Source organism: Pristiophorus japonicus, chromosome 1, assembly GCF_044704955.1.
Source record: "Pristiophorus japonicus isolate sPriJap1 chromosome 1, sPriJap1.hap1, whole genome shotgun sequence".
NCBI classification, from domain to species: Eukaryota; Metazoa; Chordata; class Chondrichthyes; family Pristiophoridae; genus Pristiophorus; species Pristiophorus japonicus.
This window is the reverse complement of record NC_091977.1, coordinates 193,521,713-193,810,070: the sequence shown is the minus strand read 5'-3', so window position 1 is coordinate 193,810,070 and position 288,358 is coordinate 193,521,713. Positions and strand designations below refer to the sequence as shown.

At 43.3% G+C, this 288,358-nt stretch overlaps 2 protein-coding genes across 3 annotated transcripts in view; one reads left to right on the top strand and one right to left on the bottom strand.

Moving 5' to 3' along the window:
• mrps27 (mitochondrial ribosomal protein S27) overlaps positions 1–71,325 on the top strand; it is a 109,164-nt gene extending 37,839 nt beyond the window's left edge. The window contains exons 5-11 of the mRNA XM_070885922.1: positions 14,916–15,030; positions 31,440–31,518; positions 34,839–34,954; positions 44,204–44,306; positions 44,458–44,600; positions 51,572–51,730; positions 71,010–71,325. Of these exons, the coding sequence (XP_070742023.1) occupies positions 14,916–15,030; positions 31,440–31,518; positions 34,839–34,954; positions 44,204–44,306; positions 44,458–44,600; positions 51,572–51,730; positions 71,010–71,255 (961 nt within the window). The 3' untranslated portion in view covers positions 71,256–71,325. The remainder of the gene's footprint in view (positions 1–14,915; positions 15,031–31,439; positions 31,519–34,838; positions 34,955–44,203; positions 44,307–44,457; positions 44,601–51,571; positions 51,731–71,009) is intronic.
• A 59,136-nt stretch (positions 71,326–130,461) lies between these two features.
• Positions 130,462–268,473, bottom strand: map1b (microtubule-associated protein 1B). Of its 2 annotated transcripts, XM_070885921.1 has the most exons (7): positions 268,281–268,473; positions 260,476–260,577; positions 171,777–171,859; positions 159,487–159,627; positions 149,092–155,083; positions 135,711–135,940; positions 130,462–133,040 (listed from the first exon to the last, which is right to left on the bottom strand). In XM_070885921.1, the coding sequence occupies exons 1-7, from the start codon at positions 268,450–268,452 to the stop codon at positions 132,885–132,887; spliced, it is 6,876 nt and encodes a 2,291-aa protein (XP_070742022.1). In that variant the 5' UTR covers positions 268,453–268,473; the 3' UTR covers positions 130,462–132,884. The 2 variants fall into 2 exon arrangements, with proteins under 2 accessions (XP_070742022.1, XP_070742021.1); XM_070885920.1 differs by lacking the exons at positions 130,462–133,040; positions 135,711–135,940; positions 159,487–159,627; ... (1 more) ...; positions 260,476–260,577; positions 268,281–268,473 and adding an exon at positions 145,148–145,245 and having other exon boundaries at positions 149,092–155,008.
• Between the last annotated feature and the right edge of the window lie 19,885 nt (positions 268,474–288,358).

Here is a 288,358-nt window from a genome sequence, read left to right as displayed (position 1 = left end):
ATGCACTTTGACAGAAAAAAATCAGAGTTAAGATTTAAATAGAGAAAGATTGCAAAGTGCCACAGTACAGCGGGACCTGGGGGTTCTTGTGCATGAAACACAAAAGGATAGTATGCAGGTACAGCAAGTGATCAGGAAGGCCAATGGTATCTTGGCCTTTATTGCAAAGGGGATGGAGTGTAAAAGCAGGGAAGTCTTGCTACAGCTATATAAGGTATTGGTGAGGCTACACCTGAAATACTGCGTGCAGTTTTGGTTTCCATATTTACGAAAGGATATACTTGCTTTGGAGGCAGTTCAGAGAAGGTTCACTAGGTTGATTCCGGGGATGAGGGGGTTGACTGATGAGGAAAGGTTGAGTAGGTTGGGCCTCTACTCATTGGAATTCAGAAGAATGAGGTGTGATCTTATCAAAACATATAAGATTATGAGGGGGCTTAAGGTGGATGCAGAGAGGACGTTTCCACTGATGGGGGAGACTAGAACTAGAAGGCATGGTCTTAGAATAAGGGGCTGCCCATTTAAAACTGAGATGAGGAGAAATTTATTTTCTCAGATGTTTGTAAATCTGTGGAATTCGCTGCCTCAGAGAGCTGTGGAAGCTGGGACATTGAATAAATTTAAGACAGAAATAGACAGTTTCTTAAACGATAAGGGGTTATGGGGAGCAGGCAGGGAAGTGGAGCTGAGTCCATGATCAGATCAGCCATGATCTTATTGAATGGCAGAGCAGGCTCGAGGGGCCATATGGCCTACTCCTTTTCCTATTTCTTATGTTCTTATGTATTACAGAGATAGGGAGAGGCGTGCAGGGATTTGAAAACAAGGATGTGAATTTTTAAAATCGAGGCAATGATTAACCGGGAGCCAATGTAGGTCAGCGACCACAGGGGTGATGGATGAATGGCAACTGTGGCGAGTTAAGACATGGGCAGCTGAGTCTTGGATGACTTCAAGTTTACGTAGGGTAGAACGTGGGAGACCAGCTAGGTGTGCGTTGGAATAGTCAAGTCTAGAGGTAACAAAGGCATGGATGACGGTTTCAGCAGCAGATGAGCTAAGGCAGGGGTGAAGACAGGCGATGTTACGGAAGTGGAAATAGGTGGTCTTAGTAATGGCTCAGATATGTGATCTGAACCTAACTTCGGGGTCAAATATGACAACAAGTTTGCGAACAGTGTGATTCAGCCTCAGACAAAATAATGTAAACTATCCTTAATATATTAGTGGATAGTTTACTGATGACAGTAAGTCATGAATACATCAAAAATAAAAATTATCAGTAACTCCTATAAAAGATGATAAAACTCAATTTCAGCTGTGGCACTCATTAGTGAAGGAAAATTAAAACTGATCATTACACAGAAGGAAACACTATTAATCAAAAGCAGTGATTTACAGAAGGCTTTACTAAAAGCATATTGCAAACCCCATTTAATCAAACATCTCCCCTTTCCTGCTTCCTCCCCCACAATAGCGCACCTGATTTCTAATTTAAAAACCAAGTTTCCCCAGGAGTTGCTCCTTTTTTTTTGGAGCAACTTGATTTTTCTGGACTACCTTTTTCGTTGCAATTCTGGTCATTTAATTTGCACTAGTTTAAGTGAGTTAGTTAGGTTTTATTTTAGTTCAGTTTATTTTTCAAAAATGGGCGTTCCCAGCCACTTAACCCTGTTTTAGGCGTTTGGCCAGCAAATAGTTGCTCCAAACTAACTTAGGCCAGAGTATGTTGCCACTTCTGTCCACACTGAAAAACCTTACCTAGAGTTAAGGAATCGGCGCAAGTAACTACATTTAAAGCACCACCAAGCACCAAACAAGGCACAAAAAGTAATAAGCAATTAATTAACAAATAAAATAGAAGGAGCCCTGCACCTAAAGCACCAAGACCAAAGTAAAAAGCAATTAATAAATAACAAATAAAAAAATAGAAGGAACCCTGCACCTAAAACACCAAAATCAATCAGTAAATAACAAATAAAAAATAGATGCCGTACCTTCGGGAACGCAGTGGGCCGCCGATGAGGGAGCCCATTCGGCCAGGGCTAGGGACGGTCATGCTTCGTGCCCCTCCCACACAGCCTGTGCGCATTAGCAGAAACGGCCTGGCAGGAGCTACCTCTGCATGTGGAGAGGCCCCGGCGCTGACCTGGCTCCGCCCCCAATCCATTGGGCCATGCTGCGCCATGACCGATGAGAGGCTGGAGAGCGGACAGAATACGGACGTCTTTTTTCGGCGCGCTTGGAGGCGGGCAAAAGCAGCGCACCTTGGGTGAGGGCGCCAGAAAAACAGGTTAGAGAAACTCTAGCCCAATGTTGCTGTTTTTCCTCAGGTTCTTCCTATGCCCCTTCCCCATGACTCATCATTTGCTGCAATGCAGCACTCAAGAAAAAGAAACAAATTGCTTCCTGTTCCAATAGTATAACTTAAGGTTTTGTATTGGAAACAAGCTATACTACAAATAATCTAGGGGGGTTTTTCTGATCAATGAGATTGAGTATGGGTTTTCCTTGTTTGCTGGGTTTTGCATGTTGGTTGAATACACTCTCTCCCTTCAGTCACTCAGTGATTGCTCCCACAGCATCTTGCTCTCTATTTGGAGCTAAGGCCCTTCTCTGCAAATTTGTATTCCCCATTCAGAGTCAGTGCTACCTTTCTACTGTCACAAAACAACTGTTGAAACTAGCATACATATTTTATGGATGGATTTTTGTGGCTGTGTTAGAAAGGCTGCCTGTTACAACCATATTTCTTCTTGGGAGAAATATATAGCAGCTATTTTCAAAATGTTGTAGCCTCTGTATGGATAGGATTACGTAGGTTCTACAGCAGACAACAGGCCATTTGTCTTGACCAGTCTATGCTGGCATTTATGCTCCATTCAAGCCTCCTCCCGTCTTTCCTCATCTAACTCGATCAGCATAGTCTTCTAATCCCTTCTCCCTCATATGCTTATCCAGCCTTCCCTTCAATGCATTGATACTATTCGCTTCAATCTCCCTGTGGTAGCGAGTTCCACATTCTCACCACTCTCTGGGCAAAGACGTTTCTTCTGAATTCCCTATTTGATTTCTTGGTGACTATCTTATATTGATGGCCTCTAGTTATGCTCTTCCCCACAAGTAGAAACATTCTCTCTGTATCTACTCTGTCAAAACCTTTTATAATATGGCAATCAGATACAAGTTTAACATTACTTTTCAATACTATCCCTCCAGAAATAAACCCGAGTGCTTGGTTTGCTTTATTTATGACCTTGTTAACCTGTGTCATTACTTTTAGGTGATTTGTGTGTTTGTACTCCCAGGTCCCTTTGCTGCTCTATCCCACCCAGATTCGAACCCTCCAAGTAATAAGTGATCTTGCTATTCTTCCGACCAAAATGTTATACTTCATTTGCCAATTATATGCCCATTCTGCAAGTTTATTAACGTCCTCCTGTAATTTACTGCAGTCCTCCTCAGTATTGACGATCCCCACACCACCCTCCTCCCCCAATTTGATGTCATCCGCAAATTTAGAAATTGTGTTTTTGATTCCAAAGTCTAAATCATTAATATAAATTGCGAACAATAGTGGTCCCAGCACTGATTCTTGCGGAACACCACTATCCACCTTCTGTCATTGTGAATAGCTACTCTTTACCCCTATTCTCTGCTTTCTGTCTTGAACATAAGAACATAAGAATTAGGAACAGGAGTAGGCCATAGAGCCCCTCGAGCCTGCTCCGCCATTCAACAAGATCATGGCTGATCTGGCCGTGGACTCAGCTCTACTTACCCGCCCGCTCCCCGTAACCCTTAATTCCCTTATTTGTTAAAAATCTATCTATCTGTGATTTGAATACATTCAATGAGCTAGCCTCAACTGCTTCCTTGGGCAGAGAATTCCACAGATTCACAACCCTCTGGGAGAAGAAATTCCTTCTCAACTCGGTTTTAAATTGGCTCCCCCATATTTTGAGGCTGTGCCCCCTAGTTCTAGTCTCCCCGACCAGTGGAAACAACCTCTCTGCCTCTATCTTGTCTATCCCTTTCATTATTTTAAATATTTCCATAAGATCACCCCTCATCCTTCTGAACTCCATCGAGTAAAGACTCAGTCTACTCAATCTATCATCATAAGGTAACCCCCTCACCTCCGGAATCAGCCTAGTGAATCGTCTATATACCCCCTCCAAAGCTAGTATATCCTTCCTTAAGTAAGGTGACCAAAACTGCACGCAGTACTCCAGGTGCGGCCTCACCAATACCCTATACAGTTGCAGCAGGACCTCCCTGCTTTTGTACTCCATCCCTCTCGCAATGAAGGCCAACATTCCATTTGCCTTCCTGATTACCTGTTGCACCTGCAAACTAACTTTTTGAGATTCATGCACAAGGACCCCCAGGTCCCTCTGCACCGCAGCATGTTGTAATTTCTCCCCATTCAAATAATATTCCCTTTTACTGTTTTTTTTTCCAAGGTGGATGACCTCACATTTTCCGACATTGTATTCCATCTGCCAAACCTTAGCCCATTCGCTTAACCTATCTAAATCTTTTGCAGCCTCTCTGTGTCCTCTACACAACCCGCTTTCCCACTAATATTTGTGTCATCTGCAAATTTTGTTATATTACACTCTGTCCCCTCTTCCAGGTCATCTATGTATATTGTAAACAGTTGTGGTCCCAGCACCGATCCCTGTGGCACACCACTAACCACCGATTTCCAACCCAAAAAGGACCCATTTATCCCGACTCTCTGCTTTCTGTTAGCTAGCCAATTCTCTATCCATGCTAATATATTTCCTCTGACTCCGCGTACCTTTATCTTCTGCAGTAACCTTTTGTGTGGCACCTTATCGAATGCCTTTTGGAAATCTAAATACACCACATCCATCAGTACACTTCTATCCACCATACTCGTTATATCCTCAAAGAATTCCAGTAAATTAGTTACACATGATTTCCCCTTCATGAATCCATGTTGCGTCTGCTTGATTGCACTATTCCTATCTCGATGTCCCGCTATTTCTTCCTTCATGATGGCTTCAAGCATTTTCCCCACTACAGATGTTAAACTAACCGGCCTATAGTTACCTGCCTTTTGTCTGCCCCCTTTTTTAAACAGAGGCGTTACATTAGCTGCTTTCCAATCCGCTGGTACCTCCCCAGAGTCCAGAGAATTTTGGTAGATTATAACGAATGCATCTACTATAACTTCCGCCATCTCTTTTAATACCCTGGGATGCATTTCATCAGGACCAGGGGACTTGTCTACCTCAAGTCCCATTAGCCTGTCCAGCACTACCCCCGAGTGATAGTGATTATCGCAAGGTCCTCCCTTCCCGCATTCCCGTGACCAGCAATTTTTGGCATGGTTTTTGTGTCTTCCACTGTGAAGACCAAAGCAAAATTATTGTTTAAGGTCTCAGCCATTTCCACATTTCCCATTATTAAATCCCCCTTCTCATCTTCTAAGGGACCAACATTTACTTTGGTCACTCTTTTCCGTTTTATATATCGGTAAAAGCTTTTACGCAAGTTTACTTTCGTAATCTATCTTTCCTTTCTTTATTGCTTTCTTAGTCATTCTTTGCTGTCGTTTAAAATTTTCCCAATCTGCTAGTTTCTCACTAACCTTGGCCACCTTATACGAATTGGTTTTTAATTTGATACTCTCCTTTATTACCTTGGTTATCTACGGCTGGTTATCCCTTCTCTTACCGCCCTTCTTTTTCACTGGAATATATTTTTGTTGAGCACTATGAAAGAGCTCCTTAAAAGTCCTCCACTGTTCCTCAATTGTGCCACCGTTTAGTCTGTGTTTCCAGTCTACTTTAGCCAACTCTGTCCTCATCCCACTGTAGTCCCCTTTGTTTAAGCATAGTTCGCTCATTTGAGACACTACTTCCTTACCCTCAATCTGTATTACAAATTCAACCATACTGTGATCACTCATTCCGAGAGGATCTTTTTCTAGGAGATTGTTTATTATTCCTGTCTCATTACACAGGACAAAATCTAAGATAGCTTGCTCCCTTGTAGGTTCTGTAACATACTGTCTAAGAAACAATCCCGTATGCATTCTATGAATTCCTCCTCAAGGCTACCCCGTGCGATTTAATTTGACCAATCGATATGTAGGTTAAAATCCCCCATGATTACTGCTGTTCCTTTTTCACATGCCTCATTTATTCCCTTGATTATTGCCCGCCCCACCGTGAAGTTATTATTTGGGGGCCTATAAACTACGCCCACCAGTGACTTTTTCCCCTTACTATCTCTAATCTCCACCCACAATGATTCAACATTTTGTTCATTAGAGCCAATGTCGTCTCTCACAACTGCCCTGATATCATACTTTATTAACAGAGCTACCCCACCTCCTTTCCCTTCTTGTCTATCTTTCCGAATTGTCAGATACCCATGTATGTTTAATTCCCAGTCTTGGCCACCCTGCAACCACGTTTCTGTAATGGCCACCAAATCATACCCATTTGTAATGATTTGTGCCGTCAACTCATTTACTTTATTTCGAATGCTGCGTGCATTTAGGTAGAGCGCTTTAATAGTTTTTAAACCATAATTTTTAGTTTTGACCCCTCCTGCTGCCCCTTTATATTCATACATATTGTCCCTTCCTATCACCTTGTGGTTTACACTTACCCCCGTGCTACTCTGCTCTGTTGCCTCCTGCCTTTTGCATTCTTTCTTGGGGTCCTGTTCATCTGAGCTCTCACGCACTCTAACTAGCTCAGAGCCCTCTCCTGGGTTCCGAATACTCCTTACATTGAGGCACCGAGCTTTCATGCTTGCCTTTTTATTACACTTTGACCCTTTAGAATTTTGCTGTACAGTGGCCCTTTTTGTTTTTTGCCTTGGGTTTCTCTGCCCTCCACTTTTACTCATCTCCTTTCTGTCTTTTGCTTTTGTCTCCATTTTGTTTCCCTCTGTCTCCCTGCATTGGTTCCCATCCCCCTGCCATGTTAGTTTAACTCCTCCCCAATAGCACTAGCAAACACTCCCCCTAGGACATTGGTTCCGGTCCTGCCCAGGTGCAGACCGTCCAGTTTGTACTAGTCCCACCTCCCCCAGAACCGGTTCCAATGCCCCAGGAATTTGAATCACTCCCTGCTGCACCACTGCTCAAGCCACGTATTCATCTGAGCTATCCTGCGATTCCTACTCTGACTAGCACGTGGCACTGGTAGCAATCCCAAGATTACTACTTTTGAGGTCCTACGTTTTAATTTAGCTCCAAGCTCCTTAAATTCATCTCGTAGGACCTCATCCCTTTTTTTTCACCTATGTCGTTGGTACCAATGTGCACCACGACAACTGGCTGTTCACCCTTCCTTTTCAGAATGTCCTGCACCCGCTCCAAGACATCCTTGACCCTTGCACCAGGGAGGCAACATACCATCCTGGAGTCTCAGTTGCGGCCGCAGAAATGCCTATCTATTCCCCTTACAATTGTATCCCCTATCACTATCTATCGCTCTCCCACTCTTTTTCCTGCCCTCCTGTGCAGCAGAGCCAGCCACGGTGCCATGAACTTGGCTGCTGCTGCCCTCCCCTGATGAGTCATCCCCCTCAACAGTACTCAAAGCGGTGTATCTGTTTTGCAGGGGGATGACCGCAGGTGACCCCTGCACTACCTTCCTTGCACTGCTCTTCCTGCTGGTCTTCCATTCCCTAACTGGCTGTGGACCCTTCACCTGCGGTAAGACCAACTCGCTAGTTGGTCAGTTAGCTATCTTTTCAGCTACTTGTCCCCTGACTCCGCATTCTCTGATCTTGTTCATTAGTCTATTATGTGGTAACTTATCGAAGGCCTTTTAAAAATTTAGATAAATGACATTACTACATTACTATTGTCTACTCTCTATGTTACCTCTTAAAAAATTCAATGAAGTTGGTCAAGCAAGACTTTCCCTTTTGATATCCATGCTGACTATTCATTATTATATTTTTGGTTTCTAGATATTCTATTTTCTCCTTTAGTAGGGATTCCATTATTTTTCTTACCACCGATGTTAAGCTGACTGGTCTGTGGTTCCCTGGACTTGTTCTATCTCCCTTCTTAAATATAGGTATTACGTTAGCTATCTAGCAAGTCCTCTGGCACTACACCGTTTTCTAATTAATTATTAAATATGTGTAGTAAAGCCTCTGCAATCTCTTCCCTAGATTCTTTTAAAATACACTGATGCAATCCGTTCAGACCAGGGCTTTTATCCTCTTTGAGTTTGATTAGTTTATTTAATATATCTCCTCCTTTAATTTTAAATGCACTTATCTCATTATTAATCTCATGTCCACCTGTTCTATCTCCCTGGTAAATACTGAAGCAAAGTAATTATTTAATATTTCTGTCATTTCTCTGTCGCTGCCTGTGGTATTATCCTGTCCATCCCTTCATGGCCCTATTCCCATCCCGACCTTTCTTTTTAATTTATGTGCCTGTAAAATGTGCCTGTTGGTTCTGAGAGTCTTGTTAAATCACAGATTAATAATCAGAGAAAGTGATTTGCAGTTGCTTAGATCCATTGAGAACCCGTCATTTTCAAAACCCACAAGACTTAGTTGGACACCAAGCCAAAGAAGGAAATTTTACGAGAGGCATCTAAAAGAGGTAGCTTTAAGGAGGGTCTTGCAGGAGGAGAGAGTTGGAGGCAGAAATTTTAGGAAGGGGATTCCAGAGCTGAGGTCCCAAACTGCTGGAGGCACGGCCGCCAATGGTTGAGCAAAGGGCGTGGGGAATGCACAATAGGCCAGTTTGGAGGAACGCCCAGTTTTTAATGGCTTAGGACTGGAGGAGATCATGAGATATTGAGGGGCGAGGCCAGGGTTTTGAACACGAGGATGAACAGTGACTGCAAGGTTCCTGACTTAGTATGACTTAACTTTTGGAATAAAGACAATGTAATTCAACAACAATAATTTGCATTTGTATAGTGGTAGTAACTTAGAAAAACATCCCAAGAAAGAAACGATACAGAGCCATGAAGAAAAAATGGAGGCTGAGAGAAAAAAAAGATGCTAGGACGATGAGCTGAAGTTTACCGAGGATGGAGTATAGAAGGTCAGGCAGGAGAGCATTGGAATACTCAAGTCTGGAAGTGGCAGAGGCACTTGGAGTGATTCAGTGGTGAATGGGCTGAGGCAGGGGAGACGTTCTGAAGGTGGAAATAGGCAGTCTTTGTGACAGAGGATATGGAGTTGGAATCCCAGTTCGTGGTTGAATCGGATGCTGAGATTGTGAACAGTCTGGTTCCGCCTGAGATAAGTCGACAGGGAGAGGGATCAAGTTTATGGCAGGGACTAAAGGCAATAGCTTTGGTTTTCCCAATGTTTAGCTGGAGAAAACTGCAGCTCATCCAAGACAGAGTGTCAGAAGCACAAAGACAATGGAGGAGCCACGATAGGTGGTGGGGTAGTTGAGCTTACATGTAGAAGTTGATCATGTATCTTTGGATTATGCCACCAAGGGAAAAATAGGGTACTATGGGTAGATCCTTGAGGAACTCCAGTGCGAACCATCCAAAGGCTGGAAGAGAAGCTATTGCTGGAGATCCTCTGGTATGATCAAAAAAGAATGATTGGAAACAAACAAGAATAATCCCATGGAGCTGAACAATGGAGATGCCTTGGGGAGGATGGTATGTTTGACTGTGTCAAAGGCTGCAGAGAAGTCAAGGAGCACAAGGAAAGATAATTCATCACAGTCACATTCACAGAGAATGTCGTTTGTGACTCTGGTTAAGGCCATTTCTGTGGGGAGAAATGGAAACCTGATTGAAGAGATTCAAATGGGGAGTTGCGGGAGTGATGGGCATGGATTTGGGCAGAATTCAGGTGACAGAGCACATTAGAAAGAAAATTCCAAAGTGTGGGGCCTGAATGCCATTGATACAAGAGTTGAGGGACGATATACAGATAAACATTGAAAAAGCGCAAGCTGGGCTATAGGAGCTTGCAGTTCAGAGCAAAACTGAAACAACATTTCAGAACTGTTCTAACTTTAAATTTACTTTATTTCCTACTTGAGTGCAAAACTCCTACTACATTATTGCTCTTCAGAGGAGCGGGAATTTGACTTTATTGTAACTTTTCGTTTGGAGTAACAAAATTTAATGCACCTTAAAGTGTTTCCAGATACAGCAATAAGTAGTGAATTATGACAGAGGAGTGGAATGTAGTCAGGTGGAAGAGAATGCTTAAGAAGAGGAAGCCTAATCTTGCAAAGATTATGTTGTTGCTGACATGTTATTTTTAAACTAAAGGCATGTCACATGAGGCTCTTATGATGACCAAAATGCCGAGGACACTGAATATAAGTGATTGTACACTTGTTTATATCTCATGTAAAAGCTGCAAACAGCCTAGAGCCATAGTTTACTGGAAAGCCAGGAGCAAGAAAAAAAATCATGACCTTTTAAATAACCCAGTAAATGTGGTGGAAAGTGCATTCATCCTTACAGAGGAACCAGTCATGAACCTGACAGCTGGTACAAATTCGCTCTAGGCTTTTGACATCAAGTGACCCAGTCTGCTGTGAATTGGTGTTTGAGTTGGAAGTCTCTGCATTTGTCCCAAGCTGGCATTTTTATGGAAAAATATCCATACCGTAGAGGTAATATTGCTGCCATTGTGTGTTTAAGAGCATTCTACCACCTCCCCCCCACCCTCCCCCCGCCAATCCCCAGCCATCAAATTAATGTTTACCAGTTACAGTATTTAATGCTTTATCATTTCAGGTTGACATTGCGCAATCTTATGCTATACACCAACACCAACATGCATAGCACTGTCGGTTTCCCAGAAATATGAATTTTGGTATCAGTAGTGAGAACTGATTGGTTTAATAGAGTTTTGCTCATCACGGTGAAGGATGTTAAAAGGGGCAATGTCTGGTACAGCACAAACAGATGCAGAATACAGCTTCTTGTACTCTGCCCCAACAATGTGCTTCAGCCCCAACCTCAGAAAAGCTCCAGTGTTACATTTTTTTTCTATTTCTCAGCTATCCTGTGGCCTTGCTGAGTGAAATTGTCAATTTGTGCTGAATTAGACAGTTTTGTGCTAGAACTGGATTAAAACTGCCCAAGCTGATTTTCAAATAAGACTCTTACGGCCAGCAGACTAAGGAACCTTTCGTCCCATCAGCCTGGATTGGATTTGTACACTGGTTTCGGAGATGGAAGACCAGTGCATGCTGCTTCGTTAAACAACTCTTTTGAACATCAGGCAATCTACTGCGTTGCCATTCTAATTGAAATGACTATTTTTAATTTATGCCAGCCAGTGTCTCTCATACACAGAAACCCACCATGCTCAATCATCTCCAAACTGCAAATCCATTTGCAGGATAGGCATACCAACGTCAATGTTCTCTCTCAGGCCAACATCCCCAGCATCGAGTCATTGCTCACACGCAGTCAGCTCCAATGGACGGGCTACATTGTCCGCATGCCTGATACAAGACTCCCGAAACAAGCACTCTACTCCGAGCTCCGTCATGGCAATTGAGTCCCAGAAGGGCAGAGAAAACGTTTCAAGGACACCCTCAAAGCATCCTTGAAAAAATGTGACATCCCCACTGACTCTTGGGAATCCCTGGCCCAAGACCGCTCAAAATGGATTAGAAGCTTTTGAGAAGGCGCCGAACACTTCGAGTCTCCTCGTCGAAATCACACGGAAGCCAAGCACAAACAGCGGAAGGAGCGTACAACAAACCAAGCACCCCATCCACCCGTCCCTTCAACCACCACCTGCCCCACCTGTGACATAGTCTGTAGATCCTGCATAGGACTCATTAGTCACCTTAGAACTCATATTAATGTGGAAGCAAGTCATCCACGACTCCGGGGGATTGCCTAAGAAGATTACTGACAAATCAAAAAAGTTGTTTTTGTTTGCCTGACTTGGATTGTAGGCCCTCTCCTATGGGAACTCACCTAAGCCCAGATAACTTAGATGTAGTTTGGCTTAGGGACCCCACTGTGTAGCTAGGCATATTGCTAACTGATTAAACCCATGCAGTTCGCCAGCACATGGCACTAGTAAGCTTTGCATTGCTTGTCCAATTAAGACCACGCTATGTTTTAAGGCATTCGATTTCAGGGTTATCTGAAGCTGACTAGTTGATCGATGCAGGACAGCTTGTGACTTAATGACTAAAGAAGACATGACTATTAATAACTAAAAATGTCACCAGCAATTAGAGGGAGGTAAGTATCTCCACATTTGTACAATTGAGAATACTCTGCTTATCTCCATTCAAAAGTGATGTAAGAAGACAGCATTACCGTGGGTGTCCAATTGTGTCACTATTAGAAACAATATGACAGTTGGGCATAAGATTTGCACAAAGTGGAGTCTGTATAGAACTGTTATAGCTAAAGAGGTTGATGATATGTTTCCGTCCCAAATCACCAGCTAACATCTTTGTTGTGACACAGTGGTTTTCACGAGCATCTCTGGAGCAGCAGTATCTCTTGTGGCAAATGTAATTTCCATGCATGAGAGAGCAATAGAAAGACTGCTGCCTCTTATAGCCATGGGCAGGTTGAATGCTCGGAATAAAGATCACACCTGCTGAGTTGATTTAGACATAAAAATGAATACTAGTATATCACTCATATTAATCTACCTTTACACAGTCGCTACTAAGTGCATCTTTAAGAGGTGATAAATTATAATATTCATGTACAAAGTTAGGCATTATTTGTGCAATAGCTTAAAAGACTATTTGCTGGTCAGTGATTTCCTTTCATATTTATATGTGGATGTTAATAAGATAATTAACACCTGTTCCAGAGGTTAAGACTAAAATGCCTGTGAGCCATTTTGAAATGCTATGAGGTTTTTTTAATCCAACCTAAGATTTGCATTTTGCTCTTGTATATTTTATAATATTACAGGTCTATCTAAAATGGCAGTCTTTGTATGTAAATATTAGAATTTTTCAGCAGTGTAAAGTTACATTAATATTTGAGAGATATTTTATTAGTGTTTTTCTGTCTATAATCAACTCAGCAGGCACAGTCTTTATACTTGTCTCTAAACAATTGCTACCTAAAACTTTTCACTATTTGTATAGTATAAATTAAGAATTAAACTATGTGTGAATGAAACTGAGGCGATACCTTGTGCTGCATTTATGTTACAAACCACTTCTACTTGAAGTCATGCTTTTTGTATTTGTAGTTGTGTATAAACTTGTGTAGAAGACTAACTTGGTCTGTCTTGGTCCAGCAGCCCTAAGTATCCCTGTTTTGATCTCAAATACAGCAAAAATTTGGCACCTCACTTTGCGGCAAATTTTGTATCCGCATTTAAATGCCGAGGGGAGGATTCTGCAAGGTTCTTCCAATCTCCCGCCATAACTTGGGCTGAAGATTGGCAGAACCCTTGGTGAATGGCCGTTTTTAACCATTTTTGCCGCTTCTCCGGGAAATTCTACCAATCTTCAACTGAAGTTATGGCAGGAGATTGAACGAACTCCTATAGAAATTCCAGGCGTAGGTGTACTCGACTGGTCTAATGTTCTCAATCCCAGGTTGTATTAAAATGTGTTTGTTTTACATTGCGATTGATTTATATATCACAGATGGCAACAAGCAACTTATTTAAAAGTCATGATTTGTAATGTACATTTCTTGCCATTGGTCCTTTTTTGATAGGACCATTGAAGTTTACAGCATGTTAGGAGGCTTTTCAGCCCATCATGTCTGTGCTGACTCTTGCTAAGCAATTCAAAGCGAATCCCACTCGCTCTCCATAGCCTCATATTTTCCTCCTTTCAAATGTTTATCCCCTTTTCCTTTAAATGATGAAATGGTTTCTAAAACATTCTATCTTCCGAAAACTATCCAAATAAAGAAATTGCCGAAAGATGGGAATCAGTCAGCATCTATAAGGGTTAGAAATTTGCCTCCTTTGCTCCTCCCGTTAGCACCTCCGGGGGGCGGGGGGGATGATAATGGGGCGCTACTGGCTTTGCGACCTGGCATAGCGAGAGCACCGATGCCTGCAAACGTCCTAAAAAGGTTTGGGCCGCGATCAGTCAGCCCTGCACTCTGCTAGAGTGCTTGGGGCTGATAGTGGCGGTAACCCCTAGCGCCACTCCTGCGCCCGGAGATTGTGTTGCGCATCGCCCTGATAGCACGCTGGACCCGAACTTCAGTTCCGCCTCATGCAGCATCACCGGACGACAACACCGACAGCTGCAGGAGGCGTTGTTCAGGAGGCCGGGCGCTTCAGGAGTGCTGTTTAAAGGAGATGATGGTTGCGGGTGGTAAAAAGTTGCTGTCATGTTTAACGTTCATTTTTCTAAAAAGGTTTGGGCCGCGATCGATCAGCCCTACACTCTGCTAGAGTGCTTGGGGATGATAGCGGTGGTTAATGACTGCCATCGGTGACAAGGCACCTCTTTTCATTGCAGAGACTGCAGCGATGACCTTTCCCTTTAAGGGAGGGAAGGAGCCTCCGATCCCGGCAGCGCTGCCCTTGACGTTGTGCAGTGCTGCACTGCTACCGTCCTTCCTGTCGGCTTCAGTGCTTCAAGGGAAGTGGTAGCACTTGATTTAACGCTGCACTTTCTTCTTGAAGCGCTCAAGTGGAAGCTCGCGTCGGAGTCCCTCGTGTAGCGCCCAGCGATACTTTTGTGCTACCGCAAGAGTTATCGCCCCAAACGGAGCACTACGCAATTTTTCCCCCGTGTCTATTTCCATCACTTTCTGTTTTTATTACAGTTAACCATGTTTGATTCTCAAATGCAACAGAAACTTGTGACCCTCACTTTGGTTTGGATTCTACATCTGATCCAATGTTAGTCCGAAGTTGTGTTTGTCCGAAGCATATGTTTTTATTAAAATATTAAAGCTATGAAATTTACTTTGTCTTCACCTCCTTTTAAATTTTAGGTTTCGACATAGTCCAAACTGCTGGTATTTAAGAGATTGGACTATCCACAGCTGGATTCGACAGTGTTTGAAGTATGATGCTAGGGACAAGGCCTTGCACACTGTGAGAAACCAGGTACAATTACTGAACTAATTCATTGGATAAACATGCATTTCAATGGACAACATTTTAGGAAAGAATAAGTCGCACAGTATGGAAAATGAATATTAACATGGGTGAAGATTATATTTTTAATTCTTTCAGTACTGCTGGCATTGCTCTGAAAGATTTGTCAAACAATTTATTTGTACATATTTGATCTAAAGGTGATTAATTTTTCATAATGTAAGATATAAACTGTAAAAAAGGAAGGCTTACATTTATATAGTGCCTTTAATGACTATCGGATGTCCCAAAGCACTTTACAGTCAATTGATTGCTTTTGAAGTGCATTCACTGTTGTAATGTAGGAAACGCGGCAGCCAATCTGCACACAGCAAGCTCCCACAAACAGTAATGTGATAATGGCCAAATAATCTGTTTTTTGTTATGTTAATTGAGGGATAAATATTGGACAGGACACCAGGCATAACTCCCCTGCTCGTCTTCGAAATAGTGCCATGGGATATTTTACGTCCACCTGAGAGAGCAGACGGGGCCTCGATTTAACGTCTCATCCGAAAGACGGCTCCACCGACAGTGCAGTGCTCCCTCAGTACTACACTGGAGTGTCAGCCTATATTTTTGTGCTCAAGTCTCTGGAATGGGTCTTGAACCCACAACCTTCTCATACATATATATATATATATATTTCCAAGAAGCAACTAATTTGAATTCATCACAGAAATGACAGTGCATAAAATAGAGTCTCTGGTGTATTCCCAAGGTGGAGTTTAGCAGAACAATCCTGATAGCATAGGTAAAGCACAGAATATTCCCACTGAAAGCAAGAATCTGACCATGCAGTAGGCAATCCTGCACTGCGTTATCACTCACATAGGCAGCATCACCTCATTTTGAATAATACAATGCCGTTACTGAGTCAGAACTTATTGCTTCCAGTTTTCATAAAGACTAAGCCTGTATGTTACTGGAACACCTCTGTATATGTGCTTCCAGAGAATAACTGATAACTAAATTCCTAGAGTTTTCTTCTCACGCTTGACTTCATCTAAACTCTCAAGCTACTTTTTTGTAATGGTTGTAAGGTTCGGATTCTATACTGTATCAGGCATATGATAGAAAGATGTTTGAGGCTTATGCAGGCAGGAGATTGGAATTCTGATCATCTTATCTAAAGCTATTCACAATTTGGCAGCAGCAGTGGTCGTGTACCAGAAAGCTATCCCTTAGTAATAAATGGATCCTAATATTTTCTGACAGGTTCCCCCTAACGTCCTGAAGAGGATTTGTAGCTAAAAGATCATAGCCTAGATGTTCCTATTTTTGATGAAAGTATCACTTTGCTTGACAAGAGAATAATATAAACTATGTTCCCACAGTCAGTACTTGGAATGCCAGATTGGTAACCCAAGGATAGAAACAGCAGAATTACAAAGCTACCCTAAATTTCCTCCATTTATTCAATCTCAAGGGTGACCTTACCGATGCAATGTTGCACTGGTCATTTTTTTTATATATATGTTAATAAATTGCCCATCTGTGTTGCCATTGTACCACGGGACATCGCTGCAGGAGTTCCTCAATGTAGTGTCCTAGACCCAACCATCTTCATCTCCTTCATCAATGACCTTCCTTTGATCATACGGTTAGAAATGGGGATGTTTGCTGATGATTGCACAGTATTCAGTTCCATTCGCAACTCCTCAGATAATGAAGCAGTCCGTGCCTTCATGCAGTAAAACCTGGACATGGCACCCATTTTTGGGTGCGCTGTTCCTTTAACAGGCTGCGCGGCCCATTCAAAATTTCGCACATGCGAAATCTCAGTTTTGAAAAGCCAGTCCAGGCTGTGCAGCTTACAGGGAACGTTAGTCAGGAGTGTGATGGAATACTCTCCACTTGCCTGGATGAGTGCAGCTCCAACAACACATTCGACACCATCCAGGAGAAAGCTTCCTGCTTGATTGGCACCCCATCCAGCACCTTAAACATTCACTCCCTCCACCACCGGCGTACCATGGCTGCAGTGTGAACCATCTACAAGATACACTACAGCAACTTGCCAAGGCTTCTTCGACAGCACCTCCCAAACCCACAACCTCTACCCCCCAGAAGGACAAGGGTAGCAAGCGCATGGAAACACCACCACCTCCAAGTTCCCCTACAAGAAACACACCATCCTAACTTGGAAATATCTCGCCGTTCCTTCATCGTCGCTGGGTCAAAATGCTGGAAAACTCTCCCTAACAGCACTGTGGGAGTACATTCATCACATGGACTGCAGCGGGTAAGAAGGCAGTTCACCACCACCTTCTGAAGGGCAATGAGGGATGGGCAATAAAAGCTGGCCCACATCCCATGAATGAATGATAACAAAACAAAATTACTACCTGAAGAAAGGAGATGCAACAGTTTAAATTGTTAAATTTCTGCACCAGAGAGGTTGATTGACAGTGCATTAACAATCATCACATTGTTAAAAAGACACTTATGCTGTTAATTTCCAGACTTAACTTTCTGGGACAAGTTTAATGGACAATTAATGTGCAGATCCAGCAAGTTCTTAAAAATGATGGGGAGGCTATGGGCAAGATGCCATTTCAGTGAAGCACATGTCAGAGCAGCGTAAATCGACCAGCAAGTTCTGGAGATTCACAACTCACAGCATTCTCTTAATCCCCTGAATTTGCTGGCTGATTTGCACATTAATAATGGCGTGCGTCGTTCACACACCTTTACTTTTCCAGCAAGATTTTTTGTCTGCAATAATAGAAAATACATTAATATTTATTTCTCCCAAGTGCTGAGCTTATAGATTTTTTTTAAACCACGCAATTTATCTTCAAATGAATTTTGTTCTAGACCCAAATATATACTTTGCGTGCTTTGTGGTCACAACCTTTTCATTTTGAGGATTAAGGTCTGATTTAACTTTATCATGGTGACTAACTATAATACTGATATGTGAAACAGATGTTTTCCAGCGTCAGTTTTAATCTCTTTTTCCAAATTACCATGAACTATGCTATGCAGTAATGTCAGTGGATTACCCTGCATGCTGGAGTGAGGTAGTGTGCTCACTGTAGTGGATTGCTACAGCTAACTGTTTTTGTACTAAATTGGCATCCTGTCTTTTCATTGTTTGCCATGCTAATAGAATTTTTGTCACAGATACAATAACTAGAATTTAAAATTTTGGGAGAATTCTAAAGAACCTGGAATCAAGAATCTGTTTTCCACTATACAGTGCATCTATTAATTAAAAAAATATGCATTTAGTTTTAATAACTGTTACAGGCGACAAGGAGAGGTTGTTTAACTCTTGAACTACCAGCCGGTTAAGGGAAATTCTTGTTTCCCGAAGCTACCCAGGTCTCTTTGGATTCAATTTTCCCCAAAGGTTTTTTTTTGGCGTACTTGTTGAGTTACGCCTTGTTGGGGCCCAAGTACGGCAAAAAAAATTTCTACGTTTCCCCATTTGATTTCTTCATTTTGTCGCAGCCTAACCTGTCCTTTAGTTTTGGGGCTGGAACCTTGATCTGCGCCAAAAAGATCGGGTTGCCACGGTAACTAGGGACACAATGTGGGCTGAGGCTGCAAAGTGAAACATACAACCAGTTCGAAACACATTAAAATACATTGCAGCAACTTAAAAACGCTGGTCTCCACTGGTCGGGGAGACTAGAACTAGGGGGCACAGCCTCAAAATACGGGGGAGCCAATTTAAAACCGAGTTGAGAAGGAATTTCTTCTCCCAGAGGGTTGTGAATCTGTGGAATTCTCTGCCCAAGGAAGCAGTTGAGGCTAGCTCATTGAATGTATTCAAGTCACAGATAGATAGATTTTTTAACCAATAAGGGAATTAAGGGTTACGGGGAGCGGGCGGGTAAGTGGAGCTGAGTCCACGGCCAGATCAGCCATAATCTTGTTGAATGGTGGAGCAGGCTCGAGGGGCTAGATGGCCTACTCCTGTTCCTAATTCTTATGTTCTTATGACGCGCTTGAGGCGGTCGGCACCAGCGGGCAGAAGTGGGGACAGGACGAAAAATCCCGAGCTGAATTTGGGTCGTGGCGGCCAATGGACTGCAACGCAGCGGCCACTTGATTCTACCGCACAGCCGCCGCAAAACGGCAGTAACAGGCCGAATCCGGACCTTGAATTTTGGTCCCCAGCCCTTCTGCCACTGGAAACAGTTCCTTCTTATTTGCTCTATCAAAACCATTCATGATTTTGAACACCTCTATCAAATCTCCACTTAACCTTCTCTGCTCCAATACCTGGTAGTATTCTCATGAATCTCTTATGCACCCTCTCTAAGGCCTTGACATCCTTCCTAAAGTGTGGTGCCCACAATTGAACACAATACTCCAGCTAAGGCCAAACTAATATTTTATAAAGGATTAGCATAACTTCTCGCTTTTGTACTATATACCTCTATTAATAAAGCCAAGGATCCCATATGCTTTTTTTTAACAACCTTCTCAACTTGTCCTGCCACTTTCAAAGATTTGTGAATGTACACCCCATGGTGTCCCCTTTCAAACGGTACCATTTAGATAACGGTGCCATCATAGAATCATAGAAGTTTACAGCATGGGAGGAGGCCATTTCGGCCCATTGTGTCAATGTCATTGTGCTGGCCAACAATAGGCTATCCAGCCTAATCCCACTTTCCAGCTCTAGGTCCGTAACCCTGCAGGCTACAGCACTTCGGGTGCACATCAAAGTACTTTTTAAATGTAGTGAGGGTTTCTGCCTCTACCACCCTTTCAGGCAGTGAGTTCCAGACCTCCACAAACCTCTGCGTGAAGAAATTTCCCCTCAAATCCCCTCTAAACCTTCTACCTATTACTTTAAATTTATACCCCCCCCCCCTGATTGTTGACTCCTCTGCTAAGGGAAATAGACCCTTTCTATCCACTATATCTAGGCCCCTCATAATTTTATACACCTCAATGAGGTCTCCCCTCAGCCTCCTCTGTTCCAATGAAAACAAATCCAGCCTGTCTAATCTGTCCTCATAGCTTAGATTCTCCACTCCCGGCAACATCCTCATAAATCTCCTCTGTACCCTCTCCAATGCAATCACGTCCGTCCTGTAATGCGGTGACCAGAGCTGCATGCAGTACTCCAGCTGTAACGTGTAACAAGTCTGGATTAATTAATGATCTCATAGTGAAGGATCCTCTTGGGAAGAGTGATCATAGCATGGTAGAATTTCCAATTCAGTTTGAGAGTGAGAAAATTAGGTCTCAAGCTAGTGTCCTGAACTTAAGTAAAGGTAATTACAAAGGTATGAAGGCAAGTTGGTTAAAGTGGACTGGGAAAATATATTAAAGGGTAAGACTGTAGTAAAGCAGTGGAAAACATTTAAGAAGCTATTTCATAACTCTCAGCAAAGATATATTCCAGTGAGAAAAAAAGACTCTCTAAGAGAAGGTTGAACCATCCGTGGCTAACTAAAGAAGTAAAAGATGATATCAAATTGAAAACAAAGGCATACAATGTTGCGAAGAACAGTGGAAGGCCAGAGGATTGGAAAATTTTTAGAAACCATCAAAGGACAACTAAAAAAATGATGAAGAGTGAGAAGATAGCTTATGAGAGTAAACCAGCAAGAAATATAAAAACAGACAGTAAGAGCTTCCATGGGTATATAAAAAGGAAGTGAGGAGCTGAAGTAAATAATCCCTTAGAGGATGAGACTGGAGAATTAATAATGGGAAACAGGGAAATGGCGAAGATTTTGAACAAATATTTTGTATCGGTCTTCACGGTAGAAGACACTAAAAGCATCCCAATAATTGATCATCAAGGGGCTATTAGCGGGGGGGGGGGGGAGGACTTAAAACAATCACTAACACTAGAGAAAAAGTACTAGGCAAATTAATGGGACTAAAGGTGGACAATTCCCCTAGACCTGAAGACCTACATCCTAGGGTCTTAAAAGAAGTGGCTGCAGAGATAATGGATGCATTGGTTGGAATCCACCAAAAGTTCCTGGATTCTGGAGTGGTCCCAGCGGATCGGAAAACCGCAAATGTAGCGCTCCTATTTAAGAAAGGAGGGAAACAGAATGCAGGAAACTATAAACCAGTTACCCTAACATCTGTCCTTGGGAAAATGCTGGAGTCCATTAAGGAAGTAGTAGCAGGACATTTAGAAAATCATAATGCAGTCAAGCAGAATCAGCATGGTTTTATGAAAGGGGAATCATGTTTGACAAATTTGCTGAAGTTCTTTGAGGATGTAATGAGCAGGGTGGATAAAGGGGAACCAGTGGATGTGGTGTATTTGGATTTTCAGAAAGCATTTGATAAGGTGCCACATAAAAGGTTACTGCACAGGATAAGAGCTCACGGGGTTGGGGGTAATATATTAGCGTGGATAGAGGATTAGCTAACTAACAGAAAACAGAGAGTTGGGATAAATGGCTCATTTTCAGGTTGGCAAACTGAAACTAGTTGGTTGCCACAGGGATCATTGCTGGGACCTGAACTATTTACAATTTATATTAATGACTTGGACGAAGAGACCAAGTGTAAGGTAGCCAAATTTGCTGATGACACAAAGATAGGTGGGAAAGCAAGCTGTGAGGAGCATGCAACTAATCTACAAAGGGATATAGACAGGCTAAGTGAGTGGGCAAAAATTCGGCAGATGGACTATAATGTGGGAAAATGTGAGGATATCCACTTTGGTAGGAAAAATAAAAAAGCTAATTATTATTTAAATGGGGAGAGATTACAAAATGCTGCGGTACAGAGGGATCTGGGGGTCCTTGTACATGAAACACAAAAAGTTAACATGCAGGACAGCAAGTAATTAGGAAGGCTAATAGCCTTTATTGCAAGGGGGATGGAATATAAAAGTAGGGAAGGTCAGCTACAATTGTACAGGGCATTGGTAAGACCACACCTGGAGTACTGCATACAGTTTTGGTTTCTTTATTTAAGGAAGGATATACTTGCATTGGAGGCAGTTCAGAGAAGGTTCACGAGGTTGATTCCTGAGATGAGGGCGTTGTCAAGTGAAGAAAGGTTGATCAGGTTGGGCCTATACTCATTGGAGTTTAGAAGACTGAGAGGTGATCTTATTGAAACGTATAAGATTCTGAGGGGGCTCGACAGGGTAGATACAGAGAGGAAGTTTCCCCTCATAGGGGAATCTAGAACTAGGGGGCATAGTTTCAGAATAAGAGATTGCCCATTTAAAACAGAAATGAGGAGGAATTTCTTCTCTCAGAGGGTCGTGAATCTTTACAACTCTCTACCCCATAGAGCTATGGAGGCTGGGTCATTGAATATATATAAGGTGGAGGTCGGCAGATTTTTGAACGATAAGGGAGTCAAGGGTTATGGGGAGCGGGCGGGGAAATGGACTTGAGGCCAGGATCAGATCGGCCATGATCTTATTGAATGGCAGAGCAGGCTCGAGGGGCCAAATGGCCTACTCCTGCTCCTATTTCTTATGTTCTTATGAATGCAAACCAACAAATTGGCATCTTTTACATAAAGTACATGAGTGAATAGAATAGTTTTCATGGTAATGTCGGTTATTTCCCTAAGTTCCTCGTTTCATGAAAAGTGTAAAAGACATATTCTCACCAATTCTTACTTTCAAACTAGCTATCCCCAAGCTAATTGGCCCTGTCTTTTCTGTAATATGCAACAAGTCTTCTATCTATGATCCTCAGGTGATAAGAGTATTCAAACAGGCTCATTTAGACAGACTGTGAAAATTCACAGACCCCCAAGTCAAGGCTGCTACATGCAGTTCGGCATGTTGCATTAACTCATCAATCAACTTGACATTTTTGGACCTTGGGTAGCGAGCCAATAAAACGTTAAAAGACTTTCAATTGAGCCAATAAGGTCAAAGAAGGCGAATTCTTTTCTGTAAATTGATCCAAGTATAAAATACAGCCATTTTGACCATGTGTCTCAGTAAGACAAAGAAACTGGCAATCAGCCAGCAGTTTGTTGCTCTCTGCCAAGATTAAAAAGTTAAAACTACCATCGGAGTTCGTATTTCATTGGAAGTTAAGAGATCTAACAATTTTGGCGCTGCGAACAGGATCGCTGAGGAAAGAAACTGAATTTTGGACATCGGACCTACATATTGAGGTAAAGAATCCTCTTTTTTAAAAAAAAGTCCTCGGACAAAAGTCTAAAAACGCCTCTCCTTCTACGCGATTCCGAAAGCCTCCGGTTTGCGAACCCTCCGGTTGGTAGTCGGCTCGAGGTCCCATAGACGTCTAAGCTTCGGCGGTGTGTTAGTTAATTAATCACCGACCTATTGATCGGCTAGCAGGCCTACGACTTGAGACCCCAGTAAAGAACTCAGTAAAGAAATGGCGGCAGGAGATAAGGGCAAAGAATTGCCTACAACTGTTAAAGGTGGGCAGGCACCACCTCAAGTTTCGCTAGATTTAATTCTCGAACAGTTGAAAGAATACATAGAGCAACAATTCAACTTATCTAAAACCTGTATTAAGATCGAACAAAAGTACGGAACCTCCAAAGGACAATGGTCCTTGGATGAGATTAAAAGGGTCTGGGGAAAAACGACCCGTATGAAAAATAAAGAGCGAACTAGATGGTCCCTAGCGGTTATGGGCCAGATCCGAAACCAGAATTAAATTATAATGCGTTCCCAACATGATCGAGAACTGACCAGTACAAAGGATCAATTGCAAGCTGTTTGTGCACAGCTGCGACAGAAAAAGCTTGAACTTGAAAAGCTGGAAGCGTAAGTTAAAGATCTTAAAGGTGAAATTAAAGAATGGAAAAAATCATTAGGTCAAGAGACAGTAATAGGAAAAGGAAAATGTATTGATCAATTCCCAGGTTTGGATAAATTAAAAGCGCAAACCCGAAGACACAACCGAGGAATAGATACGGTTTCTAAATCCTCCGACAATACAGTGTCGGAGGATGATGAAGAATTAGGGGTGCGCTTTGCCCCGTTTAAAAAAAGACGAGTTGTAGTCAAATCAGAAGAGACTGCGGATGAGGGCGGAACCAAAAAAACAAAGAGAAGGGTGTATGGAGAATACTTAGTTCATGCTCCGGCAGACCCAGAGAAAATTGATAAATGGTCCAAGGAATTGCCCAATCCAAAGAAAGGGGGAGTAAAAACATGGGACCAATTGGACCGCTTAAGAAATATATATCAACTTCATCCCTGGGACGGAGTGCAAATTTTGACCATAATGGTGCCAGAAACACAGGGAAGAAAATTGCACGACAAGGTAGATGAAGCTTTGGGGCAGAATGAGCAAGAATTAGACGCAGGATGGGAGGCGATTAAACACTGGCTGCAAGCCTTCAGTCCAGCTAAGACAGACTGGGGAAAAATTGCAGCCTGCCAACAGAAAGGAACAGAGGAGGTCCTGGAGTATGACGAGCGGTTTAGATACACGTGGCTAGAACATTCGGGTATGAATAATACGGATGAGGAAATGGATGAACAAGCGTTTGGACCCCTGAAAGCAGCTTTCGTGGCAGGTCTAAAGCCAGAACTGTCCAAAATGCTTAAGGTTGTGTTACCGGACTGGGAAGGTAGAGGAACTACCTTTGCAGCATTGGTGGATCGATGTAACCAATTAGATCGGGATATGGGAGCTAAAGTCCGAACTGTACAGGCTATGGGATGGAAATCCCAGGATTCCGATAAACAGTTATTAGGAAAATTACCCGGAAAATGTCATTATTGTGGGAAAGAAGGTCACTGGGCCAAGACGTGCAGGGCAAAACAGAAAGGTCATGGCTGGGGAAGAGGACGCAGCTAGGGATAATGCCCTCAAACCGGAACATAAATATTTCTCAGTTATAGATATAGCCAACGGATTTTGGTCGGTGCCTCTGGCGGAGGTTCGACAGTGGTTTGCTTTCACAGTCCAAGGACAACAGTATACTTGGACCCGGTTACCGCAGGGTTTCCACAACAGCCCTACGGTATTCCACATGGCTTTACAAAGCCATTTGTGAGAATTACCTCCGCTGTCATCCACAGTCATCCAATATGTAGACGATATCCTGCTAGCTTCAAACACGGAAGAACAGCATGAACAAGATTTACGAGCTTTGCTGGATCACCTTCGGCTGAAAGGACATAAAGCCAGCATCGACAAAGCACAAATATCCCAAGAAGAGGTTGTATACCTGGGACAAAAGATTTCACAAGGAAAGAGAGAACTTACCCAGGATAGAACTGCAGCCATTCGGGCTGCTAAAAAACCCACCACTATTCAGGAACTATGGTCTTTTTTGGGATTGTGTAACTTTAACAGAAATTGGATTGACTCCTTCACACAGCTTGCTCAGCCACTGAATGATATTTTAAAGGGGAAACGTGCCTCTAAAGAAGCCATCACCCTCACTAAAGAACAGCAAGAGGCCTTCCTGAGTTTGAAAAAGGTTTTGTGTTCGGCACCGGCTCTGGGAATCCCCGATAGTGGTAAGCCATTTACCCTGTTTGTTCATGAGAAAGAAGGATATATGACAGCTATACTGACACAAGAACATGGGGATCGGCAAAGACCTATTGGCTATTATTCGGCAAAACTGGATGCGGTAGCCCTCGGATGGGGAAGTTGCCTAAGGGCCATGGAAGCTACATGTCGAGCGGTAATGACCACTGCGGGTCTAGTCCTCGACCAAAAGCTGATTGTCAAGTGTCCCCACACCGTACATGCTTTGCTGTCTATGAATAGAATGTCTCAGGTGACGGCAGCAAGATGGACCCGCTGGACAGCAGTTTTGGAAGCTCCTAATCTCCATATCGTCCGGGCCAGCCCGGTTAATCCCGCAACTATGCTCCCGATGTCAGAATCGAGGGAGCAAGAGGGGGGAGAATGTGAAGAGCATGACTGCGTGGAGATTTTAAAAGAAACAGAAGAAGCAGCCTTAGCAGCAGAGGAGCCTCTGCACAACCCAGACCTCATCCTGTTTACAGATGGTTCCTCCTTTGTTGACAATGGTACCAGAAAAGCAGGATGGGCAGCTACAACCTTATATGAGGTAGTAGCAAAAGGATGTTTACCCTCAGGAACGTCAGCACAACAGGCCGAGTTACGGGCCCTGTCAGAAGCATGTTGAATAGCAGAAGGACAGACAGCTAATGTCTACACAGATTCGCGTTATGCTTTTGGAGTCGCTCACGACTTTGGTATGTTATGGCGGAAAAGAGGATTCCTCACTGCTGCTGGTACACCTATCCGAAATGGAAAAGAAGTCCGAGACTTACTGGAGGCCATACAATTACCTCAGGAAGTGTCCATCCTGAAGTGTAAGGCCCATACCAAGGAAAATACCACAGAAGCACAGGGAAATGCCCTAACCGACCAGGCAGCTAAAGATGCCGCCTCACAGGGCGTTTCTCCAGAAGAACCAACACAGATGTGCAGATTGAAAGCACTCAGGACTCTGACACGAGACCTTCAAACACTGCAAGGCGAGTGCTCCCGAGAGGAAAAATGGACATGGATTGAGGCAGGAATTAAGCTATGCGAAGATGGTGTCTGGAGACAAAGCGTTACCGACAAACCTGTTGCGCCACAAGCGCTTATGCCTTTTTTAGCCCAACAGATCCACTCGTGGGGACACTTGGCCTCACAACAGATGACGGCATGGTTCCAGAAAAGCTGGTGGGGTCGGGGATTTAAAAAACATGCCCAGCTAGTAACAGACCGCTGTGTGGTCTGCCAGAAAAATTATTCTGGACCCATCACGGTAATGCCCCAACTGAGGCCCCCTGCCCCTGTCGGACCATTCCAGCATCTGCAGGTTGATTATATATCTCTTCCTTCATGCCAAGGATACACTAACATTCTTGTCATGGTCGACAGATTCTCTAGATGGGTAGAAGCTGTCCCAACTAAAAGAGCCACAGCCATTCACACTGCAAAGGTCTTGTGTAAGGATTACATTCCCCGATGGGGAGTTCCGAGTAGCATTGACTCAGATCAGGGAACACACTTCACAGGTGCTGTCTGCCAAGAAGTCTGTAGGTTACTGAACATTACGTGGGATTTACACTGTCCTTATCATCCACAATCATCAGGATAAGTAGGGCGAATGAATCGAACTCTGAAACAACGGCTTGCCAAATATCACCAAGAAGGAACACCATGGCCCAGGCACTACCAATAGTGCTATGTAGCATTAGGGCAACCCCGAACAAAACTACAGGTCTAAGCCCATTTGAAATTATAACAGGAAGACCCATGTCGCTGCCAGGAACTATTGATTTACGGAAAGCTGATGTTCACTTAATGAGTGACACTTTGTTATCATACTGTCAGAACTTAACCAATGCTATTAGTTCTGTTTCCCAACAGGTATCGGCAGCTTGGGGTAATCCACCCGAAGGAGGACACGACATCATGCCGGGAGTCTGGGTGTATGTGAAAAAGTTGCATAAAGAACCTTTGGGTGCCAAGTGGGAGGGACCTTATCAAGTGTTATTGACCACCCAGGCAGCTGTTAAAGTCCAAGGAAAGAAAGCCTGGATCCACGCTTCACACGTTAAACGAGCACCCGTAACTGAAGCTGAAATCTAATAAGGACAATTACATTTTGCGAAAATGTATAAATTTACTGTATTATTGATTGTAGGTATTCTAGGCATAGGCCTACTTCTTACTAGCCGACCTTCTGCACCAAAGGGGAATAGTAGGGTAGCAAGGGAATTACATGTAAATACCTTTTTATATATGTCATACATTTATGCCAAACAAGGTAACATTTCTAGTTGTTGGGTGTGTGCGCATATTCCTATTCACTCAAAGGGAGGGATTCCCTTGAGGCCAGTTTCCTTGAATATCTCGAAAATGGCTGAGTGGATAATTAATCAAAATAAAACAGGCAATGCGTTTCAGGATACGGAAAACTGGGCACGTAAATGGAAGTCAGCAGGTTACAATCTGACTACCTTTGAAGGGGGATACCAACCGTGCTACAATAATTCATTTTTTGTTATCACTAATACAACGGGAATAGGAAGACCGGGGGAATCGGTCTGTCTGATTAGAAACATCAAAGGTGGCCAAAATATGGGGTATAGTAACTGCTCCCAGAATTATAACATAATCAAGCCACGGAACCATCCAAACTGGGCCGATGTGGGAATTTTTAACGTAACGGGGATTCTGAATAAAACAGATGGAAAAGCCTGGACAGGCCCCAGAGTGTTGCTGACAAAGAAACAGCTAACATTCATTGCATATAATGGCACCTATTGGGTGTGTGGCCACAAGGCCTACCCTTGGCTGCCCCAGAATTGGATGGGATCCTGCTATTTAGCCTACATTGTGCCTTATATGTATCATATAAAGTCACTGTCGGAACATTTACACCATCCTAAGAGAGCTATCACAGAAACAGAGAGGTTCTTTGCCATTCTGATCCCTGGATATGGGACCGCCAAACTGGCAAGGGAATCCATTAACATGGCATCCATTGTGGAACGAGTAGCCAATGATACCTCAGAGGCCCTAGTTAAAATCAATGCAGAAATGGTAGCAATCCGCACAGTAGCCCTACAGAATAGACTGGCCCTTGATTACATTCTGGCTGAAAAGGGAGATACTTGCGCCGTACTCGGAACTGAGTGTTGCACATATATCCCAGATAGCTCCGAAGAAATTACCCACTTAGCGGAGCATATCCAAAAGGAGGTAGAAAAACTTAAGCAACCCCCATCATTCACTTTGTGGAGCGGAGCCACTGAATGGCTAGGTTCAATAAGAACTTCATTGGTGAAGGTTTAATTCTATTTGTTGTAATTGTTTTACTTTTATATTGTTTGTTTAAGTTGATTGAATGTTGTTGCGACCAGGCGGCTGTAGCTGCTGTCCCGCAGGTGAGACACCTTGCAGGTCCCAGCAGACCGTCTGTACGTGGCACAGGGGTATGTTATGCTTAAGGAAAGGTGGTTTACTGGTTGAATTAAGATATTGATTTGGATTAAATTGGAATAAGGTTAATTAACCTACTAAAACCAGACTTCCATTGTGGCCACGATGGAACTCGGGTTGGTGTAAATTTGTGTGGAAGCTACTAGTCCGGACATGTGGCGAAACACATCAACAAATTTTAGAAGGAAACTCTATTAACATGTATGAAATTATTTTGTAGAATGTTTAACCAGTGATACCTGATGTTTTATGATTCAGTTTGTGAAAGAATCAAAGGGGGGATTGATAGAGTATTCAAACAGGCTCATTTCGACAGACTGCGAAAATTCACAGACCCCCAAGTCAAGGCTGCTACATGCAGTTCGGCATGTTGCATTAACTCATCAATCAACTTGACATTTTCGGACCTTGGGTAGCGAGCCAATAAAACGTTAAAAGACTTTCAATTGAGCCAATAAGGTCAAAGAAGGCGAGTTCTTTTCTGTAAATTGATCCAGGTATAAAATACAGCCATTTTGACCATGTGTCTCAGTAAGACAAAGAAACTGGCAATCAGCCAGCAGTTTGTTGCTCTCTGCCAAGATTAAAAAGTTAAAACTACCATCGGAGTTCGTATTTCATTGGAAATTAAGAGATCTAACATCAGGTGACATTATCATTTAATTGAATATTGGACAATAAAAGGTGCACTGCCGATCGATGAGGATGTGAGGTCTGCTTACAAGAGTGACCGATGGTGCTGATCCCGAAGGCCACCCCGAGCTGCGAGAGGACACCACCGCAGGTTGGGAGTATAAGAGCTGGAGCATGCCACTGCAGCTTCCAGCACGAGCCGACACAAATGTGCGACGACTGAGTGACATCATAAGGACCCAGGTCGGCGTTTGGAGCGTGGGCAGAAGCATCGTCAGGGTCCTGGTACAGCGGAGGAACAGGAAGGTCATGGCGAACTTGCGACAAGTGATCGGGGCGGAGGAGTGATGAGGAATCGTGGCGGAGGTGCGGCGAATGTTTGTGGTGGAGGAGCGGCGAGAGTTTGTGGCGGAGGAGGGCGAGAGTTTGTGGCGGTGGAGCGGCGAGAGTTTGTGGCGGAGGAGCGGCAAGAGTTTGTGGCGGAGGAGCTGCGAGAGTTTGTGGCGGAGGTGCAGCAAATGTTTGTAGCGGAGGAGCTGCGAGAGATCGTGGCGGAGGTGCGGCGAATGAGGGTACTGTGCCCAGAAGAGCCGAGGGATCAGGGGCCGCACGGGCCAGTCCACACTGTGATATGTGTGTGCACTCGGTTCGTGCAGCAGAGCAGGTCTCCAGTCGTCCTGGTTAACCCTTGCCACTGGATAAAGGCCTAGCTCTGTCAAGCCCGTGTGGTGGCTAATGTGCAATGGTCACCACACGTTAAAAAAATCCATGCACAGGCACCCCTTCAACTGGAGTTCAGGACGGGAACGTCGGGTCCTTCATTGAAACATCTGTGAACTCATGTGGAAGCAAGTCATCCTCGTTCGAGGGACTGCCTATAATGATGATGATCTCAAGGGAACTTTAGCACGAAACCCAAAGTTTTTGTAACATCTATTGGATTTGAATTGCCGCTCACATCCCTTGTAACTGGGAAGTTGGCAGAGCTTTGTGTCATAGTCGAACAATGATAACATTTGATGTTTGTATTCATTCTTCTGTTCAAATTATGTTTTAGCGTTTAATCATTTGACTTCTGTTCGGATTCCTATTACAGAAAGATCAATTGAGTTTGATTACAATGCTTATCACCAGTCTGTTTTGGGTTAAATTTTTCACTAACAAAACTAATAATGCTTATTGTTTGGATGATGAATTTGGCCTTGACAGATTCGATCTTTTTTTAGCAAAGCATTGCTTCTGGTACTAAGACAGACACTGCATCCTTCTCTAATGACAAATCAATACATTCTGAAAGGGTTGCTTTGTATGATTGTAGGAGACTCGAAGCATTTTGAAGAAATTGATGCTCCATTTATTTTATTGCATTACTGTAATGCACTACTAGACAGAGTCCCAGTATTGTTTGAGACAAACAGGCTGAATGGGCCAGTCCAACAAAGTATTTTCCTCTATATAATTTTAAGAGAAAGAAAATCGAAATCACTGCACGTGATCAGATGGTTTACCCGCATAAAAGTGCTAACTGAAACATTAACTCTGTTTCTCTCTCCACAGATGCTGCCTGACCTGCTGAGATTTCCAGCATTTTCTATTTTTATTTCAGATTCCAGCATCCGCAGTATTTTGCTTTTGTGTTGTTGTAGCAGTACTAAATTGAATTGCTTTGCAAATGAGACCAACAGTTGTGGTGACTCTGGGCAAGAGGTACACTGGCTGAGACTGGGTGATTTAGTATTCTAGTGCAGCTTGTATTAAATCAAAGGAAATGTTATGTAGAAGTTAGTTTTAGAAGACTCCTTTGATTTGGGTGCTCGAGATTTTATTTTCCTGTTTTGGACCTGTAATTTTCAAATCCTTTTGCAGGTGCAATACGGAATTTTTCCAGATAACTTCACATTTAATCTACTAATGGACTCTTTCATTAAGGAGGAAGACCTTACAAGTAAGTGAGGAAGTTAATTGTCTGACTGTAGTTTGTATATTTAAAACAATTGTCTGCTTTGAGGGGAAAATGCTGCCTGTCTTTTATCTCCAAACTGTTCATTGTATAAAGGTCAAAAGTGTGCTAAAAGTCTTTCTTTGGAATTGAACACCATATATACATTTACTGTTATGTAAGATTCCTGTCACTAAAGTTGGCTGATGATGCCATATGTGCTAGTAATTCTTAAATGTCAGTTCAGTAATGGCAATGCAATGCATTTGAACATCAATATGCTCTGCTGTGGAGTGAGAGGATGTAGCTTTCCATTCATGGTTACCAACACATTAATTTACTGGCCTCAGCTGCACTATCATTAGAAGGCCCCACGTGGAGACCAATAGCCCCCGAAAACAGGCATGGGGATTGCGATGCGTGATTGATCCGCGCCCGTTCAATGTGCTGTAGGCAGCATGCCAACTTTGTGCTGTCTGCTCATTGCCATGATTGTAGTGTGTAGCCAGCGCTAACCGCACTGTTGATTGGCTGCATGCATCAGCAGGGGGGCCCAAAATTGTGACAGTTTAGCACCACTTAAAGCTAGCTTGCACAACTTAAACGGGAGGTGCATTGTGGCTGGAGCAGATAGTCGTAGTCATTGTACAACAGATTCTGACCTGGGAAATACTCAATATTGGCACAACATGGGAGAGAGCGTGCTCCAAGGATTTCCAGTGCTGCACTGGAGGTCTTGGTGGAGGTGGTGGAAAGGAGGAGAGGTGTGCTGTATCCACAGGGGGCCAGAAGCCCTCCAGACAAATGCTCAAAAGGCAGTGGGAGCAGATAGCCATGGCAGTCAGTGCCAGGAGTCAAGCCTCAAGCACCTGGATGCACTGCCACAAAAAATTCAGTGACCTCATATGAGTGGGCAAGATCAGTGAATGCACCTTCAAATACCCTATCACACCAACTGCAACACTAGCCTCATCAAATGCGCAATGCACCGCACCACCAACAATATATATCAATCAGGACTGAAACCTAACATTCATAGCATCACCTCACCCTCACACACTGAGCACCGCTGCAAGTCTCACACCCACATCTCATAGCTTGCACACACTGCCAGCTATTCAACCATGACATCTGAACATAAGAATTAGGAACAGGAGCAGGGGTGGTTAGTGAGATGGGGAAGTGATAATGTAGATAGAGAGGGATGGGTGGAGGTGCAAGGTAAGTTGGTGTGAATAAGGTTGTGCAGGGTAGGGAAGGCAGAGTGATGGGGATGTGATGTGTGACACAACAGGATGAGGTTGAGTGTGTGTTTTCAGTAACGTTTTGTGATCCACTGAAATCATTGAAAGGTTTGCGCCACTGCAGCTAGGTCCTCCTGACGACATCCCTGCTTGTGCCCTCCTGTGCAATGTCCAACCAGGCTGCATGGTGTCCTGGGACAGTCTCTTCCGCCCATTGGAAGGGAAGCAGAACTCTCTGCGTGCTGTGGAGGGAGCCTGGGTGCAGTCGTGCACCTCTGTGCAGTGCTTGTCAGTGTTTGCTGCACTTCAATGCTGCAGAACACTGACTGTACAACTGTCAAGATGTATGTCGGTATGGTCCTTTTAAGGAAACCAGCGGACCCGGTTCCTTTTAATTGTCCGGGAACCTCGCAGGGCGGGCTTAACAAGCCCCATCAAGGTAAAATTACTTGGACAGAGGCGGATGAAGATGGGAGCGGAGTTCCAGTGAACACCCAAAGTCGCTTGCTTCGCTCCCAACCCGGTAAGAAAAATCGCGGCCATTGTTCCCCGCTGAAGTTCAAGTAGGAGAATTGCTCCTTAAACACCCTGGGCGCATATGGCCTCCAGTTGAAAGCCCTTCTCCTCCTTCCCCCTCTTCCAGCAGCTTGTCCTGCTCTGCGTGCTCTTTGTTCATTCTCCAAGTCATGCTGTATTCCAAGGAGAATGCCTACTAGTGCACTCATGTCTGTCAGCAAGTGGTTTGTGCAGAAGACTTGAAGTCAGCAAAAAGTCCTTCACGTGTCACACCACTCCCTGTAGACTTTAGCAACTTGAAACAACTATAGAAAGCACCAAACACTTGTAGAATCGTAGCTACAGCCAGTAGAAACCAGCAACTAACCTTTAGGTAGGTGATGATCACTTTAAATAGTGCTGATGGGGTTTCGTCCTGTTGCTGAATGCGTGTTCAGTTGGGCGAACTTAAAAGAGGGTGTTAGCTGGCACGTTGAGCTCCAAAATGGCAGCGCTGGATTCAAATCAGCGTTGCACGCTATTTGATATCATGATCTGCCTACTCTGCATACTTTCAGCGGATGCTCATTGCGCATGCATTAACGCACTCACCAATATGGTGTGCGGCGCGACTCGCACCAGAAGTGTGCATATGCACCGCGGACGCCATTTTGGATCTCTAAGGGCACTCATAGCACTCAAAAAACAGACGCTACGGACCCAAATTTTTCCTATGGATGAAGAAGTCAGCCTCACCCACTGTTAATGTCCTAGTCATTAGTTATTGAGTGATATACACCGTACATCATCATGTATATGGCAGGCTTGATGGAGCAGCTAGTCTTTTCCTGCTCATCAATTTTGTATGTTCGAATACAAAGAGGCTGAAAGCAGGCCACCCCTCCAGCACCCTTTGGCCAACCAAGCTTGATACATTAGTTGGAACAAATCAGGAGCAGGAAAAGATGTTTTTTAAATTTCACCTAAAAATTACTTCAGTGGCTAATGACGATCCTCCCTTCCAACTTACCTAGATCATTTAAATCTTTTTTTTCCCATGGTTAACTCTCTTCCAAATGCTGCGATAATTCAATATAGTTGCGGAATACAAAGAGAAAGTTAAATGTTCATTAAGATTACTTGTTTGGGGAGTGAGAAAGGCTTGGGTTACACAACAGTGAGCTGTCTGACAGTTTCGGCATGTCGTTAACAAGAAGGACGAAAGCTCTCCCCTGTGGCTCTGTAAGTATATGCTCTGATTTTTATGGTGCCTGAGCCATGTCTTCACCTTCACCTCCACCAGTTTCATTCGTACAAAAATTTGTAAAACCAATTATGTTAACTATTATATGAGGCGCTGCTTAAGGTAGTGTGTGTAACTGAGGTTAATGTTCTCTACTCCATTGTTGCAATTGCTTTAATTTTTAATGGTTGTACAATAGATTTATAATTTACTACACACTTAGAAGGAGAAAGGGTATTTGTGCAATAAATAGAATGTAAGAGAAATGGGGTTTGCCTTAATTTAAAATATTTTGTTTCTAAATTGATTGAGGATGACACATGAAACTGTTATTCTCATTCCAGATGCACTAGCTGTTGTCAGTGAAGTGATGCTACAAGAGGTTTTTGATGAGCAATGTACACAGCTTCTTTCCCTCTATGTTCTCCATAAATATCGACATAGTAAGCCAGAATTGAAGGTAAAAATATACGTTGATTTTCTCAACAGTGCCACTGTTATGAAACACACATCCTAGCTCTGATTAGGTAGCCTACTTATGGTGACAAGTTGCAATGGAATTTATTTTCTCCCTGAAAAGCCAATTTGAATTATGCATGTGTCTGCACTTTCATTAGTTAATCACATTTTGGCTGACATGTGAAGGAGCATTAAATCTTCAGTATGTCTTCAGTATTTATGCATTTAAGCGGAAGATGATGCATTCAAGGGGAAGTTAGAGGAGCACATGAGGGAGAAAAGAATAGAAGGTTATATGGCTAGGGTTAGATGATGAGGGGTGGGAAGAGGCTCGCGTGGAGCATAAACACCAGTGTGGACCAGTTGGGCCAAATTACCTGTTTCTTTGCTGTACATGCTATGTAATTTTATAGGATTTTTTCTTCTGTTCAGGCAAATGGCAGATCATTGCAGTGGCAGTTGGGGGATGGTAATCAGAACCTTAAATTATATGAAACTCCAACTTGTAGTAAATTGTTTGCAGTATAATTGTTTACACTGAATACAAACCTAAAATTATTGTAATAGTCTCAATGTGTATAAGGATGAATATGCAAAAATTGAAACTATGGTCTTAGCAACTATTTGAAAGAGGACCTTCACATGAGTATCCAAACCCTGCACCCAGGCATCTTGATTGTTACCAATGGCTGTATATTCCTCAATGCGAGTTTCAGATAAAAAATCTTGCTTGATCAAGTTTAAAAATACCAGCCTGTAACCTTGACGGTTAAAGCTACCTAGTTTCTATGCATTTTGCATGTTGCTCTAATATAAACTTACATTACAATCCCACTTATTGGTTCTAATTTTTGCATTTATGGTGCTGAAATAGTATAGCAATCCTCAACGGATTAGTCGGAGGATTACTCCATGACCTATTATGCTGTGGAAAGCAAGCATTAAATACCACAATCAAAATTAAAATCTCTTTTTGAATTCTTTTCATGAAACCATGATTATGCTTTTTATCTTGTGCATATACAGATTAATCTTGACTAATTGATAAGGTCTGAATGGCAATAATGTGGAACATTAAAGCTCTCTCTAATGTGTGATGGATTTTTATTGCTTTAGTTCACTGATGGAATAATTATAATATTGCATTTGATACTTCAGATGTAAAATGCATTACCACTATAGCAGATATGTTACCTGAAATCTGACAGATCGTAATTTACAACATAGGCTAAAAGGCTCAGGTTCAACTAAAGTTACAATTTTTGAACCTGCACTTTAAGTTGTACTGCGGGACAAGTCTAATAACAGGCTTTGATTTCTATCAAAATCATAGCTGATTAAGATATTTTGGCCCCAAGTTTCCACATGATTTGCTCCTGATTTTTAGGAGCAACTAGTGTAGAACGGAGTATCTTAGAAATCGGAATTCTCGTCATTTAGTTTGCTCCAGTTCTAGTCAGTTAGAACAGTTTCATTTTGGAACAGAATTTTTTTTTTCCAAAGGGGGCGTGTCCGGCCACTTACGCCTGTGTTCAAAGTTTCGTCAGTGAAAACTTACTCCAAACTAACTTAGAATGGAGTAAGTGAAGATTTTTGTATGCTCGAAAAAACCTTGTCTACACTTTAGAAAATCAGGTGTAGGTTACAAATCAGGCGTAGGGAATAGGGGGGGGGGCGGTGTTTAAAGGGAAGTTTACAAACATTAAACACTTCAGTTTTACAAATAAAGAGCCATCATCAATAATAAATGATAAATACATCAATAAATCAACCAATAAATCAATCAAAAAAAATTAATAAGAAATCATTTTTTTTTAAATCAATAAATAAAAAAATTTCTACTTACCGACTGCAACACCGGGAGCCCTCCAACAGCGTGCTGGGATGCCCCCCCCCCCCCCCACACCCCAGTGTGTCTCTGTCAGTGTCTCTATCTCTGTCTGTCTGTGTGTCTCTCATTCTCTGTCTGTCAGTGTCTGTGTTTCTGACAGCGAGGGGAGGGGGAGGAGGGGGGTAGGGGGAGAAGGAGGAGGGATGGGGGAGAAGGGGGAGGGGGGGAGAAGGGGGGGAAGGAGATGCGGGGGGAAAGGAGAAGTGGGTGGGTAGGAAAGGAGAAGGGGGAGGGAGGCTGAACGGGCCGGGCACGAGACTTCGGGCAGGGCCCGTCCCCAGCACCAGATTTACAGGTAGGTGGCGTTGGGTCGGGTCGGGGGGGTGGTGGGAGGGAGGTCGGTTCGGGTCGGGGGGAGGGAGGGAGAGGGAGGTCAGGTCGGATCCAGTCTGGTGGGGGGGGGGAGCGGGAGTCTGGTCGGTGTCGGGTCCGGTCCGGAGGCCGGGGTTGGGGGGAGCGGGAGTCAGGTCGGGTCCAGTCCGGGAGCGGGGGGAGGGGGGAGTGGGGAGCGGGGAGCGGGAGTCCAGTCGGTGTCGGGTCCGGTCCGGAGGCAGGAAGCGGGAGTCGAGTCGGGTCAGGAGGAAGCAGGAGCTGGCCGTGGGAGGAGCCTTATTCACGCAGCCCCAGTGAGGCCATTGGGCCAGGGCTAGGGGCTCTTGCTTCGGGCCCCTCCCACACAGTTTTGGGCGCCTGGAGCTACTGCACTTGCGTGCCCACTGTAGCGCGCATGTGCAGAGGTCCCGGCACTGTTTTCAGCGCAGGGACCTGGCTTCGCCCCCTACAGCTCCTGCTGCGCCGCGCCGAGGGCCAGAGGACCTGCAGGGAGCTGGAGAATCTGGAGGTTTATTTTAGGCGCACTTTGTGGCACGAAAAACGGGCGTCCAGTTCGGGACTGCGCCGTTCTAGGCGCGGCTCGAAACTTGGGCCCATAGTCCTACCTATTCAACGGTCTTGTGGCATAGGGCAAATCAGAGTAGCAATTCATCATTTTATGACTGTGTATGTATGAGAAAATCTATTGAAAACTTTGCAGCAGATTTAAGCAAAAGCTGATTTGAAAGGTTTTTTTTCCTTCTTCCTCCATCCCATTTCTATTTGTTCGTTTTTCATTTTTTGAAACCCTGCAGTTCAGACCATCATTCGCCATCCAGCCGTCATCTGTGGAAGTCGCAGCTGGCTGTGAAGTGGAGTTTTGTAATCAGGAGTCCACCACTCTACTATTGTAAACTATTAGGCTGATTTAAACATGAAGCATTTCCCAAGAACAAGGCAGTGTTTTGCATAATGGTTTAATATTTAACGTGTCCAAGTTTTTATTTATGAAAATGTACATCTGGTATCGAATGATATGAGAAATGCTTAAAAAAAGATCATATATAAACCCGTACCTAAAAAGTTCTCTTTGGTGCCTTGAAAGTGTCCTGTTTTATCTGAACATAAAAATGAGTTTTACATCATAAATGGCAAGGTTAGGCAGCCTCCACTCATTCAGGCCCGAGACAGAGACTAAACCTTCCATACCAGGCTCTTTGCTATATACAATATTACTGAGGAATATGTGTGAGGCAGTGGTCCAATTGGAGTGCAGGATTGTAGCTCCTTAAACTGTCTTTGCTCAGTTTTGTAAACCGAGGTTCGATTTGTGTTTTACTCCTCTCCTGAAAGGGCCAATTCTTGTGTGGTTCACCTGGCATTGTTGATCCTCCATTACTTTGCAGCTGTGGCCATTTTTCACGTGTGGGCCTAAATATTGGATGTTGGCAAGTTATTCAACATGGAGGGCATCACAGCCGAGCTTAATCCTGTCCTCATGTGACATTTGGACATTCACACATGGACATTTTCCAGCAAGGCGCATTGGATATCAACCAGCCATGTGACATGACTGAAGGATGCTGAGGCCAATTGTAGTATCTTCTACCACCACCCCAGCTGAATTAATCTAACTCAGCATAGATCAGGAATCTTTTAACCTATATTGTAGCTCACTATCTCACCACACGGTACATTTACCCGCTAACCCCACCATGGGAGCATCTAGCTTATGGGGGATGCAGAAACAAACACAAAAGGGAGGGTGAACAGCCAGTTGTCGTGGTGCATATAGGTACCAACGATATAGGTAAAAAAAACGCGATGAGGTCCTACGAGATGAATTTAGGGAGCTAGGAGTTAAATTAAAAAGTAGGACCTCAAAAGTAGTAATCTCAGGATTGCTACCAGTGCCACGTGCTAGTCAGAGTAGGAATCGCAGGATAGCTCAGGTGAAGATGTGGCTTGAGTAGTGGTGCAGAAGGGAGGGATTCAAATTCTTGGGATATTGGAACCGGTTCTGGGGGAGGTGGGACCAGTACAAACCGGACGGTCTGCACCTGGGCAGGACCAGAACCAATGTCCTAGGGGGAGTGTTTGCTCGTGCTGTTTGGGAGGAGTTAAACTAATATGGCAGGGAGATTGGAATCTATGCAGGGAGACTGAGGGGAATAAAATGGAGACAGAAGCAAAAGATAGAAAGGAGAATAGTAAAAGTGGAGGGCAGAGAAACCCAAGGCAAAAAACAAAAAGGGCCACTTTACAGCAAAATTCTAAAGGGTCAAAGTGTGTTAAAAAGACAAGTCTGAAGGCTCTGTGCCTCAATGCGAGAAGTATTCGGAATAAGATGGACGAATTAACTGCGCAGATAGCAGTTAACGGTTATGATGTGATTGGCATCACAGAGACATGGCTCCAGGGTGACCAAGGCTGGGAACTCAACATCCAGGGGTATTCAGCATTTAGGAAGGATAGACAGAAAGAAAAATGAGGTGGGGTGGTGTTGCTGGCTAAAGAGGAAATTAATGCAATTGTAAGGAAGGACATTAATTTGGATGATGTGGAATCGGTATGGGTGGAGCTACGGAATACCAAAGGGCAGAAAACGCAAGTGGGAATTGTGTACAGGCCACCAAATAGTAGTAGTGAGGTTCGGGACAGCATCAAACAAGAAATAAGGGATGTGTGCAGTAAAGGTACAGCAGTAATCATGGGCGATTTTAATCTACATATTGATTGGGCTAACCTAACCGGTAGCAATGCGGTGGAGGAGGATTTCCTGGAGTGTATTAGGGATGGTTTTCTAGACCAATATGTCGAGGAACCAACCAGAGAGCTGGCCATCCTAGACTGGGTGATATGTAATGAGAAGAGACTAATTAACAATCTTGTTGTGCGAGGCCCCTTGGGGAAGAGTGACCATAATATGGTTGAATTCTTTATTAAGCTGGAGAGTGACAAAGTTAATTCAGAAACTAGGGTCCTGAACTTAAGGAAAGGTAACTTTGATGGTATGAGGCACGAATTTGCTAGATCAGACTGGCAAATGATACTTAAAGGGTTGACGGTGGATAGGCAATGGCAAACCTTTAAAGATCATATGGACGAACTTCAACAATTGTACATCCCTGTCTAGAGTAAAAATAAAACGGGGAAGGTGGCTCAACCGTGGCTAACAAGGGAAATTAAGGATAGTGTTAAATCCAAGGAGAAGGCATACAAATTAGCCAGAAAAAGCAGCAAACCGGAGGACTGGGAGAAATTTAGAATACAGCAGAGGAGGACAAAGGGTTTAATTAAGAGAGGGAAAATAGAGTACGAGAGGAAGCTTGCCGGAAACATAAAAAATGACTGCAAAAGCTTCTATAAATATGTGAAGAGAAAAAGATTAATAAAGACAAACGTAGGTCCCTTGCAGTCGGATTCGGGTGAATTTATAATGGGGAACAAAGAAATGGCAACCAATTGAACAAGTACTTTGGTTCTGTCTTCACAAAGGAAGACAATAATAACCTTCCGGATGTACCAGGGGTCCGAAGTTCTAGTAAGAAGAACTGAAGGATATCCTTATTGTGCGGGAAATTGTGTTCGGGAAATTGACAGGATTGAAGGCCGATAAATCCCCAGGGCCTGATAGTCTGCATCCCAGAGTACTTAAGGAAGTGGCCCTAGAAATAGTGGATGCATTGGTGATAATTTTCCAGCAGTCTATCGACTCTGGATCAGTTCCTATGGACTGGAGGGTTGCTAATGCAACACCACTTTTTAAAAAAGGAGGGAGAGCGAAAACGGGTAATTATAGACCAGTTAGCTTGGCATCAGTAGTGGGGAAAATGTTGGAATCAATCATTAAGGATGAAATAACAGCACATTTGGAAAGCAGTGATAGGATTGGTCCAAGTCAGCATGGATTTATGAAGGGGAATCATGCTTGACAAATCTTCTGGAATTTTTTGAGGATGTAACTAGTAGAGTGGACAGGGCAGAACCAGTGGATGTGGTGTATTTGGACTTTCAAAAGGCTTTTGACAAAGTCCCACACAAGAGATTGTTGTGCAAAATCAAAGCACATGATATTGGGGGTAATGTATTGACGTGGATAGAGAACTGGTTGGCAGACAGGAAGCAGAGAGTTGGGGTCCTTTTCAGAATGGCAGGCAGTGACTAGTGGAGTGCCGCAGGGCTTAATGCTGGGACCCCAGCTCTTTACAATATATATTAATGATTTGGATGATGGAATTGAGTGTAATATCTCCAAGTTTGCAGATGACACTAAACTGGGTGGCGGTGTGAGCTGTGAGGAGGATGCTAAGAGGCTGCAGGGTGATTTGGACAGGTTAGGCGAGTGGGCAAATACATGGCAGATGCAGTGTGGATAAATGTGAGGTTATCCATTTTGGGGGCAAAAACACGAAGGCAGAATATTATCTGAATGGCGGCAGATTCGGAAAAGGGGAGATGCAGCGAGACCTGGGTGTCATGATTCATCAGTCATTGAAGGTTGGCATGCAGGTACAGCAGGCGGTGAAGAAGGCAAATGGTATGTTGGCCTTCATAGCAAGGGGATTTGAGTATAGGAGCAGGGAAGTCTTACTGCAGTTGTACAGGGCCTTGGTGAGACCCCACCTGGAATATTGTGTTCAGTTTTGGTCTCCTAATCTGAGGAAGGACGTTCTTGCTATTGAGGGAGTGCAGCGAAAGTTCATGAGACTGATTCCTGGGATGGCAGGACTGACATATGAGGAGAGACTGGATCAACTGGGCCTGTATTCACTGGAGGTTAGAAGGATGAGAGGGGATCTCATAGAAACATATAAAATTCTGACGGGATTGGACAGGTTAGATGCAGGAAGAATGTTCCCGATGTTGGGGAAGTCCAGAACCTGGGGACATAGTCTTAGGTTAAGGGGTAAGCCATTTAGGACTGAGATGAGGAGAAACTTCTTCACCCAGAGAGTTGTTAACCTATGGAATTCCCTACCGCAGAGAGTTGTTGATGCCAGTTCATTGGATATATTCAAGAGGGAGTTAGATATGGCCTTTGCAGCTAAAGGGATCAAGGGGTATGGAGAGAAAGCAGGAACGGGGTACTGAAGGAATGATCAGCCATGATCTTATTGAATGGTGGTGCAGGCTCGAAGGGCTGGATGGCCTACTCCTGCACCTATTTTCTATGTTTCTAAATGCTGTCTGACCTGCCAAGCATGTTCAACATTTTTTATTTTTGGTTAAAGTTGCCTTGATTTTGATGAATTCTATTTATAGTTATTATTTGTAGTTGTTACTTTCATACCAATGAAGACATCATATCCATGGAAAAGGGTTGTCCCGGCACTGTAAATGACTTTTTACAATGTTTTACAATAGTTTTTAATTAGAATTAACTTTTTAAAATGTTAAATTGATCTAAGTTGATTTCAGAACAGACAGCTCACTTACATCCCAATGCCAAGCCTTGCCTGGATTTATAGCATCTGTTCCCAGCTTTTTATTGCTCCATGTGGTAGGCCTGCGGGGTCAGCTAATGGCTGTGTCATGAACAAGGTTTTTGGTTCGCCATTGAGCTTGCTGCATCACAGTCAAAGCAATGTTCCAGTGTGGTGTATCGTACCATTCCAGAAATGTCCGGGCCATTGACAAGTGTGCAATCTGGGACACGATGTGGTTTCAGTTGTCGTCAGCAAACTGCCTGCGAGGTTACCTGTCTTTACATTAAAGAAAGTGGAGTAGAAATTCACCGCTGCCTGAAACGGGTCGCACATACCGCTTTTGAAGTGTTTTCATCGCCACTGTGGATGAGGTGGCCTCTTGCGCGAAATTCAGCTCTTTGTAATTTTTTTTCGAGCGGACGAAGAGTCGGTCATAATGGGGGATGTAGTGCGGCGGTGAGCACAGTTGAGGGGAGGAAGTGGAGGCGGGAAGGAGTCTCCACCACTGTCAGTCATCAGTCTGGCGCTGATGGCGTCATGACGCTTGTGAGTCACCACACCTCTCCCCTTCACTTAAAGGGGAGAGCTGCTGCGAACTCTGCGATTCTTTTAGTTAGGTCCACTGGTCCACTAGGGAGGGTTTCAGCCGGGTCAGCGACCTGGCACCCAAGAGAGGGTGACAAAAAAAATAAAATGGCGGCCGCGGCATTGTGCCTTCCCCTTGAATGGCCGCCGCACAGCCATGTCGCAAACACAGTCCACCGACAGAAAAAACTGTCGGTGGCACCGCTCAGCGGCCCGAAGATTTTTTCCCCTAAATTTAGGTTGAGGTGCGGGAGATCAGCGGTGCGCGCTTTGGTGACGCACTTGGAGGAGTCGGCAGCAGCGGGGCGGAAGTGGGGACCGCCGGAAAAAAGCGCTTAGGAGAATTTCGTGAGCGGCAGCCATTTGACTCCGTCACGTGGCCGGTAAGAGGCATTTTCGGAATGTGAATTTCGGCCCCAGCATATCCAATATAATTCACAGTCCACCCTGTGATTTTCAGTTCCCTACTTTGCACAACCTATACCAGGTGAGGTGGCTCAGAGAAGCTTTGTTGAGTCATTTCCCATGTAATGCCCCTCAGAATGTCAAAGTCAGATGCTACTGACGAGATGTGCAAAGATTTCAGTCTATTTCTTTTGTTTTGAATCAGCTTATCTGGCATTTTACTTTGTAGTTTCTTGCTGCATCTTTCTGCTGTGTATAATTTTGCAGGTAAATTTGACAATTCCAGCCTTAGTCTGATGTTGTATTTACTGACTTTTGCACAGACAAGAGAACATGGCGAGCGTCCCACATGATCTGTGGAGAAAATACCATAATTAAGAGGTAATTGTTAATCCCATAGCTCATTCTCCCACTCTCCTAGGAGACTCGGCTTGTGGATAACTTGTTGCTGTGAGCAGAAATTAAGGGTGTTGGAAGAAAGACAAAATCACAAAAATGAAATCTGAAATATTTTTAGATCTTGGTTAGTGATTACCTGATAGATTTCTAACTGTTTGCTCAGTGTACATTTCCGGGTCCAGATGTCAGGATTTTCACCTTATGTTCTGTATAATCTGCTCTTTTCCAGTCGGAAGATGAGCGGAATTTGGGTGCGATTTTACTTTTGGTCGGACTGAAACAGCACAACACAGTCGGCTTTAGCTCTCAGCTTCTGGGCCTTGCATTGCTTGGTATGTTTCCTGCAGCTCTTTACTCTAATATATCTAATGTGCCATCTTACATGTGAAATATATAGCAGTGCAGTATGTTCAAATTGCTTTTGTCCCTAAGCAGATTTATCTATACATTTTAATTTTCTGAAAATGTGGATAATCTTAACAGGAAAAGTTGAACTATCTAAAGGGATCCGCGCTGTTTACACCAAAATGCCCCTGATCTGGACCCCAGGGTACTTGATTCGAGCTCTAAATGTAATGGAGAATATGGTGAAAGCATCAAATGGAAAAAGGCTTTGTAAAGAAGCGGTAAGAAATAATAATATAGTGTTCTTTTTTATTTGAGTTGTCAATCTGCTTTTTGTGGATGCCACTTTGTATTAAAATTCACTCTGCTTATAGGCCTTGCTTGTATCACACATAAGCATCCTGCATCCATTGCAATGGCACTCATGATTGGCCTTAATGGGGGCAAATGCGAGTGGATGGTGAAAGTTTGCATCACTCGCCTCTTCCATTTAGCTGGGCACTTGATTTGGGGGCTCAGCATGGAGCAGGGAATGGACTTTTGTACCACTGATACCTGGTGCTCTGACACATTGCAGTACTGGAATAAAATACAACATTATAATTGACTCCGTTCAGAATGCCCAGACATTTAGTTTAAACGTAAAATATGAAATACTCTTACAATAGTTTGGTTTCCTTTTTAAAAGCTCTAAGTAGACTCTTGGAGACACTACACAGGTACAAATGGAAGAATGTTCACGTGTGAAGTTATTTTGTTTGTGTGCAGAAGTTCTTCAACCAGTCCAGTGTACGACATCAAAATGTCAATTATTTGCATTTCAAATATTTTCAGTCCCGCAAACCATATTTTTTTCTTCACCTTGGGATGGGTATGAAGGTCTTGGCCGTAAACATTCTCTAAGTGCTGGGCATTGTCTGTTCCTCTTGCCTGACCAGAATTGCCCTGCCTCTATGTGATGATTTGGCCAGAAGCTGGCACAATACTGACAAAACCCATTTGTTGAGATGAGCACGTTTTGAGTGGCAACCAATCCAGGGCTTCTGTCCTCTCATCGGGACCATCTGCAGTGCCATCTATTTTAATGCACTTTAATGATTTTTAATCTGTGTAGCTTCTATAAACAGGAACGGAGTAAATTATTTTAACATTTTAAAAGCTATTTTGACTATAAGACACAACTTCAGCACAGGATAGAATTTCTTCCTCTTCGACACCGTATCTGCGCTGCTAAAAGTGCATTGTGCCTGAGGGTAATTGCTGAGCAGTAGCCCACATAATGCTGGCAATTGACCATATAATTTAATTGTCAGCAACTGTCTGCTGCTGTTAACATCCTCAAATACTTTAGCCGGTTCAGAGACATGTTCGTAGTGTCGATGCTTAGAGCACTGTATCCTATTGCCATAAAGTATTAGATTTAACTATTTGAGGACATTGGTACTTGATTTATAAAACCACTCAATAAACAAGTAAAAAGTTAACATTAAATAAAAGTGCTGAAGGCAGCGTACTCCTACAACACCATTTGCAGTTTTGTAAAGAATGTTAATGAAGTGAAATATTATGTTATCATATGCATTTGTGATGGATTTTACAAATGAATAATCCTTTGTGTAGCTCAGGAAAACTGTTCATAGTAGTGCAGAAATGAAAGCCCATCGAGGATTTATGGCCTTGTAAGATTCAGTTTTGAGATCTTAAGTCCAGCTCCTGTGGCAAGCAAACCCAAAACATGAAATTATTCCTTTTTTAGAAATGACTTTAAATTAATAAAGTGGGTGGATGAAGAACTCTTCACTTAAACATCCCCCACACGTCTTGGAAGTGAAGCCTAGCTAGCTTGGTTGTAAAGAACCTTGTGCTTAGCACATAACAAAAATGTCATCATGACATTGTCGTTATACAGTGTCGCCTGTTGCCTCTAATTGAAGTAAAAGCCCTTATCGTTGTTGATTGGCCCTGGCGAGGCACTCTTGTGGATTTGCTCTGAGTGTCTGCCAAAAGTTGCATCCCAGCTTCATTTTGGGCCAACAAACTGTTCTATTGTTTTATCTGCTGCCACCCCATTTTGAAGTGGAGTGCTTTTACTTTGTAGCCATTAATATAACTCTAAGTTACTCTGTCTCGCAAAGCAAATTTGGAAGTGTCTACAGATATTTGTTTCCTATGGTGTAAAGCTACAGATAGCTAAGTGGATGGTTAAGTGCATTCTGCACCGCTCACGTCTTGCGGGGAATAATGCCAAGGAGCAGATTCAAGGGCCATTCCACTCTTTCCTTCTTTTCTTTCTGAGCACCTTTCAGTCGGGTTCCAAATGATAGTATTTGCAAGGCTACTACACGCAGAAACCATTGCACGTTTTCTAAACAGCATCACCTCCACACAAAGAGCAGTGGAAATCTGGAACTCACACCTTCAAAAAGCTGTTGAGGCTCGTACAGTTAATAATTTCAAAACTGAGATTAATAGATTTTTGGTAGGCAAGGGTATTAAGTGTTATGGAACCAAGGTGGGTAGATGGAATTAAGATACAGATCAGCCATGATATAATTTGATGGGGGAACAGCTCGAGGGGCTGAATGGCCTATTCCTGTTCCTATCTGCACACAATATTGACTTTGGTAGATCAGTCCTGGCAGCTGGTGTTTCAATTGTTAGCTGGTCAGCATAGAAACATAGAAACATAGAAAATAGGTGCACGAGTAGGCCATTCGGCCCTTCTAGCCTGCACCGCCATTCAATGAGTTCATGGCTGAACATTCAACTTCAGTACCCCATTCCTGCTTTCTCGCCATACCCCTTGATCCCCCTAGTAGTAAGGACCTCATCTAACTCCTTTTTGAATATATTTAGTGAATTGGCCTCAACAACTTTCTGTGGTAGAGAATTCCACAGGTTCACCACTCTCTGGGTGAAGAAGTTCCTCCGCATCTCGGTCCTAAATGGCTTACCCCTTATCCTTAGACTGTGACCTCTGGTTCTGGACTTCCCCAACATTGGGAACATTCTTCCTGCATCTAACCTGTCTAACCCCGTCATATGTGAGAGATAAATTTATGGGCCAGCCAACTCAACATCACCAGCCGAATGAACTGTGATGTTGTAAAATGTGCTATTCTTGATGCTTATGATTTGATGTCTGAAGCATACAATAGAGTGTTTAAGAAATTAAGGAAAAATCGTTCAGTACATACAGAGAAATGGAATTGGAGGATGTGTAGAAGAAATGACTGCCAAGATCGTTGTCGTGAACTTCGAGAAGAAAGTGGCATGTGAGAGGCCAGAAGAGTGAGAATGTGAATTTCTGGAGTAGAGGACAAGTTACAGGACAAGCTTTTAAATTGGCAAGCATAAAAATATTGGTTGTTACAGGAGATAAACTGGAAACTGCAATTAGTGTGTTTATCTAGTGGACATTTCACAGAACAATGAATATTTTAGAACTTACTAATCAGGAACTTGCTCATGCCTCAATGTGAGTTCAGCCTCAAGGTGCCATTGGGCAGGAATTTTACTTCTATTTTTCCTAAATTTGTGTGAAGTAAGAGGAGTTTGATTCTTGTAGGAGTTCTGACTATCATTTTCTACATTTTCCAGAGTGTATCCACAGGCAGCATATTTACATTAAATGTTGGAAAATGAGGATCTCTGTGCTCAAGCAGCAATTGGCTGCACTCCACAGCATGATAGAGGATGATGGGTTTCTGGATCCTATTCTCCAGAATGTGGTGACCCAAGAGGCTGTGCTAGACAGTTCAGGATTCAGGGCTAATATAAAAAGAGAGAAGTGAGTGATCATCCTCAGGGTCAGCAGTGGGACACAGGATTCACAAATGCAGGGAACTCCTCAGTTACTGGAACTCTTCCGTAGACATAGCATTGGACAAGTATGAGGTGGACAGGGACAGCATCTGAGGATAGTGGTACTAAGCAATATTGTGGCACCGAGAAGTGAGAGAAGGGAGGGGGGCGGGGGGGGTGGTGAGATACAGATAGGCTACAATAATAGGAGAATGGTAGAAGTGGGGGATTCTATAGTTAAAGGTATATATGACCTTTTTTGGCGTTATGACTGGGTGTCGCAAATGATTTCCTCTTTGTGGTCAATAAAAACCTCAATTAATTCAACCCGCAATTTCCAATGGCATAAACCTGTTAATTTTGCCCTCCTGTCTCATCAGTTGTCCTCTTGTCTTAACAGTAATTGGGCCCCTCTTGTCATTCCATTAGCGTCTGCATCATTACATCTTCTGCCTTCTATCACAAGATGACATCACAAAACACATTTGAGCTTTCCCTCTCCACTTTCTGGAGATACCATTTCCCTCTGTGGTACTCTTATTGTGGGCTGCTCCGACCTGTGTGAGAACACCACTGCAGGTCGGGGCTATAAATAGAGCTGGAGCGCCGGGCCCTGGAACATCGTGGCGGAGGTGCGGCAAATGAGAGTATGGGGCCCAGAAGAGCGAGGGCCCAGGGACAGCACGGACCTGCCCACACTGCGATATGTGTACGCCCTAGGTTCGTGCAACAGAGCAGGTCTCCAGTCGTCCTGGTTAATCCTTGCCACTGGAAAAAGGCCTAGCTCTGTCAAGCCCGTGTGGCGGCTGGTGTGCAACAGTCATCACACGTTAAAAAAATTCACGCACAGGCATCTTCCACCCCCTCAACTAGAGTTCAGGACTGGAACATCGGGTCCTTCATTGAAACAACTGTGAACTCTCGTGGAAGTAAGTCATCCTCATTCGAGGGACTGCTTATGATGACTCTCATTGACTTTTCTGTCACATGCACTCCTGATTGCTCCTTCCCAGTCACTTTCCCATGCAACTGTACCAGATGTAGCACCTGTCCATTTGCTTCTTCCCATATCATTGTCAGGGGCACCAAGCACAATTTGTATATGAAGAATTTATATGTACCTGCTCCAGTCCAGTATATTGTATTCGCTGCTCACTGTGTGGTGATTTCTATCTTACGGCAACTAAATGCAGATGCTGACAGCTTTGCCAGACATCTCCAGTTCCCCTCCCATTCTCACTGACCTTTTCAGCTGTGTCTTCCTGTCTCATTCCTCTCCCTCCTCTCTTACAACAATCCCGACCAGGTCCCACTTGTTGGCTCACTCCATTCCACTAGCCTCCACATCACTAAATGATATGCAATTTCCAATGAACGAAAGTGGAAAAAGTGCTCCTGATTTCTCTGTATCTACCCTATCAAATTCCTTAGTCATTTTAAATACCTCGATTCGGTCACCTGTCAACCTTCCAAACTTAAGGGAATGCAAGCCACATTTATGCAACTTGTTCTCATAATTCTGCCTTGTATCGTTCTAGTAAATCTGCACTGTGTCATCTCCAAGGCCAATATATCCTTCCTGAGGTTTGGTGCCCAAAACTGATTGCAATATTCCAGATGGGGTCTGATCAGGGCTCTGTACAGCTCAGGTCAGAAGTGGGGTTGTTTGCGGATGATTGCAGCATTCAGCTTCATTCGCAATTACTCAGATAATGAAGCTGTCCATACCTACATACAGCAAGATCTGGTCAACATCAGGCTTGGGCTGATAAATGGTAAATAAAATTTACACCACACAATTGCCAAGCAATGACCATCTTCAACAAGAGAGAGCCTAACTAACACCTCTTAACATTTAGTGACATTACCATTGCTGAATCCCCCACCATCAATGTTGTGGAGGTCACCATTGACAAGACTTCAACTGGACCAGCCACATAAATGCTGTTGCTACTAGAGCAGATTAGAGGCTGGGTATTCTGTGGAATGGCTCATCTCCTGACTCTCCAAAGCATATCCAAGGTATAATTCAGGACGAGGGCTACAGGTGCGTGGGAACACATCACCGCCAGGTCCCACACCATCCTGACTTGGACATATGTCACTGTTCCTTCATTGTCGCTGAGTCAAAATCCTGGAGCTCTTGCATTGTGGGGGTACCTTCACCACACAGACTGTAGCTGTTCAAGATGAAGAGTCACCACTACCCTCTCAAAGGCAACTAGGGTGGGCAATAAATGCCGGCCTTGCCAGCGATGCCCATATCCTGAGAATGAATAATTTCAAAAGTTTTGAAGCATCATTTCCTCACTTTTGTATTACTATCCCTTGAGATAAAGGTCAAAATTCCATTTGCCTTTTTGAGTACTGTTTGTACCTGTCTACTAGCTTTTAGTGATCCATGCACATGGACACCCCAATCCCTTTGCCCCATTCACTGTTCCTAGTCTATCATTATTGAGAAATTACTCCGATTTGTCTTTCATGAATCCAAAGTGGATGGCCTTGTATTTCCCCACATTGAATTCCATCTGCCACAGATTTGCCGACTCACCTGCCTATCCCTTTGTAACTTCCTGCTCCCAACTAGAGCAATGTCTCATCTTTCTCCTGGGCACTCTGCTGGCCTCTTCTCAATATTATCAAATTCAGTCTTCTTCACAATTTTCCTGCCAGCTTCTCCCATTCACATTACATTTTGCTCCCTTCCATTTTGGAGCTGTTTTACTCCAGGTTTGTCTTGCTAATGCTTTTTTGCAGCCTGACAGAGATAACCCTTATCTGTCATCCTGCACTTTTCAGCTCTTTTCAGTTTTAAAAATCAATTTACAGGGTATTAAACCCATAACTAAAGTGGCCTGTGGTAAGCCCTCGACATGGTGTACCTCACCTTCCAAAAGACTTCTGACAAAAGTTGCACAAGAAAGGCTATAAATTAAACTCAAAGCTGTGGGGATTCAGGGTAAACCCTATGAATGCATAAGAAACTGGTTGAACAGTAGGAAACAATGAGTACTCTTTAGAGGAATTATGTGAGAATGCCGAAAGTACTGAGTAGGGTGCCTCAAGACTCAGTACTTGGAGGTCAGCGGTTTCTAATTTACATAAATGGTTTGGATTCAGAAAACCAATGCAAAGTGGTCGAATTTGCAGATGATACTAAACTAGGTGGTCAGTGGAATCAAAATAATCAGCTCAGAAGATACAGAATGAGTTGGACAAGATATGTGAGGGTGGAACAATGGCAGATGAAGTTTAATGCAGATAAATGTTAAGCGTTACACATAGAAAGAAACAATAGACAATACACATATTCCATGAATGTTGTTGACATTGTTAAGGAGTCTCAGTAAATCAGGGCACTGGAGCGTAGTCTCTAAAACAGCAACTGCAAATGCTGACTTATTAGCTGGTGAAGTCACTGGAGATTTTTGCTCGTGTTGTACAGGTGGATGCCATGGCAACCATATTGGAGACGGCAGCAACTGAGACCAGTGAGCCCACGGTGACAGATGAGTCACAGGAAATAAAACAAGAAGCTGAACTTGATGAGGATGCTGATGATAATGAAAAATCAAAACTTACAGACTACTTGAACAAATTTAAGGTATTTTGCATACACTGAAATAGTTATGTGAATTTCTAATACAAAATATAATTCCACATCAAGAAGATTTGTTAAAAATAACATTGGAAATCTGTCTCAGGAGAGTCTGAGATTACTGTTATACTGAATGCTTCTTCCCAATATCCCTACTGTATTATTTTGTTTAACCACCTAATCTTAATTAAGCCTCATAGGTAGGCAGATAAGTACATTGCCTTTATGTTATAACAACAAAGGAAAATGTATTTTTACTATTAATTTTAATTTTTTAAGCAACTCTTCCAAGATCCTTTATATTTGCTAGTGTAAAATGTCCCTATAACATTGAAGGCTGTTTTCCTTGGGCTTTTTATGCACAAATGCTTGATTTTTAAAACCTTCCCTCACAACAAATCTAAAGTTTCTATCACATCTAATAAATAAACAGAGTTCAACTTTTATTTAAAGATCATTCTGGAGTGATACTACTCTGATCAGGAAATGTTTTTGCCAAATCAATAACATTAATGTGCATTACAAAGCAACCATTCAGTACCTAGCCCTTGATTCAAACAGGAAATAGTTTGTTGACAAGCAAAGCAAGATCCAAGGCCACGCAATTTCTTTCTGCAGGGATCTGCCTAATGTTACTATAGATTTTTTGGGTCAATCAGAGTTGTATTACCAACAATGACAACTCTCCTTAAAGGCCCATTATGTTGTGCTGTATTGAGCTTTTTCTGACTGACCAGACTAACTTGCCCAGCTTTGTTAGTTTACTGTTTCAAATCGGTTGTCTAGTTAAAATGCACTAAGGTATTGTGTACTTAATTATTCATTTGCTGTTGTGTTGAAACTTAACTGCAAAACAAGATATAATTACACACCACTGACTGAGAAATGGAATTTAGGGGAATGAAAGTACATTGATTTTTTTAATTCTATTTTAGCACAGGGTGTGTAAGAATGAGAAGATACAGAACATGTTTCAGAGTAATGTATTATCACAATACCAATTGCAGGATCGGTTTGTTTTGGGCTGGTCGCCTAAAAAGATTGCATTTAATGTTGTGTCCTTGCTCAGGCTCGTGTATATATTTGAGCCTGTTTGAATGTGATATTTTAGAAATGTACTTTAATACTCAGAAGACCATGACATATTCATAATGTTACATTGAGAAATTCAATTTTTTCACAAAGACAGTTTGTCACAATTTCTATAACTGTTTTTGCAGCAGACTTGTTGAAACATAATGAATGTAAAGAATCTCATGGTTTTAAATGTGATGTTGTATACTGCTCTAACATGTCTGTGTATTTGTTTTTCTGTGACTTAGCAGATAGACAAGCTAAGATAAACAAACTTTCATTTTTCCCAAGACAAAAAAAGTGTTTCATCTTGCCTGTTGAACAGATGAATTCTCTGTGGAATGACAAGGAGCCTCCATCTTAAGTTGATACTTGAGCTGCCACTAAAACACTAGGGACAATATTTTCCTCTATTTGTTAAAGAGTAGGTGTGAGCCAGTATGTCACTCGAGAGTAGCAGTGGATGTTTGTGCTTAGTTACTGCAAGAAGTATCCTACCCCTCCAAAGATTAGTGAAAAGTTCAGGGAAAAAAAAAATGATTTATGCCTGTTTGATTGAGGAAGATGTGCAGCATTTCTCAATTGCAATCAAATTGAAAAGTTTAGTGTTTTACTCTTATCAGACCTGGTCTTAGTGAGTTTAAAGAATGAGACGATTTGAAAGTATGGCCAAAGCAGTGATCAAAGTAAATAGCACAATCCCATACAGTGAGAGGGAGAGGCGGTTTGTACAAATTAAATGCAGCTCGTGGGGAGTGTTAGTTTTGCGTATATGCACAGGATCCTGCTGGTAAGAATGATAGTAATGCAGTACAGAAGGAGGCCAATCGGCACATTGTGCGTCTGTCGGCTCTTTGAAAGAGCTATGCAATTAGTCCCACTCCCCTGCTCTTTCCCCAAAGTCCTGCAAATGTTTCCCCTTGAAGTATTTATCCAATTCCCTTTTGAAAGTTATTATTGAATCTGCTTCCACCACCCATTCAGGCAATGCATTCGAGATCATCATAACACTGCATGATAAAAAATACTACTCCTCTTGGTTCTTTGCTAGTTATCTGCTCTAAGGAGAACAACCCCAGTTTCTCCAGTCTCGCTATGTAATTAAAATCTTTCATCCATGGCACCATTCTAGTAAATATCCTCTGGTTACCGACCCTCCTGCCACTGGAAACAGTTTCTCCATATGTACTGTATCAAAATCCCTCAAAATTTTGAACACCTCTATCAAATCTCCCGTTAACCTCCTCTGTTCCAAGGAGAACAACCCCAACTTCTCCAGTCTCTCTATGTAACTGAAGTCTTTCATCCCTGACACCATTCTAGTAAATCTCCTCTCTAACGCCTTGTCATCCTTCCTAAAGTGTGGTACCCAGAATTGGCCACATACTCCAGCTGGGCCCCAACTAATTATTTAGCATTATAAAGCCATGGATCCCGTTTGTTTTTTTAACAGCCTTCTCAACTTGTTCTGCTACGTTCAAAGATTAGTGTTCATACATCCCCTGGTCACTCTGTTCCTGCACCCCCTTTAATATTGTGCCATATAGTTTATATTTCCTCTCTCTCATTCTTCTTACCAAAATGAATCACTTCACATTTTTCTGCATTAAATTTTACCTGCCCATTTCACTAGTCTTGTCCTCTTGAAATCAGTTAATATCCTCCTCACTATTTAATACATTTCCAAGATTCGTCTCATCTGAAAATTTTGAAATTATGCCCTGTATACCCAACTTCCGGTCATTTATATATAAAACCCTAGGAGACACCACTGCACACTTCCCTCCAGTCTGAAAAACAACCATTCACCATTATTCTCTGCTTTCTACTCCTTAGCCAATTTCGTACCCACGCAACCACTGCCCTTTTAATCCATAAACTTCAATTTTTCTAACAAGTTTATCACATGATCCTTTATCAAACGCCTTTTGAAAGTCCATATATACAACATCAACCGCACTACCGTCATCAATCCTCTCCATTGCTTTATCAAAGAAGTCAATCAAGTTAATCGCACACGATTTGCCTTTAACAAGTCCATGCTGGCTTTCATTTTATTAACCCTTTTTTCCCAAATGCCAATTAATTTTGTCCAGGATTATTGTCTGTAATAATTTCCCCACCACCAACGTTTTTTTGACTGACCTATAGTTGCCGGGTTTAACCTTCACTTATTTTTTGAGCAGCGGTGTAACATTTGCAATCCTCCAGTCCTCTGTATCTAAGGAGGATTGGAAGATTGTGGCCAGAGCCTCTGCAATTTCCAGCATTAGTTCCCTCAGCAACCTAGGATGCACCCCATCCAGGCCAAGTTTATTTTCTATTTTGAGCACTGCCAACCTTTTAAGTGCTTCCTCTTTATCTGTTTTTATCCTGTCTGATTTTTCTAATACCTCCTCCTTTACTGTGACATTGGCAGCATCCTCTTCTTTAGTGAAGACAGATGAACAGCACTAATTTAGTACCTCGGCCACGCCGTCTGCCTCCTTTTTGGTCCCTAATCGGCCCTGCCATTCCTTTGACTACCCTTTTACTATTTATAAGTTTGTAAAATAATTTGAGGTTCCCTTTTATGTTACCCACTAATCTATTCTCTTACACTCTCTTTGCCCCTCTTATTTTCTTTTTCACTTCTCTGTACTTTCTGTATTCAACTTGGTTTTCTACTGAATTATGAACCTGACATTTACCATAAGCCTCCTTTTTATGTTTAATTTTATCCTCCGTATCTTTAGTCACCCAGGGAGCTCTAGCTTTGGATGCCCTTCTTTTAACCTACCGGGAATGTGTCTAGTCTGTACCTTAACTATCTTCTCTTTGAAGACCTCCCATTGCTCATTTACTGTTTTACCTGACAAACTTTGATTACAATCCACCTGGGCCAGATCCATTTCAACTCACTAAAAGTAGCCCTCCTCCATTTGAGTATTTTCACATTTGATTTTTCCTTGTCCTATTCCGTAGCTATTCTAATCTAGTGATATTGGGCTCAAGTTTCGGCCTGAGTTGCTCCTATTTTTTTGGAGCAACTAGTTTAGAATGGAGCATCTTAGAAGTTGCAATTCTTGGCATTTAGTTTGCTCCAGTTCTAGTGAGTTAGAATAGTTTCATTTTAGAACAGATTTTCTTTTTCAAAAGGGGGCGTGTCCAGCCACTTATGCCTGTTTTGCAAGTTTAGGCAGCAAAAACTTACTCCAAACTCACTTAGAATGGAGTAAGTGTAGATTTTTGTACGCTCAGAAAAACCTTGCCTACACTTATAAATCAGGCATAGAGAACGAGAGATGGGGGGGGAGGGGGGTTTACAAACATTAAACACTTCACTTTTACAAATAAAGAGCCATCATCAATAATAAATGATAAATCAATAAATCAACCAATAAATCAATCAAAAAAACTTAAAAAAATAAAAAAAATCAATCAATAAATAAAAAATTAAGTTTCTACTCACCAACTGCAGCACCGGGAGCCCTCCAACAGTGTGTTGGGACGGGGCCCTGTCAGTGTGTGTGTCTCTCTCTCTCTCTCTCTCTCTGCCTCTGTCAGTATCTCTCTGCCTCTATCAGTGTATCTCTGTGTTTCTGACAGCGAGGAGTGGGAGTGAGAGGAGGGAGGGAGGAGGGGAGGGGGAGGGAGGGAGAGTGGAGGGAGGGAGAGGAGAAGGGGAGAGAGGAGGGGGAGGCTGAACAGGCCCCGTCGCCAACGACGCAGATGCCTGGCCGCTGCCGAAGACTTCGGGCGGGGCCCGCCCCCAGCAAGATGCCGGGTGGGCGGGCCCTGCCGACGATGTGGAGGGAGTGGGGGAGGGAGGGGGAAAGGCTAAACGGGAGGGAGGGAGGGGGTGGGGAGCAGGAGCTGAACGGGAGGGGGGGAGAGAGCGGGAGCTGAACGGGAGTTGGGGGGGGGGGCGGGAGAGCGGGAGCTGAACGGGAGGGAGGGAGGCCCGAGTCCGATCTTCACCCGGGGAGCCCATTCAGCCAGGGCTAGGGGCAGCGTGCTTCGGGCCTCTCCCACGCAGCCTCGAGGGCGAGGAGCTACTGCACATGCGCGCACACTCTAGCGCGCATGTGCAGAGGTCCTGGTACTGTTTTCAGCGCCGGGACCTGGCTCCACCCCCAACCCCTTGTGCTGAGCCACGCCGAGCACGAAGACGTCCTGAGGAGCTCGCAGAATCACAAGGTAAGTTTTCGGCGCCCTTTTTATTCCAGAAAATCGGCGCACCTTATGGAGGTGTGCCATTCTTACAGAGGGCGGAAACTTGGGCCCATTGTGGCCACTGTTTCCCATGCTCCCCCACTGAAGCATGCTCCACTTGCCCACTTCACTCCCCAGAATTAGATCTAGCACTGCTCGCTTCCTCGTTGGGCTGCAACTATACTGATCAGGAAAGTTGATCGTAGAAGCATCCATGTACATGGAAGTAGTTTGTACGGTGACATCCACTCTATTAGCCTGGCTGATTATTTACTGTAAATTTTGTTTTCAAGTGGAGGGAAACAAACTAAAAATGAGGGTTAAAGGACCGAAGATGAGGCAAGGAAATGCAAATTGGCCCTAGCTTCACAAAGTAATAGTCACGAGAATTACAAATGTAGGACTTTGTACAAAGGTTCAGGCATAGCCAGTTCTAAGGAAGGGTTAAACACAGCATATTGGGCTCAATTTTCTCCAATGTCATTTTTTGGTGTATTGCCAGAGTTACGCCTTTTATTTTGGCCCCGACAACTCAAAAAAAAAAGTATCAAGTTTCCCCGTTCTATTTTCTGAAATTGACACCGCGCAGCCTGTCCTTTAGCTTTGGGGGGGTGGAGCCTAATGTCTGTGCCGAAAAAACGATGCCCCCCCCCTTCTGCGCATGCGCAACAAAAAAAAGGATGCTTTTGACATGATTGCTATGGCTGCACATGCCCAGTACAGCTCCCGGTCTGCATTCGGTTATTTTTAAAGAGCCAGTTGTGTGTGTGAAGTCTAATTCTCATTGGAAAAATCGGAGCTGCAATACAAGATGCAACTCGGCTCAAGGATCAAGAATATCTCACAGGATAAAGTGGAGGCACTAGTTACTGTAATTGAGACCAGATGACACGAACTGGACACCAGCAGAAGTCAGATAAAAGTTTCACCAAAAGAAATGAAGAAACGCTGCAACCAACTTGCAGAAGATTACTGTGCAATGGTGACCACCCCGAGGTCTGGAAGCCAGTGCAAAAAGAAGTGGCAGGACCTTGGTCAAGTAGTTAGTGTAAGTAATATTTTCATTTATTCACTGGAATTGCAATTGTAAATGTGTCCCATCCAGCAGAAAGACACCCTCTCTAAAAAGTTATATTTTCATCTTTGCAGAGAAAGGTGGCACACAACAAAAGGGAAAGAACTCGAACAGGAAGTGGCCCGGCAAATCTGCAGCCACTGACACCTTTGGAAGACATGGTCGCTGCTTTGATGGGTTCTATCTGGAGAAAAGCAACCACCACTGCACAAACTGGGCCCATACTTGAGGAAGAGGGTAAGTCCTGCAAATTCCACAGTCTGGCTTTCCTAAATGTTAAGCACTGCGTGGGCTAGCCATGCTTCGGTTCATGGGGATGTCTCCGTCTGCTACGCTTCGGTTGATGCAACGAGCTATCATTCATCATGGTCCTTCAAATGAGCCTGCTGCCTGCGCTGTGTGAGCCTACTCATACCACCCTGCCCCCTCCTCTGCTGCTAACCATTTGTCTGTTCTCTTATATTTTGCAGAACTTGGGGCCAACCCTGACGATGCAGAAGATTTAGATGCAGACGAGCCTGAAGCGGAAAACATCTACCAATCCCACCTTCCAGACCAAGAGCATGGGGGTGAGCGGGAGGGGGAGGTAATGGATGAAGCCCCCACTGTTGTACTCACTCTGGAGGAGGTGCAGGTGCCACCCATTGAGGTGCCAACCCCTTTCCTGAGTGGAACAAGTGTTGTTGGAACATTCCATGGTTTCCCACAGTCCGAGGCTGGGGGTTCCAGTGGGGTGCAGTGAGACACTCCCAGGGCCCCACCATCCGAGGCTGCGGGTCCCAGTGGGATGCAGCGAGCCACGCCTAGGGTGAGGAGGGGAAGGAGAGCTCGACAGCACTCTCCTGAGGTGCAGGATCTAACAGATGTGGTTCAGATGATTGCAATGAGTGCAGAGAGCATTGACCTTACACGATCACTCCTGGACAACATCAGTGGAGTGGATGATGAGGTATCGGGACTGTCTGGAGAAGTAACAACACTCTCATGATAAATGGGAACACTGTCCGGGAATATGAGAGACAGAATGTCTCAGGCAACTAATACAATGTTGATGCACACGAGAGAGGGAATGTCACAAGTAGCTGATGCGCTGTCACTGAACATGAGGGAGGGAATGTTGCAGGTAGTTGACACCCGGCTATATTTTTAATTATAACTGAATCATTTCTATTATTTGTTCCATTATTAACACAACTTTTTGAATTAAAGAAGAATCATTTCCATTATTTTTTTCCATTATTAACACAACTTTTTGAACTAAAGAATAATAATTTCCATTATTTGTTCCATTAACACAACACAACATCACGGAACAGGTCCAGATAGTAAACATGCTCCATTTTGAATAGTTGCCGCTGAGCCTTCAGGCAGCAAAGCGTTCATGGAGGAGCTGCTGGCGCAAGGCTCGAGCAATTGTTAAAGGGGCATGACGGCCCGCCCTCCTCCGCCGTCGTGCTCTGGGTTCAGGTAGTTACATGGCTTCCTCATCCTCCTCCTCGCCATCTGCATCTTCCTCCTCATCATCAGCCACTATCACCTCAGGTGGGTCTTCTACTACCAGTTGCTGCTGCCTCATGATGGCTAAGTTATGCAGCATGCAGCACACAACAGTGAACTGACCAACAATCTCAGGGGAGTATTGCAAGTAGCCTCCAGAATGGTCCAGGCATTGGAAACGCTGTTTCAAGATGCCAATGGTCCTCTCAATGATGCTGTGCGTCACAATGTGCGACATGTTGTATTCCCGGTCAGCTTCCGTCCGGGTTACGCGTAGGGGCATCATGAGCAGGTGGCGAGGCCGTACCCTTTGTCTCCCAGTAGCCATCTCTGCCCTTCTGGCTGCTGCTGAAACATGGCAGATATAGCGCTCTTGCGTAGGATGAACGCATCATGGGTGCTCCCAGGTTATCTCGCATCAACTGACATGATGCGATGCATGTCGTCACAGATAAGTTGCACATTAACGGAGTGGAAGCCTTTTCTGTTTCAGTACATCTCGGAATCCTCCAAAGGTACTCGCAAGGCGATGTGGGTATAATCAATGCAGCCCTGTAACTTTGAGAAGCCAGCAATCCTGGAGAAGCCCACAGCCCTTTTACGCATTGCCTGGATGGTCATGGGGATCTTTATATAGTCATTCCAATGGGCATATAGTGCAGCAGTTAACTGCCAAATGCAGATATGTGTTGCATGTTGTGAAATGGCGCACTTAACCCCAGTTGTGGCCTGCAACGATCCAGATGCAAAGAATGAAAGTGCAGCTTCTAAGTTGAAGGTCTGCTTTTACTAACTCACAGACTTGGTTACAACTTCTTTGCGGACAGATGCAGGTATGAACGCCTGTCTCGATATACCCGATGTGGGTAAGGCCTCCTGCCCATCATCCTACGTGCTCTGAGGTTCCTCATGCGCTAACGTCGAAGCAACCATCTCCTCAGTTCGGCTATCATCCCCCAGGGCTTCATTTGATGCTGCCTGCTGCACAGTATAACGATTCTCATCCCTTCAGTTTGGCTTCCACACCCCCCCGGCCCTCCCCCGGGCTTCTTTTGAAGCCAAGCCCCGTGCCCCTGTGTGTGGGCGAGGGACCGATTCTGCCGGCCGATGCTCTGACCCTCGAGCCCGGTTTTGACATTCGGTGGTGGCGCGGCACTTTTTTTAAAAATCCAAAATTAAAGAATTGCTTGAAACTTCCATTTTCTGCGTTTTCAGTTGGAAAAAAATTAAGCTTGAGGATGCATATTTAATGTGTTCTTGGCTCATTCCATAACTTTGCATAAAAACAATAGCATCTTTGTGCCGATTTTTTGATGTGTGCTGGTTTTTCTTAAGTGCCCAGAATGTTTTTTGGGAGTGGTCCTACCAGTGCCACGTGCTAGTCAGAGTAGAAAGAACAGGATAGTTAAGATGAATACATGACTTGAGGAATGGTGCAAGAGGGAGGGATTCAAATTCCTGGGACATTGGAACCGGTTCTGGGGGAGATGGGACCAGTACAAACTGGACGGTCTGCACCTGGGCAGGACCGGAACCAATGTGCTGTTGGGGAGGGTTTAAATTAATATGGCAGGGGGATGAGTACCTATGCAGGGAGACAGAGGGAAGTAAAATGGGGGCAGAAACAAAAGGTAGAAAGGAGATATGTAAAAGTGGAGGGCAGAGAAATCAAAGGCAAAAATCAAAAAGGGCTACATTACAACATAATTCTAAAAGGACAAAGTGTGTTAAAAAAACAAGCCTGAAGGCTCTGTGTCTCAATGTGAGGAGCATTCGTAATAAGGTGGATGAATTAATTGCGCATATAGCTGTTAACGGACATGATGAAATTGGGATTACGGAGACATGGCTCCAGGGTGACCAAGGCTGGGAACTCAACATCCAGGGGTATTCAATATTCAGGAAGGATAGCAGACAGAAAGAAAAAGAAGGTAGCGTTGCTGGTTAAAGAGGAGGTTAACGCAATAGTAAGGAAGGACATTAGCTTGGATGATGTGGAATCTGTATGGGTAGAGTTGCAAAACACCAAAAGGCAGAAAACGTGAGTGGGAGTTGTGTACAGACCATCAAACAGTTGGGGATGGCATCAAACAGGAAATTAGGGATGCGTGCAATAAAGGTACAGCAGTTATCATGGGTGACTTTAATCTGCATATAGATTGGGTTAATCAAACTGGTAGCAATACGGTTTTCTAGACCAATATGTCGAGGAACCAACTAGAGAGCTGGCCATCCTAGACTGGGTGTAACGAGAGAGGTTTAATTAACAATCTTGTTGTGCAAGGCCCCTGGGGAAGAGTGACCATACTATGATAGAATTTCATTAAGATGGAGAGTGAAACAGTTAATTCAGAGACTAGGGTCCTGAACTTAAAGAAAGGTAACTTCGATGGTATGAGACATGAATTGGCTAGGATAGACTGGCGAATGATACTTAAAGAGTTGATGGCGGATAGGCAATGGCAGTCACTTAAAGATCACATGGATGAATTTCAACAATTGTACATCCCTGTCTGGCGTAAAAATAAAACGGGGAAGGTGGCTCAACCGTGGCTAACAAGGGAAATTAGGGATAGTGTTAAATCCAAAGAAGAGGCATATAAATTGGGCAGAAAAAGCAGCAAACCTGAGGACTGGGAGAAATTTAGAATTCAGCAGAGGAGGACAAAGGGTTTAATTAGGAGGGGGAAAATAGAGTATGAGAGTAAGTTTGCAGGGAATATAAAAACTGACTGCGAAAGTTTCTATAGATATGTGAAGAGAAGAAGATTAGTGAAGACGAGCGTAGGTCCCTTGCAGTCAGAATCAGGTGAAATTATAATGGGAAACAAAGAAATGGCAGACCAATTGAACAAATACTTTGGTTCTGTCTTCACTAAGGAAGACACAAATAACATCCGGAAATACTAGGGGACTGAGAGTCCAGCGAGAAGGAGGAACTGAAGGAAATCCTTATTAGTCAGGAAATTGTGTTAGGGAAATTGATGGGACTGAAGGCCAATAAATCCGCAGGGCCTGATAGTCTGCATCCCAGAGTACTTAAGGAAGTGGCCCTAGAAATAGTGGATGCATTGGTGGTCATTTTCCAACATTCTATAGACTCTGGATCAGTCCCTGTGGATTGGAGGGTAGCTAATGTAACCCTACTTTTTTAAAAAGGAGAGTGAAAGAAAACGGAATTAAAAAACTGTTAGCCTGACATCGGTAGTGGGAAAAATGTTGGAATCAATTATTAAAGATGTAATAGCAGCGCATTTGGGAAGCAGTGACAGGATTGGCCCAAGTCAGCATGGATTTATGAAAGGGAAATCATGCTTGACAAATCTTTTAGAATTTTTTGAGGATGTAACTAGTAGAGTGGACAAGGGAGAACCAGTGGATGTGGTGCATTTGGACTTTCAAAAGGCTTAGTGTGCAAAATTAAAGCACATGGTATTGGGGGTGATGTATTGACGTGGATAGAGAACTGGTTAGCAGACAGGAAGCAAAGAGTAGGAATGAACGGGTCCTTTTCAGAATGGCAGGCAGTGATTAGTGGAGTACCACAAGGTTCAGTGTTGGGACCCCAGCTATTTACAATGTACATTAATGATTTAGACGAAGGAATTGAGTTTAATATCTCCAAGTTTGCAGATGACACTAAGCTGGGTGGCAGCGTGAGCTCTGAGGAGGATGCTAAGAGGTTGCAGGGTGACTTGGAGAGGTTAGGTGAGTGGGCAAATGCATGGCAGATGCAGGATAATGTAGATAAATGTGAGGTTATCTACTTTGGTGGCAAAAACAGGAAGGCAGAATATTATCTAAATGGTGACAGATTAGGAAAAGAGGAGGTGCAACGAGACCTAGGTGTCATGATATATCAGTCATTGAAAGTTGGCATGCAGGTGCAGCAGGTGGTGAAGAAGGCAAATGGCATGTTGGCCTTCATAGCGAGAGGATTTGAGTATAGGAGCAGGGAGGTCTTACTGCAGTTGTACAGGGCCTTGGTAAGGCCACACCTTGAATATTGTGTACAGTTTTGGTCTCCAAATCTGAGGAAGGACATTCTTGCTATTGAGGGAGTGCCGCGAAGGTTCACCAGACTGATTCCTGGGATGGTAGGACTGACATATGAAGAAAGACTGGATCGACGAGGCTTAGATTCATTAGAATATAGGGGATCTCATAGAAACATCTAAAATTCTGATGGGATTGGACAGATCGGACGCAGGAAAAATGTTCCCGATGTTGGGGAAGTCCAGAACCAGGGGTCACAGTCTAAGGATAAGGGGTAAGCCATTTAAGACCGAGATGAGGAGAAACTTCTTCACCCAGAGAATTGTGAACCTGTGGAATTCTCTACCACAGAAAGTTGTTGAGGCCAGTTCGTTAGATATATTCAAAAGGGAGTTAGATGTGGCCCTTACGGCTAAAGGGGTCAAGGGGTATGGAGAGAAAGCAGGAATGGGGTACTAAAGTTGCAAAAATAATCAGCCACGATCATATTGAATGGTGGTGCAGGGACGAATGGCCTACTCCTGCACCTGTTTTCGATGTTTCTATGTTTCCAAATGAAAGTTGGCCAAACTTGCATAAATGTGAAAAACTGGCGCAGACATCAGGTTATGTCTTCCCCCTTCTCTCTCCTTTGACCCCATTTCTTAACCTGTTTATTCCTTCTCTGGGTGTCTGGGATGGGAAGACAGCAGGCTCCTGATCAAGATTTGCTGTATCCTGAGCTTTGGGAGCAGGCTCGTCTGCAGTGGGAGTAAACATAGAAACATAGAAAATAGGTGCAGGATTAGGCCATTCGGCCCTTCGAGCATGCACCACCATTCAATAAGATCATGGATAATCATTCACGCCTTTCCTGCTTTCTCTCCATACCCCTTGATCCCTTTAGCTGTAAGGGTCATATCTAACTTCCTCTTGAATATATCCAATGAACTGGCATCAACAACTCTCTGTGGTAGAGAATTCCACAGGTTAACAACTCTCTGAGTGAAGAAGTTTCTTCTCATCTCAGTCCTAAATGGCTTTCCTCTTATCCTTAGACCGTCCCCCCTCGTTCTGGACTTCCCCAACATCGGGAACATTCTTCCTGCATCTAACCTGTCCAGTCCCGTCAGAATTTATATGTTTCTATGAGATCCCCTCTCATCCTTCTAAACTCCAGTGAATACAGGCCCAGTCGATCCAGTCTCTCCTCATATGTCAGTCCTGCCATCCCGGGAATCAGTCTGGTGAACCTTCGCTGCACTCCCTCAATAGCAAGAACATCCTTCCTCAGATTAGGAGACCAAAACTGTACACAATATTCCAGGTGAGGTCTCACCAAGGCCCTATACAACTGCAGTAAGATTTCCCTGCTCCTGTACTCAAATCCCCTAGCTATGAAGGCCAACATACCATTTGCCTTCTTCACCGCCTGCTGTACCTGCATGCCAACTTTCAATGACTGATGTACCATGACACCCAGATCTCATTGCACCTCCCCTTTTCCTAATCTGCCGCCATTCAGATAATATTCTGCCTTTGTGTTTTTGCCACCAAAGTGGATAACCTCACATTTATCCACATTATACTGCATCTGCCATGTATTTGCCCACTCACCTAACCTGTCCAAATCACCCTGAAGCCTCTTTGCATCCTGCTCACAGCTCACACCGCCACTCAGCTTGGTGTCATCTGCAAACTTGGAGATATTGCACTCAATTCCTTCATCTAAATCATTAATGTATATTGTAAATAGCTGGGGTCCCAGCACTGAGCCCTGCGGCACCCCACTAGTCACTGCCTGCCATTCTGAAAAGGACCCAATAATCCTGACTCTCTGCTTCCTGTCTGCCAACCAGTTCTCTATCCATGCCAGTACATTACCCTCAATACCATGTGCTTTAATTTTGCACACCAATCTCTTGTGTGGGACCTTGTCAAAAGACTTTTGAAAGTCCAAATACACTACATCCACTGGTTCTCCCTTGTCCACTCTACTAGTTACATCCTCAAAAAATTCCAGAAGCATGATTTCCCTTTTATAAATCCATGCTGACTTGGACCGATCCTCTCACTGCTTTCCAAATGCGCTGCTATTTCATCTTTAATAATTGATTCCAACATTTTCCCCACTACTGATGTCAGGCTAACCAGTCTATAATTACCCGTTTTCTCTCCCTCCTTTTTTAAAAAGTGATGTTACATTAGCTACCCTCCAGTCCATAGGAACTGATCCAGAGTCGATATACTGTTGGAAAATGATCACCAATGCATCCACTATTTCTAGGGCCACTTGCTTAAGTACTCTGGGATGCAGACTATCTGGCCCCGGGGATTTATCGGCCTTCAATTCCACCAATTTCCCCAACACAATTTCCGCCTAATAAGGATTTCCTTCAGTTCCTCCATCTCACTAGTCCCTCGGTCCCCTTGTATTTCTGGAAGGTTATTTGTGTCTTCCTTCGTGAAGACAGATCCAAAGTATTTGTTCAATTGGTCTGCCATTTCTTTGTTCCCCATTATAAATTCACCTGATTCTGACTGCAAGGGACCTATGTTTGTCTTCACTCATCTTTTTCTCTTCACATATCTATAGAAGCTTTTGCAGTCAGTTTTTATGTTCCCAGCAAACTTCCTCTCATACTCTATTTTCCCCCTCCTAATTAAACCCTTTCTCTTCCTCTGCTGAATTCTAAATTTCTCGCAGTCCTTAGGTTTGCTGCTTTTTCTGGCCAATTTATATGCCTCTTCCTTGGATTTAACACTATCCTTAATTTCCCCTGTACGCCACGGTTGAGCCACCTTCCCCGTTTTATTTTTACTCCAGACAGGGATGTACAATTGTTGAAGTTCATCCATGTGATCTTTAAATGTTTGCCATTGCCTATCCACTGTCAACCCTTTAAGTATCATTCACCAGTCTATTCTAGTCAATTCACGTCTCATACCATCGAAGTTACCTTTCCTTAAGTTCAGGACCCTAGTCTCTGAAGTAACTGTGTCACTCTCCATCTTAATAAAGAATTCTACCATATTATGGTCACTCTTCCCCAAGGGGCCTCGCACAACAAGATTGCTAAATTAGTCCTTTCTCATTACACATCACCGAGTCGAGGATGGCCAGCCCTCTAGTTGGTTCCTCGACATATTGGTCTAGAAAACCATCCCTAATACACTCCAGGAAATCCTTCTCCACCGTATTGCTACCAGTTTGGTTAGCCCAATCTATATCTAGATTAAAGTCGCCCATGATAACTGCTGTACCTTTATTGCACACATCCCTAATTTCTTGTTTGATGCTGTCCCCAACCTCACTACTACTGTTTGGTGGTCTGTACACAACTCCCACTAGCGTTTTCTGCCCTTTGGTATTCCGCAGCTCCACCCATACAGATGCCCAAGCTCATGTCCTTCCTTACTATTGCATTAATTTCCTCTTTAACTAGCAACGCTACCCCACCTCCTTTTCCTTTCCGTCTATCCTTCCTGAATGTTGAATACCCCTGGATGTTGAGTTCCCAGCCTTGGTCACCCTGGGCCATGTCTCCGTGATGCCGATTATATCATATTTGTTAATTGCTGCCTGCGTAGTTAATTCGTCCACCTTATTACAAATACTTCTCGCATTGAGGCACGGAACCTTCAGGCTTGTCTTTTTAACATACTTTGTCCCTTTTTGATTTTTGCCTTGGGTTTCTCTCCCCTCCAATTTTACTTTTCTTCTTTCTGTCTTTTGCTTCTGCCCCCATTCTACTTCCCTCTGTCTCCCTGCATAGATTCCCAACCCCCTGTCATATTAATTTAACCCCTCCCCAACAGCACAAGCAAACACTTCCCCGAGGACATTGGTTCCGGTCCTGCCCAGGTGCAGGTCGTCCGGTTTATACTGGTCCCACCTCCCCCAGAACCGATTCCAATGTCCCATGAATTTGAATCCCTCCCTTCTGCACCACTCCTCATCTGAGCTATCCTGCAATTCCTACTCTGACTAGCATGTGGCACTGGTAGCAATCCTGAGATTACTACCTTTGAGGTCCTACTTTTTAATTTAACTCCTAGCTCCCTAAATTCAGCTTGTAGGACCTCATCCCATTTTTTACCTATATCGTTGGTACCTCTATGCACCATGACAATTGGTTGTTCACCCTCCTCCTCCAAAATGTCCTGCAGCTGTTCCGAGACATCCTTGACCCTTGCATCAGGGAGGCATCATACCATCCTGGAGTCTCAATTACAGCCACAGAAACGTCTCTCTATTCCCCTTACATTAGAATCCCCTACAACTATAGCTCTCCCACTCTTTTTCGTGTCCTCCTGTGCAGCAGAGCCGCTCACGATGCCATGAACTTGGCTACTGCTGCCCTCCCCTGATGATTGATCTCCCCCCCCCCCCAACAGTACCCAAAACGGTTTATCTGTTTTGGAGAGGGATGGCCGCAGGGAACCCCAGCACTGCCTTCCTTCCACTGCTCTTCCTGCTGGTCATCAATTCCCTATCTGTCTGAGCAACCCTTAACTGCGGTATGACTAACTCCATAGACGTGCTATTCACGGCATCCTCAGCATCGCGGATGCTCCACAGTGAATCCACCCGCAGCTCCAGTGCCACAATGCAGTCTGTCAGGAGCTGCAGCAGGATACACTTCCCGCACATGTAGTCGTCAGGGACACTGGAAGCGTCCCTGAGTTCCCACATAGCTCAGGAGGAGCATGACACGAGTACGAGCTCTCCTGCCATGACTTAACCCCTAGATTAACTTAATTTGGCAACAACAATGATAAAGGTTACCTACTGATAAAGGAAAATAAAAAGAAAAACTACTCACCAGTCACCAGCCAATCACTTACCCATTTGGCTGTGACGTCACCCTTCGATTTCTTTCTACTTTTTTGCCTTCTCTCCCTGCTGCACCAGCTGACCTCCTCCTTGACGAACTCCCGCCACTCTGACTGATGGGCCTTTTATAGGCCTCCCACCGACCTCCCGTGCCTCCTCCTCGACGAACTCCCGCCGCTCTGACTGATGGGCCTTTTATAGGCCTCCCACCGACCTCCAGCGCCTCTTCGACGAACTCCCGCCACTCTGACTGATGGGCCTTTTATAGGCCTCCCACCGACCTCCCACGCCTCCTCGACGAACTCCCACCACTCTGCCTGATGGGCCTTTTATAGGCCTCCCACCGACCTCCCGCGCCTCTTCGACGAACTCCCGCCACTCTGACTGATGGGCCTTTTATAGGCCTCCCACCGACCTCCCGCGCCTCCTCGACGAACTCCCGCCACTCTGCCTGATGGGCCTTTTATAGGCCTCCCACCGACCTCCCGCGCCTCCTCGACGAACTCCCGCCACTCTGACTGATGGGCCTTTTATAGGCCTCCCACCGACCTCCCGCGCCTCCTCGACGAACTCCCGCCACTCTGCCTGATGGGCCTTTTATAGGCCTCCCTCTGACCTCCCGTGCCTCCTCGACGAACTACCGCCACTCTGACTGATGGGCCTTTTATAAGCCTCCCACCGACCTCCCGTGCCTCCTCGACGAAGTGGGCCAGGACCATTGCAGAGCCATTCAGAATAGATCAGATTGAAGTGGACCAGGACCATTACAGAATGAGAGACAGTGGGTCAGAGGAATTGGGTCATTGACAACAAAAGCGGTGGCCTCAGCTACATATTCCAAAACATATGAGAAGAACTGGAAGGGAGGGGCTTACCAAGACTAGTGTTACCTGAAGCCACGAAGAGCTGAAGCAGAGCTATCCCCTCCACCCCATACCAATATAGTTTCATTCAGTTTCCTAGTTTTTAAGAAGCTTTTTAGGGAGCTCTCACCATGTTGCAAGTTTGCATTTCCAAGTTGCAAATGCACAAAAAAATGTGAAAGCAAAATACCATAGATGTTGGAAATCTGAAATAAAAACAGAAAATGCTGGAAATACTGAGCAGTTCAGGCAGCATTTGTGGAGAGAGAAACAGAGTTAACCTTTCAGGTCGAAGACCTTTCGTCAGAACTGGTCGGTGACCCTTCTGTTTAAAAAAAAAAAATTATAATTATTGCCTGGCAGCCCATCCCTGGAAAAAACCTAGGTGATTGGCCAAGGCCTATTCTTCAGGACAAAAGATTGGGGGACCAGATTTATTTATCAAGATAAATCAAGAAGTTATGCTAACGTGACATCACATTTAGGCTTTAAAAGCTTGTAGATTGCTGCTGTTTTTGTTGTACATAGTTCTAAAGGTTTTGGTGTGATAAGACATTGGTTTATAGTGAAACTGCAGTAAACACAATAGTATGTAAAAGTGGAAAAACTGTAAATGCTAAAAATCTTTAAAAAAATAGAAAATGCAGGCAATACATAGGTCAGTCAGCAAGTGTAAAGAGAAACAATCGGTTATGACTTTTCGGGTGTGGCCCTTCATCAAAACTGAAGACTGAGATAAACAGGTATTTTAGTAAAGGTGGAAAAACATAAAGACAAGCAGAGCTCCAATAGGCATACCAATTACAGAGAAAGCGTTCATGTGTTAAATCATCTGCAAACCGTTTAATAGAAAACTGGTAGGTGATATAAAAGATAATCAGACAAAAAGAAAGGATAAAAGATTGTGCAAATTGTGGGGAAGACATGAAAAGAAACAGGAGAGGTCAGTGTACACAAATGTATGAGAAATTTTTAAAAAGAGAGATAAAAGCTGCAATGCCGCAGATATGAAATGAAAGCAAAACATAGAAGCGAGACATTGTGGAGCTGCCAATCACAATAAGAGGAAAAAAACGGATCCACACCAAAGCTTCCAACTCCAGTCAGCTCTGGAAAAACCTCCAATCTCTCCCAGGACACTGGGGCATCCCTCCTGTTTCTTTTCACCTTTCCACTATTTGCACATTCTTTTGTCCTTTCCAGATGCCTGAAATTTCTGACAAATTATCTTTTATATCACTTATCTATCTTCCATTGAGCAGTTTGCAGGTCATTTAATACAAAAACTTTGATTGGTGCAGCTGGTGGTTTTCTGTCTCGCCCGTTTCCTCTTTTTCTCTCTATATTTCCACTCTTATTAAAAAATGTCTGCTTATCTCTCATTCTTCAGTTCTGATGACGGATAAATGTCCAAAACAGTACAACCTGTCTTTTCTCTTCATAGATGCTGTCTGACCTTGCATTTCCTGTTTTTATGAATAATAAGTAGTTACTTTCTCAGAAATGAATGCACTTGTTCACCTTACTTTTGCAGACAAGCTCTTCTGTTTATTTGGTGGTACAGCTGTATTGCTTTGCTTAACTTGGCAGGAACTAGGAGAAAGGAAGTTCTCTGGTTGGTGCTGATGCCAAGAACAAATTCATTCATTTCCTTATGCTTTTTAGGTTCCTAATACTGTTTCTGTGAGCCTCATTGTAGACTAATGGACATTTCTTTCTAGATTTATATTCTAGTGATGGTAATATATATCCTTGGTTCCTCTCTGATAGGAGCTATATGCAGACCTGGAGTCTCTTGGAAAGATTGAAGCAGAAAGTCTATTGACTCTGACAGACAAACTTGTCAAAGAAAATCTCCCATCATCTGAAGCTGCTGAGATCCTTAATTACAAGAAGAAGTTAGAAAAGTGGGAAGAAGAACATGCAACACTAATTCAGCGAGAAAAAGAGTTGAAGGAGAAGGCCCGTCAAGAAAGGGAAGCCAGGCTAGCATTGAAAGCCGCAAGTCAAACCTAGTTAGGCTCCACCTTCTGTGAAAACGGTCATGTTGTCCTGCAAAATTCATTAAATTGTGCCTGGAAATGCAGTTTTCATTCTATTTTCTAACATTGTAAAGCAGTAGAACCACTTTTGAAATCTGCAAAGTTGCAAATATATATTTTCCACAAGCTAATTCAATTTGAACTTCTGTAGGTGGATTGTAACACTTTAATCCCACAGTAAACGTAAACTAACATCTAACTGTAAACTGAAAATTAAAATTTTATTACTAACCAAATAACCATTTATATCTGGGTAAGAATTACTTAACATAAAGATGCCCAAGAGCATATCTATGTTAAGATGACTACATTCACCAGTCAGACTTATAATAAGAACATAAGAAATAGGAGCAGGAGTAGGCCATATGGCCCCTCGAGCCTGCTCCGCCATTCAATAAGATCATGGCTGATCTGATCATGGACTCAGCTCCACTTCCCTGCTCTGAGCCAATCATTTACAGAAGACCTTTATTTGGTCAGCTGTTATATTAAAGATATCATTAGAAGAGTGGAACTTTCATAGAAAGTTAGCGGTTGTGATATTCTCTCAAGTTATTTGCACTGGGTTATAGAATTCTAGTATTTTAAAGTTTCAGATGGAAAATTACTGTTTTAAGTTATTACAGGAGAATGATCCACAAAGTAACTTTATCCTTATCCCACTTTAAACTATTAGATTTTGATGAATTGTCTTTTATGGGGTTACTAAGAGCTTACAAATTGGGAAATTCCCCTTATTGTACTGTATTTGCAATTTTATCTCCTGTTACCATGCTATGTCTCTAATTCAAGCCTGATTCAGATCACTTATTAGACCCACTGATTTGTGGTTTAGATCAAACCAAGGGACTAGCAAGTAATAGTCATAAAATAAAAATGCTGGTGTTTAGTTGTTTATTACTCAACACTAATAAATCATGACTTTTATTTGACAATTTTTAGAAGTCATGGATGATGCACACAAAACAAACTCTGTCTTGCTCCTTTTTGTGTCCTTGAATTAGATGTCCAATAACCCTGATATATCACCTCTGTCAGTTTAAAACAAACCAGCTAAGCCATTTCTGCCAATCTTTGCAAGACCGTCCCGTCTTCCCAAAAAGGTTGTGGCATTGCAGTGAGCATTCAGGGGAATGAAAGCAGGAATGTGTATATTAATTTTGGGAGGGTGCAGGGGAGATGGTATATTTGGAGTTGTCTTCTCGTCATCTCTAAATGGGAAACTAAGGTAGAAGGGCAGGACACTAAGATTGAAAAGAGTAAAACCAGAAATGCGATAAAACAAAAAGTATTGATGCCAAACTTGTTTTTAAAAACCTGAAGTTTGTATAAGGAAAATATATGGAGGAGTAAGGAGTTTCATGGTTTTAAAGTTCTGGGAGAGAATGTGTTTAGTTGGAGACTGAGTTGTGAGTCTTGACTTCAGTACATTGGTGAGAGGCTGTATGGAGAAGAACTGCTAGACTTAAAAGGTCACCTCATTATCATCAGCATCACCAACTATGAATACATAAACATTTGCTGAATATTAATCTGTGGTAACTTTGCATTTCAGACTTTTTGGCTTCTCGGCTGTTATTGAAGCTTTGGCTGATTTTAAACGTTTTATATTCCGTTCTTATAGTGCATAAACTAGAAGTGTATCTGCAGCTGTAGATGCTGTTTTTTTCTCCCTAGGGGTGAAGTCACATACCACAATCTGGACACACAGACTAGCAGCCCTCCATTATCTCCCACCAAATGACATGCTTCATGTGTGAATTTCAGCAGTGAGTGGCGATGGATTATTACTCCTTGAGGAGACATCACAACTGAGCCTGATTGTACTCTCTCCCAGAGTTCACACACATCCATTTTCCAGCAGAGGTCACTAGATGATTCCATATTTACTGACAAGTTTGTGAACTCTTGACCATTTTCTCTCCTCCCTAGTCCGGGTGCACAAAGGCCAATTGTAGCACCCTTATCACTGTCTGGGCGGAAGTCAGCTAACTGAGGCCAGGCTCGGGATTGAACCTTGCACTGTCCTCGTTTTGGGTCAGTGTCATATTAGATGGTACTATTTATCCAAAAGAGCTCAGTATTCAAATTTCGCATGGTTTCTGTCTAATCACTATTTAACAATGTGCAAAATGGAGTGGAGGATAGAAAAGAGAAGAAACTTGGTACTAAACATGATTAGGGAATAAAATACTATGTTTTGTATTTTTTGAAAAAGTGATGTGGTAGTATGAACTAAGCAGATGATCAGATGGCCTTGCTCATGATGCCCATTTCCCAAAAATGAGTATTTTAAAAATGGGAAGTCATATTTTCTCCCGTCTAGGTTATTACAGGATGAACCACAAAGCAATTTTGATATTGTGGTAAAGTAGGATGCATATCTGCACCTGTGACTTTCCACGCATGCTAAATTGATAGCCAGGTATTTTCCTATACAGAGTGAAAGGAAAATGACCTGATTTGGTTTTCCTTGTTTTTTTAGAGGGCCTTTTTTTTTTGGTAACTGACTTAGTACCATTGACTTCTGACATACAACCCGCGGTCTCTGCGTTCACACTCCCCTGGTCGAGGTCATCCAAACTGAGCTGCTGACGATTGCTTTATTCTCAACAAAGAAAAAACGATTTGACCACCTTTAAATATGGAGACAGCAAAGTAAATAAACAGAAGACATGATAGAATTTAAAAGTTTACAAGTAAAGGGTAACAGAAAGGATAGTGCAATGAAATACAAAACTGAAAAATACCAGAAAGTCTGGAGCACAAAAAAGCTGAAAATTGAATAGAGTAGTTTTATAATACAGTAATGTTGTGTCAAAAATATATGCTGCATCTATTGACTTTCTTCTTCAAAAACACTTCCAAAAACAGATTATTTGGTCATTTATCTCAGAGCTGTTTATTGGACCTGGCAATGTGCAAATCGGCTTCCACACTTATCGACGCAACAACAGTAATTACACTATGGGCTAGACTTTCCCCAGAGCCCTCACTGCCCGATTGCCACCCAGAAAAGACTGCTAAGCTCCATCAATTAACGTCGGCGAAAATTTCCATTAATGAGGTAAGTAATACCGCCCGGAGAGAAAATGGTTCTTGCACTCAGATTCTCGGTGATTTCTGGGCGGTTACAGCTGAAACTAGCGAGAACGGGTGGTTCTTACCTGAATGGACGGTAAGTTTTTAAAATTTAGTCCAAGGCTGCGGTTGGGCCTAGGGAGGGGGGAAACTTTAAAAATATTTTTTCACGAAAAAATAAAAGTTAATAAACATTCCCAAGATAGTTTTAAAGGTAATCTCCGTTTTACAATTTACATAAATAAATAAATAAACCTTTAACTTGCCTTTCTTTGCAGAGTACTCACCTACTGCCCTGTTTCAGGCTGCTTCCCATGGGCGGTTTCCTCGGCGATCTGGATGGGCTTCCATTGAGGCCAAACTTCCGTCCTGGTGCTTTTCTCGACGGTGCACACAGGTGCATGTCGGTGGTTTGCTCCTCACCAGTCATTTTGAGATTTGGGCGGTTCCATTTAAATAGTAAGGAGGAAACTTTCACCGGGCGGTTTCTCTTGCAAAAACAGCTGTACCGCTGAGAAAGCTGCCGAAAATGAAGGCGAAAGTCTCCCCCTTTGAATGTTTATGGACATCCTGTGATCATGGTAAGATATTATATAAATGGAAGTTTAGCAGGAGAGACTCTCGGAGACATACAGAAGGTATAAGGCACAGAAGGGAGGACATAATTTTCTGGTTGTGCAGCTTTGCATTGAAATAACACCAATGTGTGAAATGGAGTGCAGTTTGGAAAAGTAATGAGGCACAAATTATTGACAAGTTTTCCTACTGAATACTGGACATCAATTCAAAATGCACAGATTGAGATTCTGTACAGGCACAATTTTTGATATGGCAGAGGCAATAGATCAGTAACAACACAAAAGGAGGTTATTTGACTCATTGGAGGTGATTTTAACTTTTGAGGCCCATTATAAACCTCGCCTGATTTTCATTTCCGTTGAAGTCAATGGAAAGGAAAATCATGCAGGGTGTGTAATGTTTATGTACTCTTCCCTTAAACAGTGTCTTGATTATTTCCTGCGGCAAGGAATTCCTTGCTCTAATGACTACATAAAGAAATGTCTGCAGCATTTGACACGGTTGACCATGCTATCCTTCTCCAACACCTCTCCACCATCATCTAGCCGAGTGCGACTGCACTCGCCTAGTTCCATTCTTATCTATCTAATCGTAGCCAGAGAGTCAACTGCAACGGCTTCTCTTCCCGCTCCCGCATCGTTACCTCTGGTGCCCCCAAGGATCTATCCTTGGCCCCCTCCTATTTCTCATCTACATGGTGCCACTTGACGACATCATCCGGAAACACAGCATCAGTTTCCACATGTACGCTGATGACACCTAGCTCTATCTCACTACCACTTCTCTCGACCCCTCCACAGTCTCTAAATTGTCAGACTTCTTGTCCGACATCCAGTTCTGGATGAGCAGAAATTTTCTCTAATTGAATATTGGAAGACTGAAGCCATTGTTTCTTTCCCCACCACAAACTCTGTTCCCTAGCCACTGACTCCATCCCTCTCTCCAACTTCAGTCTGAGGCTGAGCCAGCCTGCTCGCAACCTTGGTGTCATATTTGACCCTGAAATTAGCTTTCAACCACGTATCCGCAGCGTAACTAAGACCGTCTATTTCCACCTCCGTAACATTGCCCGTCTCCGCCCGTTCCTCAGCTCATTCGCTGCTGAAACCCTCACCCATGCCTTTGTTACCTCTAGACTTGACTATTCCACCGCACTCCTGGCTGGCCTCCCACATTCTACCCTACGTAAACTAGAGGTGATCCAAAACTCAGCTGTCCGTGTCCTAACTTGCACCAAGTCCCACTCACCCATCACCCTTTGCTTGCTGACCTATATTGGCTTCCGGTTAAGCAACGCCTCGATTTCAAAATTCTCATCCTTATTTTCAAATGCCTCCATGGCCTCACCCCTCCCTATCTCTGTAATCTCCTCCAGCCCCACAATCCCCCGAGATGTCTGCGCTCTGCTAATTCTGCCTTCTTGAACATCCTTGATTATAATTGCTCAACCATTGGTGGCTGTGCCTTTTGTTGCTTACGTTAAAGGCGCTTTATAAATAGAGGGTTGTTGAAATTTCTCCCAACCTCTCTTTTCACTCTCTTGGTCATAACTTTAAATTGATGACCACTTGTCACTTAGGGGCCGATTTTCATCAAGGTCTCCGCCCGCCCAAGTGCCGCCCAAAGTGCAGCCGATGGCCGCCGAGGTACTAGACAGTACTTTGGGCGGAATATTCATCGCCGAGGTCCCTTGAAGGTCGGTGGGCGGCAAATGGACGACGTACGCCGCCGATCTAGGTGGCAGCAGGCGGGAGGTCTCATTCTCGATGGCAGAGGCGCTTGCCGCCCAAGTGCTGCTGAGGATGGAGTCGGGCCCACGGAGGGTCGAAGACCTGAAAAATAAATCACCAATAAAAAATAAAAAAACTATCTGAAGACCTTCAGGGGACCCCATGCAGGTAAGTCGCTGTTGAAAATGTTTTTAAAAATGTTCACTTCCCTTTTTTTCAGGTTCTCCAGACTTACTGTCGAGGACAGACCAGCCTGCAGCCAGCGGTCCAGCCCTGTTCTGCTACCGAGTCCTGCCGACTCCCGCCTGTAGGAATCTGGGAGCTCAACGAGCGGGAGGTCAGTTGTGCCACTCAGCCGTCGGCTGACGTCAGCGGGCGGTTCCCAGCGGCTCTCCCCGCCCGCTCTAGGTCACCTCCAAAGTGGCACTGGGCAGATCTTGACGAGGAATGTCGGCGGCAGTGGGCGGTGAGGTGATGTATTTCGGCCCCTTTATCTCCAACCAGAGGAAACAGCCATTCCCGATCTAGTCTATCAAAAACTTCATAATTTTAAAAACCTATATTAAATCCCCTCTTCACCTTTTCTGCTCCAGTGGGAATAGTCCCAGCATCTCAAGACTCACAGCTATGATATGTCATCACTGGTATCATCTTGGTGAACCTATGGCTTCAATGCCCTTTCTATAATAAGGGTAACTGCACACAGTTCTTTAACTGTGGGATAACCAATGTTATGTATAAATTCATCATTACTTCTTTATACTTGTATTCTGCCCCTATTTATAAAACCCCAAATTCTATTTGCCTTTTAATGACTTCATGAACCGACACTTGCACTTTCAGTGAATTGTAAAGTTGAACTCCTAGGTCACCCTGTTACATAGAAAATAGTTGCAGGAGTAGGCCATTCAGCCCTTTGAGCTTGCACCACCATTCAATATGATCATGGCTGATCATGCAACTTAAGTACCCCACTCCCGCCTTCTCTCTATTCCCCCTGATCCACTTAGCCGTAAGGGCCACATCTAACTCCCTCTTGAATATAGCCAACGAACTGGACTCAACAACTTTCTGTGGTAGAGAATTCCACAGGTTCACCACTCTCTGGGTGAAAAAGTTTCTCCTCATCTCGGTCCTAAATGGCTTACCCCTTATCCTTAGACTGTGTCCCCTGGTTCTGGACTTCGGGAACATTCTTCCTGCATCTAATCTGTCCAGTCCCATCATTTTATATGTTTCTATGAGATCCCCTCTCATTCTTCTAAATTCCAGTGAATATAAGCCTTGCCGCTCCAGTCTTTCTTCATATGTTAGTCCTGCCATCCCGGGAATTAGTCTGGTGAACCTTTGCTGCACTCCTTCAATAGCAAGCACGTCTTTCCTCAGATTAGGAGACCAAAACTGCACACAATACTCAAGGTATGGTCTCACCAAGGCCCTGTACAACTGCAGTAAGACCTCCCTGCTACGATACACAAATCCTCTTGCTATGAAGGCCAGCATGCCATTTTCTTTCTTTACTGCCTGATCTACCGGCATGCCTACCTTTTGTGACTGATGTACCATGACACCAAGGTCTCGTTGCATTTCCTCTTTTACTAATCTGTCACCATTCAGATAATAATCTGCCTTCCTGTTTTGGCACCAAAGTGGATAACCTCACATTTATCCACATTTTACTGCATCTGCCATGCATTTGCCCACTCACCTAACCTGCCCAATTCACCCTGCAGCCTCTTGGCATCCTCCGCACAACTCACCCTGCCACCCAGCTTAGTGTCATCTGCAAACTTGGAGATATTACATTCAATTCCTTCGTCCAAATGATTAATGTATATTGTAAATAGCTGGGGTCCCAGCACTGAAACCTGCGGCACCCAACTAGTCACTGCCTGCCATTCTGAAAAGGACCTGTTTATTCCTACTCTTTGCTTCCTGTCTGCCAACCAGTTCTCTATCCACGTCAATACATTACCCCCAATACCATGTGCCTTAATTTTGCATGCTAATTTCTTGTGTGCAACCTTGTCAAAAGCCTTTTGAAAGTCCAAATACACCACATCCATTGGTTCTCCCTTATGCACTGTACTAGTTACATCCTCAAAAAACTCTGGAAGATTTGTCAAGCATGATTTCCCTTTCATAGAAACATAGAAAATAGTGCAGGAGTAGGCCATTTGGCCCTTCGAGCCTGCACCGCCATTCAATGAGTTCATGGCTGAACATGCAACTTCAGTACCCCATACCTACTTTCTTGCCATACCCCTTGATCCCCCTAGTAGTAAGGACTACATCTAACTCCTTTTTGAATAGATTTAGTGAATTGGCCTCAACAACTTCCTGTGGTAGAGAATTCCACAGGTTCACCACTCTCTGGGTGAAGAAGTTTCTCCTCATCTCGGTCCTAAATGGCTTACCCCTTATCCTTAGACTGTGACCCCTGGTTCTGGACTTCCCCAACATTGGGAACATTCTTCCTGCATCTAACCTGTCTAAACCCGTCAGCATTTTAAATGTTTCTATGAGATCCCCTCTCATTCTTCTGAACTCCAATGAATACAAGCCCAGTTGATCCAGTCTTTCTTGATATGTCAGTCCCGCCATCCCGGGAATCAGTCTGGTGAACCTTCACTGCACTCCCTCAATAGCAAGAATGTCCTTCCGCACGTTAGGAGACCAAAACTGTACACAAAACTCCAGGTGTGGCCTCACCAAGGCCATGTACAACTGTAGTAACACCTCCCTGCCCCTGTACTCAAATCCCCTCGCAATGAAGGCCAACATGTCATTTATTTTCTTAACCGCCTGCTGTACCTGCATGCCAACCTTCAATGACTGATGTACAATGACACCCAGGTCTCGTTGCACCTCCCCTTTTCCTAATCTGTCACCATTCAGATAATAGTCTGTCTCTGTGTTTTTACCACCAAAGTGGATAACCTCACATTTATCCACATTATACTTCATCTGCCATGCATTTGCCCACTCACCTAACCTATCCAAGTCATTCTGCAGCCTCATAGCATCCTCCTCGCAGCTCACACTGCCACCCAACTTAGTGTCATCCGCAAATTTGGAGATACTACATTTAATCCCCTCGTCTAAATCATTAATGTACAATGTAAACAGATGGGGCTCCAGCACAGAACCTTGCGGTACCCCACTTTGAAAAGTACCCATTTACTCCTACTCTTTGCTTCCTGTCTGCCAACCAGTTCTCAATCCACGTCAGCACACTACCCCCAATCCCATGTGCTTTAACTTTGCACAGTAATCTTTTGTGTGGGACCTTGTCGAAGGCCTTCTCAAAGTCCAAATACACCACATCAACTGGTTCTCCCTTGTCCACTCTACTGGAAACATCCTCAAACAATTCCAGAAGATTTGTCAAGCATGATTTCCCTTTCACAAATCCATGCTGACTTGGACATATCATGTCACCTCTTTCCAAATGCGCTGCTATGACATCCTTAATAATTGATTCCATCATTTTACCCACTACCGATGTCAGGCTGACCGGTCTGTAATTCCCTGTTTTCTCGCTCCCTCATTTTTAAAAAGTGGGGTTACATTGGCTAGCCTCCACTCCATAGGAACTGATCCAGAGTCTATGGAATGTTGGAAAATGACCACCAATGCATCCGCTATTTCCAAGGCCATCTTCTTAAGTACTCTGGGATGCAGTCCATCAGACCCTGGGGATTTATTGGCCTTCAATCCCATCAATTTCCCCAACACAATTTCCCGACTAATAAGGATTTCCCTCAGTTCCTCCTTCTTACTAGACCCTCTGACCCCATTTATATCCGGAAGGTTGTTTGTGTCCTCCTTAGAATACCGAACCAAGGTACTTGTTCAATTGGTCTGCCATTTCTTTGTTACCTGTTATGACTGCAGGGGACCTACGTTTGTCTTTACTAACCTTTTTCTCTTTACATATCTATAGAAGCTTTTGCAGTCCATCTTAATGTTCCCTGCAAGCTTCCTCTCGTACTCTATTTTCCCTGCCCTAATCAAACCCTTTGTCCTCCTCTGCTGAGTTCTAAATTTCTCCCAGTCCCCAGGTTCGCTGCTATTTCTGGCCAATTTGTATGCCACTTCCTTGGCTTTAATACTATCCCTGATTTCCCTTGATAGCCACGGTTGAGCCACCTTCCCTTTTTTATTTTATGCCAGACAGGGATGTACAATTGTTGTAGTTCATCCATGCGGTCTCTAAATGTCTGCCATTGCCCATCCACTGTCAAGCTCTTAAGTATCATTCGCCAATCTATCCTAGCCAATTCACGCCTCATACCTTCAAAGTTGCCCTTCTTTAAGTTCTGGACCATGGTCTCTGAATTAACTTTCATTCTCCATCCTAATGTAGAATTCCACTATATTATGGTCACTCTTCCCCAAGGGGCCTTGCACAACGAGATTGCTAATTAATCCTCTCTCATTACGCAACACCCAGTCTAAGATGGCCTCCCCCCTAGTTGGTTCCTCGACATATTGGTCTAGAAAACCATCCCTTATGCACTCCAGAAAATCTTCCTCCACCGTATTGCTTCCAGTTTGGTTAGCCCAATCTATATGCATATTAAAGTCACCCATGATAACTGCTGCACCTTTATTGCATGCACCCCTAATTTCCTGTTTGATGCCCTCCCCAACATCACTACTACTGTTTGGAGGTCTGTACACAACTCCCACCAACGTTTTTTGCCCTTTGGTGTTCTGCAGCTCTACCCATATAGATTCCATATTATCCAAGCTAATGTCCTTCCTAACTATTGCATTAATCTCCTCTTTAACCAGCAATGCTACCCCACCTCCTTTTTCTTTTATTCTATCCTTCCTGAATGTTGAATACCCTTGGATGTTGAGTTCCCAGCCCTGATCATCCTGGAGCCACGTCTCCATAATCCCAATCATATCTGTTAACATCTATTTGCACAGTTAATTCATCCACCTTATTACGGATACTCCTTGCATTAAGACACAAAGCCTTCAGGTTTGTTTTTTTAACACCCTTTGTCCTTTTAGAATTACGATGTAGTGTGGCCCTTTTTGTTTCTTGCCTTTGTTTACTCAGCCTTCCACTATTGCTTTTTACCTTTCTACCATCTGTTTCTGACTCCATGTTACTTCGCCCTGTCTCGCTGCATAGGTTTCCATCCTCCTGCCATACTAGTTTAAACATTCCCGAACTGCATTACAAATGTTACCCCCAGGACATCAGTTCCAGTCCTGTCCAAGTGCAGACCGTCCCTTTTGTACAGGTCCCACTTCCCCCAGAACTGGTTCCAATGTCCCAGGAATTTGAATCCCTCCCTCTTGCACCACTGCTCAAGCCACGTATTTATTCTAACTATCCTGCTCCCTCTACTCTGATTAGCATGTGGCACTGGTTGCAATCCAGAGATTACTACCTTTGAGGTCCTACTTTTTAATTTAACCCCTAGCTCCCTAAATTCAGCTTGTAGGACCTCCTCCTGCTTCTTACCTATTACGTTGGTACCTACATGTACCACGACAACTGGCTGTTCACCCTCCCTCTCCAGAATGCTCTGCAACCACCCCGAGACATCCTTGACCTTTGCACCATGGAGGCAACATACCATCCTGGAGTCTCGGTTGTGGCCGCAGAAACTCCTATCTATTCCCCTTACAGTGGAGTCCCCTATCACTATAGTTCTCCCACTCTTTTTCCCGCCCTTCTGTGCAGCAGAGCCATCCATGGTGCCATGAACCTGGCTGCTGGTGCCTTCCCCTGGTAAGTCATCTCCCCCAACAGTATCCAAAACGGTATATCTGTTGCGGAGGGAGATGACCGCAGGGGACTCCTGCACTACCTTCCTGCTCTTGCCTTGTCTCTTGGTCACCCATTCACTATCTGTCCTAATCCTTACCTGCGGTGTGACCAACTCACTAAATGTGCTATCCACAACATTCTCAGCATCGTGCATGCTCCAGAGTTCATAAATCCATGCCGACTTGAATGCGCTGCCAATATATCTTTAATAATTGATTCCAGCATTTTTCCCACCACCGATGTAGGCTAACCGGTCTATAATTCCCTATCTACTCTACCTCATTTTTTTTTAAGTGGGATTACATTAGCTACCCTCCAATCCATAGGTACTGATCCAAAGTTCATGGAATTTTGGAAAATGACCACCAATGCATCTACTATTTCTAGGGCCACTTCCTTAAGTACTCTGGGATGCAGACTATCAGGCCCTGGGGATTTATCGGCCTTCAGTCCCATCAGTTTCCCTAACACCATTTCCTGACTAATAAGGATTTCCCTCAGTTCCTCCTTCTCGCTAGACCCTCGGTCCCCTAGTATTTTCGGGAGGTTATTCGTATCTTCCTTAGTGATGACAGAACCAAAGTATTTGTTCAATTGGTCTGCCATTTCCTTGTTCCCCATTATGAATTCACCTGATTCTGGCTGCAAGGGACCTACATTAGTCTTCACTAATCTTTTTCTCTTCACATAACTATAGAAACTTGTGCAGTCAGTTTTTATGTTCCCTGCAGGCTTACTCTCATACTCTATTTCCCCCCTCCTAATTAAACCCTTCGTCTTCCTCTGCTAAATTCTAAATTTTTCCCAGTCCTCAGGTTTGCTGCTTTTTCTGGCCAATTTATATGCCTCTTCCTTGGATTTAACATGTTCCCTAATTTCCCTTGTTAGCCATGGTTGAGCCACCTTTCCTGTTTTATTTTTACTCCAGACAGGGATGTACAATAGTTGTATTTCATCCATATGATCATTAAATGTCTTCCATTGCTTATCCACCATCTACCCTTTAAGTATCATTCTCCAGTCTATCCTAGCCAATTCATGCCTCATACCATCGAAGTTTCCTTTTCTTAAGTTCAGGACCCTAGTCTCTGAATTAACTGTGTCACTCTCCATCTTAATGAAGAATTCTACCATATTATGTTCACTCTTCCCCAAGGGGCCCCGCACGACGAGATTGCTAATTCATCCTCTCTCATTACACAAGACCCTGTCTAGGATGGCCTGCTCTCTAGTTGGTTCCTCGACATAGTGGTCTAGAAAACCATCCCTTAAACACTCCAGGAAATCCTCTTCCACAGTATTGCTAGCAGTTTGGTTAGCCCAATCTATATGTTGGTCAAAGTCACCCATGATAACTGCTGTACCTTATTGCACGCATCCCTAATTTCCTGTTTGATGCCATCCCCAACCTCCCTACTACTGTTTGGTGGTCTGTACACAACTCCCACTAACGTTTTCTGTCATTTGGTGTTTCACAGCTCTACCCATATAGATTCCACATCATCTAAGCTAATGTCCTTCCTTACTATTGCGTTAACCTCTTTAACCATTAACGCTACCCCACCTCCTTTTCTTTCCTGTCTATCCTTCCTGAATATTGAATACCCCTGGATATTGAGTTCCCAGTCTTGGTTACCCTTGAGCCATGTCTCCATAATCCCAATTACATCATATCCTTAACAGCTATCTGCGCAGTTAATTCATCCACCTTATTACGAATGCACCTCGCATTGAGACTCAGCCTTCAAGCTTGTTTTTTTAACACTCTTTGTCCTTTTAGAATTATGTTGTAATGTGGCCCTTTTGGATTTTTGCCCTTGATTTCTCTGCCCTTCACTCTTGCTTTTCTCCTTCCTACCTTATGCTTCTGCCCCCTTTTTACTTCCCTCTGCCTCCCTGCATAGGTTCCCTGCATCCTTCAGTGTCTTTTCATTAAACATATGCTTCAATTCTTTGTTTTATCTCTCTTTATCATGGATCTGCCATCTGTCCATTCTGCTAACCTGCTATGCCCTCATGAAGTATTTTACAGTTTGCCAAAACCCCAGTTTTCTCAGCTTTTCTTGCAACGGTGCTAATTCATGCTGGCAGTTTTGCAGACACTGGCCACCTTTCAGTATCTTGTCCAAATAGGCGTTCTTCATATATGAGCCTAGTCAGTGGATGTTGATAGTCTTATCAACCATCACAGCCAAACCCATTTCATGTCCTCACCTGACATTGCCATGTGCACTTTCCAGAAGTGGCTGCTGAATTTTGATGATGAGTGGAAAACCCAGTTGATTTTTTCCCCTTACCAAGGCAGTGAGACCAATTGTGTGGCCCTTACTGTCACCCAGTTTAAATCAAATTTAAAGTTTTCCTTTCTATTTTGCAATATATTTCCACCTCTTGCCTCCGAGTCAAAAGTTCAAGCCCCATTCTATGACTTGAGCACATAATCTAGGCTGACGCTTCAATGCAGTACTCCATTGTCAGAGATGCTGTCTTTTGCATGAGATGTTAAACTGTTCCCCTGTCTGCTTGTTCAGGTGGGCATAAAATATCCCATGGCACTTTTTCAAAGAAGAGCAAAGAGCACCCCTGGTGTCCTGGCTAACAATTATCCTTAAACCAATGCCTTCAAACCAATGCCTAGGGACTTACAGGGTGGATTAAGAAAAAAAGGGACGCTTATGTCATATATCAATGGCTAAATACTATAGAATCTTTAGAGGAATATAGAAAGTTAAGAGGCAAAATTAAAAAGGATATTAGGAATGCTAAGAGAGAGGATGAGATATTCTTGGCCAGTAAAATTAAAGAAAACCGTAAGATGTTCTATAAATATATTAAGAGTAAGAGGGTAACGAAAGAAAGGGTAGGGCCCATTAGAGACCATGAGGGTAATCTTTGTGTGGAGGTGGAAGATGTTGGGAGGGTTCTTAACGAATACTTTACATCTGCTTTCACAAAGAAAAAGGGCAATGCAGATACTGCTATCGAGGAGGAGTGTGATATTCTGGATGAAATAAATATAATGAAAGAGGAAGTATTTAGGGATTTAGCAGCTTTGAAAGTAAATAAGTCCCCAGACCCAGGTGAAATGCATCCCAGGCTGTTGAGCGAAGTAAAAGAGGAAATAGCAGAGGCCTTGACCATCATTTTTCAGTCCTCTTTGCATTTGGGCATGGTGCCGGAGGATTGGAGGACTGCTAATGTAGTACCTTTGTTTAAGAAGCGAGAATGGGACAGGCTGAGTAATTACAGGCCAGTCAGCCTAACCTCAGTGGTGGGAAGATTATTGGAAAAAATTCTGAAAGACAGGGTAAATCTGCATTTGGAAAGGCAAGTATTAATTAGGGACAGTCAGCACGGATTTGTTAAGGGAAGTTCGTGTCTGACTAAACTGATTGAATTTTTTGAGGAGGTAACCCGATTTGTTAAGGGAAGTTCGTGTCTGACTAAACTGATTGAATTTTTTGAGGAGGTAACCAAGAGGGTCGATGAGGGTAGTGCTTACGATGTTGTATATATGGACTTTAGGAAAGCTTTTGATCAGGTCCCACATGGTAGACTGGTCATGAAGGTTAAAGCCCATGGCCTACAGGGCAAAGTGTCAAGTTGGCTTGGAGTAAGGAAGCAAAGGGTAATGATTGATGGATGTTTTTGTGACTGGAAGGATGTTTCCAGTGGGGTTCCGCAGGGCTCAGTACTGGGAACCTTGCTTTTTGTGGTATATATCAACGATTTAGATTTGAAGATGGGAGTATGATTAAGAAGTTTGCAGATGACACTAAAATTGGCTGTGTGGTTGATAATGAAGAGGAAAGTCATGGGCTGCAGGAGGATATCAATCTACAGGTAGAGCAGTGGCAAATGAAATTTAATTCAGAGAAGTGTGAGGTGATGCACTTTGGGAGGGCTAATAAGGAAAGGGTATACACATTAAGCGGTAGAACAAAGGGACCTTGGAGTACTTGTCCACAGATCCCTGAAAGTAGCAGGCCAGGTGGATAAGGTGGTTAAGAAGGCATACGGAATGCTTGCCTTTATTGGCTGAGGCATAGAATATAAGAGCAGGGGGGTTATGCTTAAATTGTACAATACTTTGGTGAGGCCACAGCTGGAGTATTGCGTGCAGTTCTGGTCGCCGTATTATAGGAAGGGCGTGATTGCACTAGAGAGGGTGCAGAGGAGATTTACTAGGATGCTGCCTGGAATGGAGAATCTTAGTTATGAGGACAGATTGGATAGGCTGGGTTTGTTCTCATTGGAACAGAGTTGGTTGAGAGGAGACCTCATTGAGGTGTACAAAATATTGAGGGGTCTGGACATAGTGGATAGTAAGGGTCTATTTCCATTGGTGGAGGGGACTATTACGAGGGGGAATAGTTTTAAGGTGGTTGGTGGAAGGTTTAGAGGGGATTTGAGGGGGGGCTTCTTTATGCAGAGGGTTGTGGGGATCTGGAACTCGTTGCCTGGAAGAGTGGTGGATGCAGAAACTTACACCACTTTCAAGAGATGGTTGGATGGGCACTTAAAGTGCAGTAACCTGCAGGGTTACGGGCCTAGAGCTGGTAATTGGGATTAGATTGGATGACCTTTTGTTGAACGGAGCAGATATAATGGTAAGTACTGCAGGGAATAGAATATGGTCAGGGTGATCTCCTGGACTGGTTTCGATCGCCTGGATGGGTCGGAGAAGAATTTTCCCAGATTTTTCTTGCTAATTTGGCCTGGGTTTTTATCTGGTTTTTGCCTCTCCCAGGAGGTCACATGGCTCCGATTGAGGTGGAGTGTAGAATGTTTTAGTATAAGGGGTGTCGCTGTTGTGGTGAGGCGGATTAGTTGGGCTGGGTGCTCTTTGCATTTCCGTCATTGTTCATCGGTTTATATGCAACCTTTAGGGCTGCTGACCAAGGGCCATGCAGCTCTTTGTCGGCCAGCACGGACACGATGGACCAGAATGGCCTCCTTCTGCGCTGTAAATTTCTATGTTTCTAAACAAAAGATTAATTGGTTATTCTTATTTGTGAGACTTACAAAACAGCAATGACTTGCACTTTAAAAAAAAATAGTTGGCTATGGAGTGATCTTAGAATAAGGCACCCTATAAATGCAAGTTATTTTAATGCAGTGAGTAAGGTGTTGAAGAAAGACATGCACGTGAATATCCACACTTGGGAAGATACCAGAGGGTAACTAGCATGCCCCAGTAACAAAGCAACAAATTCAGGACAGGCAAAGACAGAGTTTGTGTTTATACTACACTTTTGATGTCATCAGGACATTTTAAAGTGTTTCACACAGCCAATATATTACTTTTGAAGAGTAATGTGGATGCAAATGTTATAACCAATTTTGTGAACAGTAAGGTCCCACAAACAACAAATGAGATAAATGATGAATCATCTGTTTCTGGTGGTGCCAACTGAGATATGAATCTTGGCCAAGGGAACTTAATGCTTTTCTTTGAGTAGTGCTACAAGGTCTTTAACATCCACTTGAATAGGCAGGTAGAGTTTTTGTTTCATATCCCATCAAAAAATGGCAACTCACACAATACACCATCCTCTCAGTACCACAATGAAGCATTAACCTGGAGAACATGCTGAAGTCCTGTCGGGGGGGGGGGAGAGCTTAGAATTCACAATTTTCTGGCTGGGAGATGAAAGTGCTCCCAACTAAGCCAAGCTGAGATAGTGCCTGAGATTTTCTGGGCGGTCAGCGGGCGCGATTGGTGGCGGGTTGGGTGGGAAAGCGGTTTTCTCCCCAGCGGGTCGGATCCCACTGTGAACCCGCCGCTACTCACCTATCCCCGATGTCAGGTCTGTCAACGCTGGGCAGACCCACCACACAGCGGCGGGGGACCCAATTCAGGTTATTATGACCTTGTTTAGAGATCATTAAGAATATATTTGAGCTCACTTTTTGATTTTAGGTGCTCGCCCACAGGGTCCTCACTGCTCGGGGATCACGTCTGTTAAGTGGAGGAGGGAGATAAATGGCCATTGAATCAGCTGATTACTTGACAGTTTGAAATGTGCTGTAAAAGCTCACCACTCACAACTATTCATTTTCCAAGCTCAGAAACTGTTGGTTACTGCATTTGGAAGACAGATTGAGCTTTATGCAGTTCGCAAGTGTTTGGAGCAAAGTCTCCATGCAGTGTCACCTCATTGGAACAACCTCTCTTACCATTGACAGATTTCTTTTGTCATCTCAACTTCACCTGCCATCTATTCCATCAGCATGGGTACCGTTTATACTCTCTCATCTTGGTCCTCAGAATCCCACCATGATCATCCCTAACACCAGCAGCACTAAACACACCATCAGCACCAACCTTCTTCGCAATCAACTAAACCTGCAAGGGACACCGACCATCAGCACCCAACCACATTGCTGCCCAGGAGGCCAGGGATGGCCTCACCATGGCCAGATTTACTTCATTTGACGATGTACACCCTGGCTGCCACATGATGCACCACCCCACACCAATACCATAAAGCATCACTACAGTGCCCAAGCCATTCCTTTCACATTCATCACAATTGCAGAGGGTACTGTTATGTCTCACCATTCACTGCAACTCACTAAGCCACTTGGTGCACACAAATGTGTCTAAGAACGCAAAGTGTTGAAAAAAGAGGTTTCACTGTTTCACACCACATTAACAGAAACTTTACATGAACATTGCATAAAACACCCAAGTGCCTACCCTTGTGTATTGTTAGTTGGTATGATCACTCCACGATGGGGGGGGAGGGGTGTGTGTGAGGGGTGGCTAGTGAGATGGGGGTGTGATAATATAGATAGAGAGAGATGGGTGGAGGTTCAAGGTAAGTTGGTATGAGTAAGGATGTGCAGGAGTAGGGTAAGGAAAGCAGAGTGATGGGGATGTGATGCGAGACACAGAGGATGAGGTTGAGTGTAGCTTTGTACCAATGTTTCGTGATCTACTGAGATCATTGAAATGTTTGTGATACCCTCCTTTGCAATGTGCAACCAGGCTGCGTTGGTCTCCTAGGGAGGTTTCTTCTACCCATGGGAAGGGAAGAGAACCACACTGTGTGCTGTGACTCCCTCCATAATCATACGGAGGTAGTCATGGGAGAACCTGGGTGCAGTCGTGCACTCTGCATTCATTGTCAGTGTTTGCAGCACCTCAATGCTGTAGAACACTGACTGCAAAAAATAAATTTGGACATTGTTCCTTTAAAGAAATTGGCTGATGATACGTCATCAAAAGTCACCTGACCCATTTCCTCTAATTGACCGGGAAATGCTCTGGTTGGGCTTAACAAACCCAATCAAGGTAAATTCATTTCAGACAGCAGGGTGGAGACAGCAGCGGAATCAGGACCCGCCACCAACCCACCGAGGTCAGCAAAATCGTGGCCAATGACTTAGATGGTAGTGTTCTTTGGAGGGGAGCGGATAACGGAAAAAGATCAGGTGACTTGTAAAGTTAACTTCAACGGGATCAAAATAGTAGTCCCGCTTGCTAAGTAGTGCATAATGTTTAAAACATTTTCCAGCAACTAAAGTTTGTGATCAATCCTAAGCATGGCAACACTAGCTACAGACTGCTTCAGTAATTCAGAAACTGACTGAACTTTTCATGGAAATTATTTGTCAAACTCTTTGATAATTTTGTTGTAGTTTGTCATGTATGAAACATTACTCACCAGCAACCATCCTAATGTGACATTCATTTTCTAATTTGAATGATGTTACAGGCCACTTTTGTGACTGTTTAGTGGCTGAGGTTGCATTTTGGTTTTAACTCCATCAAATTCTCCTGCTGTGTTAATCAAGAAATAATGCAGGCTTCTAAGAAAGGAACAGCAATAATCATGGGCGATTTTAATCTCCATATTGGTTGGACAAATCAAATTGGCCAAGGTAGCCTTGAGGAAGAGTTCATAGAGTGTATCCGGGATGGTTTCCTTGAACAGTACGCTGTGGAACCAACCAGGGAGCAGGCTTTGTTTTTTTTTAAGATGTATACTTTATTGTTAATATTTTATTCAATAATAGTGGCAAATCACCCGAGGAGTGTTAAATGTTGGGTCCTGAACCATAAACATTGACATCCAATGAAATGTACCCACATTCAGTGATAATGGGGTACCAGCTTGTAATGAGCTCCACTGGGCAGCACTGGGCATTTCCCTCATGAAGCCAGAACCAGATGACTGCAGTGTTGTCCTCATCACTCACACAGCCTACAAGCCTCTTGTTGGGGATGGACGGTACAATGTGAGGATCACCCTTGGTCTCAGCATATTCCTTGGGCTTTAATACATTGAATGGATCCTTTCCGGTTTTCATAGCCTGCTTGGATTTGGTACTGTGTAATGAGACATGATCTAGTACTGTGTAATGAGACAGGATCTGGTACTGTGTAATGAGACAGAATCTGGTACTGTGTAATGAGACCGGATTTGGTACTGTGTAAGGAGACAGGATTTGGTACTGTGTAATGAGACAGGATCTGGTACTGTGCAATGAGACATGATTTGGTACTGTATAATGAGACGGGATCTGGTACTGTGTAATGAGACAAAATTTGATACTGTGTAATGAGACAGGATCTGGTACTGTGTAATGAGACAAGGTCTGTCTAGTACTGTGTAATGAGACAGGATCTGGTACTGTGTAATGAAACATGATTTGGTACTGTGTAATGAGACAGGATTTGGTACTGTGTTATGAGACAGGATTTGGTACTGTGTAATGAGACAAAATTTGGTACTGTGTAATGAGACAGGATCTGTACTGTGTAATGAGACAGGATCTGGAACTGTGTAATGAGACAGGATCTGGTACTGTGTAATGAGACAGAATCTGGTACTGTGTAATGAGACCGGATTTGGTACTGTGTAATGAGACAGGATCTGGTACTGTGCAATGAGACATGATTTGGTACTGTATAATGAGACGGGATCTGGTACTGTGTAATGAGACAAAATTTGATACTGTGTAATGAGACAGGATCTGATACTGTGTAATGAGACAGGGTCTGTCTAGTACTGTGTAATGAGACAGGATCTGGTACTGTGTAATGAAACATGATTTGGTACTGTGTAATGAGACAGGATTTGGTACTGTGTAATGAGACAGGATTTGGTACTGTGTTATGAGACAGGATTTGGTACTGTGTAATGAGACAAAATTTGGTACTGTGTAATGAGACAGGATCTGTACTGTGTAATGAGACAGGATCTGGAACTGTGTAATGAGACAGGATTTGGTACTGTGTAATGAGACAGGATCTGGTACTGTGTAATGAGACATGATTTGGTACTGTGTTATGAGACATGATCTGGTACCGTGTAATGAGACAGGATCTGGTACTGTGTAATGAGACAGGGTCTGGTACTGTGTAATGAGACAGGATCTGGTACTGTGTAATGAGACAGGATTTAGTACTGTGTAATGAGACAGGATCTGGTACTGTGTAATGAGACAGGATCTGGTACTGTGTAATGAGACAGGATCTGGTACTGTGTAATGAGACAGGATCTGGTACTCTGTAATGAGACAGGATTTAGTACTGTGTAATGAGACAGGAACAATAAATGATCTCATAGTAAAGGATCCTCTAGGAAAAAGTGACCATGGAGGTTGAGAAAGTTGGGTCTCAAACAAGTGCCCTGATCTTAAATAAAGGCGATTACAAAGATATGAAGGCAAAGTTGGCTAAAGTGGACGGGGTAAATCGATTAAAGTGTAAGACGGTTGATGAGCAATGGCAAACATTTAAAGAGATATTTCATTTGATTTGAATACAGGGGCATGGAGGTGTTGCTACAGTTGTACAGGGCCTTGGTGAGGCCACACCTGGAGTATTGTGTACAGTTTTGGTCTCCTAACTTGAGGAAGGACATTCTTGCTATTGAGGGAGTGCAGCGAAGATTCACCAGACTGATTCCCGGGATGGCGGGACTGACCTATCAAGAAAGACTGGATCAACTGGGCTTGTATTCACTGGAGTTCAGAAGAATGAGAGAGGACCTCATGGAAACGTTTAAAATTCTGACGGGTTTAGACAGGTTAGATGCAGGAAGAATGTTCCCAATGTTGGGGAAGTCCAGAACCAGGGGTCACAGTCTGAGGATAAGGGGTAAGCCATTTAGGACCGAGATGAGGAGAAACTTCTTCACCCAGAGAGTGGTGAACCTGTGGAATTCTCTACCACAGAAAGTAGTTGAGGCCAATTCACTAAATATATTCAAAAGGGAGTTAGATGAAGTCCTTACTACTCGGGGGATCAAGGGTTATGGCGTGAAAGCAGGAAGGGGGTACTGAAGTTTCATGTTCAGCCATGAACTCATTGAATGGCGGTGCAGGCTAGAAGGGCTGAATGGCCTGCTCCTGCACCTATTTTCTATGTTTCTATGTTTCTATAACTCGCAACAAAAATATATTCCAGTGAGAAGGAAGGACTTTAAGAGAAAGGAGAACCATCTGTGGCTAACTAAGGAAGTAAAGGAAGTTATCAAATTGAAAGCAATGGCATACAATGTTACCAAGCTTAATGGGAGGCCAGAGGATTTAGATATTTTTTTAAACCAGCAATGGACAATGAAAAAGATAATAAAGAGAGAGAAGATGTATTATGAGAGTAAACTAGCAAGAAATATAAAAACAGACAGTAAGAGCTTCTGCAGGTATATAAAAAGGAAGAGAGTAGCTAAAGTAAACGTTGATCCCTTAGAGGATGAGGCTGAGGAATTAATAATGGTGAACAGGGAAATGGCAGAGACTTTGAACAAATATTTTGTATCGCTCTTCATGGTAGAAGACACTAAAAACATCCCAATAATTGATAATCAAGGAGCTATAGGGAGAGGGGAATTAATACAATCACTATCACTAAAGAAAAAGTACTCGGTAAAATAATGGAACTAATGGTGGACAAGTTCCCTGGACCTGATGGCCTGCATCCTAGAGTCTTAAAAGAAGTGGCTGCAGAGGTAGTGGATGCATTGGTTGTAATCCACCAAAATTCCCTGGATAGTGGGGCCAAAATTCATGGTCTCAGAGAGACCTGTTAATGCTCGTTTGCGGCAGCCATTCCTAAAAATTGAATGACTGCTGCTTTGGGGTCAACTGGCCGGCCCAACCAAAATTCAGGTCAGGGATTTTTTGACCTGGAACCCATCCCGCCCGAGTGGTTGCACCGCCAATTTAAAACAATAAAAATACTTACCTATCCCTATTCAGCAGAATAGATCGATCCCCTGCCGCGCGGTGCCCCCCGACATGTTTTTCTGTCGGTGAACCATCTCTGCACTGAGTGCGGCCCGGCAGTGCTGCTGCCCTTAAAGGGGAGGGTCCACTGCCATGGCCGCAATAGCTACATTTTTGCCAGACGACCTGCTGATCGGCCGGCAAAATACTGCCCCCAGATTCGGCCGGGCCGCCAACAGGCAACCTGGCACTCCTTCTTGGGTACCAGGCCACTGGCCTGGCCGAAACCCTCCCTAGTGGCCCAGTGGCCAAAGATAAAATATGATTGAATCTCTCCCCTTTAATGGAGGGGAGAGAGTGTTGTGACGCACATGCACTATGACATCACCACGACTCCACCGCTGAGTGACTGCGGCGGAGGCCCTGAGCGACCCATTTTCAGCTTTGAATCTAAGGCCCGCACCCATTATGATCCATTTTCTGTCGGACTTTGAAAAATTGTCAAAGTCCTGAAAATGGATTTACTTACCATACCAGGAGTTCCAGCAGTGAATACCACACTAAAAATCATAGGGACGGCAGCTTTCTGATGCACCTGAATTTCGACCCCAATCTACCAAAATTCCCTGGAGTCTCAAGAGGTCCCAGTGGATTGGAAAACTACAAATGTAACACCCCTATTTAAAAAAGGAGGGCGATAGAGAGCAGGAAACTATAGACCAGTTAGCCGAACATGTCATTGGGAAAATGCTGGAGTCCATTCGTAAGGACATTTGGAAAATCATAATGCAGTCAAGCAGAGTCAGCATGGTTTTATGAAAGGGAAATCATGTTTGACAATTTGATGGAGTTCTTTGAGGATGGTACGAGCAGGGTGGATAAGGGGGAACCAGTGGATGTGGTGTATTTGGATTTACAGAAGGCATTCGATGAGGTGCCACATAAAAGGATACTGCACAAGATAAGAGCTCACGGGGTTGGGGGTAATATATTCACATGGATAGCGGATTGGCTATCCAACAGAAAACAGAGAGTTGGGATAAATGGGTCATTTTCCGGTTGGCAAACGATAACTAGTGGCATGCCACAGGGATTGGTGCTGGGGCCTCAATTATTGGAGTATAAAAGCAGGGATGTCCTGCTAGAACTGTACAAGGTATTGGCGAGACCACACCTAGAATACTGCGTGCAGTTTTGGTCTCCTTAAGGAGGGATAAACTTGCAATGGAGGCAGTTCAGAGAAGGTTCACTAGGTTGATTCCTGAGATGAAGGAATTGACTTATGAAGAAAGGTTGAGCAGGTTGGGCCTATACTCATTGGAGTTTAGAAGAATGAGAGGTGATCTTATTGAAACATATAAGATACTGAGGGGGCTCGACAAGGTAGATGCAGGGAGGATGTTTCCCCTTGTGGGGGAATCTAGAACTAGGGGGCATAGTTTTAGAATAAGGAGTCGCCCATTTAGAACTGAGATGAGGAGAAATTTCTTCTCTCAGAGGGTTGTAAATCTGTGGAATTCTCTGACCTAGAGAGCTGTGGAGGCTGGGTCATTGAATATATTTAAGTCGGAGATAGACAGATTTTTGAGCAATAAGGGAATAAAGGGTTATGGGGATGCGGGCAGAGAAGTGGAGCTGAGCCCAAAATCAGATCAGCCATGATCGTATTAAATGGCGGAGCAGGCTCGAGGGGCGAAATGGCCTACTGCTCCTATTTCTTATAGAAACATAGAAAATAGGTGCAGGAGTAGGCCATTTGGCCCTTTGAGCCTGCACCGCCATTCAATGAGTTCATGGCTGAACATGCAACTTCAGTACCCCATTCCTGCTTTGTCGCCATACCCCTTGATCCCCCTAGTAGTAAGGACTAATATCTAACTCCTTTTTGAATATATTTAGTGAATTGACCTCAACAACTTCCTGTGGCAGAGAATTCCACAGGTTCACCACTCTCTGTGTGAAGAAGTTTCTTCTCATCTCGGTCCTAAATGGCTTACCCCTTATCCTTAGACTGTGACCCCTGGTTCTGGACTTCCCCAACATTGGGAACATTCTTCCTGCATCTAACCTGTCTAAACCAGTCAGAATTTTAAACGTTTCTATGAGATCCCCTCTCATTCTTCTGAACTCCAATGAATACAAGCCCAGTTGATCCAGTCTTTCTTGATATGTCAGTCCCGCTATCCCGGGAATCAGTCTGGTGAATCTTCGCTGCACTCCCTCAATAGCAAGAATGTCCTTCCTCAAGTTAGAAGACCAAAACTGTACACAATACTCCAAGTGTGGCCTCACCAACGCCCTGTACAACTGTAGTAACACCTCCCTTCCTCTTGTACTCAAATCCCCTCGCTATGAAGGCCAACATGCCATTTGCTTTCTTAACCGCCTGCTGTACCTGCATGCCAACCTTCAATGACTGATGTACCATGACACCCAGGTCTCGTTGCACCTCCCCTTTTCCTAATCTGTCACCATTCAGATAATAGTCTGTCTCTCTTTTTACCATCAAAGTGGATAACCTCACATTTATCCACATTATACTTCATCTGCCAAGCATTTGCCCACTCACCTAACCTATCCAAGTCACTCTGCAGCTTCATAGCATCCTCCTTGCAGCTCACACTGCCACCCAACTTAGTATCACCCGCAAATTTGGAGATACTACATTTAATCCCCTTGTCTAAATCATTAATGTACAATGTAAACAGCTGGGGCCCCAGCACAGAACCTTGTGGTACCCCACTAGTCACTGCCTGCCATTCTGAAAAGTACCCATTTACTCCTACTCTTTGCTTCCTGTCTGACAACCAGTTCTCAATCCATGTCCGCACACTACCCCCAATCCCCTGTGCTTTAACTTTGCACATTAATCTCTTGTGTGGGACCTTGTCGAAAGCCTTCTGAAAGTCCAAATACACCACATCAACTGGTTCTCCCTTGTCCACTCTACTGGAAACATTCTCAAAAAATTCCAGAAGATTTGTCAAGCATGATTTCCCTTTCACAAATCCATGCTGACTTGGACCTATCATATCACCTCTTTCCAAATGCGCTGCTATGACATCTTAATAATTGATTCCATCATTTTACCCATTACCGATGTCAGGCTGACCGGTCTATAATTCCCTGTTTTCTCTCTCCCTCCTTTTTTAAAAAGTGGGGTTACATTGGCTACCCTCCACTCCATAGGAACTGATCCAGAGTCTATGGAATGTAGGAAAATGACTGTCAATGCATCCGCTATTTCCAAGGCCACCTCCTTAAGTACTCTGGGATGCAGTCCATCAGACCCTGGGGATTTATCGGCCTTCAATCCCATCAATTTCCCCAACACAATTTCCTGACTAATAAGGATTTCCCTCAGTTCCTCCTTCTTACTAGACCCTCTGACCCCTTTTATATCCGGAAGGTTGTTTGTGTCCTCGTTAGTGAATACCGAACCAAAGTACTTGTTCAATTGGTCTGCCATTTCTTTGTTCCCCTTTATGACTTCCCCTGATTCTGACTGCAGGGGACCTACGTTTGTCTTTACTAACCTTTTTCTCTTTACATATCTATAGAAGCTTTTGCAGTCCATTTTAATGTTCCCTGCAAGCTTCCTCTCGTACTCTATTTTCCCTGCCCTAATCAAACCCTTTGTCCTCCTCTGCTGAGTTCTAAATTTCTCCCAGTCCCCGGGTTCGCTGCTATTTCTGGCCAATTTGTATGCCACTTCCTTGGCTTTAATACTATCCCTGATTTCCCTTGATAGCCATGCTTGAGACACCTTCCCTTTTGTATTTTTACGCCAGACAGGGATATACAATTGTTGTAGTTCATCCATGCGGTCTCTAAATGTCTGCCATTGCCCATCCACTGTCAACCCCTTAAGTATCATTCGTCAATCTATCCTAGCCAATTCACGCCTCATACCTTCAAAGTTACCCTTCTTTAAGTTCTGGACCATGGTCTCTGAATTAACTGTTTCATTCTCCATCCTAATGTAGAATTCCACCATATTATGGTCACTCTTCCCCAAGGGGCCTTGCACAACAAGATTGCTAATTAATCCTCTCTCATTACACAACACCCAGTCTAAGATGGCCTCCCCCCTAGTTGGTTCCTCGACATATTGGTCTAGAAAACCATCCCTTATGCACTCCAGGAAATCCTCCTCTACCGTATTGCTTCCAGTTTGGTTAGCCCAATCTTTATGCATATTAAAGTCACCCATGATAACTGCTGCACCTTTATTGCATGCACCCCTAATTTCCTGTTTGATGCCCTCCCCAACATCACTACTACTGTTTGGAGGTCTGTACACAACTCCCACTAACGTTTTTTGCCTTTTGGTGTTCTGCAGTTCTACCCATATAGATTCCACATCATCCAAGCTAATGTCCTTCCTAACTATTGCATTAATCTCCTCTTTAACCAGCAATGCTACCCCACCTCCTTTTCCTTTTATTCTATCCTTCCTGAATGTTGAATACCCTTGGATGTTGAATTCCCAGCCCTGATTATCCTGGAGCCACGTCTTTGTAATCCCAATCACATCATATCTGTTAACACAGTTAATTCATCCACCTTAATACGGATACTCCTTGCATTAAGACACCAAAGCCTTCAGGCTTGTTTTTTTAACACCCTTTGTCCTTTTAGAGTTATGATGTAGTGTGGCCCTTTTTGTTTCTTGTCTTTGTTTACTCGGCCTTCCACTATTCCTTTTTACCTTTCTACCATCTGTTTCTGACTCCATATTACTTCACCCTGTCTTGCTGCATAGGTTCCCATCCCCCTGCCATATTAGTTTAAACACTCCCGAACTGCATGAGCAAATGTTACCCCCAGGACATCAGTTCCAGTCCTGCCCAAGTGCAAACCATCCCTTTTGTACAGGTCCCACTTCCCCCAGAACTGGTTCCAATGTCCCAGGAATTTGAATCCCTCCCTCTTGCACCACTGCTCAAGCCACGTATTTATTCTAACTATCCTGCTCCCTCTACTCTGATTAGCATGTGGCACTGGTTGCAATCCAGAGATTACTACCTTTGAGGTCCTACTTTTTAATTTAACTCCTAGCTCCCTAAATTCAGCTTGTAGAACCTCTTCCTGCTTCTTACCTATATTGTTGGTACCTACATGTACCACGACAACTGGCTGATCACCCTCCCTCTCCAGAATGCTCTGCTGCCGCTCCGAGACATCCTTGACCTTTGCACCATCCTGGAGTCTCGGTTGTGGCCGCAGAAACTCCTATCTATTCCCTTTACAATAGAGTCCCCTATCACTATAGTTCTCCCACTCTTTTTCCCGCCCTTCTGTGCAGCAGAGCCACCCATGGTGCCATGAACCTGGCTGCTGGTGCCTTCCCCTGGTAAGTCATCTCCCCCATCAGTATCCAAAACAATATATCTGTTTTGGAGGGAGATGACCGCAAGGGACTCCTGCACTACCTTCCTGCTCTTGCCTTGTCTCTTGGTCACCCATTCACTATCTGTCCTGACCCTTACCTGTGGTGTGACCAAATCTCTAAATGTGCTATCCACAACATTCTCAGCATCGCGCATGCTCCAGAGTGAGTCCATCCACAGCTCCAGTGTCGTCATGCCGTCTTATGTTTATGATATGTAGAATAACCTCCAGCACTGAGTGTGTTCAGACATGCTAATAGCATCACAATCCACTAGAATGAAATTGAAGATGTTTTTATGAATTCCATCCTGAATCCCAAAATTGGGTTAGTCTTTTGTTACCCGTCTATGTGCTGCTTAGCTGCCTAGGCCCTAAGCTCTGGAATCCTTAAATATCGCTACCTCTCTATCTTTCTCTCCTCTTTTAAGGCGCTCCTTAAAACCTACCTCTTTGACCAAGCTTTTGATCGCCTGTCCCAATATCTCATTACATGATTCGATGTCAAATTTTCTCTGATATTGCTTCTGTGAAGCGACTTGGGATGTTTTACTGCACTGATGGCACTATATAAATGCAAGTTGTTATTGCATGATTTATTTTCAGAATTTAGAACTTTACAGTATCAATTTTAAAGCATTGTGCAGTATTTTAGTATTGAAGCCATGGTGTGAGTTTATAATCATCCTGCAACTCACTCCTAAAATCATAGAAAGTTACAGTACAGAAGGAGGCCATTTGGCCCATCGTGTCCGTGTCGGCCGACAAAGAGCTATCTAGCCTAAATGGGAATCGAGCCTGTGTTATACAGTTGTACCTTAAAGATATAGAGTATCATGTGAGTATAGGCATAAGCAATGAATAGGTTGGTCTGATATCTGTGAGCAATGTATTCTTGACTGAGTTGCAGACAGCGCCATGACTAGCAATATTTTTCATATATTTCCTTGGTTCTAATGTGCTTTTTTCAAAAATAGGTTAGTATTTGAATTTTTATATTATATTTTTCTTTTAACTGGTATTTATGCGAGGTAGGCAGACCATTTAGTACCCGTTGACATGTTAGCATTTTCCCCAAAAATGGCATCACAACCATGTCAGAGCCTCCCTGACCTAATGTCCTTCCACATTCACACTTTCTGGCATGAGTCACTAAAGAGCAGGAGTGATGATTTTGTCCCATTCCCTCTCCAGCTCAGTAGAATGGGAGCTAAACGTTGTGCTCCACCACCGCCTCAGTTCAATTCATCTAATTCAGCACAGAGCAAGGTTTCTTCCTGCTCAGTGCCATGTCACATGATGCATTTAGTCCATAATCCATCAGAGCAGTCCTAGGTTCTTAAAATGATTCAGAGGGGTCACCTTCCTGGAGGTAGAAATTGAAATGAGCTGTGTGTCAAATGAGTAAGTGATAATGTTGGGGTGGGGGATTGGAAAGTGCTTGATGCTGAGACTGCAGGGTTGGTAAAACAATACTTCCACTCCTTGCAGTTAACGATGTTGTGCAAAACAAAATATGGAAAACATTACGCTAGGTTAGTCCCCACATATAATACTTTTTATACATAGAACAAAGTGATTTGACGTGGAAATTAGCATCTACCTGTGCACTGGATGAAGCTGCGAGGAACGGGCCATATACATTATTAAGAAAGAGAGCACAAGTACCTGTCTCAATCTTGTATCTCACCCTCCCATAACTTCTAAACAGGAAAATGGATAAGTATGTTTTTAAATATTATTCAGAGTTTTGTTTAAACCAGCTCATGGTTGCTTCCAGAATCACTATTGTACTCGTGCTGGCAGCAAAGCAAATAGAATGTGAAGATGTTGCTTAAAAACATGATGCCATCGGGGACATGTTTCCATTGGGTGGTCTCTGGAGGCCTATTATTGCTTTTAAAAAATAAAAATATGCTCGTGAAGTGAAGATTGACTCTGCAGGCAATTGACAGTAGCATGTCAGGATTGGTATCTGCTGACTCACTTTACTGTGGTTCACAAATCTTGGGGAACTTTGGTACAGAGTTATGAAACATTCTTTGGACAACAGTCAGCAAATGTGGCATTCATAGTTTAACAAGTTATACCCAATTTTTAAAATCTAATATTTTAAATGTATTTACATTCATTCAAAAAAATTATTTTAATAATTTAGCAAGAGATATACTGAGGTGTAGTAGAAAGAACTTGCATTTGCAAAGTGCCTTCTAATGTCCTCAGCACATCGCAGTATGCTTCATGAGCAGTTTTATGCTAATTACAATGTTATTCATAACTGAATGAACACGCCTGTAATCCTACTCAGAATGAAAATGCAGATAAGTTTATTGCAGTACATTTTCCATTAAGGAAGGCATATTTAAATTTGAAATTGTTCACTGACTTTCAATAGTGAATAGATTTTTACAGCATATAAAGCAAATGATGCTTTATTAAAGGAGAATTTTGTCTGCACCAAAATTGATCAAGCTATGCTTAAAGTGAATACATATGCACATGGGTACAGTAGCATAGAGGTTATGTAACTGGACTAGTAATCCAGAGGCCTGGACTTGTGATCCAGAGATGTGTGAATTCAAATCCCAACACATCACCTGGGAATTTAAATTCAGTTAATTAAATAAATCTGGAATTTTAAAAAGCTAGTATGGTGACCATGAAACTTAAAAGAAATTTGTTCATGGGAAGTCGGTGTCACTGGAAAGGCCAGCATTTATTGCCCATCCCTACTTGCCCTTGAGAAGGTGGTGGTGAGTCAACTTCTTGAACCGCTGCAGTCCTTGTGGTGAAGGTACTCTCACACTGCTGTTAGGGAGCGAGTTCCAGGATTTTGACCCAGCAACGATGAAAGAACAACGATATATTTTCAATGCAGGATGGTGTGTGACTTGGAAGGGAATATGGAGGTCATGGTATTCCCATGCGCCTGCTGCCCTTGTCCTTTTAGGTGGTAGAGGTCACGGCTTTGTGAGGTGCTGCCGAAGAAGCTGCAGTGCATCTTATATATGCGCTGATGGTATAGAAAGTGAACATAAGAATTAGGAACAGGAGTAGGCCATCTAGCCCCTCGAGCCTGCTCCAATATGGTTAAGGTGGTGGATGGGGTCCCAATCAAGCGAGCTGCTTTGTCCTGGATGGTGTCGAGCTTCTTGAGTTTTATTGGAGCTGCACTCATCCAGGCAAGTGGAGAGTATTCCATCACACTCCTGACTTGTGCCTTGTAGATGGTGGAAAGGTTCTGGGGCATCAGGAGGTGGGACACTCGCCACAGAATACCCAGCCTCTGACCTGCTCGTGTAGCCACAGTATTTACGTGGCTGGACCAGTTAAGTTGATGGTAACCCCCAGGATGTTGATGGTGGGGGATTCGTTGATGGTAATGCCGTTGAATGTCAAGGGATGGTGGTTAGACTCTTGTTTGTTGGAGATAGTCACTGCCTGGCACTTGTGTGGTGCGAATTGCCACCAGCAGCCCAAACCTGAATGTTGTCCAGGTCTTGCTACATGCGGGCATGGACTGCTTCATTATTTGAGGCGTTGCGAATGGCACTGAACACTGTGCACTCATCAGCGAACATCCCCACTTCTGACCTTATGATGGAGGGAAGGTCATTGATGAAGCAGGTGAAGATGGTTGGGCCGAGGACACTGCCCTGAGGAACTCCTGTAGTGATGTCCTGGGGCCATGATAATTGACTTCCAACCACCACAACCATCTTCCTTTGTGCTAGTGACTCCAGCCAATGGAGAGTTTTCCCCTGATTCCCATTGACTTTAGTTTTACTAGGGCCCCTTGATGCCACACTCGGTCAAATGCTGCCTTGATGTCATTCTCACCTCACCTCTGGAATTGAGCTCTTTTGTCCATGTTTGGATCAAGGCTGCAATGACGTCTAGAGCCGAGTGGTCCTGGCGGAACCCATACTGGGCATCGGTGAGCAGCTTATTGGCGAGCAAGTGCCACTTGATAGCACTGTCGATGATATCTTCCATCATTTTGTTGATGATTGAGAGTAGATGATGGGGTTGTAATTGGCCGGATTGGCTTTGTCCTGCTTTTTGTGGACAGGGCATACCTGGGCAATTTTCCACATTGTCGGTTAGATGCCAGTGTTATAGTTGTACTGGAACAGCTTGGCTAGAGGTGTGGCTAGTTCTGGAGCACAAGTCTTCAGCACGACAGCCGGGATGTTGTCGGGGCTCATAGCATTTGCTGTATTCAATGCGCTCAGCCATTTCTTGATATCACATGGAGTGAATTGAATTGAGCGGGTGCAGGACATTCGAAAAAGGGAAGAACAGCCAGTTGTCGTGGTGCACATTGGTACCAACGACATAGGTAAAAAAAGGGATGAGGTCCTACGAAACGAATTTAAGGAGCTAGGAGCTAAATTAAAAAGTAGGAACTCAAAAGTAGTAATCTCAGGATTGCTACCAGTGCCACGTGCTAGTCAGAGTAAGAATCGCAATATAGCGCAGATGAATACATGGCTTGAACAGTGGTGCAGCAGGGAGGGATCCAAATTCCTGGGGCATTTGAACCGGTTCTGGGGGAGGTGGGACCAGTATAAACCGGACGGTCTGCACCTGGGCAGGACCGCAACCAATGTCCTAGGGGGAGTGTTTGCTAGTGCTATTGGGGAGGAGTTAAACTAATATGGCAGGGGGATGGGAACCAATGCAGGGAGACAGAGGGAAACAAAAAGGAGACAAAAACAAAAGACAGAAAGGAGATGAGGAAAAGTGGAGGGCAGAGAAACCCAAGACAAAAAACAAAAAGGGCCACTGTACAGCAAAATTCTAAAAGGACAAAGGGTGTTAAAAAAACAAGCCTAAAGGCTTTATGTCTTAATGTAAGGAGTATCCTTAATAAGGTGGATGAATTAACTGTGCAAATAGATGTTAACAAATATGATGTGATTGGGATTACGGAGACGTGGCTCCAGGATGATCAGGGCTGGGACTCAACATCCAAGGGTATTCAACATTCAGGAAGGATACATTAAAAGGAAAAGGAGGTGGGGTAGCATTGCTGGTTAAAGAGGAGATTAATGTAATAGTTAGAATGGACATTAGCTTGGATGATGTGGAATCTATATGGGTAGAGCTGCAGAACACCAAAGGGCAAAAACCGTTATTGGGAGTTGTGTACAGACCTCCAAACAGTAGTAGTGATGTTGGGGAGGGCATCAAACAGGAAATTAGGGGTGCATGCAATAAGGGTGCAGCAGTTATAATGGGTGACTTTAATATGCACATAGATTGGGCTAACCAAACTGGAAGCAATACGGTAGAGGAGGATTTCCTGGAAACATAGAAACATAGAAAATAGGTGCAGGAGTAGGCCATTCGGCCTTTCTAGCCTGCACCGCCATTCAATGAGTTCATGGCTGAACATTCAACTTCAGTACCCCATTCCTGCTTTCTCGCCATACCCCTTGATCCCCCTAGTAGTAAGGACCTCATCTAACTCCTTTTTGAATATATTTAGTGAATTGGCCTCAACAACTTTCTGTGCTAGAGAATTCCACAGGTTCACCACTCTCTGGGTGAAGAAGTTCCTCCGCATCTCGGTACCTAAATGGCTTACCCCTTATCCTTAGACTGTGACCTCTGGTTCTGGACTTCCCCAACATTGGGAACATTCTTCCTGCATCTAACCTGTCTAACCCCGTCAGAATTTTAAATGTTTCTATGAGGTCCCCTCTCATTCTTCTGAACTCCAGTGAATACAAGCCCAGTTGATCCAGTCTTTCTTGATAGGTCAGTCCCACCATCCCGGGAATCAGTCTGGTGAACCTTCGCTGCACTCCCTCAATAGCAAGAATGTCCTTCCTCAGGTTAGGAGACCAAAACTGTACACAACACTCCAGGTGTGGCCTCACCAATGCCCTGTACAACTGTAGCAACACCTCCCTGCCCCTGTACTCAAATCCCCTTGCTATGAAGGCCAACATGCCATTTGCTTTCTTAACCGCCTGCTGCACCTGCATGCCAACCTTCAATGACTGATGTACCACAACACCCAGGTCTCTTTGCACCTCCCCTTTTCCTAATCTGTCACCATTCAGATAATAGTCTGTCTCTCTGTTTTTACCACCAAAGTGGATAACCTCACATTTATCCACATTATACTTCATCTGCCATGCATTTGCCCACTCACCTAACCTATCCAAGTCGCTCTGCAGCCTCACAGCATCCTCCTCGCAGCTCACACTGCCACCCAACTTAGTGTCATCCGCAAATTTGGAGATACTACATTTAATCCCCTCGTCTAAATCATTAATGTACAGTGTAAACAGCTGGGGCCCCAGCACAGAACCTTGCGGTAGCCCACTAGTCACTGCCTGCCATTCTGAAAAGTACCCATTTATTCCTACTCTTTGCTTCCTGTCTGACAACCAGTTCTCAATCCATGTCAGCACACTACCCCCAATCCCATGTGCTCTAACTTTGCACATCAATCTCTTGTGTGGGACCTTGTCGAACGCCTTCTGAAAGTCCAAGTATACCACATCAACTGGTTCTCCCTTGTCCACTCTACTGGAAACATCCTCAAAAAAATTCCAGAAGATTTGTCAAGCATGATTTCCCTTTCACAAATCCATGCTGACTTGGACCTATCATGTCACCTCTTTCCAAATGCATAAGGGATGGTTTTCTCGACCAATATGTCGAGGAACCAACTAGGGGGGAGGCCATCTTAGACTGGGTGTTGTGTAATGAGAGAGGATTAATTAGCAATCCCGTTGTGCGAGGCCCCTTGGGGAAGAGTGACCATAATATGGTGGAATTCTGCATTAGGATGGAGAATGAAACAGTTAATTCAGAGACCATGGTCCAGAACTTAAAGAAGGGTAACTTTGAAGGTATGAGGCGTGAATTGGCTAGGATTGATTGGCGAATGATACTTAAGGGGTTGACTGTGGATGGGCAATGGCAGACATTTAGAGACCGCATGGATGAACTACAACAATTGTACATTCCTGTCTGTCGTAAAAATACAAAAGAGAAGGTGGCTCAACCGTGGCTATCAAGGGAAATCAGGGATCGTATTAAAGCCAAGGAAGTGGCATACAAATTGGCCAGAAATAGCAGTGAACCCGGAGACTGGGAGAAATTTAGAACTCAGCAGAGGAGGACAAAGGGTTTGATTAGGGCAGGGAAAATGGAGTACGAGAAGAAGCTTACAGGGAACATTAAGACGGATTGCAAAAGTTTCTATAGAGAAAAAGATTAGTAAAAACAATCATAGATCCCCTGCAGTCAGAATCAGGGGAAGTCATAATGGGGAACAAAGAAATGGCGGACCAATTAAACAAGTACTTTGGTTCGGTATTCACTAAGGTGGACATTAACAACCTTCCGGATATAAGAGGGGTCAGAGGGTCTAGTAAGGAGGAGGAACTGAGGGAAATCCTTATTAGACAGGAAATTGTGTTGGGGAAATTAATGGGATTGAAGGCCGATAAATCCCCAGGGCCTGATGGACTGCATCCCAGAGTACTTAAGGAGGTGGCCTTGGAAATAGCGGATGCATTGACAGTCATTTTCCAATATTGCATTGACTCTGGATCAGTTCCTATGGAGTGGAGGGTAGCCAATGTAACCCCACTTTTTAAAAAAGGAGGGAGAGAGAAAACAGGGAATTATAGACTGGTCAGCCTGACATCGGTAGTGGGTAAAATGATGGAATCAATTATTAAGGATGTCATAGCAGCGCATTTGGAAAGAGGTGATATGATAGGTCCAAGTCAGCATGGATTTGTGAAAGGGAAATCATGCTTGACAAATCTTCTGGAATTTTTTGAGGATGTTTCCAGTAGAGTGGATAAGGGAGAACCAGTTGATGTGGTATATTTGGACTTTCAGAAGGCTTTCGACAAGGTCCCACACAAGAGATTAATGTGCAAAGTTAAAGCACATGGGATTGGGGGTAGTGTGCTGACATGGATTGAGAACTGGTTGTCAGACAGGAAGCAAAGAGTAGGAGTAAATGGGGACTTTTTAGAATGGCAGGCAGTGACTAGTGGGGTACCGCAAGGTTCTGTGCTGGGGCCCCAGCTGTTTACACTGTACATTAATGATTTAGACGAGGGGATTAAATGTAGTATCTCCAAATTTGCGGATGACACTAAGTTAGGTGGCAGTGTGAGCTGCGAGGAGGATGCTATGAGGCTGCAGAGCGACTTGGATAGGTTAGGTGAGTGGGCAAATGCATGGCAGATGAAGTATAATGTGGATAAATGTGAGGTTATCCACTTTGGTGGTAAAAACAGAGAGACAGACTATTATCTGAATGGTGACAGATTAGGAAAAGGGGAGGTGCAACGAGACCTGGGTGTCATGGTACATCAGTCATTGAAGTTTGACATGCAGGTACAGCAGGCGCTTAAGAAAGCAAATGGCATGTTGGCCTTCATAGCGAGGGGATTTGAGTACAGGGGCAGGGAGGTGTTGCTACAGTTGTACAGGGCATTGGTGAGGCCACACCTGGAGTGTTGTGTACAGTTTTGGTCTCCTAACCTGAGGAAGGACATCCTTGCTATTGAGAGAGTGCAGCGAAGCTTCACCAGACTGATTCCCGGGATGGCGGGACTGACCTATCAAGAAAGACTGGATCAACTGGGCTTGTATTCACTGGAGTTCAGAAGAATGAGAGAGGACCTCATAGAAACATATAAAATTCTGACGGGGTTAGACAGGTTAGATGCAGGAAGAATGTTCCCAATGTTGGGGAAGTCCAGAACCAGGGGTCACAGTCTAAGGATAAGGGGTAAGCCATTTAGGACTGAGATGAGAAGGAACTTCTTCACCCAGAGAGTGGTGAACCTGTGGAATTCTCTACCACAGAAAGTTGTTGAGGCCAATTCACTAAATATATACAAAAAGGAGTTAGATGTAGTCCTTACTACTAGGGGGATCAAGGGGTATGGTGAGAAAGCAGGAATGGGGTACTGAAGTTGCATGTTCAACCATGAACTCATTGAATGGCGGTGCAGGCTAGAAGGGCCGAATGGCCTGCTCCTGCACCTATTTTCTATGTTTCTATGTTTCTATGAATTAGCTGAAGACTGGCTTCTATGATGGTGGGAACCTCAGCAGGAGGCCAATATGGATCATCCACTCGGCACTTCTGGCTGAAGATGTTTGCAAACGCTGAATTCAGCATTGTCTTTTTCACTCACATGCTGGACTCTGCCATCATTAAGGATGGGGATATTCATGGAGTCTCCATTCTCCAATCACGACTGAATGTGGCAGGATTGCAGAGCTTTGATCTGATCTGTTGATTGTGGGATCACTTAGCCCTGTCTATAGCATGCTGCGTCCACTTTTTAGCATGCATGTAGTCAGAAATTGAGGCAGCACTTGACTGAGTGAGGTATCAATGAGCCCTAGTAAAATTGAAATCAATGGGAATCAGAGGGAAAACTCTCTACTGGCTGGAGTCATACCTAGCATGAAGGAGGGTGGTTGTGGTTTTTGGAGGTCAATCTTCTAAGCCCCAGGACTTCACTGCAGGAGTTCCTCAGAGCAGTATCCTTGGCCCAACCATCTTCACCTGCTTCATCAAGGACATTCATCAGATCCATGTTTCCCTCCAAGTCATACACCATCCTGCCTTGAAAATATATTGCAATTCCTTTATCGTCACTGGGTCAAAATCCTGGAACTCCCTCCCTAACAGCACTGTGGGAGTACCTTCACCACACAGACTGCAGCGGTTCTAGTTTGCTGATGGTACAAAAATGGGTGGGAAAGCAAGTTGTGAGGAGGACCCAAAAAATCTGCAAAGTGATATCGACAGGCTAAGTGAGTGGACAAAAATTTGGCAGATCAAGTGTGAGGTTATCCACTTTGGCAGAAAAAATAAAAAAGCAAATTATTATTTAAATGGAGAAAAATTACAAAATGCAGTAATACAGAGGGCCCTGAGGGTCCTTGTGCATGAAACACAAAAAGTTAGTATGCAGGTATAGCAAGTAATCAGGAAGGCAAATGGAATGTTGGCCTTTATTGCAAGGGGGTTAGAGTATAAAAGCAGAGAAGTCCTGCTACAACTGTGCAGGGTATTGGTGAGGCCACACCTAGAGTACTGCGTACAGTTTTGGTCTCCTTATTTAAGGAGGGATATACTTGCATTGGAGGCAGTTCAGAGAAGGTTCACTAGGTTGATTCCTGAGATGAAGGGGTTGACTTATGAAGAAAGGTTGAGCAGGTTGGGCCTGTACTCATTGGAGTTCAGAAGAATGAGAGGTGATCTTATTGAAACATATAAGATAATGAGGGGGCTTGACAAGGTAGATGCAGAGAGGATGTTTCCACTCATGGGGAAATCTAGAACTAGGGGTCATAGTTTCAGAATTTAAAACTGAGATGAGGAGGAATTTCTTCTCTCAGAAGATTGTAAATCTGTGGAATTCTCTGCCCCAGAGAGCTGTGGAGGCTGGGTCATTGAATATATTTAAGGTGGAGATAGACAGATTTTTGAGCAATAAGGGAGTAAAGGGTTATGGGGAGCGGACAGGGAAGTGGAGCCGAGTTCATGATCAGATCAGCCATAATATTGAATGGTAGAGCAGGCTCGAGGGGTCAAATGGTCTACTCCTGCTCCTATTTCTTATATTCTTATGTAATTATGTAAGACGACTCACCACCTTCGTCTCAAGGGAAATTAAGGATGGATAATAAATGCTTGCCTTGCCAGTGACGCCCACATTCCAGAAACAAATAAAAAAATATATATCTGTTTTGGTGGGATGCTTTCATTGAAATCCATTGTGGATTTTTACATAATTGTATAATGGCGTTATTATATTCTTTACAATTACTGGTTTCAGGAAGACATTTTGCATTAAAACTCACTCTCAAAATGATATCAACAGGTTCTGATCCAATGATAGGAATATGAACAGTGGGTTGTGGATAGCACTTGCATGATGCCACCTGAGAGGAGTTCTACACAAAGGGCTCGTTTTAACTCCCCGGCGGGAACACAGTAAAGCCAGCATCCAACTTGTCAGGAAGCGGTATCAGGCAGGCTTAGTCGGTATTAGTGGCCAGACCTCATTAACATGCCACTTGCAGACTTCCCAACCAAATGGGCTGGAAAGTAAGCGAGAAGCGACTACCTGACCATTAAAATCAGATAACAGGAAGTCGCCATCGGCGACCCAGGGAAACTCATCGGCACAAGGTTAGTGCTCCAGAGGGAAATCCCGATCAGGGAAGGTGAGGAGAGCCTGGGTCGAGGGAAGGCTAAGGTTCTCTTGTGGTGCCCGGAAAAGCACGCCTGCTCCTTCTGGCCCTGGCTGGTTTGGCCTTGCAGAAAAACCAACAATACTCTCTCACTCAGGCTTCAGGTTAAAATAGCAGATTGGGCCCTGACGATGACTATTAATTTTTTTAAATTGCAGACAGCCAAATCGTGGCAGGAAAGGAGTAAGTTCCTCATTCCATTTTAACTGCCCCCCCACGACCCCCAACCTGGTCAAAGTTAAAAGCTACTCCAAACTGTCTACTCATCAGCCTGCTTTTATCGGCAGTGTTAGTGAACAGAACAAGGTAACTAAGAAACATTGATATGTGCACATGCCTGTTTTCATTAAAAGTGGACGGCGGTATGTGACAAAAACTTGTCAAATGTAGTTTTGTTAGAAATGAAACAAATCGCAAGGTGCATTATAATATCACCGATTCTATCCCTCCCCTTGCAATTTGTGTCTCATAATTAAAGCAGTCAAATTTAGGTTAGTGTAAAGAGTGAGACCCATGGTCAAAGTGAGAACAATTGCTGATCCTTTAATATGCAGCTGTAATTGCTTTTCATCGTTGATTTCGAGGGACTGCCTATGATGATGAAGACTTGCTTCCACTCCAAAAGTGAGTTCTCAGGTGACTGAACAGTCCAATATGGGAATTACAGACTCTGTCACGGGTAGGACAGACAATCGTTGGAGGAAAGGGTGGGTGGGACTGGTTTGCCGCTGCCTGCGCTTGTTTTCTGCATGCTCTCGGCGACGAGACTCGAGGTGCTCAGCGCCCTCCCGGTTGCTCTTCCTCCACTTAGGACAGCCTTTGGCCAGGGACTCCCAGGTGTCGGTGGGGATATTGCATTTTATCAAGGAGGCTTTGAGGGTGTCCTTGAAACGTTTCCTCTGCCCATCTGGGGCTCGCTTGCCGTGTAGAAGTACCGAGTAGAGTGCTTGCTTTGGGAGTCTTGTGTCGGGCATGCGGACAATGTGGCCCGCCCAACGGAGTTGGTCGAATGTGGTCAGTGCTTTGATGCTGGGGATGTTAGCCTGATCGAGAACACTGATGTTGGTGCGTCTGTCCTCCCAGGGGATTTGCAGGATCTTGTGGAGACATCGTTGATGGTATTTCTCCAGCGATTTGAGTTGTCTACTGTATATGGTCCACGTCTCTGAGCCATAAAGGAGGGCGGGTATCACTACAACCCTGTAGACCATAAGCTTGGTGCCAGATTTGAGGGCCTGATCTTCGAACACTCTCTTCCTCAAGCGGCCAAAGGCCGCGCTGGCACACTGGAGGTAGTGTTGAACCTCATCGTCAATGTCTGCCCTTACTAATAATAGGCTCCCTAAGTATGAAAAGTGGTCCATGTTGTCCAGGGCCGCGCCGTTGATCTTGATGACTGGGGGGCAGTGCTGTGTGGCGAGGTCAGGTTGGTGGAGGATTTTATCTTACGAATGTTTAGTGTAAGGCCCATGCTTTCATACGCCTCGGTGAAGATGTTGACGATGACTTGGAGTTCAGCCTCTGAATGTGTGCAGGCGCAAGCGTTGTCCGCGTACTGTAGTTCGACGACAGAGGATGGGACGGTCTTGGATCTGGTCTGGAAGTCACGAAGGTTGAACAGGTTCCCACTGGTTCTATAGTTTAGTAGCATTCCAGTGGGGAGCTTGTTGAGTGTGGAGCATTGCAGTGAGGAAGATCGAGAAGAGGGTTGGCGCGATGACACAGCCCTACTTAACCCCGGTCCGGACGTTGATTGGGTCTGTGGTGGATCCATTGGTCAGGATCACGGCTTACATGTCATCATGGAGCAGGTGGAGGATGACGACAAACTTTTGGGGCAGCCGAAACGGAGAAGGACGCTCCATAGTCCCTCACGGTTAACAGTGTCAAAGCCTATGTAAGGTCAAAGAAGGCCATGTACAAGGGCTGGTGCTGTTCCCTGCATTTCTCTTGCAGTTGTCACGCCGTAAAGATCATCATTAAAAAGGGGGATAAGTCCGACAGTGGCAATTACAGAGGAATCTCCCTGTTGTCAGCCACTGGGAAAGTTATCGCTAGAATCCTCCTCAACCGTCTTTTCCCTGTGATTGAGGAGCTCCTCCTGGAGTCACAGTGTGGATTCCGTCCACTACAGGGTACAATGGACATGACCTTTAATTGCTTTTAAGAGTAATACATTAAAATCGAGTCCTATTTAAACGATTTAGAATTGACAGGGTTGCATATTGTCAGACCTCAGAGGTGTAAGTGAAACTTTCTGTGATTGCTGCAAAATTGCATTACAAAGAAATGGCTGCAGAGATAGTGGATGCATTGGTTGTGATCTTCCAAAATTCCCGAGATTCTGAAACAGTCCCAGCAGTTTGGAAGGTAGCAAATGTAACCCTGCTATTCAAGAAAGGAGGGAAAGAGAAAATGGAACTACAGGCCTGACATCAGTCTTTAGGAAAATGCTGGGATCCATTTATAAGGAAGTGGTAACATGGGACTTAGAAAATCATATTATGATTAGGTAGAGTCAACATGGTTTTATGAAAGAGAAATCATGTTTAACACATTTATTAGAGTTTTTTGAAGATGTAACTAACAGGGTAAATAAAGGCGAACCAGTAGATGCAATATATTTGGATTTCAAAAAGGCATTCGATAAGGTGCCACATGATTGCTATGCAAGATAAGGGCTCATGGGTTTGGGGTAATATATTTTCATGGATAGAGGATCGGTTAACGGACAGAAAACAGAGAGTAGGGATAAACTTTTTTTTTCAAAAAATATACTTTATTCATATAAAAATTTGTACAGTACATTCAAAAGCAGTTCAGTACATTTAGCTGCGGTCAGCAATCCCATACACTACATTTGGGTGCTGACGGCAGTTCCGTTCGATACATTTCCTTGCTTTTCAGTTCAAGTACAATTCGGTACAATACGGGATACATTGTAGTACATTCAACAAATTACATTACGTGTGTCACTATAAAGTACACGGAATGGGTGACGGTACATTTACATTTTTCTTTTCAACATGCATTATGAAACAGACCTTGCATTGTACATGGCACTACATAGGTATTTACAGATCATGGTGCTCCATGTACACAAAAAAAAGAAGTTACAAGTACAGCCCGAGGGGAGTTTTGTACTGATTCCTTCCCCCGGGTTTACCCTGGCAGAAGGGTTTTAAACTGTGGCCCTTCCCCACCGTGCCTTTGCGGCGAATGCACCAATTTTAAGCGCGTCCCTCAGCACGTAATCCTGGATTTTGGATTGCGCCAGTCTGCAACACGCAGATGTGGACATCTCCTTGCTCTGGAAGACAAGCAAGTTTCGGCAAGACCAAAGAGCGTCTTTGACCGAGTTGATGGCCCTCCAGCAGCAGGTGATGTCTGTCTCGGTGTGTGTCCCTGGGAACAGTCATAGAGCACAGAGTCCTGTGTTACGGAGTTGCTCGGGATGAACCTCGACAGCAACCACTGCATCTCTTTCCAAACCTGCCTTGCGAAGGCACAATCCTGAAGGAGATGGGTGACAGTCTCGTCCGCCCCGCAGCCAACTCGGGGGCACCGTGCCGTGCTGCTGAGACATCGGCTGTGCATGAACGCTCTGACAGGTAAGGCCCTCCTCACCGCCAACCAAGCTACGTCTTGGTGCTTGTGTGAAAGCTCTGGCGATGAGACGTTCTGCCAAACGAGTTCGACAGTCTGCTCAGGGAACCACCCGACAGAGTCCACCCTCTCCTTTCGTAGGGCGTCCAGGCAGTTACGGGGTGAACGGATCATTTTCAGCTTGGCAGGCTATAACTAGGGGGTGCCGCAGGATCAGTGCTTGGGCCTCAGCTATTTACAATCTATATTAATTACTTAGTTGACGGGACCGAGTGTAATGTATCCAAGTTTGCTAATGATACAAAGCTAGGTGGTAAAGTAAGCTGTGAGGAGGAGACACAGAGCCTGCAAAAGGGATAACAACAGGTTAAGTGAGTGGGCAATAAGCTGGCAGATGGCGTGTAATGTAGGGAAATGTGAGGTTTGGTAGGAAGAATAGAAAAACTGAATTTTTTTTAAAAGGTGAGAAACTATTAAATGTTGGTGTCCAGAGAGATTTAGGTGTCCTCGTACAGGAAACACAAAGAGTTAGCATGCAGGTACAGCAATCAGGAAGGCAAATGGCATGTTGGCCTTTATTGCAAGGGGGTTGGAGTACAAGAGTAAGGAAGGCTTACTATAATTGTACAGGGCTTTGGTGAGACCACACTTGGTGTACTCTGCACAGTTTTGGTCTCCTTATCTGAGGAAGAATATACTTGCCTTGGAGGCGGTGCAATGAAGGTTCACTAGATTGATTCCTGGGATGAGAGGGTTGTCCTATAAGGAGATATTGAGTAGATTTCACCTATACTCTCTAGAGTTTAGAAGAATGAGCGGTGATCTCATTGAAACATAAGATTCTGAAGGGGATTGACAGAATAGATGCTGAAAGGTTGTTCCGCCTGGCTGGAGTGTCTAGAACTAGGGGACATAGGGCCCAAGTTTCCTGAATAAAAAATAATGGCGCTCACTCATCTGGACACCCATTTTTTTTTGGCCCCTTGAAACGCATAGCGCATGCGCTCCAAAAAACACCAAAACAAAACGGCCAACTAACTGCACATGCGCAAAACAGAAAAAAAAAACATTTGCACATGTGCAGTACAAAGTATTAAAAAATCAGCACGTGTGGGGACTGTGTGGATCACCATTGAGAATCCATTGGTAGCAGAGGTGGATTTGCAGGTAGGAAATACATCTTTGATCACGAGATGGCTGCAATTGAAGGGCACAGAGGAGGCGAAAAAGCCAGGGACGGAGACAGAGAAGGGGAAGCTGTAAGGGCGAAGAGATTTCTCACGGAACAAATTGAGCCCCTGGTAGACTTAACTGAGAGTAGGTGTTTCCCCTGAAAACAAGGGGAGCTTCGGTAAAAAGAAACTTAAACCCTCTGTACTCGCAAAAGTTTGGGACCAGCTCGCAGTCGAGTTTAATGGAATGTCCATCACCCAGAGAACCGGTGCGCAGCTGAAAAAGAAGTGGCAGGGCGTCGGACAAGCAGTGACTGGAAGTAATAAATTATTTTTACATTTATTTGGGTTTTTAAATATATGTATATTTATGTACTGCAATAACATCTATAAATGTGATGTGTGAGTGTGTGAGTGTGTGTGCGTGTGCGTGTGCGTGTGTGTGTGAGTGTGTGTGTGTGTGTGTGTGTGTGTGCGTGTGTGTGAGTGTGAGTGTGTGTGTGTGTGTGTTTTCAGAAGTACCCTCCTAAAAATTTCCATTTTCAGCTTTGCAGAAGATGGTGCCACAGATCAACCGAGAAAGGTCACAAACTGGAGGAGGTCCGCCAAGTAGGCTGCAACTAACACCGTGGAGCAGAGGATAGCCTCTATGATTAAATATCACAGGAGACAACCAAGCATCAACATGGAAGCTGGTCCCAGTTTTCCAATAGAGGGTAAGCCCTGCAAATTGCACAGTCTTGGTCGGCTAAATGTTACGTACTGCGTGTGCTGCCTATGCTTCTTCCTCACTGCTGCTAACCCAAGCATCTATCTTTTGTTTCGCAGAGGCTGAGCATCAAGGAGGAGACAGAAGGTGCACCTGAAGTTGAAGGAGAGAATGTTCAGGAAACTGCCACTCCAGATATTACAAATCGGGAGAATGATGGGCAGCAAGAAGGCATCGACGACGAGATGGTTACTCTGGATTTGGAGATGGTGTATCCCTCAAGGATTTCAAGGCCTTTAATGAGTTAATCAACTGACGGGACATTTCTAGGTTTGACGTCTGAGGCTGCGGGTACAAGTGTGTCGCAGCAAGCCACACCTTCAAGACTACATAGGAGGGCGAACTCCAGACCTGATGCAGAAACACAGGATTCGGAGAACATAGGACATCTTGTGGGGATGAGCAGGGAGAACATCCAACAATCGCGATTGCTCCTGGAAGCCTTTGGTGGGGTGAGCGCAGAATTGGGGGGACTGTCATTACAGGTGGAAAGACTTTCGGGACAGATGAACGAGGTAGTATCGACAATAGGGGGGCTCACCCGGGCTGTCAATGATGCGAGGAGCGCTTTCTACTCTGCACCTAAATCAAGGGTTGATCTTGAGGATGATAACTAAGAGGAACCCGGGCCTTCCACAATGACACATTTTGGATCTGTCCCTGTTGTAACCCAGCAGCAAGAAACGCCATGTTGGAAAATAAACAGATTACACCTGGGGTTATGGGGGGGCAAGGAAGCAGAAGTCTGCAACTACGGGCATGCTCAGGGGTAGCAGCATCTACTGGGGCAGGATTGGTGCACAGCACTAAGGAAGAGGATTGATGGCTTGTTTGTTTTTTGGTTGGTTTGCTTGATTGTTCTTTTGAAAGTTGGCCACGGTATTCATTAAAGTTTTTAAAGTTGTGAAGGTTTAAAGATAAGTCATGTTAAACTAATTACAACTGTGCTGTACAAATGTTTAATAAAAATATTTATTTGAGAATTTTAATCTGACTCCTGCACTTCATTTTTTAATCATCATCATAGGCAGTCCCTCGGAATTGAGGAAGACTTGCTTCCACTCCTGAAGTGAGTTCTTTGGTGGCTGAACAGTCCAATACGAGAGCCACAGACTCTGTCACAGGTGGGACAGATAGTCGTTGAGGGAAGGGGTAGGCAGGACTGGTTTGTCGCACACTCTTTCCGTTGTCTGCGCTTGATTTCTGCATGCTTTCGGCATTGAGACTTGAGGTGCTCAGCGCCCTCTCGGATGCACTTCCTCCACTTAGGGCGGTCTTGGGCCAGGGACGCCCAGGTGTCAGTGGGGATGTCACACTTTATCAGGGAGGCTTTGAGGGTGTCCTTATAGCGTTTCCGCTGCCCACCTTTGGCTCGTTTGCCATGAAGGAGCTCCGAGTAGAGCACTTGCTTTGGCAGTCTTGTGTCTGGCATGCAAACTATGTGGCCTGCCCAGCGGAGCTGATCGAGTGTGGTCTGTGCTTCAATGCTGGGGATGTTAGCCTGTATGAGGACGCTGATGTTGGTGCGCCTGTCCTCCCAGGGGATTTGTAGGATCTTGCGGAGACATCATTGGTGATATTTCTCCAGCAACTTGAGGTGTCTACTGTATATGGTCCATGTCTCTGAGCCATACAGGAGGACAGGTAGTACTACAGCCCTGTAGACCATGAGCTTGGTGGCAGTTTTGAGGGCCTGGTCTTCAAACACACTTTTCCTCAGGCGGCCACAGGCTGCATTGGCGCACTGGAGGCGGTGTTGGATCTCATCATCGATGCCTGCTCTTGTTGATAGGAGGCTCCCGAGATATAGGAAATGTCCACGGTGTCCAGGGTCGCGCCATGGATCTTGATGACTGGGGGACAGTGCTGTGCGGTGAGGACAGGCTGGTGGAGGACCTTTGTCTTATGGATGTTTAGCTAAGGCCCATGCTTTTGTATGCCTCAGTAAATACGTTGACTACATCCTGGAGTTCAGCCTCTGCATGTGTGCAGATGCAGGCGTCATCCGCGTACTGTAGCTCGACGACAGAGATTGGGGTGGTCTTGGATCTGGCCTGGAGACGGCGTAGGTTGAACAGGTTCCCGCTGGTTCTGTAGTTTAGTTTCACTCCAGCGGGGAGCTTGTTGACTGTGAGGTGGAGCATGGCAGCGAGGAAGATTGAGAAGAGGGTTGGGGCGATGACGCAGCCCTGTTTGACCCCGGTCCGGACGTGGATTGGGTCTGTGATGGATCCGTTGGTAAGGATCATGGCCTGTATGTCGTCGTGGAGCAGGTGGAGGATAGTGACGAACTTCTGGGGGCATCCGAAACGGAGGAGGACGCTTCATAGACCCTCGCGGTTGACAGTATCAAAGGCCTTTGTAAGGTCGAAGAAGGCCATGTATAAGGGTTGGCGCTGTTCCCTGCATTTTTCCTGTAGCTGTTGCGCTGCAAAAATCATGTCCGTTGTGCTCTGTAGGGGACGAAATCCGCACTGTGACTCCGGGAGGAGCTCCTCGGCCACGGGGAGAAGATGGTTGAGGAGGACTCTAGCGACGACTTTCCCAGTGGCCGATAGCAGGGAGATTCCTCTGTAGTTGCCGCAGTCGGACTTGTCTCCTTTTTTAAAGATGGTCACGATTACTGCATCTTTGAGATCCCCCGGCATGCTCTCCTCCCTCCAGATGAGAGAGATGCACTAATAAATATTACAGGATAACCGGACTCAACACATAAAATGGCTTCACCCCTCGCAACCAATTAGTTTAAATGATATAGGGGCAGGTTCCAGTACTATGGTGTTCATGGATCCTGCCTTGTTCTGGGTCACTGATACATGCACCAAGTCCTGCGTTGATGGATCAGTGACACTGACCCAGTCTGGATCCGAGAACAACTTAGTACAGGAACATGCTAATTTAATATCCCTACAAATATATTATTGTATATTATTGTCCACCTAAGCACTTCAACACTCCATTAGAACATAAAAGATTTGTGGTGGGATTATTTAATATATATAATGTAATGTCCAGTTGTTATTAGAAATCACTGCTGCTTTCCTGTGAGCCTGGAGTGTCCTGTGTAGACCTTGGGCCTGGGATAGCAGCGGGCTGCGTGGGGAGGACCTTCGGTCGGGGGCTAGCAGCGGCTGCAGTCGACGGCGTGGAGAATTGGTAAAAGGCTTTACTTGATGGTTTTAGAAGAAGACTTCGATTTCTCTGCTGCTTTTTATACCTGGTGGATGTAAAAGGCTTTCCTGCACTTTTTGGAAGATTTTGGGCAGTGAGAACATCGTTGAAAAAAGATGAAGATTTTTCCTTTTATTGCCAGCTTACATTTATCATCGCAGGAGCAGCATTATTTGTAAGTTTACATTTATTTTTATCTTTATACTTGAATATAGTTTATGTTCAATTTTTAAATTCACTAAACGTTTATTTATAAGAGACAGGAAGTCCCTTCGGCCGGGGATATGAGCGGGCCAGTGCGGATTTTTCTAACTGCAGATAAGAGTTTTTGCTACAGTGTTTCTAGGGTCTGTGTGCCGGTTTGAAAAATTTAGTTGTTGGGGAAAGTTTGCCTTATGCACAGAAATAGCGCGCAATCACCTTTTACAGGTACACCAGCGCCAGAATGTATGGCGCCAAACATTCTGGCGCTGGTAGTGGACACCAGCACCCCGACATTGGGAAATCTTTCAACTGAGCTTCAGCGCCCAAAAATTCACTGGGTGGCGAAAAAACAGCGCCCAGTGATGGGCAAAATTGGGGCCATAGTCTCAGAATAAGGGATCAGCCATTTAAGACTGAGTTGAGAAGGAATTTCTTCGCTCAGAGTATTGTGAATCTTTGGAATTCTCTTCCTCAAAAGGGCTGTGGATGCTGAATCGTGTATATTCAAAGCTGACATATTGGTCTCGAGGGGAAACAAGGGATATAGGGATCGGGCAGGAAAATGGAGTTGAGTTCGAAGATCAGTCATGATCTTATTGAATAGCGGAGCAAACTCGAGGGGCCGTATGCCTACTCCTGCTCCTAATACAAAAGAAAACTGTAGTTACAAGAGTGTCACAGCTCAATTTGACTTTAGTATTTACCTTCAATTTGTTATAATGGTTTAGACTATGATTATGACATAATATAACTTTGAATAGAAGAGTCAATAAATAGTTCTAACCAGAAATCATTTAATTCTACCAAGGGTGCACCTAATACAATTAGTTACAGTTAGCCTGTTCGCACTGGGCTAATTTGAAATGACTTGCTGTGGAACAGTGAGGGCTCTTGAATGATGTTCTTCCGTAAGAGCACAAGGTGACCACTTTCTTCTTTTTAACTGCCAGGTTAGAATTGATTTGATCATTTGATGTCTAACATTATGCATTTCTGCTGAGGTTCCTTCCTATCTTTATTGAGGATGGTGTTGAGTTACGTCATCATCCTTTGCAATATCATACCCCGATCTTCCCTACTGTGTTGATGTGTTCCTAAATCATGGTGCAAGTAATAGCCAATTGGCCCATCCAATCTATTCCCTCCAAAGGCAATGTACAACTGATCCTATCATGCAAAATCCAGATCGTTCATCAATATTCACATCTCCATTGTTAGCCTGTCCTCGAAAATTCCTTTTTTTTAATCATCTCATTCTATGCTTATATTTATCCACCTTCTTTTAAAGAATTTAATCCACTTGGCCTCAACTACATTTATTGGGCCCAAATTTCCCCAACCACCTAGAGCGGCATAGTTAGGAGTGGCACACCGACTTTGTGAGCCAAAAAAAGCACCGAAAATTTACCTTCCACTTTGGCCACTCCCTTGTTGTCCGGTTCCAGTGGCGTGGCACTGCAGAGCTTGCCGGGGGCGGGGCTTCGGCCTCGCTTGCTCAGCACAGCTGGCGGGGGGCGGGTTGGGCCCAGCATCTCGTGGAGTGCCGGCAGGGGGACGCATGTCTGTTTGAGCGTGCGCGCATGCACCCTGCGCGTTTCAGCGTGGAGCAGGAAGCTTGGCAATCGGCCAATTAAAGGGAGAGCGTCCTCGGTGTCTCAGCATCATTGGTAATGAACCATATATAAAGGTAAGGTGTGAATAGTGATTTTTGGGTGGCTGAGGGAGTGGAAAGGAGTGCTGCATAGGTGGAAGAAAGGTGAGAACTGTGATTTTGAACATTATCTGAGTGTAAGTCCAATACACAAATGACGCAAGAGCATGCAACAAGAACAAAGAATTTCCTCCATGAGGAAGTGGAGAAACTAGTTACTGTAGTGAGGAGAAATGGCTGGAGCTGGATATCAGGAAGAGTGGTTCCACAGAAGTTTCACCCACGAAATGAGAAGACGGTGGAACATAATTGCAGAAGAATACTCCGCTAGGGTGAATACCGCAAGATCTGGAAGCCAGTGCAAAAAGAAATGGCAGGAAGTTGGTCAAGTAGTGAGTGTAAGTAAGATCTTCATCTTTAAATGGAATTGCAATTGTAAATGTGACCATCTGTATATGTCCCACCCATCAGAAGCGCACCATGTGCGAAAAGTTATATTTTCATCTTTGCAGAAGAAATTGGCCCACAATAAAAGGGAAAGATTTAGAACAGGAGGAGGGCCGCCAAATCTGCACCAACTATCACCCCTGGAACAGAAGGTTGCTGCCTTCCTGAGTCGCACCTGCAGAAAAAGAATCAGCTCTACACAAGCTGGACCCACACACGAGGATGAGGGTGTCATTAAAATGTATCATCACCCTTCAAGTCAACCTGCCGACTGGCCTGCTACGCGTCAGACTACTCATGGCACCCATCCTGCCCCCTGCTGTACTGCTAACCATTTGATTCTTCTGTTGTATTTTGCAGAAGAAGACGACACTCTTCAACATCCTGAAGATCCACCAGAAGATCCAGGTGCGTGCGCTCCAGACCAAGGCGGGTGGGGGGGGTAGGGGTCCATGGAAATGTGTTCACGGGACAATGCTGATCGCGATATGGATCAGTCCATAGTACAGGGCATCACACTGCCAGAAACCTCCATGAGCTCTGTGGCGATATTCCATGGTTTCACACCTTCCGAGGTTACGGGTCCCAGTGGCGGTGGTGAAATGCATGTTGGAACACCCAGTGCCCCACCGTCCCAGCCTGCGCCTCGCACTGGAGGGGTGCCACTAAGCAGACCCACGGCAAGGGGAAGGAGAAGCCGACCAGCCTCTCCTGGGATGCAGCCTTCATCGGATGTTAATCAGGTTATGTCATTGGGTGAGGAGACCAATGCCCTTACAAGATCACTCATGGCGCCCGTCAGTGGGGAGAACTATCAGCACTGAGACGGGAAGTGAGGGCGGGCATTTCAGAGGGTGTGCAAACGATGGCAGATGCCATGAGGTAGCTAGCTGCTGCAATAAGGGCACAAAGGCTGGAGACTCAAATGCCACTCCCACTTCAATTCACACACCAGCTACTGGTGAGACCCAAGCCGGGCCCCCAACCCCCACCCCACCACCATCATCGACCCTATGAGGAAGTGCACTTTCCCCGAGATGTGGGTGAGGGAAGAATGCAGCCTTTCTTTGCTGTTGTTGTTGTCATTGAAGTGCATTGTAAAATATCCAATAAAAAATATTTTGCATTAAGACTGAATGATGTTCCATTAGGACCACACAACATTTAGGGACAACTGTAAAAAGTAAAAATCCCTCACCTCTACAGACATGCGTGCCTGCCGCCCCTAGCCCTGGCGGGAGGGCTAGCCGGTGCGTTCTGCAGTCGGCAACGTAGGAATGCTCTATTTTCAGTAGCTGATTTATCTTTCATTTATTTTTGATGATGTTGTGAAGGTGTTTAGTGCTTTAGAATCCTCCAACTCACCTTCCATCCCCGCTCCCCCCCCACCCACCCTGCAACACCGCCCTTTCTCTGGCTACCTGCGCTGATTTCTTAAATGTAGGTAAGGTTTTTCTGTGCCTACAAAAGTGGCCACATACACTAGCCTAAGTTAGTTTGGAGTAACCTTTAGCTGGCCAAATTTGCTTCTATGGCCAAAAGATGCATAAGCGGCTGGCCATGCCCCCATTTGGAGAGAAAAAATTAAACTAGAAAAAAAACCTAACTGACTTACACTAGAGCAAGTTAAATGGGGAAATTTGCAATTTTTATGTTACTCCAAAAAAAGCTACTTACTGCAAAAAAAAAACAGGGCAACTCCTGGGGAAATTGTACTTAATATTGACGACTGTGTGGGAAGATAGTTTCTAATCTGGCTCAGACTTGCTAATTTTAAACCGGTGTCTTCTAGGTCTGATCTCACAGTCCAAGTTAAATAGTCTGATTGCCTCTACATCATGAATGTCCCTTGACAATTCAACAATTCTGATCATATCTCTTTCAATTGTCTTTCCTCCAATGAAAATAAGCTTTGATTTAAGAGTCTCTCCTCGTAACTTACAACCCTATGTCACAAAATCAATTTCACCTCTCTGAATCCTCACCATTATCTTCAAAAAGACATGAATATGAAACTTTATCATGTCCTCAGGACAATCTAAATCATTCCATATCCAATAATTTTTTTGAAGTTTAGTTGCTGTTATATAAACAAATGTGCAAAATCACACAAACAAAACAAGAATATAAGAAATAGGAGCAGGAGTAGGCCATTTGGTCCCTCGAGCCTGCTCTGCCACTCAATAAGATCATGGCTGATCTGATCATGGACTCGGCTCCAGTTCCCTGCCCGCTCGCCATAACCCTTTATTTCCTTATCACTCAAAAATCTGTCTATCTCCGCCTTAAATATATTCAATGACCCAGCCTCCACAGCACTCTACGGCAGAGAATTCCATAAATTTACAAACCTCAGAGAAGAAATTCCTCCTCATCCCAGTTTTAAATGGGCGGCCTCTTATTCTAAGACTATGTCCCCTAGTTTTAGTTCCCCCTATGAGTGGAAATGTCCTCTCTGCATCCACCTTGTCGAGCCCCCTCATTACCTTATATGTTTCCATAAGATCACCTCTCATTCTCCTGAACTCCAATGTGTATAGGCCCAACCTACTCAACTGATCCTCATAAATCAACCAGCTCATCTCCAGAATCAACCTAGTGAACTGTCTCAGAACAATGTAAGTATATCCTTCCTTAAATATGGAGACCAAAACTGTATGCAGAACTCCAGGTGTGGCCTCACCAATACCCTGTACAGTTGTAGCAGGACTTCCCTGCTTTTATACTCTATCCCCCTTGCAATAAAGGCCAACATTCCATTTTCCTTTGATTACTTGCTGCACCTACATACTAACTTTTTGTGTTTCATGTACAAGGACCCCAGGTCTTTCTCTACTGCAGGACTTTGCAATTTTTCTCCGTTTAAATTATAATTTGCTTTTCTATTACTTCTGCCAATTATTTTTTCCCACATTATACTCCATCTGCCAAATTTTTGCCCACTCACTTATCCTGTCTATATCCCTTTGCAGATTTTTTGTGTCTTCCTCACAATTTGCTTTCTCACCCATCTTTGTATTGTCAGCAAACTTGGCTACATTACACTTGGTCCCTTCATCCAAGTAATTAATATAGATTGTAAATAGTTGAGAACCCAGCACTGATCTCTGCGGCACCCCACTAGTTACTGTTTGCCAACCGGAAAATGACCCATTTATCCCGACTCTCTGTTTTCTGTTAGTTCGCCAATCCTCTATCCATGCTAATATATTGCCCCCAACTCCGTAAGCTTTTATCTTGTGCAGTAACCTCTTATGTGGCACCTTATCGAATGCCTTCTGGAAATCCAAATTCGCCACATCCACTAGTTCCCTCTTACCCACCCTGCTCGTTACATCCTCAAAGAACTCCAGCAAATTTGTCAAACATGATTTCCCTTTCATAAAACCATGCTGACCCCCCCCCCCCCCCCCTCCATCTCCGGAATCGACCTAGTGAACTTTCTCTGAACAGCCTCCAAAGACATTTCCAGTTAATCTATTTTTGGTTGATGTTGGCCAGGACAACATTGGGTTAACATTTCATCTGAAAATGGCATGTCTGCTCACTACTCCCTCAGTCCTGCACTGAGGTGTCAGTCTAGATTATGTCCTCAAGTCCTGGAGTGTAATTTGATGCCACAACCTTCTGACATAGAAGCGAGAGCACTATCAAATGAGCCAAGTTAACACGTTAATATAGAGCTGTTGCACACAATAAGTGACTGTCCTAACAAAGATCTGCAAATTACACAGTGTTCCAGGTATGGTGTCACCAGTGATATAAACAAGGTTAGAATAATTTGTTTCAACTTCTAGTCACATCTATGTTTACATCTTTAAAACCCTCTTGCTCCCAGTCAAATAAGTATCCTGTTCCTTTTCAGAAAAGTTAATCTCAGCTTTAATTGCTCTCAAATGTGATTACATTAATGGAATACAGTACAGCATACAGCACATACAGCACAAAAGGAGGCCATTCAACCCATTGGCCTGAAAATTGCGGTCGGAGGCTTCCTGCGGGCGGATGCTTCCGACCCCAAATTTTTTAACGAAAATACCTGGTGGTCCTGGAAGAACGTAGGATTGCGCTCCGAGGTCTAGTTTCGCAGTCCAGCGTACGGGCCCATGTCTTCCAGGATCATATGCGTATCCTGGGACCACGTGGGCCTGGACCACCAATCACAATGTAGTATTCTCATTCATAGTAATGACAGCTCCGAGTTCCCATTACTATCAATGAGAATATCCTAAAATCAACTCCTAAAACACCAACATAAATTTAAAAAACACTTCACTTTATTTAAATGAATAGAAATTGCATTAAATTAAATGGTTAAGAAATAAACATTTTTTTTTTAAATTAAGAAATGTTTTAATAGTGTTAAAAATAAACTTACCTTCATAGACAAGGTTTTTAATATAAAAATAAGTAATAACATTTAATTTTTCTATGTTTTAAAATTCTTACGCTGTTAAAAGTAGGCTATATACCTGCTTTTACCAGGCGTAAGAGTTTGAAGGACATTCGCTGGGCAAGAGTTGGGGAAATCTCCGCCCATGAATATCCTTTTCCCGGGGATGCATGCGATTTTGACAGATCGCAAAAGCCGGTTCTCAGCGCATGCGCACCGCACGCTGAGAACCAGCATTTGCGAGGCCTCTCCGTGTACAATGTGCGTACAATGTGTGCACGCACCCGGAGAGGCCCCAATTTTCGGGCCATTATGTCTGTGCTTGCTCTTTGCTGGAACGTTACAAAACTAATCCCACCGCTCTGCTCTTTCCCCATTGCTTGAATGTTCCTCTGCATTGTCTCTATAAAAAATGCAATGGTCTCTTCCTCAACTACTCAACTTGCAAAGCATTAACTTTCCGTGAACAGAAATTTCGCTCCTCTGACATTTTTAAATCGATGACCCCTTCACCGCTAATTCCTCAAAGAGGAAAATATCTTTCCCTATTCACTTTAGCAAAGCCATTCATAATTTGAAAAATCTCTATTATATCTCTTAATCTTCTCTGCTCCAGTGGAAATAGTCCCAGTATCGCAAGTCTCTCCTCTTAACTATAGTTTCTCATCCCTTGTTTCACCCTGCTGAATCTCTGCTATATCTCTATTGCTTTAATGTCCTTTCTATAATGGGGTGGCCAAAACTGCACAGTGCTTTAACTGTTGCATGACCATTGCCTTGTATAAATATATTATTAGAATAACTTTAGACTGGGACAGCAGATGGGAAATGTAATTTTCTCATGCTTGTTGCACATCACAGAAACATTGCTGGGAAATAAATAACCACAACTCATCGTCATATTTCATTTTATTGTGGGTTTTAAGTTAATGGTTCCCTTTACATCAAATACTCCAGTGGCAGGGGATATTGCACACAATATCAGAAAAGCACTACATAATACTTTCACTGAAAACTAAGTTCTACATTAGATATGACTGGATAGAATTTTGCAGGATTATAAGACATAAATACCATACACAGCTGCAGTTTGACACATAAAACATTATTCAGATAATGGGAGGATTGTGAGTTGCTGCTCAGCCAGCTGTAAGGCTGTGCTTTCCATATCTGGAAGATAAAACTGCATGCAAGTGTTTAAGCAGATTCTTTATGCTCGCAGTCTATTCATTTTTACAAGTCATCAGCGGAACTTCTGTGAATTAAGGATGAGTGTAAATTTGGACAGTCACAAGATTGGTTGCAGTCACTTACCCGGGCATTAGGCATTAACAGTTTTTGGTCACTATAACTTTGTAATGTCACAAACATCCCATAAACAGCATCACTTAGTAAATCAGCTGAAGTATCATCAAGTCACAGCTACACAATGTGGTGTCACACATATAATTCAATGTGTCAAACACTTTTACAATGAGATTTGTTTTAAAAAACACACTTGAAGCCCCAAACACCCATTCATTCTGATCTCTAAAAATGAGCAAGTTCCCTCACCACAGTTGCTATCCCAATTTTAATGTACTCAATCTTTATTTTTATTAAAACAAACTTCACAACACATACCCTTTTGATCCACAGACTACCATAATGGGCACATGTTTGTGGTAAGGTGGGAATGAATTGCATTGCAACCTTTAAACTTGCAAGTGGATTGTGAACAATTGTATCACCAGAACCCAGCACGTTAGTTTGGAATACAGTATATAAATCTGGAAGTAAGTTAACTATGGCAGGATATCAGTGGATTGTCTATTTCAAAAAAAGGTTGGTTGTTGGAATGTAACATGTTCAAACCCACTTAGTTATGGCAATTCATCATGGCTTGTTCTTTGATCCTCAAGGCCCTTAGAAACCATCAGAAATAAGTACGCAATCATTTTCACCTTACTGACATTGTGAGTTTGAAGTCTTTTAAAAATACCACACAGAAAAAGAAATTGTACAATACATAGCCAAATTCAGGTAAACTCATTCCATAAAGTCTACCATAGAGATTCTATGCTTGCCACAGCACAGAGTTTGACTTCTTACCAAGTACCTTTAATATTGATATTTATTACCATAGTGCAATCTCACAATTACACAACGTGATTTGTCCAACTCAGTAAAATGACCCTTTTCGTCTGCAGGAAATGTAAACATGAAACAGGAAACAAACAGGGGTGCAATCATCAAATACAACTTGCTGTTTATTTTTTTACAAAAAGCACACTTTGACCATCGGCCTTTACCCCCTCTTCCATATTTGCTTCCCCCACCCTAATTCCACGCTTTACAGCAATTTAACACTCTTCTCCGAAACCAAGTTTTAGTGTTTTATTTAAAAAAAGATAAAATGGTTTCTACAAAACATTCTATCTCTATTCAGTAGAAATAAATGAAAAAAGAGATGGAGAAGGGACCTGTGGAAAGATAAGCTTTAAAAGTACAACAATACATTTGAAGAACTGCACCCCTTGTCAAAAAGCGTGTACCATTAGGAAAAGCTACACACCACTCCCTGCATATATGCACCTTGTTCTGGGCAAATTACATGCCTCTTCAACTGAACTATTTGAGAAAGTGTAAAGACACACTCAAATGAACTTGAAGCAAGTCTCCACAAAGACACCAATAAAACAGCATGCCACGTGCACATTCTCTCAACACTCATCCCATGATAACACAACTATCTGCTCGAGGTTTCATTATAGTTTCAAAGAAGTGTAGGGAAAGGCAATTTATCTGAAACAGTCATAACAAACTCCTTCACATAAACATAAATTAAAATAGCTTATCTTACAATATTAGACTAGAATCATACAGCACAGAAGGAAGTCATTTAGCCCATCGTGTCTGTGCCGGCTCTTTGAAAGAATTATCCAATTAGAAAAGGGATTAAAAAAAAGAAATTGGTTAGTTTGATTTTTACCATTAGTCATTTTGTACAGTAAGAAAGCTATGGACTATAATGTAATTAAATCTTCAAAAATGTTCTTGTACCAACTTATTTGAACACAGCAATGCTACTAGTGTCAAGAAACTGGAGTGTTTGAAACAGGGTAGATATATTTTTCATGATTTGTCTGTCTTCAGAGCTGTGCTAAGGATGTTCCCCTGTGTGAAGAGCCATTCAAACGATTTTCTTGAATCTTTTGAATGTAGCTGTTTTTGTATCTCTCCATGATTCTAAAATGAAATGCTACTCAGCAACGTAATGAGCACAAGGAAAGAAGATAGGTGGCATGGCGTCACATTTGTAATATACCTGAACCCCCCCCCCCCAACTATCTGCACATAGCCTCTCCTACACTGCCCTTGAGCCAGCTAGTAGGAGATGTGCAATTGGGGTCTGGGGCTTCATTCACTGATTACTTTTTTTAATGCTTTCTTGTGGGGAAGTATCAGAGACTTCACTTGGCCCTTCGTCCTGACAGCGAGGCTGATAGTAGGACCACATTGTGTAGAAGCTGAATTCTGTCACCCTGTAGTGTATTGGATGACCGTGATACAGCAACACCACACAGTTTTTAACACCACGCAGTTTCTAACACCACACAGTTTCTAACACCAGCACCTTTGAGCAGCTCAAATAAGCCTAATATAAAGTACATGGTCACTGACTTTTTAAACTTCTACATAACTATAATTAGGGTGAGACTATCATTTAAATGTACAGTCTTTAATTTAGTTGGCATTAAATCATACAGGTACAAAACAAACACCTTTTGAGTATCTAAAATTTACTTAAAATTGAAATGTTGGCATTAGTCATAGAAGCTAGAATTAAAAGGTGTTTTTTAAATAGCAAAAACAAAAATAATTTAAAACCATGTGCTTCAGTAATGCTTCTTAAATAACCTACTTGGAACAATATCTTCAAATAAAATACAACAATAACAAAACTTTATAATACAAATGTAATATTGCATAAGTTCGGTGTCTGAAGCAACACAATAAAATTTGATTCTAATGAAGCCTGCCACATTAGGAAAGCTGTGTACAAAAACAGTGCAAACATAACGGTGCTTTCATTTTCTGTTAAAACAATTTTGCTTCACACTTTTGTTCACAAAGTATTTAAAAATAAAATAATTAGCTTTTTAAAAAAAAGTACTATACAAAAATGAGGTCATATCTGTGGGGAAGCAGCTGCATAAGTTGTATATCTGGCAAAGTTACAATCAGTGGGGGTCAAAGGGCATCTAATTCCTGACTAAGGCTCATTAACTAGATCCAACAGTGTACATTTTTGGATCACAATGGAGAAGGAAGTTAAATCAGATGTGAGCAGTTACTAAAATGTCAGTAAGTTTTCACTGTCCTCATGCATATTTTTTCGGTGCATTGATTAATCATTGTGTGTCTGGGCAGAAATCTCATTATGTAAATAGAGTAATGATCCACTTTTGTAAATAACAATCTCGCAAGGAATTCTAGCAGGTAGTGCACAACACTCTCTACATGTTATGACTGCCTTTCACCAAAGTAGTTGGAGGCCACAATATTTAAAGCCAATCAAAAATCTCAATAAAGCATACATACATCTGAATGACATGATACCACAGTTTCAATCCAATTTGATTTCAATCCTGCACATTCAACTGGAGGTGGAAACATGCAAGTATTATAGCAAAGAAACAGCTGTCATATTTGGTATAAAAGAAAAGTACATTCTTGTCACAAAGATTGACATGGTATTCTGTTCTCAGTTATAGAGATTTTTAACTGGAAAACTGCAAGCCTTGGACTAGTAAGCATACAAGAATGAATCAAGACTATCAGAAAATAATGGGCTTCAGATTATCATTAACGTTGCACATTCACATCTTGTGTAGCATTGAGTATTATATCTATGCTACCACTTATCAGATTAAAACAGAGCTGCTGTAGTTCTCAATGCATTTCACTTGAACATTTCGGCATTTGTTGACTTGCGTTTCTCCTAAAATTAATTTCCCCTATTTCAACAAACAAAATATATTTACTAAAATATACACCAAATACATTCTCAACACAAAAATATAGTATTCAAAAATATACACGAGCTTCCTTGCAAGGTTTTCTAGGAAAGGTTCACAAGTAGGAACAAAATTATGACTAACTTTTATAGAGAGGGTACCTAAAATGGCTTATGTGGACTCCAATCATACTGCTGAAAAATCCCCCCAATCTTCACTGCAAGTACCTAATTCACGATGAGCTGCTGGTAAACCATTTGAAATAACTTTGATTTCAAATAGTGTTCATTTTTCTAGCATTATTTTAGTCTTCAACTAACCAATCATTATCATCATCCACACACAAATTTTAATGTTTTGTTGAAGGTACAAGTTGATTTCTGAAAACTTCCCCAATATTTCCAACAGCACCATCTCCGATTGGGAATCCAGTTTTATACAACATGAAACTACTTAATTTATTTGCTCCAAAACATGCAGCACATGTTTTTTCTTTGCCAAAATAATTTAAAAAAAAATCTTAAGTGCTTCCCAGGTTTTGACACTGCACTCCCTCACTTTTCATGTCAAAGATTGACTGGTTTTAACTTTTTAGTACAGCAGCGCTGTGAAAAACTGCACTCAACACGTCTAGATTCCTTACATGACACAAATACTACAATTTTGTTCACCACATTGTCTGGTACACTTATACTTACACCTGTACAACTTGCGTCTTGTGTGTGGGTTTCAAGGTAATACAACTCAAGTTTTATAATTACAAATGCTTTGCCGGTACTTAATGAAGAAGATAGATATACCAAAATGTTTTCCACTGTTGGATCTTTTTCAAACGTGAATTAAAACAGATTTAATTCAAATTTGGACTGTACAACATTAACTTGGATATAGTATTATTAAAGGTAAGCTATAAGGATTATAAATAAGGTTCTAGCAAGATAATTTTTAGAGCTATAAATGGTCGATAGTTTAGCTTGTTACAAGAGCCACCACCTTTTCTGTCTAAGTCAACATAATGCACCCAGCTAGTGAACCTTTACTTGGCTTTTTTTGGCTGAAAAAAAATTAATTAATTCAAAAAGAATGGAGGCTACTTACTTATAACATATTACAAAACCAAAACAAAGAAATAAAACTTTCTACACACTTGTAGTGATTCTTTTTCCATATTCCAATTCCACCTAATCCTGTGCTTGCTAAAAACAACTACTTTTGGGAAAAAAAAGTATCCATCACATTTGAACATCTGCTATGACTGGTCTCAAGGAAATCATGGTGTTGCATACACATTCACACCCACACACATCACAGCACTACTCAAATTACCGTCCTACACTGATCTTCACTACCCATCTGTTGTCTGCCTCATACACTTCTCATTTAAAAAAAAGTGCAACCTAGATCACAATACATTCAAGTCACTGTCTAAGGCAAAATGACTAGTATGTGTACTCCCAACTCCTTTGGTCTCTGCTTAAGTATATTAGCTGTCATTTTTTTTAAGCATGCAGTTTTATCAAGGCTTAATGGCAATATGCCATGTTCAAATGCAGAATTAAATCTGTCAAGAAGCTGGTACACAGGGAACATGCCTTAGTTAAATATCTCTGCATATTTATGGGGTGGGTGGGCTGGTTATGTGAATAGGGTTCAAAATACTTGTGAGAGTTTAGCACATGTTAAAGATATGTTACCATGTGGAGTTCAAAGTTGTATATTGCCTCACACAGCATTATAGTAATTAAAAAGCTACATTTCACACTTTTTTAAACTATTGTTGTTAACAGTTTGTGACGATTTGTTGTCGTGTAAAAGTTCTGGTCCCACAGATAAGAATCATCTAACTTTCTTTCACTGAATCAGTTTCTTCGAAACATAAAGAGCCTGAACCAGGATCAACCACACCACAAATGTAATGGGTTCGGAGCTTGACACTTCCAAGTATTTTAAACCCTGTTTTTTTTTAGGAATACGAAAGTTTTGCCTTAGCATAGGAACTAAATAGTCTGGAAAGTGTTACACGCTAGTGACCTGTATAACAAATCTATCGTACAGTATTCAGCAGACATTGATTTATATCTGCTCTCCCTCTTTTTTTAATTTCCATTTGAGTGCTTCCCCTTAGACAACTGGTTGAATGTTCTGGTTTTATGGGATTCCCAGTTACAGTTCAATCTTGCAGGCAGGGAACGATTCATCTTGCATGACGACAGTGCTGCTGCTTGCTAGTACCATGATGTTGAGGTCCTGTTGCTTCTCGTGAGTTTGCTGGTACCATTCCCGCATGACTTCAGAGTCATGGGTTGGGATCAGGGTAACCTATAATCCAACACAAAACCATGGTGAAACTCTACTCCATCTACTAAACAATCAGAGTCACAGCTACTCACTATTCCCTTAGTCATTGATATGAGGATAGTAGATCTATGAAATAAGTTGATGGCTGGTGCGGTCAGCGCTGACTCTTTGCAACTGCTCAAAAGAGTGCTGAACCAGTTCCTGGCTGGGGCAGAGAATATGTCTTATAAAAGGTAGCTGAAATACCAGCTAATATAAGCAACAACAACTTGCATTTATATAGCATCTTTAATGTAGTAGAACATCCCAAGGGGCTTCACGGGAGCGATTTTCAAATGAAATTTGACACCGAGCCCCACAGGGGGATATTAGAACAGATGACCAAATGCTTGGTCAAAGAGGTAGGTTTTAAGAAACGTCTTATAGGAGAGAGGCGGAGAGTTTTAGGGAAGGAATTCCAAAGCTTAGGGTCTAGGCAGCTGAAGGCACAGCCACCAATGGTGGAGTGATTGAAATCAGGGATGTGCAAGAAGCCAAAATTGGAGGAGCGCAGATATCTCGGGAGGGTTGGAGGGCTGGAAGTGGGTACAGAGATAGGGAGGGGCGAGGCCATGGAGGGATTTGAAAACAAGGCTGAGAATTTTAACATCGACAGACGTTGACAGACCAGGAGCCAATGTAGGCCAGCGAGCACATGGGGTGATGGGTGAACTGGACTTGGTGCTAGTTAAGATATGTGCAGCAGAGTTTTGGATGAGCTCAACTTTACAGAAGGTGCAAAGTGGGAGGCCGGCCAAGGTCAATCTGGTCTCCTGGACTAGTTTTGATCACCTAAGGGGGTCAGAGATGCATTTTGCATGATTTGTTCCCTCAAATATGCTATGGGTTTTTAAACATTACTTTGCCTCTCAATGGCTGCTGGTGGCTAGGGGGTGTCTAATCATGATGCTTCAAGCATCATGACTGTGCAGGCTTGATGGACCAGATGGTTTTTTTCTGCCCCTCATTTTTGTATCTTTCTAGGTTCATGCAAATGATGCTGATGAACAAAATCGGTATTGTTAGAAGATACTAAACAGGATTTATTATAATTGTTTTTCATCTTTACATTAGTTAAATATTTTCTATTACATCACTGATTTTGAGGCCGCTATGCTTGGTTTCATGTTACATAAGAAATAGGAGCAGGAGTAGGCCATTTGGCCCCTCGAGTCTGCTCCGCCATTCAATAAGATCATGGCTGATCTGATCATGGCCTCAACTCCACTTCCCTGCCTGCTCCCCATAACCCTTTACTCCCTTATCCTTCAAAAATCTGTCTATCTCCACCTTAAATATATTCAATAACCCAGCCTCCACAGCTCTCTGGGGCAGAGAATTCCTAAGATTCCTGACCCTCTGAGAGAAGAAATTCTTCCTCAATTCCATTTTAAATGGGCGACCCCTTATTCTGAGACTATGCCTCCCAGTTCTAGATTCCCCCACGAGAGGAAACATTCTCTCTGCATCTACCCTGTCAAGCCCCCCCAGAATCTTATGTTCCACCATGTCCCCTATCCAAAATGTAGTGGAAAAGTAGTCATCTCCAAATACCATTGTTTACTCAATCTTCCAGTTCCTTCTCCACTGCTTGGTTCTTGCAGGCCTCACAACTCTTCAAGATCTTCCTCATCTAATGACTCACAGTTGCTTTCCTCCCAGAATTTTCTTCCCTCATATCTGTTCAAATCTTTGCATCGAGAGTCCACATCTAGGGTGATTTCAATCCCCATGGGAACTCGCACTCGTGGTCCCTAGCTGATGTCCTTGCCCTCCCTTCCATCGTCAATCTCACCCTTCAAACTCACTCCTCCATTGATACACGGGCATCCTCTTGATGTCAGCACATGAGGCAGAAATTAGACTTGCGCCCAAAGTGGGCGACAATTCAGCGGAGCGATTGCTTTGCACGCTGGTCCACGCTGTCCTGAGGCCCAAGACAAATTTGGCATCGGGCCTCATTTGAATAAAAGCAGCGAGTTATTCAAACAGACGTCCTGAATACGGCTGCTCAAGGCCTGACAAATTCAGGCCGGCTCCAACAGCAAGCCGGTCCATAGCTGGGTCCTTGGAGGTGGTGGTGGGGGGGTTGTGGGGGGTCGGTGGAGGTGGGGCGTGGTGAAGGTAAAGCCAAGGGGCTGGGGGGGAGGAACTGGTGGGCATGGCCGGGCAGAGGCCTGCAGTATATAACTTTTAAAAAAGGTGTGTAGCCATTTTTTGAGCCGCCTGCAGTGGTTCCTTTAAGCACTGCTGGCTAGGACATTCAAGACCTTATTTTCAGTAGAACCCAGACAGACTCCGGAGCTTAACATTTAACTTGATACATTAGTTATCTCCACAGGCTAGTACAACTAGTCCTACAACCGGCATAGGACCCCAATCTGTATAGAAGAGCAGCCATACGCCTGTTTCAGGTGGACAGACTGCTCACTCATTTACAGGCCCTCGTGGCATTTGACTGATTTAAGTGTTTGTGCGTTTTTATACAGTAATGATGCTATAGAAATGCAAGTTGTTGCTGGAACTTAAATGGAAAATAGTTATATTCAGTGCAAGTACAATATTATAAATATATTATTTAACTGTGATTCATGCAGAAAATGGTAAAAATAAAAATTATAAAATATATTTTGAAAGAGTCAGTAACGTTACCTGCATGTTACTGGCCCACTGAGACTTGCCCTCCAGGAGAGCATCAAGCACAGCCCTGCTCGGTTCCTCAGCTGCATGGTCATTTCCACTCACTACATAGTAGGAAGATCTCACTCGTTTGAAAAACTCTGCATCCACAGTCTTGGCACTGCAGTGATTTGGAATGTATACTAGGTCAAGGTACATAGGAGGTCCTGGGGGCACGCCTGCTGCCTTACCGCCACTGGAACCTTAAACAGAAAGGATTCAATGTTTCACTATAATGGCATTGCAACAATTTATTCCCATTAAGAGAATATGAATTCCAAAGTTATTTCTAAACACAATAATTTAGCGACAATATTTCAATCAAATGCATTTTTCCCCAATTTCTCCTTGCATTCTGGAAGGCACTGATTCATGTTGGGTATCGTTATGAAGGTGGTGGTAGCCCAACAATACCTCGGCCAAGCTATTCATCATGTGCGAGCCGAGACAGCACACGTTGGTAGACTATTCAACCACTGAAGGCCTAAACTGTCCCCGCCTAACATCTACATACAATAGCTTAGAAGCTTGGGTGGTGTAGCGTCGGCCGCCTGTTCTACACCGGACTTTATATTGACGTCAATGGGACTGACTATCGGGTGGAGCATATAACAGCAGCCAATTCGAGCCCGTCCGGTTTGCGCCACTGCCCAAAACGAACTTCGACCCCATACACTTTCCAACAGGACCTGCCAAATATAGATTAGGAGCAGGAACCCTGGCAGATTTTTTTTGCCCTCCTTAATCCAGGGCCATTGAAGCCATGAGCACCCTTACTGTTATCCTGGGTAAGGTCAGCGATCTCCGCGCCGTCTGGCAACTGAGGCTGAAGTTTTCCTGGTTTTAGAATCGAGTTCCCAATTAGATGGTACGTTTACCCAGTGAGGGGCAACGTTCATTGTTTGCCATGGATTTTAATATACATGGAGCATTTTAACTGTTGGCTTTAGCTTGAACTAAATCAATCCTATCTCTGCAATTGTTACAATAAATGCAGGGCTGGTATATATGCTGATGTGTTCCAGACTAAAAGTGCAGAGATGCTTTGCGCTCAGTTATAAAATGCAGATACACCATAACCATTCACACTTTAAGCACTAAATTAACAAACATCTTTTTATTAATTATTGCCTAAAATGCTTTAAAACATGCAGGTTTATTGAAAGTATTTGCTATGAAAGCTTTCAGATAGATATGGCAAGCGAAAGCTTATTTGTGCACGTATAGATTTTTAAAAATTCTGATAAAACGCAGCGAGGGCAACAGGGCATCTGGGACCTTGGTGAACAACGGGACAGACAATAGATCGCCTAGACCAATGATATTTAAGGATTGATAAATAAACAGAGGAAGGACTGAGAAGGAGGGTGAATTAGAATTCAATATCAAATCAGGTACAGAAAGAGAAATAAAGAAAGGGAAAGAAAGATTGGATTAAGAGAGAGAGAAAAAGAGACAGAAAGGATAAAGTAAATTATTTAAATTTTAAATTTAAAATTTTTTAAAATCTCGTAAAACAATTCACAACCTGAAGGAATGAGACTCCACAATTACAAATGTTCACTTTCTGGACAAGAGAGGTTAAATGGCAGTCATTAACAATTATCACATCGTTAAAAGGGCACTTACGTTGTTAATTACTAGACTTAATTTTCTGTGGCAAGTTTAATGTGCAAATTCAGCAACCTCAAAACTTACAGGGAGGTTAAGAGCAAGACACCGTGCAGCGACACAAATCGACCAGAAACCTGTGGCAATTCGCAATTCACGGGGTATCTCTTCCTCGCCAGAAGTTGCTGGCTGATTTGTGCATTAATAACGGTGTGCATCGTTCAGGCGGCATTATCTTTTCAGCAAAATTTGACCCAATGTTTCAGATGTGGACAAAGGGTCAACACATGAAACAGTAACTGGTCTTTTCAATCCGCAGACGCTGACTGACTTGCTGTTTCCAGCATTTTCGGCATTTGTTTTAGATTTCCATCATCTACATTATTTTCCTTTATGTTTATTTCAAAAACTAACTTTGAGGTGACTGACACTTTGAACTGTGGAAAAATATATGCCCCGACGTGTTTCAATTTAAATCACACAGTAAAGATGTAACTGTACAGCTAAGAAAGCCAAGCTGTTGGGATGCTTATGCCATTTGTTTTCTCAGTGCATTAATTTTGATTAAAAAGTACACATAGACAAACAAAGCTGTGAGACAGGTAGAAAGCTTTTATAGATTGTTTGTAATGTTACTCTGACTGATTCCTGCTCCCATCCTAAAATATGTTCACAGAAATTAGCAGCACAGAAAATACATGTTGCCTATCAAGACTTTGTTAAAAGCCAATCAAGTGAAACTTTGTCAGAATTATACAGCCAGAAGAGGAATGGAAGGAAAGATAAAAGAAAAGTGGGCCCTGAGTTCCAGTTGAGAATGCTGTTACAAAGGACAAGATTTCAATGTATCCAAAGCATTGAGAAGTGAATGGTGCAGAAGAGCCATTGCTGGGTAATTCATAATACACCTGGATCGGAAGAAGAGGACAACCCAGGAATATAGAGAGCAGATGAGCTCACATCTTGCAGACAAACACCCCAGACAGTAGATCTACCACAACAGCATTAACTACAAGGGGGCTTGACAAAAGGTGCAATGATTAAGTTAAACAGAGAGGCCTTGCAGAGACAATCAACTACTACTGGTAGTGAAGGTCACAAGTGCTCTTATGTTTTATGCCACAGGGTCTTTCCCAAGCTCTTAGGGCATCACAGGAGTCAGCTACCTTGCTACTCCATTAAGGTATTAACTAAAGACCTGTTATGCTATGCACCTACATACATATAGTTTAGTAGCAATTAGCAGCAGAGGCAGCTAAAAATTTTGAAAATAGGTATAATTGACTATACATGTAGTCATTCATGTCTATTAACAATTCAAGGCATACCTAAACAGGAGGGGGCATTGTTGCATACTGACAGTTGATGGAATGGCACCAGAAAATCATGAAGGGTCTAGACAGGTTAGATAGAGAGAAACTGTTCCCATTGGCGGAAGGGTTGAGAACCAGAAGACACAGATTTAAGGTGATCGGCAGAAGAACCAAAGGCGACATAAGAAAAACTTTGTAACGCAGCGCGTACTTATGATCTGGAAAGCACTGACTGAAAGGGTGGTGGCGGCCGGTTCAATCGTGGCTTTCAAAAAGGAGTTGGATAAGTAACTGAAGGAAAAAGTTTTGCAGGGTTACAGGGAAAGAGCAGAGGAGTGGGACGAGCTGAAGTGCTCTTCCAGAAAGCCAGCACGGGCTCGACAGGCCGAATGGCCTCCTTCTGTGCTGCAACCATTCTATGATTCTAAAATAAATTACCTCAAGATATGGCATCTGTGGGATGCTTTCACTCTGGGGCTGTCAGATGTGGCACAACTCCAGAAAGGAGAGGAATAATGGATAGCTGGCTCATTGAAGATGTGAGCTACTGCCTGGTGACACCTTTGCTTAATTCTCTACAAGAGAGAACAGACGGGGGGCTCAAGTGGAAACTCTTTGGTATCAAGTTAGCTCAAGATGGCATGACTGGGGATGGAAGGTTGTAACCAAGGCAACCTTCCATGATAGATTCAATAATCCGAAACATTGGTTCACAGCATTCCAGGCAGTTGATGATTGGTCAATCAGCCTGGCTCATTAATGGAACATCAAGGGTTAGACCGGTCAATGGCAGATGGGATTCATCCCATTAAGACTCCAGATATCCCTGAAAACCAATAACCTAATGGGAAGGTTAGTCCTCACGGAACCAGTACAGGAAGCTTACCTGCGTTCTGTGGTGCTAAACTGCAGTTTTAGTTGGTCACACTCCAGGAGTGTCTCCAGATGCACTTGGAGACCTTTAGTCTAGGCTCTGAAATGGTCACTTTTAATGGTTCCAGCCTTTCATTTTCAGATTTTTTTAAATTGAGAATTTGAATTCATAGTTGAACATGAAGCTGTCGGATTGTCATTAAACCCCAAATGGTTAACTAATATTCTGTAGGGAAGAAAACCATCCTTGCCTGGTATGGTCCATATTGACTCCAGTCTCACACCAATGTGATTGAGTCTAATCTGCACTCTGAAATAACTTAGCAAGCAAGTCCACCATCACCTTCTCAGAGGAACTAGGGATGGGCAATGTATGCTGGCTTTGCCAGCAACACCCACATCTCAAGAATGAATAAATAAATAAATATTTAACAACCCTGCGTGCCTAAGCTCTCTGGTCTTTGGCAAGTGTGGTATGTCCCTAAGATCATACCGCAAGTACACACGTCCAGAGAGTTTCCATTCCATGTCGGGCAAACAGAAATTCTAGGTGTAGATTTCTTAGCTCAGAGACTCTTAAACATGGTGATATGTTTCCAGATATGTCAAACACCCAGCAAATAAAGGAGAATGGAAATAAAAACAGAAAATGCTGGAAATATTCAGCAGGTCAGGCAGCATCTGACCATCGACCCGAAACGTTAACTCTGTTTCTCTCTCCACAGATACTGCCTGACCTGCAGCATTTTCTGTTTCCATTTCAGAGTTCCATCATCTGCAGAATTTTGCTTTTGTAAAGAGAATCGGACTTGTTCTGGGGCAGGAGGGACCTGTACAAGATGGACAGGTTGCACATCAACAGGGCTGGGAACAATGTCCTCGCAGAGAGATTAACTACTGCTGTGGGGGAGGGTTTCAACTCATTTGGCTAGGGGAGGAGCACCAGGATGAAGCAGTGGAGAGCACATACAAGAGGCACGGAGGACTGGAAGAGACAAACAGCATTAGAATAAAGTTCAGAAATAGGAGGGATCAGACAGGGGGAAATGTGAGGCAGACTAAGATGGGTTTAAAGAGCATGTGCATGGAGGTAAATAAGATTGGTGAGCTGCAGTCACAAGTGACCACATGGGATTATGATATAGTGGCAATAACAGAAACTTGGTTCAAACAAGGGAGGAATGGGCACTTAATATTCCTGGCTACAATGCATTCAGGAAAGATAAGGAAGGAAAAAAGGTGCAGTGGTGATAGTATTGATCAAATATACTGTTCCAGCACTAGAAAGGGAAGATGTACTTAAGGATTGAAAGACAGAATCTATTTGGTTGGAATTAAGGAAAAATAGTGGAGCTATTATGTTGCTGGGTATATACTATAGGCCTCCAAATAGTGGGAAGGAGATAGTGGAACACATTTTCAGGCAAATTACAGAAAGATGCAAGAACTTTAGTGATAATGGAGGGCTTCAATTATCCTAATATAGACTGGCATAGTAACAGTGCAAAGGGCAAAGAGGGGTAGGAATTATTCAAATGTGTACAAGGGAACTTTCTTGTCGCTATTGATGATTCTGTTATTCCCATTTACAAGAGAACTTTCTTGATCGGTGTTTTTCCAGTCCAATGAGGAAGGAAGCAGTGCTGGATCTTGTTCTGGGGAGTGAAGTGGAGCAAGTGAAGTGTGTTTCAGTGAGAGAGCATTTAGGAAATAGTGATCACAATATCATTAGGTATAGAGTAGTTATGGAAATGGGCAAGAAAAATCAAAAATACTCAACTGGAGGAGGGTGAATTTCATAGAGTTGAAATGCATCTGACCCAGATGGATTGGAATCAAAGATTGGCAGGTAAAACAGTAAATGAGCAATGGGAGGTCTTCAAAGAGAAGATAGTTCGAGTACAGACAATACATATTCCCGGGAGGGCAAAGGAAAGGCATCCAAAGCTAGAGCTCCCTGGATGACTAAAGATAGAGCGATCAAACAAGAAATTAGGGATGTGTGCAATAAAGTTACAGCAGCTATCATGGGCGACTTTAATCTACATATTGATTGGGCTAACCAAGCTGGAAGCAATGTGGTGGAGGAGGATTTCCTGGAGTGTATTAGGGATGGCTTTCTAGACCAATATGTCGAGGAATCAACTAGAGAGCTGGCCATCCTAGACTGGGTGTTGTGTAATCAGAGAGGACTAATTAGCAATCTTGTTGTGCGAGGCCCCTTGGGGACGAGTGATCATAATATGGTAGAATTCTTTACTAAGATGGACAGCGACACAATTAATTCAGAGACTAGGGTCCTGAACTTAAGGAAAGGTAACTTCGATGGTATGAGACGTGAATTGGCTAGAATAGACTGGTGAATGATACTTAAAGGGTTGACAGTGGATAGGCAATGGCAGACATTTATAGATTACATGGATGAACTTCAACAATTTTACATCCCTATCTGGAGTAAAAATAAAAAGTGGAAGGTAGCTCAACCGTGGCTATCAAGAGAAATTAAGGATAGTGTTAAATCCAAGGAAGAGGCACATAAACTGGCCAGAAAAAGCAGCAAACCGAAGGACTGGGAGAAATTTAGAATTCAGCTGAGGAGGACAAAGGGTCTAATTAGGAGGGGAAAAATAAAGTATGAGAGGAAGCTTGCCGGGAACATAAAAACTGACTGCAAAAGCTTCTATAGATATGTGAAGAGAAAAATATTATTGAAGACCGACGTTGGTCCTTTGCAGTCAGAATCAGGTGAATTTATAATGGGGAACAAAGAACTGGCAGACCAATTGAACAAATACTTTGGATCTGTCTTCATTAAGGAAGACACAAATAACCTTCCGGAAATACTAGGGGTTTGAGGGTCTAGCGAAAAGGAGGAACTGAAGGAAATCCTTATTAGTCAGGAAATTGTGTTAGGGAAATTGATGGGATTGAAGGCCGATAAATCCCCAGGGCCTGATAAGCTGCATCCCAGAGTACTTAAGGAAGTGGCCCTAGAAATAGTGGATGCATTGGTGGTCATTTTCCAACAGTCTATCGACTCTGGATGAGTTCCTATGGACTGGAGGATAACTAATGTAACACCACTTTTTAAAAAAGGAAGGAGAGAGAAAACAGGGAATTATAGACCGGTTAGCCTGACATCGGTGGTGGGGAAAATGTTGGAATCAATTATTAAAGATGAAATAGCAGCACATTTGGAAAGCAGTGACAGGATCGGTTCAAGTCAGCATGGATTTATGAAAGGGAAATCATGCTTGACAAATCTCCTGGAATTTTTTGAGGATGTAACTCGTAGAGTGGACAAGGGAGAATCAGTGGATGTGATGTATTTGGACTTTCAAAAGGCTTTTGACAAGGTCCCACACAAGAGATTAGTGTGCAAAATTAAAGCACATGGTATTGGGGGTAATGTATTGACGTGGATAGAGAACTGGTTGGCAGACAGGAAGCAGAGAGTCGGAATAAACGGGTCTTTTTCAGAATGGCAGGCAGTGACCAGTGGGGTGCCGCAGGGTTCAGTGCTGGGACCCCAGCTATTTACAATAAACATCAATTATTTGGATGAAGGAATTGAATGTAATATCTCCAAGTTTGCAGATGACACTAAGCTGGGTGGTGGTGTGAGCAGTGAGGAGGATGCTAAGAGGTTGCAGGGTGACTTGGAGAGGTTAGGTGAGTGGGCAAATGCATGGCAGATGCAGTATAATGTGGATAAATGTGAGGTTATCCACTTTGGTGGCAAAAACAGGAAGACAGAATATTATCTGAATGGTGACAGATTAGGAAAAGGGGAGGTGCAACGAGACCTGGGTGTCATGGTACATCAGTAATTGAAGGTAGGCATGCAGGTACAGCAGGCGGTGAAGAAGACAAATGACATGTTGGCCTTCATAGCGAGAGGATTTGAGTTTAGGAGCAGGGAGGTCTTACTGCAGTTGTACAGAGCCTTGGTGAGGCCAAACCTGGAATATTGTGTTCAGTTTTGGTCTCCTAATCTGAGAAAGGATATTCTTGCTATTGAGGGAGTACAGTGAAGGTTCACCAGACTGAGTCCCAGGATGGCAGGACTGACATATGAGGAGAGACTGGATCAACTGGGCTTGCATCCACTGGAGGTTAGAAGAATGAGAGGGGATCTCATAGAAACATATAAAATTCTGATGGGATTGGACAGGTTAGAGGTAGGAAGAATGTTCCCGTTGCTGGGGAGTTCCAGAACCAGGGCTCACAGTCTAAGAATAAGGGGTAAGCCATTTAGGACCGAGATGAGGAGAAACTTCTTCACTCAGAGAGTGGTTAATCTGTGGAATTCTCTACCACAGAAAGTTGTTGAGGCCAGTTCGTTAGATATATTCAAAAGGGAGTTAGATATTGCCCTTACGGCCAAAGGGATCAAGGGATATGGAGAGAAAGCAGGAAAGGGGTACTGAGGTTGAATGATCAGCCATGATCTTATTGAATGGTGGTGCAGGCTCGAAGGGCCGAATGGCTTGCTCTGCACCTAATTTCTATGTTTTCTATGTAAAATGAAACAGAAAAAGGAGGCTTATGATAAATAAAAACAAAAGATGCTGGAAATACTCAGCAGATCAGGCAGCACCCGTGGAGAGAGGAACAGAGTTAATGTTTCAGGTCGATGACCTTTCATCAGAACTCTGTGTAAGAGGCTGAGGTCAGAGAGGTCAGAGTGGGAGTAGAGCAAATAATTAAAGTGACCATCCAGGGCCCCAAACACTCCTTCCAGGTGAAACAGAAATTTATTTCTATTTCTTTCAATTTAGTATACTGTATTCACTGCTCACGATGTGGTCTCCCCTACATTGTGGAAACCAAACACAGATTGGGTGACCGCTTTGTGGAACACCTCCGTTCAGTCCACAAGTGTGACCCCAAGCTTCTGGTCACCTGTCACTTTAATTCTAAGCTCCACTCCCACTCTGACCTCGGCCTCCTACACTGTTCCAAGGAAGCCCAATGTAAGCTCAGGGAACAGCACCTCATCTTTCGATTAGGCACGTTACAGCTTTCCAAACTCAACATTGAGTTCAACAATTTCAGATCGTAACCTCTGCCGCCATTTTTTCTAGACGGCAGCTGTTGATGATTCTGCTATTCCCATTTACACCTCTTCTGGACCCATTTACTTGTCCCATTACCATCTCCTTTTGACTTGAACCATCATCCCTTTTATCAGTTAATCTGTCCTGCATTCCACCCTATCACAGGCCTTCCTTTTGTTCGTTCCTCCTCTCCCCCTTTCCCTGCTTCTGCACTTGCTTAAAACCTGTTACATCTCTAACTTTTTCCAGTTCTGATGAAAGATCATCGACCTAAAATGTTAACACTGTTTCTCTTTCCACAGATGCTGTCTGATTTGCTGAGTATTTCCAGCATTTTCTGGTTTTGTTTCAGATCTCCAGCATCTGCAGTATTTTGCTTTTGTACCGTGTTAATTACACATGTACTATCTCTTCTTTGTTTCATCTTCATTAACAATTCTCTGTATAAGATTTTACCTATATGTTAATTATCTACCACTTAGCGTCGTTTCTACATCTGTCCAATACTACTACTTTTTAATTGTCTTTCTTGCGGTGCTCTTTCTCAAACTGTGAACCTTGTTCAGTTGTGAAGTTCCTCTAGCTCTTCTTAGTAGTGAACCTGGAGTGCAGATGATCTGTATTGCCATTATGCAATTGACCGCCATGATCCTGTCAGTGAAATGGGATTCACAAATTTGCTGTGGAGTTATTTGTCAAAAGCTTTACACATTCTACAGCTGCATTAACAAACTTTTCCTTACTTATACTGCTTAAGGACGAGACCGGGGAATTAGTAATGGGGAACATGGAGATGGCAGAAACTCTGAACAAATATTTTGTATCAGTCTTTACGGTAGAGGACACTAACAATATTCCAACAGTGGATAGTCTAAGGGCTATAGCGGGAGGGGGGGAGGAACTTCACACAATCACAATCACTAAGGAGGTGGTACTCAGTAAGATAATGGGACTAAAGGCAGATAAATCCACTGGACCTGATGGCTTGTATCCTAGGGTCTTAAGAGAAGTAGCGGCAGGGATTGTGGATGCATTGGTTGTAATTTACCAAAATTCTCTAGATTCTGGGGAGGTCCCAGCAGATTGGAAAACTGCAAATGTAATGCTCCTATTTAAAAAAGGAGGCAGACAAAAAGCAGGAAACTATAGACCAGTTAGCTTAACATCTGTGGTTGGGAAAATGATGGAGTCCATTATTAAAGAAGCAGTAGCAGGACATTTGGAAAAGCAAAATTCGGTCAGGCAGAGTCAGCATGGATTTATGAAGGGGAAGTCATGTTTGACAAATTTGCTGGAATTCTTTAAGGATGTAACGAACAGGGTGGATAAAGGGAACCAGTGGATGTGGTGTATTTGGACTTCCAGAAGGCATTTGACAAGGTGCCAAATAAAAGGTTACTTCACAAGATAAAAGTTCACGGGGTTGGGGTAATATGGATAGAGGATTGGTTAACAAACAAAAGCAGAGAGTCGAGATAAATGGTTCATTGTCGGGTTGGCAATCAGTAACCAATGAGTTGCCACAGGGATCATGCTGGGGCCCCAAATATTTACAATCTATATTAACGACTTGGAAGAAGGGACCGAGTGTAATGTAGCCAAGTTTGCTGACGATACAAAGATGGGAGGAAAAGCAATGTGTGAGGAGGACACAAAAAATCTGCAAAGGGACATAGACAGGATAAGTGAGTGTCAAAAATTTGGCAGATGAAGTATGATGTTGGAAAGTGTGAGGTCATGCACTTTGGCAGAAAACAAATCAAAGAGCAAGTTATTATTTAAATGGAGAAAGATTTGAAAGTGCTGCACTTGTGCATGAAACACAAAAGGTTAGTATGCAGGTACAGCAAGTGATCAGGAAGGCCAATGGTATCTTGGCCTTTATTGCAAAGGGGATGGAGTATAAAAACAGGGAAGTCTTGCTACAGTTGTACAGGGTATTGGTGAGGTCACACCTGGAATACTGTGTGCAGTTTTGGTTTCCATATTTACGAAAGGATATACTTGCTTTGGAGGCAGTTCAGAGAAGGTCACAAGGTTGATTCCGGAGATGAGGGGGTTGACTTATGAGGAAAGGTTGAGTAAGTTTGGCCTTTACTCATTGGAATTCAGAAGAATGAGAGGTGATCTTATCGCAATGTATAAGATTATGAGGGGGCGTGACAAGGTGGATGCAGAGAGGATGTTTCCACTGATAGAGACTAGAGCTAGAGAGCATAAGAATAAGGAGCCGCCCATTTAAAATTGAGATGAGGAGAAATTTCTTCTCTGAGGGTTGTGGATCTGTGGAATTCGCTGCCTCAGAGAGCTGTGGAAGCTGGGAGATTGAATAAATTTAAGACAGAAATACACAGTTTCTTAAACGATAAGGGAATAAGGGGTTATGGAGAGCGGGCAGGGAAGTGGATCTGAGTCCATGATCAGATCAGCCATGATCGTGTTGAATGGCAGAGCAGGCTCGAGGGGCCGTATGGTCTACTCCTGTTCCTATTTCTTATGTTCTTATGTTCTTAAGTGTCCTGTTTGCTGCTTGAGAAATGTTAAAGGACCTTTACAAATGCATGATTACCCAGTTTTCTGTCATTCACACTAACAAGTTATGCTGCACAAAATTTCTCATTGTGGAATCACACATCAGCCATTTTGAATAAAGATCATTAAAAAAATTGAGAAAAGACATTTGGCCTCTTTTCAAAATAAGAGGAAAATGTGTCTCCTAATCAATAATTTAACCCCATGAGGAATACTATAGCAAAAATGCACCAAATGCACCATTTGGAAAATGGTGACAGGGTCGGATCAAGACAGCATGGACTTATGAAAGGGAAATCATGCTTAACAAATCTTCTGGAATTTTTTGAGGATGTAACTAGCAGAGTGGACAAGGGAGAACCAGTGGATGTGTGGTGTATTTGGACTTTCAGAAGGCTTTTGACAAGGTCCCGCACAAGAGATTGGTGTACAAAATTAAAGCACATGGAATTGGGGGTAATGTACTGACGTGGATAGGGAACTGGTTGGCAGATAGGAAGCAGAGAGTCGGGATTAACGGGTCTTTTTCAGAATGGCAGGCAGTGACTAGTGGAGTGCCGCAGGGCTCAGTGCTGGGACCCCAGCTCTTTACAATATACATTAACGATTTGGATGAAGGAATAGAGTGTAACATCTCCAAGTTTGCAGATGACACTAAACTGGGTGGTGGTGTGAGCTGTGAGGAGGACGCTAAGAGGCTGCAGGGTGACTTGGACAGGTTAGGTGAGTGGGCAAATGCATGGCAGATGCAGTATAAAGTGGATAAATGTGAGATTATCCATTTTGGGGGCAAAAATACGAAGGCAGAATATTATCTGAATGGCGGCAGACTAGGAAAAGAGGAGGTGCAACGAGACCTGGGTGTCATGGTTCATCAGTCACTGAAAGTGGGCACGCAGGTACAGTAGGCGGTGAAGAAGGCAAATGGTATGTTGACCTTCATAGCTAGGGGATTTGAATATAGAAGCAGGGAGGTCTTATTGCAGTTGTGCAGGGCCTTAGTGAGGCCTCACCTGGAATATTGTGTTTAGTTTTGGTCTCCTAGTCTGAGGAAGGACGTTCTTGCTATTGAGGGAGTGCAGCGAAGGTTCACCAGACTGATTCCAGGGATGGCTGGGCTGTCATATGAGGAGAGACTGGATCAACTGGGCCTTTATTCACTGGAGTTTAGAAGGATGAGAGGGGATCTCACAGAAACATATAAGATTCTGATGGGACTGGACAGGTTAGATGCGGGAAGAATGTTCCCGATGTTGGGGAAGTCCAGAACCAGGGTACATAGTCTTAGGATAAGGAGTAGGCCATTTAGGACTGAGATGAGGAGAAACTTCTTCACTCAGATAGTTGTTAACCTGTGGAATTCCCTGCCACAGAGTTGTTGATGCCAGTTCACTGGATATATTCAAGAGGGAGTTAGATATGGCTCTTACAGTTAAGGGGATCAAGGGGTATGGAGAGAAAGCAGGAAAGGGGTACTGAAGGAATGATCAGCCATGATCTTATTGAATAGTGGTGCAGGCTCGAAGGACCGAATGGCCTACTCCGGCACCTATTTTTTCTATGTTTCTAAAATCAAAGAACAATAAAGGGCACTGAGTAAACAAGTACTCAATCATTTAGTGCATTCCTGCTTCTACTGAACACTAACATTTACAGAAACTGAGGTTATATGATATAAGGTGGCAGAATTTTCACAGGGTTTATGATGGAAGAATTTCTGTAGTGTTCTCCCAATTTCCCACTGTAACTTTGGAGAATTATCAGCAGAATCCCTTGGGAAACGGCGTAAATTCCTCCTAGGTTTCAGCCAAGGTGGAGGGAGATCAAGTGAACACCTGTGGAAATTCCTGGCAAATAAATTAATTTATTTTAAAAGAGCTTAAATACTCAAAGTGTTGTGGTATTCTGGATCTTAATTGAATTATGCAATGCATCAGGTCACTATACAAAGTCTAAGCATTTTACCTGGATTTTTAGTAGTATGTGTAGATTTTGAATTTGTGGTGTTAGTAGCATTCTTTGCTTCTTTGTCATCACCGCGAGCGGCCTTTACTTCTGGATTAGTGCTAGCTTTGGCTCCTTTGTCCACTGAATCTTTCTTTTTAGGAGAAGCTGTTTTTGCAGTTTTATCAGATGATTCCTTAGCAGATGCTAGTGCATTTGTTCTGGAAGGAGCACTGGGATGCTTTGGTTTGCTGTCAGCTTTTCTAGAAGGAGAGGAAGACTTTGTCTTCGTAGCCTGTTTTTTGGTCTTTGTTCTCTCTTTAACCTCTTTCTTCAAAGGTTTATCTGCCTTCGCCATGCTCTGTTCAGTAGGCAACGCTTCAGGATCTACCATGCAAACATCTGGATGTGGTGGAGGAGGACTAGGGTCCTTTAACGGAACAGGTGGGGGATCCATTTGTCTGTGTACAAGTGTTCTGTCTGTAGGAAGAGTTTCTGACTCATCTTCGGAGTCTAAGGCAGCATCTGCAGTGATGGACGGGCATTCTTCTGTTCCAGGAGGAAAATCTGAATCAGTCTGTGACGGAGCTGACTCGCTGACTGATGTTCCTGGGGTATCGTCACATTGACGTGCCTGCTGCTTTCCACCAGATGGGGGCTGGGCTCCTCCACCTTGGGTCAATGGTCTTTCAAGATCTTCAGGAGCATCCTCTTGCTCAAAAAATTCTAATGGGCTTGGATTGATGAAAGAAGGGGAAAGATCAGCCATGTTGAGCTTGAATGAAGTCGGAGTTTTAAAACATACGTCGGCACTATGTTGAACCTCTGTTTGATGCACTGTTCTGGATTCACAATGTCCATTTCCAAGCTCACGTATATCTTTGGCTTTATCTTGTTTGCTGTTGAATGTCTCCATTTCTTCCATGTCTGACTGCACTATTGGAATTTTGCTTTGGGAGAGAGCAGGCTCTTGTAATGAGTGTGATGCATACACAGCAGATCCTTGCTCTGAAGAAGTAAACATTGATGATACCATTAGAATCTTCTCCTGCAGCAGACCCGAGCTTGATGAATCAGATGTGTGCAGATGACGCACTTCTTTTGCAAGTGAAGGAGACTGAGAAAGATCAAACATCTGCAGATCCTCCTGTTCTTGCAGTGGAGAAGTCATTTGTGGTGTATGGGCAGTTGATACCCTTTCTGAGAGTAATGGCTCTCCAGAAATAAATGGTTTTGCAGATGGGATGACAGATGGGAGTGAAGTACAAACACCATATTCCTCTTGCAGTGGAGAAGTTGTTTGTGGTGTACGAGCAGATGAAGTCGATGGAGAAGCCTCTGTCGGTGGGGTTGAACCAAATTGCAAATGATCCCTTTCTTGACTGTAGAATGGTCTATCAAGTGTAGGCAAACCGCGTTGGAGAAATTCGGGATCGTGCATATCAGATGGACTATAATCTACTTCAGTTGGCCCATTTTCAGATATGTATTGGAAGCTGGTATTAAATGCAGGTTGTTCAGGAGATTGTCTACTGAAGTCCAAAGCCAAAGACTGTTCTGGTGACTCCTGACTAAACTCCACAGACATTGTTGAATGCTCAGGTGACCTAACTTCCTGTACAGGGGTTCTAGATTTTGCAGTTTTTGGAGAGACCTCTGGAGGAGAAATTGACATCGGCCTTGGGCAATCCTCCTTAGAAGGTGAAACTTCGGCTTCTTGGAAAGCTGTAGGCGTTTGCACAACAGATACCGAAAGGGATTCATCCACTTCGGTTGAATGAGGAGACCCAACTTCTGCATGCAATGAGGGAGATACATCATCTGCTGTGGGTTCTGGAAAAGAACTTGTAGCAAGAGATGCTGTTGAAGCTGAAGCAACACCTTCTATGTGGGAATAAGTGTCTTCTGCTACCACCTCATCAACAGGAGTAGCTGATTTGTCTGATGTGGTTCCTTCAGAAATCGACATTTTGCTGTCTTCTTTAATAGAACCAATCTGGCTGAGATCTACCAGTGTTGGGGACAGTTCAGCTGCTGTTTTATGTGCTTCAAAGGGACCGAGTGATGGGTAGGTAGCAACAGCTCTGTCCTCCACTTTGTGTTCCTGGCTAAAACTATCTTTTGGGGTCAATAGTTCAAAACCTGCTGCATGTTCTTTTTCAGGTGCAGCAGTATTGGATGAAAAATCATTAAATGGATAATGACGGGGTGAAGAAAGAAGTTTAAGTTTATCACTTGTGAGTTCCATTGCACCTTCAAGGAATTGTACTGGGAATTCTTCTCCATCATTTGGAGAGCTATCAACAGGTGAGCTGGAACCCAACATTGGGGGACTACGTAGCGGAGACAAAACCTTTTCTACAGGTGATTCTGAATCAGGTACGGGCTCATCCATAGGGCTATACCTTGGACTAGTCTCATCGACTTTCATATCATCAGTCTCAATAATAATTGGGGTTGGGAATTTTCCCGTTAATTCAGTTGGAACTTGACTCTCTTTCTCATCTACTGGAGACTGATAAAATGGGGTGTGACCAGCACTAGGAGGTCCAGACTGTGCGGGAGATGCCATCTCTAAGGTTTTTTCTTCAGGACTTGCACAATGATCATCTGGAACTTCATGGTCAGATGCTGTAAGATCTGTGGATGCCTTGATTTCTGATGGCGTCATATCAAACTTGACATTACCATCACTTAGAGGTGTCCTAGACTGTGGTGAAGATCCAACTGGACTCCTTGCAGGGCTTAGCTTGGTTTCAAGATCGTTTATTTGATTCTCCTGCTTTTCAGCCTCAAGGCCCTCCTTTTTTTCACATTCATCATGTTTAGGAAGACTGATGCCCATTGATGGACGTTTAAAGCACTTGTCTTCTTCCAGAGATGATGAAGGAGATATTGTTGAGGCCGAAGCTGGATAATCATCACCTTGTGTCACATCGGTTTTTGAAGTTTCTAATGAGAGTCCATTGTAAGTGTCAGGAACAGGAGAAAGCTTGGCTCCCTCACGATCTTGAGAAATAACAGTAGTTTCAAACTTTGTCATGCTTACAAACTCCTGAGTAGGAGACTCAGTTTCTTCATTGTTGGTCTCATCACTCATAATGTCTCTAGGTGTGGACATATCATCCATTGGTGTAGGCTCACTAGAAATTTCAATTGTTGATTGAGTAAAACCTGATGTAGCTGTAAATTCTTCTGGTGGCTCTTCATGGGTTTCTTCATCAGAAACTGTTGCTTCGCTTTCAAAATCAGTTGGTATTGTTTCATTCCGAATAGAAAATGTTTGGTCAATAATTGAAGAATGAAGTGCAGAGAGTTTGTCCAAAGTTGCACCGGGGGATGGAACTTTTATCTTATCTAGCTCAGTGCTTTTAGTCTCACCTATATCTTTTGCTTCATAAATAGCATCTTTGCTATCATCTACTCTATTCTCTTCATCTTCTGCCTCTTCTTCAGTTTCAGCCTTTTCAAGAAGAAAGCCTTCTCGTTCTCTATGATCATCCCCAGCTTCAGATTCTTCTGTCTCTACTATCTCCTCAACTTCAACTGGTTCTTCAGTTTCAATTAATTCCTCTGCTTCAACGTCTTCGGCCTCAATTTCCCCCCCAGTAACGACATGCTCACGTTCAGTTTTGGTTGGAAGCATCTTTTCCACTATGTCTTCTGCTAGCTCCTCAACATCTTCAGTCTCTGCCTTTTCTTCATAGTCACCAGGTTCAGAGGATTCTTCAAAAGCAGCACCTTCATCCTCAAATCGTTCTAATGTGATCTTATTTCCAGTCCCAATGTACTCTTGAGGAGACTGTTCAAATTCACCTTCTGCTTCAGTGGTTGTTATTCCTTCATCAGGAGATTCGTCTGTCCCTAAAGCATCTCTGTGAATTGTAAGCCCTACCTTTTCCACAAGTGTAGCTTCTTGCACTTCATTATTGATTGAATTCTCTGTTGGGACAACAGGTTCTTGGACGTCTCTTTTTTCTTCATCATTAAGTTCTTCAAAGTCCTTAGTTAAATCTTCTGGTGAAGACATTAGTGATCGTTCAATCTCAAGTTGATCTGTAGTCATTGCAACTACTGCTGCTGCCGCTGTTACTGCTGCTGCTGCTGTTGCTGCCCCTGCTGCTCCCACCATGGCAACATTTTCAATTTTGGCCTCTTTCTTGCCTGATTTTGGCTTTCCTTTTTCTTTTGGTTTACTTGGGGTATTGTCTTCCTTCTTTATTGGTTCATTTTTCCTTTCCACTTTAGGTTTTGTTGGTAATTTTTTGGTCTCAATTGCAGTCACAGTTTTTTTGACTTCCTTCGCAGGCTTCTTCAGGTCTTTCTTCACATCTTTGTCATTTTTCTTGATTTCTTTCTTTTCTTCCTTTTTTGCTTCTTTCACTGGTGTTTCTTTTTTCTTCACTTCTTTTTTAATATCTTTCTTTGCTTCTTTCTTTATTTCTTCTCTTTTAGGCTTCTCTTCCTTTTTCACCTTTTCTTTTTTAATAACTGCTTTGTCTTCCTTTGCCTCTGGCTTCGCACTCTCTTTTTTCACTTCCTTTTCCTCTTTTTTCTTGTCTTCTGGTTTCTTTGCTTTAATCTCTTTCTTCACCATTCTTTCCTTTACAAGTTTTGGTTTGTTCTCAGACTTCTGCTTTTCATCTCTCTGTGTTTTTTCTTCAAGTTCCTGTTTAGCTGGTTCTTCTTTTGTTTTTATTTCTTTCTCTTCAGGCTTTGATTGTGACTCTGTTCTGGGTTTTTCCTTCTTAACTATAGCTTTTTCCTTCTTCTCTACCTTCTGAAGTTTTTCTTTAGGAGCCTCTTGTGTAGGTTTTGCCACCTCTGGTGCTTCTTCCTTGACATCCTTCCTAACTCCTTTACCAGCGAGTGGCTTAGAATTAGATTTGAGACTCTCCTTGCTGTCACTGCGTTGTTTCATCTTGGCCTGTTTAAGTGTTGGGACAACCAAGGCAGTTGTTAGCTCTTTTTGAGTTACCACTGGGTGTTTCAGGAAGTCTAAATGCTTGAGTTTTTCTAATCCATCCAGGATGTTGTACTGCGGAGCATTTCCTGGGAACAGGGCACGCACTATTTTCTCAGTTGGATTAGCTGGATGCCACACAATCAGTGAGGATATTGAAGTTAAGTATGGAAATGAAATTTCTGCATCTTTGCCATTTGGTAACACTATTCCAGTTTTAGCTTTGTTGTTGCTGGACCAATGCTGCATGAAAAATTGTAACTCCTTGCTTCCTTTCACTGGGTTTAAAATGTACATTTCCAGTCTTCCCACACCCATTTTCTGGAACAGTATTACTGGATCAATGACATTTCCTACAGTCCTATACAGGGGTTCTGGTTTTATAGACAACTTGTTTAAGTACTGGAGAGTAAGGCAGGTTTCCTCAGTGTTTCTCCTGACCCTGAAGTTAGGCTGCAGGTTTGTCATATTTTCTGGGACATTAAGAAATACAACTCCCAGCTCAGGTGAGATAAGGTTTTTCATCCAGTCACTATTAGCGGTGGATCCTTGTGACTGCTCCTCTTCTAGTTCTGCTATTTTACGTTGCAACAAGCTGTTGACTCCGGGGAGATTATCAGCTCCATTGTGGGTGAGTAGAATTGAGTCGACTCTGTCCAAATGCCGAACCAATTTCCAGAAGCATGACTTACGATCTGAACCCCCATTTATAAGCATGTTAAATCCATTCACAGCAAACAAAGCAGAGTCCCCTCTCCCGCCAGGGAAAATATAGCAGCAAGGTTTCGATAGTTTCAGAAAGCCGCCAGATGCTGGGGGCTCCAATACGTCAAAGGATGATGGTACCTCAACCGATTCTGAAAGATATTCAGTGAATTCTGAAAGTCCTTCCATTTCTGGTAAAATGGAGACTGAGTTCAGTTTTATATTGATGAAGTCCTGCAGGTTATGCTTCTCCAGATTTGTGTTTTTCCAATCCCCTTCCTCAGGGCAGAATAATGTGAGGCTGGCTTTATTGGCTGGATGTGTAGTGCTTAGCAGTTCTCCAATCTGACAACAGAATAAAAGATAATACTTAATTACTACTAATTAGTGAGAGACCTCAATTAACACCCAGTTGCCTTTTACAAATAGATTGTACTCCAGTCAATTCGTGTCAAATGAATTATAATTACTTATCAGGAATATGCGCATCAGAAAGAAACAATGAAATATTCATAAATTCCATTACCAAAATAAATGTAAATATTTTGAATTGCTCATTTAATGATAACAGAACTCGTGTTCATGTCCAATGTCACTTTTCTCTAAGTCCCAATTATATTCAGTAAATCCCCATTCATTTACAAATATGTAAGAACTGTCTTTTTCCATTCACATTTTTGCATGTGGGTATATTTTAAAGGTAATTTTCTTGCCACCTTTTGCGAACGAGATATCCAGATGTTTAGGAAATCTGATTATTGGTAATGGATGATTAATTTTATTGCAACCTGAAACCTGACATTTTGTAGGGAAATATAGCAGTACATAAATTTATACAGATAACCCAATAAAATTTAAGACAGCAATTTTAGTACTTGGTGCTAGTAATGTCTTTAAATGAGAAGTTTCTTTACAGTCTGAAATTTCTGCCTTGCAAGCAAGAAATTCTTGAATGTTTGTAAAGCTGCCTGTTCATCATAACCCAACAGCACATTGTGAGCTTCACTAGCAACATTTTAGCTGTGGTCTCTCTCCTCTGAGTTCACTAACCTCCTATCTTCCCTTAATCTCTCCCTCCATGTAAACTCCCCAACCCATATTCACGGCTACCCACTGTGTCAATTGCAGATAAGGCCATCTCAGCCCACTTCCTCGTATCGCTCTTCACCCACATCCCCCTTCCACCCCACGCCTACCCGCCACCCACCACCGCACCCCTACCTCCTTCTGTGTCTGTCCCTGGAAAAAAATTCTCTCCCGACTCTCTTACAAGTGCACTTTTGAACTCCCAACTGTCCAGCCTTTGGCCCTCCATTCATCATGACATTTCTGCAGCTACCGATCTGCTCAATCACACCCTCACCACCACCTTTGATGCCCCAGTCCCTGTTAAAACAATTACCCTCTCTCGGCCTGGCCATTCCCCCCAGCACAGCCCTGATCTTCACTCCTTTAAGTCCAAGAGACGCAGACTCAAACAGATATGGCTGGACCACATGCATTATTGGGTCCAGCTCACGTCTGTCAAAATTGCTCACTATTCCAGAATCATTCTACTCTCCACTGCTAACCCTCTTTTTAAACCCCTCTCTCCAGATGCCACCCTCACCTCCGACAACAAGTGTGAGGAGCTCATGGACTTCTTTGTCTCTAAGATTGAGACCATCAGTTCGGCCACCTCTGCCTCTTCCCTAACTTCCCCTAGCCCCCCCGGGCCAAACTTCCTCTAAGGATCCCCCATGCCCTAGCCCTGATCTCACATCTTTCTCCAGTTTCTCTCCAATCTCCCCTCATGACCTCTCCGAACTCATCCTGTCCATGAGACCCATTTCATGCTCCCTTGACATATTCCCACCAAACTGCTGACCACCCAATTTCCTTTTCAGGCTCCCATTTTAGCTGACATTGTTAACGGTTCTCTCTCCTCAGGTACTGTCCCTCTCTCCCTCAAATCTGCCGTCATCACCCCTCTCCTCAAACAATTAAACCTTCGACCCCTCCGTCCTTGCAAACTACCACCCCATCTCCAACCTCCCTTTCCTCTCCAAAGTCTTTCAACATGCTGTTGCCTCCCAAATCCGTGCCCATCTTTCCCGCAACTCCATGTTTACATCCCCCCAATCCAGTTTTCACGCCTGTTACAGTACAAAAACATCTCATCAAAGTCACGAATGACATCCTTTGTGGGGTTGGGGGTAATATATTAGCATGGATAGAGGATTGGCTAATGGACAGAAAACAGAGTCGGGATAAATGGGTCATTTTCCGGTTGGCAAATAGTAACTAGTGGGATGCCGCAGAGATCGGTGCTGGGGCCTCAACTATTTACAACCTATATTAATGACTTGGATGAAGGGACTGAGGGTAATGTAGCCAAGTTGCTGATGATACAAAGATGGGTGGGAAAGCAAATTGTGAGGAGGACACAAGAAATCTGCAAAGGGATATAGACAGGCTAAGTGAGTGGGCAAAAATTTGGCAGATGGAGTATAATGTGGGAAAATGTGAGGTTATCCACATTGGCAGATAAAATAGAAAAGCAAATTATAATTTAAATGGAGAAAATTTGCAAAGTGCTGCAGTACAGAGAGACCTGGGGTCCTTGTGCATGAAACACAAAATGTCAGTATGCAGGTACAGCAAGTAATCAGGAAGGCAAATGGAATGTTGGCCTTTATTACAAGGGGGATAGAGTATAAAAGCAGAGAAGTCCTGCTACAACTGTACAGGGTATTGGTGAGGCCACACCTGGAGTACTGCGTACAGTTTTGGTCTCCTTATTTAAGGAAGGATATACTTGCATTGGAGGCTGTTCAGAGAAGGTTCACCAAGTTGATTCGGAGATGAAGGGGCTGACTTATGAAGAAAGGTTGAGCAGGTTGGGCCTATACTTATTGGAGTTTCGAAGACTGAGAGGTGAACTTATTGAAACATATAAGATATTGAGGGGGCTCGACAAGGTAGATGCAGAGAGGATATTTCTACTCATAGAGGAAACTAAAACTAGGGGGTATAATTTCAGAATAGGGGGGTCGCCCATTTAAAACTGAGCTGAGGAAGAATTTCTTCTGAGAGTTTTAAAGCTGTGGAATTTTCTGCCCCAGAGAGCTGTGGAGGCTGGGTCATTGAATATATTTAAGGCGGAGATAGACAGATTTTTGAACGGTAAGGGAATAAAGGGTTATGGGGAGCGGGCAGGAAAGTGGAGCTGCGTCTATGATCAGATCAGCCATGATCTTATTAAATGGCAGAGCAGGCTCGAGGGGCCAAATGGCCTACTCCTGCTCCTATTTCTTATGTTCTTATGACAGTGACAAAGGCAAACTATCCCTCCTCGTCCTTCTTGACTTGCCTGCAGTCTTTGTCACGGTTGACCACTCTATCCTTCTCCAATGCCTCTCCTCCGTTGCCCAGCTGGGTGGGACTGCACTCGTCTGGTTCCATTCTTATCTATCTAATTGTAGCCAGAAAATCACCCGCAGTGACTTCACTTCCTGCTCCAGCATCGTTACCTCTGGTGTCCCCCAAGGATCTATCCTTGGCCCCCACTTATTTCTCATCTACATGTTGCCCCTTGGCGAAATCATCCGTAAACACGGCATCAGTTTCCACATGTACACTGCTGACACCTAGCTTTACCTCAGCCCTCCACAGTCTTTAAATTGTCAGACTGCTTGTACGACATTCAGTTCCAGATGAGCAGAAATTTTCTCCAATTGAATATTGGTAAGACTGAAGCCATTGTTTTCAGACCCCGCCACAAACTCCGTTCCCTAGCCACTGACACCATCCCTCTCCACAACTTCTGTCTGAGGCTGAACCAGACTGTTTGCAACCCTGCTGTCATATTTGATCCTGAAATGAGCTTTCGACCCATATCCACAGCATAACTAAGATCGCCTATTTCCACCTCCATAACATCGCCCGTCTCCGCCTTAGCCTCAGCTCATCTGCTATTGAAACCATCTTCCATGTCTTTGTTACCTCTAGACTTGACTATTCCATCGCACTCCTGGCTGGCCTCCCACATTCTACCCTACGTAAACTAGAGGCGATCTAAAACTCGGCTGCCCATGTTCTAACTCGCACTAAATCCCGCTCACCCATCATCCCTGTGCTCGCTGACCTACGTTGGCTCTTGGTTAAGCAATGCCTCGATTGCAAAATTATCATTCTGCTTTTCAAATCCCTCCATGGCCTCGCCCCTCCCTATCTCTGTAATCTCCTCCAGCTCCACAACTCCCAGAGATGTCTGCGCTCCTTTAATTCTGCCCTCTTGAGCATCCCTGATTATAATCGCTCAACCATTGGTGGCCGTGCCTGCTGTTGCCTGGGCCCTAAGCTCTGGCATTCGCTGCTTAAACCTCTCCGCTCCTCTACCTCTCTTTCCTCCTTCAAGACGATCCTTAACACCTACCTCTTTGACCAAGCTTTTGGTCACGTGCCCTAATTTCTTTTTATGTGGCTCGGTGTCAAATTTTTTGGCTCATAATACGCTTGTGAAGCATGTTGGGAAGTTAAAGGCACTATATAAATACAAGTTGTTGTTGCTTAAAGCCAGCTCAAAGCAATTGCTGACTACCACAATCTTAGATAACCCATTTCTACCAGAACTGGACTACTCTATTTCTTTCATCTCCAAATTTTTGACAACACCTCTCCAAGATCCAAAGCAAGTTGGTTGAAACAAGGTTTTACCGCAGACCAGCAATTGGCAAGATTAAAGTGCAAAGTGTTTGCTGACTTACCTCCTGATCTGTAAAGATTTCAATGAAGTTCTGAAATGAGAATGAACCAGACTGTAGAATCAGTTCTCCTGTGCTTTCACAGCACTGTCCAGTTAGCACCAGCAGCTTGTGTCGAGCAGCATCAGTGATCAAGAGGCGTACCTAAGAAAAGAATATGTGGCTTAGAAATGTAATGCACATAGCTACGAGGGTATATTTAAAAACTTGCGCTCCCAGCGTGGAGCTTCTCACACCTGTTGACCACCATTTGGTATTCACCATTGTGTGCTCCCAGTACATGAAAGACTATGCTGGGAGCATGGGTAGATTTTACAAATTTGCTGTCCCCACATTGACCAGCATACACTGGGAGCCCAAATTGAAAAAATCTACCCTATAATAATAAGTCAAGTGTTACACTTAATAATTAGTAAAGCAAGAGCAAATGTTGCACAGAACATAGCATTCTGCTGATGAAAACACTGGCACTCCTGACAAACCATGCCATACCATACGAGGGCACAGCTTTACACCTGTGATTCCCACACAGAGGGGGCAAAATTGCACCTTTTATAGTCCCGTTAGCGCCTTCGGGGAGTACTAACGGGGCGCAATGGTGTTTTTGCCCGGTGAAAGGGGGGGTGCTATCGCCTCCCGGGAAGTTGCCCCGGAGGTCTGGGGGGGCGTTGTCCCGGTAATGCTGCGCCCTGCGGTTAGTGCCCCGGGCCAGCGTGCACCAGGCGATGATGTCATCGCCGTGCGCACTGACCCCTCACCGCCCCATGCCAACCCCTTAATGCCCCGCGGGGGAAATTGAGCCACGAGACTGGCGCGAGCGGATGTCAATGGCAGCTTGGCGCAGGAAGTCCCGCCTCGTAGCTGTTACCGCCCCCAACCGAGGCGCTACGCAATTTTGCGTCGCTAGTATTCACCCATTTAGCAATGATGTTACAGGTGAAATAAAACATGCCTCCACATTTATACTGTAGTATCTGCAAATAGGTTACACCTTAGAATACACAGAAAACTATACTATTAAGCAAGGTTGGAATGACTACAGAATGATTAGCTGTGAAGAAATGATTCCAACATTGGTAAGTTACCCTTTGCATTTACAGGTAGTTTTCATTTGGTTAGGAAGGCAGCAAGTACTACTGTTATGAATATTTGCAGGTTGATCTCTGATTGTCTACTCATCGTATCTCATTCTGTTTCTCAACCGAGAGCATTTGCAAGCGACGTTGCCTCATAATTTTAACTTCTTAAAGTGGATCTCTTGTGGCATTGCCCAAGAAAGCAGATTACCCTCAGAATACACGAGTGGTGGCTTAAAGTATAGAGATCTGCAGCTTCTGAATCTTATAAAGCTGCGTTTAGTGGTAAAAATGTGCAGCTGCAGGCATGACTGAGTGTCGCATAACAGTGACACCCAAATAAGGGGCGCGTGAAATACATAGCAAATTTAATGGTCCAGGATTTGCGGTCAGGGTGATGGCGAACTGACAACATTCACATGCGGAATTCCAAAAAGTTGCGGTCTGTCAATGACAGCTCCGAAACTGGCTGCACTGTGCCTCTCACCCCCCGGCCCTCTCGCCATCCTCCCCCCCAACCCCAGCCCACACACAGCCAAGAATCAGTGAAATCTTGTAAATCATTGAAACTGATGAAAACTTTGGCTCTTTCGCATTAATTACGCTGTTAAATTCCCCAATAAAGTTAGACCCAAAGGGATTAGGTGTATCTGAAGTTCTGACAGCTTATTGACGGCGAAACAAATGTTAAGGGCCTGGAAATCTCATTTTAATTTTGCGCAGTGTGAAATTTGTCCATTTTACAAAAAATTTAAATTTTTAAGAAACTTTTCACGAAATCTTTTTTTTAAGTTTGTCCAACTTTATTTCAGGTTTGTCTTTTCCCCATGTGAGAGCCCCAATCATTCTTTTGCTTTCTCTAACTATTTTAAAAAGTGAGAATTTGAAAAGCTTACTCACTTCCTTAATCGCTGTCTGTGAGAATTCTGTCTTTTGATTGGCTGCTCAGACACAGGGATTGCGAGATATATGTGCGAAGGGGGCCATCAGTGATTGCCTCTGCTGATTTCGGGGCCAATATATTACAGATTTATGACTTTTCCCATTACTCAACCTGTACATTTTATTTCCAAAAATGTCCCATTCTTTCTAAGTCAGTATTTCAAAGAAGCAAGTAAATTAATAATTTTTCCTAGTTTGCACTGTAAGCACATGATCTTAATGACAGATATCAGTGTTGAAAATGATTTACATGGAGACTCTGTGCAGATATCCAAATGCTGCCTGTGAATTACATCTAACCCCCAAACCCTGGTAATCCAGCCTTTAAAGCCTAGGTTATAGTCTTTTTTTGGTCAGCTGTGCCTTCAGCTGCCTAGACCCTAAGCTCTGGAATTCCCTCTCCGCCTCGCTTCCTCTCTCTCCTCATTTAAGTCGCTCCTTAAAACCTACTTCTTTGACCAAGCTTTTGGTCACCTGTCCTGATATCTCTTTGTGTGGCTTGGTTTTGTCTGATATCATTTCTGTGGAGCACCTTGGGATGTTTTTACCACGTAAAAGACACTATGTAAATGCTATTACTTATTTTCTGGTTAATCCTGTTGCAATTCTGTGAGTCTGGAGGCTGTAAAGAATCATTCTTACCCTGCTGGTGGATAAATTCTAAATCAGAAGCATCAAGATTTGTTAGGCTGCATATTCATTAAGTATCAACAACTTGAAATAAATCTAAATTAATGGTAACACTGATTTGAACTTTATAGGGCTGATTTCCCTTACCATTACCCCAGGTGAATGCTCAGTTCTCTGCGAAAAGCTAGTAAATGAAGGAAAGAGATCCTGGGCTGGATTTGGCTGGATCCCACTCGCACGGTGCGGAGGGACTCAGGAGACGGCAGGAAACCCGGAAGTCATGATCATACTTAAATTGCCAACCCATCTCCTGGCAGCAGGTTGGCAGCGCCGCCCCCCAACCCCTGTCCTGCCTGAGTTAAAGGTGAAAGTGGGCAGGTTGGAAGCGGGTTAGCGTCGGGATTCACATTTTTGTTAACTTTCACTTACCCAACGCCTCCAACCCACCCATTCTTACCTCTGAAAGTTCTGGCCCCTGATTGCCCAGTCTCTGTCTCTTTATCAATGCCCTGTAGCCTCCCTTGAAGTCCCCACCAACCATAGGGTCCACAAGGCAAAGAATTAGATGACGTTGACCTCCTCCCTCAGACCTTAAAGCTCTATTGGCTGCCAGTTGAGACCAAAGTGCCCATTACCCAGGCCTGCAGCTGCCTCCAGGGATAGGCCCTGCCAGAGTGCCCTGGGCTTTTTAAGTAGCCGAGGGAGATGCATTGCTCCTGCTTAGTATTCAGGAGGAAAAATAGTCCCTTATTTGTGGCCCCATGGCACCATGGTACACACCTATGCGATCCATGAAGACAAAGGACTTAGGCGCCTTGAATTCTAGGATATTAGGACCAGTTCTGGCCAGAGGTGGCCTGCACAGGATGTACTGAGAATAATCTAACTAGTGCAGTGGGGGAGAGTGTCCGCTATAAAATTGCACATTAGCTAATCTCCTACTGAACCCAGAAAATCCAGAGGGTTCTGTGGCAGAGGTTTCCGGTGGGTGCATCTGGCGCTTACGCTAGGAACTTACACATTTTCAGCCCCAAGATTAATGTTCCAAAATGCTGGAGTCAGGATTGAGAGGTATATATGTGAAGGCACAAAGCAAGCAAAACAAAATTGGAGAGTTCGATGCATTAATAATACAAGTGTTTAAAATTATGATGAGATGGAACAGATTATATAGTAATTGAGGGGTCTAGAATAAGAGGACAAAGATAGAAGATAAATGTACTAGACTTAGGACAGAGAGCAAGAGATTTTATTTGACACAGAGGTTTGTGCAGCTGTGGAATGCACAACTGGAGTTAGTCATTAACGTGGAGAGCATGTCAACATTTAATAGATCAGATAGGTGGTTGAAGGAAAAAGGAACAAAGGGATATGGGAATAGGTGAGCACATAGGATTAGGATTATTGCTCATGTGGAAGATAAACAAAAACACTGGTTGGGTTGAATGGCCTGCTTCCATGTTGTAGTTTTGATGTAATTCTATGTAAAAAGATTTTTTTTAATTTCTTCTCGGGAATGTGGCAAAGCCATTTTTATTGCCCATCCTCCAGCTGGCCTGAAAAAGTGGTGATGGGGCTTCCTAAACTGCTGCAGTGATTGTGCTGATGGTGCTCCCACAAGAGTCAAAATCCTGGAATTCCAATGAAGAGGAAAAGAACACAGTAGTTGTCCAATTCAGGATGGTGTGTAACTTGGAGGTGATGGTGTTCCCATGACCTTCCCTCTCTTATCCTTCTTGATGGTAGAAATCACGAGGCTGATGAAGCAACTGAAGATGGTTGGTCAGAGGAAACTGCTGTCCCCCAACTCCTAAAAATTGACCCAAACTACCTCCAATTATGACAGTGAATGGCCGGGAGCATTTAGCACTATGAAATCTACCCCAGCTAAATGCTAAGCTTATTGGTATCTCGGCCAGATTGTTCAATGTACTAATTAAACAATCTCTTGACAAATGGTACAGGAACAAGTTTATCCCGCACTAGCTTTTTTCCAATTTTTCTTTTGTACTCAAGGTGAGGGATATTAGCGATGGGGAAACCCATCCTATTTGAGGCATCCAATGTCAGTATCAAGCACTTCCAGATGAAGCTCAGAGTAAAGCTCCCTCTGCTCGTGCCTCAGTCCTAACCTCAGAAGTGAAGGCATTTTTTTCCCATTCCCCACACCAGTTATCTGAATGAGATTGCTCATTTGTGCTGAATTATAGACAGTTTTGGTGCCATTGCCATTTCACATGGAACCGTTACAGCTAGCAGATAGATTAGATTTTAATCCTGTCAGTCTTGGCTGCATTTGAATCTCAAGCTCCAATTTTAAGTCCAGGTGGATTTTGTGCAGCTAGGTTGCGAAGCGAATTAGAAATTCACCTGCTGCAACAGAAAACAGGCCCAGCATATTTTAACTCCCGGGACTCATCGTAATGTCATGGGCAATTATGTCATACAATTTGCTGGCACTAAGGAAAGCCGCCCACTTTGAAATTCAATTTCCGATGGGTCATTTAAAAGATCTATTTAAAGCGGGAATGCACCTCAAAGCGAGGTTGCCTAGTGTAATGTCTGTAAGCTTGTATTGTTTGTAGCTCCACACTGTGGATGTGGACGTATTGTGTACTGTAATTGCAGAGTTAATAATAAACAGAATCAGGCAGTTCTGGAGGCTTCCGACAGAGCTGTCTGCCATGTTAAGAGCTGTGTGCGCGCTGTGCTCTGTGAAGATATCACATTTGGTGATGACATGGGATTTTTCGGATGAGTTAAAGCTTAAATTTTGTTGGTGAAGGATTCAGCCAGCCGACAGAGAGACTTTGGAAGTTTCTGTCTTTGGAAAATGCTACAAAAATCCGAGGTAAAATACAGCACACGGTGTGAACAGCTAGAGATTAAAATGGCAGGTGTAATGGGACTATTGGGTGAATATGGACACGACCAGGAACGTTTTAAATCGTATGTGGATCGGCTAGAAATGTATTTAATTGCAAATAACATAATCGAAGTTCCAGAACTGGGCTGTGTTGGAACGTAAGAGAGTGATCTTCTTATCGGAGGCAGATCCGGCATTGTATGAAATGCTGGTAAATCTGCTTGTGCCTGACGAGCCAAAGGACACAATGCTTAAAGAGATTTTAATGAAGCTGGAGCAGCACTATAACCCCAAACCGTTAGAAATTGCTGAAAGCTATCGTTTCAGAATTCGAAATCAAAAGACTGATGAAGTATCAGTGATTACATCGTAGCATTAAAAATGCTATCGATGCACTGTAATTTTGGAAACTTTCAAAACCAAACATTATAGGATCGTTTTGTTTGTGGGGTGAAAAATGATGCGATCAGAAGGAAGTCATTGACGAAGGATGACTTGACTTTTGAGATTGCTTGTCAGACAGCGAGGTCGATGGGCATGGCCGAACAATATTCCCGAGGATTAAATAATAATTACGGTCGTCAGTCAACCAAGGTAAATCACCTGCAGGTTCAAAGTAAAAGACAGTGGGGGCCCAAAGTCTCAGAAACTGGAAATTCTAACAGAGTGTCGAAGTCGTGCTATAGGTGCCTGGGACAACACATTGCTCAAAGTTGTCCATACGTGAAGGCAGAGTGTTTCTTCTGCAGAAAGACTGGGCATCTTACGAAGGCATGCCAACTGAAGGGTAAATCAGCGTTCAAAGCTATGAGCCCAGCGTTCAAAGCTATGAGTAGAAATCCCAAGAGACTACATAGCATGGAAGAAAAACAACAGGATGAGGAGAGGGTAGAGTTACGTGTCATCAGGAGCACGAGGTTAACAGACAGCGATTCGGAAAGTATCAAAATCCAAATAGCTGTTGCGGGATTCAAGATACCAATGGAAATTGACACGGGTGCATCCGTGAGTATAGTACTGGAGTCGCTGTACCTCGACAAATGGCGTGATTTCCAACTGAAGAAATCCAAGATAGAGCTGCGAGGCTACTCGGGAGAGAAAATTCCTGTGGTAGGTCGTATCACCGTACCAGTGAAATATAAAGATCAATTTCAGAACTTGCCTCTAATAGTAGTGAAAGGAGACAAGTCTGCCTTACTAGGAAGAAATTGATTGAGCTCACTGAAGCTGGATTGGACTGAGATTTTCTGTGTGGAAGCGAGATTTTCATCAACGGATGAGGTTATCAAGAAATATCCGAAGGTGTTCTGCGAAAAGGGCAGTCCGATCCAAGGCGAATGTCAGGGTACAGAAGGACGCTAGATCGGTTTACTACAAGCCACGTTCCATACCATATGCACTCAAGGAGAAAGTTGAGCAAGAACTCAAAAGACTAGAGACTGGGAACATTATTTGTGAGATAGAACGATGTAATTGGGCTGCACCCATTGTTGTTGTACCCAAGTCCGATGGTAAGATAAGATTGTATGGTGATTATAAAGTAACCGCAAACCAGATTCTAGAGAGTAATGTCCCCAATACATTGCCGAATATAGAAGATTTGTTCACAACACTGACAGGTGGTCAGATCTTCTCAAAACTGGATCTTACGAATGCCTACATACAGCTTGAACTAGATGAGGAGTCCAAGTCATGTTTGACTATAAATACTCATCTAGGCCTATATCAATTTAATAGGCTACCGTTTGGAGTGTCTTCCGCCCCTGCCATATTCCAAGGGGTGATGAACCAGATTTTGCAAGGTATTGAAGGGGTAGTGTTATTTGGATGACATACTAATTTCAGCACCAAATAGACAAATTCTTAATAACATATTGAATGAAGTCCTCAAAATGCTAGAGAAGCACAGAGTGCGAGTGTCTGCTCGTAAGTGTGAATTATTTAAAAACTCAGTGGAGTACTTAGGGTACAGAGTAGACAAAAATGGTTTACATCTGACCAAGGAAAAACTGGATGCAATCAGAAATGCACCCACTCCCAGGAATTTCACTGAACTTCATTCATTCTTGGGTCTTTTGAACTATTATGGGAAGTTCCTACCAAATTTGGCTACAGAATTACATCCACTGAATAAACTATTGAAAAAACAGGTCCATTGAAAGTGGTCAAAAGAATGCGATACAGCATTCAAGGAGTGTAAAAGCAAATTGGTAGAGAGCACCATGTTAGTTCACTATGACATATCTAAGGAGATTAAGCTAGCGTGTGATGCCTCTCCGTATGGAGTTGGGGCAGTAATCTCTCATGTATCACGTAGTGGGGAGGAGAGACCAATTGCTTTTGCTTCATGCACTCTCAGTGCCAGTGAGAGTAATTATGCGCAAATTGAAAGGGAAGCTTTGGCATTAATTTTTGGGGTCAAGAAGTTTCACAAATACTTGTATGGTTGTAAGTTTACCATCATTACGGACCATAAGCCCCTAACAGTAATCCTCCACCCAAAGTCCCCAGTTCCAACATTAGCTGCAGCCCGAATGTAGAGATGGGCTTTGATTTTGTCAGCATATACATATGATATTAAATATTGACAATCAGTTGATCACAGTAATGTTGATGCAATGTCTAGATTGCCTTCCCCATCACAAGTTACACCCGATAGGGAAGAAGTGTTCTATTTTTCATACATTGATGAACTGCCAGTCACAGCTGAAGAGATTGGTAAAGCAACCAAATGTGACCCAGTGATGTCAAAGGTATATGATTATATTGCAAATGGATGGCCAAACCAGGTAACAGACAAAGATACACATCCATTCTTCATTCATAGGAATGAATTATCAGTCGATAAAGGTTGTATCATGTGGGGTGCAAGAGTGGTTATACCAAATAAATTCAGGTCCAAATTATTAGGAGATCTTCATGACCAGCACCTGGGAATGTGCTTGACCAAGAGTTTTGCACGCAGTTATTTATGGTGGCCAGGTCTTAATAAAGATATAGAGTACATCGTGAGTCAGTGTACGACATATCAATCGGTAAGTAAGCAACTGCCATCAGTACCATTACAGCCATGGAAATGGCCTCCCAGGGTGTGGCAAAGGCTACATATTGATCTTGCTGAGTTAGAAGGACAATAATTGTTCATTGTGATTGATAGCCATTTGAAATGGGTTGAGCTGTTCCCAATGTGGAAAATAACAACAAGTAAAACAGTGGACATTTTACGAAGATTATTTTCTTCATTTGGCCTCCCTGAAGAAATTGTTTCGGATAATGGACCACAATTTCGTTCAGAAGAATTTGCACAATTCACGAGCAAAAATGGTGTGAAACATACCAAGGTTCCACCATACCATCCTGCTTCAAATGGTGCAGCAGAGCGCACTGTACAAATTGTAAAACATGCCCTCATAAAACAAATGTTAGATCCAAATCCAAGGAAACGACAGTTGTTATTGGATCACAAATTGGCTAATTTTTTGATTACATATCGAAATACTCCTCATACAACTACTGGTAGAACACCAGCAGAGTTGTTACTCAAACGACAGCCACGAACCAGATTCTCGTTGTTAAAACCAAATTTGGCACAGTCCATAGAAGAGACACAATTAAGGCAGAAAGAGAATCATGATAGAGGTAGAGTAAAAGAGAGACATGTGAAATTAAACCAGAAGGTGAGAGTGAAGAACCATCACCATAAATGGTTAAAGAACAGTTACTAGGAAGTGTGGTGAAGATATGTGGTCCTCGCACATATTTGGTCAAGATGTTTGATAATGGACGGGTTAGGTTTGTTCATATTGATCATATTTTACCTACAGACATGGAAGGAATTGAAGGTGGGAATGATTCAATTATTTCTGACCCATCAGATAGTTTTGATACACCAGTAGCAAATCCTAAATCCAATGTACTGGAAACAAATCTAGGAGAGAATCAGAATGAAAGTCTGAGTCCGAGTCAGGAAAACAAAGAGCCTGAAGTTAGAGTGAGTTCAAATGAAAATCAAGGAAATTCCGTGGAGGAAAACATTCCTCAGGATGAGCCTCGAATGAGTGTGAAATCGACACCATGTTTGGAAGGTTCTGTTCGATAGTGATGGTATCCTCTTTGAAACAGAAAACAAGTGGTAAAGTTAAATTTGTAAATATGGAAAAAAAACTAAGTCTATATCCTGTGTTATGTATAAACATGAAAGTTATGCATGATGTTTGTTATAATAACTTCTTCATTAAGGAGGGAGAAGTGTAATGTCTGTAAGCTTGTAATGTTTGTAGCTCCAAACTGTGGATGTGGACGTGTTGTGTACTGCAACTGCAGAGTTAATAACAAACAGAACCAGGCTGTTCCGGACGTTTCCGACAGAGCTGCCTGCCATGTTAGGAGCTGTGTGTGCTGTGCTCTGTGAAGATATCACACCTTTCCTTCAGTCAGATTGTGCTTTGAAGTGGCGGGGGAAGAAACTGATTCAGCATGAGTGGTAGGCAAGCCCCAAGGCTCGGTGAAGCCTGGAGCTGCGTGAAAGGCGGCGGTGTGGTCTCCAGCGCCCGCCGCAAAGAGCTGCGCCAGGTGTGCAACACCCCTGGTTGCGACACTGGCGTGTGTTTTGAGTCTTGCCTGACCTGTCCGCCCGGAAGTGCGCCCGCAATGACCGTCTGAGCAATCAGAGCGGTCCCACGATGCCAGCGACGGAGAGGAAGATAAAGAACTCCAAAAGTAAGTGCGAGTGTTTTTTGTTTTAATTTTTGGTGTGATTTGTGTTGTGGTGGCATGGCAATGTTTTAGGAATGTTTTTGTTTATGTGGGGTTTTTTTTTTCCCGGTTCACCCCACGCCTCCCCCAGCGGCCTCTCTCGGAGCACTCCCGTGCTGGCTCTTTAGCTCGGGAGTTTCCCATCCTTGCGCCAAGAGAGGTGTACAATGCCTCCCTTGGAGCAGGACCCAATTGCCCAAACTTAAATACTAAAGGCAAACTATTCCCCACCGCCATTATTCCCCCAAAAACAGAAAAGCCGAAAATCCAGCCCATTGTGCTTCAGTGACCTCACAAGACTAGCAAGGGTGAGTACAGCTCTTCATTTATTCCTATCTGTCAACAACACATGCCAACAGTCCTCTTCCTCCTTCCCCGACTCTCTCAACAATTCCCTCCCTTCCTTCACCAACCAGCACAAGGGCACACTATAGCACACCTCACTCTTATACCAAGTGCACACTCACGTCTTCCTTGCTCCCTGCACAACATCATTCTCACTTGATATAATTTGCAGAATCATCAACTTCTCTCATTGTTCCTTTCTCATTCCACGCCATACACCTGCTTTCCATTCTACACGACCCATCCTGATTCCATTTGCTTGTCCTCACTGGCAGCATATGCACAAGATGGCCCACGTCTAGACTTTCTTTTCATTACAGCTTCTTAGTCTGCATTGTCAGAATGTCCTTGACATAGAAGTTGACTGATGGTTTCAATGTTCTTTAATGTAGAATCAAGGGAGTGGTGAACATAAGAACATAAGAATTAGTAACAGGAGTAGGCCATCTAGCCCCTCGAACCTGCTCCGCCATTCAATAAGATCATGGCTGATCTGGCCGTGGACTCAGCTCTACTTACCCGTCCTCTCCCCGTAACCCTTACTTCCCTTATTGGTTAAAAATCTATCCACCTGTGACTTGAATACATTCAATGAGCTAGCCTCAACTGCTTCCTTGGGCAGAGAATTCCACAGATTCACAACCCTCTGGGAGAAGAAATTCCTTCTCAATTCGGTTTTAAATTGGCTCCCCCTAGTTCTAGTCTCCCCTACCAATGGAAACAACCTCTCTGCCTCTATCTTGTCTATCCCTTTCATGATTTTAAATGTTTCTATAAGATCACCCCTCATCCTTCTGAACTCCAATGAGTAAAGACCCAGTCTACTCAATCTATCATCATAAGGTAACCCCCTCATCTCCGGAATCAGCCTAGTGAATTGTCTCTGTACCCCCTCCAAAGCTAGTATATCCTTCCTTAAGTAAGGTGACCAAAACTGCACGCAGTACTCCAGGTGCGGCCTCACCAATACCCTGTACAGTTGCAGCAGGACCTCCCTGCTTTTGTACTCCATCCCTCTCGCAATGAAGCCCACATTCCATTCGCCTTCCTGATTACCTGCTATACCTGCAAACTAACTTTTTGGGATTCATGCACAAGGACCCCCAGGTCCCTCTGCACCTCAGCATGTCGTAATTTCTCCCCATTCAAATAATATTCCCTTTTACTGTTTTTTTTCCCCAAGATGGATGACCTCACACTTACCACGAAGGGGTAACAAGGACTGTTAATTGTGAGTTTTTTTTTGTCTTGACTTTTCAAGTAGGGAATTGAGGAGCTCACTAAAAGCATTGCCCCCTCCCTGAAGAACATTCGGGAACCTGATATGTTTTTACAACAATCCAACAGCATCATGGCCGCTTTAACTGATGCCAGTTTTTTGATTTCCAGAATTTTTAAAACTTAATTCAAATTCTCAAACTGCCATGGTAGGATTTGAAGTTGTGATTTTTAGTCCAGCACCTTGGGCTTATGCTACAAACTCCACAAAGAGATTTGAACCCAACCATATTAACTCTATCACTTTACCACTATGACATCACCTGCACAGCATTATACACAGTTTTCAACCTACAAAACCCACAGAGAGCACAGCATAATCAGTGTTGTATTTCAATACTCTTCACTATCACGTTCCCCTGTGCTCCCTGCCAGCTGTCAAGTTCCTGCAGTTCTCTTACCTCAGTGCTCACTGCCTCATCTGAAGGGTTGATGAGGACAACGGTTTCCAAAACATCACTTCTGTGGTGAAGAATTTTCTGACCTATCACAGAAAAAGTTTGTGTAAATAAAAATCAGAAGAATTCAGTGCATGCTGGATAATGTATCCTGTAAAGATGATTTGCTCCTTTTGAGACAAACTCACTGCCAACCACCTATACCTGAACACGAGCACAGTTCCGAAGCCCAAATAGAGGAAAAATAACATCAAAGGCAAATATATATTTGAATAGGATCAGTTATTCATTTATTGTGGAATGTTTTACATTATGCTCACTAAATTCAATTTAGAAATTGCATCAAACAGTTTTTAAATGTGCACTGAGGACATTAGGATTCCTGTGTATCAAATTTGATCAACTATTTGTTAACTTTACAAAACTTAACATAAACTGTAGGAACTATTAAAATTAACAGTATTCTGTTCTTTTAGACTATTTCACAGTACAACGATAAAAGACAAGTTGTGAAAGAGAAAATGTCCATTCCTGCTGGTAATGACATTGGTGTTTCTGATTTGATGAATATATTCCCCCAAAGTACATTAACTGAATTTCAGCAAAGCTCCAGACTAGCAATAGTAATGATATTCAAACATGTTAGGACATAAATGAAGCTGACAACCATTTCCCTTATTTTATGTGAGAGTCTCCAAATTTAACTAAGAAGTCTTCCTATTCACTCTTAAAACTTTAAAACACCACCTCTTGGCCATCTCTGCTCCAATGGAAACAATCCCAGTATCACAAGTCTCTCCTTATAACTGCAGTTTCCCATCACGGCATCATCTGCGCTGAATGCTCGCTATGACTTTATGTCCTTTCTATACTGAAATGCCCAAAATGGCACACAGTATTCTAACTGTAGTCGAACCAATGTTTTGTATAAATTCATTATTACTTCTGTACCTTTGTACTCTATACCCCTATATATAAACCCAAAATTGTATTGCTTTTTTATGACTTTATCTGCACTCAGCACTCTACTCCGTCCCACACCGCCCCCCCCCCACCCCTCCAACTCCAATGATTTTTACCCATTAAAATTAGTGGACTGAAAATCATGGGGTTGTATGCCTGAACTCTCAATATCCACTCTGGACATGTGCAGCTCTGTACCAGGATTAAGAGAACGACAGAAACTTACAGCACAGAGGGAGACCATTCAGTTCATCATGTCTTTGGAAAAACAATCTAAAATCTACCTCTATCTATACTCAATGATTCAGCATCCATTAGCCTTTTGGCTTTCAACCCTCTGAGCAACGGTGGCAGCGCACAGGCGGAGCATAAATTGAGTGGGAGGCCCAGAGACATCGTAGACCGGAGCAGCGGTGGCAGTGAGCAGGCGAAGCATAAATTGAGTGGGAGGCCCAGAGACAGCTTAGACCAGAGCAGCGGTGGCAGTGAGCAGGCAGAGAGCCGATAGCAACTCAACACAGGAGTGATGTCAGAAACCAAAAGTGGCATCGGCACAAGGGAAGGAGCTGATTAGTGAGTTGCCGGTGAGTTTTGTTTGTCTTCGAGTGTTAAGTTTATTTCATAGTTTAGTTTATAGTCTATTAACTAGAGGCATGGAAGGGCAGCTCAGTCCTGTGGAGTGCACATCCTGTGGCATGTGGGAAGTCCTGGATGCTTCGTGCAGCCTGGACGACCATGTGTGCAGGAGGTGTCTCCAGCTGCAGCAACTCGAGCTCTGCATTTCGGAGCTTGAGCGGCGGCTGGAGTCACTGCGGTGCATCCGCGAGGCTGAGAGTTACGTGGATAGCACGTTTCTAGTGGTGGTCACCCCATTCTGAGGAGAGAGGGTGAACAGCCAGAGGTCGTGATCTATATTGGTACCAATGACATAGGTAGAAAGAGGGATGAGGTCCTGCAGGCAGAGATTAGGGAGCTAGGAGCGAGATTAAAAAGCAGGACCTCAAAGGTAGTAATCTCCAGGTTACTGCCGGTGCAAAGTGCAAGTGAGTACAGAAATAGGAGGATAGAGAAGATGAATGCGTGGCTGGAGAGATGGTGCAGGCGCGAGGGCTTTAGATTCCTGAGGCATTGAGACCATTTCTTGAGGAGATGGGACCTGTACAAGCCGGACGGGTTGCACCTCAACAGAGCCAGGAGGGTTTTCTAGTGCTGTTGGGGAGGGTTTAAACTAGCTTGGCAGGGGAATGGGTACCGGAAAATAGATTCAGTGGGGAGAGAACAAAGCTGGGATTGGGCAGCAGAAAAGTAAAAAGTGAATTTGGAAGACAGAGGAAACAATGGCTGGAAAATAGACAAGGGAGTTTGGCTCCACTAACTGGGATATACTTCAATGCAAGCAATATAGGGAATAAGGCAGATGAGCTGAGAGCACAGATAAACACTTGGAAGTACGATATTATAGCCATTACTGAGACATGGCTGAAAGGTCAGGTATGGCAGCTCAACATTCCTGGTTACAGGGTTTTCAGACAGGATAGAGAGGGGGGTAAAAAAAGGAGGGGGGGGTCGCAGTATTAATTAAAGAAACAATTACAGCTGTGTGAAGGGATGCTATGTTAGAGTGATCATCAAACGAGGCCATATGAATTGAATTGAAGAATAAAAAAGGGGTGCTCACATTACTGGGAGTGTACTATAGACCCCCAAACAGTCAGAGGGAGGTAGAAGAACAAATATGTGGGCAAATTGCTGCGAAGTGCAAAAACAGTAGAGATGTAATAGTGGGGGATTTCAACTACCCTAATATTAACTGTGAAAAAAAGCAGTATGAATGGTACAGAGGGTGCGGAATTTCTAAAATGCATTCAGGAGAACTTCTTTAGCCAGTATATAACATGCCCAACAAGGGAGAGAGCAGTTCTGGACTTGGTTTTGGGGAATGAAGAGGGGTAGGTGGAAGGCGTATCAGTGGGAGAGCATTTTGGTGCTAATGATCATAATTCAGTAAGATTTAGAGTAGTTATGGAAAAGGACAAAGGTGGACCATGAAAAAAAGTTCTCAATTGGGATAAAGTCACGTTTGCTGAGCTGAGATGGGATTTGGCCAAAGTGGACTGGAAACGGCTACTTGATGGTAAATCAGTGTCAGAGCAGTGGGAGGCATTCAAGGAGGAGATCCTGAGGTAACAGAATGAGTATGTTGCCTTAAAAAAAGGATGGGGCTAACAAATCTAGAGCCCCCTGGATGTCAAGGGACATACAGGGTAAGATAAAGAAAAAAAGGGAAGCTAATGACAGATTCTGAGAACTCAACACTGCAGAAACTCTAGAGGAGTATAAGAAGTGCAGGGGTGCAATTAAAAAAGATATCCGGAAAGCAAAGAGAGAGCATGGAAGAATGTTGGCAAATAAAATCAGGGAAAACCCAAAAATGTTTTATAAATACATTAAGAGCAAGAGGATAACTAGAGAAAGAGTGGGGCTGATTAGAGACCACAAAGGAAATCTGTGTGTGGAGGCAGAAGATGATTCTTAATGAATACTTTGCATCTGTTTTCACAAAAGAGAGGGGCAATGCAGACTTTGCAATGAGGGAGGAATGTGAAATATTAGACAAGATAAACATAATGAGAGAGGAAATATTAAGGGGCTTAGCAGTTTTGAAAGTGGATAAATCCCCAGGCCTGGATAAAATGTATTCCAGGCTGTTAAGAGAAGCAAAAGAGGAAATAGCAGAGGCTCTGACCATCATTTTCCAGTTCTCTATGGCTACAGGTGTGGTGCCAGATGACTGGAGGACTGCTAATGTTGTACTTTTGTTTAAAAAGGGAGAAAGGGATAGACCGAGTAATTACAGGCCAGTCAGCCTAACCTCAGTGTGGGAAAATTATTGGAAAAAATTCTGAGGGACAGGATAAATCTTAATTTGTAAAGACATGGATTAATCAAGGACAGCCAGCATGGATTTGTTAAGGGAAGGTCGTGTCTGACTAACTTGATTGAATTTTTCGAGGAGGTAACAAGGAGGGTAATGTAGTGTATATGGATTTTAGCAAAGCTTTTGATAAGATCCCACATAGCAGACAGGTCATGAAAGTAAAAGATCATGGGATGTAGGGCAAAGTGGCAAGTTGGATCTAAAATTGGCTCAGAGGCAGGAAGCAAAGGGTAATGGTTAATGGGCGTTTTTGTGACTGGAAGGTTGTATCCAGTGGGGTTCTGCAGGGCTCAGTTCTGGGTCCCTTGCTTTTTGTGGTATATATCAATGACTTGGACTTGAATGTTAGGGGTATGATTAAGAAGTTCGCAGATGACACTAAAATCGGCTGTGTGGTTGATAATGAAGAAGAAAGTTGCGGATTGCAGGAAGATATCAATGTACTGGTCAGGTGGGCAGAACAGTGGCAAATGGTATTCAATCCGGATAAGTGTGAGGTAATGCATTTGGGGAGGTCTAAAAAGGCAAGGGAATACACATTAAATGGTACGACACCGAAAAGTGTAGAGGAACAATGGAATCTTGGGAGTGCAGGTCCACAGATCCCTAAAGGTAGCAGGCCAGGTAGATAAGGTAGTTAAGAAGGCATATGGAATACTTGCCTTTATTAGTCAAGGCATGGAATACAAGAGCAAGGAAGTTATGCTTGAACTGTATAAAAACACTGGTTAGGCCACAGCTGAAGTACTGTGTGCAGTTCTGGTCACCACATTACAGGAAAGATGTGATTGCACTGGAAAGGGTGCAGAGGAGATTTACAAGAATGTTGCCTGGACTGGAGAATTTTGGCTACTAGGAAAGATGGAGATGCTGGGTTTGTTTTCTTTGGAACAGAAGAGGCTGAGGAGAGACCTGATTGAGGTGTATAAATTTATGAGGAGCCTGGATAGAGTGGACAGGAAGGACCTGTTTCCCTTGGCAGAGGGGTCAACAACCAGGGGACATAGATTTAAAGTAATTGGGGGGAGGTTTAGAGGAGAAATGAGGGGAAATTTCTTCACCCAGGTGGTGGTGGGGGTCTGGAACTCACTACCTGAAAGGGTGGTAGAGGCAGAAACTCTCACCACATTTAAAAAATACTTGAATGTGCATTTAAAGTGCCGTAACCTGCACGGTTACAGACCAAGAACTGGAAAGTGGGATTAGACTGGCTCGCTCTTGGTCGGCCGGCGTGACACGATGGGCCAAAATGGGCTCCTTCCGTGCTGTAAATTTCTATGATTCTATGAGTGAAGAAATTCCTCCTCATCTCGGTCTTAAATGGCCGACTCCTTAAGCTGAGACTCTGCCCCCTAGTTCTACACTCTCCAGCCAGGGGAAATAACCTCTGAGCATCTACCCTGTTAATCTTCCTCAGAATCATATATGTTTCAATGAAGTCACCTCTAATTCTTCTAAACTCCAAAGAGTATAGGCCCAATCTACTCAATCTCTTCTCATAGGACAATCCTCTCATCCCAGGAATCAATCTAGTGAACCTTTGCTGCACCGCCTCTGGCATTTATGTCCTTCCTCAGATAAGACCAAAACTGTGCATAGTACTCCAGGTGCAGTCTCACCAAAGCCCTATACAAGTGTAATAAGATTTCCTTACTCTTGTACTCCAACCCCCTTGCAATAAAGGCCAACATACCATTTGCCTTCCTAATTGCTTGTTGTACCGGCATGCTAACTCTATTCGTTTCCTGTATGAGGACACCTAAATCTCTCTGAGCATCAACATTTAATCGTTTCTCATCATTTAAAAAATATTCTGTTCTTCTATTCTTCTTAACCTCACTTAATAACCTCACATTTCCCCACATTATACTCCATCTGCCACCTTATTTCCCACTCACTAAGGAGACAGATGGAGTATAATGTGGAGAAATATGAGGTTATTCACTTTGGTAGAAAGAATTAAACATAGAAAACAGAAATTTACAGCGTAGAAGGAGGCCATTTTGGCCCATCGTGTCCACACCGGCCGACAAAGAGCCACATGGTCAACAGCCCTAAAGGTTACATATAAACCTATGAACAATGACGGAAAGGCAAAGAGCATCCAGCCCAAACCAATCCACCTCACACAATTGATACACCCCTTATACTGAAACATTCTACACTCCACCCCAACCAGAGCCATGTGATCTCCTGGGAGAGGCAAAAACCAGATAAAAACCCAGGCCAATTTAGGGAGAAAAAATCTGGGAAAATTCCTCTCCAACCCATCCAGGTGATCAAGACTAGTCCAGGAGATCACCCTGGCCGTATTCTATTCCCTGCAGTACTTAGCATTATATCTGCACCGTGCAACAAAAGGTCATCCAGTCTAATCCCAATTACCAGCTCTAGGTCTGTAACCCTGCAGGTTACTGCACTTTAAGTGCCCATCCAACCCTCTCTTAAAAGTGGTGAGGGTTTCTGCATCCACCACTCTTCCAGGCAGCGAGTTCCAGATCCCCACAACCCTCTGCGGAAAGAAGCCCGCCTCAAATCCCCTCTAAACCTTCCACCAACTACTTTAAAACTATGCCCCCTGGTAATAGACCCCTCCACCAATGGAAATAAGCCTTTACTATCCACTATGTCCAGGCCCCTCAATATTTTGTACACCTCAATGAGATCTCCTCTCAACCTCCTCTGTTCCAATGAGAACAAACTCAGCCTATCCAATCTGTCCTCATAACTAAGATTCTCCATTCCAGGCAGCATCCAAGTAAATCTCCTCTGCACCCTCTCTAGTGCAATCACGTCCTTCCTATAATACGGCGACCAGAACTGCACGCAATATTCCAGCTGTGGCCTAACCAAAGTATTATACATTTTAAGCATGAACTCCCTGCTCTTATATTCTATGCCTCGGCCAATAAAGGCAAGCATTCCATATGCCTTCTTGACCACCTTATCCACCTGGCCTGCTACTTTCAGGGATCTGTGGACAAGCACTCCAAGGTCCCTTTGTTCATCTACACTATTAAGTGACTTACTGCTTAATGTGTATACCTTTTCCTTATTAGCCTTCCCAAAGTGCATCACCTCACACTTCTCTGAATTAAATTAGCCACTGTTCTGCCCACCTGACCAGTAGATTGATATCCTCCTGCAGCCCATGACTTTCCTCTTCATTATCAACCACACAGCCAATGTTAGCGTCATCTGCAAGCTTCTTAATCATACTCCCTATATTCAAATCTAAATGGTTGATGTATACCACAAAAAGCAAAGGACCCAGTGCTGAGCCCTGTGGAACCCCACTGGAAACATCCTTCCAGTCACAAAAACATCCATCAACCATTACCCTTTGCTTCCTACCTCTGAGCCAATTTTGGATACAACTTGACACTTTGCCCTGGATCCCATGGACTTTAACCTTCATGATCAGTCTGCCATGTGGGACCTTATCAAAAACCTTGCTAAAGTCCATTTATATTACATCCTACGCACTACCCTCATCGACCCTCTTGGTTACCTCCTCAAAAAATTCAATCAGGTTAGTCAAACACGATCTTCGCTTAACAAATCCGTGCTGACTGTCCCTAATTAATCCGTGCCTTTCCAAATGTAGATTTATCCTATCTTTCAGGATTTTTTCCAATAATTTTTCCACCACTGAGATTCAGGCCTGTTATTACTCGGCCTATCCCTTTCTCCCTTCTTAAATAAGAGTACTACATTAGCAGTCCTCTAATCCTCTGGCACTATGCCCATATCCAAAGAGGACTGGAAAATGATGGTCAAGGCCTCTGCTATTTCCTCTTTTACTTCTCTTAACAGCCTGGAATACATTTCATCCAGGCCTGGGGATTTATCCACTTTCAAAGCTGCTAAGCCCCTTAATATTTCCTCTCTCATTATGTTTATCTTGTCTAATATTTCACATTCCTCCCTCATTGCAAAGTCTGCATTGCCCCTCTCTTTTGTGAAAACAGATGCAAAGTATTCATTAAGAATCATCTTCTGCCTCCACACACAGATTTCCTTTGTGGTCTCTAATAGGCCCCACTCTTTCTCTAGTTATCCTCTTGCTCTTAATGTATTTATAAAACATTTTTGGGTTTTCCCTGATTTTATTTTCCAACATTCTACCATGCTCTCTCTTTGCTTTCCTGATATCTTTTTTAATTGCACCCCTGCACTTCTTATACTCCTCTAGAGTTTCTGCAGTGTTGAGTTCAACAACCTGTGATGTCTTTCGTCCGGGCCTGGGGCCTTATCTACTTTTAAAGCTGCTAAACCCCTTAATACTTCCTCTCTCACTATACTTATTTCATCCAGAATTTCACACTCCTCCTCGATAGCAGTATCTGCATTGCCCCTTTCCTTTGTGAAAACATATGCAAAGTGTTCGTTAAGAACCCTACCAGCATCTTCCGCCTCCACACAAAGATTACCTTCATGGTCTCTAATAGGCCCTACCCTTTCTTTAGTTACTCTCTTACTCTTAATATATTTATAGAACATCTTAGGGTTTTCCTTAATTTTATTGGCCAAGAATGTCTCGTGCTCTCTCTTAGCATTCCTAATATCCTTTTTAATTTTGCCTCTTAACTTTCTATATTCCTCTAAAGATTCTATAGTATCCAGCCATTGATATATGACGTAAGCGTTCCTTTTTTTCTTAATCCTCCCCTGTAAGTCCCGAGACACGCAGGGGGCTCTAGAATTATTTTTCCCAGCCTTTTTCTTAAAGGGCACATGTTTGGCCTGAGCCTTCTGGATCTCCTCCTTGAATGCCTCCCACTGTTCCGACACTGATTTACCCAAAAGTAGCTGTTTCCAGTCCACTTATTTGCTATACTCCTTGCATTAAAGTATATACCATTCAGCACAGGAAGACCTCCTTGCTTATTGCATGGCCTATTCCTGTCATTTGCACATCTTTTAACATGCCCACCCATATTTAGCAAATGTATTCTACATCCCTCATTATTTCTGGGTGAAAGGCTTTTGGAGAACTTGTGATTTTCTGACATCACCCATTGGAATTACCACAGGGAACTGTTATAACCCCAGCAGAAAATCCTGACCATGAAATTTAAAATATTTGACACGGTAGGAAAATAATACTTAAAACAGCATTATATGTGCTCAGGAACATTCCTCAATTCATACTATGGAAGGATAGAGAAACAGATTTTTAAAACTGCACAACACTGACTGCATTGGAATGAAAACCCATTAAATAGAATCAGTCACAACACTGGTCCTCAATTTAATATGAATGATGCAGAATATTTTCACCACAGATTGTTTCTGTGAACTCTTCAATCCACGTGGAGACAATCCTGAAGGCATTCAGGCAACTTGGTCCTTCAGAAATCATTGCAGGCAGAGTGCTGCAGTCAGCATAGCTCGCTGACACTGGCACTCAGCATTCCCCATCAATACAAACTGAGCTGCCAGCGCACTCAGCTCCCAGGAGGCCTGCCTCCAGGTTACATTGTAGATGTTCTCAGCAAATTACCAAGCTGGATATTGAAAACACTACCAGCCAGATTGCCTGCACCACCCACTTCAAATCTTAGCAGCAAGTACACTGTGCATCTAGTGTTTACTTGAATACTGAACATTCCTCTCCTAGATTTCCAAACAGCCGTGTGGTTGGATTGTCACAAATCTCGCCAGATAGCTTTTATTTTGGATGTCGTCTAAAATTTCTCAAATCAGATGAAATGCAATGCTTAGGTTTATATAATGCATGAGCCATAAAAATAAGAAAACAAGAACAGGACTTAAAAGGATTTGAAGTAATCATCAATAACACCAATTTAGCACCAATGAAAACCTGTCACCAGATATTTGCAGTGGCTGCTGCCTAGAGAACACCACCCAGCACTGTAATCGTAGTAAATGGCTTTTGAAGGTAAAACATTGGTATCAATTTTGCCCAAGCCCGTTTTCTGGCATATTGCCAGAGTTCCACCCGTTTTTCTAGGCCAGAAATGCAGCAGAAATATTTTGCCAAAGTTTCCCCGATGTATAATTCAAATTTGGCGCTGCGCAGCGTGTCCAGTCGCCTCGGGGGGTGAAGCCTGCTGACTGCACCGAAAAAACGATGCCGCACCTTCTGCATATGCGCGGGAAAAAAAGTAAAATTTTTTACGTTATTTCAATGGACGCGCATGCGCAGTACAGCTCCGAGTTGGCAATTGGCCATTTTTAAAGAGCCAGTTGCGTGTGTGTGAGGAGTGCTGTGTGAGAGCATTGGACAAATCGGAGCTGCAGCAATACAAGATGCAACGCGGTGCATGGACCAAGAATTTCTTACAGGATGAAGTGGAGACACTAGTTACTGTGATTGAGAACAGATGGCAGGAGCTGGACACCAGCAGACGTCACATAAAAGTTCCACCCAATGAAATTAAGAAATGCTGGAACCAAGTTGCAGAAGATTACTGCGCAATGGTAACCACCACGAGATCTGGAGGCCAGTGTAAAAAGAAGTGGCAGGACCTTGGTCAAGTAGTTAGTGTAAGTAATATTTTCATTTATTCAATGGAAATGCAATTTTAAATATGACCAGCTGTATATGACCCAGCAGAAAGACACCCTCTCTAAAAAGTTGTATTTTCATCTTTGCAGAGGAAGGTGGCATATAATAAAAGGGAAAGCACTCGAACAGGAGGAGACCCGGCAAATCTGCACCCACTGACACCATTGGAAGAGAGGGTCGCTGCTTTGATGGGTCCTGCCTGGAGAAAAGCAACAAGCTGGGCCCATACTTGAGGGAGAGGGTAAGTCCTGCAAATTCCACAATCTGGCTTTGCTAAATGTTAAGTACTGCACGGGCTAGCCATGCTTCAGTTCATGGGGATGTCTCCATCAGCTATGCTTCAATTAATGCTATGTGCTATCATTCATTGTGGTCCTTCAAATCAGCCTGCGCTGTGTGAGCCTACTCATGCCACCCACCCTGCTCCCTCCTCTGCTGCTAACCATTTGTCTGTGTTCTGTTATATTTTGCAGAACTTGAGGCTAACCCTGACAATGCAGAAGAATATTCAGACGAGGACGAGCCTGAAGAGGAGAACATCTTCCAATCCCACCTTCCAGACCAACATGGGGGTGAGGGTGAGGGGGAGGTGGAGGTGGAGGGTGTTACACTCATAATAAATGGTGAGACTGAGTACTGTGTGTAATGAGCAAGTGTGACCTTAGCTCCTTTATTAAAGTTCCAGAGTGCAGGTACCTCGTGGGTGGCCTGTTTATATACTGTGCCCCCAAGGGATGCTGGGATTCCTTGGGCCCTCTGGTGGTCAGGTGTGATGCAGGTTATAAGGGGTTAAATACATAACAGAGGGGATGGATGAAACCCCATCTCTTCTACTCCCTTTGGAGGAGGTGCAGGTGCCGACTGTTGAGTTGCCAGCCCCTTCCCTGACTAGTGGTTTGAGTGTTGGTGGGACATTCCAGGGTTTCCCACCGTCCGAGGCTGGGGATTCCAGTCTGGTGCAGCGAGGCACACCCAGGGCCCCACCTTTCGAGGCTGCAGGTCCCAGTGATGTGGTGCAGCGAGGCACACCCAGGGCCCCACCTTTCGAGGCTGCAGGTCCCAGTGGGGGATGCGAGCCACACCCATGGGGAGGAGGGGAAGTAGAGCTCAACCGTGCTCTCCTGAGGTGCAGGATCCAACAGATGTGGTTCAGATGATGGCTATGAGTGGGGAGAGCATTGACCTTACGCAATCACTCCTGGACCCCATCAGTGGGTGATGAGGCAGCGGGACTGTCGGGAGAAGTAACAGCAATCTCACGAGAAATGGGAACGATGTCCGGGACCATGAGTGAGGGAATATCTCAGTCAGCTGAAACCATGTAAGTGACCATGAGGGAGGGAATGTTACAGGTAGCTGATGCGCTGTGAGTGAACATGAGGGAGGGAATGTTACAGGTCGTTGAGACACTGTCAGGGCGCATGAGGGACGACATGTTGGAGTTAGCTGCTGCAATATGGGAACACGCCCAGACCCCGTGCCCCATTACAGAATCAACTGCCACTCCCACTCCAATCCCCACACCAGCCTCTGAAGAGCCCCAAGCCGGGCCCTCCACATTGTCACCTCCCGCCCCCACCCCCCACTCCCCACCAGCAGATGTGCACTACCAGAGATGTTAGAAAGAATAATCTTGGTACTAACCCCAGAAACACTGTGCCATCGCTTGCGGTCAGGGGTGGTAGTCACCAAGAACAAGCGCGGCGGGCGGTCTTAGAATAAGGTGGAGGAGAGATGGGTGCAGCCTTTCTTTGTTGTTGCTGCTGTTGTTGTTATTATTACTGTTGTAACTGTTGTTCACAAATTAAAAGATTTTTGTAAGTTATATAAATTTACAAATTTAAAAGTTAGTAAGTGATCTTAAAGTTTATAAGTGATTTTAGAGTTTTTAAGTGATCTTAAAGTTTAAGTGATCGTAACTGAAAACTTTAAAGTTTGATACTAGAATAATTTTCTTAAAGTTAAGTATAAAGAACTGTTTGTTAAACTTTTGAATAAAATATATTTTACATTAAAATGGAATCATTTCCATTATTTGTTCGATTATTAACACAACTTTTGAAGTAAACAAGAATCATTTCCATCATTTGTTCCATTAACACAACACAACAGTACGGAACAGGGCCAAACAGTAAACATGGTCCATGTGGAATAGTTGTCACTGAACCTTCAGGCAGCAAAGCAGCCATGGATGAGCTGCTGGCGCAAGGCTCGAGCAAGCTTTAAAGGGGCATGATGGCCCGCCTTACTCCGCCGTCGTGCTTCGGGTTCAGGTACCTGCATGGCTTCCTCGTCCTCCTCATCCTCATCATCATCTGCATCTTCCTCATCATTGTCCTCAGCCACTCACCTCAGGTGGGTCTTCCACTACCAGGTGCTGCTGTCTCATGATGGCTAAGTTATGCAGCATGCAGCACACAACAGTGAACTGACCAACAATCTCAGGGGCGTATAGCAAGTAGCCTCCGGAATGGTTCAGGCAAAGGAAACGCTGTTTCAATATGCCAATGGTCCTCTCTATGATGCTGTGTGTCGCAATGTGCGACATGTTGTATTCCCGGTCAGCTTCTGTCTGGGTTACGTGTAGGGGCCAGGTGGTGAGGCCGTATCCTTTGTCTCCTAGCAGCCAGCTCTGCCCTTCTGGCTGCTGCTGAAACATGGCAGATATAATGCTCTCGCATCGGATGAACGCATCATGGTGCTTCCAGGGTATATTGCAGCGACTGACATGATGCAATGCATGTCGTCACACATGAGCTGTACATTAATGGAGTGGAGGCCTTTTCTGTTCCTGTACATCTCGGAATCCTCCAAAGATGCTTGCAAGGCGATGTGGGTACAAGCAATGCAGCCCTGTACTTTTGGGAAGCCAGCAATCCTGGCGAAGCCCAAAGCCCTGTTACGCATTGCCTGGGCAGTCATGGGGAACTTTATGTAGTCATTCCTCCAGGCATATAGTGCAACTGTCACCTGCCGAATGCAGATATGTGTTGCATGTTGAGAAATGGCACGCACATCCCTAGTTGTAGATTGAAATGATCCGGAGGCATAGAATGAAAGTGCTGCTGTAACCTTCACTTCAACTGACAAAGCAGTCCTCCTGAAGCTTCTAGGTTGCAGGTCTGCTTTCACCAACTCACAGATCTCCGTTACAACTTCTTTGCAGAAATGCAGCCTTCTGACACAGTCTGCATCACTCAGGTGCAGGTACGAATGCCTGTCTCGATATAGCCGACATGGGTAAGACCTCCTGCCCAGCACCCTACGGGCTCTGATGTTCCTCATGCGATGATGTCGAATCAATTGTCTCCTACATAGCACCATGATGCAGAAGGCTCGCACAAGATATGACATTGTCAGTATTGCCCCCATACTAAAATGTTACCTTTGCAAGAAGCCCAAAATGGCAGGAAGGCAGGTAGGACAATTTCTTTGTTCTCTTTCCCCAAGGTCTGTATGGATGGACCACACCCAGATCTTGTGATTTCTCATCCTCCTGCCCCCCCTAACTCATTGCAGTCTTGTGACTTCCCCACCTCTCCCCCCCAACTCATTGCAGGCTTGTGGCTTCTCCCCCCCTCCCCCAACCTCATTACAGTCTTGTGCCTGGTACAGCAGCCTTCTGATCGCCAACTCCCCCCACCTCCCCTCACCCGGGCTTGTTTTCCAGCGGAGCCCCAAGATTCTAATGGCTGACGCTACGACCCTCCAGCCCTGCTTGTTGATGGCGTGTGAGTTAAAAAAAAAATGAAAACTTCAGAAATCCAAGAAACTTCTATGTACTCTGTTGAAAGGTAAAAAAAAAGTTGAACTTTATTATGGATAATTCAAGTGTTAGAGACTCCCTCCAAAAACTTTGATGAAAAACAATGTGTTTTTCAGCGCTCATTTCTCAATGTGCGCTGCTTTCTGGTAACTCACCAGAAGGTTTTTCGGGAGTGGCCAAATACGTTGACCTATGATTAAAAATTTTGGGGCAAACTACGAAAAATGATAAAAACTGGCACAGACATGAGGGAACGCCCCCCCCCCCCATGATGTCAAAAAAACCTAACCTACAAAAATTGTAACCAAAGCAGTTACGCCGACGCAGATTCCAGGGGGAAACTTTGAATTAAATAATTACGCCAGAAAAATGACGCAAATGACCTGGGAAAATTGAGCCCATTAACAGTAATTTTATGATGACCTACTGCTAATACATAGGCCGTCCAGCGGTGAATGCAGGTTAGAGAATTTGATGTGTAAGAGTAGCTTTCGTGAATTTGCGCTCCTACTATGAAGTTTCCTGAAGCAGGAGGGCCTACCGGAAATTTGAGTTCAGAGGCCGCTGGTCCTTGGAAACTCCAGTGGGATCTGCTAATCTCCACGCCCTCATTTTTAATATATACATCTGAGACATAAGGCTCCATGTCAAGAGCATGGATTTGTACAATCTACCCTATATTGTACTATTTCTATCTTGGACATGTGCTCCCATCGAGTGGGCTCTGCACTGGGATTGCAGGCTTGCTGAATCTGCCCTTACAGCCCCATCTCTAGCAGGCCCTGTGCAACTTATGGAGCCTCATAAAATGACCCCTATTATTTTTCACCCGATTCATTGCTTTTTCTATGTGACTGTTGTGCTTACTTCCTTCAGACTTTCTATCCCAGTGTGTGCACCTATTTTTAACCCACTGTTTGTTTGACAGAAAAATTCTTGGAGTTTCAAAAATAAAAAATGACATGTAACACCTTTCATTTTTGGCCAAATAGTGTTAATAGCATAAACCTATATACCAGAAATTCAGAAGGTCTAGCAGTATTAAAAAGACATCAATAAGAGGAGGACAGAAACTGTTCATGAATGTGCTGTACACCAACAGAAAAAAGCTCCCTCACTTTGTCAATCATTTATTTTCTGTTTTGGTTTTACTTCTTGATGATTTATATACAGAAGGCTATGCAGATAAACTGGGGGACTTTCTTTAGCACAGATGGACCCTCACCCTAGTTTACCAAGACAATTTGTGCTTGTAGCAGGATTTCTATAAACTGGAGATTGAAACAACAACCTTTGATACCAAGCATTTTTTTAGTAACTCAACTAGAACAGTCATATATTTAATAAAATGACATTTTATACATGATCAAGCTTCCACTTAGTATGTTACAATCTCTAGGTTAAATGGAAAGCGGTTCAGTTACTGATCTGTTGTACGCTGAGCATTCAAAACTAGATCACCGCAACATTTTATACTTGAATCGCGACATTGTATAAGGAAGGCTGGATTAGAAACTTTATACAATGAGGAATGCGATTTTGATTTAATGCATTGGAATTCTCTGCTTGGATTAGAATTATTCTTCGATGTTATTAGTTATTTTATAGAAGCATAGAAACATAGAAATTTACAGCACAGAGGAGGCCATTTCGGCCCATCGTGTCCGCGCCGGCCGACAAAGAGCCGCACGGCCCTTGGTCAGCAGCCCTAAAGGTTACATATAAACCTATGAACAATGACGTAAAGGCAAAGACACCAGCCCAACCAGTCCCCCTCACACAACTGGGGCACCCCTTATACTGAAAACATCTACACTTCACCCCAACTAGAGCCATGTGATCTCCTGGGAGAGGCAAAAACCAGATAAAAACACAGGCCAATTTAGGGGAAAAAAATCTGGGAAAATTTCTCTCCGACCCATCCAGGCGATCGACACTAGTCCAGGAGATCACCCTGACCGTATTCCATTCCCTGCAGTACTTACCATTATATCTGCGCCGTCCAACAAAAGGTCATCCAGTCTAATCCCAATGACCAGCTCTAGGTCTGTAACCCTGCAGGTTACTGCACTTTGTGCCCATCCAACCATCTCTTAAAAGTGGTGAGGGTTTCTGCATCCACCACTCTTCCAGGCAGCGATCCCCACAACCCTCTGCGTAAAGAAGCTCCCCCTCAAATCCCCTCTAAATCTTCCACCAACCACCTTAAAACTATGCCCCCTTGTAATAGAACCCTCCACCAATGGAAATAGATCCTTACTATCTACTATGTCCAGGCCCCTCAATATTTTGTACACCTTGATGAGGTCTCCTCAACCTCCTTTGTTCCAATGAGAACAAACCCAGCCTATCCAAACTGTCCTTATAACTAAGATTCTCCATTCCAGGCAGCATCCTAGTAAATCTCCTCTGCACCCTCTCTAGTGCAATCACATCCTTCCTATAATACGGCGACCAGAAATGCATGCAATACTCCAGCTGTGGCCTAACCAAAGTATTATACAATTTAAGCATAACCTCCCTGCTTTTATATTCTATACCTCGGCCAGTAAAGGCAAGCATTCCGTATGCCTTCTTAACCCACCTGGCCTGCTACTTTCAGGGATTTGTGGACAAGCACTCCAAGGTCCCTTTGTTCATCTATACTATTAAGTGGCCTACTGCTTAATGTGCATACCCTTTCCTTATTAGCCTTCCCAAAGTGCATCTCTTCACACTTCTCTGAATTAAATTCCATTTGCCACTGCTCTGCCCACCTGACCAGTAGATTGATATCCTTCTGCAGCCCATGACTTTCCTCTTCATTATAAACCACACAGCCAATGTTAGTGTCATCTGCAAACTTCTTAATCATACTCTCTATATTCAAATCTAAATTGTTGATATATACCACAAAAAGCAAGGGACCCAGTACTGAGCCCTGCGGAACCCCACTGGAAACATCCTTCCAGTCACAAAAACATCCATCAATCATTACCCTTTGCTTCCTACCTTCAAGCCAATTTTGGATCCAACTTGTCACTTTGCCCTGTATCCCATGGGCTTTAATCGTCATGACCAGCCAACCATGTGGGACCTTATCAAAAGCTTACTTTAAACTAACTGAATATATAGATCAAATAAAGGAACTGTCTATAAAGACCATTGTGAGCAATACCAAATATCAAATACTTGTAACACATCCATTCCTCATTCCTCGCCCCAACAACTTTATAAATATGCAGTTTCATACTCATTATCAACTTTAAAAGTAATGTTGTTCAGCTGCAATCATTCAGTATCCAATTATATTTTATTCCTCCTCGGGTCGACTTTAAATATTTGAGTATAAATAGGCACAATTAACTTTTGATGCATGTTGCAAGTGCCAACAAACATTTGGCAGTCGTTAAATTATCTTCCAATAAGCGTCTTAACATTGAGATTATGTGACAATCCCTTTATATGCAATCTACTGTAGCAGACAAAAAGCTTGATTTTTCTTTTTATTTAACACACAGGCATTTTAATGTAATGATCTCTAAGGGGCTCTGAAAAGCTTGGCTATGCCATTAGGTTAGCAGCAACCTCCTCATATGATGACTCACATCAGTAATGATTCCCTGTGGTGCAAGAGTAGAAGGCATCCAGACATGGTACATTCACGCTTTCCTACAGCCAGCATATCTCTACACAATTTGTGTGGGTTCAAAGCAATAGGTCTTGGCTCATCATCCTGCTGGATGAACAAGCACATTGTGACCAGGACTTTGTCTGACCCCAGACATGGTCCACAAGTGCACATTCATCACCTTGGAACAAGCATTGTTCTATTAATTCAATCAGGCTCTTGTGCACAATCATATGTTTGGTATGAGCACAGATCAATCAATCCCTTCTTTTCTTGCTGTTGACTATCGAAGGGAATGGCAGCTTGTAGATGAAATCACATGCTTTCCAAGCTCGGAGGAGGATTTACTTAATGCTTTCAGAACCTCGGTAGATTTTAGTTCCATCATTGAAATACCACGAACAAAAATTGTTCTGTTGTTCATTATTATTTGTCAGCAAAGCCATATTCAAAAGAAAATTGAATTTTAAACCCTTTTGTTCTATCCTTTATCTTAAAATTAACTTGAAATGGAAATTAATGTTTCCTACTGTCTTTGTAATTACAGATTAAAGCATTATGCTAAAAATTTTGTTTGCATTCTTTAAAGAAGGGTCTATGGTACTTTCTGTGTAAGAATCAATGGCTTCTTTTTTTCCTGTTTTCTTTCCCGCTCTATTGAAGGTGTTTAGTCATGATGAGCAAAAGAAGCTTTCCCAAAAGTGCTCTTCTCTTTTTCCCTTCACCGAGCCAGGCACCCTTTCATCTTCCCCTTCTCGAGCATCAGGCCCATCCCAATCCCTACTCTCACCCATTATTACTCCTCAGCCTACTTTCTCTCCTGCCATCATCCCAGGACCAAATCCCTGAAGAACAATCCCATAGCATTCTTCAGTCGCCTGTCGGGATTCTCCACTGGGCCCAATGCTCCCTCCTGAAAAGCCACAACAACATATGTCTCATCCGGACTATGTTGGCCAGCACACTTCTCAGGAGTTAACCTCACCAACCTCCTCATCATTCCAGTCACACTAACCTCAATGGCAGATCAACAATCACAGCCCGTCTCTGTATTTATCTCCAAAATGTTTGTTCACTCGTGAACGAGGCTCTTTCCATCCACAACCCCATTGTGGGTGAATGTATTGTCATCTTGACCCATGGGCAGAAACTCACAGAAGCCTCCCTCTCTTTTCACCATCTGCTACAATGAGTTAAATTTAAAATCTTATGCCACAATAATTCTGCAATCTCCTCCAGTCCTATTACCCCTGCACTTTCAGTTCCTCTGATTCCAGCTTTTTATGTTTCTCCCCCACCCCTCTTCCATTCCTTCGCTAGGGGCTGCAACTTGACATGGTGGGAATGCTTGTTTGCTCCTAAAGCCTCCAGAGCTATGATGATGAGAGTACAACTTCTGGTGGGGCCACCAAAGTCAGACACGTTGAAAGGCAAGAACCAGACTAAAGGCAGTCTACTGGTCCTTCTCCTAGGGGTTGTGAGTCAGGTGTTTAATCTGTCCACACAAAACTGACTTTCATCATGGAAACAACCCAGACCATTTTAACTCCCAGGCCACATTTAAGTACCCCACCACTGTTTCCTGTCCGAAACTAGCAGGGGACCACTGGTCTTCTATTCTTTAGGCAACATATCCTCCAGGCCCAACAGTATAGGAACCATCGGCCATCTACAGTAACTGATCTCAGTCTACAATGTTCTCTATCACCCAATCCCACTCTCAATCGGGGGTGAAATTTCTGTCATTCATTTTAGCAAGAAATACAGTGTGTGTACTGGAAATTTCCTTTTGAATTCACACCAAAATTATAATTAGCAAAGGCAGAAATGTCACCATATTCCAGCCGCCCCCCCCCCCCCCAGATAATTGCCCACCTTTCTTTTTAAATTGTTTCAGTTTCAACAGTTGTTTTATATTTATCATAACAAGACAGTATTGCTTCAAGGACTAGGTTTACAATATGATATTTACACTAGCCAAACTGCAACATTCAAATCAGTATTGACAATGATGAGAATGGAGAGGGGACAAACAGCACAACTTAATAGAATGCTACTCTTACTAAAACAAATAGACCAACATAGAAATAGACAGAGAAGTTTTTGTTTGCCTATCTTCCTCCCCGCGAAAGCAACAAACACCTCATTAATACAAGGTATGTGCTTTGTAGATTACATTTAATACCTGACAGTCTTTTTTATTATATTTTTATCATAATTTTTAAAGTAAGTGGTAGGAGGTTTAGAGGGGATTTGAGGGGAAATCTTTTCACCCAGTGGGTGGTGGGGGTCTGGAACTCACTGCCTGAAAGAGTGGTAGAGGCGGAAACCCTCACCATATTTAAAAAGTACTTGGATATGCACTTGAAGTACTGTAACCTACAAGGCTACGGCCAAGAGCTGAAAAGTGGGATTAGGCTGGATAGCTCTTTGTCGGCCAGCACAGACACGATGGGCCAAATGGCCTCCTTCTATGCTGTAAATTTCTATGATTCTATGATTAGGAGATTGTCTTTATTCAGAAGCTCTCGGCTTTAGGCAAACATGTCAGATGAAATCCATTTCACCATATTATTTTACTGTATCAGATCCCTTTAACTTCACCATTTTGCCTTTTAGAAATCCCTACACATTTTCTGATCATATCAAGAACATCCCTGAGTATACACCCACAGCTATAATCATTCCAAATTTGGTAATAAAAATCTAAAGGAACACAGATGTTAATGTCCTACTAATCTACAGAGACTGAAGACACACATCCTCCTATTTAATCTGCATAAATTATGATTGAAACAATACAACATCTCAGACTGTTACTGAAACTTGAAAAATAGGGATGAGTTAAGAGTCAAACAAGCAATGAACCGATTTGCTAGTTTATTAGCAGATATTTTTTTCAGAAGCTTACAAGATGAAATGTGGTAACAACCTATTTTCTATAACAGATAAATATAATCATATAACAAGATCTCAGATGTTGCATCTTTAGAATTTGAAATAAAATTTAATATGTTCATAATATTGTTAGAATGTACATAATTCAGCTTGTTCTATTCCAGTCCAATGTTGCTTGGTTTATAAGTGACCTCCTGGAGCTGTTGGTGTTCACTTCATTTTGGTATTGTTGCTCACGGAGTGTCGTATCAGATGTCTATAAGCAGATATGATCTTTATTAACAAGGACTCAAAATCAACATTGATGGCTTGTGGGCAGATGTGTTCAACCCCATGGAAATAAGATATAACTTCGTCAAATGTCAAAAGGCATATTTTTTAAAAATTATATGAGTGCAACTGATTGAAAACATGCATGCCTCTATTCATTGGCTGAACTCCACAGTATCAATGTCCCTATGCTTGTGGAACTGATGGTACCATGAATCCATGATTATGTGGGTCTATGAATAAACTGTCAGATTAAAAGGTGCTAGTTTCAGGAAGGTAAATGTAGGGAGCCAGTGCCTATACCTACTTTCCTGAAATTAACACAGTAAATACATTTCTTTATACTTGAAAGGAGGTGGCTGAGACAGAACATTATAGAAGGACACAAAGTTTTAAATGGTGCAGATACACGCCTCAATGCAGAGGGTTGTGGAGCATGGAATGCTTTGCCACAGGGTGCAGAAACCACTGCATTTTTTAAAGAGAAAACTGGATGAATATTTGAAGCAGAAGAGGATATAGGCTATAGAAAGAGTATTGAGCAGGGGGACTAGTTTTGCATTGCTCTAGCAAAGAGCCAGCAAAGACACAATGGACTGAGTTAAACTTCTATGCTGTAAACTTCTATGATCCACTGGTATGGAATTGGCAGGAACATGTTAATAGGGCAAACAAAGCGGCAACGATTAGATACAGTTAAATTATGTGAATAAGGAATGCATTTTTTTCCTGTATGGATGAGCCAAACAACCTCGCTCCTCTATTTTTCTGATGCCAGTTTCTGTATTTCAGCAGTGATACAATACTGAAGACCACTGGCTGATCTCAGATACATCGTTGTTATGCAGGTTACAATACTCTGTTTACAGGATGCATGTAAGATACTTAGATGTGACTGAATTAGCAGCTCTTACTCAGTGTCAATGGTCAAATATAAAGTCATGCTGGCTAGTTGCCTGACAGAAACCCATAATCATCCACTCGTGTCTGTTTTGCCAGTAACTAATGTTCAGAAAGATGATGAAATATCAGCAAGTTACTGGGCACCTGAAAAAAGGACAGGGTAGTTTCTCACTGTTTAATGTTACCATTGCCTGAGTTGGGAATTGTGAGCTGTAGAATCACAAGCGATGTTGTTAATGAGATTATACTGGTAAGATCTGTTAGAATCATTACCATTGATTCAAAATTAATTAAAAGTAGATTAACTCCCATTCTGCCATCACTTTTGTTGTGAAGGTTGAGAGCACTGCAGCTGTTGGATTTTGTCTCTCCGCAGTCTGACTGCATTTCCTAGGTGATGCGAGGACAGGTTGTAACAGCCTTGACCCAGAGACAGCTGTAACAGTAAGGATACTGCCAATCTCTTGTGTAATCAGTCACCATGGATCAACCAGGAGTTCACTGTTTTGTATCAGAATTTATGATCTGTATAATAATACTGCCAGTTTTCAGTGTTTTACTTGAGGTAGACAATAGCCAATTTACTTTCATCTAATAATGTTTATGGCCTGCACTGTCCGTGACACCTAAAATGCTACATCAAGTTTGCCTTTCTTCCCTCTTTTTGTTTTTCATTCCATGTCAAATTTTTAGTACTGTTGAATCCTAAAACTGTAAATGCTCTGTGATTTCTGAAGAGGAATGCATATGATGATTTGTCATTCCCAAGTAGCTGAAGGCTACTCTTGGCACTTGGTCAATGAAGGTAAAGCCCATCTGTTACAGAATGCATGGCAACCAATACTTAATGCACTGATGCTACAAAGACCTAAAGCCTTTCAATGTTAAACACTCTCATAATCCAATTATGCTTCCTGCTTCTGAAAAATTTATTTTTCCACATTTCTAATGCAGTAGAATTTTTTTTTTATGTAGCACCTCATGGACCATTTCATAAGTAAATTAATGTATATATCGTTTGATAAAATGCTACCACAACACACAGAGTTAAGAGTGGTGTTTTCAGTAGCTAGGGGTTAACCTTTCCTCTCACCTCACCTCACTCAGACAGATGGGTAACCTGCTTACAGGCATGTGCCTATGTTGCTTTGGGGCATGATGCCAGAAGGTGAACAACAGCAACACTGATTGTGGTCTTCTGATTTTCCTTCTCTCTCTCTTTGGGGAAGTGCTTTGCCAGCGATGAAGCCTCCCCTTGACGGCCTGTTTCAGATCAGCAACTTAGACACGAAGAACTGTTGCCACAGATCTTAAACTATATCTTACCATGCTATACATGACTGTAACTAGATATGACCTGTAACCACCAGCATACCTTACCACCAGGGGTGAACTTGCAAGAGACACTGGATACCCGTCCCAGACAGGTATATAAGGACAGGTCTCAGGCAAGTGTGGCATTCGAGAGCTGTGTAATAAAGGTGCAGGTCCTGAGTGACCTTGACTTCACTATGTTCCTTATGTGAATCTGTACTGAGGGGACAGGACTTTACAGTGGCGACGAGTTACGGGATCACAGAATCCACAGAATGGCGAACAATGGCTCAGATGAAAAATACAATGCTGGAGACACTTGGGAGGACTTTATAGAAAGGCTCCAGCAAAGCTTTGTAACCAAAGACTGGTTAGGCGACGACAAGGCAGACAAGAGAAGAGCCCATCTCTTGACCAGCTGTGGCTCGAAAACATACGATTTAATGAAGGACCTGCTGGCACCCGAGAAATCAGCAAGCAAGTCGTTTGAGGAGTTGAGCACACTGGTAAGAGACCACCTGAAGCCAGTGAGCAGCCTACACATGGCCAAACACAGGTTCTACAACTACAGACGCTATGTGGGCCAGAACATACCCGACTTCGTGGTGGAACTTCGGAGGTTGGCTAGCTTATGTGAGTTCGCCGATGAACTAAGGAGAGAAGTACTGAGAGACTTTTTTATTGAAGGAATAGGCCACGCAGGCATATTCTGAAAGCTCATAGAAACCAAGAACTTGACCCTAGAGGCAGCAGCACTGGTCGCAGACATTCTTGGCAGGAGAAGAAGAAACGACGTTGATCTACACTGCGGGTACGACAACTAACGAAACATCGGAACAAGGGGTTCACAGTATGAAACAAGCTGCTACCCCCACACACAGACAAAGGCAGGAGAGCAGGCCCTCAACTTCAGGCAGTGGCGCCAGAAGCCATCAACGGCCACATGAACGGCCGTTCACACCTCATCAACTCACAATGCGAGCAATCAACTACAAACTGAGAGAAGCTCAAGAGAGATCAGCCAGACGCAGCTCATTCTTTGGAAACAATGGAAGCGGTCTGTGCTGGAGATGTGGGGGAAGGCACTCATCAAGGGGGTGTCGATTTCAGCATGCTGTTTGCAGAAACTACGACTATACAGGGCATCTGGCCCGCAAGTGCAGAAAAACGGCAGCTCGGCTGGTATACGAATCGGAAGGGTCGGAAAGCGGACCAGAAGACGGTGGGGACAGTACCTGGGACACCGATGTACAGCGGGTCAACACGATCAATGGCCACTGCTCCTACAACAAGACGCCTCCAATAATGATGAGAGTCCTACACAAAGGGATACCTGTCAACATGGAGCTGGATATGGGAGCGAGTCAATCTCTCATGAACGCTCAACAATTTGAACAGCTGTGGCCGCACACTCAAGGGTCGACACCAAACTAAGGACCTATACCAAAGAAATCGTCCCAGTCCTCGGCAGCGCCATGCTCTCCGTCACACACAAAGGGACAGTGAACCGACTTCCCCTGTGGATTGTCTCCAGCACTGCTGGGGAGAAGCTGGCTGGCAAAACTAAACTGGAAATGGGATGATGTTCATGCCATGTCATTAGAGGAACGGACCTCCTGCTCAACAGTTCTAAGTCGATTTGAACATCTCTTTCAGCCAGGTGTGGGCACCTTCAAAGGGGCTAAAGTCAAAATCTACATCACACAGGATGCTAGACCGGTCCATCACAAGGCTAGAGCTGTACCCTATGTGATGAGGGAAAAGATTGAACACGAACTAGAGAGGCTTCTGCGGGAAGGCATTATATCACCCGTGGAATTTAGCGACTGGGCAAGTCCCATCGTCCCAGTAATGAAGCCTGATGGATCCGTACAAATCTGAAGAGACTACAAATCTACCATAAACAGAGTCTCCCTACAGGACCAATACCCGCTGCCCAGAGCGGAGGATTTATTTGCAACATTGGCTGGAGGTAAACTTTTCTCAAAACTAGATCTCACATCTGCGTACATGATGCAAGAATTGACCGAGGAGTCCAAGCTACTCACCACCATCAACACACATCGAGACCTTTTCATGTACAATCGATGCCCATTCGGCATCAGGTCGGCAGCTGCCATATTCCAGCACAACATGGAGAGTCTGCTCAAGTCCATCCCGGGGATGGTTGTATTTCAAGATGACATACTTATCACGGGCAGGGATACTGACTCCCATCTCTGCAATTTGGAGGAAGTGCTAAAGCGGTTGGATTGGGTAGGCCTAAGAGTTAAGAAATCCAAGTGCCTGTTTCTCGCACCGGAGGTTGAATTTTTGGGCAGTAGGATTGCCGCTGATGGAATCCGCCCAACAGAGTCCAAAACAGAAGCAATTCGCCTAGCACCCAGGCCCCGGAATGTCTCAGAACTGCATGCCTTTCTCGGACTACTCAATTACTTTGGGAACTTTATGCAGAACTTAAGCATGCTGCTGGAGCCTCTCCACGTGCTACTCAGAAAGGGGTGCGATTGGTTTTGAGGGGACGCCCAGGAACGCGCCTTCAATAAGGCACGCAACCTTCTGTATTCCAACAGTGTTTTGACTTTCTTTGACCCAGGTAAAAAGCTAGTTCTTACATGTGATGCGTCAGCGTACGGGGTCGGGTGCGTTTTACATGTCAATAGTGCGTGTAAATTACAACCCATAGCTTATGCCTCCAGGTCACTTTTGCGGGTGGAGCGCGGGTACGGAATGGTGGAGAAGGAGGTGCTTGCGTGCGTGTATGGTGTCAAAAAGATGCACCAATACCTTTTTGGGGCCAAGTTCGCGTTAGAAACCGACCACAAGCCCCTCACGTCCCTCCTATCCGAGAGCAAGGCAATAAACGCCAATGCCTCGGCGCGCATTCAACGGTGGGCACTCATGCTGGCGTCTTACGACTACACCACAAGGCACAGACAACTGTGCCGACTCGCTTAGCAGACTACCCCTGGCGACCACGGAAGGGTCTGACGAACAGGACTGTGAGATAGTCATGGCAATCAATGCCTTTGAGTCCACAGGTTCGCCCATGACAGCTTGCCAAATCAGAGCCTGGACGGCCAGCAACCCCACGTTATCCTTAAAAAGATGTGTCATAAACTGGGCAGAGGCTCGCGATGCCTGCCCTGAGGAGATCAAACCCTTTCACAGGCGCATGCATGAGCTATCACTACAAGCAGACTGCCTGATGTGGGGCAGCCGAGTAGTTATGCCTCTGCGAGGCAGAGAAGCATTTGTCCAGGAGCTCCACCGTGAACACCCGGGGATCGTTTTCATGAAGGCCATAGCCAGATCCCACGTCTGGTGGCCTGGCATTGATGCGGACTTGGAGCTCTGCGTCCGACGGTGCACCATTTGTGCCCAACTGAGTAATGCCCCCAGGGAGGCTCCCCTGAGCCCCTGGCACACCAAACCGTGGTCGCGGGTGCACGTAGACTATGCGAGCCCATTCATGGGCAAAATGTTCCTCATAGTTGTAGATGCATTTTCAAAGTGGATCGAATGCACCATTTTTAAACTCAAGCACCATCTCCACCACTGTGGAGAGCCTCGCAACCATGTTTGCAATGCACGGAATCCCTGACATATTGGTCAGTGATAATGGTCCGAGCTTCACCAGTGCAGAATTCCAAGATTTTATAATTGACCACGGCATAAATCACGTTAAGACGGCACCGTTCAAGCCGGCCTCCAATGGCCAGGTTGAGCGAGCAGTGCAGATCATTAAACAAGGCATGCTTAAAATCCAAGGTCCCACGCTGCAGGGTCGCCTGTCGCGACTGCTGCTGGCATACAGATCTCATCCGCATTCATTGACTGGGGTTCCCCCCGCACAACTGTTGATGAAAAGGACTTTCAAGACAAGGCTCTCATTAATCCTCCCAGATATGCACAAATTCATTGAGGCAAAGCGCCGTAAGCTAACCGAGTACCATGACCGAAATTCGAGGGGGAGGTGGAATGAGATAGGGGACAAAGTGTTTGTACTAAAATATGGCAGGGGTCCCAAATGGCTCGCAGGGGCAGTAACGGGCAAGGAAGGAAACAGGCTACTGGTAGTACAAATGGATAATGGCCAAACCTGCCGGAGGCATGTAGACCAAGTCAAAAGCAGATTCACCAACAACACTGCTGAACCAGAGGCAGACTACGATGTGGAACTCACACTACACCTGGTGAACAGACAGAGGGAACAACCTGAGGAAAGGGCAATTCCAACAGACAGCCCAGGCGAGACACCGACAATCACACTAAACGAAACAGACAGCCCAGGCGAGATACCAGCAACCACACCCAAAGAAAAACAGGCACCAAGGCAAACAACTGAACCACAACTAAGATGCTCCATGCGAGAGTGTAGACCACCTGAGAGACTGAACTTATAAAGAAAATAAGACCTTGGGGGAGGGTGATGTCATGTATCTCACACTACTGTACACAACTTTATCTTACCATGCTATACATGACTGTAACTAGATATGACCTGTGAACACCAGCATACCTTACCACCAGGGGTGCACTTGCAAGAGACACTGGATACCTGTCCCAGACAGGTATATAAGGACAGGTCTCAGGCAAGTATGGCATTCGAGAGCTGTGCAATACCTTGACTTCACTATGTGCCTCGTGTGAATCTGTACTGAGGGGACAGGACTTTACATTAGTCCTAACGTTTTATTTAAGGCGCAATAGCATATTAATGCGCTGCACGGTTAGGCTACCTTGACCAGTAGATTTATACACCTATCGGGCTGATAATGCAATGCTCAAAGCAGTGCAGTGCTTCAGGTTCTAGGGCCCTGTACGATCAGGCATGGAGGGCTGAGGCCTACCAAGCATCCAATGTGCTCAAAGCACTCACATCCAATCAGCCAAGGCACTGCACTCTGGGAGTCCGCACAAAAATGTGTGCAATGCTCCTTAATACCTCGGAAATTATTTAAATGAAGGGGCATCCCCACAACCTTTTCTTTAATATCCTTCCTTGTTGCCATTTTTTGGCCATCAATGGCCAAATCTAGCAAGGGAACCCTAGCAGCTGAAAAGAAAAAGTGGCAACACATTGTTTACAGGCAGCTGCTGGTGCTTAAAATTCCAATCCTTGATCTCTGGCACCCGCAGATCATGCAGCACATGCCAAGAATACCATTAAATAAAGAAATAACTTGCATTTATATTGCGCCTTTCATGACCTCAGGACGTCCGCAGCATTTTACCGCAGCCAATGAAGTACTTTTGAAGTGTAATCACCATTACAATGTAGGAAACGTGGCAGCCTGTTTGTGAACAGCAAGGTTCCAACAAACAGCCATGTGAAAATCTGTTTGAGTGATGCTGGTTGAGGGATAAATATTTGGCCAGGACACCAGGGTGAACTCCTCTGCTTTTCTTCAAATAATGTATAAGATCTTTTACATCCACCTGAAAGGGCAAACAAGGCGTCAGTCTAACGTCTCATTTGAAAGACAACACTTCCGACAGTGCAGCACTCCCTCAGCATAGGACTGAAGTGTCAGTTTGGATTTTGCGGTCAAGTCCCTGGATCAGGACAAACCCACAGCCTTCTGACTCAGAGGCAAGAACGCTACCAACTGAGCCACAGCTGATACACAATATGTAAATACATTGAGCTTATACTACAGCTGTGACACCTAAAATTCTACTGCCTTGGCTGACTGCATGTGAGTGCTCCAAGCACATTGGATGCTTGGTAGGCCTCAGCCTGCCATGCCTGATAGTACAGTGCTGTGGCAGCAACTGCATTAGCAACCCTTAAATATTACTGGAGTGGTAACTCATCCCCCATTAAAAGAAATCCTGTATTTGAGGAGGGAGGGGGGAAACAATAATGATATGCTCAGAACATTTCAACTCGAGAGAAAAAATATATTAGTATTTTTATCTCTGGATACTAAAAAGAAAACAGCTTGCCTGTGTATAGTGACATCACATCTTTTAGAAATGTTTTAAAGTGCTTCACATACAATGAAGTACAACACTGTTGTTATGCATGCAGATGTTGCACATAGCAAGATTCCACAAACAGCAATAAAATAATGAACGATGAATCCATTTTACAGGTATATTAGTTGAGGGATTGTTGACCAAGAAGCTAGCTGACTAAGCTGCTATTCAACATTGAACAGGCCACATTCAATTCCTGGATGACACTGGCAAACCACTTACAATCTACAACAGTTAAAATTACTATTATATGTTACAATACTCTGCGAGCTTAATGTCAGACATCATCATCCAGCAGCCAGCCCTACTGAGAATAAAAACTGCTGGTGGTGTCTCTGTCATTACCACTTTGTGCAGAAATGCTCCAGGAATAAAGGTTAATCAAGGACAATAATGTTCATTTCCTCTTTTAGCCTTTCCTGTCTTGCAGTGTTGTACCAATTTACCATACATCTCCACTTCATATGCCATTCTGAGGACTGCTTTTTAACACATTATCCACAGAAAATTGACAACATTAGAAATTATCTGTAGAGGCTTTGTTCTTCAAACCTTGTGATCTACAGAGCTGGAACCACATATTTTTTAAAGCAGGCATTACATGATCAAAGGAGATTCCACAGATATCAGCAGCAAGGTGCATAATTAAATTAAAAATGGGATTTTTACACTTGCTTTTTGCAGTGTTTTACGACTGTAAGCCTCAGACAAGTGTATAATCATGTTAAAGGGCTTTCATTTTGATTTCTAGATTCTAACCCTTGTAGTAAAGTTATTTATTTAATATAAATAGTTGACAACTGCAGCTACACAGATTGAATAAAAGACACAAACAAAACCGGATATATGTGATTCCATGCACGAGCAGATCACCCGGTTTAATTCTATGTCATTAATAATTTTTACCTGATAGAGTTAGCCTCTTTTCCTTTTATGACCTCCATCAATAATCTAGAAATTGCTTTCAGGCACTTTTCATGAGACTTGCCAGTATTCCTTAGCTGGTTGTTACTAACAGGAATCGGGAGCAAGCAAAGAAACCCCGGAGGAGATTTGTCCTTTAGAGTAATGACACACTACAGAATGTTTAAAATCCAGTTTGAAAAAAAACATTAATAAAGGTAGAAAAATAAAGGTGGTTGGCGAGGGAGAAATAACACAATGAACTACATTTGTCTCTTTAAAAGTACTCAGGGTAATTAGTTCCCCCTGAGTTTAAATTCTAAAAGTGAGTGATCTCTTGAAGAGGCTCTCTGCTCTCTCTCTCCTCTGAGGCCATCAGGCGATTCATTTAATCCATCACTCATTTGGCCATTTTCTCTGGTTTCATTGTACAGTTTGATCTGGTTAATAGCAGTGGGAACCTTCTCTTTCCTGAAGGACTTTATAACAATTAAACATTTTGAAAGAAATTGTGCAGCATTTCAGAGTAACCAGTTAATTAAATTAAGTATTCACTAATATCTTACAGGACCCAGTAGAGCCCTGGAGAACAACTTGAATCATTCCAGTATCACTTTTGGTGTATATTAGCCACTGAAATGGTTTCAAAATATAATTAAAGACACGTTTGGAGCATACACATTTCTGGGTTTAATCTAGAAAAAGTACAATTTATATGCAGACATGTTTTACTTCTTGCAGACTTTCATTTTTTCCAAAGCAGAGTTTGCCCATGATTTCAGTGTCAGCTACTAGCACTCTTTCCTTTGAGTCAGAAAGTGATGTTTTTAAAGTGTAATTCAAGACATAACTGAAGCTGACACATCAGTGCAGTATTGAAGGATTGCTGCAGTGTCAAGAGGTTCTGTCCTTTGGATAGACATTAAACTGGGGCCCTGTTCAGGTGGGCATCAAAGATTACAAGGTACTGTTCGAGGCACGGCGGGGAGTTCTCCTGGCCATTCTGGCTAATATTTCTCCTTCAAACAGCATCATAGACACTGCTCATTCATCTCACTTACTCTTTATGCAACTGTGTGAAAATTGCCTGTTGTGTTTACAACAGTGACACTAATTCATTGGATATGAAGTGCTTTGGAATATCCTGAGCCACAAGGTTAAGGTGCTATATAAATACAAGTTCTTTCTTTCCTCATTTGAGCTGTGTGCCACAGGCATTTCTAAATCAGTTGGGAGTTCTTCACTAAATTACAGTATACTTGTGAGTGTGTTTATTTGAGCATCATTTCTATAATTTGAAGCAATAAATGAGGCAAACTGGAGAACTGCCATTCCACTCACTTTCTCCCAAACTTTCATTTTTTCCTAAGCAGAGACCAATTTCACATAGCAGTCTTACAGTTGGCAGAAAGAAGTGGTCAGGGAACAGACAAAGGAAGGGGAAGGTGGTTGCTTATAATAAGAGATAGGAAAGAAAATATTATATGATTAGTTAAAAAATGATATTATAAAGCTATTACAATTCCATGCTCTGTCTTACATTAAATATATATTGAACACCTTTCTTTCACTTGCAAGACACACAATCAAATGATTTTTGACAGTCCTTCTCATTACTGAAGAACGTTGTAACCTAGCAAGATTCTGTGATATGGTTATCATTTGTATCATGCTTAAAAAATTACCAAATGTGGCTTTCAGTGGCAGCGATCTGTTAATAATTCAAAATTCTCACTGGCCTGGAGATTCCTGAGGCACTGCTCGACCAGTGTAAATCCGACGGAGCAGAAGCCCCACCAAGGGCAGTCACCCATCTTACATTTTGGATCCGGAGTCATTTGCATAGCGGGGTGGGCTGGTGGCGTCCGTAAGGGTGAATCAGTGATGGCCCCCTTGGCCCAAGCCAAACGCCCATTCTAAAAGCAGAGCAGAGTCTCTTGGAGACCCAAATGGGCTGAAGAAGATTTTTTTTTTGTTGCTCTCGGATCCCAGTGGAGCCACTCCGACTAGAAAAGGTAATCAATCCCCTTCAGGATCAATTACTGTACTTTAGTGACGGTTTGAGGCCTCCTCAAAGGGACTCATGTCAGGTCTGAACTGGCATGAGTTCTGCTGAGGCCTTTCAAGGCATAAGGGGAGGAACTTCTCAGGGAAATCTGGTAACTCTTCTCGACATGCCCTTGTGACATGAAGGGAGGGCAGCAATCCACCCACACTCCACCTCCCCCTCACTCCCGCCCCAGAATTTAAAAATCTGTCTAAATGTGGTGGAATCCTGGCAGAGCCAGAATCCGGCCCAAATTCGGCATGCCCCACAACTGACTTACACCCTCTCCAGCCGCAAGAACATTTGGGCCATTACCTTTTAGTAACATGTTGACAACAATGAAAATAATAAATTAACCAGTTCAATTTTAAATAAACCTATCTCTTATAAATATAATAAAATAGTACACCTCATGTGCATTTCCCATTGTAAGTAAAGTGTCACACTTCAAAAGAAACAAAGATTTCCAGACGGTATTTGATAAGGTGCCACATAAAAGGTTACTACACAAGATAAAAGTTCACGTGTTGGGAGTAATAGATTAGCATGGATAGAGGATTGGCTAACTAACAGAAAACAGAGAGTCGGGATAAATGGGTAATTTTCCGGTTGGCAAACAGTGACAAGTGGGGTGCCGCAGGGATTGGTGCTGAGTCCTCAACTATTTACAATCTATATTAATGACTTGGATGAAGGGACCGAGTGTAATGTAGCCAAGTTTGCTGATGATACAAAGATGGGTGGGAAAGCAAGTTGTGAGGAGGTCCCAAAAAACTGCAAAGGGATATTCTAAGCACAGGCTAAGTGTGTGGGCAAAAAGTTGGTAGATGGAGTATAATTTGGGAAAATATGAGGTTATCCACTTTGGCAGAAAAAAATAGAGAAGCAAATTATTTTTTAAATGGAGAAAAATTGCAAATTGCTGCAGTACAGAGGGACCTGGGTGTCCTTGTGCATGAAGCACAAAAAGTTAGTATGCAGGTACAGCAAGTAATCAGGAAGACAAATGGAATGTTGGCCTTTATTGCAAGGAGGATAGAGTATAAAAGCAGAGAAGTCCTGCTATAACTGTACAGGGTATTGGTGAGGCCGCACCGAGAATACTGCGTACAGTTTTGGTCTCTGTATTTAAGGAAGGATATACTTGCATTGGAGGCAGTTCAGAGAAGGTTCACTAGGTTGATTCCAGAGATGGGGGGGTTGACTTTTGAAGATAGGTTGAGCAGGTTGGACCTATACTCATTGGAGTTCAGCAGAATGAGAGGTGATCTTATAGAAACATATAAGATAATGAGGGGGCTCGACAAGATGGATGCAGAGGATATTTCCACTCATAGGGGAAACTAGGGGGCATAGTCTCAGAATAAGGGGCCGCCCATTTAAAACTGAGTTGAGGAGAAATTTCAGAGGGTTGTAAATCTATGGAATTCTCTGCCCCAGAGAGCTGTGGAGGCTGGATCATTGAATATATTTAAGGCGAAGATAGACAGGTTTTTATGTGATAAGGGAATAAAGGGTTATGGGGAGTGGGCAGGGAAATGGAGCTGAGTCCATAATCAGATCAGCCATGATCTTATTAAATGGCAGATGGGCCAAATGGCCTACTCCTGCTCCTATTTCTTATGTTCTTATGTTCTCTAGGAACAGAAAATATCGGTAGCAGCTGAAGTACAGATCCTTAATTGAACTCACCTAGGACTCAATTTTCCTCTTTGCCAATTTTTGGCAGGAGGATTAACAGCCCATTTTTTTTGTGCCCAGTTGCGCCGAAAAAAAAGTTGCAACTTTTGCCAAAGTAAAATTTCATTTTGGCGCTGCGGTACATGAAGTTAAGTCTGGGGGTGGAGCTTCAAGTGTGCGCCAAAGTCTGAGCATGCGCCAGAAAAAAAAAATCACTTTTTCCACGTCTGGATCAAGAGCTTGTGAGAACCCATTTGGATCGGAGCTGGATCTGGACATTTAAATTTTAGCTACAAAAGATGGATCCAAGGGAAGGGGAAGGAGAAGGGGGAAGGGCCAAGAGATTTCTAGCAGAAGAAATTGAGTCCCTGGCAGGCATCATTGAGAGGAGATGGGATGTGCTTGAGGACAAAGGAAGAATGGGACAAAAGAAACTGAAACCCTCTCTACTAGCAAAACTTTGGGACCAAGTTGCAGAAGAGTTTAATACAGTGGCCATGACCCCGAGAAGAGGCATGCAGGTCAAAAAGAAGTGGCAGGACCTTGGCCAAGCAGTTACTGTAAGTAATATTTTTATTTATGCCCTGAAATTACATTTGTAAATGTGACTAATTTGTGTGGCCACCACAGCAGAAGGACCCTCTCTTAAAAGTTATATTTTCATCTTTGCAGAGGAAGGTGTCACAGATCAACCGAGAAAGGTCAAAAACTGGAGGAAGTGCGCCAAGTAGGCTGCAACTAACAGCCGTGGAACAGAGGATCGCTGATATGATTAAATTGCACAAAACTGCAGTGCCGTCTCCGATGCTCATCGAGCTCGAGGCACAGGTCGGAATGCCGGCCGGCAGGATTGCTCCCTCGGCCAGCCAGAAACACAGGACATTGGCGCTCAGCTTGGAAAGAAGCCCGGGGCTGGAATCCAAGCGCCGAGCTCCTGTGCTTGTGTGCGGCCGAGGGAGCGATCTTGCCGCTGGCCGGCCCATGCCTGGAGCCCCGTGAGCAGAGATTCTGTGGTGGGATGGAGTCGCAATTTGCATTCTCAAATTCTAAACATGTGGAAAAAAAATTAATTTCCAACATTCTGTGTGAAAAATTAACTTTACGTGTTATTTTCTGAGTTCCCTCTGCAAAAATCATCATGAATGTGTGTTTTAAATTGTCTTCTTCCCTCGCTCCAAAAACTCAGAAATATACTCAGCGCCAATTTTCTTAAGTTAACGTTGGGGTTTTCTAATTGGTACTTAAGGCCACTCTGTGTTGTCCTTTATAAAAATCGGTGTTAGCGAAAATCGTTTAAATGGCCAAAAAGGGCCAAAAATGGTGCGTAAATCAGTTTTCACCCAGACCTGTGCCAAAAAATGTGCCGTACAAAAAATCCACCGGTGTATAACTTTGAGGAAAGTTGCAAAATCACGATTGCTCAAAAAAAATCAGCGCACGCCAAAAAACAGCGCCCAATGGTGGTGAAAATTGAGCTCCTAGTCTTTACTTAACAGCAGAAGCAGTTGACCTTAAAGAGGCACACACTCACACTTTACATGTTAAAATGGTTCTGACTTTATAAAAGGAGCGCAAGCTCTGCATTATTAGGAACAGTGCTATGTGAAATCTTCTGGTAATATAATAAAAATAATATGTAGGCACACATTTCTTGTCTATCTCACTTTAGTCACATTCCAAATGTCACACTATAATTTCTGTGCCAGATTTTTGGAAAACAGTTATAAAGAAACAAGGGAACTCTGCTAAAGTATTAACGAATGGCAATGGCAGTATTAGCCCACATTTCCATATTACACTGTCGAGTTCGCATGATGCCTAGCATAAAAATCCACTTGCTATTGCAGTCACATGATATCAGAACATTGATCCATCTTCTGAGTCAGCAGACAAACCCCAAGAGTCCGAGAAAATATCATCACTGCTCCATTTTGATCTCATTGTTCATTGAAGGTTAGATTATATTTTTTCATTTTGATATCCAATGCCCAGCCTCAAGCAAACTAATTCACATGACTACATTACTATCTTGCCAAAATAGAATTAATTTCAACTATAAACAGCTCTTAAAGGCTTTTGAAAGTGGAAGCAATCCGTTCAGATATTTCAGAACCCAAAATCCAGCTTCAAGGACTTCTATTGTATTGTGTATCATAGAACAGGATTCTATTAGGGTTTCCTTTTTTTTACAAAAAATGGTATATAGTTTTAAAAGGTAATAATGCAATACATGCTATTTTGGTACAATATGTTACTCAGATAATTTTATTGGTACTCAGATGAATTTAGGTAACCTCGGCACAAAGCACCACCTTTAGTCTGATGTGCCAACAACAATAATTGTATTTATATCGTGCCTATAACGTAATAAAACGTCCAAAGGCGCTTCACAGGAGTATTATAAGACAAAATAATTGACATCAAGCCACATGAGGAGAAATTAGAGCAGGTGACCAAAAGCTTGGTCAAAGAGGTAGGTTTTAAGGAGCGTCTTGAAGGAGGAAAGAGAGGTAGAGAGGCAGAGAGGTTTGGCAGGGAATTCCAGAGCTTAGGGCCGAGGCAACAGAAGGCACGGTCACCAATGGTTGAGCGATTATAATCAGGGATCCTCAAAAAAGGCAGAATTAGGGGTTGTGGGGCTCAAGGAGATTTAAATTTAGATTTACTACAAATTTAAATTTAATAAAAATCTAAAGACGTTTTGAAAGAATATCCTATGTCACTGAAATTCATACAGTATATGGATTACAAATTCTAAAAACAATAAATGTTATTATACCCGCAATTTATTTTTGGATACGGTCACTGGATTAGGTACAATACTGTCCTAAAATTGCGATGGAAATTTTCTAAAGATGGTGAGAATCAATTATTTAGTGAAATTTGCAATGAAAACTTTTGAAAATTATTTCATGTGGTTACGCTATTTGACTTTGGAGTCATGTCATTAAAAAATGCGTACTTTCCAGGGAACACAACTAAAATATAATAAAATAAAAGACAGATCAAAGGAAAACAGAAATGTTCTGGTAGCACACATAGGCTATTTTGCCAAAAATTCTGATCTCTTTTGGTCGATCTCAACCCAATCTCCTCATCTTCGCTTCTCAATCCCTTCTTACTTTAGCTTTTCAACATTCTCAATCATTTATAATTTTTGCTTTAATACATTTCCCTGCTATGTGTTCCAAAGATATATGACCATAATTATGAAATGAGTCTCCCTGAATTCACTACTTACTCTTGAATTCCCCATCTTTAAAATATGTTCCCTAGTTTTGGAATTATTGAAATGAGCTGACACTGCAGAGCCATATGGAAGTTAAATGGGGAATTCACGTCTGTCAAAGGCACAATGCCAGGTTTGTAAACAGACATGTGCAATGATAAAATGATAGTGATTGCATTTGCCTTTTAAATAGTGTAACATTTATATAAAACTGAACTAAAGCCAGGAGAGACTAGAAAATATGAAGTCTCCACTACAATGCATATTTACCACACTGACAGAATTACCCGGACCCGAAATTGCCCCTTCCCTTAAGGCCTGTTACTGCTGGAAATCAGCGGCCACGCTGCGGACTGCAATGACTGTCAATTTTTCGTGTAATGGCCGCAATTTTGAAAATTCTGCTCCTGCGGTATCCCAGCAGTGACCCCCGCCACTCCACTGCTGCCGATCCATCCCAAGTGCGTCATCAGAGCGCGCACCACCAATGTTCCCCCCCGATGGCGAAATTCCGCCTAAAAAATCTTGCTCCTGCTGTGTGATGCCAAAAGGAGCTTTTTGTGCCGGTGCACTGAGCTTGGAATCCTTCTAAAACGGTGGTGCGACTCCCATTAAAGGTTGCTGCCGCCATGTTTTTTTTGTCGGCCGACTGCTATGTCGGGCTGACAATTATGCCCCCGGGTTCAGCCGGGCCGCCAACAGGCAGCTTGGCACCCCCTCTTGGGTGCCAGGCCTCTGGCCGTGCTGAAACCCCCCCCTGGTGGCCTAGTGAACCAAACTTAGCAAATCACGGAGGCTCTCCCCTTTAAGTGAAGCGGAGAGCTGTGGTGATGTGGTGCCGTGATGATGTCATCAGCGCTACGCTGATGACTGACAACGGCGGACACTACACCTGCCCCCAACTTCTGCCCCTCTGGACTGCGAACTTCCGCTTACTGCCACACATCCGACCAACTTCCGGTCCGCTGAAAAAAAAAGCCAGTGAACGGAATTTCGCTCAAGAGACCACCACATCCACTGCAGCGGTAAAAACAACAAAAACAGGGTAGGTGCACCCTGTTTCCAGCAGTGGGCAATTTCGGCCCCGGACCTTCCATGTCTAAACTGAGCTTTATGAACAAGTTATCATTGGATGATCCAGGAACTGCCTGTCTGAAAATTCAGGTAATGAGGCAATTTGGCCAGGGTTTCTGCTCCAGGCATCCACTAACCCCTGCTGAAACTGCACTGCTGAGTGCCTTTGGTGTTATTCTTCAAGACTCTATGTAAGTGTTGGCTATTCAATTGTGTAGCTATCAGACTGTGCCTGATTCTGTCCTCACACAACACCCACACGTGCTCATTTTTCAGCAGGAATCACTAGATTAGAGTGGAGCAGGATGCCGAGTGAATTTTTCTCTTCACTAGCCCAGACATATTAATGCCAATTGCAGGTCACCATGGTTGTGATCAGCTAACTGAGAAAAGACAGAGATCAAACTAGGGAGCTTCCTGATCTCCATGGTTTGGTTCTACACCAGGCAGTGCATTTATTCATGTATCCATCAGGGAAGCCCCTTGGGAGAAAATGTTTAAAATGAGCCACCATTACATTATTCAAAGACAATGGGCCCGAAGTTGATGCACTCACCATGCACTGCCGCTCGGGTTCCGCCCAGTGCCAGTTTCGATCTGGTCTGGAGCAGGCGGGAGGGGAGAGCCGCCGGGAACCGCCCACTGACGTCAGCGGACGGCCGAGTGGCGTAAGTGGACTCCCACCCACCGAGATGCCAGATTGGTGCGGGCGGGAGTCGGCGCCAGAACGGGGGTGGACCAGTGCGAGGAGGCTGGTCTGTCCCCGACGGTAGGTCTGAAGAGCTGAAAAAAAGGTGAGTAAACATTTTTAAATTTTCTTTATCTGTATGGGGTCCCCTGAAGGTCTTCCGATGTTTTATTTTGATGCATTTTCTTTGCAGGTCTTCAATCCTCCGTGGGCCGACTCCATCCTCATTGGCACTTGGGAGGCAAGTGCCTTTACCGCCGAGATTGGGCGCCTTGTTGATGAAAACCCCGCCCAAAGTACCATCAGGCACCTCGACGGCCATTGGCAGTCCTTTAGGCGGCACTTGGGCAGACGGGGGCCTTCATCAAATTCGGGCCCAGTGTTTGCTTTATAATATCATTCTCCTTTGATTATAACCAATGACTTTGTTTACGGAATGTGAGCTATACATGTGTTTTACTCCGAATATATAGTAAGCAGCACTGCTGCTTTGCATCCTATTGAACATCATAACTGCAATATTAGCTGTGCATACAACTATGATAAAAACATAGCTCTTCCATATCGCAATTGCTCCATCCAAATTTACTGCATTTTTAATAAAAGTCAGTAAAATAAATAGGATTTAAAGATGAAGGGCCGATGCATTTTTGATCTTTTATTTTCCATAACATGTCTAAAAATATATAACAATGCGATTCATTAAAGTAATACCAGTGCCCTAAGGACATTGTTGAAACAGCTACACTGTATCAGATATAAAATGATTTCCTGTATTCATAGATCAGGCGTTAGGAAACTCATTGGTGTTGAGCACAACTCTGCACAATTGGAATAAGTTAATGAAAAGCACATCCTTCAACCAGTAGCTACTGAAGCAGTTCAACTAAGAATACTTAATACAGCATTACTGAAGTACTAAAACGTTCTAAAACATTAATTTAGGAGGAGATAGCAAGAAGTTCTCCTTGACAGATTGAAGCATTAGCAGAGCTATAATTCCAAAGGTTTTGGACCACATCTGTGGCTCTTGCTATAATTAAATCTGCCAAGGATAGGGACTTACAGTAATTTGGCTTCTCTGACCTACGGTTTGGCTATAGGCTGATTTCATTTGTGAGGCCCACTATCAACCTTGGGATGAATTCAAAGTAGCAACTGGTCTCCTGCTTTCATTAAAAACATTTAAGAAGCAAAAGCATCAAAAAGAAATGACTTTCCATATTAATTCCATTTGTTCCTTTGTGCAGAGCTTCAGTTTTGAACATAATTCTACGGGCAAAATATCAAATGAAAATTATTTACCAGTTGCAAACAACAGACTCAAATGAAATAAATGCTGCTTAATATATCAAATAAAACATTTATCCTCATCAGGTTCTGTGAAATACGCTGAAAGAAGATCAGCAATTTCATTTAAAAATGGGTTTATTGTACAAATCATTTCTATGTATTTAGAATGTAGCTTGCCAACTATGAATAATTCATGAACCAGCCATTTTGCAAGCAGCTTGTGTTGTCAGCAGTGCATCCAGAACATTCATGTCACAAAAGCTGCAGCTCCTATGCCTTTGCACTCAAAATGGCAGAGTTACCAATACAGAGATGGTGGACTGAGAGGAGCAACTGTCCCATTCAACCCGAGCTTTCCTGTAAGTGTCGGTAGGGGACGGGATTAGGCTGAAACAAGACCAAATCGGCTTGATTTAAGCATTGTAAATTTATTTCTATAAAATAGCAAATCGCTCACACATGGGATGTTGCACATAGCAACTATGTACTGAGAAAGTCACACTGGAGCAGGGTGCTAGGTGGGGGTGGCGGGGGGAGTTATTTTGCGTATGAGGTATAGCAATATCATAAAGCCATTCTTTACAAAGCACGTTTACAATTTCATTATAGCTAGCACACAACAGAAATCAATATTTTATGAAAGGTTGCTGTCTCTGTTGATTGTTATATGCTAAGAATTTTCCTTTGTGCTGGGACAGGATTTCTGTGGATGGAGTGGATTTCTGGCAAAATCTACAATTATTTTGGACGTAAAGCATGAATTTTCTTCCGTATCACAATGGCCTCAACAGGGCTAATTAGATAAAATTGTACGATGGTATAATGATAGATTGCACCTCTGCATCTGAACTTGTGTTCCATGAAGGAAACTAAAGCTATGAAAGGATTAGTTCTCCACCTTTCCAAATGCTCTATCTTTTTCTTTTTCTTTCCTAAAGATGGTGACTCATGCAGGAGTATGGCTCCACAGTGGCATTAAATCAGTTGGGCATTGTTCAGGCACAAGTCGAACAGTGTGCTTCAGCAAACTATTTGATTATAATGAACATCATAGCTGAGCCTGTTGCTGTCTTACCAGGCATCCAGACACAAACAATTTCAAAGAGGAGTAGGTGAGAATGGGGCATCACTGCACAGCAATCAAGAGTAGAAGGCCTGGCTGATGTTTCCCCTCCCTCGAGGGGGTGACATTTATACACAGCTTCATATGGGGAAGAGATGAATGACCTGGACTAACCTATGCTGTTTGGTGACCATCTATTATACATAGTACTCCAGGACAAGTGTGACTTTATAGGACTGTAAGTGCATCAGAAGTACATAAAAATTCCATATGCATATGCCAATTCATTACATCATGTCACAGGATCTAATAGAATGCTGTTTGTGAACCATAGCATGCCGAATCATTTAGTAAACACTCGTGTCAATAGCGATAACATCTTGCTCGGTGGTTTTACTGAGCAATGATGTCCCATTAATATATAGGGATCTGCAAAACAAGTTGACAAATACATGAACAAAAAATAATGTTGATCAGTTACAAATGATTATCAAAAACTAATACCAAAACATTTCCATTTTCCCTGTTCCTCAACTGGTGTCCAGTACACTGGCTTTATGCCTTAAGCCATAGGCACAGCAACCTCGGGGGAGGGGAGCAAAGAAAGGAAGCAGATGTCTTCTCCCCAATATCTTTGTCATGATTAATGTCCTCCCACTGCACTCTAATTATCAAACCTGCCCCTGATGCCTCCCTCAATTCTTAATACACGGTTGTGTCTCTTAACCACCGCTTTGTTATGGCTAGCTTACATCACTCAAATACCAACAACATTAATTACACTAATCCATTATTGTCCAGAAAGCTCACTGAATTCTGATGTCTTGAGAAAAACAAACAAGAATCTGTGTAACTAATCTGTATTCAGCTTGCTTGCTGAATCAGTGGCTTAATGGAGTGATATATTTCTGAGTCATGTAGGCCAGGAAAGTTCCAAGTTTGATCTTCAGTCTGTGCTGAGTTAACGGATTGCTGCCAAGACAGCTGTGGAGGTACAAGAATTGGCCTCAGTGTCACTGCTCTGGGCAGGGGGAGGGGGTGGGAAAATCAGTCAGATTTCCTGCTCCTATCCAGTGAGCCCTGTTGTAGCATCTCAATGTGTGAGGACAGAACTCCACCCTTATTTAAATGGTCATTTGGCTATGCTACTACGCAGCTGCTCATACCCATGGGACCATATCCCAGCTTGGGTCAATGATCTCAGGACAGGATTGGGGAAATAAAAAGGTAAGAAATATTTACAATTAGACATGCAGCATAATAAACAACAGCAAGTATCTCAAACAAAATTTAATTATTCATGACTCATTGCCTTCTCTGAAACAGGGGCTTTATCCATTTTTTGACTAAGTTTTATCTTTACAATAATGTTTTTAAGTTATAAAAGACAAGTTTAGAAATTAAAATAGTAATATGGTATTCCACCATATACAAAGCTTTTCTGCTCCATGAAAAAATTCACTCCAATTCACATGTTGAATTTTGGGGCAGAGTTTAATGTTCTTTATAAAATGAAATTGCTTAATAAAGTAGAATAAAATATTGTCCATTTGTTTCGAATGAAAATGCCACTGATTCTCCTTTAATAATCCCATTTACCAAAACAGGCCTTATTAAATAAATTGATTTTTGAAAAGAAATCTAATTATTACAACATGAAAAGGGACAATTCCTTCTGGTCACCAATCTTGCCATGTGTTGTGAAATCACAGGCAGACTACCCACAATTGCCACTCCATTAAACCTGATGGTCAGAAAGAAGTGTGACGTGCAGCCAGCAGATATATTTCTCACCGACTGCGTGATCTCAGAAAATCTGCCCTTCTACCTTCATAATTTCTAGAAAAATAATGGGCCAAAGCTTGCTGCAAAAAATAATGGCATGTTAACAATGCAGAGCATTATTAATGTCCAAATCGAGTAGCAAGTTCAGGGGATTAAGAGATATACTGTGAACTGCGAATCTCCAAAAATTGCTGGTCGATTTACATCGCTCAGCTGTTTGTTTTGCACAACTGGCATCTCACCCTCAGTCTCCCCGCTATTTTTGAGAACTTGCTGGATTTTCACATTAATTGCCCATTAAACAAACTCACGGTAGAAAGTTAGGCCCAGTAATAAAGAACGTAAGAACCTATTTAACAAATATTCAACATGGACCTGATTGTATACAGGTTCTTATTCAGAAGGTTTCCATTGACAGGAGGTGCACATTTATAGCTAGTTTAGTGTCTCTACACTTTTTATCTAGTACTCTTAATTCATCACCTCAAATCACTCTTAACACTACCATCGCAAGTACTTCATCCCCGTTTTGAAGTTCTTAAAGCCTTCTTCAATCCAAACGCAAGAATAGAAGAATATTTTCTGGGTATTCCTCCAAGGATAAGAAGTTAAGAAACTTTCACACAATCATTACATTTACCTGGATCCTAATAACAACAGTAATTTAATGATCTTTTACAATGTGGAACATTAATAATCTGACAGGACAATGGTTCTCACTAACTACCCGCATGCCTCTCAGGTCACTAAAACGTATTACCAAAGCTTTTCTTTCTGACTTCAACAATTGAAGTGATACGAAACGTTGACGAAATTATATAAAGTAAAAGTTTAAACATACAGATGGCATAATGATAATTAGAAAATAGTCTGAGTGCTCTGCAAACATATGCAAATTTCAAAAAATAAATGGAATTACTCTACCATATTTGCAATTAAATGTATTCAAGCATGAAGGAAAACTTAATGACGAGCTTAGGCAGCAAAACCAGTTAAAAGAAAAAAACCTGCTTATACTGAATCAACATCACAAGATTTCTGTTCCTATTTCAAGAAAAATAAGACATAGATGCAACAAAGTGTAACTTCTCAAATTTTCACAAAGCAATTGTATGCCACGACCGAACAATTATTTCCTAATCTTTTGCTAAATGGTATGTATCTAGGCTCCTTCTCGGGTTGAAGCTGATGAGATGGCCCATTTGCTCAGACTAAATTGCCAGCTCACCTAAAAGCAGCTCCCAGCTGGTTTCTTTATTTCCATAGGCCTGCAGGCTACATGCAAGCTCCCATCTGTGCCCTGACATTAACACAGGTCACCTGCTCTGACAGCTTCATTTCCATCTCCCTGTTTATCTTACAGCTTTGATTTGCACAACTGTTGCTTAATTCTCGCTTAATCTGCATATCATAGAAGATGACTGCAACTCAAAAAAAGTGGTAGGCACAGATGTTTCTTGTATTAAACATTAACATCAATTATTTGGACAAAATCTGCCGTTCTAAAAATAGCAGAACACATTTTTTCTTACCTTGGATTGGCCATTAGTTATCAGGTCCCAAGTTATAATTTTTATTGTTGATTTCAGACAGACATGTACCAGCTCAAAAGCTGCATATAAATGATATATTCCTTCCGTTCTCCCATGGTGTTGCGGACAGGAAGGCAGAGGATACTGTGCTGCTTGTCATGTGCAGTGTACTATTCTGCTGCTACAGTGCAGCTCCTCATAACCTGGCCTGTCTCTTAAACATTGCCAGGTCTAATTGCAGATTCTACAATCAATTAGAGCCACTTCTACTCAGGTACTCCTGAAGTCAATTAAAGGGTGTCTGTTTCTCGGAGATTGGCAGTAGCAAGAAATGACTGGCTGTCTTTCTTTTACATTTTCCAAAAGATTGTTCTGGGCATATTTTCTCTGCTTGTTATGTGTAAGGAAATCACAAACCCGTTTCTCACACATTGCGCACAGACTAATTGAGCTTTTTTTTCATTCTGTTTTTTTCAGAAAAGGGAAATATTTTGTTATGTATTGTTTTATTGCGCAGTATTTAGGGGAGACTATATTAAAGTAGTTGGTATGATTGCACATCTGCTGGGAATGACATGTTATTTGGAAATCAAGATAATTTGGCGATGTCCCAAGGGGTTTTGGAAGGGCTGCAACCAGAAAGACAAAAATCAACAACAATCCTGACTATGCCATCTCATTCAGCCATTTTGGCAGCAGTCCAGGAGGGCACAGAGAACATGACGAGGCAGGAACTCCTGTCAAATGGGCCTGCCCTCTGGAGAATGAGTTCTTACCCTGGCAACATTTCATAGCTAATTGCAGAAGAATGTTTTCTGATTCATGGCAGAATGTAACCCTCCCGGCACAAATATATGAGTGAAATATTTGTAGAATTAGTGATCTGCTCCACCTAGAGCTCTAGAGGTACCAAACAATCTGTACTGGGCTGGGTGCACGCACATACTCTCCGTCCAGTATCAGCTGGTAGTCTTTCCGAAGAGGAGACCACAGGTAAGTCTGTGTTTATTTTTCTGGGGCCAGAAGGAGCAGCAGTGCTCCTCTGTGCTCCATAAAACCAGCATGGGCCACTGCCGCTCCAGGAATCTCCCGCCTGAACTACCTTTTTCCGACCCCGAGGCTCGCCTGGCTGCCCTGGGGCCCTCGATTCTGGCCTGATACCAATGAGGCATGGCCCTCAAAATGGACTTGGTCTGCCATTGGCACTTTGCCCGATAGTTAAAATCTATGTCAAGATTTCTCTTCTGTCCTTTGTTACCCATTTATCCACCAGTTTGTGTTGAAGAAGTATCATTAAATCATGTCCATCAGGCGACGTCACATGCAAGTGATGCAAAAATCTTTTTCCAGGTACATAAATACAAATGGGCAAACAAAGAATGACTTACCCCGCACATTTTAATAAAAATAATGGGGGTGAATTTCCATAAGGCTTTTTCCTTCTCCACCGCCGTAACTCAGGCAGAAACCAACTTATATAATTAAACAGGGTTTCCACTGAACTGCCGAAGTTACGGCAGTGGAATGGGTAAAGTCCTGAGGGAATTCACCTCAATGCCTTTTTAAAAGTAGAGTGATCAAACAATATATCGTTAACACATCTATTTTAAAAGCAACATTTTTAGTGAGAATAATGATGCATCAGCAATATAAAAGCAGCAGTGTCTCTGAATAATTCAAGTCCAAGTAATTTTATTAAGTGGTTCCACATTTTAACTTCATTGCAATGTATTGACATCTATATCCCATTTTTTGGGAATCTTATGGGTAATTAACAGGTCTAAAATTGCTGGAAACATATACTAAAGTATTACATTTTTTCCAGAAGGATTTGAACAGAACCGTGTACATCCTATTGGATTCCAGTCCATCAGCCAAGTGCATCACAGCGGCAATCAGACTTTGTCAATCATAGGTCAGCCACCGCTAAACCTCACCATAGTCACCCCTGTGCTGTGGGAAAGAATGTTAGTTGTACTGACATTGGATACGTTGCACAGTTGGAAAAGCAAAGCAAATCAATTATATTGGGGTCTTGAGTCAGCAGAGTCAGGACTTGAGAAAAATCTATAGCAGTGAAGAGTGAAAGGAATACACAACTGTCCTGCAGGAAAACAAGCAAATTTGTCAGAACTGAATGAAGGACAACTATTTTTTTTCCTTTCTCTGCCCCCAATTTCCCTCTAAAGAAAGTGAGGTACACTTCTACAAGAACCCATAGTCCTCTGGTACCTTGCTCAAGTTGCCATTCTCATAGAATAATAGAATCAATCAGAGAAATTTATGGCACAGAAGGAAACCATTGTCTGTGCCGGACGAAAATGAGCTATCCAGCCTAATCCCACTTTCCAGCTCTTGGCCTGTAGCCCTGTAGGTCCTGGCACTTCAAGTGTATATCCAAGTACCTTTTAAATGCGATGAAGGTTTCTGCCTCTACTACCCTTTCAGGAGTGAGTTTGAGACACACATTACTCTCTGGGTGAAAAAAGTTCTCCTCAACTTCCCTCTACTTTACTTTAAATCTATGCCCTCTGGCTATTGACCTCTCTGCTAAGGGAAATAGGTCCTTCCTAGGCTCCTCATAATTTTAGACACCTCAATTAAGTCGCCCCTCAGCTTTCTCTGTTCCAAAGAAAACAACCCCAGCCTAGAAGCTTTGGCAGTGACTGTTAATAGATTATTTAAATGTTGCAGGGATCACAACTGAGCTAATCCTGCAGTCATCCGATGTCCAGAAATGCACATTTCCAGCACACATCACTAGAAAACAGGAACTCTCATTGATTCCCCTTTTCCCCTCCCCCCCCGCTCCCCACCCCCCGGGCCAGAGAACAACTTAATTGCTGCCCAACTAATATCAGTCAGACCAGTGATTAAACTTGGCATTATTTATTTGTATTTGTATTTGTAGTAGGGGAACATATAAGCAATAGTGACCATAATATAATATGCTTTAAGATGATAATTGGGACAGACATAAGAATGACGAAAACCAGGGTAATAGATTGGAGAAAAGCTGATTTTGAGGGGCTGAGAATAGAACTTGGGAAAATAAAATGGGCAACAATATTGGCAAAAAATGATGCAATGGGAAACATTTAAAATGGTGTTCAACAGAGTGCAGGAACAATATATTCTGCTAAAAAGAACAAACTAAATAGTAATGAGACTCTGTGGATGAATAAAGCCATAAGGGAACAATTGAGGGTAAGTACATAGAGAGCAGGGGAGTGCATGATAAGGAAGAATATGAAAAGATTAGGGGAGAAGTCAAAAAAATAATTAGGAAGACAAAGAGGAACTATGAAATTAAATTAGCAAGGAACATAAAACAAAATAGTAAAATATTTTACAGGCATATCAATAAAAAAGGAAGTTTGGGATGGGAATAGGGCCATTAAGCGATAGACAGGATAATAAGAACATAAGAAATAGGAGCAGGAGTAGGCCATTTGGCCCCTCGAGCCTGCTCCGCCATTCAATAAGATCATGGCTGATCTGATCTTGGCCTCAACTTCACTTTCCTGCCCACTCCTCATAACCCTTGACTCCCCTGTCATTCAAAAATTTGTCTATCTCCACCTTAAATATATTCAAATGACCCAACCTCCACAGCTCTCTGGGGTAAAGAATTCCAAAGATTCACGACCCTCTGAGAGAAGAAATTTCTCCTCATCTCCGTTTTAAATGTGCGACCCTTATTCTGAAACTATGCCCCCTAGTTTTAGATTCCCCCACGAGGGGAAATATCCTCTCTGCATCTACCCTGTCAAGGCTCCTCATACTCATATGTTTCAATAAGATTACCTCTCATCTGAACTCCAATGAGTACAGGCCCAACCTGCACAATCTTTTTTCAAAAGACAACCCCTTCATCTCAGGAATCAACCTAGTGAATCTTTTCTCAACTGCCTCCAATGCAAGAATATCCCTTTGAGGAGACCAAAACTGTATGCAGTACTCCAGGTGTGGTCTTACCAACGCCCTGTACAGTTATAGCAAGACTTCACTACTTTTATACTCTATCCCCCTTGCAATAAAGGCCAACATTCCATTTGCCTTCCTAATTACTTGCTGACATTTTGTGTTTCATGTACAAGGACCCCCAGATCCCTCTGTACCGCAGCATTTTGTAATCTCTTTCCATTTAAATAATAATTTGCTTTTTTATTCTTCCTACCAAAGTGGATAACCTCACATTTTCCAACATTATACTCCATCTGCCAAATTTTTGCCCTCTCACTTAACCTGTCTATATCTCTTTGTAGATTCTTTGTGTCCTTTTTGTGTCCTCTAATTAAATAAATAATTATTTTGCTTCAGTATTTACCAGGGAGATAGAACAGGTGGACATGACATTGGATGATGAGATTAGTAATGAGATAAGTGCATTTAAAATAAAAAAAGAGGATACCGGGTATATTCAATAAACTAATCAAACTCAAAGAGGATAAAAGCCCTGGTCTGGATGGATTGCATCCATGTATTGTAAAAGGATCTAGGGAAGAGATAGCAGAGGAATTACTACACATCTACACATATTTAATAATTCATTAGAAAAGGGTGTAGTGTCAGAGGACTGGTGGATAGCTAACGCAATACCTATATTTAAGGAGGATAGAACATGTCTAGGGAATTATAGACCAGTCAGCTTAACATCGGTGGTAGGAAAAATAATGGAATCTCTGCTAAAGGTGAAAATAGAAGAAAATCTAGAAACCAAAAATATAAGAAAGAATAGTCAGCATCGATTTAAAAAGGGAAAGTCTTGCTTGACCAACTTCATTGAATTTTTTGAAGAGAGCGTAGACAATGGTAATGTAATAGATGTAATTTATCTAGATTTGCAAAAGGCCTTCGATAATGTACCCCATAATAGACTGATGAACAAGGTCAGAGAATGCGGAGTCAGGGGACAAGTAGCTAAAAAGATAGCTCGCTGGCTTCAAGACAGAAAGCAGATAGTAGGAGTAAAGGTTACCGCTGCCCGAGGGGAGAATTTTCCGCTATAACAGATAGCAATTCACAGTGGCAGAAGGTGGGTCGTGGTGTTCCACAAGGATCAGTGCTGGGACCACTGTTGTTTACAATTTATATTATCGATTTAGACTTTGGGATCAAAAACACAATTTCTAAATTTGCGGATGACACCAAATTGGGGTGATAGTCAATACTGAGGAGGACTGCAACAAATGAAAGAATATTAATAAACTTTCAGGATGGGCATATAATTGGCAAATGAAGTTCAACAAGGATAAATGTGAGGTATTACATTTTGATAGGAAGAATAGGGAGGTCACGTATCACTTGGAAAGGTGAGGGTCTAGGTGGGGTAGAGGAACAAAGGGATCTCGGAGTACAAATACACAAATCACTAAACGTTGCGACACAGATTAGCAAGGCCATAAAAAGCAAACCAAGCACTAGCGTTTATTTCTAGAGGTAGAGTATTGAAAAGTAGGCAAGTTATGCTAAACCTGTATCGAACCATGGTTAGACCACACTTAAGAGTACTTCGTACGGTTCTGGTCGCCATATTATAAAAAAGAAATAGAGGCACAGGAGGGGGCAGAGAAGATTTACAAGGATGATACCAGAAAAGCAAGGGTATACCTATCAGGAAGGGATAAACAGGCTGGTCTCTTTTCTCTTGAAAAAAGAAGACTGAGGGGTGACCTAAAAGAGGTCTTTAAAATTATGAAAGGTTTTGATAGAGTGAATACAGAGAGAATGTTTCCACTTGTGGGGAAGAGCATAACTAGAGACCATCAATATAAGATAGTCACCAAGAAATCAAATAGGGAATTCAGAAAAAACTTCTTTACCTAAAGAGTGGTGAGAATGTGGAACTCACTACCATAGGGAGTGGTTGAAGTGAATAGTATAGATGCATCAATACTCGCTGTCTAGGCTCACACATTAAAAAAATGGTCACAGACAAGGTATTGAAGGATTAACTTCAGTAGTGGTGAAAAGAGGGAAAAACAACCAACTGAAGAGAAAGTGGCTATACGAGATTCATTGACTTCGATGGTTCTAAATTCATTATGGTAAACCCTCATTCCATCAAAATCCATTTATTGGACTCAATTTTCCCCAAGCCCGTTTTCTGGCGTATTCCCAGAGTTACGCCAGGTTTTCTAGCCCAGAAATGCACCAGAAATATTTTGCCAAACTTTCCCCAATGTATAATTTGAATTTGGCGCCGCGCAGCGTGTCCAGTCGCCTCGGGGGGTGGAGCCTGCTGTCTGCGCCAAAAAACAAAGCCGCACCTTCTACGCATGCGCGGAAAAAAAGTTACGTTTTTGACATTGTTCCAATGGACATGCATGCTCAGTACTGCTCAGATTTGGCAATCGGCCATTTTTAAAGAGCCAGTTGTGTGTGAGAGAAGGAGTACTGTATGAAAGCATTGGAAAAATAACAACTGGAGTAATACAAGATGCAACGCGGATCGAGGACCAAGGATTTCTTGCTGGAAGAAGTGGAGACACTAGTTACTGTGACTGAGAACAGATGGCAGGAGATGGACACCAGCAGAGCTCACACAAAAGTTCCACCAAAAGAAAAGAAGAAACGCTGGAACCAAGTTGCAGAAGATTACTGTGCAATGGTGAACACCATGAGATCTGGAGGCCAGTGTAAAAAGAAATGGCAGGACCTTGGTCAAGTAGTTAGTGTAAGTAATATTTTCATTTAGTCAATGCAATTGTAAACATGACCAGCTGTGTATGTCCCACCCAGCAGAAAGACACCCTCTCTAAAAAGTTACATTTTCATCTTTGCAGAGGAAGGTGGCACATAATAAAAGGGAAAGCACTCGAACAGGAGGGGACCCGGCAAATCTGCACCCACTGACACCCTTGGAAGAGAGGGTCGCTGCTTTGATGGGTCCTGCCTGGAAAAAAGCAATTAGTACTGCACGAGCTGGGCCCACACTCGAGGGAGAGGGCAAGTCCTGCAAATTCATCTTGGTCCTTCAAATCAGCCTGCTGCCTGGCCCGCGATGTGTGAGCCTACTCATGCCACCCATCCTGCCCCCTCCTCTGCTGCTAACCATTTGACTGTTCTGTTATATTTTGCAGAATTTGAGGCCAACCCTGACAATGCAGAAGAAGATTCAGACGAGGATGAGCCTGAAGAGGAGAACATCTTCCAATCCCACCTTCCAGACCAAGAACATGGGGGGGGGGGGAGGGAGAGGGGATGGAGATGGATGAAGCTCCCACTGTTGTGCTGACTTTGGAGGAGGTGCCACTCATGGAGGTACCAACCCCTTCCATGACTAGTGGTTTGAGTGTTGGTGGGACATTCCATGGTTTCACACCTTCCGAGGTTGCGGGTTCCAGTAATGGGGTGTAGCGAGGCACACCCAGGGCCCCACTGTCCCAGGCTGCGGGTCTCAGTGGGATGCTGTGAGCCACACCCAGGGTAAGGAGGGGAAGGAGAGCTCGACCACACTCTCCTGAGATGCAGGATGTAACAGATGTGGTTCAGATGATGGGATTGAGTGCGGAGAGCATTGACCTTACCCGATCACTCCTGGACACCATCAGTGGGGTGAGTGATGAGATAGCGGGACTGTCGGGAGAAGTAATGACACTCGCCGGGATAGTGAGGGAATAGTGGCCACGAGGGAGGGAATGTCAGAGGTAGTGCAAACCACGACACTGGCATTGAGTGAGATAATGTCAGAGGTAGTACTGGCCATTAGGGTAGATTGTTGCAGTCCACTGAGACACTGTCAGGGTGCATGAGGGACGGCATGTGTGAGTTAGCTGCTGCAATAAGGGAACACGCCCAGACCCTGGATCCATTGACAGAATCAACTGCCACTCCCACTGCAATCCTCACATCAGCCTCTTATGAGCCCCAAGCCAGGCCTTCCACATTAACACTTGGCCCTCACCACCCCTCCCCCATCAAGAAGTGCACATTACCCAAATAAGCTTGGTATCAAGCTCAAAAACACTGCGCCACTGCCTACGGGCAGGGGTGATGGAGAGTCCAAGAGCAAGCGCAGCGGGCGATCTTAGACTAAGGGGGATGAGAGATGGGTGCAGCCTTTTTTTGCTGCTATTGTTGTTGTTGTTGTTGTTATTATTGTTACTGTTGTAACTGTTTTCAAATTAAAAGTTTTTTGTAAGTTATATAAATTTACAAGTGTATAAGTGATCTTAAAGAGCGATATTAAAGTAAAGTTTGATAAAATTATTCTTGTATTAAAGTTAAGTACATTGTAAACTTTTAAATAACATATATTTTACATTAAAACTGAATCATGTTCCATTAACACAACATTATGGAACAGCTCCAAACAGTAAACATGTCCATGTGGAAGAGTTGTCGCTGAGCCCTCAGGCATCAGTATAGCGTTCACGGATGAGCTGCTGGCGCAAGGCTCGAGGAATCGTTAAAGGAGCACAATGGCCTGCCCTGTTCCGCCGTCGTGCTCCGGGCTCAGGCACTTGCATGGCTTCCTCATCCTCCTCCTCTTCCTCTTCCTCCTCCTCCTCCTGCTCGTCACCTGTATCTTCAACATCATTATCATCAGCCACTCGCATCGCAGGTGGGTCTTCCACTACCAGGTGCTGCTGCCTCATGATGGCTAAGTTATTCAGCATGCAGCACACAACAGTGAACTGACCAACAGTCTCAGGGGCGTACAGCAAGTAGCCTCCGGAATGATCTCTGTTTCAATATGCCAATGGTCCTCTCAAAGATGCTGCGTGCCACAATGTGCGACATGTTGTATTGACGGTCAGCTTCGTCCGGGTTACGCGTAGGGACGTCATGAGCCAAGTGGCGAGGCCGTGCCTTTTGTCTCCCAGTAGCCAGCTCTGCCCTTCTGGCTGGTGATCAAGCATGACAGATATAACGCTGTCGCATAGGATGAACGCGTCATGGGTGCTCCCAGGGTATCTTGCATCAACTGACATGATGCAATGCATGTCATCACACATGAGCTGCACATTAATGGAGTGGAAGCCTTTTCTATTCCTGTATATCTCGGAATCCTGCAAAGATGCTCGCAAGGCGATGTGGGTACAATCAATGCAGCCCTGTACCTTTGGGAAGCCAGCAATTCTTGAGAAGCCTATAGCCCTGTCATGGCTTGGGCGGTCATGGGGAACTTGATGACGTCATTCCTTTGCGCATACAGTGCAGCCGTGACCTGGCGAATGGAGACATGTGTTGCACGCTGAGAGATGGCACACACATCCCCAGTTGTAGTTTGAAACGATCCGGAGGCATAGAATGAAAGTGCAGCTGTAACCTTCACTTCAACTGACAAAACAGTCCTCCTGACGCTTCTCGGCTACAGGTCGGGTTTCACCAACTCACAGATCTCACGGACAACTTCTTTGCGGTTATCTCTCCCCCCAAGGTCTGTATGGATGGACCACACGCAAAGGTCTTGTGACCTCTCCTCTCTCTCCCTCTCCCTGGGCTACAAGCCGTAAGATCGGCTATCTCTGTCCCTCCCCGGGCTACAAGCCGTAAGATCGTCTCTCTCTCTCTCTCCCCCTTTCTGGGCTACAAGCCGTAAGATCGTCTCTCTCTCTCCCTCCCCCTCCCTGGGCTACAAGCCGTAAGATCGGCTATCTCTCCCTCCTCTCCTCTCTTCTCTTCCCCCTCCACCACACCCCCCCCCACCCCCACGGCTTGTTTTGTAGCCGAACCCCGAACCGTTGAATCCGGACACGATTCTGCCGGCCAAACCTACAACCCTTCAGGCCTTCTTCAAGACATTCGGTGGTGGCGTATGAGTGAGTAAAAAAATGAGAACGCGTGTGAAGTCCAACAAATTTACACATCTACGTTGACAGGTTAAAAAAAAGTTGAACTTTATTATTGATTTTGACAGTGTTCTTGACTCCCTCCAAAATCTTCGATTTAAAAACAATGGCATCTTTCAGCGCAGATTTGTGAATGTGTGCTAGTTTCTTAACTCACCAGAAGGTTTTTCGGGAGTGGCCAGATACGCCAACATAATGGAGAAAAATGTTGACCAAACCACAAACAATTGAAAAAAACGGCACAGACATGAGGGAATGCCCCCTTCGAGATGAAAAAAAACTGGCCTAGAAAAATCGTAACTAAGTCCGTTACGCCGGCGCAGATCGCAGGGGGAAAGTTTGAAAAAAAAACTATGCCAAAAATTTAACTCAATACGCCAAAAAAAACAGCCTACTCCAAAAAAACGGCGCAAATCACTTGGGAAAATTTAGTCCATTTTTATTATAGATAGACATAAAGCCTAAAACATCACAACACTTCTATTTAATTTCATTTTATAATGCCTGTGTAATATCATACATTTTTCTAGACTAAGGCACCTCAGCTAACTACATGCATTTAGCAAACACCAAAACCTTGTTGCACCAGGCCCAAGTGTGAGCAACACTGTTAATGTCACGTTATCATGTGGCCAGTCTGAACCACTGAGATGATAATCCTTTAATGACCCCTTCAAACTTGTTCTGCACTATTTCTTAATACACATATTTCCCTTTGATTTTTTGTTCAGTTCTTACCCTATCAATCTGGTGTAAAACCCACTTATCATTAATAAAATGTCTTCACCACATCCCTTGCAATGCCATTTTCCATTGGGTGAGAGGAGGGAAAGGATGGAAAGCAGTCCAAGATGACATTCTTGATTTCTTCTTCCTTCTTCCCTGTGGCAAAGCATATGGCCTCTAATTAATCTGATCACACACTGGTTGGAAATCGGAAATCGGGCTAACTACTTTCACCCATTAAAGTATCCAGCTGCTTTTTGAATGATTGCAGAGTTTCTACCTCCAATATCTTATCCAGAAGACCATTCCAGCTATTAATCACTCTTTGAAGAAGAGTTACCTCACATCAGTCCTGAACCTGCCTTTTACAAGTCCTGCCTTGTCTTGCAATCATGGTTTAACATGCAATTTCCATCCTTTCTATTCCACTTTGATTTGTTGTAAGAATTTCCTCAGCATGTAACAATGCAATTATGAAATATGATACATGTAAATTGGGGAAAAATACCAATGTGGATAAACTCGATAATACACAACAATAACTGTCCTGCAGGAAAAAAAAACAAAAGGTTTCAAGTGTTAAAGTCATTGGGGCCGAAATTCATCAACTCACCGTCCACTGCCGCCGACACTCCTTGTGAAGATCCGCCCAGTGCCACTTTGGAGGTGGCCTGGAGTGGGCTGGAGCGGGCGGGAGGAGAGAGTCGCCGGGAACCGCCCGCTGACGTCAGCGGACAATTGATTGGCGCAACTGACCTCCTGCTCACTGAGCTCCCAGATTCCTGCGGGCGGGAGTCGGCAGCAGAACAGGGGTGGACCACTGCGAGCAGGCTGGTCTATCCCCGACGGTAAGTTTGAAGAACCTGAAAAAAGGTAAGTGAACATTTTTTTTTAATTTCCACAGTGACTTACCTGGGTGGGGTCCCCTGAAGGTCTTCGGATAGTTTTTTTTATTTTTGACCTCCGTGGGCCCAACTCTATCCTCGGCAGCATTTGGGCGGCAAGCGTCTCTGCTGCCGAGAATGAGACCTCCCACCCGCTGCCACCCAGATTGGCGGCGTACGTCGTCCGTTTGCCGCCCGCCGACCTTCGAGGGACCGCGGCGATGAATATTCCGTCCAAAGTACCGTCCAGTACCTCGGAAGCCATCGGCGGTACTTTGGACGGCACTTGGGCTGGCAGGGGCCTTGATCAAACTCGGCCCCTATTCCACTAGTGCAATTAGCAACTCTAATCTTAATATCTCTGCATGTTTTTTTTCCTTGCTACCCACTTGAGAACTAGTTCACATATGGCTGGTACCCAAACACAGTGTGATCACTGACTGCAGTGATTCACCAGAGCCCGATGCCTCACCTGTAGCTAATCAGCAGCCACAGCAGAGCTGCATGCCGATGCCGCAAGAATACCAAGGAGGAACCATTTCACTGCATCGAATCAGTGGGGCGAAAAGCAGCTTTTTTAATATATATATATATATATATATATCTTGTCTAGAGTGTCTGACAAGTGACTCGTCATCCCTGAATGATTTATCCAGCAGGTAGTTTAGTGTTGGATGTATTGCTGAATATCTTTAGTATCACCTCAGATACTTGCTTTCCACCATCTGGCACTAGTGCTAATGAAGAGAAATTGATGATGCTTCTTTGCAACTTAATATTTAACAACCTCGGGCTTGGCTTCCAAATAGCTGTACCATTTTCATACCCTCCCTATCATATTCAACCAGATTTTCTATTAAATATTGAAGAGTTTTACATTGCTTTTGAAATCCATTTGATATATTATTTTATCTTAGCAGATAAGATTATATACAACAGCACAGAAATGGTACAACACAAATTAATGCTATGAAATAAAATTAAGTGAAAACTTAATCATTACTCCTTCAGCTGCAGTCAGTGGGAGCTAACAGCAGTTTCTAAATTGGTTATTAGAATTGGTGCACTAAGATAATGGTAAAAGGTGATGACCACCTTTCCAGATGATTATCCTTATGCTGATTAAGCAAATGGACAAATTCCATGTGCGATAATTTTAATCCCCAAGTAAAAGGAATTAAAAGGTAAATCCTCAACTTCAGCTACATGACATCAAGTGCTGAAAGAAAGAGCTTCTCATCCTGATTTACCTTCAAAACATTTATATTTCCATAATCCCGAAGGGGTGAAACTAACTTGATCTTAAATCAGAAATAGCACACCATCTGGATATCAATGTGATTTGTATCCCTGCTCTGGATCCTAAAATACATCGAACAGTTAAGAGTGAAGAGTTCGATGCCAATACACAGCAGGGTATGGGGGGGTGAAGGGACTGTGTCAATACACAGCAGGGTATGGGGGGTGAAGGGACTGTGTCAATACACAGCAGGGTATGGGGGGCGGGGGGAGGTGAAGGGGTATGTGTCAATAAACAGCAGGATATGGGGGGTGAAGGGACTGTGTCAATACACAGCAGGGTATGGGGGGGGTGGGGGGGAGGTGAAGGGGTATGTGTCAATACACAGCAGGATATGGAGGGCGGGTGAAGGATCTGGTGCCAATACACAGCAGGGTATGGGGGGGGGGGGGTGAAGGGTTCGGTGCCAATACACAGCAGGGTACAGAGAGTGAAGGGTTCGGTGCCAATACACAGCAGGGTACAGAGAGTGAAGGGTCTGGTGCCAATACATAGCAGGGAACAGGGAGGGGGTGGTGGTGAAGGGTCTGTGCCAGTACACAGCAGGGTATGGGGGGTGGGTGAAGGGAAGAGAATGTTCCTGGGCTCACAAGTGTTGTTTGTGCCTAGCTCTTTAACTTTAGTGAAAAAGCGCTGAATTAAAGAAACAGTGGCCCCGATGTTTATGGGGAGCGGGAAGGTCTGGGGGAGCATGGCAGCACAGGGAAAACCCAGCAAGGCCAAGGACACGGAGGTCCTGCCGCACTTAACGGTAGAACCTTATTAGAATTCATGCCTTCCATTTCCCGCCCGGCAACCGACCAAATTGATAGGGCGGGAAAACCTGCAGCAGGAGGCTGCAGCTGGGAATCCTTGAGAACAACCCCCGGCAATCAGGAGAGAAGGAGCGAGGGATCAGGGGTTGGTGGGGGGTAGGGGGAGGTGGGGTGTGGATGTGAAGGGTGCAAGAAAGCTGCAATTGGGAAAGAGGGTACCAGATATAGGGACTTGGGGAGGGGAGGTCACCGATTACGACAGGAGGAGTGTGAGGCCACGAGAGGCCGAAGGCTTCCTTGAGGGGTGGGGGAAGCTCTCAAGCATCTCCTGGATATAGAAACGTAGAAACATAGAAAATAGGTGCAGGAGTAGGCCATTCTGCCCTTCGAGCCTGCACCGCCATTCAATGAGGTCATGGCTGAACATGCAACTTCAGTACCCCATTCCTGCTTTCTCGCCATACCCCTTGATCCCCCTAGTAGTAAGGACTACATCTAACTCCTTTTTGAATATATTTAGTGAATTGGCCTCAACAATTTTCTGTGGCAGAGAATTCCACAGGTTCACCACTCTCTGGGTGAAGAAGTCTCTCCTCATCTCGGTCCTAAATGGCTTACCCCTTATCCTTAGATTGTGACCCCCTGGTTCTGGACTTCCCCAACATTAATAAGAACATAAGAACATAACATAAGAATTAGGAACAGGAGTAGGCCATCTAGCCCCTCGAGCCTGCTCCGCCATTCAACAAGATCATGGCTGATCTGGCCGTGGACTCAGCTCCACTGGACCACAAGGAGTGCTGTAAAAGGCACCTACCTTCTGGAGTGGGCAGCTTCTCCCTCCCTTTCACTGCCAGGTTTCCCAACCCCTGGTTGAGAGAGGAACACTGGCTGCATGATGGCCATGTTGGGAGATGGTAACTGCAACATTTAAATCGGACTCCTAATTGCACTGTGGGAGACTGATTTAAATCTGTTAATGAAGTGTATTCCCTCTCCCACATGACACGCTACCTGACATCTTAGAAATGGCAGCAGGTGCATACGCGGCGAGTTGGGGACGGGTTGCCCGTTTCTTTACTTTTAACTCCCCGCCCCCCCGACCCTTTACCGCCCGCGTGGGCAAGCGTGCCCCAGGTGAGCAGAGGAAACGTTTCAAGGACACCCTCAAAGCCTTCTTGATAAAGTGCAACATTCCCACCAGCACCTGGGAATCCCTGGCCCAAGACTGCCCTAAGTGGAGGAAGAGCATCCGGGAGGGCGCTGAGCACCTCGAATCTTGTCGCTGGGAGCATGCAGAAACCAAGCGCAGACATGGAAGGAGCATGCGGCAAACCAGATTCCCCACCCACCCTTTCCTTCAACCACTGTCTGCCCCACCTGTGACAGAGACTGTAATTCCCATATTGGACTGTACAATCACCTGAGAACTCACTTTTAGGGTGGAAGCAAGTCTTCCTTGATTTTGAGGGACTGCCTATGATGATGATTGGGGGTGAAGGAGAGGGGGTAAACATTGAAACTAGTAATTTACAACTTTATACACATGTCTTTTTTGTTAAAGTTATTAATGAAGGGGATTTCACCATTTTTCTAGCCCAGGACAGATATAATAATACATGTTTTGTATTTTTAATTTACTCTATTAATTTTCATTTAAAAGGATTTAATAGACCATTAATCAGTAATGTGGTAGATTAACTATTGCTTCCAAAGTTGTCCAACGGCACTCAGTGCAAAAGTGGTTACACTCCAGTCCAATTCACTCCATTTTTGTTTTGCTTTGTATCGAAAGTGAAAAGGTTTCACAACTTTTTTAATAATGATTTTTTCCCACACTATTCAAAATTGTATTGCAGCATTACGCGCTCTGTGTAAAATTCCAAATAACTTTCTGTCTATTGGTTTAACTGAGGTACTGCGCACCTCCTCATTCAGCCAGTCTGACATGAAGTAGGGTAATCTTTACATTAAATTACATTGACTGGTATCTACAAGAAAAAAATCTAATTTACATTCGCAACAGTATATTTCTCCGAGTCTGTACAGTATGCCAATAACCGTTCCAGAAGCACTGTGTGCGTTCCCATTATAGCAAGATAATGGTGTATTATTAAAAAAATTAAATAATTATTGTTGCCTTTAAAGTAAAAGGCTGTAGCACTGATTAACAAAAGAGATTATGTGTGAGTGGAGTAAATATTGTTTCACTTCATTTCAAAATTCACAATGAATGCACTTATACCTGAGTAAATATGAGAATTTTTCATTATCTGTTCTGTACCTGGTGACTTAGGAATGTGCAGAAATGTATTTTTGTTATGATGTGACACAAGTAAATTAGATTACATATGGCTAGGTTACAATAACATACAAAACAATTGCTTTCACAGCTCACTGTTCAAACACCGCACTCAATCTTTCTAAATAGCTCCTTTACAACTGTATAGATAGATCTAGGCCGTCTGACTTCTACTATGGGTCCAGCCATATCTTCCCATTCTCAACTGATCTTATGGAGAAGGATTTTCATGAGCACTGCACTTGATTAATGTGACTTGTGGGCTTTGGGCTGCTCCGATAAGAACAGGCAACAGACTCTCTGCAGGAACCAGCCACACACATTCAATATATGTGACTGCCACATCAGCAATTTCTAGAGCATAAATTACTCTAGGGGCCCTGCCAATGATTATATTGCACCATCACTTCTTGTAATATAGTAGCACTCTGTGTCTAGGAGAGTGATCTAATTATATATTTCAAATTTAATTGAAATGGTAGTAAACCATCTGAGCAGGAAGTTCATCGACCTGTGCTGCATTAGTTGGGTTCAAGCAGGGTAACAATTTCATAGAATCATAGAATCATACAACACAGAAGGAGGCCATGCAGCCCATCGTGCCTGTGCTGACACTTTGAAAGAGCAATCCAATTAGTCCGACTGCCCTGCTCTTTCCCCGTAGCCCTGGAGTTGTTTTGGTTTCCCCAGGACAGGGAAAATGAAAAAAAGAGCCAGGGTTTCCACTATCAATTGTTATCCAAAATGTGAGTATGTGGATGTTGGGAGCAGTGAGGAGTAGGAAGGAAGGAAGGTGACAGCAGTCACCCTGGGCCAGGCACATCAACAGGGGGAATCCCTTTGTTTGAGTTGTTGAAAAGTGTGTGATAAAAAGGCCTGCTGCCACTAATACATCAAGAACAGCCACTTGGATAAGATACTGGAGGATTGTTGTTGCGCATAACAATTGGTGTCAACACTCTTACACTGAGCAGAGGGAAGAATTTAAACTCGTATAAAATAAACAGAGCAAAAAGAAAATAAACGAATGGCACCAGCAGCAGAAAGATCAAATAAGTAAAGATTTATACAATAGACTTATATAATTCAGATGCTTATATATGAAAGATAGAAGTATTTGTAACAAGATGATTGAACTTGAGGCTGTTGTTGCAATTGGGAACTCCGATTTATTAGGAATCTCAGAAACCTGACCCACCGCTAATGATGGAGATGAGTACAACATAGAAGGGTTTATGTGTTCATGATGCCTTTCCACCATCTACAAGGTACAAGTCAGGAGTGTAATGGAATATTCTCCACTTGCCTGGATGAGTGCAGCTCCATCAATACAAGAAGCTCGACATCATCCAGAACAAAGCAGCCCGCTTTATTGACACCCCATCCACCACCTTAAACATTCACTCCCTCCACCGTCGGCGCACCGTGGCTGCAATGTGTGACATCTACAAGATGCACTGCAGCAACTCATCATTGCTTCTTCGGCAACACCTCCCAAACCCATGACCTCTACCACTTAGAAGGACAAGGGCAGCAGGTGCATTGGAACACCACCACCTGCAAGTTCCCCTCCAAGTTACACACCATCCTGATTTGTAAATATATCACCGTTCCTTCATCGTTACTGGGTCAAAATCCTGCAACTCACTCCCTAACAGCACTGTGGGAGTACCTTCATCACAAAGACTGTAGCGGTTCAAAATGGCGGTTCACCACCACCTTCTCAAGGGCAATTAGAGATGGGCCCTGCCAGCGATGCCCACATCTCGGAACAAATAAAAAAATTAAGGCGGAAAGGAGCTAGAATAGCTAATGTACCTGGGTGGTAGAGGTAAAGGTATAGGATAAAATTTCCAATTATCTAGTCTGACTGGAAGCAGTTATCATGGGTGACTTTAAATTACATATAGATTGGGCTAATCAACCTGGTTGCAATACAGTGGAGGAGGATTTCCTGGAGTGTATAAAGGATGGTTTTCTAGACCAATATGTCGAGGAACCAACTAGAGAGCTGGCCATCCTAGACTGGGTGTTGTGTAATCAGAGAGGATTAATTAGCAACCTTGTTGTGCGAGGCCCCTTGGGGAAGAGTGACCATAATATGATATCATTCTTCATTAAGATGGAGAGTGACACAGTTAATTCAGAGACTAGGGTCCTAAACTTAAAGAAAGGTAACTTTGATGGTATGAGACATGAATTAGCTAGGATAGATTGGTGAATGATACTTAAAGGGTTGACGGTGGATAGGCAATGGCAGACATTTAAAGATCACATGGATGAACTTCAACAATTGTACATCCCTATCTGGCGTAAAAATAAAACGGGGAAGGTGGCTCAACTGTGGCTAACAAGGGAAATTAGGGATAATGTTAAAACTAAGGAAGAGGCATATAAATTGGCCAGAAAAAGCAGCAAACCTGAGGACTGGGAGAAATTTAGAATTCAGCAGAGGAGGACAAAGGGTTTAATTAGGTGGGGGAAAATATAGAGTATGAGAGTAAGCTTGCAGGGAACATAAAAACTGACTGCAAAAGCTTCTATAGATATGTGAAGAGAAAAAGATTAGTGAAGACAAATGTAGGTCACTTGCAGTCAGATTCAGGTGAATTTATAATGGGGAACAATGAAATGGCAGACCAATTGAACAAATACTTTGGTTCTGTCTTCACTAAGGAAGACACAAATAACCTGCCGGAAATACTAGGGAACCGAGGGTCTAGCGAGAAGGAGGAACGGAAGGAAATCCTTATTAGTCAAGAATTTGTGTTAGGGAAATTGATGGGATTGAAGCCGATAAATCCCCAAAGCCTGATAATCTGCATCCCAGAGTACTTACGGAAGTGGCCCTAGAAATAGTGGATGCATTGGTGGTCATTTTCCAACATTCCATGGACTCTGGATCAGTTCCTATGGATTGGAGATAGCTAATGTAACCCTACTTTTTAAAAAAGGAGGGAGAGAGAAAACAGGGAATTAACGACCAGTTAGCCTGACATCGGTAGTGGGGAAAATGTTGGAATCAATTATTAAAGATGTAAAGCAACGCATTTGGAAAGCAGTGACATGATCGGTCTAAGTCAGCATGGATTTATGAAAGGGAAATCATGCTTAACAAAACTTCTAGAATTTTTTGAGGATGTAACCAGTAGAGTGGACAAGGGAGAACCAGTGAATGTGGTGTATTTGGACTTTCAAAAGGTTTTTGACAAGGTCCCACACAAGAGATTAGTGTGCAAAATTAAAGCACATGATATTGGGGGTAATGTATTGACGTGGATAGAGAACTGGTTGGCAGACAGGAAGCAAAGAGTAAGAATAACCAGTGCTTTTCAGAATGGCAGGCAGTAACTAGTGGGGTACCGCAAGGTTCAGTGCTGGGACCCCAGCTATTTACAATATACATTAATGATTTAGACAAAGGAATTGAATGTAATATCTCCAAGTTTGCAGATGACACTAAGCTGAGTGGCAGTGTGAGCTGTGAGGAGGATGCTAAGAGGCTGCAGTGTGACTTGGACAGGTTAGGTGAGTGGGCAAATGCATGGCAGATGCAGGATAATGTAGATAAATGTGAGGTTATCCACTTTGGTGGCAAAAGCAGGAAGGCAGAATATTATCTGATTGGTGACAGATTAGGAAAAGGGGAGGTGCAATGAGATCTGGGTGTCATGGTATATCAGTCATTGAAAGTTGGCATGCAGGTACAGCAGGCGGTGAAGAAGGCAAATGGCATGTTGGCCTTCATAGTGAGAGGTTTTGAGTATAGAAGCAGTGAGGTCTTACTGCCATTGTACAGGGCCTTGGTGAGGCCACACCTTGAATATTGTGTACAGTTTTGGTCTCCTAAGCTGAGGAAGGACATTCTTGCTATTGAGGGAGTGCAGCGAAGGTTCACCAGACTGATTCCCGGGATGGCAGGACTGACATAAGAAGAAATACTGGATCGACTAGGCTTATATTCACTGGAATTTAGAAGAATGAGAGACGACCTCATAGAAACATATAAAATTCTGATGGGATTGGACAGGTTAGAATCAGGAAGAATGTTCCCGATGTTGGGGATGTCCAGAACCAGGGGTCACAGTCTAAGGATAAGGGGTAAGCCATTTAGGACCGAGATGAGGAGAAACTTCTTCACTCCGAGAATTGTGAACCTGTGGAGTTCTCTACCACAGAAAGTTGTTGAGGCCATTTCGTTAGATATATTCAAAAGGGAGTTAGATGTGGCCCTTATGGCTAAAGGGATCAAGGGGTATGGAGAGAAAGCAGGAATAGGGTACTGAAGTTGCATGTTCAGCCATGATCATATTGAATGGTGGTGCAGGCTCAAAGGGCCGAATGGCCTACTCCTGCACCTATTTTCTATGTTTCTATGTTTCTCTATAATACAAAGGGAATGATGATAATGAGCAGGATTTACAATGGAAAATCAGTACAAAATAAAATGTAGGACAGGTTATTTAATGAAGAGACAAGAAAGCAGATGCACAGAGAAGGATCATACTAATGGTGGATTTTAACCAACCTAGTATAATATTGGAATGCAAATTAATCTAGAATCTGAACTAGAAAGTGTAATGGCTAACTGCATTCAGGATGCCATCAGAGATAACTTGCATATATCATCTCTAAAGTGACCCAGATTATGTCTGGGAATTGATATAGTGGCAACAATGATCATAATGTGTAAATTTAACAAACTGGGATAAACCAAAACCCCAAAACACAAAGAGCAACTTCAAGAGAACAAGGAAAAAGTTTAACAAGACAATATGTCGTGAAATTAGTAAGAAAAAGTGGCCCGTATTTTGCAGACAACAGCGTCAGACAGTTGGAACTTGACAGATTGCAAGTTCAGGATTTAGCGCAAGCGCGTGCGGAAATCACGAACATGCTGTCCATTACAAAGGCGGTATGACAGCGTACTCTGAGATTATGCCGTCATACCGACTGCAAAATCCAGGCCATTAACTCTACAAATAAGGGAAATCACTAGGAAGAATGCAAGAATTCAACATTATGTAAAATAAATAGTCATATGACCAAAGGCAGCATAGGTGTAGAAGTCAAATACAACAGTCAGAAATTATTCTCATATTATATTGTGTCAGCTGTGGCTCAGTGGGTAGCACTCTTGCCTCGGAGTTAGAAGGTTATGGGTTCAAGTCCCACTTCAGGGACTTGAGCACAAAAAAAATCTCGGCTGACACTCCAGTGCAGCGCTGAGAGAGCACTGCACTGTTGGAGGTGCCGTCTTTCGGAACAGACATTAAACCGAGGCCCCGTCTGCTCTCTCAAGTGGATGTAAAAGATCCCATGGCACTATTTCAAAAAAGAGCAAAGGAGTTATCCCCGGTGTCCTGGTCGATATTTATCCCTCAATCAACATTACAAAAAAACAGATTATCTGGTCATTATCACATTGCTGTTTGTATTGTGCTCTCTTCCTCCAGCGACGACTTGGCCTCTCTTCCTCCAGCACACAGTAAGCACAATGGCTGTGGTCACTCTGACCTCTCCTCCTTCCACAAAATGGACCTCTGACCTTCCCAATGCCTGCCCTCAGCCAGGCCTCGGATCACTTACCATCTCACCAAAGGGTGCTGCTCAGCGCCGAGCTTACGGCCCGTATCTCGCCGTGGCAATTAGGCTCATACAGCAGTGCCTGGTCCCCAGTCATCTTGGATCCCCTTGCTACTAGACCAAGACCTTGCTCAGCTAAGCCCACGTGGTAGCCAATGTGCAACGGCCACCCCACGTTAAAAGAACTCACATACAGGCATCTTCCGCCCTTCAATATGAAGTTCGGGACCTGGAACGTCAGGACCCTCATGGACAACTCCAACAGCGACAGGCCGGAACACCGCACCGCCATAGTTGCCCGGGAACTTAGACGCTTCAATATCGACATCGTCACCCTAAGCGAGACACGGCTGGCAGGGTAAAGCCAGCTCAAGGAACAAGGTGGAGGTTACACCTTCTTCTGGAAAGGCAAACCAGAGGAAGAACGCCGCCTCCACGGAGTCGGTTTCGCTGTTTGTGGGAGCTTGCTTGTATGCAAATTGGCTGCCGCATTTCCTACATTACAAGAGTGACTACACTCCAAAATTACTTCATTGGCTGTAAAGCGCTTTGAAACGTTCGGTGGTCGTGAAAGGCGCTACATTAATCCAAGTCTTTCTTTTATTAGTATTATAAAAGCAAGAGGGTTATCAAAGAAGAATTAAGGTCTCTTAAGGTTTAAATGGTGCTGAAACTGAGTCTTAAATAATTACTTTCTTGAAATATTCATTACAGGAGACACAAGTAGAGTGCCACCTATCATAAGGTTCTATAACTAAACTTAATGACTGGTATCACGTGCATGGAGGTCTTAGATACAGTCAAAGGACACAAAACAAATAAATCTCCAGGAATGCACAGTTCAAATTATGGCAATAAAATGTCAAAACAGAATAGTTACATGGATATTTTAACTTAAGCTGTAGTTACACCCAATATTCCTTGTCTTGCATTGGAAAGTAAAACAAATAACTCGATGAAAGGGGAAATCCAAATATTGAAGACACATAATTGGTGGTGTATTTCTATGGAATCTGGCGGCATACATTCTGGTTAATTTTAAGCACTTTCATACTTCACTATTGATAGCTTTCTAATTTAAAGAAACAAAAGAAATGGCACTCTCATTTTCAGCTGACTAATCACATCAACAGTCACTCTGCCCCCTATGAATCCAGTTCACAGAGTCATTGTACTCCATCCAACTTGCCATTCTTCCCAGACACACTCTGCCCTATTCCAACCCTCCCAATTCATACTGAGACTGCCTTTCCCTCACCCTCTCAGTTTAACTGCCCACTCATCTGCCCCTCCAATCCAGTTCAACCTGGTTCTCTTCTTCCAACCCTCCAGTTCAAGCTGCCGTTCTTTTCCCTCCACAATCCCATCAGTTCAAACTGGCTGTCCTTTCTCCCCCCCTGCCCCCTCCCAGTTCATGCTGACACTCTCCGTCCTTACTCCCTCTCAGTTAATTCTGGCACATTACTTCCACCCCATCCTAAAGCCCCTCTGTTCCTTTTTTCTTCCCATTATTGTCATCCACTCCCCTTCCCTCTCCCCTTCCCTCTCCCCTTCATTCCCATCAATTTCTCCCTCCACACTGCCGCCCCCCCCCCTCACCCCGCAACTGCATTCTACAGACAGGAACCATAGTATACAGCAGCTAGTTAGCAAGCACCGACACATAAACAGGCCTTCAAAATATCAACAGGAAAGTGATTGTTGACATGTATGAAGAATAAAGGAAGGGCAGAAAGTATTCACAAAGAGTTTCGGGGAAGAGAGGCAGCCATGCCGCAGATACAAGGCTTCAGAGAAACACAGGCTGAGGAAGCAAATAGAAAGGACTCAGGGTGGACACAAATTTATAGCACTTATATTGTAAGACAAAATGTTGGATTCCAGGGACAGGTTACTGTTATACAATCGTCATGGAAACTTTATTATTTTCGCAAATTGTTGATTATTATTTTATTTTATGGTTTTTGAAACCACAATATTATCAATATATTTTTCACTCATCTCATCTATTCTGAATCTTTTTTTTGTAACTTTTGCATCTTTGATTCCACTTATGCCGAGCTTGAAATTCTCCACGCCATTGCAAACTCATCAGCTTGGCTTAAAATAAGAGAGTTGTGATCACACTACTTCAACAACAGCCTCCGTTTCACAGAATTGCTGTTGGACTGATTGCAAATATATAAAACATCAGTTTGTACCAGCCCCTTTCACTCAGTCTTGGCGACAGAATGATATAAATGATCATGACTCATTCTTGTACTGGCAGTGGTTTCTAAACTTGCAGCCAAGGCACACAGAGCGTTCTCACTAATATTTTTGACATTAGCAGTCTAGCACTGTGTATACTGCTTCCACCACATCATAATAAAAAACTGCACACTCTGCAAACTTCTGGTGAAAATAAGGGCTGAGTTCTATTTAAAGCTTATTTCAATGCAACTGTTCTGTCGCATAGCTAAAGCTTGTATTATTGTAATAATTACTACTGCAAATAATTAATTTAGTTAGAAACAATTAACTTGGCGTAATCTCTTTTAAGGTGAACCTTTACTGTCTTTCATTATGTGTATCAGAAGTGTCAATTTGGACATCAGGAGAATAAAGAATAAAATTCTGTTCCATAATATGTTATATTATCAAGACTTGCCACCTAACTAATTAATGGCTGATCTACATAAAGAATTACATTTCTTTCCCCCCAATTTTCTGGCCCCCTCTCCTGAAGGTGCGGTTTTGCAATGTGGTACCAGCAGCCCTTGGCATCTCACCCAATTGGCCACTCTTTATGTATAAGCCTAGTTAGTGTGTGTTGAAGACCATGGAGGGCATCATACTGGAGCTCAATCCTGCCCTCCCTCAATATGGCATGTGTATTTCCAGCAGGGATTGCTGAATAGAAAGGTGGAGTGGAAACCCTGGATGGTTTCCCTCACACTAACACAGAGGTGCTAAGGCCAATTGCTCCAGTCAGTGTTTTCTTCCCCTTGTTATTTCTTATCTCCACCCATATTGGTTCTATGCCCTGATCTTCCGAGCCAAGATCCTTTCTCACTACTGTCCTTTTGTTAACCTTTATTATTAGGGCTACGCCCCCTCCTTTACCATTCTGCCTGTCTTTTTGAAGCATCAATTACCCTGGAATATTTAGTTCCCAACCTTGGTTACCTTGCAACCACATCTCTATAATGGCTATTAAATCAAAGCCAAGTATCTCTAGTGGTACCACTAACTTGTCTATCTTGTTATGAATGCTTTGTGTATTCAGATAAAGAGCATTTAATTTAATTTTTTTTACCATTATTCCCTGCTTTCACCTTATTCGCTGATGCACCATTACCATTAAACTCTCTGTCCCTTCCTGTCACACTCCGCTTATCTTTACCCAAATCACTACACTGCTCCATTGCCTTGACTTTTCTCTTTAGAGTTCCAAATTTCCCCTCATCTGACCCTCCTGCCCCGTCCCCCCCCCTTTTTAGTTTAAAGCCCTATCTACAGCCCTAGTTATTCAATTCACGAGGACACTGGTCTCAGTGCAGTTTAAGTAGAGCCCATCCCAACACAACAGCTCCATCTTTCCCCAGTACTGGTGCTAGTGGCCCATGAATTGAAACCCATTCCTCCCACACCAGTCTTTGAGACACGCATTTAACTCTGATCTGCTGTCTCTATGAAAATTTGCACGTGTCTCAGGTAACAATCCAGAGGTTATTACCTTTGAGGTTCTGCGTTTTAATTTGGACCGTAGCTCCTCAAACTCTCTCAGCAGAACCTCATTTCTAGTTCTATCTATGTTGTTGATTCTGACATGAACCACAACAACTGGATCCTCCCCCTCCCACTCCAAATTCTTCTCCAGCCATGAAGAGATATCCTTAACCCTGGCACCGGGCAGGTAACAGCCTTTGGAACACCTGGTCGCAGCTACAGAGAACAATATCTATCACCCCGACGACACTTTTCTCTATCACTGCAACATTTCTTTTCACTCCCCCCACTTGAATGGCCTCCTGTACCATGGTCAGTTTGCTCATCCACCCTGCAGATATTTGCTCCCCCCACAAACATCCCCCCCCCCCCACCCGAGTCAGGGATCAGACCCCCCTGGTGGGATTGAACCCCCTCCCAGGATCGGGTCTTGCACCTCTCTGAGGTTGCGGCCTCTTGTCAAGTGTTCCCTGCCCAACTGGAAAGCTGACTTGTCGGTGGGCTATCTGTCCATGATGTCACACACATACTGTGGAGTTAAAATTGTGTCCAATTCTGGGCCCACACTTTAGGAAGGATGTCAAGGCCTCAGAGGTAATGCAGAGGAGATTTACTACAACTTGTATTTATATAGCGCCTTTAACATAGTAAAACATCCCACGGCGCTTCACAGGAGCGTTATCAGACAAAATTTGACCCTGAGCAACATAAAGCAATATTTGGGCAGGCTTGATCAAAGAACTGGGCTTTAAGGAGCATCTTAAAGGAGGAGAGAAAGGTAGAGAGATATAGCGAGGGAATTCCGGAGCTTAGGGCCTAGGCACGGGCGGCAATGGTGAAGCGATTAAAATTGGGGATGTGCAAGAAGCCAGAATTGAAGGAGCGCAGAGATCTCAGGGGTTGCAGGGCTGGAGGAAGTTACATTTACCAAAATAATATCAGAGATGAGGGATTTCAGTCACATGGAGAGTAGAGAGGCTAGAGAAGCTGAGATTGTTTTCCTTAGAGCAGAAAAGGATAATGGGAGATATAATAGAGGTGTTCAAAATTATGAGGGCTTTTGATAGAGTAAATAAGGAGAAACTGTTTCCACTGACGATAGATCAGTAACTAAAGGACACAGATTTAAGATAATTGACAAAAGAACTAGAGGGGAAATGAGATTTTGTTTTGCACAATAAGTTGTTATGATCTGGAATGCACTTCCTGAAAGGGTGGTGGAATTCCAATAGTAACTTTCAAAAGGGAATTGGATATACTTGAAAAGGAAAAATTTACAGGGCTATGTGTAAAGGGCTGGGAAGTGGATCTAATTAGATAGCTCTTTCAAAGAGCTGGAATAGGCACAATGGGCCAAATTACCTTCTTCTCTGCGATAAGATTCTATGATTCAAGATCCTGGCCAACATCTCTTCATGAACCAACGCCACTAAAAACAGATGAACTAATTTACTTTTTTGTGAGATCTTGCTGTGTACAAATTGGTTGCTATGATCAGCTATCCAACAGCAGTGATTATAGTTCAAAAGTAATTCCTAGAATGTAAAGCATTTGGGACACTACAGTCTAAACCGAAGTTCCTCAATTGAAATTAAATGACAATTCAATTTTTTTAGTCCTCGAAAAAAGCCTTCCATATGTTGTTATTTCAAGTGCTTAATTTGAATTACTGAACAATTCAATTTATTAGTACAAAAAATGACTGAATTATTAGGATTAGACTGTGTATAAATGCAAGTTCTTCCTTTCTACCCTTGTTAAAATTTGAATCTCTCCAACAGAATAAAATTAAGGTATGTGGAACTCCAAAAAGTAAACACCACCGAAAGCTTGTTTCATTAGTCACCATAAACATGAGCTTTAACGTGTACATCATTGCAGTCTCTGAAATAATGACTAGCTTTACATAACTGTCCATTTTGTGCTAATTAACTGTAAAGAATTACATTCTTGTCATGGCCTAATTATAAATTTTGATTAAATGTGCATAAATGGTCCATCAAATTTAAATACCTTCTGATATCAAGTACTAAATAAATCTGTGTATTTGACTAGCACAAGACAGGGTCTAGTTATAAGCAGCCTTCAGTTGTCTCATGAGACCAGTGGCATTGTGATAATGAATGGGGGATGGAGACCACAGGCAACAAACATCGGCACATTCATGCCCAGCATTCTTTGGAGGAGCTTAAGGGCACAGCAGACCATTTCTGCCTGCACAATGAGGTTTAACCCTTTGAGGACTGCACCAAAATCAGCAATTATTTTGTTTAATTTGAGAATATTTAAAATTAGAAAGCAATCACTTGTTCTCTACCATTCTCAAGTTCTACTTTATTAAACATTTGGCTTAAAGGTATGTCAATTATTAAATCAATATTATGTGAAAGATTGCATTCTGGAAACTAAGAAGCTTCTGAAAGATTAAAGGATAATCAAACAGTGATTTGCTAAAAAAATTTCAGTCCATGACTGTCCAAAAATTAATGGCAGTTAAAATGCTGTGTCATTAGTTTTTTTTCTGGATTAAATGCCTGAAACTTCATCCAGCTATCAGGTTGTCTCTGTATCTGCTCAACAATCCAGTAGACTATAGCAACAGAAAATAAGAGACTTACAATAAAGACTTTTCTTCAGTCTGAACAAACAGAGCTTCAGACTAAGGGGCCAAAATTGCCCCTTTCTATAAAGCCTCTGGCTGCCTGAAAGCAGCGGCCATAGGCCGGCGAGGACTGGCCGCTGTCTCCACGGGGGGGGCCCCCATTTTAGGAATTGCCCATCCTGAGTTTTGGAGCGGTGCAGCAGACCGCTTCGCCTGTTTTCCCACTGCTCTGTGCACTCGCCGACCGGCGACGACCCCTTCCCGAAATTGCCCTTCGGGAAATTGTCCCGCAGGAGTCGAGCACTACTGTCGGTCGATACCACTGACAGCTTTTGCTATCGGTACCCTTTCTGTGGTTTGGCAGCACGGCCGCCCTTAAAGGGGAGGTGACACTGCTGGTGACTCCATCTTAATTTTTTTTTGTCGGCCAACTGCCAGGTCGGGCCAACAATTATGCCCGCAGGTTCAGCTGGGCCGCTAACATGCAGCCTGACACCCCTTCTTGGGTGCCAGGCCGCTGGCATGGCAGAAATCCTCCCTGGTCATCATCATCATCATCATCATAGGCAGTCCCTCAAAATCGAGGAAGACTTGCTTCCATTCAGGTGGCTGTACAGTCCAATACGGGAATTACAGTCTGTCACAGGTGGGACAGACCGTGGTTGAAGGAAAGGGTAGGTGGGGAGCCTGGTTTGACGCATGCTCCTTCCGCTATCTGAGCTTGGTTTCTGCATGCTCTCGGCGATGAGACTTAAGGTGCTCAGTGCCCTCCTGGATGCTCTTCCCCCATTTTGGGCGGTCTTGGGCCAGGGATTCCCAGGTGCCAGTGGGGATGTTACACTTTATCAAGCAGGCTTTGAGGCTGTTCTTGAAGCGTTTCCTCTGCCCAGCTAGGGCTCCTTTGCCATATAGGAGTTCCGAGTAGAATACTTGCTTAGGGATTCTCGTGTCGGGCTGCGGACAATGTGGCCCACCCAACAGAGCTGGTCAAGTATGGTCACTGCTTCGATGCTGGGAACGTTGGCCTGCGCGAGAGCACTGATGTTGGTGCGTCTGTCCTCCCAGGGGATTTGCAGGAACTTGCAGAGGCAGCACTGGTGGTACTTCTCCAGCACTTTGAAGTGTCTGCTGTATATAGTCCACATCTCTGAGCCATATAGGAGGGCAGGTATCACTACTGCCCTGTAGACCATAAGCTTGGTGCCAGATTTGAGGTCCTGGTCTTCAAATACATTCTTCCTCAGGCGACTGAAGGCTGCGCTGGCACACTGGAGGTGGTGTTGAACCTCGTCATCGATGTCTGCCCTTGATAAGAGTAGGCTCCTGAGGTATGGAAAATGGTCCACATTGTTCAAGGCTGAGTCATGGATTTTGATGACCGGGGGGCAGTGCTGGGTGGCAGGGTCAGGTTGGTGGAGGATCTTTGTCTTGCGGATGTTTAGTGTAAGGCCCATGCTTTCATACCCCTCTGTGAAGGTGTTGACGGTGGCTTGGAGTGTGCACAGATGCAAGCGTTGTCTGCATACTGTAGTTCAATGACAGAAACATAGAATCATAGAAAATAGATGCAGGAGTAGGCCATTCGGCCCTTCGAGCCTGCACCACCATTCAATAAGATCATGGCTGACAGAGGATGGGACGACGTAAGTTGAACAGGTTCCCATTGGTTGTATAGTTTAGTTCCACTCCAGCGGGGAGCTTGTTGAGTGTGAGGTGGAGCATTGCAGCAAAGAAGATCGAGAAGAGGGTTGGTGCGGTGATGCAGCCCTGCCTGACCTCGTGGATTGGGTCCGTGGTGGATCCGTTGGTCAGGATCACGGCTTGAATGTCATCATGGAGCAGGCGGAGGATGGTGATAAACTTTTGGGGGCAGCCGAAACAGAGGAGGACGCTCCATAGTCCTTCATGGTTGACAGTGTCAAAGGCCTTTGTGAGGTCAAAGAAGGCCATGTACAATGGTTGGTGCTGTTCACTGCATTTCTCTTGTAGTTGTCGCGCGGTGAAGATCATGTCTGTTGTACCCCTTAGTGGACAGAATCCGCATTGTGACTCTGGGAAGAGCTCTTCAGCCATAGGGAGAAGACGGTTGAGGAGGATTCTTGCAATGACTTTCCCAGTGACCGACAGCAGGGAGATTCCTCTGTAGTTGCCGCAGTCGGACTTGTCCCCTTTTTTGAAGATGGTCACGATTATGTTATCTGAGATCTTCTGGCATGCTCTCCTCCTTCCAGATAAGAGAGATGAAATCATGCATTCATGCCAATAATGCTTCTCCGCCATACTTTAGTGCCTCAGCGGGGATTCCATCTGCTCCTGATGCCTTGTTGTTCTTGAGCTGATGGATGGCCTTTTCTACCTTGGGCAGGGCTGGGGTTTTTCTGAGATGGCTGCGGGATGGCGTCGAGGACACTTATGTCAAAGGCAGAGTCTCGGTTAAGGAGATCTTCGAAGTGCTCCTTTCAGCGGGCCCTGGCTGCCTCGGTGGCCTCAATGAGTGTCTCTCCATTTTTGGCCAGCAGTGGGGTGGGGCCTTGGGTGCTTGGGCCACAGGTGGCCGTGACTGCGCTGAAGAATCCTGGTTCGGCTGGGCCACTAACATACAGCCTGGCAACCCTCCCTGGTGGCCCAGTGTTTGCCACTGAAGTGGCTGCAGAGTTTGCAGGTGCCCTCCCCTTTAACTGAAGGGGAGGGATGTTGTGACGCGCCAGCGCGATGATGTCATGAGCGCGGTGCTGATGACTTCGAGCTGCGGCTACTCCGACCCGCTCCCACTTCCGCCCCACTAGCGGTGCCTACTCTGACATGACCTCACTTCTGCCCCGTTGATGAGGCCACTTCCGCCCTACTTCAAAAAAAAGCACAGAGTGCTGAATTTCTCCCGATTGATGCCCCATGCATTGGAGCGGACAGAACACATCGGAAACAGTAGGTGTGACTCGTTTTGGGTGGCGGGCAATTTCGGCCCCTAAAGCTTTTAAACAAAGATGAGTTTCTGAAATAATACCAGAACACAACCAGAACATTAGAACAAAGCAGGAAGACAGACCTTACACTATACAGCACTTGATCACATCCTCATAATGTCCCAATATATTGTTTTTAAAGTGTAGTGGTTGTTTATATATAGGCAATCGCAGCAGCTAATTTGTGTACAGCAAGATCTCACAACAGCAGTGACATGAATGACCAGGTTTTTTTTTGGTGATGTTGGTTGTGGTAGGAATATTTTTTTTCTTTATTCATTCACGGGATGTGGGCGTCACTGGCAAGGCCAGCATTTAGTCCCCATCCCTAACTGCCCTTAACTGAATGATTTACTCGGCCATTTCAGAGGGCAGAGTCAACCACATTGCTGTGGAGTCACATATGGGCCAGACCGGGTAAGGACGGCGGATTTCCTTCCCTAAAGAACATAAGTGAACCAAATGGGTTTTTACGACATTGCAGTTTCATGGTCACCATTATTGATACCAGCTTTTTATTTAGATTTATTTATTAATTGAATTTAATTGCCCCAGCTGCCGTGGTGGGATTTTAACTCACGTGTCCGGATATTATGGTCAGGCCTCTGAATTACTAGTCCAGTATTATAGCCTCTATGCTACCGTTCCCTTGATTGGACAGGATAACAAGAGAACATTTTGACCTCCTTCAAATAGTGCTGTGGAATCTATAATATCTATCTGAGTGACACGGATGAGACCCTGGTTTGTAGTTTCACCCAACGGATGGCAATTCCTACAATGTAGCACCCAATCAGACGACACTGCACTCTCAGTCCAGATTATATGTCAAGTCTTGGTGTAACCTATTACCTTCTTACTCAGAGGTGTCAGTGCTACCAAATGAGCCTAATGCAATTTCTCACAACATTCCAGTTCCTTATTGGTGCAATGTAAAGCCTTAGTAAATCTTCTGTTAGGATGTATTCAATTGTTCTGCCTGAAAATTCTGGCACTTTTTTTTTTAATTGCTTCACATATGTCTGGATATATGTCTACTATTACTCCCTGCTCCTTTTATAAGTCTCTCCGATTAATTCTACTCCATTCATTGTATATTTGCCCATCACTCACATCATTCTCTTGGTATAGCACCCACTTCTGTATTCTAAAATCTGAAGGCCTCCAGTTGATGAATCATGTGACTGATAAATATCGCTTGAGCATGTCAAACTATATCTTCTTCTCCAGACCCAAATCCTCCTGCAACTTCTGGATCATTCTGAAGGTTAAGGGACAAATCACAACTCACTTTTTCTATAGAAAACTGTCACCTCAAAGCTCCTTGCCTGTCCCCCTCTAACACCGTGAGGAGCTCATGGGCCTCTTCAGGTCAAAAGTTGAGACCATCTGACAAGCTTCCTCAGTTGCCACCTCCTTCTCTACATCCCTGTCCCAAATCATTCCCAGCTCCTCAATCATCATAGATTCCCCCGCATCACCCCTTCTCTGTTACTCTGTAGCTTCTCTTGCATTTTCACCCCTGCCATTTCCAAGCACATAGGAAGATAGGATCAGAAAAAGGCCAATCAGGTCCTTGAGCCTGTTCATGATCATGGCTTGTATCTCAACTCTATTTTCAGGATTTGTACTTAAGGGAGAGAACAACTACATTTACTCTTTTGGTAGATATATTAATGCATCTGGAGCAATTCAATTTACAGTAACTTACCAACTTCAGGCACAACAAAAGCCCCCATCAACATGTGATATTCAGGCAGACCTACCTACCCTCTGAAAGGATATTTGCTGCATCTCCATTGAAGGCAACTCTTAGTAAAAATATCTACAGGATGAAAAGGCTTGCCCTATTTCTACATTTTTATAGAGCTTTTGCTAAGCTGGATAAACATTTATTAATTTGTGATCTTGTGTGCTCTTCAAGATGCTATAATTAGGCCAAATGCACATAACAACCTGGTGATAAGATGTACACTTAAGATAGTCCCTGTGCAAAATAAAAGGCAAAATGAGGAAAGAAAAAAATTACATTGTGAACTTCTGTCTGCTTGCTGTACAGTAATGGGTGGTAAACATACCAAGCTTATTTCTTTACCAGGGAATACATATTCTAAAATTAACATACTATCATTATTTCACTTCCATTAAAAGTGAAGAGCCTCACTGACTTTTCAGTATGTGTCCTGGTCCTGCAAAGACAGTAGCCTGTCCCACCAGAACACAAATAGTGGCTCAAGTAATTGCAGGGCTCGAACAAATGTTCTCACTAGGGAGGCTCTAAGGACAAAGAAAGATCTACCAGCAACCTCAAGGGGCATTTGATGAAACAAGCAGTCCTTTACTCCAGCTAAAAAAACTTTAACAGATTACTATAAGAATTTAAATAAACTGTTTCAGCTGCTAAAGCAAAATTTTGATTGCAAAGATAGAGCATATTGTGGGTATAGCCATTCAAATACATTGAAGGTTCTGCAGTAGAAATAGCATTTTCTCTGGGGTTCCCTGTTTTTATTGATTGATAGAACTGCTACAGTACCTAAACAAAAGAAAATGCTGCTATTGTCTTTTATGGCTAGGTAGCAAATATAATTTTCACATATAGTGAAACGAAAAAGAAATTGGTAAATGTTAGATAATATAACCCATTCATTACAAGTTAAAGATATTGAAATAAGGTCAGTTAAAGGCAAACAATTTATAAAATATGAAACAGCAACAGGAAGCAAAAATAGAATTATTCAGATCTGTGAATTCTCCTCACGTCGTTTCTGCGCAATTATACCTTTGTGTGTTTGAATGTGAAAATTTAGGGGATGCAGCTATCAATGAACACAGGACACTGAATGTGAAATAATACAAATCATGTCATAGTACATCAACTAGGATGTAAATTATTAATCCTGCTCACAAGGGACATTAAGACATTATTAAAATACATTACTTTCCCTAATACATAGATAATGCAACTATGAGCATGTTGGCATGTCATAATCTCTAATACAGTACACTCCAGTATTAACAGAAACCGTATAAAACATCCTCTTTGCAACATATCTTGATAATTATATTTTATGTCTCCCAAAAGCATGCTGTGCTGTATATGCTTCAGATGAATCTTGACTGTTTACTATGAGAGGTGTGAGTGGATCCTAATATAATTACACACCTCCCCTTCACAGGTAAGAGGCCTTTAAAATAAATTAATTGCATATAGATTACCACCTGACTTAAATGCAACATTGGGAATGTTTTTTTCCCTGTGGAAATTAACATTGTCTTTAATGATGCCTTTTTTATTGTTACATTTTTTCCCCATTTTCTTTTCTCCCAGTAGACAGTTCATATCACATTAAGGCAAAGCAATCTAGTGCACTATTTTAATTTAAAAACAGATGGCCAGGAAGCATTTGAGGCAATTTCGCGACACCTTACCTGCCACAATAGTCAACAGCACTCCATAATCAGCCAACAGGAGATGCAGCTGGTGAAACTGGCCCTTGCCAATAGTGCAAAGCAGGTAGTAATGAATTGACAGCCCCTTTTATACCTGCCTGGCTTTCTTTTCCAGTGGCTTCAATGGGAATGAAAATCTGGCGGGGTGTAAGAAGGACTATTGATTCGCTGTAACCCATTTTGTGCTACCACCGAAGACCAGTTTCACCCCTGTAGTTTTGTAAGCTGAGCTTGGTGCTGTCAGCTGTCCCTCCTCATGGGATGAAATGTCTTGCTTTGTATGGCGATAAACTACCAAGCTAAGGGAGAAAGCTTACCCAAATGGGGGCAAACAGATTTGAGTGAGAGACAATGCTGGGACTCAAAGCTCTGATTATCTGGTCAGAAGGTAACATCCCTTTCCACTGTTTGCAATACTGTGTTAGAGTTAATAGTGCCTTCAAATAAAAATTACTATTGAAAGGAGAATCATCTTAATTTGGGAAAGAAGAATGTAGAAGTCGGATTAATGAACCACAATGAATGAAATCACAATGTAAACAATGCCAGAGTAATACATTTAGAAAACATTGGCAAAATCCCTACTGATTACTTTCAAGAGTGATACAGCCTCTTTAAGATAGTTTGGGTTGCACACAGTATTGACATAACCAATGGTCCACACTCTGGAATGGTAGAAAGTTCACACCCATGATTCCTTCAGCCATGCGAAGCAAAGGATGGTGGCAAGCAAAGGCTGTACTTCCCCTAAGGGAGATAGTGATAAAACTTGGCAGCCACTCGTCTATATTTTCTCATAACTGATTGAAGAGTAGCATCAGCAGAGCTTATATGTGAAATGATGCAGAATAGGAAGACCCAATAGGAGAAATGATAAACAAAATAATAATTTGGATGGAATTTTAAAACAAATAACAATTAATAGAATTGGTCCTCAGCTCCTCTCCACCAGGGAGGCTATGAGGAGACTTGATTTGTCTCAGCACATGTGAATGGGGACGGCAGTGCAGAGAAAGAATAATCATCCAGGGTTCCTGCTCCTGATAATGTGTGGATGTCAGACGAAGATTGGATTCACCTGTGGTATCCCCAAGGTCAAAATGCCTGCAGACACTCACTGTCTAGACGCATACATGAAGAATGGGCAATTGAGCAAGGTAGTGGACAGCTGCCAGCTACTGTGGAGCCAAAACCTGGATGAATTAATGGGAAAAAAATTAAAGAAAATTTAAGGAAATTAGAATGTAATTTGTTGAAGTTCAACAGCTGCACTTAAAGATCATATGGATCATTCTCTGAATTAGAGATTACATAAATGATGTGCGCAAAAAAGATAATTTAAATGTTACTTAGAAGTATTTAATAAGTTATATATCAGAACATTATAATATTAATACAAATTATTATTTGTCACAGCTTCATAACCTTGTAAGTGCCTTCTCATTAAAGGCCTTTGACACTCCTTCTATGTCTGAATGTCAAGTCACTCACTGCACTGCTTGCTGCATGCATTTGAAAGATTTTCAGCAGAACTGATGGGAATAATTCATCACTACTGTCAGCTGGGGTAACACATCCTACATTGAAATAACTGAGCTGTTATACCACCACATTCTGTTCATCTCACTTTCTTTAGATTTATACAGTAGATGTATTTTTCCCTCTAAGTGACAAATCCTAAAATATAAACCAGTTAATGAAGAAATGTTACTTATATGACAGCTGCTTTAGAAAAACTATTTTATCCCACATAATTAAACTCTTGTTTTACCTAAAATCTTATATTTCCTGCCCCCCCCCCCACCCCCCCCGCCACATTTTGTTTTGGTAAATGATTTTATTTTTCCTTCATTGCATCCCCGTTTGACACATATCATTTGCTGACTGGCAAGATTGGCACATGACCTGTCTCTGTCCATGGCGCTCAGCAAGAGGGGTTCAGGAGCAGTGCTGGGTGATAATCCTGCTGATTTTATCCCTCAGCTTTTTTATCCCTCTTTGTCAAGCAAGGCGAGATTGCAACTGCACCATTTTGGGTAATCAACGGCACAAATCCTAATGCTAATACAACACATTATTACACCAATCTGCACAACAGTAGGATACCAATTCATATGGTTCTGAATGAATCTAAGGCAAATCTTCAATGCATTAAATAGAGAAAATGCCATTCTTTAGTCACCTTATAATGTCCACATTGTTCACAATCCCAGAACTGGTAGTGCAAGACATTAATATTAGTCACATACTAAAAGCAAAAATCTCTCGAAATTCAACATTTTCAATAACAAATGGCTGTGAGTGTGTACAGTTGGTTAGTGGCTTTGCTTAATACTGAAATTAAAATTTGGAGGACAGCACTTTGTGCATACCTGCATCCTTGAAAAAATTCAGTCTCAGTAGCATTTGAGCATAACATTAAATATAACTTTTTTTCCTAAACTTACTTATTAGCTCGTTTTTTTTGTATGTTTAATTCTACTGCTATAACACCAACCATTGGTAGTGATAGTTGAGCTGAGTTGGCCATTTATAATTTTACTACCGTCTCATTATTTAGAAAATTTAGAACACAGAAAAATCGTGACTCCTAAATGTCAATTAAAGTTTAGGTCTATGTGTATTTTAGTAACACTAAACAGAAATCTGCTTTGTAATTTACTGCACTGAATATACTAATAAATAACAGTAATAAGACTGACTTATACCAAAATTTGTTATGTTGAATAATATCATGAAAGAAATAAAGATTAATTCCTAGAAAATGTGCATTTTTTTTACATTACTATCATGGGACAGGGAGAGTACTCCTTCATAATAAACTGTCAGTTTGGAGCATGAAATAATGTTTTGCAAATCCAGTCAAGTTAAAACATAAATAACAAGAGAGAGGGCTGAAGAAAGTAATGTAAACAGAGTCTGGAGAAGCTCAGGAAAAAGCAATAAAACTAGCCAGAAGACTGAAGATTTACAACAGTATAAAATGTAAATAAGAAGTCTGGAGCATCATGAAATTGCCCAATATGGAAGCCCAAGGATAGTGAATGTAATGACGGAATCTGACAAGAATACTTAATGTGAGTCTACATGCTCAGAATCCTTCTTGTATTTGTCCAACCCGTTTTTAATTGACCAGCTCCAGGAAATGAGTGTCAGTTCAATGCTCTTTGCAGACACCACAATACTGATCTATTTGTTTCTGATCATTTCTCTTCAAATGTTCTTATTGAAATGGAATTAAATTATAGACAGTGATAGATATACTTTGCATAGACACTTCTATGAAAGGCACAGAGCTAAACTCAACAGTCCTGGCACATTCAACTTTACTGCAGCTTGGACATCACTCCGTGTTACTAATGATGCAGGTCAACTTGATTCAAGATTGAGGTATAATGCCTTTCACACTTAGCAGCACTGTAACTTAACAGTAAAATCCCATTCTGATTTTTTGTAAAAAGCTTTTTTTTTTTAAAAGATGAAGATTGTAAATGAAGCAAAGTGCTGCAGCAATAATGTTCAGGTGTAGGAGGCAGAATCAAGCGTAGAGAGAATGTTACTCTTCTGTTCCACACTGCAGTGCACAGTTTTGAGGGTTTGCTTTAGAAATTACATTGTCCTAAAATGACTCATACCATAGTGAGTGTTCTTCTCTCCGCAGCACCACTCCCCCTCCCCCCAACGCTATAAGAACATCAATTTAGTGCCATTTCCAACCAGTATGTTCTGGATCACAGCTTTTGTTGAAATTGTTGGTATATCCCTGTTAGAAACAGTAATGTTTGGGGATGTTAGCTAATATAATGTGATACCATTAAGTTAAATGAATCTTCAATGATCCCCAAAGGTTTTTTTAAATCTGAAGTAATAAATTGATTTATAATGAAATAGCAAAACAATGATACATTATATACATCATGAAAAAGCATCAATTTCAATAGGCTGTAGTAACAAGCTACACCATCAAGCAGTGTCATTTCCTGCATGTCACAAAATTCCCAATCTCTGCAGGGAAATGCTGAGTGAAGATCAAGCACCTCTTCACAATAGAAGGTAGAAAACAAGGGAGCATCAATATTGGGTCACTATATCGTGCTTCATGGTGATTGGCTAAAGAGGGCACGAGGCCCAGGAAGCGGCTGGTCATGGGAGTTTTGTGGCCTGACAAAACCAGGAGCTAAAGGATAATCTAATCTCAATGTTTATCTATTTTTATAGTTTGTAAATAGCCCATATCAGCTCCTGCTTTTTATAAATGCCATACCGTTGATGCCCTTTTCACTGTGATAAATATTAAACACATTTCTAAGAAACTAGGGTTGAGAACTAAATGAAATTTCAAATCCACATCAAGCCAAATTGCACATTAACTGGGAAAATATCTAATTTTGCCTATAGTTGGATGGTTTGAATTTACCAAATTCTTGAAGAAAATGGTACAATTTTACAGAAAGACAATTCTGTCCATTTTATTGCTAAAGCAATACAATTTTGCTGGCATCCTGCAAATAATTTGCATGACTCCTCGATAGGTAGAAAAGAGCAACTGACAAAGAACATTATTATCTTTACTTTAAAAAAAGACAGTCTGATATTGAATTTTTCTAAGGTGTCCAACATCCCAGTATTCTAGACAGCTATGCATCCAAGGATTAATTTCTCTGCTATTCTAAGGCCAATCTCTCTGAAGTATTTGTTTCACTGGTGATCTGGAATCCATTCAATGAGGTAATCTGTCTAGGAAGCTGCCCCTACGGACACTCGTTTCTATTCTTGATTCAAAATATATGTCTGCTTTCCATAATAGATTCCTTAAAAACAAATGAGACAAGGAATTCAAAATGTTTTAAATTTCTTAGTATTGACCTGGTTGTGAGCTTTCAATAATATACATCAGATAACTTCTACAAACCTTATTCTACATATAACTTTAACTCAATTCACCTTTGTCTGACACTAGCATCCCTACTTTATCAGCCAGTGTATGTTTTTTTCCCCTCGATTTTTTTCTATACTCCTTTCCTCAAGGTCTTCACTCTTGTTCCACAGGCAATGGGAACCCTCTGGTACCTTGTTTAAGTGGCCATGCTCCGTATGTAAGCCTTTTTTGATTACCGTGTGAAGCGCCTTAGGACATCTTTCTATGTTAAAGCTGTGATGTAAATGCAAACTGTTGCTATAGTAGTAAACAGTGAGTGTTGGCAGATTTTTTAGCCATGGAGGGTTTCATAACAGTTCTGTTTTCACCAGATGGCCACACATGTGAATTTTCCAGCCAGTCACAAGATAGCATCAGCAATGGAAACCCTAACTGACTTCCTGGCCCTGTCTCAAGGATGTTGAAACCAGTTGTAACAAGCTAACTGTTTGCCTGGTTTGTGCTAGCCAGACATCGACCCTGGAACCTTCTGATCTGTTTGGCTTAATGCTACATTGAGCAGTGTCTTCAGCCCATAAGCGATTGAGGGAACTCCTGTGTGGGGTTTATTTGGCCACAATGTTGACGTTATATTCATATATAGAAAAATATAAAAATGGCCTTCGGCTGTACAAAAGGGATTCAGGTATATAATAATCATTCATCCTTTAATATAAATAATATTTAAATCAAATGCATGATTTTAGATACTTTAATTCATCAACAGAGTAAATGTGGGAGACACTATTAAACCGCAAAAACATCAATTTTTTTTCTCCTGCAGGCGTATTTCATAAATTACATTACTGTATATCATAACAGTCGCAAAATAAGTGGGTGACCTTGGAGTACAAATAATATCAAGTGCCAAAGTTTGGGGCTGATTATGTCACATTTCATCCCCATATCCTGATTATACCATAAAGAGGTTGCAAGCTATTAACAGCATTTTAAAAGTCATTATTATTCATTTGTTCTTTCATTTAATACTTGATTTCATAAGCTAGAGCAATGACAACTAGAACCAGCAAACTCAACATGTCCAAAGTAGCTTCACTTACCATGATAGTCAATTAACTTCATTCAGTACTTCCAGGCTTGGTCCTGAAATTCCATGGTGGTTCCACTGGTCTTTCACTGTAAATCCAGCCCAACTCCCAGGGAAATTATGGAAACGGGTGTTTCTGGCAGAGTTACAATGAGTGACCAGTGGAATCCCTGCAGAATTTCAGCCCCATTGTGTGAAACCAAAGTGAATCCACATACCATTATTTGCATCATGTGCTACTTGATTCTCCAAGAAACTAGTTATAACTGATTAAAAATAAATACATTCTAACTCATTAAATTATACGTTGCTCAAACAAAATACTTGTCATATGGAACTAAACCAAGTGGATTTGATGAAAAATGAATGGTATTACAGTCGTGCAGAACATTTATATAATTCATTGCCTTGGTGGGCATGGGTTATTGGGTCATGCAAGCTCATGCAATCTAATATCGTAAAGAAAAAGGGAAGGACTAACAAATCTAGAGCCCCCTGGATGTCAAGAGGCATACAGGATAAGATAAATAAAAAAAGGGAGGCTTATGATAGATAGCATGGGCTCAATACTGCAGAAACCCTAGAAGAGTATAGAAAGTGCAGGGGTGAAATTAAAAAGGAAATTAGGAAAGCAAAGTGAGAGCATGAAAATATGTTGGCAAATAAAATCAAGGAAAACCCAAAGATGTTTTATAAATACATTAAGAGCAAGAGGAGGACAGCAGAGGAGCTCAGCAGAGGAGGACAAAGGGTTTGATTAGGGCAGGGAAAATGGAGTACGAGAAGAAGCTTGCAGGGAACATTAAGACGGATTGCAAAAGTTTCTATAGATATGTAAAGAGAAAAAGGTTAGTAAAGACAAACGTAGGTCCCCTGCAGTCAGAATCAGGGGAAGTCATAACGGGGAACAAAGAAATGGCAGACCAATTGAACAAGTACTTTGATTCGGTATTCACTAAGGAGGACACAAACAACCTTCCGGATATAAAAGGGGTCAGAGGGTCTAGTAAGAAGGAGGAACTGAGGCAAATCCTTATTAGTCGGGAAATTGTGTTGGGGAAATTGATGGGATTGAAGGCCGATAAATCCCCAGGGCCTGATGGACTGCATCCCAGAGTATTTAAGGAGGTGGCCTTGGAAATAGCGGATGCATTGACAGTCATTTTCCAACATTCCATTGACTCTGGATCAGTTCCTATGGAGTGGAGGGTAGCCAATGTAACCCCACTTTTTTAAAAAGGAGGGAGAGAGAAAACAGGGAATTATAGACCGGTCAGCCTGACATTGGTAGTGGGTAAAATGATGGAATCAATTATTAAGGATGTCATAGCAGCGCATTTGGAAAGAGGTGACATGATAGGCCCAAGTCAGCATGGATTTGTGAAAGGGAAATCATGCTTGGTTGATGTGGTGTATTTGGACTTTCAGAAGGCTTTCGACAAGGTCCCACACAAGAGATTAATGTGCAAAGTTAAAGCACATGGGATTGGGGGTAGTGTGCTGACATGGATTGAGAACTGGTTGTCAGACAGGAAGCAAAGAGTAGGAGTAAATGGGTACTTTTCAGAATGGCAGGCAGTGACTAGTATGGTACCACAAGGTTCTGTGCTGGGGCCCCAGCTGTTTACACTGTACATTAATGATTTAGACGAGGGGATTAAATGTAGTATCTCCAAATTTGCGGATGACACTAAGTTGGGTGGCAGTGTGAGCTGCGAGGAGGATGCTATGAGGCTGCAGAGTGACTTGGATAGGTTAGGTGAGTGGGCAAATGCATGGCAGATGAAGTATAATGTGGATAAATGTGAGGTTATCCACTTTGATGGTAAAAACAGAGAGACAGACTATTATCTGAATGGTGGCAGATTAGGAAAAGGGGAAGTGCAACGAGACCTGGGTGTCATGATACATCAGTCATTGAAGGTTGGCATGCAGGTACAGCAGGCGCTTAAGAAAGCAAATGGCATGTTGGCCTTCATAGCGAGGGGATTTGAGTACAGGGGCAGGGAGGTGTTACTACAGTTGTACAGGGCCTTGGTGAGGCCACACCTGGAGTATTGTGTACAGTTTTGGTCTCCTAACTTGAGGAAGGACATTCTTGCTATTGAGGGAGTGCAGCGAAGGTTCACCAGACTGATTCTCGGGATGGTGGGACTGACCTATCAAGAAATACTGGATCAACTGGGCTTGTATTCACTGGAGTTCAGAAGAATGAGAGGGGACCTCATAGAAACGTTTAAAATTCTGATGGGTTCAGACAGGTTAGATGCAGGAAGAATGTTCCCAATGTTGGGGAAGTCCAGAACCAGGGGTCACAGTCTAAGGATAAGGGGTAAGCCATTTAGGACCAAGATGAGGAGAAGCTTCTTCACCCAGAGAGTGGTGAACCTGTGGAATTCTCTACCACAGAAAGTTGTTGAGGCCAATTCACTAAATATATTCAAGAAGGAGTTAAATGTAGTCCTTACTACTAGGGGGATCAAGGGGTATGGCGAGAAAGCAGGAATGGGGTAGTGAAGTTGCATGTTCAGCCATGAACTCATTGAATGGCGGTGCAGGCTAGAAGGGCCGAATGGCCTACTCCTGCACCTATTTTCTATGTTTCTATGTAAGAGGATAACTAAAGAAAGTGTAGGGCCTATTAGAGACCATAAAGGTAATCTGTGTGTGGAGGTGGAAGAAGTGGGTATGGTTCTTAATGAATACTTTGTGTCTGTTTTCACAAAAGAGAGGGGCGCAATCAAGGAGGAGGATTGTGAAGTATTAGATAAAATAAACATTGTGAGAGATGAAGTATAAAGGAGTTTAGCAGCTTTGAAAGTGGATAAATCTCCAGGCCCGGATAAAATGTATACCAGGCTGCTAAGAGATGCAAAAGAGGAAATAACAGAGGCTCTGACCATCTTCCCTGGCTACAGATGTAGTGCCGGAGGACTGGAGGACTGCTGACATTGTACCTTTGTTTAAAGAGGGAGAAAGGGATAGACCGAGTAATACAGGCCAGTCAGCCTAACCTCGGTGGTGGAAAAATTATTGGAAAAAAATTCTGAGGGACAGGATAAATCTTAATTTAGAAAGACATGGATTAATCAAGGACAGTCAGCATGGATTTGTTATGGGTAGGTCATGTCTGACTAACTTGATTGAATTTTTCGAGGAGTTAACAAGGAAGGTCGATGAGGGTAGTGCGCTTTGATGTAGTGTATATGGTCACGAAAGTAAAAGCCCATGGGATCCAGGGCAAAGTGGCAAGTTGGATCCAAAATTGGCTCAGAGGCAGGAAGCAAAGGGTAATGGTTGATGGGTAGTTTTGTGACTGGAAGGCTGTTTCCAGTGGGGTTTCGCAGGGCTCAGTAATAGGTCCCTTGCTTTTTGTGGTATATATCAATAATTTGGACTTGAATATAGCGGGTATGATTAAGAAGGATACAGAGGAGATTTACAAGAATATTGCCTAGACTGGAGAATATTAGCTATGAGGAAAGATTGGATAGGCTGGGTTTGCTTTCTTTGGAACAGAGGAGGCTGAGGGGAGACCTTATTGACGTGTATAAAATTATGAGGGGCCTAGATAGAATGGATAGGATCTATTTCTCTTAGCAGAGGGGTCAACAACCAGGGGGCATAGATTTAAAGTACTTGGGAGGAGGTTTAGAGGGGATTTGAGGGGAAATTGTTTCACCCAGAAGGTGGCGGGATTTGGAACTCACTTCCTAAAAGGGTAGTAGAGGCAGAAACCCTCGCCACTTTTAAAAAGTATTTAGATGTGCACTTGAAGTGCTGTAACCTACAGGGCTACAGACCAAGATCTAGAAAGTGTGATTAGGCTGGATTGCTCTTTGTCGGCCGGCGCGGACACAATGGACCGAAATGGCCTCCTTCCGTGCTGTAAATTTCTATGATTTTATTTCTATGAATATCTCTGAATATTCACAGTATTTTCTATAAACATATGTAAATACTATGGATATCATTATGATAGCTTAGTATTTTTGAAAAGCTAAATTAATTTTGATTTTGTTACTGTATCAAATGAACTAGTGAAAACTGTGAAAGATTTATCTGTCACAAATTACGGTTATGTTAAACAAGCTAAGCTAAGCTGTTTTATTTTTTAAATCTAGTGTTTCACAAACAATTGCTACTTACAATCTGGTTGCATTTGTAACAAGCCTTACCTCTAACATCTGCTGAAAATCTAGCTGAATGGCGTGATACAAAGACTTTGAGTTCTTGGTCTAGGTTGCAGGCTATCAAGTCTGTGTCCCAGGAACGGATACCTATAAAGAAAAGCAGTGGCATGGGATTATTTATGGCATAAACCAGAATCCATAGTAAAAAGCACTCGCATTGCCCAGTCTCTATAATGCAGGTTATGTTTTTGAAATTGTGGTAACCAGCTGGTACCCCTCAGGTCCCAGACTGAAAGGGTGGGCATAGGGTCTGAAGAAAACTATATTTCCCAGGATTCCCCATGAATGCCCAAGAAATGTGAAAAAATGATAATGTTATAATAAAGTGAATTGAGATTGCTCAAAAGTAATACTACTTCATTTTTGTTTAATGGACACTGTCTAGTACTGAACCATACAAGTCAGGAAAGTCCCAGGTTCAATCTTCAGTGTGCAGTGAGCTCGCTGATCTCAGACAGGACCTTAGTCAGAGTGCTACTGCTGGTCTCAGTCCTTCTGGTCATGGGAGAGAAAAATAAGACAGGTTTTCTACTCCTGAGCTTTAGCCAATTACCCATGCCAATTAGTGCATGTGTGTGGCCATCAGATCAAGACAGGATTGAGCTTGATTCAAATGCCCCACAATCTTGTTGTGCGAGACCCCTTGGGAAAGAGTGACCATAATATGGTGGAATTCTACATTAGGATGGAGAATGAAACAGTTAATTCAGAGACCATGGTCCAGAACTTAAAGAAGGGTAACTTTGAAGGTATGAGGCGTGAATTGGCTAGGATAGATTGGCGAATGATACTTAAGGGGTTGACTGTGGATGGGCAATGGCAGACATTTAGAGACCGCGTGGATGAATTACAACAATTGTACACTCCTGTCTGGCGTAAAAATAAAAAAGAGAAGGTGGCTCAACCGTGGCTATCAAGGGAAATCAGGGATAGTATTAAAGCCAAGGAAGTGGTATACAAATTGGCCAGAAATAGCAGTGAACCCGGGGACTGGGAGAAATTTAAACTCAGCAGAGGAGGACAAAGGGTTCGATTAGGGCAGGGAAAATAGAGTACGAGAGGAAGCTTGCAGGGAACATTAAGACGAATTGCAAAAGTTTCTATAGATATGTAAAGAGAAAAAGGTTAGTAAAGACAAACGTAGGTCCTCTGCAGTCAGAATCAGGGGAAATCATAACGGGGAACAAAGAAATGGCAGACCAATTGAACAAGTACTTTGGTTCAGTATTCACTAAGGAGGACACAAACAACCTTGCGGATATAAATGGGGTCAGAGGGTCTAGTAAGAAGGAGGAACTGAGGCAAATCCTTATTAGTCGGGAAATTGTGTTGGGGAAATTGATGGGATTGAAGGCCGATAAATCCCCAGGGCCTGATGGACTGCATCCCAGAGTACTTAAGGAGGTGGCCTTGGAAATAACGGATGCATTGACAGTCATTTTCCTACATTCCATAGACTCTGGATCAGTTCCTATGGAGTGGAGGATAGCCAATGTAACCCCACTTTTTAAAAAAAGAGGGAGAGAGAAAACAGAGAATTATAGACCGGTCAGCCTGACATCAGTAGTGGGTAAAATGATGGAATCAATTATTAAGGATGTCATAGCAGCGCATTTGGAAAGAGGTGACATGATAGGCCCAAGTCAGCATGGATTTGTGAAAGGGAAATCATGCTTGACAAATCTTCTGGAATTTTTTGAGGATGTTTCCAGTAGAGTGGACAAGGGAGAACCAGTTGATGTGGTGTATTTGGACTTTCAGAAGGCTTTCGACAAGGTCCCACACAAGAGATTAATGTGCAAAGTTAAAGCACATGGGATTGGGGGTAGTGTGCTGACGTGGATTGAGAACTGGTTGGCAGACAGGAAGCAAAGAGTAGGAGTAAATGGGTACTTTTCAGAATGGCAGGCAGTGACTAGTGGGGTACCGCAAGGTTCTGTGCTGGGGCCCCAGCTGTTTACATTGTACATTAATGATTTAGACGAGGGGATTAAATGTAGTATCTCCAAATTTGCGGATGACACTAAGCTGGGTGGCAGTGTGAGCTGCGAGGAGGATGCTATGAGGCTGCAGAGCGACTTGGGTAGGTTAGGTGAGTGGGCAAATGCATTGCAGATGAAGTATAATGTGGATAAATGTGAGGTTATCCACTTTGGTGGTAAAAACAGAGAGACAGACTATTATCTGAATGGTGACAGATTAGGAAAAGGGGAGGTGCAACGAGACCTGGGTGTCATGGTACATCAGTCATTGAAGGTTGGCATGCAGGTACAGCAGGCGCTTAAGAAAGCAAATGGCATGTTGGCCTTCATATCGAGGGGATTTGAGTACAGGGCAGGGAGGTGTTACTACAGTTGTACAGGGCCTTGGTGAGGCCACACCTGGAGTATTGTGTACAGTTTTGGTCTCCTAACTTGAGGAAGGACATTCTTGCTATTGAGGGAGTGCAGCGAAGGTTCACCAGACTGATTCCCGGGATGTTTGGACTGACATATCAAGAAAGGCTGGATCAACTGGGCTTGTATTCACTGGAGTTCAGAAGAATGAGAGGGGATCTCATAGAAACATTTAAAATTCTGATGGGTTTAGACAGGTTAGATGCAGGAAGAATGTTCCCAATGTTGGGGAAGTCCAGAACCAGGGGTCAGAGTCTAAGGATAAGAGGTAAGCCATTTAGGACCGAGATGAGGAGAAACTTCTTCACCCAGAGAGTGGTGAACCTGTGGAATTCTCTACCACAGAAAGTTGTTGAGGCCAATTCACTAAACATATTCAAAAAGGAGTTAGATGTAGTCCTTACTACTAGGGGGATCAAGGGGTATGGCGAGAAAGCAGGAATGGTGTAGTGAAGTTGCATGTTCAGCCATGAACTCATTGAATGGCGGTGCAGGCTCGAAGGGGCGAATGGCCTACTCCTGCACCTTTTTTCTATGTTTCTAAGACCAAACAGCCTGGTGACACTGCCTGTCTCACCTTACACATGCAGAATGTGCACTTGACTGAGATACTTGTGGGCACCTAACCCCATTGATCCATACTCCGACATAAATCAATGTCTTCAGGAGAAAGCAGAATAAAAGGGATAAAAATACTTAGTGCATATCATGTCAGTGAAAAGATTGCATCCAGTTTACGGCAAATCTCGTGTCATATTGATTAAATATGGCGTCACATAAATTGTTGAGCACTCTTATAACAGCTGTGTGGGAGGGGCATGTAGAGCCCACCTACATCGTTGGCAGATACACATGTGGGCTCAGTGACCAGTTACAGAAACTGCTTGTTATACCATTGACACCTCAGCAAGTGGTATATTTCAAACTAGATTTAGTTTGATTCTAGATGTTACATGTCATACCTAATTGCAATGAATGCCTTTCATCAATAATACTATACAGTTCTCAGCCCTGTACCCTAAGGGAATGGTAGAGAAGTGTTGTGACTCCCACTGTTTTTACAGTAATTCAATTGTAACAAAAATATGCTACTGCCCTTGACTGGGAGTGCAAAGATAGCTTCCAAGCATCATAGCACGGTGTGTGGGTGCGTGTATGGGTGTCCACCCACATGGACCCCACATACAGGCACCCCACACACATGCATGCACCTATTGGTTTATTGACTGGCAAATCCTTACTAGCTTCCTGCTAAAGTAGCACCACCTGAGATTCTGAGGCCATTGAGTATTTGCACTTCTTGTTTTCCATTTCCTATTTTAATAAGTGTTTCTGCCTTAAAGTTGTAGCCTTCACCCTGGTCCCTTCATTCTGAATTAAAGATTTTTGATCACTTGCAGAAAGAAAAAAAAGACATAACTCCAAAGTAACTAACCACTAATTAGACTATGTCTTTTATTTTACCAGCCAAGAACAACTATAATTACAACTGCATAACATTAGATAACGGCAGGCAGTAAAGGCAGCAGCTTCAGGCCCCAGGCAAGACAACAAGCAGCAAGTGGCTCCAAGCTTCCGGCTTAGCAACGTGCTTCGGCAGGCCCCACTTCCAGTTTCCTCATGCGCGACTGATTGAGCGCGCATGCGCAGTATCAAAACAGTCTTCAAGCCCTCCAAACGGGGATGCATGCGCAGAAAGAAGGATTAACCTTGCAAATAAATCGCTCTATTTATTTAACGTTGGCTGTGCCAGACTCAGATACATTTGTTTCTTCTTGCGAGGCATAAAAGCAACAACAGGCCATTGTGACTGAGTAGTTTAATGTCCAGGCATGAATCCAATTCCTAACTCTAATCACTGCAGTGAAAAAGGTGGGTCACCTCAAAGGCAATATTTTAGGACCAAAGCTAGTATCTTTTAGGTTATTGCTATGAATTTCTGTTTGACTGCCCATATCAGCTGGCTCACAATACTTCCCCAAAGTACCTGTTTGATTCTCAGCATACATCGCTCCCTATCTAACAGTTATATCTGGCTCTCATCAGTTCCACCATCGTTACTGCATTTCATTATTGCATTTTTAATCCCATATCCTTGAGTAGCAAATAAATATCCATATGTCACAAGACCTATTTATATACCGGTCGAAATGCATTGTTCATTGAAAATGTAGAATATATCGGAAAACATCAAGAAGAATACTTAAAAAATAATAATTCTCGGGATGTGGGCACCACTGGCAGGCTGGCATTTATTGCTCATCCCTAGGTTTGATACAATTGAGTGGCTTGCTAGGCCACTTCAGAAGCAGTCAACCATGTTGGTTTTGGACTGGAGTCACATAAATGCCAGACCGGGTAAGGACAGCAGCTTTCCTTCGCTGAAGGACATTAGTGAACCAGTTGGATTTTTACGACAATCTGACAGCTCCATGTTCAGTTTTATTGATACCAGCTTCTTTTTTTTAATTAATTTAAATTCTCAAACTGCCATAATGGGATCATTAGTCCAGGTCTCGGGATTATTAGTTTAGAAACATAACCATTACACTACCGTACCCGATCTGATAACAATGATGCTGCCAGATTACAAAAGGATGCAAAAGAAAGCTTTGAGTTATATTTATTTTTGTATGCAATATTGCAATTAAATTTATCTCTTCTATTTCTCAACAAAATTTCCTAAATATATGTTCTATTGCAACATGGTGTTTATTTAAGAAATGATTCATATGTTCTTTTGGTCATCTTCAACTGAACAGTTTAATAATGACTGCAGGATTGGGAGGAGTCAGTGATGCTGACATTGTGGAAATGGAGGACAAGCAGGGAGAGGCAATGCATACTGTACACCAAAAAAATATGTTCCACTGATTAAATATCTATATTTTTATAATGTATTTATGAAAATATTAGGGAAATATGATAAGCAAATATTTACAATGTATGGATGTCCTAACACATTTTCTGTTACAAAGGGAAAGCAGTATAACTAAACAAAAGCTTATTTAAAATTGTAATTAAAAAATCATACAAATAAGTTAAAAAAAACAATCAGCCCCACTGATTACATTTTTCTTTTGTGAATTGCTCTTTGTATAGCAACATCTTCACCAGCTTCACCTTGCTCTGTCTGATGATTGATGGGCATCATGTCTCATTGTCACTCATTTTATTCATAAACATAAGCATACACTTATAGTTAATACTGTAACGTATATCCTTCCCTTGTTCTCTGGTTTCAAGAATACTGCTGTTTACACCAGATTCTTGACAGACTCAAATATTCTTTGTCAAGCCACTGGCTGGAGCTTTGCATTCTCAATTGGTGACGGAGGGAAAAAGGAGAAATTAAAACTAATCCAACCTTTGAGCAGGCATGTCCCCTATTGACTGAGCACGGAGTAGCAACCAGTGACTGGAGAAATCTGCTGCTCTAGTTGCCCCACCCATCTGTATGAACAAGGAGACATGGAGTCCAGAAGCCTAAGGAAATTTAAATAGGGAAGCGGGCCAAGGACAGGTAGGGCTGGGGAAAATGTAAACACAGCAATAATTATTATTTATAGATTTATTAAAAATGTAATTGTGCCTCCTACTTTCAGTTCAACGGTGGGAGGGGTGATGGGTGTGTTCACTATCTATTCGCCCATCACCAACACAGTGCTCATGGTTAAAACAAAGCTGCAATAATCCGTAAATTAATTTATATAGTTTTTCATCTACATTGAATCATAATCCTGTTTGCGATGTTTTTTTTAAAAACTAGGATTGCTGTAATTTTTCAATATGAAATGTCAATCGTTTTACACTCAATATTTGCAAATTATTACCACTTAATCCCAATTGCAGAGGTAGGATCTTGGTTTGAAATATTAATGTTTGTATCACTTGTGACTACCGTATTATGCTGGCAACAGTTCAATTTTCCAGAACAATCGAATGTATGTGGAATGTGTCCTAAATGTCAGTCTCTGAAACAGCACCCCCATCTCTCTTAAAAGAAAGAGAATTCTGGAGCTCCTACAAGCCTCCGCCCCCCCCCCCCTTTTCTTTACACACTCTTGACCTTTACGTCTGCTGCAAATCAACGTCATGGATGTTAAATCAAGTGCTTAAGCTGCGGGCATTCGTTTGGAAGGTGTTGGAGCTTCAAGAGTATCTTGTGGAGCGAGCAAAGTTCCAGGACTACAATTCCCAGCAGGCGCCTGCAGGTTGGGCCAGGCCCAGTGTCCCTCCCTTTGTCTGAATGTTCCTTCGCAGCTTCCGGAGAGACCGCAGTGCGGAGAGCGCGCCACGCCCACCAGCCGGTACCGGCTCAATGAATGAGAGAGGAGCGGGCATTGCAAATCGCATCTCTCGCCAACATTCTTCTTTTATTAACATTTTAGTCAACACTTCGCCCATCATTTTAAAAACTCCCCCATTTTTTGTGCATTTCTCTATTGAGCAGAGAAAGCTGCGTTAGAATGAGAATTCTGCTACCCATTCCATGCAGTATCAATGTGAGACTCGATGAGTTTTACAGATTGCGGGGTGGGGGGAGGGGGGGGAGAGGACAACGCCTTTACATTCACTAAATTCATGCAACGCCTCGATGTCTGACTGAAAACAAAAGCAATGAACGCATCGATCGAGATATCAAATACAACACATTTTAAAGAAACCAATGTGAACATCTGCAATAAGTTTGCAGCAATTTATAAACAAAAAAAGGTGTCTGCTGTTCATCGTACAAGCCGGGTGGACACATTGTTGTACATGCTGGGGAACTGCCGATTTAATATCATTTTTTGTCGTACTTTTTTTGTTGTTTAGATGCTTTGGCAAAAGATCTACATGCAATGAAGAAATAAAAGCGAATGCAAGTGGATTTAATTTGCTATTCGATCAATTTTGTCTACATTTGGGACAACACTTATTAGCTACTAAATAAATATTGTGCACTGATAACAATTTTATCTGCTTCAAATAAATACGCTTAACAAAAGAAAACTAAGCCAACGATCCAGATTTCCGGAATTGCCTTTAATGGTAACTTCGATCCGCAGCGCCAACAGATGATTTAATATGGGGTAGACAGGGAGGGGTGATAGCTTTCAGCTAGAAAGTATAGATTTTTATCCATAATATAAATTAAGGATCCAAGGAAACTGCACCCCTTAAATGCATCGGTGCTGTGCATCTTATTGGTTTCTTCAAGGTTATCTCTAAGTCGAAAATACATTACAGGCTAAAATCACTAAAGCAAGACCGGCTAACCTCCAAATTATTGAGATGTGATTTTTTTAATGTTGCAATATTACATTTCGCTGCTACTAAACATTCCCCCCTGCGTTTATCCCTAATGCTCCGCGTTATAATATCAGTTAACGCTGCTGGCAAGCCCCTTACCTCGCTCTATATCTGAAATGGCACATCTCAGATGGTCTTCTGTAACAATTTCCCCAATAACCACTAGTAAATAGAACTTATTGTCGAGGAATCGGTGAGTCAAGCTTGTGTTTGATGGCGATGGGCTTAATTTGCTACACGAAGCTTCTGGGTCCACGTCTATGGTCGCCATCCTCAACCTCTCTGTCCGCACTGGGCACTAGACAGGGAGTGAGTGAGCCTGGGAGGCGAGGCTGGTGCGTTTTTATAGTGCAGACGCTCGCCTGGTCCTGGGGAGGAGAGACAACGAAGCTGCCTACTTCACATCGCCAGCTGATGTCATCGGCAGCGAATCAGACCCTCGGCAAGCAGAAGCAAAACGTCCTCGAGTTTGCAGCAATCATTACAGTGCAGGCAAGATTCCGCCAAGTTTTTTTTGTTTTGGTTTCCGAAGAGCACAGTACTGTACCGCATTTTCCTTTTGACAGAGTGAAACCTACTCGAGGTCAGAGTATATCCAGCATTAACGCCTCTGATTTCCAAATGTTTGTGTGGGAATAGCTGGGATAATGTTGAAATGAGTCAGTACATTAGGGATGTTTCACTTATTTGGGCAACTCCTAATGATATACTTGGACCATTAACTGTTGACTCTCACCCAGTGGACACAGTGATTACATCAGTCAGCTAGCATGAATGTCAACATGTCAATGACACGCAGAGTACTTACAATCGACGTCGGTGTCTTCGTCTTCCACTGGGATACCCAGCATACAACACTTGGCGTAGGCAAGGATCTCCAGGCAGAAGGCTCCATATTCAGGAATCTTTCCTGGCAGTACTGCGGACTTGGGTTTTTAAGTGCTGCACGGTGTGGTGGGATTGAACACCTATCTGAACTTCTTCATGGATGTCCTGTCCACATGTCCATTGTGTGGTCAGGACAAAACCATAGGGTCAATGCCCTGCGTTTCACTCAGAGTGCCCCATGTATGCAGCATGCACGCATTGTGCAATTTGGCAGGTGCCCTGAGCACCGGTGGCTCTAGCCTCAGATTTGCTTTTCTGATAGTTTTCCTGCTGCATCATTTGCATTTCAAGACTCCTTTGGCACAGATTTCTAGCCACAGCATTGTTGCTACCGCACGTTGCCAACCTCAGCTCGAACAGCGCCAGATTTAATTGACCTGCCAATGACTGTCATGGATTTGGAGGAGGAAGAAGAGCTCACGTAGAGGGAAGAAAGGCAGATGTCAGCACGATCTCAGAATCGGCTCAGGGACTATGTTTTCAGATCCAGGCACTCGAAATTTGTCCCTGTCTGAGGAGACCTGCCTCCACTGCCTCTGCTGCATGAGGGAGGCTGTGACGGAGTTATACTAACTAGTGGAGTCTGGCCTGCTGGACAAGCTTCAGCACCAATGCATCAAGCAAGTCACGAAAGCCTTGGTTTCCAAGACCAACATTTCTGTCACCTTCTCCATGGAAAAGAAGTAACAACAACAGAAGTAACAATTAACAGGTAATTGGATTGTATTAATGCAACTATGAAGTACAAGTCAAAAGACACAATTTTTTCATTGTGCAGATCGCTGGTTATACCACATCTGGAGTACTACAACTCTTTTTGTAGAAAACAAAAATAAACATTAAATCAGGTGCCCCCTGATTAAAGGGGTGGGGGATGGGGGAAACACTCCAAACACTTTTCAAGTGCCCTTTTTAAAAAAAATTTTGTTTAGGGCAGTAAAAGCACACAAATTATACAAGTGCCCCCTGGCTAAAAGGGAGGGGGGCACTAAAACCCGGCACAGTAAACAAATTAAACTTTAAACATTTAAAATCAAATTAAAATTTGGTTGCATGGGTGATAATGCACTCCAGTCCCTCCGGCGCCCACCTCTCACGGAAGGCCGCGAGCGTACCGGTGGACACCGCGTGCTCCATCTCCAGGGACACCCTGGCTCAGATGTAACCGCGGAAGAGAGGCAGGCAGTTGGGCTGAACGACCCTCTCGACCGCCCTCTGCCTGGACCAGCTGATGGCCACCTTGGCCATGCCTAGGAGCAGGCCTACGAGGAGGCCCTCGGACCTACCCGCTCCCCTCCGCACAGGGTGCCCAAAGATCAGGAGTGTGGGACTGAAATGCAACCAGAATTTGAGGAGCAGCCCCTTTAAATAATGGACTGGAGTACTAGTTTTGTTCCCCTCACATAGTGGGGTGATAAGATTCAGAGGAGAGCTATGAGAATGATTCCTAACTTTAAAAAACTTAGTTGCTCAGATATGCTTAAGAAGCTGGGTTTATTTACTTTGTAGATTTAGAGGCGACCTGATAGAAGTTTATAAAATAATGAAAGGGCTGAATACCCTAGGTGTGCCTATTGAGAGATTATTCCAGTTTGACAGATTGGGGAGAACCAGAGCACCTGCATTTAAACTACATAAGAGTAGGAATAGACTGACTGTTAGGCTGTTCCTCTTTTCCCAAAGAGTAGTAAGCCTCTAGAATGCATTGCCGATTGGTGTGGTGTGTGCAGACTCTCTGTATGCCTTAAAGAAGGAGCTGGACTGGTTCTTGACTGGGGCAGAGATTACATCATATAGAAGGCAAGTGGTTTTACAGATAACACAAGGTCCATGTGATCTCCTCAACTGGTTTTGATAACCTGAGAGAGTCGGAGAAGAAATTTCCAGAGTATTTTTTCCTTATTGGTTTTGTTTTTTCCTGATTTTGCCTCTCCCAGGAGATTACACAGTTGTGGAGGAGTGAGAAGTGTCTAGTCATGATGCTCCAGCCAACATGAGTGTGGGCCAGGATTGATGAACCAGCCGGTCTTTACCAGTCCATTTTTGTATGCAGACAGCATGCTTCTCTAAAGTACAGGGCCTCACACTGGCACACAATGTAGTCATCAAGGCCCCTAACAATAGCCCCATTGACATATATGAATAGGGAAAACAGGATCACAGGAATCGAATCATGTAGGTGAATGAGTGATACCCAGGTAGCAGGCACAGGGTTAGCTCATCACACTTTTATCATGGGAGCAATTGCCATGATTCGAACATTTTCTCCGCAAACAGGAAAATGGCCCATATATTCCAAATCTATCAGACCCTCTTTCAGTTTTAAAGTGCTGTTCATCAATATTTGCACTTAAATCCAGCAATGTTCATCATTGGTCACCCAATGCACAGAGTGAGCAGATTGTGGGATTTCCTCGTGGATCTGCTCCTGGTATTATCAAAATCCACCATGCACATGTCCAGGATGTGTAGACTCACTGGGAAGGATTTCTCCAACAGTTGTTCATATTTTGATCTCTGTTATGCACAGCTCATCATACAGTACGACCATGTGGTATACTTTGGTTTTCTAGAAGCTTTCTTGTGATTGGTTGACATCACAGGGTATAAACTGTGTAATTGATCCCAGTTTTCAAATTGGGTCTAATACTAGCATGCATTTTTACTTTGGACGTGTACATTTCGATATGTGGTGCCCTCATTTCAGCACAGTGCATGTAGATGTTCTGGTGGAATTGGCTTCCCCAACACCATCTCATCAGCCTGAACAAAAGTGGACAATCAGAGTCTACCATAACAATTATTACTTGGGAGATTTTTTTTGCTGGAAACAGAATAAAACTACCGCTATGCAAATATATAAACGGCACTCTGGAGCAATTTCAAAGTTGTAATCTCATCTGAAGTTCAGATAATAGTTATAAACTGCCTGTTTATAATTACTAAACGGCAATCTTCATTTATGGCATTACGGCATCCAAACCGCCCAAGGAGATCGCTATCCTGTGACATCATAAATGTCGAACAAAGAGACACAAGCTAAAGCTGGTGAAAGGCCAATGTCAGGAAAGCCTTCGGGCAGAGTGAAGGGTCAATTTCAAAATGTTTTCATACAGAGAGCGATTAATACTTGGGAATATACGTATAGATAATGTAGTAGAGACAAAGGGCTGAATTGTTACATGTGAGTGGGTTGGGGGGGGGGGGCGTGTCTCTACCACGAACGTTCCATCAGCGCGCTCGCCACTGTGTGTTTCACTTAACTTGATCAATTGACTGAGTCATGCGGGTTTCCCAGCCAATTAAATGGAGCGAGTCTGATGACATCACGAATGACTCGCCTTCAGCTCGGTTATTTAAGTGAGTCTTGCGCACAGAGTTGAAGGTTCTTCGAGGAAGGTCTCAGGTGTTACATCCAATACTTTGACTGTGAGGGTGCAATCTCAGCAGCACAAGGCTGATCCTAGGTTTTCTGATTTGAAAATCCTGCTCCAGGGGATTAGGAGATCCTCTTCCCTGGTGACGACAAGAAGAGGCCAGCTGCTGCGACAGAGAGGGCATGACTGGAGATCCCCCATAATGTAAGCAGTAGGGGTGTTGTCAGCCGCTGCTGGATTCAATGTAGGAAGAGATTTAATGACCTCATTAGATCAGCAAGGGTGAGTACAATGCCACATTCAACGACTATAGTAGTTGTACTGTAGACTACTATAGGCGTAGTCTATAGGCCCCCTAACAGTAGCTACACTGTTGGACGAAATATAAATCAAGAAATAATGGAGGCTTGTAATAAAGGAACAGCAATAATCATGGGCGACTTTAACTTTCATATTGATTGGACAAAACAAATTCCCACGGTAGCCTTGAAGAGTTCATAGAGTGTATCCGGGATAGTTTCCTTGAAAAGTACATTGCGGAACCCACCAGGAAGCAGGCTATCCTAGATCTGGTACTGTGTAATGAGACAGGATTAATAAAAGATCTCCTAGGAAAGGATCCTCAAGGAATGAGTGAATTTCAAATTCAGTTGGAGGGTGAGAAAGTTGGATCACTAGCCAGTGTCTTAAGCTTAAACAAAAGAGACTGCAAAGATATGAAGGAAGAGTTGGCTAAAGTGGACTGGGAAAATAGATTAAAGTATGGGATGGTTGATGAGCAGTGGCAGACATTTAAGGAGATATTTCATAACTCTCAACAAAAATATATTCCAATGAGAAGGAAAGACTGTAAGAGAAGGAGTAACCATCCGTGGCTAAGGTAAAGTCCTTACTCTACAGTATGCAACTACACGAGGCACATTCTGGGGATAAGGTCACTCTGTGACCTGAACTCTTTATTCACAGGACTCCAAAGACAGTGACCCTGCATGGGACCTCCCTTTTTATATCCGGTAAGAAGTGTTTCCCACAAGTTCACCACTTGTGGTCAAGGTGTGCATCTAGGTTGAGTGTATACAGTAATACAGTGGTGTTACATTGTGGTTAAATACATGACAGCTAACTAAGGAAATAAGGTATGGTACCAAATTGAAACCAAGGGCATACAAAGTGGCCAAGACTAGTGGGAGGCCAGAGGATTGGGAAACTTTTGAAAGCCAGCAAAGAACGACTAAAAAAAATAATAAAGAGAGTGAAGATAGATTGTGAAAACAAACTAGCATGAAATATAAAAACAGATAGAAAGAGTTTGTACAGGTACATAAAAAGGAAAAAAATGGCGAAAGTAAATGTTGGTCCCTTAGAGGATGAGACTGGGGAATTAATAATGGGGAACAGGGAAATGGCAGAGACGTTGAACAAATATTTTGTATCAGTCTTCACAGTAGAAGACACTAAAAACATTCTAATAGTGGATAATCAAGGGGCTATAACGAGGGAGGAACTTAATACAATCACGATCACTAAAGACGTAGTACTCGGTAAAATAATGGGACTAAAGGCAGACAAGTCCCCTGGACCTGATGGCTTGCATCCTACGGTCTTAAAAGATGTGGCTGCAGAGATAGTGGATGCATTGGTTGTAATCTACCACAATTCCTTGGATTCTGGGAAGGTCCCAGCAGATTGGAAACCCGCCAATGTAAAGCCCCTATTTAAAAAATGGAGGCAGACAGAAAGCAGGAAACTATAGACCAGTTAGCCTAACACCTGATGTTGGGAAAATGCTGAAGTCCATTATTAAGCAAGCAGTAGCAGGACATTTGGAAAAGCATGATTCAATCAACATGATTTTCTGAAAGGAAAATCATGTTTAACAAATTTGCTGGAGTTCTTTGAGAATGTAACGAGCAGCGTGGATAAGAGGGAACCAGTGGATGTGTATTTGGATTTCCAGAAGGCATTCGATAAGGTGCCACATAAAAGGTTACTGCACAAGATAAAAGTTCACGGGGTTGGGAGTAATATATTAGCATGGATAGAGGATTGGCTAACGAACCGAAAACGGAGAGTCAGGATAAATGGGTCATTTTCCGGTTGGCAAACAATAACTATTGGGGTGCCGCAGGGATCGTTGCTGGGGCCTCAACTATTTACAAACTATATTAATGACTTGGATGAAGGGACCAAGTGTAATGTAGCCAAGTTTGCTGAAATACAAAGATGGGTGGGGAAATTATGAGGACACAAGACATCTGCAAAAGGAAATAGACAGGCTAAGTAAATGGACAAAAATTTGGCAAATGTAGTATAATGTGGTAAAATGTGAGGTTATCCACTTTGGCAAAAAAAATAGAAAAGCAAATTATAATTTAAATGGAGAAACATTGCAGAATGCTGCAGTACAGCGGGACCTGTGGGTACTTGTGCATGAAACACAAAAAGTTAGTATGCAGGTACAACAAGTAATTAGGAAGGCAAATGGAATGTTGGCCTTTATTGCAAGGGGGATAGAGTATAAAAGCAGAGAAGTCTTGCTACAACTGTACAGGCTATTGGTGAGGCCACATCTAGAGTACTGCGTCCAGTTTTGGTCTCCATATTTAAGGAAGGATATAATTACATTGGAGGCTGTTTAGAGAAGATTCACTAGGTTGATTCCAGAGATGAGGGGGTTGACTTATGAAGGTAGGTTGGTCCTGTTGTGTATCTGCAAAGCATGCACTCCCATTTTCCGCCACCACGGAGTTCATCCCCTGAAGTCCCAAGGAATGCCAGCATCCCTTGGGAGCACTGTATATAAGCCGGCCCCTAAGGCCTGTTTCTCACTCTGGAGTGTCTTATTAAAGACAGAGGTCACTGTTACTTTAACCTCCCTGTGTGCAGCCTCATCTGTGTTAGGAACACAATAACTGGCGATGAGAATACGAATCCAACGCAAAGATGCAGCAAACTGTGGGCATCCTGGAGAAGTTCTCGGAGGGTGAGGACTGGGAAGCCTATGTCGAACGGCTAGACAAGTACTTTGTAGCCAACGAGCTGGACAGAGAAGGAAGCGCTGCAAAAAGGAGAGCAGTCCTCCTCACAGTTTGTGGGGCACCGACCTACAGCCTCATGAAGAATCTTCTGGCTCCGGTGAAACCCACAGATAAGTCATATGAGGAGCTGTGTACACTGGTTCGGGAGCATCTTAACCCGAGGTAGAGCGTGCTGATGGCGAGGTATCGGTTCTATATGTGCCAGCGATCTGAAGGTCAGGAAGTGGCGAGCTACATCGCCGAGCTAAGGCGACTTGCAGGACAATGTGAGTTTGATGGCTACCTGGAGCAAGTGCTCAGAGACTTTTTTGTACTGGGCATTGGCCACGTGACCATCCTACGGAAACTTTTGACTGTAGAGACACCGACCCTCAGTAAGGCCATTGCGATAGCACAGGCGTTTATATCCACCAGTGATAACACCAAACAAATCTCTCAGCACACAAGTGCTAGCAATGTTCATAAATTAACTGGAACTGTGTTGGCGAGCAGAAATGTACAGGGCAGAACCCACGAGTCTGTAATTGCCAGCAGGCCTCAGGTGACCCAGATGACTGAGTCCCCAACAAAAGATGAATGCAAGGCAATTAACACCTTGTTGGCATTGTGAAGGCTTCCATTCAGCCTATTCATGCCGCTTCAAAGGGTATGTTTGCAAGAGCTGTGGAACAATGGGGCACCTCTAACGAGCTTGCAAATGAGGTGCAAGCTCTGCAAAACCTGCTAACCACCAAGTGGCAGAGGAAGATCGGTCCATGGTAGATCAAAGCAATTTCGAGCCTCAGAGAGAGGAGATAGATGCTGAAGTACACGGGGTGAACACATTTTCGACGAAATGTCCACCTATAATGCTGAACGTAAAATTGAATGGCTTACCCGTAGCCATGGAACTGGACACTGGTGCTAGCCAATCCATCATGAGTAAAAAAATGTTTGAGAGGCTGTGGTGCAACAAGGCATTCAGACCAGCGCTGAGCCCCATCCAAGCGAAACTGAGAACGTACACCAAAGAGCTTATCACTGTCCTGGGCAGCGCCATGGTCAAGGTCACCTACGAGGGCACGGTGTACGAACTGCTACTCTGGATTGTCCCGGGCGATGGCCCCACACTGCTTGGAAGGAGCTGGCTGGGCAAAATCCGCTGGAACTGGGATGACATCCGAGCGCTATCATATGTCGATGAGGCCTCATGTACCCAGGTTCTTAACAAATTTCCTTCCCTCTTTGAGCCAGGCATTGAAAACTTTTCCGGGGTGAAGGTGCGGATCCACTTGGTCCCAGAGGCACAACCCATTCACCACAAGGTGCGAGCGGTACCTCACATGATGAGGGAGAGAATGGAAATTGAGCTGGACAGCTGCAACGCGAGTGCATCATCTCCCCAGTGGAATTCAGTGAGTGGGCCAGCCCGATTGTTCCAGTACTCAAAAGTGATGGCACGGTCAGGATTTGCGGCGATTATAAAGTAACTATTAATCGTTTCTCACTGCAGGACCAATACCCGCTACCGAAGGCAGACGACCTATTTGCGACGCTGGCAGGAGGCAAGAAGTTCACCAAGCTCGACCTGACTTCGGCCTACATGACGCAGGAGCTGGAGGAGTCTTCGAAGGGCTTCACCTGCATCAATACGCACAAGGGACTGTTTATCTACAACAGATGCCCGTTTCGAATTCGGTTGGCTGCAGCAATCTTCCAGCGAAACATGGAGAGCCTACTCAAGTCGGTACCACACACGGTGGTCTTTCAGGACAACATATTGGTCACGGGTCGGGACACCGCCGAGCACCTACAAAACCTGGAGGAGGTCCTCTAGTGACTGGATCACGTAGGGCTGCGGCTGAAGAGGTCGAAATGCGTCTTCAAGGCAACAGAAGTGAAGTTTTTGGGGAGAAAGATCGTGGCGGACGGCATTCGGCCCACAGACGCCAAGGCAGAGGCTATCAGGAACGCGCCCAGCCCACAGAACGTCATGGAGCTGCGGTCGTTCCTGGGACCCATCAACTATTTTGGTAACTTCCTACCGGGGTTAAGCACCCTTTTAGAGCCCCTACATGTGTTATTGCGCAAAAGTGAGAACTGTATATGGGGAAAAAAATCAAGTAATAGCTTTTGAAAAAGCCAGAAACATTTTATGCTCCAACAAGCGGCTTGTATTGTATAACCCGTGTAAAAGACTTATGCTAGCATGTGACGCGTCGTCGTACGGAGTAGAGTGTGTATTACAACAAGCTAACGTTGCGGGGAAGTCACAACCTGTCGCCTATGCTTCCAGGAGCTTGTCTAAGGCCGAGAGGGCCTACAACATGATTGAGAAAGAGGCATTAGCGTGTGTGTTCGGGGTAAAGAAAATGCATCAGTATCTGTTTGGCCTCAAATTTGAGTTTGAAACCAATCACAAGCCCCTCATATCCCTGTTCGCTAAAAACAAGGAGATAAATACTAATGCCTCAGCCCACATACAAAGGTGGGCACTCGCGCTATCAGCGTATAACTTTACCATCCGCCACAGGCCAGGCACCGAGAACTGTGTGGATGCTCTCAGTCAGCTACCATTGCCCACCACGGGGGTGGAAATGGCGCAGCCTGCAAACTTGTTGATGGTGGCGCAGCCCACAGACTTGTTGATGGTCATGGAAGCGTTTGAAAATGATAAATCACCTGTCACAGCCCACCAGATTAGGATTTGGACCAGCCAAGATCCTCTGCTGTCCCTAGTAAAAAAAACTGTGTACTGCATGGGAGCTGGGCCAGCATCCCCGTTGAAATGCAAGAGCCAATCAAGCCGTTCCAGTGGCGAAAGGACGAGCTGTCCATTCAGGCATACTGCCTGTTGTGGGGTAACCGCATACCAAAAAAGGGCAGGGAGACGTTCATCTCGGATCTCCACAGCACACATCCGGGTATAGTAATGATGAAAGCGATAGCCAGATCCCACGTGTGGTGGCCCGGTATCGACTCTGACTTAGAGTCCTATGTACGGCAATGCCGCATATGTGCTCAGTTGAGCAACACGCCCAGAGGCACCACTAAGTTTGTGATCCTGGCCTTCCAGACCATGGTTGAGGATCCATGTTGACTATGCAGGCTCGTTTCTCGGTAAAATGTTTCTGGTGCTGGTGGATGCTTTTTCAAAATGGATTGAATGTGAAATAATGTTGGGAACCACCGCCACTATTGAAAGCCTGAGGGCCATGTTTGCCACCCACGACCTGCCTGACATACTGGTCAGTGACAACGGGCCATGTTTCACCAGTGCCGAATTTAAAGAATTCATGACCCGCAATGGGATCAAACATGTCATCTGGGCCCCGTTTAAACCATCCTCCAATGGGCAGGCAGAGCGGGCAGTACAAACCATCAAACAGAGCCTTAAACGAGTCACAGAAGGCTCACTCCAAACCCGCCTGTCCCGAGTACTGCTCAGCTACCGCACGAGACCCCACTCGCTTACAGGGATGCCCCCGGCTGAGCTACTCATGAAAAAGACACTTAAAACCAGACTCGCTGGTTCACCCCAATCTGCATGATCGGGTAGAGACCAAGCGGCAGCAACAAAATGTAAACGATGGTCACGCCACTGTGTCACTGGAAATTGATCTGAATGACACTGTGTGTGTTAAACTATGGACATGGTCCCAAGTGGATCGTGGGCACGGTGATAGCTGAAGAAGGGAATAGGGTGTTTGTAGTCAAACTAGACAATGGACAAATTTGCAGAAAACACCTGGACCAAACGAGGCTGCGGTTCAGACTGCCCTGAACAACCCACAGCAGACACCACCTTTTTCGAGCCCACAACAAACTCCCAAAGGATCAACAACACCACGCCAGACCAGCGAGGGCACAGCCAACAGACCAGAACAGACATTTGAACCGAGGCGGTCCACCAGGGAAAGAAAGACTCCCGACTGCCTCACCTTGTAAATAGTTTTCACTTTGACTTTGGGGCAGAGTGATGTGTATTTGTAAAGCATGCACTCCCATGTTCTGCCACCAGGGAGCTCATCCCCTGAAGTCCCAAAGGATCCCAGCATCCCTTGGGAGCACTGTATATAAGCCGGCCCCTAAGGCCTGTTTGTCACTCTGGAGTGTTTTATTAAAGACTGAGATCACTGTTACTTTAACCTCCCTGTGTGCAGCCTCATCTGTGTTAGGAACACAATAGGTCCTATACTCATTGGAGTTCAGAAGAATGAGAGGTGATCTTATCGAAACATATAAGATAATGAGGGGGCTCAACAAGGTGGATGCAGAGAGGATATTTCCACTCTTCGGGGAATCTAAAACTTGGGGGCATAGTCTCAAAATAAGGGGCCGCCCATTTAAAACTGAGATGAGGAGGAATTTCTTCTCTCAGAGGGTTGCAAATCCATGGAATTCTCTGTCCCAGAGAGCTGTGGAGGCTGGGTCATTGAGTATATTTAAGACGGAGATAGATATATTTTTGAGCGATAAAGGTTATGGGGAGCGGACTGGGAAGTGGAGCTGAGTCCATGATCAGATCAGCCATGATCATATTAAATGGCAGAGCAAGCTCGAGGGGCCAAATGGCCTACTCCTGCTCCTATTTCTTATGTTCTTGTTCTTATGTTCTTATATCTTGATGTGCATGTCACCCCAACCCCATCACACTGTCTTCCCAAGCCTACGTCACTCCTCACACTAACCTACCTTGCAGGTACACCCATTTCTCACTGTTTATGCACCTATTCACATCCCCATCTGACTGTCCACCACTGACACTTTCTATGATTGCATTCAGATGAGGGTAACGCCATAGAAGTGGGCCATTTGGCAATATCACGCCACTCCCTCATAGTCACCCTCTACAGGTGTAGCCCATCCATCGTCTACACTCCTTCCATCACTCTCAAAGTTTTCTTCGTTCCCTCCTTGCAGGAGAGGAGAGCGCAGAACAATAGGGAGAGACAGAGAATTGGAGGTAGCCCTCCATTTATACGGAGTGATTATGTGCATGAAAATTTGTGTTCTCCTGGTCTTGCGCGCCGTGGATTCCGCCCCTTTTTGCGTAAGAGCGCTTGATCTGGTCGTGCATGTGCAGTACGATATATGAGGAAGCCAGAAGTGGGGGCTGAACCACAACATGTTGTCGCTCGAGCCAGGACCTTTGCGTAGACTATCGCTACATGAACATTTTTGTGCCCTTCTCAGAGAGAGGGAGAGGGGCAGAGGGAGAGCGAGGCAGAGAGAGACTGGGAAGAGGCATAGAATTATAGAATGGTTACAGCACAGAAGAAAGCCCGTGCCAGCTCTCTGCAAATGCACATCAGCTAGTCCCACTCCCTCACCCTTTCCCCGTAGCCCTGCAAAATTCTCTCCTTCAGGTACTTATCCAATTCCCTTTTGAAAGCAGTGATTGAGTCTACCTCCACCACCCCTTCAGGCAGTGCATTCCAGCTCCTAACTGCTCTCTGTGTAAAAAAAGTTTTCTCTTATGTCGCCTTTGGTTCTTTTGCCAATCACCTTAAATCTGGTTCTCGACCCGTCTGCCAATGAACAGTTTCCCTCTATCTACTCTGTCCAGACCCCTCATGTTTTTGAACATCTCTATCAAATCTCTGCTCTAAGGAGAACAACCCCAGCTTCTCCAGTCTATCCATATAACTGAAGTAACTTGTCCCTGGAATCATTCTTCTAAATCTATTCCGCACCCTTTCTAAGTCCTTCGCATCCTTCCTAAGGTGCGGTGCCGAGAATTGGACACAATACTCCAGTTGAGGCCGAAACAGTCTTTTATACAGGTTTAGCATAACTTCCTCCTCATCTGTTTTAAATTCTGAGACTATGCCCCCTAGTTTTAGATTCCCCTATGAATGGAAATATCCTCACTGCATCCACCTTACTGATCCCCCTCATTATCTTATATGTTTCGATAAGATCACCTCTTATTCTTCTGAACTCCAATGAGTAGAGGCCCAACATACTCCACCTATCTTCATAAGTCAACCCCCTCATTTCTGGAATCAACCTAGTGAACCTTCTCTGAACTGCCTCCAATGCAAGTATATCCTTCCTTAAATACGGAGACCAAAACTGGACGCAGTACTCTAGGTGTGGCCTCACCAATACCCTGTACAGTTGGAGCAGGACTTCTCTGCTTTTATACTCTATCCCCCTTGCAGTAAAAGCCAACATTCCATTTGCCTTCCTGATTACTTGCTGTACCTGCACACTCACTTTGTGTTTCATGCACAAGGACCCCCAGGACCCTCTGTACTGCAGGACTTTGCAATTTTTCTCCATTTAAATTATAATTTGCTTTTCTGTTTTTTTCGCCAAAGTGGATAACCTCACATTTTCCCACATTATACTACATCTGCCAAATTTTTGCCCACTCTATATCTCCTTTGTAGATTTTTTGTGTCCTCATCACAATTTGCGTTCTCACCCATCTTTCTAGCATCAGCAAACTTGGCTACATGCCACTTGGTCCCTACATCCAAGTCATTAATATAGATTGTAAATAGTTGAGGACCCAGCACTGATCCCTGCTGCATCCCACTAGTCACTGTTTGCCAACCGGAAAATGACCCATTTTCCCAACTCTCTGTTTTCTGTTAGTTAACCAATCTTCTATCCATGCTAATATATTACCCCCAACCTCATGAACTTGTATCTTGTGCAGTAACCTTTTATGTGGCATCTTATCGAATGCCTTCTGGAAATCCAAATACACCACATCCACTGGTTCCCCCATATCCACCCTGCTAGTTACATCCTCAAAGAACTCCAGCAAATTTGTCAAACATGATTTTCCTTTCATAAAACCATGCTGGAGCTGCTTGATTGAATCATGCTTTTCCAAATTTTCCACTACTGCTTTCTTAATAATGAACTCCAGCATTTTCCCAATGCCTTTTGGAAATCCATGCACACCATGTCAACTACATTGTTCTCATCAACACTTTCTATTACCTCATCAAAAAATTCAATCAAGTTGGTTAAACATGATTCGCCTTAATTCATCCACTCTTGTCCAAGTGACTGTTAATTTTGTCCCTGATTATTGTTTCTAAAAGCTTCCCCACTTATGATGTTAAACTAACCGGCATATAGTTGCTGGGTTTATCCTTGCATCCTTTTTTTGAACAAGGGTGTAACATTTGCAATTCTCCAGTCCTCTGGCACCACCCCCGTTTCTCAGTGAGATTGGAAGATTATGGCCAGTACGTCTGTGATTTCTTCCTTCACTTCCCTCAGCGTCCTTGGATGCATCCCGTCCGATCCTGGTGACTTATCTACTTTAAATACAGCCAGCCTTTCCAGTACCTCATTATCTATATCAATTCTTATCCCATCTAGTATCTCCTCTACCTCCTCCTTCACTATGTCTATGGCACCATCTTCTTTCTTGGTGAAGGCAGATGCAAAGTACTCATTTAGTATCTCAGCCATACCCTCTGCTTCCATGCGTAACTCTCCTCACTGGTTCCTAATCGTCCCCACCTTACTACCCGTTTATTATTTCTATGCATATAGAAGACTTTTGGATTACCCTTTATATTAGCTGCCATTCTACTCCAATACCTTCTCTTTGTCCCACTTATTTTCTTTTTCACTTCTCCTCTGAATTTTCTATATTTAGCCTGATTCTCAGATGTATTCTCGACCTGACATCTGTCATATACGCTCCTTTTCTGCTCCATCTTACTCCTTATCTCTTTTGTCATTCGGGGAGCTCTGACTTTAGTTTCCCTACCTTTCCCCCGATGTACCGTGACTGTACCCTCCCACTAGGGGGAAAGGTAGGGAAACCAAAGCCAGAGCTCCCTGGATGACCAAAGCTCTGAAGAGGCAGAGAGAGAGAGGATGGGGCAGAGGGGATTGGAGGAGAGAGAGAGAGAGAGAGAGAGAGACAGGAACTCGTTGGAGGGGGGAGGTAAAGAGCGTGGGGATGGGGGAAGAACGTGAGCCAAGTCTAAAGGGAGGGGGTTGAGAGCGAGAACATGATCCAGATGGTAAGATGGACCATGTTCTTCCAACCCTACCCTCCTTATGCCCGCACCACGTTCTCCCTCCTCCCCCCACACCTGGTTGATTTCTCAGAAAACTCGGTGCGTTTTTGGCATAATTGGAGAACAAAATCCAGAAGTCACGACACTGTCACTATTCACTTCATACCCAATAAACCTGTTAACAGTCTGTGACCCACACACAATGCCGCATCTATGGTGGTGGTGTGGGGGGGGGGCGGTGAGTGGGGAGGGGAGAGTAAGGTCAGGGTCAGGAACTTGTTGGGTGGAGAAGGTCACAAATCCATGGGGGAGCAATTTGGGCAGGGGGAAAAGATTAGGAAGCTGGGAGGAGGGGCGGGGCAGTGGGGGAAGAAGGTCAGGAACTTGGGCAGGGGGAGAAGGTCACAAAGCCGAGTGGGAGGGGGAAGGTCAAGAACTTGGGCAGGGGGAGAAGGTCACAAAGGCGAGTGGGAGGGGGAAGGTCAAGAACTTGGGCAGGGGGAGAAGGTCACAAAGCCGAGTGGGAGGGGGAAGGTCAAGAACTTGGGCAAGGGGAGAAGGTCAGGAATTTGAGTCAGGTGGGGGGGGGGTGGGGAGGCAGGAACTTGTTGGGGGGTGGTGGAAGAACGTCTTAACCTATGAGAGTGAGCCCTGTCTGTTCCAAGTGTGCTCTGTTCTGTCTGGAGTCGGCAGTCAGAATGGCTCGAATTACACTTTGCAAATTCACTGATTACGTAGGCAGGTAGGACCTAATTACACATTCCAGAGAAACCGTTATCCTCCAAGGAGAACAATTACCAATCGGGTCTTGTGATCAAGGGGACCCAATCAGAGCTTTAGGTCTGGCAAACTAAAACGTCCCAATTTATAATACATTGACACCAGCAGAGAAAGGGGTGCTAGAAATAAGCGGAGTGATAGAGCTGCTGATGGTGGGAGATGGAGAGAGGGGGACCTCCTGTTATGTATTTGCTCCATGGGTTATTTGCTTAAGAATTCATAGCAACATGTTGCTATTAAGAACGAGTTGGTTTATTAGCAACGGTTTAACAATCAAACTACACATGATAGTTCATCCACCAGGCTCACAACCACCTGCCTCATTGTGGATTCCCTGAACCCAACTGGCTGGGGCTTTATTGAGTCTTGTGAACATCAGGTGACTGGCTAAGCTGCAGACATGACTCCAGGATGGTGTGTTTCCTCTCTGGTGTCAGGATCAAGGATGTCACCGAGCGGCTAAAGGGCATTCTGCAGGGGGGGGGCCGGGGGGAGAGGGTGAACAGCCAGAGGTCGTGGTCCATTGGTACCAATGACATAGATAGAAAGAGGGATCAGGTCCTGCAGGCAGAGTTTAAGGAGCTAGGAGAGAGATTAAAAAGCAGGACCTCAAAGGTAGTAATCTCCGGATTATTCCCGGTGCCACGTGCTCGTGAGTACAGAAATAGGAGGATAGGACAGATGAATGTGTGGCTGGAAGGATGGTGCAGGTGGGAGGGCTTTAGATTCCTGAGGCACTGGGACCATCTCTGGGGGAGGTGGGACCTGCACAAGCCGGATGGGTTGCACCTCAACAGAGCCGGGACTAATATTCTCGCGGGGGGGTGCGGGGTTTGCTAGTGCTGTTGGGGAGGGTTTAAACAAGCTTGGCAGGGGGATGGGAACCTGAGAATAGATTCAGTAGAGAGAGAAGCAAAGCTGGAATTGGAAAGCAGAAAAATAGAAAGTGAATTTGGAGGATAGAGGAAACAAAGGCTAGAAAATAGACAAGGAAATTTGGCAGTGCTAAATGGTATATAATTCAATGCAAGGAGTATAGGGAATAAGGCAGTTGAGCTGAGACCACAGAAAGATACTTGGGAGTGTGATATTATAGCTATTACTGAGACGGCTGAAGGAAGGGCAGGTATGGCAGCTCAACATTCCTGGTTACAGGGTTTTCAGATGGGATAGAAAGGGGGATTAAAAAAAGGAGGAGGAGTTGCGGTATTGATTTTAAATAAACAATTACAGCTGTGAGGAGGGCTGATATGTTGGAAGGATTGTCAAATGAGGCCATATGGGTTGAATTGAAAAAGATCACTGGAAGTGTACTATAGACCCCCAAACAATCAGAGGGAGATAGAAGAGCAAATATGCAGGCACATTTCTGAGAATTGCAAAAACTATAGGGCAGTAATAGTAAGGGATTTCAACTACCGTAATATTAACTGGGATAGAATTAGTACGAATGGTGTGGAGGGTGCAGAATTCCTAAAATGCATTCAGGAGAACTTTTTTAGCCAGTATGCAGCAAACCCAACAAAGTAAGGGGCGGTCCTGGACTTAGTTTTAGGGAATGAAGCTGGGCAGGTGGAAGGGGTATCAATGGGAGAGCATTTTGGTGCTAGTGATCATAATTCAGTTAGATTTAGGGTAGGAATGGAAAAGGACAAAGATAGACAGATAGACCAGGAATAAAAGTTCTCAATTGGAGAAAAGAAAATTTTGCTAAGCTGAGAGGTGATTTAGCCAGAGTAAACTGGAAACAGCTGCTGGAAGGTGAATAAGTGTCAGAGCAGTAGGAGGCATTCAAGGAAGAGATAGTGAGGGTCAGAGCAAGTATGTTCCCTTAAAGAAAAAGGGTGGGATTAACAAATCTAGAGCCCTAGGATAAATAAAAAAAGGGAGGCTTATGACAGATTCCGAGGGCTCAATACTGCAGAGACTCTAGAGGAGTATAGAAAGTGCAATTAAAAAGGAAATTAGGAAAGCAAAGAGAGAGCATGAAAATTTTTTGGCAAGTAAAATCAAGGAAAACCCAAAGATGTTTTATAAATACATTAAGAGCAAGAGGATAACTAAATAAAAAGTATGGCCTATTGGAGACTATAAAGGTAATGTCTGTGTGGAAGACATGGGTATGGTTCTTAGGAGGTGTATGAAATATTAGATGAAATAAACATTGAGAGAGGAATTATTAAGGGGTTTAGCAGCTTTGAAAGTGGATAAATCCCCAGGCCTGGATGAAATGTAACCCAGACTGTTAAGAGAAGTAAAAGAGGAAATAACAGAGGCGCTGACCATCATTTTCTAATCCTCTCTGGCTACAGGTGTGGTGTCGGAAAACTGGTAAAATGGTACCTTTGTTTAAAAAGGGAGAATGGGATAGACCAAGTAATTACAGGCCAGTCAGCCTAACCTCAGTGGTGAGAAAATTATTGGAAAAATTTCTGAGGGACAGGATAAATCTTCATTTAGAAAGACATGGATTAATCAAGGATGGTCAGCATGGATTTGTTAAGTGTAGGTCGTGTCTGACAACCTTGATTGAATTTTTTGAGAAGGTAACAAGGAAGGTCGATGATGTAGTGTATATGGATTTTAGCAAGACTTTTGATAAGGTCCCACATGGCAGACTGATCACAAAAGTAAAAGCCCATGGGATCCAGGGCAAAGTGGCAAATTGGATCCAAAATTGGCTCAGAGGCAGGAAGCAGAGGGTAATGGTTGATGGGTGTTTTTGTGACAGGAAGGCTGTTTCCAGTTGAGTTCTGCAGGGCTCAGTGCTGGGTCCCTTGCTTTTTGTGGTATATATCAATGATTTAGACTTGAATGTAGGGGGTATAATTAAGAAGTTTGCAGATGATACTAAAATCGTCTGTGTGGTTGATAATGAAAAAGAAAGCTGTAGACTGCAGGAAGATATCAATTGACTGGTCAGGCAGGCAGAACAGTGGCAAATGGAATTTAATTCGGAGAAGTGTGAGGTAATGCATTTGGGGAGGGAAAACAAAGCAAGGGAATACACATTAAATGGTCGGACTCTGAGAAGTTTAGAGGAACAAAGGGACCTTGGAGAGCATGTCCACAGATCCCTGAAGGTAGCAGGCCAGGTAGATAAGGTCGTTAAAAAGGCGTACTGCGTGCAGTTCTGGTCACCATATTACAGGAAAGATGTGATTGCACTAGAGAGGATACAGAGGAGATTTACGATGATGTTGTCTGGACTGGATAATTTTAGCTATGAAGAAAGATTGGATAGGCTTGTTTTCTTTGGAACGGAGGAGGCTGAGGGGAAACCTTACTGAGGTGTAAAAAATTATGAGGGACCTCGATAGAGTGGATAAGACGGACCTATTTCCCTTAGCAGAGGGGTCAAGAACCAGTGGGCATAGATTTGAAATAATTGGTAGAAGGTTTAGAGGGGATTTGAGGGCAAATTGCTTCACCCAGAGTGTGGTTGGGGTCTGGAACTCACTGCCTGAAAGAGTGGTAGAGGCAGAAACCCTCACCACATTAAAAAAAATATTTGGATGTGCACTTGAAGTGCCGTAAACTACAGTGCTACGGACCAAGCGCTGGAAAGTGGGATTAGGCTGGATAGCTCTTTGTTGGCCGGTGCGGACACGATGGGCCGAAATGGCCTCCTTCTGTGCTGTAAATTTTTATGATTCTATGATTCTATCACCAGAGTAAAGCCAATACAAATGTTCAGTGCCTGTGTTGGTGAGCTGAACACCACCTGTTCCTCCCTCCCGGTTACCTGCCTCGCCCCCACAATACTTCGTAGCTACCAGTCCTCATGTGAACTGTGAAATACCAAAGATTTTGCTTTGCCCCAATAACATATTTTGTTCAGGCCAGTAACAAAATGGATGTTGGATTTAAAAAAAACAAAAGGTGAGCAGCAAACTTGCTTTAGTATTTTTTTAAATCCTAAAATATTTTTTGCTACTTCAGTGACAATGATGCCCCATGGGACAGAGTTCCTTTTGTTTGTTAATTTTTGTACATTTGTGGGCTTTACCTTAGCTCACAGTAGGTGTTTATTGTCAGAAACTCTTTGCCAAATTTACTTTCTATGTGGGAGACAAAGAGTTTCCCAAATACAGCTCTTACAATAATAATAATAA

Bases quoted from the DNA above. Each gene is read 5' to 3' on its own strand.
- map1b (XM_070885921.1), bottom strand. From the start codon at position 268,452: ATGGCGACCATAGACGTGGACCCAGAAGCTTCGTGTAGCAAATTAAGC. The intron at 155,084-159,486 runs GTAAGTCAGCAA...TTCTGTTGTCAG, and splicing joins AAATCTTTACAGATCAGGAG to ATTGGAGAACTGCTAAGCAC. The intron at 133,041-135,710 runs GTAACGTTACTG...GTTGGATTATAG, and splicing joins AGTGGGCCAGTAACATGCAG to GTTACCCTGATCCCAACCCA.